This window comes from Patella vulgata, chromosome 8, assembly GCF_932274485.2.
Source record: "Patella vulgata chromosome 8, xgPatVulg1.2, whole genome shotgun sequence".
Taxonomy (NCBI): Eukaryota; Metazoa; Mollusca; class Gastropoda; family Patellidae; genus Patella; species Patella vulgata.
This window is the reverse complement of record NC_065886.2, coordinates 46425246-46668866: the sequence shown is the minus strand read 5'-3', so window position 1 is coordinate 46668866 and position 243621 is coordinate 46425246. Positions and strand designations below refer to the sequence as shown.

Below are 243621 nucleotides of genomic sequence, written 5' to 3'. Positions count from 1 at the left end.
ACACACAACAGTAGAAAATCAGTCATTAATTAATTAAAACCGTTTTCAGGTATCCTAGGCACTGTGAACAATTTTGTTTTCTTTTTGGAGGCAAGCTTTAAAGTGGATTTTTTTTTAATATCACGGTTTGGTCAAATTCTGACTAAAATGATCTACCTTATAATAAGTCACTAGTCGCAAGAAATCGCTTGGAAATATAATATAGGAGGCGAAAATAGCAGCTGAAATAAGCCAATAAACGGGAATTATGCCAAACTTGACATTGCTTGACAACAGGTCAGAACGGTATACGTAGCAACCGCTACAGTCCTAGGCATCACATATCATATAGGCCTGCAGCCAACATTTCTAGCGTACCACTGACAGGGTTAAACCGCACCGGGGTTGCCTTGTACAAGTACATATCTAATCTGTGTAAGTGTAGTAAATGTGAAAATGAAACAAAAAGACTGTTGAAGAAACCGAATTTGATACGATATCACCCATGGTGGAAGTGGACGTAAAACTCTAGGATCGAACGAACGAACCGAATTTGATGTTTATACATGTTGTGACAGCGAGGATGATAACGACTCACTTTGATGAGATTTAAAGTGAAGAGTAACTGCGTAATTTTGATTTCCAATGATTGTTTTACTTCTGTCAATAAATAATTAGTTTTTGTCTTATATCTATATCTGTTAGCAAATTACATAATTATAGATACGGTTTCAGTTTAAATGTTTGTAATTTGGCCTTAAATATGTGAACTAGAGGTTTACAGCTACCTGTAATAGTAAAACTAATGTAGGGTCTAATTAAAAGGATATGTGGGTGTGGGTTTATATTTTAATGGAAAAAATCGCGTGGTTTCAATGCGATATACAAAACTATATACGGACAAATTCTGGTCTCTATTATTTCATATCAATCATAACCATAGGCCTATTGCTCAACAAATGTCAAACGTATGTCCTTGCTCATTAGACTAGGAGCTCCGCCCATAATTTCTAGTTAAACACCCGCTCACCAACCCTTTCAGGCCCCTGGACCCCATTATGGCCATTAACGATATAAATATTGGGCTTGTGTGCTCACACATGGTATTGTGCCTCATATAGCATCAGCAGTCACCACGCACCTGAAATACTATCATTGCGGACAGTTGACAGAAGGGAGATAACTCTCTATTACCGTTAATGGGATTTCCAAAATTCTGTATGTTCCCTTGTCCATTATGTTTTCTGCATTTGGGTTTAAACCACATTCTTTGTCGAGGATGAAGGCATTGGGTGATTTCCTGAATATTTGATTTTATGTCAACTTCACAATTGTTAGTATAAATATAGCATTTACTTGCAATTATCACAATTTTCATCTGGACCTAAAACGAGTTATGGTGTTATAAGCTTTCCAAAAATGTATAGTCTGTTTAGTAGGGGGAGTAGTTTGTAGCGGAATTGTGTTTCTAAGCAAGCTAGAAATTTTGGCGCAGGCCTAATTGTTTTATAGGGTATTTTTGGGGATATAAGCGCGAACTGCTCTTGTCTGAACAAGAACTGACAACATAAATGTGTTGACAGCCTGCAAATAAAATAAAAAGGGTATAAACCCCCAGAGATTAACACTTCCTGTTTCCTGTCTTGTCCATTTAACCATGGTTGAATTATCCATTCGACAATACCCCCCCCCCCCTCTAAATTCGAAACAGGAAGTGTTTATTTCTAATCCAGATCTAAACAAATATGTCCGAATCTCAAGCAATATCACAAAATGGGCGATTGATAAAACCCAATCTGCTGTATGACCATTTATTGGTCACTTTAAGTTGGTCCTAGTAAAGGCTAGATCGAGTATCAACAGATTCGGTATTATTAATGACATTTTAGACCGTTGAAAGTGAACTTTAAGATATACTTTAAACTAAACCCCTTTCTATTACAGGTGCAAGCCATCATACAGGATTGTCATTTCAGCAAGGTATTTCCGTTTATTATTTTATCCATCATGGTCATTATCCCTCAATTTACCGTTCATCGTTGTTTTTATATAGACATACATATAGCGCTACATCAGTTTGTTTTTGATGAACTTAATTATGAAACAAACCAACCCGTGGCTGTAATCATTGTTTCTCAGACGTTGAGGACTAGGGGCCTGATAAGGAGTGTCACCTAGTGGTTCGGGTGGGGTGAAAAATAACGAGGTTCCGTGTACACCTTGGCGTACACGTAAAAAAAAATCAATGACAGATGGAATTGGAATGCCTGCATGACGTAAGCCCGCCTTCATTAGCTGGGTTGGGGCAGAAAAATAGAACGTTAAACTCCGAGACCAGTACCTCTTTGAAGGGACGTGGTATATAGTATTGTTGTGTCCTGTTATGGTTGGTGGTTGTTGAAGTTTGAATTAGAATGAAATCGACGATTAAAGGAGAGAGAGGGGGAGAGAGAGTTTAACGTCCACTCGACATAAACTATGTCATTTCGGGACTAACGTATGGTGAAACAATTATAGTTCATAGTATTGCATATATAATATTATACATACAAAACCACCTAGCTATAGTAATAAAATATTTGGGAAAAAAAAGTGATGCATTTTCCATGGCGCTCAGATATATGAGAAAGACGATGGGGCGCTCCTCCTCGTGGTCTGGTGGGTTGGATGGTTAAATGGTAAAACGCGTGACCTAACTAAACTTAGAGTCAAAGTGGCGTGGTTTCGATTCCCCAGTAGCCATCCTCGTGGGTTTTCTCCGGGTGCTCGGGTTTTCTCCCACTACTGCAAGACCCCTACCCGCATTCGAATAATCGAATTATTGTAATAAAATTGAGCCACATGTTAGTTCGAAATGACCTAGTTTGTGTCGAGTCCATGGATGTTAAACCCCATTTCTATATCTCTCTCATTTGCGAATAATAATTTGCAAATGATAAGGGCCTAGCGACGCGCGCAACTTTGAACTTCATGTCCGTTCACAATTTATTTTCCAGGCGGCTCATATCATCTTATAATACACTTTAAAAATCAAATACAAAAGTTCATCTATTGTCAACTGTTTGTAAACTGGTGCTATTTTATGGCGTGAGTTGGGTGTGGGTATATATATTTATTCAAGCGTATCAATATTTATCGGTCTCCGAGTGCTTCTAAGAAACTTGAGCCAGATTGGCCGAGTCTATACGAGACTAGACCCAGTTAGTCCAGACATGTTTGGCGACCATCACGCGCATGTTCAACTCAAACCGGTTGCAGTTTCAGTCTTAACCTAAATAAAGGTCAACATTTTCTGGAACACACTTGTGTGTCAAAGCATTAAATTAAACAGGTTTAAAATGTATGAAGGATTTAAACAAATATATTAATAGACTTGGTGGATAGATGACAACAATCTTCACAATATTATATAAAAAGCTGATCAAAATAAGCAATCAAGGTAAGATATGGGGACCGAATGGGCTTATTAAACGATCATAGGTACAAAGATCGGATCGATTCACAGAATTCAAGTAGTCACATGCCATTTACTTAATTTTATACAATACGAACAACGTAATATTAATTAAGTTAAAAGTATGCCGAATTGTTCAGTTCGGTAAACAATAGCTTGTATAAATACCGATGGCACTAGCCCAAAAGTATTACTCAATCTCGTAGTCATAATGATGACTATGTGACATTTTTGGCTGTATTAATATTATATTATGATATAGGCCTATTGGCATTCTCAATGTTTTCCACAGTACCAATACCTGATAATATCATGATTTTGACTTTGTAAACATTGTTGTTATGAAATATATGTCACATGTCTGAAGGCTTTAAAGTAAGTTAGGTCTATTTAGAAATTGTTATATTTTTTTTATGAGTACAGTTATACAGTGAATGAAGACATCAAATATCTGATTAGAATAGGCTTACATGATGATCTCCGGTTGTAGAAAGTGTGATGCCCAGTTTGGGAGGCTTGAAGTTACAGGATATGAATACATTGCAGAATATGAATAACTTTATCTACTGTCTGAACCTTGCTATTTTATAAACAGATTTCTTCGATTATGAACAAACTATTTAACTTTGGTTATTATAAACTTACCTGTGTGTTTGAAATCATCTCTGGTTAAATAAAATTCATTGCACAATTAAATATCCCAACGAATAAAAAAGTTCTCTCTTGAAAAATTTGACGTGTTTACTTATATTTTCTGCAAAGTCGAAGACAACATGGCTTTCGTCACGTGTTGGACGAAACCATTACAGTTGTTGTGGGGGTGTTTAGTTTTGACAGTGAGTTTGACAACCACGTGTTGCAATGAAAACAAACCGCGATCGTTTGAGTTTGGGCAACGAAAAATTTTAACTAAAGGCAATTACATAGAAGATTTATATTGAAACCATTGATGGCCAGTCTACCAAATTTCATTCACAATGAAAATATCAAGGATAGTCGTAAAAATAAAGTCATATTTAAACTAAACCTTCCCTATCTTCTTTATACATGTTTTATAAATAATTTAAGAAACAACATGAAGCTCACGACCGAAGTTTCCGAGTGCATCGTTAACTTAATATAATTCTTTCCAGGAAATGATAACCGTTTCAGCAACATATACAATAGTGTTGAAAATCGGATCGTGATTTGTGATCCGAATACTTTTGTTTGCTATCCGAATACTATTCAGATAATTCGGAAACGTGAAATTCTTGAACAAAATCACATCAAAAGTTCATATACTCATAATTTCTTACTTATTTCAATGTTTATATGAGTGTCTGTGTATGCCGAGTATGGAATCTTACTTTCGATTTGCAAATTGTTTGAGCCGCGAAGAAAAAAACGTGCCTACCTTTAGCTGCAATTATTAAGACTATCCATGATATCCCAAAAAATCAATGAGGTGAATAAATTTGTGTATAACTACTCCTGTAATCCGTGGCCCTCCCACTTATCATTTTTGCTCAATCAACACAAATGAAAAAAGTAAAATAAAAACATCTAACATTTATTCCGCCAAGGTCGTTTGCCTCATTCTAATAATCTACTGCTGTTGAACCAGTCAGTAAGTGAGAATATACGTGACCTAGGTCGTTATGAATAAATTTCATTGCCGGAAGTCTAAACACAGTGTTAACTTGTATCCCGTAAACCCAAAAAGTAGCTTCTATGTAGCGTAAACCAGCGCAAGGAATGAATGAATATTTTTGTTATTTAGACTACTGTTTTCGTTGCACTGCATTAATATTTTTATTAGTTACTATTGCTAAATAATACGCGTGATATTAACATTTATGCTCAAAGCTGCCTACCTGATCAATAGCATTGGGGAAAATTTACTGAATGTCAGAAGACTGTTACGGATAGTAAAATGATTCGGATAACCCTTATTTTGTATGCGTTAATGGATATCCGAATAGTAGTTTCAACACTAATATACAAGCGTGTTGCGGCAGCCACGAAGGTGCCAATTCTGTGGGTGAATAATGCCAAAAAACCTATAATCAAATAATTAAAACAAATTATATTATTTCAAAAGAAAATGTATAAACTTTGCAGGAATTTTACTAGAATGTAGAAAGATGGTAATAAAATAAAGAGATATGGGCCGAACCCCCAAACTCAATACCAAGCCGAGGCTAATACCACGAATTGTCGTAAATGTACCGTGAAACGTTTCGTTGCAGCATGCTGTCACCTCTTTATACGAAATGATATCTCCCGAAGAGTGACGTTGTTAGTTAGTTGTATTTTACGTTCGCTTCCACGGAGGTGATATCGCAGACAAGAAGAGTGACGTAACCGGCTTCCATTTTTGTATTGCCCTATGACAATAGTTTGTTTGAGTTCAATTTTTCAAGAGAGAACTTTTTTATTCGTTGGGATATTTAATTGTGCAATGGATTTTATTTAACCGGTGTTGATTTCAAACACACAGGTAAGTTTATAATAACCAAAGTTAAATAGTTTATAAAATAGCAAGGTTCAGACAGTGGGCCTATATTCATTAATATTTAAGGCCAACTATACTTTACATCAGAATTAGTAATTGATTAATAGTATACCTGAAAATAGCTACACCTCTTTATACGCCCACATTGAAATGTGATTGTATATTGTCGTCAGCCCTGTCCGTCTGTCCGGCGTTAATATCCGATTGACTTTAAATTTATATACAGTGTTTAAGGCCATGAGATGAAGAATCCTATTGATTTTCAGCGATTTCCGATAATTACTGCCAAAGTTATGGCCCTTGATCACTTTGAAAAATCTTGTGGATGCTCTAGAGGCGAAAGTTATCATCCGATTGACTTCAGATTGATACACAGAGTTTAAGATCTTGATACGAACAAGTAAATTTTTATGACTTGAAGAGCTAAATCCATGATATTAAAAGTTTTGTATACTGAGCGTTAGATAATTACTACCAGAGTTGTGGCCCTTGATCACTTCAAAAAACCTTGTGGACATTCTAGAGGCCAAAGTTAATATCCGATTGACTTTAAATTTATACACACTGTTTAAGGTCACGAGACGAAGAATCCTATTGATTTTTCAGCGATTTCAGATAATTACTGCCAGAGTCATGGCCCTTGATCACTTTGAAAAATCTTGTGGACGCTCTAGATGCCAAAGTTAATATCCGATTAACTTTAAATTTATACACAGTGCTTAAGGTCATGAGACAGAGAAGCCTATAGATTTTCAGCAATTTACGATAATTACTACCAGAGTTATGGCCCTTGATCACTTTGAAAAATCTTGTGGACTTTCTAGAGGCTAAAGTTAATATCTGATTGACTTTAAATGATACACAGTGTTTACGGTCAAGAGACGAAGAAGTCTATTCATTTTCAGTGATTTTTGATAATTACTGCAAGAGTTATGGCCCTTGATCACTTCAAAAAAGCTTGTGGATGCTCTAGAGGCTAAAGTTAATATCTGATTGACTTTTTAATTGATACACAGTGTTTGAGGTCATGAGACGAAGAATCCTGTTGATTTTCAAAGATTTCTGATAATTACTGCCAAAGTTATGGCCCTTGATCACTTTGAAAAATCTTGTGACACTCTAGAGGCTAAAGTTATCATCCGATTGACTTCAGATTGATACACAGAGTTTAAGATCTTGATACGAACAAGTAAATTTTTGTGACTTGAAGAGCTAAATCCATGATATTAAAAGTTTTGTATACTAAGCGTTAGCATGGGGCAGAACTTTATAAAAACCAAACAAATTCTAATGGTTTTCTGATAATTACTTAATGAGTTGTTACTCTTAATCAGATTTTAGTGTATTATAAATGTTTCATTACCAAAAAAAGTAAAAATATGTGACAACACTTGTTGACTGCCCGGACGATTTAGCTGCTGTGGGCGTATGTTTCGATGCCTGGCAACCTATCTATAATTTTGTGAGCTGCGGGGTCTGTTTCTAGTGTGGGGCCCAATTTTGGGAAATTGGTCAGATGTGCCAAAAACCGGCCCTGATTGTTACATACTACTGTACCAGGATAGTAGTGTTCGGCTCGTCACATATAATATTCGAATAGCAATCGCTATATTCAAATTTCTACATTATTTATTCTGCTTACTCTCAAATATTATTAAAGATGACTTTCATTGCCACATTTACATACTTATATTGCTTAACTGCAGCTTGTAAGGGTGCTATCTCTATAGGCCTACCATCTTCAGAGACAGTTACTGGGTAGTTGCTTGTTAATATTGTTACCTACTTTGGTTAGCCAGTTAGTGTGCAGGGAGTTGCCTGTCTTGACTAATATTGCACTCCTAATTAGTTGGTAACTAACTGTACGTTCATGCATGTCTATATAACAAAGCTGTTGTCTTAATGCCAACCTTTTCCATACCGATGAGCCATTGTTACTTACCAAACTGCTGTTTTGTCAAGCGAAATTTCAATCTGCTATCTCAATCATCTTGTCTTGACCGCAATTTCTCTCCAATGGCTTCAGGAGGCTCGGGAGGTAAGAAGTCGGCTATTTGGGAACATTTGTTATAGACTCTTAACACCAAGAAAGCTAAATGTATAGCAAACTCTAAACATGTCGTGTTGTGGGGGGTTGGATGGCTGAATGGTTAGCACATGCACGCTGTATAAGGCCTGTCCTTGAGTCAACTGGCATGCTTTTGTACATGACAAGGAGTAGGGTTGCCTGTCCAACCTTGTGGATTTTTTCTCTGGGTCTTCCGGTTTCCTACCACTGCTAAAGACCCTGTTGTATTGTGGAACAACGACTAATCTTTGGAACCACTTGAAACTGAAACATGGTTATAGATCAGGAGCCCAGGGGGTCCACCTAGCTGAAAAGTGTACCAATTTTCTCCTATATGGTATCAATGTATGTATATCTGGTATCATCAGAATGTAAGTCTGCCGGGTTTCTGGTGGTGGGTGTGGTATTCCACGCCCTAAATGCCATGATCCCCAACTAGGCTAGATTAGCTCAAAAGTGTACCACACGAAAATCTTACTGCAGTGTACCGTACATCTTCAGGTATTACAAAAACATTCTGACAGACATTTCTAGTGGTGGGGTACCCCTGACAGAGCTATGTAAGTGCCAGACATTTGTAGTGGTGGAGTATCCCTGACAAGAGTTATCTAATATTTAGACCAAAACTAGTCTAGATTAGCTGAAATCTGTACCACCTAAAACAGCTTTGGAGTTGTTCAGTACAACCACAGGAATCATGAATAACCACTGCCAGACAGTTTGTGCGGTGGGTTACCCCTAACAGACTAATCTAGCCTAGTTGGGGATCATGGCATTTAGGGCATGGAATACCACACCCACCACCAGAAACCGGCCCTATTTGGGAGATTATCATTCAACTGCTTTATGGAGGACCCACTGCGCCCAAGGTGGCAAAAAAAAACAACCCGACAACTGCCAAGCCCGGCTACTACATGCGATAACCCTCAATAAACCTAGCTGATGATCCACACAAGTGGTGGAAAGTACATGAGAAGAAACATTCAGAATTGGTCAAACTAGCTAAATTGGGTATACCATACAAGTGAGACCTCAGTGGATTAGTCATGACTGACAATAGAAATTGGCAAATAATCTGTAGAATGACTTGCATTTAACAAGTGCGTTGTTTGTTTCATAATTGCTTCTAGTTCAAGTTCATGTGTTATAGCCTTAGTTCTTTTTATTTACTTTGTTCATGCTGTACCAGGAATATATAGATAAGGGATTAGTTAGTTATTTTGTGGTTATCATTGTGCATTAACATAACACATGAATTATACCTATAATAAACACAGCACAACACTTTTAATTGATATACCATAGGCTATTATTGTTTCTAATATAAGCTGATATACATGTAGTAATATAAATGGAATTACAACTTTATAATAAAAATGCCCCAATGATGTGACCAATAAATAGACATAAGAGGCCGATGTCAGAATCTCTTCCTTTGCATTACAATATATACATGTACGTATTGTGTGTTGAGTGAAAAGTTAATGTATTTTACATTAGTGTGCAGTCAAAAAGTTAATATATTTACATTACAATATACCTGTATTGTGTGTGCAGTAAAAAGTACATGAAGGATTTTGTTTCCATAGCACACAGCATGGCATATGTCCGTCTTCATTAGCCTGGTCGGAGCAGAACAATGGGATGTTAAACCATATTTGATTTCATTGTAGCTTAAATCCATACATGTGTACAGAAAATACTTCAATTCAGTCCTTACACATTAAGGGGTTGTTTTTATCAAGAAACATTTTGGACCTTGGTCAAAACAGTATTAAAATCGATCAATCCTAATGCAGATTATGCCCTTCTAAAGTTCAACAATTATCTATTGATTTTATGATGTCATCATGTTCTGTCATAGAATATCAGCCAGCTAGTAAAGAATAAGTTATTTCCATCTGGTAACGAAATTGTGCAGATGGCATAGAATTTTTCATTTAATAATCTAAATTATATCTAATGATGTGCTTATTTGTAATAGCCATAGAGAAAATGATTGAATACCTTCTACCACATTGTGCATGTAGCTTTAAACCATTGACGAAATAAATCTATTCTACTGATCTACTTGGTTTTTTCCTTTCCTGATGTGTAACTGGCCATTTTGAAATTTTATAACATTACAAGTATGTACATGCAATAGGTAAGATTTGAGATTTATTGTTATTGACAATCAATAAGTGACAGAACCCAAGAGGCAAGATTGCTTTGAATTTAATAACTTTAGGGATTTGATTGCTTTGAATATAATAACTTGAGGCATTTTTGATTTGGGTAAAAAAATAAAATGGTTTATTTACTGAGATTTGTATGGTGGCCTATCGTTATCATTCAGGATTTAACAAAATTTCTTTAAAAACCTAAATAAAATGAAAATGAAAAGCAAAATCTAAATCAAAAGTAAATTAAAAGCAAAAGTTCAACCAAAAGCAAAAGTTAAATCAAAACTAAAAATTAAATCAAACGCAAAAATAAAAATAAAAGTAAAAGTAAAACCAAAATGTAAATTAAAATCAAAACACAAAAAGATGAAAAAGTTATACACGGGCATCAATTTACAGACAGACAATACAAACCATACATACAGTATACATAATATAGAAAATAAAAACAGGACAAAAAAACAACATGCCCACTTAGAATAGATACGGGTAATATAATTAATATTATGTAGACATATAAATCACAAATTCTGCAACACTGATCAGGACAATGATGCTTGATGGATTGAAGAGATTATTAAAACAAAAGGTTTGATTAGTAATGTTTACGGTTGAATATATATATATATATATATATATATATATATATATATATATATATATTGTGTTCGCAAATCTTTATACTTATCGCATTCCATAAGAAAATACTGTTCTGATTCAGTTTTATTTGTACCGCGGAAGAACAAACCGTCAAGTCGAAGCGGTCGGAAATAGAAGACGGTTACTGATGGGGGTCAAGGACGTTGAATGATAGCAATAGGCCGACAAATATTTTTATTTTACTTTTGCATGAAAAAAAGTTGAATGATAGCGATAGGCCGACAAATATTTTTATTTTGCTTTTTACTTTTACTTTTGTTTTACATTTCAAATTACTTTTAAAAATGATTTTAGTTTTCATTTGTGTTTTGATTTTAATTTACATTTTGGTTTTACTTTTACTTTTATTTTTATTTTTGCTTTTGATTTAATTTTTAGTTTTGATTTAACTTTTGCTTTTGGTTGAACTTTTACTTTTAATTTACTTTTGATTTTGATTTTGCTTTTCATTTTCATTTTATTTAGGTTTTTAAAGAAATTTTGTTAAATCCTGAATGATAACGATAGGCCACCATAGATTTGGGTAAAAAAATAAAATTGTTGATTTACTGACGTTTGTTTAGAGGGATGACAATCTGTTCTGTTGTCACTGAAAATTTTACATCATTAGATAAAACCAGTGTTGTGATATAACTGATTTTGTGTTCCAGTTCCACGTAAAACATAGCCACACTCTGATTAAAACACAGATCTATATTTTGTTTCCTTTTTTTATACTTTCGATGACCTACCTACATGAAGCTTTGACTGGTTGTAGTGGAAGTTCGCGTCAGGGTTCATACGAACGACTTTTGACCCTATGACGTCAGACACTGATTAATCAATCAGCATTGACGTTTCTAGTGGTTTACACACAGTTCCGTGCACATCATGCCAAGAACTCGCCAGAACAAACCGTTTCATTGGTTAATTCCACACATTAACCAGAATGCGAGTTACATAACAACTGTACCAGATCCTAGTGTTGTGAAGACAAGTAGGATCAGTGTTTTAATCAGATTGAGTTGGCCAAAACTTAAAGTAAATTAGTAAATAAGGTGTCTTCCACTTTCGAAACACAGTTTTAATTGTGTAGCACTTTTTATTTGTGGGGGTTTATATTATCTATTTCATAACACTTCAAGTGTAATTACTGAGTAAGGTTCTTGTAAATAATGCTGAAATATCACGCCAAGACCAAGTTAAAAGCCTAAGAAATGAGAGAAAATAGTTCAGAGTCCATGATTTGGGCTTATTGTATTTACATATTGGTTTGAAGATTGCTTACTTTTAAAATATCTACTTAATAACAGAGTACAATGGCTGTGAGTTGAGTGATCTATTACTTTTTAATGTAAATAAAGTGAAATAAATCTACATTAATTGTGATCAGTGTTCAACACTCATCTTCAAAAGCTTTAGGTACCGGTGATAAGTACCCTTTTTAGCTTAAAGAAAACTAAAGAATAGTGCAGAAATGGTAGCCATCGAACAAGAACTAATTTGGGTTAGCTTTCCATTGTAAAAACAACTATTAGAATGTTGTTTTATGTGAACTGTGTACAAAGTGTTTTTATAAACCCATATTGAAGGTCATGATACAAAGAAGGCCATTGATTTTCCATAGTTACGGCCCTTGATCAATTTGGAAAATGTTATGGATGCTCTAGCTAAAGTTATCATTGACTTGATATTTATACACAGTGTTTATGAGATGAAGAATCCTATTGATTTTCAATGATTTCTGCTAATTAATTAACGATAAAAGAATAAATATATGACAACTGCTCTGTCGACTTTGTAGTTGGTAGCTTGATGATGGCATTCAGACCACGGTGGTACTCATGTTCTCTTGTAATCATTCAATGGGGGTTACTTGTTGTTCAGGTGTCAACCTTGGCATATCAATCCGACTTCCACAGAACTTTGACAGCCACATTTTGTACCCTATGCTTGCACCATGAATTGTGATTCACATTCCCATTCTAACGAATTCAAATTTTTGTGTTTAAGAGAATTGGCTATTTACGATGAAATTGATAGTGACTTATGTTATTCAACCTGATACTTGACAGTTTGTGAAGTTCCTACTGACATTTGATACATAAAGTTGATACTGATGTGTTGCTCAACCTGATACTTACATAAAGTTGATACTGATGTGTTACTCAACCTGATGCTTACATAAAGTTGATACTGATGTGTTGCTCAACCTGATACTTACATAAAGTTGATACTGATGTGTTGCTCAACCTGATACTTACATAAAGTTGATACTGATGTGTTGCTCAACCTGATACTTACATAAAGTTGATACTGATGTGTTGCTCAACCTGATACTTACATAAAGTTGATACTGATGTGTTACTCAACCTGATGCTTACATAAAGTTGATACTGATGTGTTACTCAACCTGATACTTACATAAAGTTGATACTGATTGATACTGATGTGTTACTCAACCTAATACTTTTAGCTTTACAACATAATGAAATATATAACTACTGAATGTGAAAATAGATTATATTGTAAGGCAGGCAGCTGTCTACTTTTATTCAGACTAGTAGTTTAAATTGAAATATACATCAATAGAAATCAATGATATTATGAGATATATAGATCCAAATATACTTTTAATACATAAAGCTGTATTGATTGTGAACCTTTGTTTTAAAAATACAATACATGTATGTCATACAGAAGCTCCCTATTGACCCACAGTTCTAATTCCTGATCCAGTCACATTCTTACCATCAGATGAAAATATCTTTGGTAACATTTTGTTTAAAGGAGCAGTCTCAGGGTACCTGTTAATAAATAGCACTAAGTACACGTAGCTCGTCTTGAAGTTTCAACACAAAATATTGATCTCATCTATGCAGCTGTAGATTTGTTTAACCGGGTACCATGTAAGGAATTACATTGTTTAAGTCTATGAAGGATAATCGCTGTATGACCTACCACTGTATGTGATGAGCGTGTCTATTGAGGAGCTTGTGGATAGAATGAAATTTGAGGACTTACAAAATGAAATGTATGTGGGATTTCTATGTCAGGTACTGAAATTATATGAAATTTTATCACTGTTTTTGTTGAGTCCTGAATTGGGGTCCTACATGTAATAATCACAGACAAGAACAGTCAAAAAAAATTTTCTAAAATCATTTAAATTTAGGATATGATGTCTAGAATATGCATATCTGTAACATATATCCGTCATTTTCATTCATCTTTTGCAATGGTTTGGGCAACATTGACACAAAAATGCTCTTGTCGTTGATTAGTTATTGGATCGCTGAATTTTGTATTATTCTAAGTACCCAGTAGACAAAGAAATGAAATATAACAAATTGATCCACTAATGTCCAAACACACTCTCCAATTAATGTACATTCTATATCAGATTCTTGCTGGTAAGACTGTATGTAAATAAATCTTTTATGTATATTGTTGTACTTGTTTATGTTAAGATCCTGTTTGTATCTACATGTACTAGGTCACTTACTGTATCTATTCATGTGTGATGGGTGAAGCCGGTAGATTTTTGTTAGTATTTATACAGTTAGTAATGTAGTAAACCTGCAGAGTTACATGTAAATAGAGCATAACAATAGTTCGATTAGGGCCTCAATAACTACTGCATGCATGTATAGAGTTTAAATTTGTTATTAGATATCCATCTAAAAACTGTTATGTTTCTGTTAGTATCTATTGCCTCAGGTCAACAAACCTTGAAATTTGTGCTATAGTATACTGAATCTAAACTTATAGGTACCTATATAACCAACACTAAGATTTTAAAAAAAACCAACATATATTCAAATAGCTTCAATATATGTAGCATTGACCTGGTCTCCACTTCTATGGGTAAATTCACTGACGTTTTGTACAAGTAAAAAAAATAACCGCAAACGAATAATATTCAACACTTATCGTCATAATTAAGCCGTTATATTTTTCAAAATCATAGAATTATTTCATTGTGGATTAGTTAATTATGTTGAGCTATGGGTAGTAGGGTCCTATATTTTGGGGTCATATTAATTGGAAATTAAGGGATTTACAGACCTGTAACTTTTTGGTAATTTGTAATCTAATGATTACAAAACCAACTCGAGGAAGACCTTAGAACCATCTATAGAACTGTGGCTGGAGTCAAAGATGGAAGTTATCAGTGGAATCACCATTTCCAGTATTTGAAGAGCGCCGGAATGATCATCACATGTATTAGTAGAATGTTTGCAGTACAAATACAATGTGGGAGCCATGGTTCGCCCTTGTCGGTTGTACAGGACACAAGGGTCTGGCAAGGGACAACGTATACTGGTAGTATAGTCGGATCGGACGAAAAAATGATTTCCTGTGTACACATTGGCGTGCACATTGGCAGTTGGAATTCGATATAACTTAAGAGTGGGCTATAGTACCGCTGTCCAGGCAAAATTTACCTCATAACACACTGTATGGCATATGCCCGTCTTCATTAGCCCAGTAGGAGCAGAACAATAGGACATAAAACCACATTTCATCCATAGTCTTAATTGAGGTAATCACATTCGAACAATAAATAAAATAAACAGCTGAATAGATGCAATAGTTATTGAAATTTACATGATGAAATATTTCTTTGATTCAGAGCGAATGAGACACAGTTATTAATATTTACCCAATACATGTAATTGGGATCTGAATGTGTGAAGATGAAAAAAAAAGACATTGCTCCATTTTAAAAAGACATTAATGTACAGGGACATAGGATTGTTTTTCTTTTTGTGGGGGCTGAAACTAATCTCAATTTTGTTTAAAGAGAAAGGTTTATAGACTTTTAAAACCATAATTTTTCACAATTTCATATATACAATCCTCCCTAATGCTGTCTATACCCTAACCAGTTAGATTCTATTAGCAACAGTTAGCACCAACATGAAGTTACACCTGGCCAAAATATCCAAACTGTCTCACAGTTGACATTATTATATTATCATTACTCAAATTTGTGCCTTTCATTTCAAAAAATAATTTTGCGAAAATTATTACAGTTAGTTAGTCGGTAGTTACATGTACATGTAGGGTGATATAAAGGTATCTTAGGAAGTTCAACAGTCAGTAATCGTTAACTATTGTTTGCCCCGTGAGGTGAGACAGTGTGGTTAATTGTTTGACGTTGAAAGCACTATAGCTGTTTTGATTGAATGAGATTTAAATGTTAATGGTAGTAGTCTCATTCTATTTTTATATGATCATGTTTGACTGGATTGTTACCTCTGCTGTTGGCAACAGGTTGTATATGTCCAATTAGCAATTCAGGTTTCGAACAAATGTACTACAATCCTGAGGGCGAAACACCTGTATAATAGCTAAGCTGTCAGGTATATAGTCTATAATTGTATATACCTTTATGTAATTACTAATTAATTTGATTCATTACAAGAAATATAAACTTAGTTTGGTCAGGTTTGTTATCTTCTTTAACGTAACAGTGCAAGATTTTTATTTTGTAAAAATATCAAATTTCTCAAAGCTTAATTCTCACCATTTAATAAACAAAATTTAAAACATCAATGTTAGATAATTTCCTAACTTGATTCAATAGGATTAAAAACAAGCCCATTAATTAGATAAAGATGGCGGTGGGCCTGGTTATAGGGAGTAGAATAGATTGATGGAATTTCAGTTCAACTTTGTAAATACTGAACCATTTTTGGACTGATATTCCTATTAGAGATTCAAAAGAGATTCATGTACCAATCACGCTCAAAGACTTTAAAGTATTGTATGTTATTATTTATGGGGGACTGGGTCAGCCTTGGTACAGTACAGTAGGACGTTAAACCTGAGTTATTTCATTTCTGGGTCATCCTCCATATTATTATCCTACTGAACTTGTCCAATCTGTTTGTATTACATTATATGTTTGAAATTGTACTTCACTACAGGTGTGTGTTTGAAATTGTACTTCACTACAGGTGTGTGTGTTTGAAATTGTACTTCACTATAGGTGTGTGTTTGGAAACGTTGCCAACCACAAATGAAAACAGAATGACTCTATTTCTTAGAAATAAGGTTATAGAGCTTCAGAAATATGCTTGGTCAGACTAAAGATAAAAGCTCCCAAGAGTCATTCACACAGTTTTGTTTTTTTTAAAATAATACTGGTATATATTCTTTATTAAAGTTGTATAATAAATGATTAATACGGATACAAAAAGAAGCTTAGATGTTTTAAAGATGAATTTGAGGGTGTGTTGTGTCATTTACAAAACATAAGTAAAAGTTCCGAGATGATTTAAAGGAGCTGCCCCTGATATATTTTAATGAAATTTGTGTAGGCAATAATTCCACATTGACACACTTGCCTTAATGACAGTGTTAGTATGATAATTAACTTACTCATACACTGTACATAAGAATTCTGTAAATCATTTACATGTAAATAACAGCATTAATCAAATCTAGTGATCATTTTTGAACATCTCAAAATTTGACATATAAACTTTCTTTGTATTTTGGTTATTAATTTATGTACTTATGCCCTAATTATCAATGCATAGCCACATAAACCTAGGATGAGTCATTTGTCACATAAAACTAATGTATGAAATTTTATTGCAATACAGACAACAGTCACATGATAATATTGCAGTTTATTTTAATTTGAAAAGATCAATTTTTATAGACTGGAACTTGAAATAGAATAAAATCATTTCAATGTTTGAATTAATTTTTAAAGAAGGACTGGATTATGATTATCAATATACAAAACTAAAATTTAAGCACAGAAAATAAATTTCCACAGATATTTTTGGATGTACGTTTCGAAATTTATTTTAAAAGAGATTTTAGGTACTTTTTTTAATAAAAATATTTCCTAGCCTAACTGCACCTTGTGTATGTTCCCCAGGGTGATTATGTAATATACCTGGCTTGAGATGACAAGTGATATCTGATATCAATACTATCTTAGTATGGCTAAACAATATGTAATTATTACACAATACTTCATTTTTGAAGGTTGCTATTAGCATATCTAACAATGATTAGGCCTGCATTATTTTTGAACTACATGTATCTTTAAAGAAGTCGTCCCAGATATGTTTTAGTGCATGTCATTGGTTTGGTCAGATTGTGAGATATATTATCTTATATAGTGCTGTGAAACTAACCTGAGGCTCTGAGATTATTTATCAAAGAATTACAAATGGTCAGTTTTATTTTGATTAGTAACTAGTTTCTGAACTCAAAGCTGTAGTAATGTCTGGATAAATATGTCAATAAGCCAGATATATTGTGGTCGTTCCATTAAACAGATCACTCGTTATACATAAGCAACAGATCCAAATATATAAAGTAATGAATTATTGACATGCTTTTCTGAAAGGCCCAACATTCTAAGAATCTAAGCTTAACGTAGCTAAGTCTTTAACTCAATATCATCCAAAGTCTTTGGCATTGAAAACACAAATTATTTGTCAATTTAAATCAACATTGATGTTGTGTTCTTACTGGGAAAAGATGGGCTTCTGGTTTTATCATTGTGTTTCAGTGCCATTTGTAACAAGGGACTTGAAGAGCGAGACAAGTCATATCAAACAGTGACACAATATTCTTATCTGGAGAGCATGCGCTATAAATACTACAGTTGTAGACTGGAATAACCACATGCTAGAGATTGTCATTCGATTGAGATTTCTCACGTATTTCGTCGCACACAACTGATTTGAAATTAGAGTAAAAACGGAAATTATTGAATGTAAATCAGTTTATATACATTCATATTACGTTATTATATGCATTGCCGCCCATTTGTGTCAATTTCTAGTTCCAAAATATTAACGATTTAACTCCTTTAAACTTTAGATAACGAATTATGCTTTTCATTTTGGCACTTGATTTTAACTTACTTAAAGTAGACATTTTTATGATTGATATGGATTACCAGATAGAGAAAGTCAAGACAGTGAATTGAGATGTTTAAGATAAATATCTACGCCAGTTGTTTCCCAATTGATCTCATTTAAGGCAAATGTCACTAATGTTTGCTCAAAATATTTTAAACTAGATTTGAACAAACAGAACTCTGATAAGCTACATGTAGATGACTTTTAAGAAAATAACATATTATTGCGCAATAGGTACATGTACCTTGATCCATTGGGAACCAATTTACATCTATACATGTATTCAAAGAATGATTTTCTAAAAAACTTTATATCTATTTTAGTTTATTATACCAGGGGTCTGTTTCACGAAATTTTAACTAAGATAAAATCCAAATTTTAGTAATTTGATTGGATAATATTAGATTGATTTTAGTGCTTAGCCAATCAAAATTGAGGTATCTACTAATATCTGGATTTTATCTTTAATTAAAATTTCGTACAGGGCCCAGGCTGTTTCCCTAGCCTTTACTGTACATGTATCTATTTTGAGGGTTGACTAGCAGGGGAGAGTCAGGATGATTAAACCCTGTATTAATTGTCAATGTTCAGAGATTTTTTTCAAATTTTTACACAGATTCCTGTCCAGAAACACCTTACATTATATACTGATTGAAAGTTTAATTGTCTTTCCAAATATGTATCTGATAGGATCCTATGATTACAAGCTGTTTTTAAAACAATATTACCAAACAATATTGCATGTCAGTGAAATATTTAGAAAAGTTGATACATGATTGTTCTATTAGCTTTGGGTCGTTAAATCATAGAGAGATTGTAGTATGCATTTTGAATAGGTAAACCATTCAGTTTTGGAAGATTGTATAATGTACATGTATAATATCATTTATGTCCGAGTCAGAATCGGTAATTTCTCAAAAACTTTGAGCCTTTGGAGATTCAGAAAAAATTACAGGGCCTTATATCTTTCTGACTCTCCTCCCCTGGCTGCCAACTAACGCTAATAGTCATAAAAATGGTCAGGAAAATGAAGGAGTTGTATATTAAAGATGCATTATGTAACAGCTAAATCTGCCTATTGCAAATCTTTCATTAATGTAATTAAATCATTAATTACACATGTATTCACATACCAAGCCCATAATCAACTCTCAAGACCATTGGATGGTTGTTATTTTTAACGGATTTAAACACGATTGACAGTTAAAAATTTAATTAAAAAATGGTTAATCAAAAGTCTTTCGTTTATTTCCTTAAAAATGGTAGCAATGACAGAATAAAGTAATTTGACTGGAATTTTCAATATATTCCCTTTTATTATCTATTTTTTTAACTGTTGTATCATGAACTGTCAGCTCTTTATCAAATTCTCACATAATGCATCTTTAATCGTTTTCAATACTGTGGGATTAACCTTGTGGATCCAGGACAAGTCAAAGGTGGGGAGGAGCTGGATTAGGGAAAAAAGCATTGAGTCCAATGCAGGCAAATCCCACAATGGGGAGGACTGGGGGCCTGGCAAGGAATAATGCCTAGTCATTTGGATGGGATGAAAATCTGAGATCCCTTGGCAGTGGGAACTCGATAGGCCGTAGCACAGTTAAACTCTATTTCATTTCATTTCATTTCAAACTTCAGCCAATGTACAAATTCCAGTCAGTCCTTTTAAAAGACAAACAGTGATGACTGATAAAAGGCAATATAAGAAACCTTTAGCCAAAAGTCCACCATGTTATGAACCCCAGTCAGTAATACCAATTCTTGGACACAACCCCAAATGTTTGGGGGGGGGGGGGCTTGGGACATTTGTCCCACTTTGTCCCCACAAGATCCGGTACTGGTTTTAGAACAATATCTCATTGGTACTCTCTTTATCTGACATAGTGCTAAGAATAAACATAGGATTTTTAAAAAAGAAAGTCAGAATGGTAATATTATAATGTTTTGTAAAAGAACTCTGAATATAATCTTCTGAATAAAGTTAAGGTAGAAATATTGAAATGGACTTTGTTTTGTTTCGAGATCATTTCTCATAAATCATTCAAGATATATCTTTATGAAATTTTGTACACACATTAACCTATTAGTGAAGTGAACACATCAACCTATTATAGTTGTTGCTTTTTGCTAATTAGACATTTCATGGATTTAATAATTCTTGTGTTACCATGGATTTGACTTTTTATATATATACAGTATTTGTTCTGGAGCAGACTTCATATGCCACTCCCTTCCATGTATTTATGAGATGATTGTGACATAATGAGCTAATTAGATTGTTATTATAAAGATTAAAATCATTATTATAAACCACTGGCATGGATTTAAAATTAACATACATGTAGAAGTCATAGGAGGACATTTTGAAACAACATCTTTAAAAACTCTTTTTTATTGGTAAATACAGAAATGAAATGGGGTTAAACATCAAACTGTTCTGCTCTGACTGGGCTAATAAAAACAGGGGTTAGAAATACATTGTACAACTAACTATCTGCTACATTCGACGAAATTCATTTATTTATTCCATAGGTTTAGAAATACAACTAAGGAATAAATAAATGAATTTCATCAAATGTGCCAGATACGACCTTTAGACTCTCCACTCAAGATATTTTATTTATAACATGTAGACCTTATGGACCATTTTATTAGCAGTGGTAGCGTAGTACTGGATTAGTCAGGTTTCATGATAGAATATTAATTGATTTCTTGTTGGTTGACAGGGTCTTATTGTTATTAAATTCCTTTTCAAGTTTGCTATATGTATTGATTACATTTGAATAGCCAACATAATCAAAAATTGTAAATTGTGCAATATTCAAACACTTTCAATACCGGTATAGCATTCTTGTCGTCTTTCAATTGATTTATTTTTACTGGGCAACAATTCATGTAATTGATCGGGCAACCACAAAATTGATTGGATTTTTCCTTGATATTAGAGATATGAGATTTCAACAACAAAGAAAAACAAGGTGAAGAATGAAAAAAAAAAACCAACTCTTGCCCAAAACCATTGATATTTTTATTCAGTACGTAATGTACAATTTGATGGGTCATAGAGAAAGAGGTAGATTATGGTCAATTAGGTCTTTGTGAAGGATTTTTAACCCTCAAGATGTATTTAATTAATTATATAATGACAAATAAACATTACATTAAAATACTTGTAGTACATATTTCAGATAAACATGAATGATCTGCTTATTGCAACTTTAAGTATTTTTGTATGGAGTTTAATTAGTCCAGGTACTTATACTTACATGTATATTAATCCTTATATATGTAATTGGTTAATCCCATGTTTACCTCTCCTAATAGTCCTAATGAGTTGTTGATACCAAACATATATTTGAATCTAGGGTAATAATAAGTTAGAACTATTTACTAGATGGAAATTGTTATCTCTATAGTAGTAGGTTTATAGTGCAGATTAATTAAGTCAGCAGAAGTTCTGTGTATGGTTTTGTTATTGTTACTGGGATTTTTTTCTATATGTAGATAATGTTCTACGATCTATTCATAGAGAGTTGTATGTTAGACCAAGTTGAACAGTGATAGTAGGTATATATGACAATAACAATTATATTATGATATATCAGCATAGATGACTATATGGATATAAGGAGAATATTATTTACATGTATAAAAACTCTGTATTAAGGACAGCAAACAGAATCAATAAAATCTGCTGTGCTGAAAATTGTCAATGTAAGTATTGGAAAGTTTTCTGATCCTTAACAGAATATCACTTCAGATCTAATCAAATAACAAATTGTTTTTACACAAATAAAGGAGACGTTAAGAGCCGACTTATCAGGTTTTGGAAATCGATATGAATATGTGTTTTCCTGATCTGATGGGAAGACTGCACATCAGGGTCTTAAATGTGGGCAGCAGTTTTAGTATGGTATATAATAGTAAATACACAGATGGCAGATTTGAAAAAAACATCATTCTTGAAAGTAGAAATTGTGTCATGTTTACTTGAGTTTATTCAAGAGAAGCAGAATTTAACCAAGGCATATATTTCTTAATCCTTATGTCCACTATTGAATTGACTACATCTAGATACATTACAGTTCTAATTCTTACAACTATAGCTACAGATGTTTTGTTACTTCTTGCAGGGCTGATAAATCTAGCAGATATTTTTTTTTTGGGGGGGGGGGGGGATGATAATCTAGTAGATGATATTTTTGTGTGGGTATAAATCTAGTAGATATTTGTGTAAATTTTTGGTACATAGTTTTGGGGGGTGATAAATCTAGTACATTATTTACATAGTTTTAAGTTTAAGAGTAATAAATGAAGTTAGTACATACATATAGTATTTTGGGGTGGGTGGGAGTGGGGGATAATAGTATATATTTTTCAGTTCAGATGAGTTAAATATTTGATTTACAAATCCCTAATTTTGAAAAGCATTCCCATTTGATGTGGATAAGAAGTGTTTTATCCTGTATCGATTTGCTTCGTGAATACAATTTGTATAAATATTTAAATACTTTCACATTTTATGTAATAAAGCAATGGTAACAAGTTACAACCAAGACATTGTAGATAATAACGGTAACAATAAAAAACAGTTGAACCATGACATAACACACGTATGGCTTTATAAAATGAAATGGGGTTTAACACCTTACATCTTTGCTCTAACCAGGTTAATGACGGTGGTAAAATGAGATGGGTTCAAATATCTAAAATTTACATGCAGCTAAATATAAACACACCTAAAGATATACAGGTAACTGTGTAGTCCAAACAGGAATGATTTTAAATAAAGCCTCTATGTTATTATATAAACTACATGTACTTGGGTTGCACGCGCATGTGGACATAGAAGAAACATCAACAGTTGGGAATAAAAGATGGATATGCTGATATTCAGCACAATACTTATAATTAAAAGCATTTAATAAATGACGTTCATATAGTTCATCAAATAAACCAAGTCTATGCTAGACGTAAATTGACAGAAGTATTGTATTATCCAGACATTAAAGTCTATTTCATGTTAAACGATTTATATAGAGATTGTTTCAGGTAGATTTCCTCTTTTATCAACTAACAAAAAACAAAACCATAACCAGTTTATACAAATCACATATTTTTAAAAATTAGAATATGTGACAATTTAATAATCTTAAATATGTAGGCTTACAGTGGCATTATACATTAAAGGATTAAAAAGACTAGAAAATAAAACTAATCTTAAAATATACAGAAAATATTATATTGATAAACTAATAGAAAATATTATATTGATAACTAACAGAAGATATTATATTGATAAACTAATAGAAAATATTATATTAAGAAACTAATAGAAAATATTATATTGATATGGAGAATATAAAATATAGATTACGTTTGATAAAGTAGTAAATTAATGTAGTATAAAATGTAATATTGCTGAGTACTGATATGTCATGTAGATAAAGTACCTGCTGACATTTAAATCCAGAAAAACGCCATGTATAAAGGCATGTTTAGCTCTTGTATAATGCTTCTTTTAGGTTTTTACATGAAATACCTCCTGTTTAAGTCAGTTCTCTGAATAGAATCAAATGAAAATTCACGTCAGTATAATGGATCATTCATATTATTACACAAAAATAAATCTTGGTTCATGTACAAGGCGATTTAAGGTTTGGTCCCGGTGTTGATAAAGAAGGTTCTTCAGGATCTTCTGGCATAGTTTCTCCTTGTCAGTCATGCAGTACATACGGCCTGTCAAGAGCAGTGTCGAGTCATTCGGATGGGACAAATAACTAAGGTCCTGTGTACACATTGGTGTACATGTTAAAGAACCTAATACAGTTGGAAATCAAAATAAAGAGTAGGCTGTAGTGCCGCTGTCTGGGCAAAAATTCCCTCATAGCACACTGCATGGCAGATACCTGTCTTCATGCAGTGAGTGCTTAAAGTAGAACATAAAGAGAAGGTACATCTGATGATGTGGTTTCCCCTTGTCAGTCGTCCAGGATGTAGGTCTGTCAAGAACAGTATTTAGTCGTTCAGATGGGATGAAAAACTGTAGCAGTGTCATGGCACACTGCATGCAGTGGGTGCAGAAAAGTAGGATGTAAAGAATGAGGTTCATCTGATGTGTTATTTCCCTGATACAATTCAAGGAAGTTGGTTTATTTGGTAATTTATTTTCATTTTTGGCTTTCTGTGTCAACACAAGAACACAGAATGTATTATCTATGGATGTACAATATTTAATGGGGATAGATTGTTCTCAGCCCTCACTTCCCTCCACCCAAAATATAAAATTAACAAACAAATCCCCTGTGAAATGAACAATTTTATTTTTAACTCATATCAAAGAGGTTCACCTTTTTAAATACTAAATTATGGAAATTTGCATTTGAATGGTTTAGTATGAAATTATCTTTCTGTACATATTTCACTGGATTGTCAAGTACAGTAAGATATCCTTCCCTAAAGGAAGTAATCTACTAGAGTAGGGCTACAGATTGATAATACTGGTTGATCTGCTACCATCAATCAATATGACTTGGTTTGGGGGTTTTTTAACTTCTAGTTTTTACTAACAAAAGTTAACAATGAATCTAATAGTAAGTGCACGGGGGCTGCACCACACACAAACAATTACAAGAGAAATTTACAAACAAGACACAATACGCAGAAATCACAAACAAACGTACATATCAGATTATGTGTACAGTCCCAGGACTGTAGTGATACAGACTTAACTTAGAAATGAAAACAAACAAATTACATGTAGAGTTCATTTTACCCAATTCCCCATGATCAAGCCCTTAATATCTGTGATTCGACATGTAGTTAGAAAATGGCTTGACAATTTCTTTGAATTATTTTTTTCTTAAAACAAGCACAAGCTTACTGCTATGGACTGAAAACCTAGCATGTCATAGCTGCCATCTTTTAATTGTCATGTCATATCAAAAAATATTGAAGCCTGTCAATCAGTGTGCGGTTGTCCAATGAGTAAGCATCGTCCAAAATATGAAAATTCTGAGTACTGAGGAGTGTTATTTTTGATAATAAGACTGTATCTAGTAGTAGATTTAGATGAAGAGAGACCCTTGTCTATTCCACGTATAATACCCCATTCAAATCCCCAACTCTCACGACTAGAGGAAGATGAAAATGTGTTTTAAAAACAGTTTAGCCAATTAGAGGATGATGGCAGATGTTTAAGACTACTGTGCATGTAAGAAAGCCTTATGACGGTGTCAAATACAATACTGTATCTGAGTAGGTATGGAAGGGTATCGCTGACAATATGAAATGCTCTGCGACAATGTCGTTTCCATTGATTATATGTAAAAAGCAACAACTGTGTTGGCTTGTGCATTGCAATTTAAATGAAAAATCTGACCTCTTTATTCCACATATTGTATAACATTTGGTATTTTACCTTGGTTAAAAATATACTGTAATTGTAACAACATTATTGGCAAATTTTCAGCACTAGTGTAATAGCAACACAAAACAACAACTGCTTGAAATTTGATTGATGAATCTTTTCAGCCAGGGAACCTTTTTATGGTTGATTAATTTAAAACATGTTTAAATCATGCCAATTTAAAATTATTTATTTGCCTAATGAAGCAACAAGTGAGATGTGTTTGCAAAAAACAGCAATCAGATTGGATGAATTTGTTAGATGAGTGACATTTCTGTTAATGAATCACAATGTTTCCTTCGACAGCTTTTTAAGCATTTGGATACCAAATTTGTTATTTTATGATATGGCTACATGTTAACTATTGTGTATTATCATTTCAGGTTGTGAAAGTTAAACTACAGAAGATCGTGATTTATGTATATAACTAATGTGTGCTCTATCCTAAAAATGCCTTCCTGCAATCCACATTTTTGCAAAGATGAAAGAAGTGTGGTTACCCTCGTTGGATTCAGCATCCTTGTGTATTTCGTTGTTATGGACATTTTCCTATATGCTACCTTACAAGAAACTCCGTCATTAGCCGTACCCTCTGTGCCAGAAGATGGACATTATTCTCCCTTTCTTCCTCTATCGGCCAAGCTCATAATGACCGACCATTTCAGTCACTATTTTTTTAATCCGACGATAGAATGTTTCCAATACATAACCAGATTTAACACCGTATTCTATTTTATCACACCGAATATGATTAGTTTCGGACATCTTTTTCTTGCCTTAATAGCCGCAAAATTTATTTCCTCAGAAAATTTAAGCGAACGCCGTGTGGGTGCTGTTCTTTTTATGTTACGTTCATGGATGGATAGTTTAGACGGCTCAGTGCATCGCAAGCGTGCGGGGCTGGGGCGTGTGTATAATTCCGAAAGACTCTCCAGTGGATATTATATAGATGTTTTCTGTGATACAGTTGGAGGTGGCTTCCTCTCATTTGGTATTCTATTTTATTTCTACAAAGTTTTGGATACAAAAACAAAAGAATTGCCATACACAAAATTAACAGAGAACGTTAACGGTGGGGGAAATGGAAATGGAGCCACTGGTATAAATACAATTGTTCAATATACGAAAATGCAGCTATTTTGGAAAATGTGGTGTATAGGATTTATGATAGGAACAGGTGGATGGTGTTGGGATTATTCAATAGATCAGTATAAATCCATATTTCATACAAAAATCAACGATGCAACTTTAGAGGTAACATATTTATTTATATTGTTAGTTTATTTCAGGGTAAGATATATTACTGGTCAATAATAATATTAATTGACCATTTGTTCAGTACTGAGTGGCTAACAAGGAAGGAACAATGTCTAGTCATTGAGGTGGATCAAAACATCAAGGTCCCATGTATATGTTAGCATGCACATAAAACATCAAGGTCCCATGTATATGTTACCGTGCACATAAAATAACCCTTGACAGTTGGAATTTGAAATAAGAGAAGGCCGTAGTGCCACTGTCCGGGCAAAATTTTCCCTCATAGTACACTATATGGCGTATACCTATGTTCATTATCCCAGTTGGTGTAGTATGTTAAACCTCATTTCATTTTTATACGCCCACATTTACATGTGGACGTATATTGTCGTCGCCCCTGTCCGTGCGGACGTCCGTATGTCTGGACGTCCACAATTGTTTGTGGACTCTCTACAGGTCACAATTCTTATCCGATTTTGACGAAACTTTAAATATAGGTTTATCCCCAAAAGATCTCGGCTGCTTTCGATATTGGCATGTATCGGATCAAAACTTCATGGATTATGCCCCCTGTTTGTACGAAATGAAATGAAATGAAAAGGGGTTTAACGTCCTACTGTTCTGCTCCTATACTGGGCTAATGAAGACGGGCATACGCCATACAGTGTGCTATGAGGGAAATTTTGCCCGGGCAGCGGCACTATCGCCTACTCTTATATCGAATTCCAACTGCCAAGGGATCTTTTACGTGCATTCTAATGTATACACGGGACCTCGGTTTTTCGTCTCATCCGAAGGACTAGACAGCTGTCCTTGTCAGGCCCTCCGTTCTGCACCACTGACAAGGGGAAACCACGTCGGAAAATCCAGATGAACTTTCTCGGCCAATGCAGGGATCGAACACCCGACCTCCAGGCTAGCGAGCCAGCGTCTTACCCACCTAGCCACCGTGGCTCCCTGTTTGTACGAAAAATCACACTTTTAGCTTGTGGACGCTATAGAGGGCACAATTTTTATCCGATTTTGTTGAAACTTGAAATGTAAATTTATAACACACAGATCTCGGTTCCTTTCGATATTCGCGCATATCGGACCGTAACTTCCTGAATTATGGACCCTATAGAGGTCATAATTTTTATCCGATTTAAAAAAAAGTATTATTATATCACCGTTACACCCTAAAGACGGCTGAGTTCAAATTTCGTGAAAATCGGCCCAAAACTGACAGAAAAATGGCCGCCCTTCGTTCTCAAATAGCGAAAAAATATGGTATATCAAGGTTGTGGACCCTTTAGAGGTCACAATTTTTATCCATTTTGTTGAAACTTAAAATGTAAGTTAATAACCCAAAGATCTCGGTTCCTCTCAATATTCACGCATATTGGACCGTAACTTCCTGAATTATGGCTCCTAATTGTACAAAAATCGCGTTTTTAGCTTGTGGACCCTATAGAGGTCATAATTTATATCCGATTTAAAAAAAAAACCGTATTATTATATCACCGGCTGAGTTCGAATTTCGTGAAAATCGGCCCAGAACTGACAGACAAAATGGCCGCCGTTCGTTCTCAAATAGTGTAAAAATATGGTATATCAAGGTTGTGGACCCAGTAGAGGTCGCAATGTTTATCCGATTTTGTTGAAACTTGAAATGTAAGTTTATAACCCGAAGATCTCGGTTCCTTACGATATTCGCGCATATCGGACTGTAACTTCCTGAATTATGGCCCCTGATTGTATGAAAATCACGTTTTTAGCTTGTGGACCCTATAGAGGTCATAATTATTATCTGATTTAAATAAACGTATTATTATATCACTGTTACACACTAAGGACGGCTGAGTTCAAATTGGACCGTAACTTCCTGAATTATGGCTCCTGATTGTACGAAAAATCGCGTTTTTAGCTTGTGGACCCTATAGAGGTCATAATTTATATCCGATTTAAAAAATGTATTATTATATCACTGTTACACCCTAAGGACGGCTGAGTTCGAATTTCGTGAAAATCGGCCCAAAACTGACAGACAAAATGGCTGCCCTTCGTTCTCAAATAGCCCAAAAAATATGGTATATCAAGGTTGTGGACCCTATAGAGGTCACAATTTTTATCTGATTTTGTTGAAACTTGAAATATAAGTTTATAACGCAAAGATCTCAGTTCTTTTCGAAATTTGCGCATATCAAATTGTAATTTCCTGAATTATGGCCCTTGATTGTAGGAAAAATCACTTTCTTTTTAGCTTGTTCTCTATCCATCTCTCGAAAATGTGGGCGTATCCTGCCTGGCAGCTGCTGGTTAATGTGTTTTGATTGTATGTAGTCTGATAGTCTATATTACCTGTTTGTCTGGAACATTGTGCTTTGATTTCGTGACAGTCCTTACATCTTTTATCCTTGTCTATCATCAATGTCAATTTGATATTCTCTATGAACCAGTATATTCTTGTCACTTAGTTTATCTGTGTAATGACACAATTCCTCCAGGATATGTTTGTTATATGTCATTTTCTATCATGAAAATTCCACCTTCCCTGGGGGAAACAGTTTCTTTTTACATTTTCTTATGTCTATTACACATGTAGACCACTCCAATTTGAACACTTGTTCTTTGGGAACATATTTGAAAATTTGCTTCTTATTGAAAATAAAATGTGTTTATGGGACATTAATGGATATCAGTTTATCAACACCATGAAAAACTGAAATCATATTTGCTTGGCCTAATTAATGCATGTAATGCAGTATGCATGAAATCACATTTGCGCTAAATGAATTTCTGGCTTGATTCCAGAAACATGTTTCTAGAATGGTTGCTAAATATAGCTGGTATTACTCTAGCAAATTTGGATGTGGTTCCAATCTGATTATGACGATAGTAGTGACACTAATAGTACATGTGATTAATTTAAACTCTATATATACTATTCAAAAAAAGTAGGGGATATTTGATTTTGGGGGCATAATACTAAAATATGAAAATGACTACGAAAAAAGTCACTATAGAACCTAACAGAAGAAACATTTCCAGTTACATGTGACGCCCAAACGCACCAATAGCTACCGCATGGAATGCAGGTGATGCTTGGGATCATCATGGGGGTCCAACCCAAGATTTGCACGACTCTGACTTTGAATGTTACAGTCATTGTGGCATTGAATTCCAGGGTGGAAACATCAGTTTAATTGTTTTAGTGACCAGAAAACAAATTTTGATATGCGTCGGCTTACCCAAAATGAAAGGTTACGTGCCCTTGGCATGCTACAGATCGGCACAACACAGGCGGTTGTGGCGCGGACGATGAATGTTTCTCAGTCTGTCATAAGCAGGCTATAGTCCAGATACCGTGATACACAATCTGTACAGGACAGACCACGCTCAGGTCGACCAAGGGCGACAACTCAAGCCCAGGATCGATTTATCCGTACCTTGGCCTTGAGAAATCGTGTCATCACAGCAAATCAGATCAGCGCTCGTCTTCAAACAGACACTGGTGTGAGAGTGAGTGGCCAGACGATTCGGAATCGACTGCATAGGGGTCACCTTCGCGCCCGACGTCCTCGCGTGATCCCTTGTTTGAGAGATCATCACATTCAGGCAAGACGTGGTTGGTGTAGGGATCGTCAACACTGGGATAATCGACGCTGGAGCAATGTGATGTTTTCAGATGAGTCAAGGTTCACTGTTGATTTTTTGGACAGACGGAGGAGGGTGTGGCGTCGTCGAAACGAGCGCTTCCAAGACGTTAACGTCATCAGACATGATCGATTTGGGGGTGGTTCTGTTATGGTGTGGGGAGGCATCACTGTAGCTGGAAGAACGGCTTTACATGTTGTTGAAGGGCGTGTTACAGGCCAGTACTACCGGGACAACATCTTGGCAGTCCATGTTGTGCCGTTCGCACGACGTCATGGCCGCCGTTTCATCTTCCAGGATGACAACGCAAGATGTCACAGGGCCAGGATCGTTACAGGTTACCTCCAACAACAGAACATCACCACATTACCTTGGCCAGCACTGAGTCCCGACCTCTCCCCCATCGAGCATGTCTGGGACATGCTTGGACAGAGGTTACGTCAACGTCAACAACGTCCTGCCAATGTCCAAGAACTTGCTGCTGCGTTGCAACAGGAATGGGACAATCTGGACCAAAATGACCTTAGACGTCTCATTAGGAGTATGCCACGTCGGATCAATGCTTGTTTGGCAAACAGAGGAGGATTTACCCGTTACTGACTTGGTTGTGATGCTGTGGTAACTTTGCTGTTTGACCCCGGGTATCATTTTACCCTTATAATGGTCAGTCTGTGCCTTACTTAGTCTAACGATCATTTGGAATAAATCGATGAATGTGAACTTCATTTCATTTTGTCATTTGTTTCTTCGTCAGTTTCATTAGGTGACTTTAATAACACTTAAAAATCAAATATCCCCTACTTTTTTTGAATAGTATATATAGAAATTAAAAGTAGGCGTGTTAAGTCTAAAATTAGAAATATCAATAGAAACTAGAACTGCGATGCAGTAATGACAGGATTCACTGGTGCCACGTTACCCTTAAACTTATATCACATCCGGTGCCACGATACCCTTGAACTTATGTCACATCCGGTATCAATGAAACCGTTAAACAGATTTCCACATAAGCATTGCAAACGTGTTATAAAATGGACGCAGAATCAACCAAAAACAGCAATATCAATTCCATTTATACATGTGTTACATAACGTCTAAAAAGTGATCCTGACAAAATTTGTTAATAACTTACCACTAAGTTAGCTGACTTTCTAATGGGAAATTACAATGCGAAAAAAATCTTAAAAAGTTATCTATAATATGATCGTATTGATCCAATCTATATTTCCATTGGATTGAAATATCATAATGTTAAACGAATACTAAATATAACTCACTTCAGAAAAATATTTGTTTTGAAAGCTAAAAATAAGAGTTTTTGCTTAAATGACATTACTTCCGGTGAGAATGAAAATGTTAAATTAGTTTTATGAAATCAGAAATGGCATAAGGCATCACATGGTGAAAATTTTATGAAAATCGAATAATAATTGACACTGTTATAGACCAAACACCTTGAAAAATGACTAGTAGAAAATTGTCTATTTCTCTGCAACCTTACAAGTTAGAACCCATTTTGTGGTATCTGTATAGTCGTATGGGTTCAGTCCATTTGTTGATTGAAATTAAATATCATACTTTTAAACAAATAACATATATGACTCATTTGAAAAAAATATCGGTTTTGAAGGCTAAAACTTCAGTTTTTGCCCAGATGACGTCACTTCCGGTGACAGTAAAGGTGTTAAAATGGTTTAACCTAGTCAAGCGTGGCATTAGTCATCAAATGGTGAAAGAAAATTGAATAATGAATAATTAATCTAGGACTGAAAAACTGAATTAGCCAATGACGGCCAAGGAAAATTACGGACACAAAAAATGTTGACATTTTTAGTCAAATCAGATAACTCTTTAACCCTGGGTAAAATGCCATATAATAATATTCATAAATAAAAAAGTTTTTTGTAAAATTTTAAATTTTCGAAATTCGGCGCTTAATATCTTTGAAGATTCGTCGACAATCAAAAATCAAAAGTAGCACAGCTATGTGCCTGGTCTCCGGCTATGTCAAAATGCATCATATGTTAATATTCGATGATTATTGTTAATACTATGGCATTTTTTTAAAAAAAAAAACAACAACTTCGGTGATTTCGGACATTTCGCATTGTCACAGAATGCCCAAAATAGCTTTAATCTCTAAGTCACACCCACTTTTCCAAAAAAAACGAAGAAATCGTATCGATCAGACATGTAGTTTCTGGGATATAATCAAATTGGAAAAAAAAAATAAGAAGAATAATCTTAACAAAAATAATAGTGTTTCACACAAGCTACGCAGTGTGAAACCCTAATAAAGTCTGAATCAATTTGTAAAGGTCAGCAGTGTTTTCAATATCAGATGTGTCTGGTATTTCAAAAGGTAGATACCAGCACCATAGTGGATTAAAATAACCAAAATTGTTAAAGGCTTACATGTACCCCATGTATGTCACATATCCCAAAACATAATACTCATGTTCAATAGTCTATTTTCTAAAACTATGAGGACTTGTTTTAAAAAATACATCCACTAGTGTGACTTTGCCCTAACAGTTTTATTTCGATAAATTGCCCCTTAGAACTGATAGTAAAACAGTGTAGCCAGAGGTTCCCAACAACATTATTTAAAGGAGCTAAATCGCTAATATTTTGGGCCTAGAAATTGGCACAAATGGGTCGCAACACATGTAATATGAATTTATATAAACTATTTACATTCAATCGTTTCTGTTTTACTGTGAATAGTCATCAGTTATCTTCGGCGAAATACGCCAGAAGTCTCAACCGAAAGACAGTTTCTAGCATCTGGTTATCCCAGTCAACACCGATAGTATATATTGCGCATGCTCTCCAAATAAGAATATGGCATCATCGTTTGACATGACTTGTGGAATATGTCTAGCCTCATTCTTTGAGCACCTTGTTACAAATGGCGCTGAAACGCATTATGGTACACGATTCGTGTACCAATGGTAAAATGTTTATTTTGTCTTAAATATTGGATATCAGAAGCCCATCTTTTCCAGGTAAGACTACAACACCATTGCTGATTTAAATTGCAAAAATAAAAATCGTGTTTTCAATGTCTAAGATTTTGGATGATATTGAGTTACGGACTTAGCTACTTTAATAGATGATGAGTACATCTGTGCAGCAGAATTTAAGCCCAGAAACCTTTGCTTACTGATGGTTGGACGTACAATGCACATGTACATGTAAGCTTTGTGGATTTTACGTCCTCATAATATTACTTATTTTATTTTATATTTCTGTTATTATTTCAGGCATTACAATCATATTATCTACATACATGTTTTACATGGTTAATGATGTGGTCATGGAGGTTGTGTGAAGGACTAGTGTTAATAAATTATGTGTTATTTTCAATCTTCTTTGATAAAATATGGGTAAATATAATCTTTATTATATTTGTAAGGGAATTGTTTTGTCCGTGGAAACACGCAATAGATCATCGTGATTTACTACAACTACAATCAAATAATTTGTTGATTACTTCTATCACATTTTAACACAGAGGGAGCCACAGTGATTTATTGGGTAAGATGCTGGCTCACTTACTAGCCTTACTAAATGTCGTGTGTTCGAGAAAGTTCATCTGGATTTTCTGACATGGTGTCCTCTTGTCAATGGTGCAGGATGGGGAGGGCCTGACAAGGACAGCTGTCTTAGTCGTTCGGATGGAACAAAAAAACAGGTCCTGTGTATACATTGGTGTACATGTAAAAGATCTCTTGGCAGTTGGATTTCGATAGAAGAGCAGGTGATAGTGCCGCTGCCCGGGCAAAATTTCATTTTTAACACAGCTATCAAAATCCACACTTGGTGAGAGGTAATGCCTCTTTAATGACTTTGATTCCAAAAAGCTATAAACCAGAATTTGAACTATTTTTACAGACCAATCCTGTTATTATACATGTAGTTATATTAAGATTATAATCCAATCATTTTTAATCTCGTAAAGCTTAAGCTCTTGTAAAGAAACCTCACAAATTTCACTAATTCATCGTAAATAGAGGAAGACTTAGTTTCTTTAATTACTTCCTTGAATTTAATCTCACAAACACTTGACATAAAGAAATACATTAGAGGCCTTTGTAAAAGAATTTGAGGAAATTTGATTTAAATTCAGCACGATAATGAGAATTAAATTATTTCACATGTTTGTTATGAAAGACAGATTTTCAAAAAAACTATCATTTCTATCTGGACAATAGAATTACTTGTATAAGGCTACATGTGCGTGGGCCTTGTGTAAAACTAAAATGGCTTGAATTCTTTAAATAGCAATATATCTTTGTAATCCAGAATAATTTATTGTCGTTAATCAACCTTGTTCTCGATAGTATCCCTTTCTGTAAATATATGTTATTTTGATATCAATTTAAGTTTTAAGAATTAAAATTTTCAAATATTTTTGAGAAATGTGGAGGTTTGTTAGATTCAACACGTAATAATAATATTTGCAGATAACCATAATATAGTATGTTGTAACTTTGTGGAAATACTGGATGTTGTTGGCTAAAATAGATTTTAATATTCCTATTTTAAGATAAATTTGCCTGTCTAAACTGGCCCTTAGTCAGGTGTACTGTTCACTTTTGTGTCGACTAATGGATAAACTAAAGGCAATCTTTGAAATGCCAGAGCTTTTAACAGTTTTCCACTATAGTATATTACATGTAGCTACTTTCATTAAAATTGAATGACGTTAATTAGCTGTATTATTGATCGTGAGTATTTTACATCAGTCTGTTTATATGTATATGATATAATAAATATTATATATCACATACATATTGTATTAGTTAATACAGGAACATCACACACAAACCAAAACCTATAATAGTCTAGTCAATCTACAATTTGGACTATATGCAACCTAGAACAACGTTTTTTAGTTTAGCTTGATATGATATTCTGGTCATGTAACAAAATGCTTACCAAAATTGACCTTAAAATAAGATCAAGGGTTACAGTTAAATCCAAGATGGCGTCTGTACAATTAAAGGTGGTCATTCTCTAGTACAGGTAGCATAATTCCATAGTAAATACCGGAGGACTGTATCACACAAAAACAACGCTCATGAGACAAACCTATGGACAAGACACACAAACTACACTGACATTGCAAGCAATAAACAACATATGTATTAAACGACTGTAGGTGTACTATGTGATAAACTATTTAACATCTGTCAATAGTGTAATATATGGAACATGTACATGTAGATATTTATATAAACTAAAGCACAATAACAAAGTTATGATGACTTACAATATTGTTCAAATGTATGTAGTCTTAAACTCTGTATTTAAGTTTTATTCTGGCATGTTTGGGAGATTTATTTTCATGTATCGTATTAAAAACAAGACTGTCGATTATTCAAAATCCCAAAACTGTCCCACTGAAAAAATTTACGTATGATTAAACCTAGTAAACAAATACTTGTTAGAAATCAATTTTAATGCATGGTTATCTTGACCAATCCCATGTCACGTCACATCACTTGATTTCAAAGTTCATTATCAGGGACTATAATTGAACAGCATTGCAATCACATGACACTTTTATATAACGGTTAACTTCTTTTTGATTTAAAGAAAAATATTGTTCATTATACATGTAATGTTTTATCTGACAATTTTAGGACCCTAAAGAACTGCTTTTTTTTTTTTTTATCTTATTTGAAAGTTGATGATAGTGACAGTTTTATGACTATAAATATAAAGAAATGTTTTTGTTTTATGACTATAACAAAATGTGTTTTATTTATAAACATATCCTGTTGGCAAGAGTCCTAGTCATATAATAAAGTTGTACTTCTCTGGTGGGTTAGTAAACAATATGAAATATACATAGCTTGTATATTATAAATACGTACTGTGATGTCTCCTTATACATGTATGTATATAGATTTCTAATCATCGTATCTTTACTGTATGAATTTTCAATGATATATATCTAAAGGTCAAGATATGTATGGCCCTTAATAGGTAGCCATTGACTGAATTCTTGTACTTAATTCATAACAAATGATAAATGGCTAAACTACCTCAACAAGAGCGATATTTCTGATAATTTCATGGCTTGTCACTCTTGATCAGTTTTTAATATCTTGGAAATTCTCTCATTACTTACAACAGAAGCTCAGACGGCTTGGCTACTCTTAACCAACGTTTTTTAGAAAACTTTCAAGGCACCTCCTTTTGAATGCGATACTGCATGTAAATTAAAGATTGCATTTGTGATGTCCCAGACAGTTAATTTTGACACACAGAATAAATAAATTTGACCGATATACGAAAACCACTGCCATTTTTAAGCTGAAAAGACATCTGAAAGTATTGATGACGTCACTGACATCTGAAAGTATTAATGATGTCACTGACACCTGAAAGTATTGATGATGTCACTGACACCTGAAAGTATCGATGACGTCACTGACACCTGAAAGTATTGATGATGTCACTGATGTCTGAAAGTATTGATGATGTCACTGATGTCTTAAAGTATTGATGACGTCACTTACACCTGAAAGTATTGATGACGTCACTGACATCTGAAAAGTATTGATGACGTCACTGACACATACTTAAAGGTAGTGCTTGAACAGAAACACCTAGAAGTTGATTCGAGTAGTTGTCATTATTATGTATCATCTGCTAAGAAACAGATGGACCTTCTCCTTTAAGACACATATAAACCAATATGTGACAAGGATGTACATGTAACTCTACATGTAACTCTACATGTTTGGAGGGTACAAGAAAATGTTCCTTGGGCAGTTGGAATTTTCAAAAATGCCTCAGTGCAGGTAAATTCATTTGGTGAAAAATATGAATACAATAAAATATGTATGATTTTAAATTGCTATTGAATGGTGTAGAAACATGAAGTTTATAATGATATTTCTCTCTATTTTCAGGAGTTTGTTAATTTATTTCAGTATATGGGATATGTGATAATCCTTAGTTTTTTTTCCATTACTATACTGTATATCAAATATGTAAGTATTATCTTTATGTGACATAATTGTGAGAACTATAAAATTGGCAATTAACTAATAAAATATGAGAGATAAGGTCTAACTATCATTAAAAAATAAAACCAGAATAATTGATAAGTCAAGTACTATATATCTATGGCCACCCTAACAAAAAAAATGTTTCTCGGGCCCGATGAATGTTAGGGGACCAGACCTGAAATGCGAGTGCCGAAGGCACAGAGTTTACTGTGTAGGAGCCTCCCCAGAAGAAAATTTAATGGCCCCAAACGAGTTTTCCTTCTATTTCAGGCTGTGAATACAGCAAGTGGCCCAATATAGCTTAATTTAGGTGGCAGATCTGAATTCCAAACAACCAATAAATTGTTTTGTCCATGGAGCCTAGAAGAAAGGGGGTCTTGCACTTCCGTAGAAAATGTGCTTTTTTTGCCATTCTAGCCTGTGACTTGTTAGTTCTGTTAGAATAATGTGTATTCTGTATTTAACTCTTATATGTGCCATTTTTATTTATCAACCATTTTTCACAAGTCCAATATTTACCATCTTTAATGTCCTTGTTGCTATAGATGACCTTGATATAAAATCTTTAATAATAAAGATGTATATTTACCTACATGTACATATAGACTGAGATTTATGTTTGAGTTATGGGTCTGACAACATGTATCATTATTCTGTCACAAGTTTGTGTAATGAAAGGCTGTTTTCATTTGATTGAGTGTGGTTGAAAATATATAAATCTAAAAAAGACATTGGTAGAAACTATGTAAACATTACACTTGTTTACCTGTTTAATTGATCACAAATCTCTTTTAAATATAAATCATCCCTTATCATGCAAACAAAACATTTAATCAGTATAGCATGTGGTTGCGTTGGGGTTGATGCACAATTCTCATCTTAAAATAAATTATGTCCACTGGCACATTAATGGGTACACTTAAAAAAATTCTGCATTATTTCCTTGTCAAATATCTTGATAACTATTGTACTAAGTGGAGAGCTTTAATATAAATATTAACCGTATTTCTGTTTTTAAATTATATAATTTGTAGAGATAGGTAGATCATGATAATATATCAAACTAGAACATTGAACTTGTATATAGATAAATATATATAGGCCTTACACTTACATCCACTTGACACAAACTAGTCCATTTCGAGACTAACATTGTACTATTTTATTTCATTAATTCGCTTGTGCGTGACGGGGAGCTGGAGGACCCAGAGAAAAGCCACAAAGTTTAGCAGCTGATTCTATTCTTTGACAGGTACAAGTGTGGTGTTGAAATTACACCACCTGACTCAATGACAGACCTATGATCTAAAGTGCCACAACTTTGCTCATAACAGGGCAGTCTAGGACCCCTAGTTAGGTCAGTTTTAGTGCTAAAGAGTGAACTCCCCTGATGTTTATATGTAGATATTAATATGTAGATATTAATGTTTGACGTCTGTTTTAAAACTTTTGTTTTTTTCATTTGTTGTTGCAGCTGAAAACCGAGTTACATTTATAAACACCAAGAAAGTTGCCGTCCACCAACCTAAGTGACCGTGATATATCATTATTGATTATTTCATATACTATAGTTTATTTTTCATTCTAATAATTATATAATCAAATACTAATTAAGTACCATATTTTATATTGATTTAGCCCTGGTCTTACTAAACTCTATTTAACTGTTTTTAATTATTATATATAAATACTTCCTTAATAGAAAAATGCACATATATATGTATGGATGTAGATAATATTCTTTTAACTTGCCTATATTTAAAATGGCACTCTCTTTTTGATTTGGGTATAAATTCCGATTGTCGATGGGATTGTGTTTTATGTGTTTATTTGATTTGTGAGATGAAGTTCATAGATGAAGCCAGAGTCGAGGTATAATCGATTGTGTATACAGTAGTCGACAGAGTAAGCAAGAATTCTTAATTCAAATTACTAAATAAACTTCCAATTAATCTTTCATAATGAAAATTGAATGATACAAAGAATTTCTCCATCTTTAATAATCAAAACAACACATCAGATCAATCCAATTCAATATTTTTGGTTGTTTTACTTAAATCAAAGACATTTAGCTTCCTTAAAAATGTGCTTGTGTATTGTGGTTATCAATGTACATTTGTCTGTTAAAATTTCCATTAGCTCAGGAAACTAAAATATTTTTCCATCAGTTTTTGTGATGAAATGTTCCCTATTATGTGAACCTAAAAACTGGTTGTATATTGTAGTTACCAGCTATCAGCTATCAATATTTTCTTATTAAATCATCAGACACTGAAGTTCTTCAAGAAAAATGTTCAGACTTTATGTCATAAAGTGTTATTGCCACTCCAGGTCCTTGACCTTAAAGACTCATAAAGAAGACTATTGAAGAGGAATTGCAGTGATCAGTTTTAGTTAAGAGAGCATGACCTCTGTCGTGTTGTGAACCTTGAATTCAAAATCCTGTGAATGCCCTAGCAGTCAAAACTCTGAAATAGACTTTCTTCAAACTTGTGTTATGTATTTTAAACAGTACCACCCCTATCAATTTTAGTCATATTACAGAGTAATGGTTCTTGGCCTAAAAAGCATGCGAAGACTGTATATAAAGGTGGCAGTCCTTAAAAGTTTCTGGTGGGTATTTGCTTTCTGTTTTAATTCCTAAGATCATGCAAAAGTAAATTATAGTGGACATTTATTTAGAATCATTGTTATTTATTAACTTGTAGCATAATGATTTTAAGACTAGCTGTCAAATTTTCTCTTATTTTTGTGACTGGGAACCTGTGAATTTTAAAGATGGCTAAGTTGTGTCAGTAGTATTTCAGAAGATACATGCATGAGAATTGTGTCAGTATGAATGTAACGGCTCTGGCTATAGGAAACACAACTATGTATCAGTTTAAATTCTGTATTCCACGATTCTTTAAATTGTTATGTGACGTATGCATTTATCTTAAAAATTGTCCAAGATTTTTAGTTGATATCATATTAATTTGCAGAAAAAATTTATTGAAAATTATTAAAACAAATTAGGCAAGACTCCATAGCAACCAGTAAAAACAAATTTCATTTTTTGCTCATAGGTTTTGGTCTTTGGTCAATTAAAAATAATGGTCTTTTTAAAGGACAGAAACAATATTTATATGCATAGAACAGTAAGAAAACAGAAAACTACCTAAATTAATCTGAATATATATACATTAATATGTTCTTTTTGAGCCATATTTTTGTCCAATTTGGGTTGCAAAGATTAGAGATTTAGCTCCTTTAAATTTAGTCCTCTAGCCAGTGGAGTAGACAATGAATATCAAAATACAAATACCGGTATTAGTTTAAAACTGTTAGCAGTGCCTTCCTAATGAAAATATCATACAGTAGTGATGGAAGAATTTCATTCTTTAATATAAGGTATTGATAAACATTGAACATTCTTTGTGTTATCTAAAAATGTCATAATAGCTGTACATTAACATATGTTGTGCACATCAGGGACCTGTGTTTGTTTTTCCATGCTTAAAGTTCATTTACTGGTACCTTGTGCAATAAATCTGAACATACCAATAATTGATATTAAGTAAATGATGCTGTGTTATCTTTCCCGGTTGATTCAAGTTTGCCTCTTGACAGAAAGAAATACCCTTGTTATTGGATTTAATTGCATGTCTGATAAAAATTTTAGGCCTGTTTTATTTTTCCCATTTATAAGCCACGTCATAATTTCATTTTTGGTTTCTTAAACAATTATACCTTAAAGATGCATTATGTAAGTGCTAAATCTGCCTATTGCTGGTCTTTGTTTTGGCTTCACATATTATGTAAACTATTTTTTAAACACCTGTTCATATGACAAGCCTATAATCAACTTTCGGATGGCCGAAATTTAAATGGATTGAAACACATCGCAATTTGATAATTTAATTTAAAATGGATAATCTAGACCAAGTCTTGATTATCAAGTACCGTTGCTACAATAAAAAACAAACTATGCTACATTTTCAAACATTGATCACTTAGCTTAGAATAAAGTATTATAGCAAGAACAGCTAACTCTTTATCTAAATCTTACATAATGCATCTTTAAGAAACGATTATTGCTAACGATATTATTCATATTCAGATATTATGTATTATTTTATTATAACAGTATTTTGGTATTGTTAGCGTTGGCAATCTGTAAACTGTGCTATTTGACATAATAAAAAAAACTGAATGTGGTGTAGGCCTATACATGAATGAAGATTATGGTGTAGAGTATACAGTACTGCTACCACTTAAACGGGGGACACACTAGCGAAATTAACCTGGTGTGTCCAGAGTCCCGATGCCGAATTTGTATTCGCCGCAAATGATTCACTCAAATTAAACATGTTTGATATATTCAGTCAAATTTTCATTCGCTGCGTTTATTGCCTGATTGTAGAATACATTAGCCAATCACTGATGTAGCCAACTGTTGAACGAGATTGTTAAAGAAAAAAATGTGTGTCTCGGCAAGTGAACCAGGTTTTCGCCCAGTCACTCCTATTCTCCCTCCTCTTTCTACGAGCGATCATCACATTTTTCTGACAGGAAAAAAAAAAATTGTAATGGATATAAAAGGAAAAATATGAAAATTATTCCATCCCACAAAATGAAAGGACAATATTGGTGCCAGTCATTATCACATATGTGATAGAGGTGGTTAAACACATTCTAAATATAATTTTAACACAGAGATCATTGCTACGATAGCTGAGTAATACAGGTTTCCTGAGTCGGAAGTGACGAACGCCAAAGGAAAACACAAGTCATCTCTTTATATAACTGACTGATGTGACGAGTGGTAACGGATATACGGCCGAATTTCTGCTCACTAATAATTCCTTCGAAGACCAAAAGTTGTTTATATTCATTCTATATCTTAATAAAAACATGGTAATGCACGGACTTTTTCTGTTTTTCTTTCATGTTCACTTATCTAGTGGCAGTCAATTCTTTTTATGAATTGTCAGATATCCTCTCACAATCTCATACAACAACTTTTGGTCTTCGAATGAATTATTAGTGAGCAGAAATTCGCCCGTATATCTGTTATCACTAGTCACATCAGTCAGTAATATAGAGAGATGACTTACTCAGCTATCGTAGCAATGATCTCTGTGTTAAAATTATATTTGGAATGTGTTTAACCAGCTCTATCACATATGTGATAATGACTGGCACCAACATTGTCCTTGAAGTGGATTTTGATTCCGGGTGCATTTTCAAACTCAAACTGCGGTTCCAGAAAATTGACTCCACTAGGTGCTACTTGCCGTTAATTTTCAAGACTTTAATACGGTTATTTTGTGATCATGTGATCAGGCGCTATCTGATAGTTATGTAGGTTAATTTTTCTGGCGCTGTCGCCATATTTTTCAGGGAAAAATTATCCAGCCCTGCTCCCCCCTCCCTCCCCCAAGAAAAATTGGCTCATACGCCTATGGCTGACACATTCGGTTGAATGATTCAAGCAGAAATTTGCTTAGTGTGTCTGCCACTTTGTACATGTCTGAAGAAGTACTTCACTTCCCAGGAAGTAGATTTTAAAGATACATATCCTTGACAATTGGGATATTACTTATATTGATTGGGAAACATATCCAAACTACTAGGGAAAATATATTATCAAAAAACAGCAATTTAGAAATTTGAACACATTCACCATTAATATGGTTACACTTGCAAGATGACGAATAGACCAGTACTCACATTAGCAAGTAAACGTGTGATCAATGCTCACCCTAAATAAATATATCAATATCAGCCTGAATGTTGATAATTTGTAATAATTAGCTTGTGTAATTTATTGTGGGCTTACAAGACAAATTTAGCTTGTTTAATTGTTGTACGGCATTAATCCTAATTTAGTTTCATTTTAGTTTATAATTTAATTTTTCCTGGCTATTATGTACCGGTATATCACATTTAAGATAAAATTTAAAAGGTTCAAGAGATGACCTAAGGGAACATATCTTTAAATGGTCAATATACCAGTCCATTTTATATATTATAATTGCTTTAAAATAAGTTGTGTCTTCCGTGAATATTGTCTAGAGCTCTAGAGCAAACTCACTTTTAACTTCATCAAACTTAAAGGGGCATTAGTTAAGATTAGATAAAGAGCTTACAGTTTTTGCTATAATAGTTAAATTACTTCACTCTGAGCCTAGTTATCGGTGATACAATAACACTGTAGCCTCAATTGTCATTGCGAACGTTGTTACGATAATAAACAAAGTTGCGGTTATCCATTTTTACAGTTATTTCATCAACTGCAAAACGTATTCAAATCTACTAAATATCAGAGCCATCTGATGGCATCAAGAGTTAATTATGGTCTTGGTAAGTTAATTAAAGACACATTAAGGGAGATTAGATAAGAAGCTGGCAGTTTTCACTATAATAGTTAAAAACTAGATAATGTAAAGGGAATTTGCTGAAAATTTCAGGCAAATTGATCCACTCTGAACCAAGATTTTAGCGATTGAATTTTCGGCCTAGCCTCAATCATCATTACTAAAGTTAGTATGATAAGAAAACATAGTCTCGATTATCCATTTCATGATTAAATCAAGAAGAGAGTGGAGCAGCAAATGGTATCCTAATCCAATAAACATTGCAGGCTAGCGTTGACATCGAGAGTTGATTATGGTCTGGATACGTTAATTAATGTCTAATTGATAATTTAGATGACATTTCAGGCCTAAAGAAAGACCTGCAATAGGCAGATTTAGCTCTCGCATAATGTATGTTTAATGTCTAATTAATAATTTATAGAACATTTAAGGCCTAAAGAAAGACCTGCAATAGGCATAGTTAGCTCTTGCTTAATGCCTGTTTAAGCAAAGTGTGTTTATATGCTTTCTCGAAAAACTATTGATAAAAGAGAGAAAACCAATTTTGATCATGACAATTGTGATGTTTGAACTTGAAATATATTATGCTGGTTAATGGAAAAACACATATTTACACACAAATCATCTTTTTTAAAATTTATAATTCATGTGAGGGGCAGTATTTAGATAAACTAGGTTTGTGCACTAGTCTATAGAAAATATATAAATTACTAACAAATGACTTTCTACAAAATAGTGTATAATTTTTTTTTTAATATTGTAGATATATAGTAAATATAGTGAATACTAGATATCATAATATTGTTTTTATTGTTTATTTGTTGTTGTATGATATAAATATTATTAAATATAATTATTATAAACCTAGCATGAATAGAAATGTGTGTTCTATGTTAAGTTATAAATTGAACCTTTTGCAGATGTGTGATTATATCATCGACATATATTCATTTGATTATTTTAGAGTATAGTTTATTGAACTTACTTCAAATAAGTTATCAATTATAGAATTTATCGTTTCTAAATGCAACTGTCTTAAGCTTTTCAAATGGGAGCAACAGCTTTCAACTACTTATAAGTGGGTTTATTACAACTAACATTAACAACAGTATATCTTGCTTGTAACATTTTGTTCTTTTGAATAGCTGTTGCATTTTGTTTAGCAGTTACACTATTATATTGATTTTAATGGAAAAAATATTACAATGGTTGTTATTTATCACATTGATTTAGCATTTTGTTATTATGATTAGTAGTAACAATATTACATTGTTTATAATTTAGCAGCAACAATTTTAAATTGATTAGAACTTACATGTACCAGTATTTGCTATAATGATTTCTGGTGCAGGTAACAATATTTCATTGATTGTAACATTTTTTTCTTTTGATTACATTGATTGTAACACATTGTTATTATGAATAGTAGTAACAACATTGCATTGATGATAATATTACATTGATTGTACATTTTGTTATTATGAATAGTAGTAACAATATCACATTGATGATAATATTACATTGATTGTAACATTTGATTACATTATTTCATGGTTGTTATTTTTTGCTTTCATGATTAGCAGTAACAAGAACTTCTTACAATGATTGTTATTATAATTAACAATGTTACATTGATTGTAACATTTTGTTATTACAAGAATATTGCATTAATTGTTATTTATGTTTTTATTATGATTAATGGTGAAAATATTATGGTAGCCTACATTGATGGCAATACATTGTTAAAAATTTTATCATAGCGATAGTTATCAAGGAATTATATAGTAACATTTTTCTAAGCAAGATTTTGTTATAAACAGCATTGTGGTTTCCAATATCTTTATCTTTATTATGCTTATCTTTGTTACCATACCCCCCGCCCATAAAGCTGGGAGTATAAATTCTGGGAGTAAAATATCTGATAAACTTGTCCAGTAGGACCTTAAACCCCATTTCATTTCCTTTCTCCCAACTCCCTCCAGAGAAACCTTTTTATCCCCCTTTTTTTCGCTCCCTAAATGGCATATTATGCTTAAACTAATTCAAGAAATGGTTTATTATAACATGACTTAAATGGTATCATAAGTAAGATAACAGAACATTAATTGATGTGCAAAAATGATTGATTTTGTCTGTTTAGCATCAATACAGGATTTGGTGGGGTTGACAGCAATGTATAATTTGCTACATATAAGAATTTCAGTAGTAAATATTAAGGTAAAGTTAATCTACACTTTGTTGTTATGGTAAAAATATCAAATATGTCATTTTATGAAGTGGTTTGAGTTATGCCATTTAGAGACCCCCAAAAAAAAGGATGATCGGGATTAAAAGGAGAAAGGGATAATCTGAAAGATTTTGAAAGAGATTTTTGAATTCGATATAAGAGTAGATTGTAGTGCCGCTGTCCAGGCAAAATTTCCCTCATAGCACACTGTATAGCATATGCCCGTCTTCATTAGCCCAGTTCGGAGCAGAACAGTAGGACGTTAAACCCTATTTTATTTCTTTCATGCTACTTCCCGCCTCATCGCTACAAGGACATTGTTTAATATCAATAACATATGATGCTCTTCCCTTTATTTTAATATTTTAACAGAGGGATTAATTATGGGAGGCCTAATTATGACCAGCTGTGATAACAGACCATAATCATTAATAGTTTTTGGCTGTGTATCAGTAAAATATTGTTTATAAATTGAGTAGAATGACACATTAAATAATAAATGTCTTGAAATGATGGATGTTTGTTTTATCCTTAAAAGAAGAGTTACAGAATCTGATGTAAGAACTATATCTATTGGACGAAACTGATCTTCAGAATGAAAGTAATGTGCAGTATAGATTGGTCGTAGGCTAAATCTATTTGTTGAGATGTAAATAAGGTTAAGGCACATGCTTGTTGGCGAGCTTGTAGGTTAGGGTAAGCATTAGGGCTATGTCCAGGGTTAGGGCTGGGATTAGCACTAGCCTTTTTACATCTCGTGACCTTTGACCAAACTTCAAGTTGGTCTTATCAAATAGATCTAGTAAGGCCCACAACTATTGCAGAAACCTATATATATATATATATAATTAAGTCGCGGACTACAGTATAAGGGAGACAACTCATTCCATTCCCAAGGTTTCTGAGATGGGGTCAGTCCACTAATTACTTCTGTTGTGTGTGTAGACTTCATGCAATTTATGGACCGCGTATTAAAGATCGAGTCTGAATAAATCTCTAGCCTTTGTAAATGATGCCAATCTGATTGAAACAGAGATCATTATTACGATGGCAACGAAATTTTTAACTACAAAAATCGAAACGAAATAGGATCTGTGTTTCAATGAGATTGTAAAGGATGGGAAATTACATACTCCTTGCAGTGTTTCGTTTGATTAGAGCTAATCCCACTTAACACTGCTGAAATGGAAGCAAATTTCTGTTCCAAATTAGGACTGGTCAATAGTCCGATTAACAACCAATAGCTAACTGCGTAACAATATCATTACGCTTTAAACAGAGCTCTAAATTGGACTAATTATGTTTACATGACGTTACGTCATGACTCGCAGTTTTATTATGCCCAATTAACCAGTGCATAGCAGAATATTGCAGAAAAGCCAATCCAGCAATGGCCAGAGAGGCATTTCTCGGGCCATTGCTTCGGGAATATGGGCAAATTAAGACCCGCCAACGTCGAAGATATCCTTTACTAATTACTACAGGGGATGTTCCACCTAAGAATTTTAGTACAAATGATTGGCATTTTTAGTGTAAATGACTCCTTTTTTTCTTTTGTTTAGTTTTTATTTTCAACACGTTTTGGGTAAAAAGATCGATAGCTATAGCTAGGGATAGATCTGTTTACCAAGGTCACCTGCAGATTTCTTCAATGTCACGAGATGTAATCAGGGTTAGGGCACATGTTTGTTGCCGAGGATTGTGGCTTAGGGTAAGGCTTATGGCTAGGTCTTGGGTTATAGTTAGGGTTAGCGCTAGCTCTGTTTACATCTCGTGACCTTGAGGAAATCTGCAGATGGCTTTGGTAAATAGATCTAACCCTGTAGTTAGCCACAAAGCCTTAGTAGCGGGTCTCTGAGTTCAGAACGTGTGTAATTCTTAAAGAAATTAATATAAAGTGCTGGTGCAAATGTTAGAATTTAGTAGTATTATTAAATTATGTGGATATCTGAAAAACACGGTACAAAATATCAAAATTTGATTACTTTTTAAAGGGGGTATAGTATTGAACTGACTTTAAAGTTTGCCACGATTAAGTGTCACTTTCTCTTAATCTGTAACACAAACCCACATAGCAACAAGAAACAATATTTATCTTTCCGTCATTCTCAACTTAAATCAAATAAAACCTCCACTGATTCCGGAAATCAACAGGAAATACGATCATATGTTACATTTTTTGACGAAGCGTACACATGTACGGAAAACATCAAAGACACTTTAAAAATATATTGTATTTTTATTGTAATTTTTGGGATGTCCCCGTCCCTACTTATTTCGGACTTTCGGTCAACATTAAGAGATCGATGATGTATTCGCTGAAAGAAAGAAGGATTATCCTCGACAAAAAAATCAACAATGGAAATTCTTTTAGTTGTTATCCCAATAAATTATACTATTCAAAAAAAGTAGGGGATATTTGATTTTGGGGGCATAATACTAAAATATGCAAATGACTACGAAAAAAGTCACTATAGAACCTAACAGAAGAAACATTTCCAGTTACATGTGACGCCCAAACGCACCAATAGCTACCGCATGGAATGCAGGTGATGCTTGGGATCATCATGGGGGTCCAACCCAAGATTTGCACGACTCTGACTTTGAATGTTACAGTCATTGTGGCATTGAATTCCAGGGTGGAAACATCAGTTTAATTGTTTTAGTGACCAGAAAACAAATTTTGATATGCGTCGGCTTACCCAAAATGAAAGGTTACGTGCCCTTGGCATGCTACAGATCGGCACAACACAGGCGGTTGTGGCGCGGACGATGAATGTTTCTCAGTCTGTCATAAGCAGGCTATGGTCCAGATACCGTGATACACAATCTGTACAGGACAGACCACGCTCAGGTCGACCAAGTGCGACAACTCAAGCCCAGGATCGATTTATCCGTACCTTGGCCTTGAGAAATTGTGTCATCACAGCAAATCAGATCAGCGCTCGTCTTCAAACAGACACTGGTGTGAGAGTGAGTGGCCAGACGATTCGGAATCGGCTGCATAGGGTCACCTTCGCGCCCGACGTCCTCGCGTGATCCCTTGTTTGAGAGATCATCACATTCAGGCAAGACGTCGTTGGTGTAGGGATCGTCAACACTGGGATAATCGACGCTGGAGCAATGTGATGTTTTCAGATGAGTCAAGGTTCACTGTTGATTTTTTGGACAGACGTAGGAGGGTGTGGCGTCGTCGAAACGAGCGCTTCCAAGACGTTAGAGGAGGATTTACCCGTTACTGACTTGGTTGTGATGCTGTGGTAACTTTGCTGTTTGACCACGGGTATCATTTTACCCTTATAATGTGAACTTCATTTCATTTTGTCATTTGTTTCTTCGTCAGTTTCATTAGGTGACTTTAATAACACTTAAAAATCAAATATCCCCTACTTTTTTTTAATAGTATATTAGCTGACCTAAGCGTGGAAATATCAACGTTTCGCCGGAATTAATAACGATTATCTGTGGGCATCTTTGTAGTTGGGCAGTAATTTAAGGAACTGAACTATAGAAATATATGTCATGCCCCGTTGTACGAAATCGAACCACATTGGTACCAGAGATATTTTCTAGAATTTCTGGCCATTATGTAAGATTTAGCTGGTCGTTCTTACTATAATAGTTAAAAAATAAATATATTGAAAATTTCGTTCAAATTACCTATTCTGAGCGACGTAATCACTGTTTGAAGTTTTGACAAGATGTAGCATATATTATATTGTTTATTATCGTAACAACGGTACTTGTTATTCGAGACTTAGCCTCGCTTCGCCATTTTAATATTAGATCAATGGCGAATGTATTTTAATCCGTTTAAATCTCCGCCACCTAATGTTCTAGAGAGTTGAGAGTTGATTATAAGCTTGCCATGTGAATAGATGCCTAAATGTGAGAATATATAACATTTGAAGCCCCCCCCCCCCCAAAAAAAAAAAAATACTTGCAATACGCAGGTTTAGTTCTTACATAATGCATACTTTAAATACCGATACCGATGACCGAATCGCTAACCCTAGCCTTGAATAAGTAAGAATTGTACACCATGTCCCATTTAAGAAAGAGTCCTATGAGTAGCGGAATATCCCGTCTCGGAGTGCAACGTATGATTGTTAAATCTATGCTGTTTTCGTGTATGTGGTTCGGATAAAACATATTCTATTTTTAAGAAATATATGGGTTATTGTTCGTTTTGTAAAAGCAATGTCACCAATGTCATCATGTGGGCGTATTATGCCGTCGCCCCTGTCTGTATGGGTCTTGTTTGTGCGTCTGTGGGTTGCCTATATACAGGGTGCAATTCTTAATGGATTTTCTTGAAACTTTGTATACTTCTTATACTCTAAGGATGATCTCTACTGTTTTTGGTGCATGTCTGATATCCCAGGGACAGAGCCACGTACATTTACATTTTTTGTATATGTTTGTTTGTCATCTACAGGACGCATTTCTTAACGGATAATCTTGAAACGTTGCATACTTATTCCTTATACCGTAAGAACAGCATCTATATCTGGTGCATGTCCCGACCCCCAGGGGTGGTGTCACACATACTTTTTTGTCAATGTTTTGTGTGTTAATTTGGCAAAACAAACCCAACGCCTAGCCTTCTTTGCCTTATAGTCATTGCAGCCATTTCACATTTCATCCTCGTTATTTTAAAATGTACCATATTAATCAAATCAGGAATGTGGACGTATAATGCAGCGGTAGCGATGCTCTTGTTATCCTTTAAATGTTGGAATTAATTGAAATGTCATCTGTACATGTTAATGACTTATCTGTCTTTACTCCTGGTATAATGAAATGTTAATCAGATATCTATATACATATACCTGTGTGCAAATTACCTGTTTGTAACATATATATTATTCAACTGATAAAAACTTACATAATAGATGTATTCATGACAAACGAGGAACCACGGTTTTCATGCGGGCCTACCAATATTATAGGCCTTAGGGACTGCAGCCCTGCTCGAGGGCCTCTATAGATTAACTGAGGTGTTATGTTACTCGTGAATCACGATATGAGTAGTCTGAATAATCTATTTCTCTTATAAAAAGGGTTTAATTAATATACTATATTAAACATACTATGACACACCACGTATCAACTCCAAGAACGTCGCTCACAGGATCCGGCCTTGTATAATATGTTAATCACCCGAATCCAAGCTTATACCATATTATTGTCACAATTCTTTGACACAGAGAATTCGATAAGTTGACTGAACGAATCAACATTCTAAAGTCAAAATAGGTCCTATTGACGAAACAAATATTTGAAAGGTGCACCTTCTATGGTAAGTGCGTGCGCGTTGTATCATAATGTCAGCCATTAAGTTAACTGGCCTGGTTTCGGTTACCCGGTTGTACGTGAAAAGGAGTAGGATCGCCCGTCCAACCTCGTGGGTTTTCTCCGGGTCTTCCGATTACCCCCTACTGCTAAAGACTCCTACGCGCAAACGAATTATTGAAATAAAATTGAACCATGTTAGTCCCGAATGACCTAGTTTGTGTCGAGTGGACGTTAACTCTCTCTCTCTCTCTCTCCCTCCCTCCCCCTCTCTCTCTCTCTCTCTCTCCAGCTTGTAATGGATTTTTTTTTAGAATTTGAGATAACGAACCCCATATAGATATTCATCGTTCTGCGACCTTGAGTCCTACATTTTCCCGCATTCACCCCTTCCTCCCCGTCGAAAACCTTATCTTATTAACTCGATAGTTACTACAATTATAAAGCATTAGAGTAGTGAGAAGACGAAGTTTGTTAAAGGCTCAATACCACTCTTGTTGTAACTGAATAATATGTCCCAATCTTTATTATGGTCAACAAATTGTACCATTTTACAATATTCCAATTAATTGATGATACAAATTTCATCTTAACACACCTAATTTAAAAAACTGGAAAAATTCAACTAAATGATTTGAAAAGCCTGACGTAAAGCTTTTCAAATGTGACTTGGATTTAAAAATATTTTTGAACCCTCTGGACAAGTAAAATATGATTTAATGGATAATTTACACAACAGGTAAGACACTAACACTTCTAGTACTTAGAATAAGGCTATTTTTTATTTTCTGGAGCTGTCAAGCCAGCAAGAGTGTTATTGTCCCTTTAATATTGTCGAAACAAAGATGGCCACGGGCTATTTTGTTTTTATAGAAAAAAGGAAACAAAAACAAATGTCACTTATATATCAACAATATGAGTACTTTTACTAAACAATTACGAACAAGCGGTTAATTGTTTTCACCCCGTCACAAACATAATAGAATGAATTTTTCATAAAAATATGCTCCATTGAATTAGATGGAAACAGATAATTTCCGTGTTCCATTGCTTTTACTACTATTTTCAAATCAATTGTCCATAAAATGGTGTTTGAATGGTCGATATTTACGTGACGTTTTGGGTTGGCTTTTTGTTTGTTTGTTTAATAGGTTATTTATATTTCTTTGGTGTGTGTGTTGGTGTGTGTGTGTGGGGGGGGGGGGGCACTATGGTTTTTTTTGTTTTTGGTGTGTGGTTTTTTTTAAATTTGTGGTTGTGGGTTTGGGGTGTATGTAGTCCAAGCTGCGACTCGGTCGGATCAATGGCAGTCTCTGTAATCAATAATTAGATTAAACACGGACATTACGCAGTTTGTCCATTCAATATTATTTTACTAGCTTTACTGGGTCTATAGATGTTTGTTTATGTGTTTTTGCAATACATGGCCATTATCCAGAAACCGAATTTACAGCTGAAATACTTTTATAAGCAGCCCACAATAACTAAATATCTCCGGGATAGAAAATGAAGGCGGGAGGGTAGGTGTGTGTGTGTGTGTGTGTGTGGGGGGGGGGGGCTTCTGTTATTTTCCTATATATCTCCAAATTCGCCCGCAATGATAATGCATCTCAACATTACTATAATTAAATCTCCTGGAACGGTAACAAACTCAAAACCAAGTATATGAAACTTTTCTTTTTCGTGCCTCGGGTATTTTTTTTATTTTTAGAGAAAGGAAAATGGGGTTTAACGATAATACCAGGAGGCCGGTTATAATGAGGCAAATGTAGATACAGTTGTGTATTGGTGTTATATACAACACCAACCAAATCGACACCAACTGAACTGATTCATAATTCACAGTGTAAACATAACACAACTATTTCTTAACACTATCTAAAACTAAAACTTGAATGAGTACTCATCGAGTTGGGCAAAGTGACAAAAATAACCAATTCAAATGTGTATTGTGCCTAGGGCAAAAGGAAGGGTGTGTGTGTGTGTGTGTGGGCGGGGGGGGGGGGTTGAGAGAGAAATGGGGATTTAACATCCACTCAACACAAACTAGGTCAGGTCATTTCGGGATTAACATCGTTAATTTTATTTCATTAATTCACTTTCGCGTAGACATCTTTAGCAGTGCGAGGAAACCGGAGAGAGAGAGAGAGAGAGAGAGAGAAATGCGATTTAACGCCCAGTCGACACAAACCAGGTCATTTCGGGACTAACACATGTTTCAATTTTATTTCAATAATTCGCTTGCTCGTAGAGGTCTTTAGCAGTGGGAGGAAACCGGAGGACTCGGAGAAAACCCACCAGATTAGACAGGCGATCCTACTCCTTGTCACGTACAACCGGGGAATCGAAACCACGCCAGTTGACTCAATGACAGACCTTATGATACAGCACGTGCTAACCATTCGGTCATCCAACTCCAGCGGGTAATCGAACCCACGCCATTTATGGTCCTGCACCACTACTGACACGGGACAACCACCTCTCGGAATACCCCCGGAACTTTCTTGGCCAATTGAAACACGGTATTCATAATATACGTAAGCGGTGTAAAAAGTCTATGAAACGGGGAATGGGGTGGGGTGAAGCATTTGAATACTATATATAGATATCGAAGCTTACACTATTACCCCAGATTAAAGAATAAGCTAATTCGGGTCGTTCTGCAGTTACGTATAAGACAATGTCGAGTTCTGTCGACCTATTTAACTTTATTTTAACCATCTTTTTACACGTTACCTCGAGATTTCGGCCTTTCTTGCAATTTTCCCGGAACAAAAACTACAAATTCCGTGGCTGTGCGAAAATTTCCGTTAAGGTTACAGACATATTTCTGTTCACGGAGTGTAAAACGTGACAATGTTGTGTAGTATGAGATAAAAGTCTGTATATGAAGCATGTCAAATTCAACAGGTATTCAGAAATATGCGATAATTCGCTGAACGATTCCAAGGGGCAACTTTAAATACGAAATGATATGGGATTTAACGTCCTACTTTTCTGATGTATCTGACTAATGCACTGTGCTATGGGATAAATTGTTTCCAGACAGCGGTTATTCGTCTCACCCGAAGGACTAGACGTTGTTCTTTTCAAGGTCCTCCGTCCCTGCACCTGCCAAAGGGGAACCACACCGGGAAATCCCGGGGTCTCACTGAGCTACAGCGGCTCGCTTTAAATTCGAATAGAATTCTCCCTTTAAAAAATCATTTTCAAAATGAAACAGGGTTTAACGTCCTGTTGATACTTTACTGAGGTCATGTTGCGACTAATTTATAATTTATTTTATCTCTAGTTACGCGTGCAATGAGATGGAAAGTTTACCCGAACAGAGGCGTTTCAGGCTTATTGTCTCCGATTTCCATCTGACCACGCATATTGTATATATACGAATTGGTATTACTTATAAGTTCAATGGTTTGTCTTGTTGTTTTTCTCTAATATAATAACATGGATTAATTTGAAAGAGAATTGTTTGTACACCGATAATTGATTTGATTTTTCATGTTCTGATTATTGATTAACGTTTAGAACCTGTGGTATACTACTTATTACTTACTCCGGAATACTTCGGAATTAGAAACACAATGGAAGAATCTATTAGATATATAATATACAATATCGATTTTTTTATATACTATGAATGACCGCAAGTGCCATTGTATTTCATCCACAGTTCGCTAATTAGACGTTATTCCAATTAGCAATCTCCAATATTGATCTATTTTTAACAGTTGTTGTTCAAAATTGTGAACAATGCGTGATATTTTCAGTCAATATTAGACAAAACATACAGATAACTGAGCTATAGATTTCCTGATGTCTTTACAAATAGAACAGTCTGTTTGGATATTCAATTCAAAGATTAAATACACAAATCTCATGTCAATAAAAGGGAAATTTTATAAAATGGTCTCTGAAAACAAAGAGCATGTTTTGATTATCAGTGTAATGTTACACGGTATGTTGTTAATATTTTCATCTTTGATGTATTCGTTTAGATTGTAGAAAGATTATTATTATGCATCCCGAACAATCACATAATAAGTGAAATGAAATGGGATTTAACGCCCACATTTTGCTCCACCTGGGCTAATGAAGATATGTATACACCACGCAGACACAAAATAAGTTAGCTTAACCATTTTATGAGTACAATGGTACAAATTACGATAAAGAACACAGTATAAGAACACAGTATAAGAACACAGTATAAAGAACACAGTATAAAGAACACAGTATAAACCTAATAGTAAGAAGTAAAAGTAAAATATAAATAGACAGCACCAAACCAAAGATTATACGGTAGCCTACTAATAATGCAGATTATAAAATAGCCCGGACCATATCAAACCGGAAACCAAATGGAATTTCACTTGCAAACGAGCTAACCGGCCATTTTCACTTATCCATACTTTTGTCCATTTTTTTTAATGAAATCATTTAAGTTTTGGTATGGTGTGTAGAATATGCATATCTGTAAAATATATTTCCTTGTCGGTCACTTTTTGCAATACTTTTGGGCGATACTGACAAAAACGCTCTTGCCAGCGAATAGAAAGACTCAAACCAACAAATCGGGCGCTCCGAGTGAAACCGCGACTTGTGAGACAAGTGAAACGCTAACAAGGAAATATATAGACCCCTTTATCGGCACTTGTAAAATTTGAAGTTGTATTTCCAGGGTGGACAAAATTCTAAAATGACAAAACTTTATTCACAGACTTCTTTATCGACTCAACAATCACGCAAGTTCATGCCATACCTATCGCTTTTGTACAATCAAAACAATAATTCTCAAGGTGAAATTAGTTTTCCAGTCATTTCAGGGTTGATACGAGATAGAGACTAGCTTTAGTTCAAACTCATAATATCTTGGGTCGACTACACGTTGAACACCTATTTTTCCCCCGAAAAATACTATAAATGCGTCTTAATTACCACCCCATGTCAGCATTGAAGGCCACCGACATAAACTTCATCTCTGGGCAACAGACATTTAAAAAGGAATTAGCACTTTCGACTTCTTGACCTGTAGTTGACGTGATTTACATCCTGCTTGTTAAAATTAGATTGTATAAAAAAAATTGAGACAAATCAGTTTACGAGTTGTACACAATTTTTAGTGGCTTTCAAGGGGTTTAATAAGAGCTCGTGTCACATGTCCTTCTGTCAGTACAGGAGGACAGCGCTATAACAAACAAAAACAAAGAGACAAACCTGTGGACACGATACAAACTACAGAGACACTGTAAGCAATATAAACAACACATCATAGCAAACAACACGTCCACGGCGCTATACAGCTCTCGGCCTGTAGGCCAATTCGTTATTTATAAGAAAAAAGTTAATAATTATGATATTATTCAAAATTAATTACAATTATTTCCTTGGTGAGAGTGATACATACTAAACTAAAGCTGAATGTCTACAATTAGCTCCGCTGGAAAACATACACTAAGCTGGATGAGCGACATTTTAACTACTATAGATCGACGATTTTAGTCGAAAACACTAAGTATACTTCGAGACTATTGAGAAGTATTTATTCCGCTTATTTAAGGGACATTATGGAAGATTAGGTAAAGAGTTGACAGTTCTCACTATAATAGTTAAAAATAGATAACCTATATAGAATATGCTGAAAATGTCATACCAATTGCTCCTCTCTGAACCAAGATATTAGCTTTTGAATTTTAGGCTAGCCTCAATACAAAGTCTCGATTGTCCAATTTTACATTTAATTATCCTTCAAAAAATGTATAAACTATCCGCTAAATATCGCAGGCTAGCAATGGCATCGAGAGTTGATTATGGTCTGGATAAGTAAATGAATGTCTAATTAATAATTTGGATAACATTTCAGGCATAAAGAATGACCTGTAATAGGCAGACTTAGCTCTTACATAATGTATGTTTAATAAAATAATCGAAAGGGTTTATTTAGTCATTTTGTGTATGACAGATATGAAAGGGAGTGCACTAGTATACTAATTTGATATATGGCGGTTATTCAGGGCAGAGGTCTATACTCGAAGTAGATATATAGTTCTCTGTGTGTAGAATGAGGGTAGTCATGTCTCTTTAAAGCAATAACAAAACACCGTTACAGTATAGACTAACTATATACATGATGCGATACAATTCATTCATATAATATTACACAATTTAATGTAGATAAGTTGATAAGAACTAGGTATATAAAATGTGTAATATGTCTGTATTTGAGTGAGGTAAAATAAACAATAAGGACACGGCATGATAAATCATATGCTATATTTATTGATGACAAAATGTGTGGTTATTGTAGATAAAAGTATAAGTAGACCTACGTGACGATTTTAAGATATTGACAAAATCAACATAAAATGCCAGAGTAGGATTAAGTATATATTGTTTAAAACCATACAAAATCGAATGTATTTTTTATCTTACGCTTGCACATGATGATAATTGTATACATTATAACAGCACACATTTGAGCTTTTGAGATACACGTGAACGAGTTGGTCTATAATATATTATGTACATGTTTATTTTAATAATTTGCAATTTACAAATTAATTCTATATCGTCTTCCATTATGTCAATTAATTTCACCGAGGCAGCAAAACTATTTAATAGTATATACTATCCACCTCAAGTTGTGTTTTGCTACTAAAACATTCATATTCTCTCATTAAATTTAATATATTATTTAACGAGGTCGTAATATAGCTGGGCTTAGGCCTACATATTTGTATTTCTTTATTGTCCATCTTCAGACTGTACCTTCAATTCTTAGATATATTCACGTTTGTTTTCCTTTAATTAGAATCTGTCAGAAATTGTAACAGTGTATTTTTAAACATCTTCGCTTTATAGAAATAGTGAATCATGTAATCACACAGGAACTGACAGCTAATAGGAAAACAAAGTCGGAAGTTATTATCAATGCTGTGCGAAAGCACGTCCATATATTATGTTGGGGTTTCGACAAAAGCAGCGCTTTAAAATCATATCAAAACCCTACGTGTGAATCCTGAAATACATGGAAACGTCGTTGCCCTGGCAAAGTTTCAACCAGAAAAAAACAGAATACGAATAACCTAAAGGTACTCTACCCGTTATAATTTCTATCAAACGGATAGAGGTTTAAATTTTTATTTCGATCTTGGGGGGGGGGGGGTCTTTAAAATTTATAAAGCTCGCTTTTTTCTTCTTGTTCAAATATAGGAGCAACATATCAGATTAATATAAAACAAAAATTTGACGACCAAACTAAACCACTCAAATATTTACTAAAACAGAGACGTATTTTAATGGGATTTCTAAAAAAAACAACACATTTTTATAGTTTACACCAGTTTCTATTGATTTCACACACTTCCTTCGTGTAGACTATCTGAGATTATAAAATAATAATAATTCGGAGATCTTTTGAATAAAAGTTAGTCCATTCTTTAAACAGACTGTTTCCTCGTATAATTTCCTTACTATAGATAAGTAATCGAATCGTTCTTTTTATTTCTTTATTTTAAAATACTTATTGGTCTTTTGGTTTATTTTCTGTCATGGGTCATGTAAGTACACTCTAATGAAATAATGTCTTGTCATTACAATATGTATAATATTCCAAAGCCATAGCGATATTCTTCCTGTTCTAACAAAATGAACGTGATATGCAGGTATCTTAGACCTGGCTCAGTTAACGTTATATAGCAATCAATGACAGGTAAAAATGACGTCGAGTCACGTGACGGTAGTAAACTCGGCTACTGCTGACTTCTGCTAGTTGAGTCTGACAACTTACCGATAACATTACGGCGAAGGGTGACATGACTGCCACGCCCGAAGGTGAATGGATACGTGCATACGGGGAAATAAAAAAAACACAACCGTGTTTAAATATGTGCTGATGTGTTCACGAAAAGTCGGTGAAGCGTCACTGAGTTTCAGGCGACTTATTTGTTGAGCAAAGAATTCGCTCGTTTTGGTGTTCTCAGATACTTGTGACAAGACTGTGGTTAAAATCGTTCACAGAAGACAGAATTTTAACTGGATTAGCTCAATTGATCAGTGCGGGAAATGCACCGAGGGGTTAACAATCAAGGTGATATTAGTGATAAAAATTACACAATGCCCGGTGACATCAATGTTTTGTGTAATGAAATGCAATCGTTTAATTTGTCTCAAATAAACGGTAAAGATCCGTTTTATGAAAATGGATTTAAAGAAAAACCTACACTGGAGCCGGCGTTACGCGGGGAATTTAAAGAACATTTCCACACTAAAGTGACCAACGGACATTCTCAGAAAAGGGCAGAGTCCACCTTCGCTGGTCGTAGAGATGTGAAAAGCCCCAGCACCTTAGAAGAGCGACAAATAGTCAGCTCTAGGGGTACGGTACGTGGATTTAAAAACCGAGTTAGAGCTGGAATTGCAACTTTTATTGAGCCGTTATCTGAAAGAGTAAGTACCATATTTCATCTATAGAAAACTTTTATACATAATGTCAATTTTCTTTTATTTTAAAGAGTTATAGGCCCGACTTAGGCTACATCTTAAGAAAAAATTTAATGAAAGTCACACGTTGCTTATTTTTACTTTGTGGTTGTTGACGATCTTGTACAACAACACAAACTAGGCACTGCGAATTACCTTTTTTGACATATTGTTTTTTTTAAAAAAAAGATTGTATGATGAATATACCATCATCTCTCAAAAGATCTAGTAACAATTTTGTGTTGTCAGACTATGTTTTTTTTTTTCAAAGATAAAATGATAAATGGTTGTATATTTCCAACGACTTGACTTTCTTAAGTTTATTATCAACTAATGTTTACTGAAAATAAAATAACATTGTCTTAAACATAGATCTATCATCAATTTGTATCAATAATGCCTCAGGGTCCATGAATCAAGAAATGTTGGACATAAATAGAATCCTATTCTTTATTGATTATTATTAATTATTTGTTTACTCTGCATTTGTTTCATAAAGGGGTACAGGCTATTGTGTTTTTTTGTTTTTGATTATCTCAGAAGGGATGGGGAGAAGTGTCTTAAACATTTGCTAAATGTATTTACTCTCCATACCCACCTATCACATGTACCTACCTACCTACATGTATTATCCATCCATTCATCCATCCATCCATCCATCCATTGTCATTATTAAGCTGACCATCTTGTGTTACATTTATTGTATATTTGCCCATATTTAGATAGACACATTTTATGTTACATTTATTATTTAGCTATCTACATTAATCTCACCTTGTTGTGTTAATATTTGGCAATTTTGTGATTACATTTTCTTGTTATAATTTTGGCGGTACCCGGTATGTTTTTTTTTAGAGCTGCTTATGCAGATTTATCCAACTAAGGGTGGGGCATGAGAACCATAAAGTTCTAACTTTAGATTTCTTAAAAAATATTTTCCCTCTAAGATATTCAGTGGATTCCATCTAAATACTGTATAGTTTATTACAAGATGTGTGCATTGATTGTTTATTATCATAACCACGGTGCTGGTAATTCAACTTAGTCTCGTCCTTCCATTTTCAAATTTAATCATTAAATGGCCAAACCATTCTAATCTACTTAAAATCGGAGCCATCCGATGGCATAGAGATTTGATTATGTCTAATTAATAATTTATATAACATTTAAGCCCCCCAAAAAAGACCTGCAATAGGCAGATTTAGCTCTTAAAATAATGACTCTTTTAGGGGAAATTTTGGACGTTTCTGTACATTTTGTTGGTGATTAAGCCTACTTTAGTTCATGTTATAGACTACTTACCTACCCTATTCATGTTATAGACTACTTACCTACCCTATTCATGGTAGACTGATGTTTCAGCTTTTAACAAGAGAGGTTTAGACCATGGGTTAAATAGGTGCTAACTGGTGCTAATAGGAGAAAACTGGTCAAAATTAGGGTGAAGAAACTCGGTGGCCCACATCATCATACATTCCCTTTTCCTTATTGAATATGTTGAAATATATTCCTTAAGAATTTTAGTATTTTATTTGTCAAACTTTTCAAAACTCTTATTACACCTAGATAACATAAAGGATTATAATATCTTTTTACATCATTGTACTGCAGTTTAGTATAATTGGTAAGATCCCATTGTTGTGAGTGCATTTAAAAGTACACAATTAACACTTTGTATGGCTGAATTATTTGAGATCTGGATTACTTGATTACTTGCTGATAGATAAAAGAGATTACTTGATGATAAAGAAGTTGCTTATTTGATTTTGTCTTCAAAGTGACCAAGAAATGCATCTTTGTTTGCAGTGGATTCTTATTTTTGATAAAGAAAAAAAAAACTAATTCATTCTCTGGAAAATTGTGTGGTTGTTTTTGCCATTGAGTACAATTCATGCACATGTATAGGATGCTATTAGGAGTAGCTGGCTCCTTCTTTGTTGACTGTTTTATTGGAAAAAAAGGAGGTAAAAATTGGATGAACGTGAGGTGCTTCGTCAGGAAGTCTGTGGAAACATTTTTGTTGAAATTGAATTTCACACATGCTCACAAGCAGAAGATCAATAAGAAAAGGCAAATAAGGGGATTTTATGTTTAAATGGATGGTTGATTTTTTTCATTAAGTGGTTATGGGAGAGATACTGGATGACTCCTCTAAAAATGTACAGGCCAATATGTAGTGTGAAATATTAAGTGCAGAGTTCTAAGCAACTTTCAGAGTTTTTCCAGCCTTTCTTTGTCCTTGAAATAACTCCCTGTTTCATAATTTTTTAAGATTTTTATTGTGATCTTCTTGGGATATATTGAAGTGTTATCGGGTGGGCTATGTTATGTTGGCTGGCAACCTATTTTTTTTAAATTAGTTGGCATTTTATAAATCTGTATATATAATTGGATATTTTTGTTTATGAAAAGATTGCGTTTGGTTAAAATAATGGTTTTGTCACATATGTTGCTAAGAGTATATATTGATCTATTGTGTAAACGATTTATCACATACTGGCCGATGTGTATATATATATATATATATATAATATTCTTCTATAATGTGAATGAAATGAGTCTGTATACTAAATGATATTAAGATTTGTGACCTATTGTTATATGTCTATATAGAGTACTTATATTTAATACTGTATATTAAACAGCACACAAATTCCAGCTATTTAATGATGTCAGTTTTATAAGATATATGATACCAGGATTGATATCTAAGTATATCAGTTTTACCTACTTTGTTTACATTTGGTACTATAAAGGATATTGAAATCTAACACTAAATACCAGTATTTACACTTATAAATACATATATGATTACTTACTTTCACCTATTATCTTATATTTATAGATTTTATTTGTAATTATATGGCTGGTAGCTAGAAATTAATGGATGATATGTTTTGTTATAGAACATTGTCATCTCTGGTTACAAATGTCATTAGTAATTAAGATGAATAATACTTTTATGAAATTTACGTTTTTGTGACCCATCCATTATGGTGATATTGAGGTATATGACATGTTGGGCATGTGTCTGTAATTGGCCATCAAACATAAGAGTTTTAAAAATTAATCTGATTGAACTATATTTTGTTTGTTTGTTTGTTTATAATTATACCTGAAGTTTTGTAAAGACAAATAAAATTTTTAACATTAAAAAAAAGAAAGAAAGGTTCTGTGTTTTAATCAGATTTAGTTTTAAGTTTTATTCTGCTAAACGAGCTGTGTGCATAATGAGTTGCTGATATTTTATAGAACAATTATGACCAATTAGAATAATATACTGAACAATATTGAACAATTAAATTACACTGAACAATAATAAACTTTTAAAACAAATTCTCCCCTGAAATTAATTCCTCTGAATGGGTGTGGTCCTTAATCAAAATAGAATGGAGGATTAACATATGGTAGGCATATTACATACAAATCACAATGCCAAAGGTTTTATTATTAGGATTATTGAAGTTGTGATTAATTAATAGAAAAGCCCTACAATAAGATAAAAAAAATAAAGTTGTAAAATGAAAATCAAGAATTTTCCACTTTCACCATCAGATATTTTGAAAATGAAAGATAGAACGAAAAGCATTAAGAACTGACATGTGTGATGAGTAGGATATTTCTATAAGTCAATGTTTAGTAATCTGATGTAAGTTTATTGTAGATGTTGTATACTGTGTATATAGTGTCTACTATCTGTGGGAAGGACCAATATAACTGTTTGTACTCAACTATTCAAGTATAAAAAAATATCCTATTGGGAACATACATGTTAGTCTCAGTTGCTGCATTTGCACTAACGAATATTGGTCTATACAAAAATACTGTTGACTGTGTATATAGGGTGACCTCATTGTTTACTATACTCTTCTTACAATGTCTTGTGTTAAATGTTTTCTCAATTAATAATGCACTCTGTATTTTTTTAAATGTAAAGTGAAGGTCATTTCTATCAGCCAATCATAAGATGTACATAAATACTGGTGTGACCCATGACAGTATAGGCTGGGGGTTTACCCAACCCACGACCCACTTGAGGCCAACTATGCGACCAGCTACCCCTTCCCCAAAAAGGCAATGCATAAGGTCTGTCATTGAGTCATGTAGTGTGGTTTCGATTCCCTGCTTGTAGGTGACAAGGCATATGATTGCCTATCCAAACTCGTTGGTTTTCTCCAACTGCTAAGGCCCCTATGCTCAAGCAAATGATTGAAATAAAATTGAACCATACATTAATCGCGAAATGGCTTAGTTTGTGTTGAGTGGGTGCTAAAGCCCATTTCCTTTCCCCTCCCCCACCAATATACACAATAGACTCACTTTTGTCCAGACCAACTTTTATTGTGGTTACAGTGACGACATGATGATACTGGATACTATTTTCGTGTGCCTTTACACTTTTGGTAAATAAGCAAGTTTCAAAAATAGACAATTTCATATTGACTTCTTGACAATAATTTTTTTTTTTCAATGACTCTTGAACAAAGTGTATCTGTTGTTCGGTAACATATTCGGAATACGTTATCCCTGCTTAGATATTCTATTCATTTACTCGTGCAGGTTACGGACCTGCATTTTTACATGTTTTCACACAGAAAAAAATATCCTAACAAAATACTGTTCCCGAATCCTCTAAATCAATGATGGAGTTAAAAAATAAACTTTGTTTTAGCGATTGACAATGTGCTTTGAGTGTCGTCTGCTGTGTTTGTTTGATAGATGTGTGTTGCAGACGATCTGTTTACTCACCCTCGCCACTGCTAACTATCGTGGCTCAGTTAGCTGTAAAATTTACTTACAATTTGTTGGAATTTTCCTTAAATGATTTGTTTCCAAATAGAGATTTTGCACTTATAATTGACTTATCTAAGTGATGTTGCGTATTTAGCAACAAATAAATAGTTCTAATCTTGATTTTGAATGGAATGTGTTTAATTGGATTAGATCAGTCGGTAGAGTTAGTTTGGTGAATGAAGTTTTGGATAGAGTAGCTTAAAGCCAAGCTTATTTGTCTTTCTAATTGTTAAGTCCCGTCAAGAGTCAAGAAGAACCTTTTGGATTTTACAAACAAGGTCTTCACTTGTCAATGGTAGTGAACATCTGAGCTGCCAAGGAACGTGTGCCTAGTTGTTTGGATGTTGTGCACGTAAAAGAACCCTTGACAATTAAAAAGGCATTATTCAAGACCTAAATCTGCCTATTGCAGGTCTTTCGTTAGGCCTTACATGTTATATAAATTATTAATTAGACATTTATTAACTTACCAAAACCATAATCAAGTCTTGCAAGATGTCATCAGATACTCAAGATTTTCAACGATTGACAGTTAATGATTTAATTTAAAAATGGATAATCAAGGCTATGGTTATTATCTTAACAAGGGTAGCAATGACAATCAAGATTACACTATTCTTCTAACAGCGATAACTCTGCTCAGAATGCAGTAATTTCACTGAAATTTTCAACATATCCCCATTTCATTGTCTATTTTTAAACTGTTATAGCGAGAATTGTCAGCATAATGCATCTTTAAATCAATTTATTCACATCATCTTCAAAAAAATCTTTGCATAATAGAGGGTCATTTCTTTCTGTACCATCAGATGGACTAGACATACAGCTTTTGCCATGCACGCATTACCAATGTAAGTGTGAACTGTAAAAATCTTTAAAAATTGTGAAGAAGATGCTATCATCATTCTTCTGTGTATACTATGCATTGATTTGTTGCTGCCATTGTAGAAAACCCTCGAGAATACAATTTTTAGAAACAGAATTACTCAAGTAATAATATCTAATATAGAGTCTATCCTTACTGTGGGTACTGTACAGTAAGACTACATTCATGATACTCCATATTCTGTGTTGATACTGTGCATAGGATTGCATCCTCCCAAAAAGGTTTCTATGTTGATCTAGAACAAAACAAATCAGAACCCTGAATTACACTTTATTTGTTTTTTTCTGGCACAGTTATCTCAAGGTTGAATGCCTGAGTTCATGGGTTCATTCATCCCAAGGTTGAATGTCTGAGTCCTGTCATCCACGCAAGTCATGGGTTCAAAATTGAATTGTAAGTTGACCAGGAGTAAGATCGTCTGCCTAAGACCCTTGCATTCATGTGAATTATTGAATGTAAAATCCCCTCTCTATAGAGTTATCATTTCTTTTTAATTTATGCCACTTTAATACATATAATTACTATTCACAACAAAAGAATGTCCCGGTGTAGATTGTTGTCATATAGTAGTAGTTGACAGATAGGAAGGCTAAAGTGTTATATTCGGAAATCCATATAAATTTACTGGCTATTGACTAACTTCTATTTGTTGGGTTGCATAGAGACAGTGTCAATTTTTAATGTTTATTGAAGGTGACATAGAATACAACAATGTTTTTAATTTATAATGGATATTGTTTAAGGTATAGGAAGAGTAAATAGTTCATAGAATCTCATGAATAATGTATTATATATCTTTTGTGCAGTTGCATTAACATATTGAATTACTTCATTTAAATATTCAGTTACAAAGAGCAAAAAATTTAAATTAGATTTAGATTAGGTGCTCACCTATTCTTTTTGACTTTATTCATTATTAAACTATTCACTATAAGAATATACTCCACCTATATTTTAACAATAGATAGATAATGATTAGGGATATTTGGTTAAAACTTGGCAAATACCACTGAGAACAAGGATGTCTTCCCACCTTTTTATGGTCTAAATTCAAATTGATGAAATTGATACCTGCAAATTAACTGGATTGTTCAGATTTTATTTGTATGATATAACACAACAAAATATATAATAATGCAGATCCGTTTCAAGTTATAAAGAATGATATCTTGAATAGACGTACAGTAATAAAAAGTACAAAATCTTCTTAAAATCCTTTGTATTGAAAATCTAAACAAAATTACTCACAAGTTCAAATCTGTTCTTTTTTAAGATTAGAAATATCATTTACACAATTAGATATTTGCTCTGATTCAATATGAATACAAGCATAGGCAGAGTAGCCGGAAGGGCTGGACAGATTCGGTGAACTGTCTATTTTTCGAGTAATGTATTTTCGTTTTTCTGGCACAAACATCAGAGAATGAGACCATATATCATAGAAATATGATTGTATAATTGTAAAATGAAATTGCTCACGGTTTATACATTTTGCTTGTGCAATAATAGGAATATGGTTGCAAAGCTACAAATACATGTATTACTGTAAAGGGTGAAGTCAACCAACATTTCAGGGTTTTAAGATGAATTGTCTCAACAGTTAAAATTACAAATACATCGCCATCGATTTTAGAACATATCCTTATAACTAACAGGAAATATACTTTGGAGCTATTTTGACAATCTTCAAATTTTATTAGAGTATTTAGAGTGTGGTATTATGTAGTATATTTGCAAGTGAGTTATGCATGAGCTAAGATATCAATGGCAGATATTATGGTTGAAGTTTTGTAACAATTACTCGTAACTACCAGGTAAATAAATTATAGTGGGCTTATTAGGAACATTTCATTTTGCTAAATAGTTAGAAATATAATTTGAGATAAAAATAAGTTTTCATGTTTGAAAGATGACCTTTATAGAAACTTGCTAGTCCTCTCTGATTTATGTTAAAAAATGATTTGAATTGACATTACACATTGATGAATTATGATTTTTTAAAAATTAATTGTGTACCATAAAACTTGGAATCCGCTTCGAATGAAATTAATGTAATTTTTAAAATGTAACTTTAACTTTTTTAAACTTTGAAATAGGAGCGTAGGACTATTAGGTTTTAGACCAATCAGCAGATCCCAAGAAATATAACATTATTTAATGACTTAAAGCCAATAGTTTTTGAGAACAGGATTACACTGAGTTAACAGTTAACACCCAAACATGTTCATAGTTATTTTATTTGTCTTCTGTGTGTAAATATCATTACTTTGACGTCTTGTGATGAATTTTATAGAATGTTCTAAATTGTATTTAAAATTTACCGGTATATGTTCAGTTATATATTTACTACATTTTACCTGTAGTTTTTTTCTGGTTTTTAGCATTACTGTGTAAAGCAAGTTTTTCTTGTCCAAGAGCCAACCCTGTAAACATGACAGCTACCAGAATCGACTCAAGTACTATGCTTTATTAAAGATTGATCTTTTGACGTCAGTAATGTAACCAGTTTTAAACTTTGGGATGCCATATTGAAAGATCGGACAGTATTATTTAATTAAGGGTAGCTGTTGAATAGAGACACCTTAATTATTTTATTAAAGTTGATTTGAGTGGCTGACATTATTATCTATTTTTTAAAAAAAATATTGAAACAATGGTCTTTCATCAATCTAAAAGTGTCGGAAGCTCTTCATCTCACAGCATGGTCATGGGTGATAAAGAGCTTGTCTAACCTCCTGGGTTTCTCTTGGAGGTTTTTAACCCTATGCTTATTTCTATCCCAATAAAACCGACACATCAGTCTGCCATGTATTTTAACATATTAAATAGAGTAATATTATTATAAAATAAGACAGGGTTACTTGTCTGCTCGGTTACATGTAAGTTGAACATAGTAAAACAACTAATATCAATGTTTATATATGTTATCTAGAACTAGGCTCACATTAAACACAAAAATCAAACATAAAAGTTTTACCTTCATTACTTACATTGAAAAATTCCTCAAGAGACTGCCATTTACTTCGATTGGAATCAGGATGAAAAGGCACAACTACCATTTGTCTCCAAGGAATTTGCATTGTTAAACACACAGGTGAAATCGGTGGTCTGATTAAAGTTTTATATTTCTTTTGTTTACTCCACTCCATTTCGGAGAGTGACCATCTGAATACATTGACCGAAAAAGTAAAGTATGATTTGTAAAATCTGGCAATGTCCTTTAAAGGGTTAAAGATACAAGTTGAGACAAGGATTATTATAGCTGAATAAACATTTCACAATCTGCCCATTAACCTTCCTTTCAACTTGTGTTTTAAATTAAATCTGACATATTTTAATACTAAATATTCCGTTAAATGACATGACATACAAATTTTGTCAATAAATCAAGTAAAAGTAGACCTACATGTATCTTTAATAACAATTTTGTTTGGTAAGTTAGATTTATGGTGAATGTCAAGTTAGGGATGAATCCGGAAAGTCTATTGTGTGGGGCTGAAAAGTGGAATCGATTGTAGGGTCGAGATCTGGAGTGTACTAGGATGATGCAAGATTCTCTTATTTGAAAACAAAAACAGTGAATTATACATATTTTTATGTATTGTACTCGCCCCCGTCCGTCCGTCCACTATTTGTTTGTGGACACTCTACATGTATCGGCATGTATCGGACAATAGCTTCAACATACATTATGCAAGAGCTAAATCTGCCAATTGCAGGTCTTTCTTTAGGCCTGAAATGTTATCTAAATTATTAATTAGACATAAATTAACTTATCCAAACCATAATCAACTCTCGTTGGCATCGCTAGCCTGTGATATTTACTGGATTATGATCCTATTTGCTGCTCGACTTCCATTCATAATTTAATCATGAAATGGATGATCAAAGCTATGTTTTTTATCGTACAGACTTTAGTAATGATGATCGAAGCTAGGCCGAAATTTCAATCACTTAATTCTCGGTTCATATATAGTGGCTCAATTTGACAGAAATTTTCAGCAAATTGCCATTACATTATCTCATTTTTAACTATTATAGTGAGAACGAACAGCCAGCTATTTATCTTATCTCCCATAATGCATTTTTCATGGATTATATGGCCCCTGATTGTACAAAAAACACAATTTTGATCCGATTTTGATGAAACTTGAAATGCATGTTTACAACCCAAAGATCTTGGTTCCTCTCAATAACTTGTTCTCTATCCATCTCTTGCAAAATGTGGGCGTTTCCTGCCCGGCAGCCGCTGGTTTTTGAATTTCAGTTCAGGTAAATTATTGTTAGTCCAGGTTAAATGTATACAAGCTGGTTGAAACAAAGATCCTGCTTTGCTAATACCACATTTCATGTATATTGTGATCACCCCCTGTTGGTTTTATATTCTTATAAACATTCGATCTATAGGTTAAAATTTCTGAGATTGTTACAATATATTAGTATCGGATTATCTTGACAATTTCTAAAATCTAAATCTTTTGACTGCAACTTTGATCCCCTCCTTATTTTATAAAATTGAGATTTGGTCTATTTCGAGTGTTTGATTGCAGCATACAAATAATGAGAAATAGATGTTTAAATTATGTATTCAACTTGTTTTTCTAGGACAGTGTGGTAATAAATCTCTTATAACTTGACAAATATCTGACAAGTTGTCATTTAATAACTTCCCTCTTTGTCTTAACATGTTCCTACATATGTTATCTTTCTTTAAACATAAATATGGAATCATATTAAAATAATTTGAATAATAATTGTTGATGGTTTTGTAATTTATGTTTTAATTAGAATCATTAATTATTTTGTTTTCGTAAATTTGATATTTGTATTATGGTTATTATCTTACAAGGATATGACTAAAAACTTTTGGATAATTTTTTCCTTATAAATAGTGTCAAATTCAAGTGTCACGATAAATGATGTTAAACATTTTATGATTAAAATCATATAATCGGCTGAGGTAGGAACTTAAGTTCTGCGTCTTGGAATTGACTCCATTTTAAGACGCGGACTCGACTCGAAATATTTATCGTGACTTGAAAGAGCTAAGGTCACGGTGAGGGGACATAACTCTTAACTTGCCATATTTCACCATGAATTTCTAACTCATTTGATGATCTGTGGACTTTGTGAAGATTTTGCGACTCGGCTCAGTACTAAAGTCAGCGACTCGAGCTCCTGAGACTAGTTCCCACCTCTGATAATCAGGACTTCCTGTTGGTTTATGTTTCGACACAATGATAACGCTATCGAGGTGGGGCTCTATGTACCTCCATCCCCCACTCTAAAAATCATTTTGCAACTGAAATGAAATGTGGTTTGACGTCCTACTGCTCTGCTCCCACTGGGCTAATGAAGATGGGTCTTTAAAATGAAGATGGGTCTTTAAAATGTTGATACCTCTTTAAAATGTATTCCCGATTAAGTAAATTAGGATATTGATCAACATGAAATAAGATAGTCAAGAATAAATATCATAGGTAAAGATAAGTTTATTTATAGTTTGATTAACATTGATTTTTTTATAATATTCTTTAAACATGGCTGTAATTTGATGGCTTGTATCAGAATATGTATTTCAAAATATAAAATGATGTTCAGAATATAAGGGCACGCGACAGACATGCTTTAAAATAATATGATTGAATTCTTAGCAGAAGTGCTACAGGAGCGTGCTATAAAACTGTTAGTGCAATGATTAGTCTCAGATCATCCAGTAATATGACAGTCATGTATTATCAAGACTAGCTAGAAGAAACAGGCCGAGGAAGATAGGCCAAGGGGAATATGACTCAAATAGAATGTCCCAGGTGTGAACACAAGCGTATGTTTGACAATTGGAATTCTAAAAAGGATAGTCAGACATGCTGCTGTCAGGACAAAATTCTTCTAACTAGCATTACACCGATTACACACGTAGATATAATAAATGATATTAAATGTAAGGCATCCTGAAATATTGAGTTGACGAAGATGTTGAACTGTATTACTGTCCACAAGTTAACAATGTAGTAACAAATTGTTTAAATACACTTTCTATTTTTTTTTTTTTCATTTGCTGCTGGGAAAAAAATGAGAATTGAATAATTAAACTCTCTACCACCATTTAAACATTCTCTGATATGGGATTAAAAAAAAAAAAATACCTGCATGTTATTCCTGTCTTAAAAATTGAGTTTTAGTTGATTCATAGTTTGATAATAATTTGTAAGTAAAATAAATAATAAAATTTAAGGTTGCTCTATTCTCCCTAAACCCATTAGTTTTATTTAGATTCTTAATACTATCGCCTGCCACACTTTCTTCCCCAAATGACTATGTGCACTATTCTATCAACTTTAGAATGACCAAATTATTGTGTTAACAATAAAAAGACATTAACCTCCATTCCTAATCAGACTTTGTACGAACATTTACTCATCCAAAAACGTTAACTTGAAGAAGAATGGGGAGTCACGATGGTTTGTTGGGTATTACACTTACTCAAGTACTGGAGGTCCTCGGTTTGATCTCTATTTAGCGTAAGAAAGTTCCTCAGGATTTTCAATCCAGCTTCTTTTGTCTGTGGTGCTAGATGGGGAGCTTGGCAAGGAAAAATGTCTATTCATTTGCATGGGACAAAAAATAAAACCCGGGTACCATTGGCAGCTCATTAATTATTCACAGACAGTTGGAAATAACACACTGTATTGTATACGCCCATCTTCACTCACTGATCGACTGGGTTCTCAAAAGTAAGAAGTTAAACCCCATTTCATTTCCTAAGGTTGGCACCATGTTAAGGATCCACAGAAATTTCCCTTATAGCACTCTGCATTGCTCATGTCCATCTTCACAGGTCTCATTGCTGACACCATATCATTTCAATAAGAAGGTGAAGTGGCTCATTCCCAATGTATTGTGTGAGAGCTGTCGAGAAACAAATGTTAAAATCTTCACCTAATGGCGATGTGCACTATTATGATTGGTCACCCAATTGAAAGATGGCTTATCCAAGTTATCATGGACATGTGATGTCAAGTGTATTGAAACAATTTTCAAAAAGTATAAAAGAATGTTGATCTCATTGTTGATAATTATCAGTGATGTGATATTTGGAAACAAATGACAACTTTAAGCCATAACATCAAGGGTTGTTTTTTAATTTGTGCAGTTTGGCAGACATAGAGCCTGAAAGGTGGCGCAATGTATCTGGTTTCAGACACATGGAACATCAATGTGTACTGTATAAGAAAACAGTAAATATTGAGACAAAGTATGTCTGCATTTGATGTGTAAATTTTTTTTTTTTTTTTAAAAATGAACAATTGTCATTCAAATTATACAATGACAAATTGTACACATGTGATTTAAAACAAATTCCTGGTCTTCAATTTAAGTCATTCTTCTTTTTTTTATAATTTTTTTTTATAAATAATATATAAATAATTATGTAAATGACTTAAAAAATATAAATAAAGACATGTTTCTTCTTATTGAGTTTTATACACAGAGCTATGCCAACAAACAAAAATCTCTTTGAAGTGACCACAGACATTTTAAACCCTATTGATAATCTGTAGATAAAGACATTATACATGAATTTTCAATAACAACAAAATAACTAAAAATTATCAACTAATCTGCCTAAATTTCTCCAAACAGAGACCAATCTGAGATATATTGCCCAAAAAGTTTATCTCTTATTTTGCTTTGAGCTTGGATATTTATGGGACTATTTGCAGTGTCACCACAAATAGAATAAATATATCAATAGCAATCATTACCTGTTCAATCCAATTTATATATCACATTAATAATTAATGGCTCCTCTTTCAAATTGTTAAGTATAGCATTACAATAATCTCTATATCAAAGTTCATCAGGACTGAATTTGAAATTAGTTCATCAGTAATGTGTTATTTCCTTATATGAGAATGTTATGTAAATTTAAGTTAGATTTATGCCCAGATAAATGAATATTATATAAAGGAGGTCAATAGTCTGGAATATAATAGATTAATTATTTCACAATCCATTATCTATCTGCTCCTGATAATAACATGCTTTTAGTCTTATAGGTTTTTACACAGGAGAATAGAACTTGATCAGATTGTAATGACCTTTTGTATAATAGATAGGTAAATAAGATATGATGAGTTAAAGGCTGTGTAGGTGGGCATGGGGGGGGGGGGGGGTCCGGTTCCTGGTCAATATATAGTACTATTGGGCTTGTTAAAATCAGCTTAGTATAAGATTTATTGGTTTATATTTTTAATAAACTTGTTTTCCCCGAGTAGTTTGAATATATATTTTCCAATTATGCTCAAGGAAATATTTTTTGAAATGAATTACAAAAACCATTTGTGAGAATGTAAGTTGATTTATTTGATAGTTTATGATTTTGAGCTATCTGTTACACTTTATTTCTTGTTTCAGACTTTTGGTGTTGTAACATGTTTTTAAAATCTTAATTAAGAAGTCGCCATGTTATTAGTCATTTGTGTATTTATGCGTAGCGCTTTCTTCATATGAATAAAAAAACATATAAAAACGGAACCTGATGATTCTATTATATTAATTCATGTTAAACTAATGCCAAGACCAATTTTTATGTTCTGACTAGAAACTTTCATGTGAAAATAGGCAGATGAGAAAACTGAAATTGTTCCTACTTCACAAGATTTTCCCAGCAAAGTCCATGAGATGATAGCAAAAGAGGTTAAACTAGTTTACATGGAAGAAAAAGAGTAACATCTCCTGGGTCAAATGTCATTGGTGTAAACCTGACCCTTCTCTCCATTGCACAAAATGTGTGTTCAAACATTAGAAAAACAGTATACATATTATCTGCTACAAAAGAAAATCTGTTGTCTGCTAGGTTAGAATTCATTGAACAAAAAACAACAGTTTTTTATCAGAAAGACTGAAAAACCACAAGATATATATGTAAAATCCAGTTGAAGAATTCTTTGCTTTTTCGTAAAAATGCATGTATTAATAAAGATTGTGGGTGGCTATCTTTGACAACACCTTACTGTCTTTTAAGTTGCAACCTTAAAAAAACTTAAATGGTTTGGCAGACGCTGTCTAAACCTCTGCATGTTGGCCATGTACAGGGACATTGTTTGCCTTTAACAGTTTGCTTGGGTATTACTGAATGTTGGTGCTCTTGAAACAAGTAATCGTATTGTTAAATTCCCCAACGAGGGCAGCAAAGTCATAAATTGACCAAATTTCAATCAAGTGCTGAAAAAATATTTGGTGTTGGCAAAAAAAGTACAAGAGGTATGCATAGAAATGTTGGAAATACGGATGTATTAGGTGTATCTAATAGTTCAAATTGCTAGGTTATGGTTTCTATGGGGGGGGTCAGTAATGTTGATCACAGTGTTTTTTACCGTATAATGTTAGTTGAGGGTGTTATTTTATCAAAGCTTGTTGTGTTGACCGAATGACATGAAATGGATGTCGTTTCGTTGATTGTTGGCACAGCGCAGAATCTCGGAAATTTTATAACTTGGATCCAGATTACATGAATTTATTGACAATGGTTGCAGGGAGCATTCATTTAGTTTACATAAACTTTGGCAGACGCACATGTGACCAGTTGAAAATATAACCGCTTTGATGGCTGGAAAGTAATATTATCAAATTTATTCAACTATCTAAACTTTGCAGATGGCCCCAGTAGTTTTTAAAGTTAAATATTGTCAAAACATGATTTATACTCTTTTATCAAACCATCATCTTATTTTAAAATCCAACCAGACAGACATTTTTCACATATTTTGTTTGCCACAGATTTTTTTATTTTTTATTTATCCACAGAAAATATAACTATTTTTTTTTATTCCTTTGTAACTTGTAACTATTACAAGTCCATTCTTAAAATGCCTATATATACAAAGAAACTTGACAATGTATTTAATATGTACTATTGTAATGTATAATCTGTGACAGCTCTGTTATTTGATACTGTAAAATAGAAAAAAATGAATCTAAAAGCACATATTACATTATTGTAATATAATTTTATATAAAGTGTTTTACATTCATATTTTAAAACTTTTAATGTAATGTTTAATTGATTATGCCCAGTGAAATATATGAACAGTTCATATGCCTAGTCCATTCTACACATGTTTGTAAATGTTATTTTGTCATTTGTGAATCAGCCATACATTTATAATTAATTACTTTTGCATTGTCTTGTGGATATGTTTTTCTTTGTTAATTACAAATGGTGCTCAAAACCATAGAGTACACGACTACATTGTGTCTCAAATACTGTATATAAATTGAGGTCCCATATTTTCACGGCAAGATAACAATATCAATATTGATTTAAAGTGACCAATATTGAATTGTAATTTGTGTTTTTAATATTGAGTTATTAAGGTTTTAGCTCCTTTAAGCACATCTAAATATTAATAGAAACCTTCATAGGGAATGGGTGGACTTATAGAAAACAAAGTTATTGCTGTATTTATCTAAGACACATACAAATGACAATTTGAAATATCTTACAGATTAAAATAGTTTATTTTAACATAGATCAGATGGTTTTTGTTCATGAAAGTACTTGTTATTGTTTTAAACTCCATATTTAATTTCATTCTGGCATGTTAGTGGGCCTAGAAGTAATGCTGAAGTTGTACCTGACAAAATGTCAGACACTGCTGAAGTTGTGCCTGACATTGTCTTTGACAGGTGGCTTATTTCCAGTCTTCCATGTTGAATCTATACTACATTACTGGTTTTTATGTGGATGTATATTGTTATCGTCCTTTTTTTTTTCTATTAACGTTTAGAGAAAAAATATAACTAACTTATTTCTATGAGATCCACACTGCCCGAAAAGTATTTTCTCGTCTTTTTCTTGTCCACTGCATGCCCGAAAATATACCCGAAGCTCTCTTATGATATGTATGCCCGAAAAAACGGTATTGATTTCGGGCAATTTTCTCTTATGCCCCCCTGAATTACTTTGATCTCCTACGCCTATGTTCACATTTTGTTTGTATATAGGCAGACTCCTTTCGATATTGGCATATATTATATTTTTAGCTTGATCTCTCTCCATCTCTTGTTAGATGTGGGTGTATCTTGCATGGCTACGCTTGTTATTGAAGTAGTTCTCCAAAAGGATTTTTCCAGTTGTTATGAAAATTTCTCACTAGTCAGGACTAGATAATGTAATTACATGTTAAGCTATGGATAATATGTAATGAAATATGTACATGTATTATACTTAAACCTGGACTCTCTATAAAACTTCATTCAAATTTAAAACAATATAATGGCTCTTTGCATGCAATTAATAACAAACTTGATATAAAACATGAATAATCAAAGCTTTTTACCCACTATGGTTGAAGATACAAACAATAAATAAGCTTCATTGACACTCTCTTATAAAGCTATTTTGGAGTTACATTGACACCCACTTTAAACTGAAACCAGCTTTTATATTGAACCATGGTATGGCAATATGTGTGTGGTCCATGTGCTCCATATGGCTTAAGTAACCACTAGTGGAATTGACCGACTGGACAATTTTCCTGTCGGTCATTTATGTGTCACAAAACAACCTAGATATTGTCAAGAATTAAACCCTAACCCCGCCCCCAGTAATTAGGGATACATATTAAGTGTTGTTTGCATAAAAATACTTAAGCATACATTATGCAAGAGCTAAATCTGTCTATTGCAGGTCTTTCTTTAGCCCTGAAATGTTATTTAAATTATTAATTAGACATTAATTAACCTATCCAGACCATAATCAACTCTTGATGGCATCGCTAGCCTGCGATCTCGAGCAGGGGCGGATTGGGGCGGGGAACCGGCCCGTGCTCCCATGTCAGAGCGGCCCCTTTTACTGCCCACGGAGCCCGGAGGGGGGGGGATCCGGGGGCTTTGCCCCGGGAATATTTTGAAAAATGAACCCCAAATATGCGATTTGGTGGCATATCTGATTATAATGGGAGGTCATTTCCCGGTCCCGTCTTCATTAGCCCTGTTTAGGAGCAGAACAGTAGGACGTTAAACCTCATTTCATTTCATTTCATTTCCCGGAATTTGAGACCATTCCCGACATCCCAATTCTATAATTTCATCTCTGAAAATATTGAGTTAATAAAAATGTCAAGGAATGTTTAACACCAGCCTCAGGAAATCGTCTCGCACTCATATTCAGCCAGCAGACCAGCTATAATCAAATTTTGCCGAGGCCTTAAAATTGAATTTTTTTGGAGTTACGAACCAGCGGCAGATGTTTCTGGCGTATCCCCACAAACAGGGTGCAGATGACTTAATAATTAGTAAATTTGCTGGCGACAGTGTCGGGTGAATCCCACCCGGTCCATAAAGTCTATTATACCAGCCAATTCCAGACTCCAGTGATTCCGTGGCGGCCCGTTAAAGCCATCGGCCACATACAACATGATCATCATCACTCCATGGCCGGTCCAATACCCCCCTCCCCTCCCATATAATGTTCAGCAGAAAAAGGTTTTTTAGACGAATTGGACAAAATTATTTTTTTCATTTTTTGTCCGACCAGCCCTTCGGGCGATGGCCCGATCGCCCGATGGCCCGATGGCCCAATCCGCCCCTGATCTCTAGTGGATTATGAGCCGATTTACTGCATAACTTTCCTTCACGATTTAACAATTAAATGGATAATCAAGACGATGCTGTTTATTGTACTGACTTTAGTAATGATGATCGAAGCTAGGCAGAAATTTCAATTGCTTAATTCTCTGTTCATGTATGTGGATCAATTTGAATGAAATTTTCAGCAAATTGCCTTTACATTGTCTAGATTTTAACATAGTGAGAACTACCAACTCGTTATCTAATCTCCCATAATGTATCTTTAAAATTGATTTATAGATTGATAATCCTAATATGTCATCATCTTTGAAACGAAATTGATTCTAATCGGGGATTAAAAAGATATGAGAAACTGTGGCCTCAGTGCAGTTTAGACTTTAGAAAATTTTATTTGCACCAAGTTTTCTCTTCCGTGAACTTTAATTTCATTTTATTTGAAACCCTAATTATATGAATTATTTTCTAGACAGGTAGTATTGGTGAGGATGTGTTGGTAAGTTTTATATAGATGGATGTACACTGTTTATAGTTAATATAGATGTAACAATAGATGTATCCTAATGTGCACATTTATCTACTGTATTTCACTTAAAGGAGCTAAATCGCTAATATTTGGGACCTAGAAACTGACACAAATGGGTCGCAGCGCATATAATAATGTAATATGAATGTATATATACTGATTTACATTCAATCGTTTCTGTTTTTACTCTAATTTCAAATCAGTTATGTTTAGCGAAATACGCCAGAAGTCTCAAACGTCTGGTTATTCCAGTCTACACCGATGGTGTCACTGTTTGACATGACTTGTGGAATATGTCTAGCCCCGTTCTTCGAGTCCCTTGTTACGAATGGTGCTGAAACTCATTATGGTACACGATTCGTGTACCAATGGTAAAACGTTTATTTTATCTTAAATATTGGATATCTGAAGCCCATCTTTTCCCGGTAAGATCACAACATCAACGTTGATTTAAATTGATAAATTATTCGTGTTTTCAATGTCGAAGATTCGGGATGATACTTAGTTAGAGACTTAGCTACTTTAATATACATGTAGATGTATGTACTTTTTCACTTAATATAGATGTATATACATATTTCACTTAATATACATGTACGTATTTCACTTAATATAGATTTACATGTATATACGTATTTCACTTAATATAGATGTACATATTTCACTTAATATAGATGTACGTATTTCACATGATCTAGATGTACATATTTCACTTAATATAGATGTACGTATTACACTTAATATAGATGTACATATTTCACTTAATATAGATGTATGTATTTCACATGATATAGATGTACATATTTCACTTAATATAGATGTATGTATTACACTTAATATAGATGTACATATTTCACTTAATATAGATGTACGTATTTCACATGATATAGATGTACATATTTCACTTAATATAGATGTACATATTTCACTTAATATAGATGTAAATGTATCTACAGGTATACATATTTCACTTAAAAGATGGATTAGTTAAGAGTTTAATAAAGAGTTGGCCATTCTTGCTATAATAATTCAAAAATAGATGATAACAAAAGAAAATATTGAAAATTTCAGTCCAATTACTTTATTCTGAACGGAGGTGTTACTGTTGGAAGTTTGGACTAGAAATAGGCAATATGAGAATTGTCGATCATTTGATTGATAGACGATAACTCCACCCACATATTCTTGATTATCAAGTAACATTCTCAATGGCTATGGTACCCTCGCTTTGTAGGCCTTTCTTAATTTTAAATGGACGACTGTTTAAATCCAAGCTGTATCCAAGCCATCCGAGGGTCTACAGAGTTGATTTTGAGCTTGTCATGTAAATAAGGGTTTAATTGATAATTTCTATAACATCTGAAACCTAAAGAATGACTTGTAATAGGCAGATTTAGCTCTTGCATAATGTATGTTTAATATAGATGTACATATACATATTTCACTTTATATAGATGTACAATAATATATAGATATTTTATTTACCGGTACTGATAATAAACATATATACACATGCAACAAGTTTTAAATTACTGATTGAAATCATATCTCACTGTAACCCATTTAGATATTATACCAATCTACTAGAACTATAATACAATAATTTCTGATAAATATGTATTAATATTCGTAACATATTAATTTACTGTAGTAGTCCTAAAAAAATGCTGGGACTGGGACTATCAGTAATTGGGCTAGCCACAAAAAAAAAACCAAGGTCCATCTAGCTGTATACAATTGTGTATCCACAAAAACCACTTGACAGAATTTGATGAAGGGTCTAGGTGGAAACCCTGCTGTTGGAGAAAACTGTCCTTCCCTAGCAATATACATACCACCATAGAAAAACAATAAACCATATGTTAGTCTGAAGTATTGTGTTTTCACTTTTTTCCTTTCCCGAAATATGCGATGATACTATGACTTATAAATGTATTTAGGTTTATCAGTAAAACTGCTTATTGGAAAAATTGTTATAGGGTCCTTTTTATTGTATATTTCAGTCCAAAATGACTGAAAATAAAGTTGATGACAGACTGTGTAATATATCTGTCACAGAATTAAAAAATTGATATCTAAATTGAAACTAGAATTTCTGGTTTGATCCAATCTTGCATAAACAAAAAAAATCCCCAAACCCATAAGTTGACTGGCTATCAAAATTTTGGATTGTGAGCCCCTCTTATAGATATAATTTAAAGAATTGAATATTTGTTTTGTATGAAACTGGGCTAATGAAGACTTGTGTACAACATACGTGTTCTATTCTGTAAATTTTGCCCGGACAGTGGCGCTACGGTCTGTTCTTATTTCAAATTCCACTTGTCAATGGTTCTATTACAAGTACACAGGACCTCAATTTTTCGTCCCAATAGAACGACTAGACACTGTCGTTGTCAGGTACTCCCGCCTGCACCAACAGACAAGGGGAAAACGTGCTGGAAAATACCAGGGAACTTTCTCAACCAACCCTAGGATCAAACCCCGGATCTCCTACAACTCCCATTTTTCTTCTTGTAACATTGAAGAAGTTTTAATTCAATTTAATGTATTTTGGATTATGTACTATCATGTTGATATAATGGAAAAGGATAACAATTAGAAAGAAGATTAAAATACTCAACTCTCTATTATATGGATCTATGAAATAGGGTTTTAACATACTACCTTTCTGTACAAACCAAGATGATCTATACACATATATATATATATATACATGTATATGTCAAATTTTAAGGTGTGGTTAGATACATTATAAGGCCATATTGAAATAATATTCTGGTGTCACTTCAAAAGAGATGCATGACCTGTTTTTATTTCAAATAATAAAATATAAAACCAATCTAATTGATTACTGCACATAAATCTATGAAAAAATCTGAATGAAAGTATAACTATAGTCATACCCTGCCTCATGACAACCAACTATTTAGTATAATCCATGTATCCTAATATGCAACAATAAAATACTCTAAGAGCAAAGTATAAAAGCTTGGTAACGATTCTATGGATGAAATTTGTACTAGACTTGATTAAAGCACATGTCACCTCCAGATGACATTAATTTGAAAAAGTGAGATTTGCATGTGGACTGCGACCACTCTGTGGTAAATCCTGGCTACACCACTAAACAAGTGATAATCATTTATTTTTTATTCTAAACACAGAAATACTTTCACATAGTAAAGAAAACAGCATGTCATATGAATATTATAATAAAAAACTCTTGTCTGTTACATCTTTATTTTGGTATATAACGTGTTCTCGCATATTTTAATTCCTGATTGACTTGTTTTATGTATTACTCAGTTTATGTTTTTATAAATTTTTATACGAGATCTACAACATGAGCATGTTAATGTTGTCAAACATCCTATTTATATTTGTGTATTATTTATATTTGATGACAAGTGGTAATTACAGTTAATATTATCATTGTATAAATCACATTTGCTAGAACATACTTTATTAAGAGCATCATGTTTGTTAATTTTAAATTTGTGATTAGCTAACTGTAACATAAATTATTTTGTACATAAATATAACCATTAAATATCTCATGATCAAATTTCATAATTCATAAAGATGTTACCATGGTAATCCTGTTGTATAATGATCATAGCTACCATAGTAGTCCTGTGGTACAATGATCCCATGTTTGGTACAATGATTACAATTACCATGGTAATCGCTGTGGTACAATGATTACAGATATAACGTTAGGTATGATTTACAGTGAGAAACCTAATACCAGGTAAAAAAAGCTGTATGTACAAGTTAGAAAGACTGCTTTTTGTGGTACCTGTCAGACACCTAATCGAATAGTCCCTGATATTTTAAACCAGTATTAAAGATATCATTGAATCACCATAAATAGACAAATCTGTGCAGGACAAAATGACAGGTACTAGAGGTGGGACGATTTACTCAATACTACCTAGAGAGTAACTGTACCTGATACAACCTGAATTTAACTTTGACGTTGTCTGGGACAAGTATCTTATTTCCAGGCTGGTGTATGGATACAGTTGAACATATGTACTTTACATATAATAGAGATAAGTCAACATATAAATCTGAATTCCACACAAGATAATCACCCCACTCTATTGATATGATATTCTAGTTTAATTGATGTTTTTATTGTATTGATCTTTACAGAGAAATTACTGTTTGTTAGAGAAAGATAGAATAGTCATATATACAACTAGTATGTCAGTGGTTAGAGAAACTCACGAGAAATGTAAAATTGTGCGAAATATTCTACAAACAAACATGGTCCGTTACGAGGAAAAGGATCTGTACATGAGTAAAGATAATCAACGAGAACTTCAGGAAAGATTGAACACAAACGGTATTCGTGTTCCACAAGTTTTCGCTGATGGAATACTACTAGGGGTAAATAATTTATATCATTCTATTTATACATTTCCAGCTGATGCCTTGAATAATTGAAATATATCGTTAGTCAGGCAATTGGTTTCTTTGATATAAAATCTCCAACTGAATCTGTTGCCAGTATCTTAAGTGTGTGTCATTATTACAAAGAAATCTGGATTGTTTCATTTTGTTTGCATACGGGGGAAAAAAATAACATTCCTCTTATATCAATGTGGAAAAGGATTGTAATTTTGGAAATGTTTGAAATTTAGCTCGTAAAGCCAAATTTTATAAAAATATTTTCTTTCGAAAACTTGAATAAAATGCTTTTTCTCCATGTAATTTAGATGTAAATAGAGAGAGACTTACATATGGTTCACTTTTATTTCAATAATTCGCTTGTGCGTAGGGGTCTTTAACAGTGGGAGGAAACCAGAGGTCCCAGAGAAAATCCACGAAAATCTACTGTTTGTCACGTACAACCGGAGAATCAAAACCACGCGACAGACCTTATGATACAACGCGCACTAACCATTCGGCCATCCAACTCCCCTTAGATGTACTGTAAATAACATTTAGAAATCAAATAGTGTATTTGATATGAGAAACGCCCAGCTAAGCACTCACTAGTACATATTTATAAGAATTATAATACCTTTCCCTCATATAATTCAATAATTCTACATGCTTAAAGGAGCTAAACTTTTAACTCATTATTTACCATAATATTTGAAATTAAAAACACAAATTAGAATTCAAATTCAATATTGATCCATTTCAATTAATATTGATGTCATCTTACCGTGGAAATATGGGATCCTAATATCCAATATTTAAAACACAATGAACATTAAAATCAGTATACAACATATCCCACAAGACAAAACAACAAAATAATAAAAATAAATATGTGTCAAATGGACTGTTCAAGTATTTCATCCAATATAATTGATTAGAAATTACTAAAAGCTGGATATAAATGACTTAATATATTACATTAATGTGTGCTTTTAGACCCAGGGTTTTAGGTGGGTGGGGGGGATGGCAAATGGTTAGCATATGTGTGTGCAGTATAATAAGGTCTGTCATTGAGTCAATTGACATGGTTTTGATTCCCCGGTTGTACGTGACAAGGAGTAGGCTGTGTTTTCTCCGGTTTCCTCCCACTGCTATAACGACCCCTAGGCGAAGGGAATTGAGATAAAGTTGAACCGTACATGTATGTTAGTCCCGATGTGACCTAGTTTGTGTCGAGGGGACATTAAACCCCATTCCTCTCTCTCTCTCTTGCTTTTAGAACCATTTTCATCTATTTTAAGGTTGTAAAGATTAGTGCTATATCCCCTTTAAGCATAAAACAAGAATGCAATAGAAGTAAAGAAATACAATTTTGGGGGTTTCATTTTTTTTGTAATAATGGCTGACTTTTTATGAACAAATTTACTGCGCCTGAGGTGGTTATTATGTGAAATACTGTCTAACTGGTTAATATATCATAATAAACTTTATAATAATACAGTTATGACATTAATAGCTTGTCAACATATTAATGTGGATTTTATCATTTCATATATTCCAAGAACTGAAATGGAATGTCGTTTAAACTTGGCTAATGAAGGTAGGAGGAGGCCATACAGAGTGCTATGAGGGAAATTTTGCCCAGTTACTTTTCTTCATATATCTGGGTTGGTGTACATGCAAGCCAATGTGTACATGTGACCTCCTTTTTCTGTCCCATCTGAATGACAACACAATTTCCCTGTTTCACAGACATGTGGAAGCAAGGATGCCAACATTGGCACTGTGCCCCTCCCCCCCCCCCCCCCCCCCCCCCCGCACACACACAAAAAGTCAACAGATGCTTTAATTATTTAAGAATTAATATATGATTATTTTGGAGGCCTTAATAGAATAATGTTTTATACAGGACATTAATACAAATTAAAACAGAGTGTTGATTCTATTTTGATTCCTTCTATCCTCAAGATGAACTTTCCTCGTCGGCCTTGTAAGCAGTACTCCTGCATGGTTTAGCAGGTCGAATCTAGTTGTTTGGATCGGGCTAAAGATTTGAGTAGGTTTTTTTACTGAAATAAAAATACCACCACCCACCCTAAGACAAAGTTTATCTTGAATAACAACTATATATATGTAATATTTACAGTGATGTTTATATTGAATGTTCGTTTTGTTTATCATGTAATATTATAAAGATGATTGTTGTTTTTCACTCAGGGAGCTGAAGAATTAGAACGATTAAATGAATCTGGAGAACTACGAAATATTTTCTCAGAATATCCAGTAAGTAGAACTTCTTAAAAAAAACCCATCTTGTTTTAATATCACTATATGTCATGATGGTGTTGGTCAGGAAAGTTCCAATGTGGTTTCCCCTTGTCAGTGGTGCAGGATGGAGGGCCTCACAAGAACAGCGCCTCGTCGTTTGGATGGGACAAAAACCCACAGTCCTATGTACATGTTGGCGTCCACATAAAAGATCCCTTAACAGTTGCAATTGAAAATAATTGTAGGTAGGCCGTAGCACCATTGTAACCACTGTACGGACAAAATTTACCACATAGCCATGTCTTCATTATCCCAGTTGATGTTAAAAAGTAGAACATTAAAACCCATTTCATTTAGTTTCATTGTATTGTGGCATAAAGGAAGAACCCTATAGAATATCCAGATTTTATGATCATAAATTTCAAAAACATTTTTCCTCAATATTTTCTGTTCACAATTTTACTTTTAAAGCTTAGTAGACCTTTTGTGATATATATTTTAAAACTTGTTCTGTCATTTGTTGACAGTTTTAAGATTAAGTATGGACAACTTTGCTGTTGGTGGGCGTATAACATGCTGGACAAGTCAAGTTTTTTTTAATTGGGTACATCTTGAATCATGTAATCTAATGATTGTATAGAGTTTGTTGGCACCAGAACTATTGTTTATAGTGGCCATGTTATCTAAGACAAGTACATGTACACTACTTAACTTGAACTGGACAAAGTTTTACCCTGGACAAATACAAAATGTCCCCTTAGTAAATGTTATCTTAAGACAAGTCCACTAGGCGGTACGCTATCCTGGACAAATTTATCCACATCAAAGATAACTAGTAACGGCAATACGTGGTCCTTCCCATCATTTGTTTTTCTAAATTAAATAGTATCAAGACCAACTCTGATAGAGAGTGTGATGGTTTGTGCTTATACACTGTCCTTATTGATAGGTTACCTATATTGTTAGGTCCTTCCACAAGTGTTAATCGAAAACTGTCATCAACAGTCATTAACAACGGGAAACCAATATTGAACTTAGATATTTGATACCATTTCCTCCATTTTTGTTTACAAGAATTTCAACTTTGTAACCTCTGTGAAAGAAAGTTTGATTTTGATAATAGTCTGTGTTGACCATATGTTATATAATAATGGCTGATTACCTTGACAACACCAGATATCTTGCTGAAACTTGCTGAATGTTTTTCGTGATTTTTATTTCTGTAAATCGAAACCAACTAGATTCATTGAAACATGTTTATTTTCCACTTAAATTGTAAATTTAGCTTCATACATCACAAACTTTTGACTATGCCAAGGGGTGCTTAAACCACTCACATACTCCATCTTTGCCAACAAACTCTGCCACACCCTCGCCTTGGTGGGTATCAACCCTTCAGACTATGCAGGACACAGTTTTCGTTGGGGTGGGGCCTCTTTCACCTTTCAATCCCCGCGGATCTGATCCACATTCAAGGTGACTGGGCCAGTAATTGTTACCAGAGATACTTATACCCCTCTCCGCAACTCGGCACTGTATATGTCTATTTAAAGTTTGGACACTTTGGGACTTTGTTGTATCTCCCTTGCATCAATAAAGTTTCTTTGTGCCCAAACCCTTCGTTGTTATTATTATTACAGTTTTTATGAAGTAAGAAAAATTAATTATACTTTAATTTATAGTGCTCAGACAAATATTTGATTAATTGATTCAGTTGGTTTACAGGAAGCACTATTCAAGCTGAATTTTGGTATTCATTATCCAATGTCAATTAAAACTAACTGAATTTGTCTCCTAATTGAAATTAATAATGATAATTGAGTGACATGAACTAATATTCAAAAATGAACAGATAAAGGAAAATATCTTGATGCAATATATTCACTATTTACAGAAATCTGAATACAAACTAGGTCAGTCTGGGACTAACATTGGGTTCAATTTTTATTTTATTTCAATGAGTTGCTTGTGAGTAGGGGTCTTCAGCAGTGGGAGGAAACCGAAGAACCCAGAGAAAACCCATAAGGTTGAACAGGTGACCCTGCTCCTTGTCACGTACAACCGGGGGATATCAAAACCACGCCACTTGACTCAATGACAGACCTTATGATACAGCGCACAGGCGTTAACTATTCGGCCATCTATCCTCCCCCTCCTTAATTTAATATCATCATGTATATTTATACTTGATATTGTATTTTTCAGAAAGTGGTTGTAACATCTAATTGTGTTAAATGTGGTGGCTACAGATATGTTCCCTGCCTTATATGTCATGGTAGTAAAAAATCAGTTCATAGAAATCATTTTACCGAAGAATTTTGTGCCTTACGTTGTATGCAGTGTGATGAAAATGGACTCCAGAGATGTGATTTGTGTGCTGAACAACAAGAATAATATCATATTAAAATAACTTGAAATAAAAAACTGAAGGCCTATAGTGTGTTCAATATATTATATGACTTTTGTGAGTATTTATGGCTGAAATGACAATTTCAACTGGTGTAATAATTTTTGTTCATGAGTTGTAGAAATGTTTGATATTTTTACCTGTTTGAATGTAATCCTTAATGACAAAAAGACAGAGATATTAATTAAAGCTACTTATGGTCATTAACAACTTTCGGACAATATCTAATCTTCCATGCCTTTTAAAATGTACTCAAATTGATTATTTGACATCTAATTAAAAAATCAAAATGTTAAAGATATATAAACTATGTACTTGGATTCAATCAGATTAAAATGGGTTCATGAAAAGATATACCCAACACTTATACACTTGTTTCTAAATACTGAAATGAAATTCAACCATTTTTGAACTGGTATTCCTTTCAGTGATTTCTAAACTTTTCAAAATTCCTCCAATGGTGATCTGGGGCCTGTTTCACGTAATTTTAACTAAGATAACATCCAAATTTTAGTACTTTGATTGGATAATATTAGATTGCTTTTAGTGCTTAGCCAGTCAAAAAAGATTATATTGTCAAAATAACTAAGTTGTTATATATATATGACTTGACTAGGGACAGAGAAGCCAGAATCACATGAGTAACTTTCACTCTGAGGGTTAGTGCAGAGGGCAGGTGGGATCTTTACATAAAACCATGTATATGTTTACATATAATTTTACCATATGCAGCTAGCAACAATATATTTTGTTCAGAGTCTGATAACTTCAACATGTTTACAGTTTGCCCAGTGATATAGTAATGTTTTTGGTTATGTTTAACAAGTTTGGTTGATGACCAAAACCTGATCTCCCCCACTTAATTATATAATATGAATAGAAGACTTAATGTATTTATATAATATGAATAGAAAACTTCATGTATTTATATAATGTGAATAGAAGACTTAATGTATTTGATATAATATGAATAGAAGACTTAATGTAATTATATAATTTGAATAGAAGACTTAATGTATTTGATATAATATGAATAGAAGACTTGATTTATTTATATAACATGAGTAGAAGACTTCATGTATTTATATAATTTGAATGGAAGACTTGATTTATATAATGTGAATAGAAGACTTCGTGTATTTATATAATATGAAAACAATATTTGATGTATTTATATAATATGAAAACAATATTTAATTTACCTATATAATGTAAAAACATGATTTATTCAGTTATATACATGTAATATGTATAGAAGAATTATTTATTTGCTTCAATGGTTAAATGGTATTTTGGAATACGGATCTGAATATTTTAAAAAGTCAAATTATGTGATAAATTTATGCATTAAAGATGAAACAGTTGCTATTTTTATATCTTGGGTACTCCTTCTATAATGGATATTAGGGTACTTGTTTATAGTAAATATATATATATATAATTCTTTGTTAAGATATATGTACGATGTATGTTTATATACCTATAAGTATTTTTGTATCTTTTGCCTTTATTGAATTCTTTATGTGATCGACTTCCAATTATATTGATAGGTTTATACAAGTAATGTAACCTATCTTATTTTGGGTAAAAAAAACCCCTTGATATTCTTGTAATGGTAAGTTTGGTATGACAAGAAATTATTATGCTTCATAAAATTAATGGGACCTTGAGGGATGGATACAAATTGTATGTTTATATAAGACTGTGTTCACAATCACACACATGTACCCAAACTTTTTTTTCGCGTTACAAACAAAATAACAGTAAATACTTAAACCAATGTCTTGATGATTTTTTCAACAGTTTAAAGAAGCTAATGTGAGAATGAAATTTCATAGTGGTATATTAATTCCCTGATTGTGTTCACATTGGTAACATATTAATATAGTGTGGGAAATAAGTCTACAATTTATCAAAGTGTTTAAATGTCAATCTAAGTTTTCACATTAAGAATATGGATTATTTGCCACACAATATCTCAATGTGAACACAGCCATAATAGATGATTATTTTATTTTATGGTTTTCAAGGGTGCTATATTTGATTTGGTGGATTAAGTTTGTTAGTTACAGAAATGTATTTAAATTAATGTGACTGGTGATAGATCACATGATTTAGCATATTAATTTCTTGTATAACAGTAATATGTACATCATGGTTAGAAGATCTTAAGCATAGAGTTCTAGTCAATTATCTGTGACATAAATTTAATATTGTTGTGTTTGTGATATACCCATTATATGTTCCCAACTTGTAGCCTATAAATTTAAAGAATGATTATTTTTGTATTTGAGATTATATATACTCAACACACTTCCAATCTGATGCATTGCTATTTATTCTACCAACCTGCATTAAAATTATATTATCAAATTATATAAAATCACTTTTCTCTTCATATTAAAGAGTTATCTCCCTGTTACAACTTCAATAAAAGGCTACAGCAAACTTTTCAGATCTTTATTATTTTTGTTGATAATTTCATCATTTCATAATGCTTGCTTATGCTAGATTTCTTACCATTGTCTAGTTTGGGCAGAATTTTTCCTAGAAAACATTGAATTCCTACTGCTAAGGATTTCTAGTGACTGTCCATCAGCATCTGAATACAGGCTTATTTCTGGTCCCAATAGAACTACTGAACTTTCAGTGCCAAGAATTATATTTCTGCCATGTTACATAGAGATTTGGACCAAGGGGCAAGGTCTTTCAGTTGCATTTTGATACCTAGATCAGAGTGATAACAACATTGACACAAATTTACAGTCATAATATAAAATGTATATATATTATGTTATGGGGAAATAATCTGTTTCAATTGACTTCAATGTTAAATCCATGACATTTCTTGGCCTATAACATTTTCTTGAATGCTCCAATGATCTTTCTTTATCTTTAGAACCCCAAACAGTCCAGCATGTCATAATCATCTGATAAAAATATTGAAGGGGCTTGATTATTTTGACATTTTGCTTGGGGGGTCAAATGAATCTATTGGCAGTTATGTCATTTTAGTAGGCAATTTCCATAATTCTTGTCTGTTTATCATTAATTCCTGATCCTTCTGCATCAAATCATGCATATTTACCAAAACCTGAACGAAAATATAATTTAAAAGACTCTTCTTTAATTATAGACCAAACGGTGATAGACCAAGAGAATTGCTATAAATAGAAGAAATGAAGTTTTAACTTTCTACTGTTCTGCACCAACTGGGGTAATGACTGTAATGGTGTAAGGGTGATATATTCAACGTTTTATTAAATCAGATAATAAATGTGACCTCTAGCCGGACCACAAGCTAAAAACGTGATTTTTTGTACAATCAGGGGTCATAATTCAGGAAGTTACGATCTGATATGCCCAAATATCGACATTAACCAAGATCTTTGGGTTATAAACATGCATTTCAAGTTTCATCAAAATCGGATGAAAACTGTGATCTCTAGAGTGACCAAATGCTAAAAACATGAGTTTTTGTACAATCAGGGGCCATAATCCATGAAGTTTCGATCAGATACATGCCAATATCGAAAGGAACCAAGATCTTTTGGAGATAAACCTATATTTCAAGTTTTGTCAAAATCGGATAAGAATTGTGACCTGTGGAGTGTCCACAAGCAAATTGAAGACGGATGGACAGGAGCAACGACAATATACGCCCACATAAAATGTGGGCGTATAAAAAAAAATGCAATCCGATGCTACCAGTTTTCCAAAATATTTTTTCTACATTCCTTGCCTGTCCACTTGTAATTGAAGACGGATGGACTTGTAATGATCGATTCCTTGCCTGTCCACTTGTAAAATGATCGATTTGTTTTTGAAGAAAAAACAATATAAATCAAGACATTTTTTCATGAATGACAATTTTAATGATGAATATTAATATTATTGGATTTACATGTGTATAGAAGGCAACAATACATTAACAAGAAAACATGTATGGAATGTTACAAATAAAAGCACATACAAATTAAAATAAGGGTTTAACAATAATTAAGGTTACATAAAGTTATCAAAAACATTTTATGTTGCCCACAATGTATGTATGCGGACAGGGAAACATTTATTTTGGTCCAGATTAAAAACAAATGTCAAATATGGCCACCATATCTCTCTTCTAATTATTTCAAGAAACTTAAAACAAATCCAGAAAATCTGATCCCCAATACAAAAATAAATCTTTCATTCTGTTCATCAGCATGCATCTATGTTCTTAAAATAGAAATTCATTCCACGAAGGCACGCTCAAGACATAAATTTACATTAGACATCATTCCTTAAAAATATAAAAATAATCACATTTTCAATTTAACTACCAGAATGCCTATACAAAAGTAGTAGCCAAAAAACTAAACTTTAATCTGTATTTTGAGTTGCAATTATTTCAGATTTAGAATCTTGCACACAGCGTTCACAGTTAACGGATCAAGTTAAATAAGCAACTATTCCATACCAATGATTACAAACATATACATAATGAAATATTTACAACAGAAAACAGATAATAATTAACATGGATATATATACAGAAGTTTATATACAGAGTTTCTATAATATACACACATAGAAATAAGACATATATATATATATATAGTAAATAAAATAACAACAGGAACTAACAAAATACTAACTATAACAATACTGAAAGCACAGAATTAACTAAAAACAATCAAATATTCAGACAGTTACAGAAGGGAAAATAAATCTGATAAAAATATCCTTTACAATGAACTGATTACACCCATAATTAATCTTCATGAAATGGACAGGTTAATGTTTCAAGATAAACAATATTTTTCAATTTCTAAAACGCTAAAATAAATTTTAAGTACCAGTTTGTCAATACAGACAGTGCTAAGACAACCCTGTAGTTCCAACAAAAACTTGCGACCATGAATAGCTGATTCTGATCACAAACTAACTGTCCACAAGAAGAAATAAGAGATCGCAAGCAGTGATTAAACCCTGTATGATGCTAGCACCACGAAGTAAAAACCTAATTTAATAAATAATTTTAGACATCCTTCCCAAACATAAGAAATAGCTGCGGTATATTTTCTAGCATAAAAATCTCCAGTTAATAATACAGTTAACATCATTAGTATTGAATATTTTAACTTCCTAAATAACTAAAATAAATAATCATATAATGCTGAATTATACATATAAACTAAACTTGGTTAAAGTGTTAAGAAGCAACCCAAAACACAAATTACATGTAAACTTGTTAATTTCTTTATTTATACAGTTGAACACATTCTGATAGTTACTAAATTACTACTTGTATAAGCTTATTAAATTACAAATGGAAGCACGTATTAACTATTTCTGCTATGTTAAATTTAAAAGAAAAGCAAGAATTAACTAATATTTAACAAAAAGAAATTAGATGTATTTTATTTATATTGCACTACTTTAAATATTTATTCATTAATTAAAACACTCTGAATTCTACTTTATACAGTTATCACAAATGAATTTTTCTGATGATAATCTGTTGTTGATTAACTTAGTTTAGTAATTGCACATAACAATATTTAACATCATAGAAATAAATTCAATGAAATATATTAATAAATCAAGATTGACTACATTCTCCCCACAAAGTATGAAATTATAAGTTAGAGAACACAAAACCTGGCTATGCTTATTTAATATAAGAATGATAAAATACTGTTAAGAAATGTTTTTTAAAGAAACGTAGCTAGCCTATCATTGTTTTATCTATCTTGAGAAATATGTCCAATCATATTAAGCATTCAAATTCTCAAATAATTTGAAAGTTATCATCTATATATATTTCCTCAGCCACTGCCTTCACAATCGCTGCATGTTGACATTTTACAGACAAAATACAATTTATCTTAAACATAAAATAAGTATGTTTAATGTTTCTGGAATGTCAATGGAGTAGTTGTTAGGCTGAATGGACTTATGCCATGTGAATCAATTCTTATGCACTTCTTGCTATTCGTTATTTTCAATGGAATGTTAAATGTATTTGAGAATTAAATAAAAAAAGACTACAAATGATTGATAACAGATAATAACAGTGTAGACATATACTCTTTAAAATATAATATATATATATATATATATAGATATAGATAAGAATACAGCTAGATAGTTACATGCTAGTCTAAGTTACTGTGAACAACATTGAGCAATTGTTTTAACTTAACAATAACTAAATCTACCTAGATATAATGATATACACACAGAAATAAACAGAAATGTATAATAACAACAAAGGAATGTGATTATAATAAGTATGTAATATATCTATTGTTATATAGTAAATAAATATTCTAATTACACATCATGAGTCTGTATTAACCTTATAATCCACAAACACTTTAACCCCAGAAAAAAATGTTTAAAGTTTGAATAATTGAAAATAATATCAAATGTTAACAGCTTTATTCAAGATTGTCAATTGAAGGTAAATAAGAAAGGTTGCCAGGCCACAAACATGCCCACTGTAGCTCAGTTGGCTTCTACTTCTTTATCATACAAAATATTTACCAGTACCGGTAATTAGGTGATAACTTTAGCAGTTTCAGTTTGTTTATAAACTCCCAAGTCAATCGGATGACAATTTTAGCCTTCAGATAGTCGATCAAGGGCTATAACTCAGGACATGACGACAATATACAACCACATTTCAATGTGGGAATATAAAAATGAGAATTTTTAAATATGATATGATACAACATATTAAACATATAACTCATATTTACCATGATGTGGATTAACAGATTATTAAACAGACCCACTGAATGATTCTATATAAAGCAACAATAAATTACTGTATCCATGTTCAATAATTAAAATGAACGTAATTCTTTTTAACCAAGGATTTTAGTCAGTCAACTACAATTGCACTATATATGACATCTACCATTGAACTATGATTAAACACTAAATTGATATATAAGGTATTAAATATAGGTAGAATATATATAAGGAAGACAATATGACTGTCTATATCTTAATCTAGTTTATAAATTTACTGATTTAAATTATAACAATGCCTGGCCTAATATTCTATGTAAATATCCACTTTGAATGCAGTAAATATGAAAACAAAATACAAGCAGCTAAATTTCAAATAGTTCTAGCATCTGGTGGATATGAACAGAGAAGAGTCAACGATATACATATTTTAGAAGAGTTGTAATAGTACGGTATTGTCTTTAACATTGTTTGAAGGTTAAACAAGTGTTTTTAAACCAAATTAATTTGTGTACATTCATATAAACGAATAATTTCAGATAAGTACATTAGTGCATATAAATTGAATCGTTTTTTTTGTTGTTTTTTTTAAATACTGTATTGTTAAAACAGATGGATGATTACTTCATATTTAGATTAAATCATCAATTAAAATATAATTTAATTCTAAAATATTTGATAAAATAACAAACTAAGAGAATCCCACATTCAAGTAATCCACATAGTTTAAACTAACACTGTCCACATTTTGGCTACAAGAATTACATTCATGTGACTTCTAGTTTTTGAAAGTTTTTCACCATATCCAAGACCTTGGATTTTCTATTGTTGGCATTATCTGACCATTTTTCAGCTGCCAGTTCACTCTCTGTTGAACCTGAATTCTGTAGATAAAAAAAATCCCAACAATTTAATTTATATGTATTAAATTTATGATGATAAAATATAAAATACAACGGTCTAATTATTTCAATCTAAAAACAGAAATTAAATGCTAGGTTATCTCCCCTGAATGTGACTTTGGAATTTCTTGATCTGATATATATTGCTTGCGATGTCTGTGTATATTGTATGTCAGCGCCTTTGTTTTAAGGATTTTAATTATGTATGGAGTGGTCCTCCTGCAGTTATTATTAGTTGTTTGTCAGGTCTGCATAATTTCTCTGTAACATGGCATTAAATAATGGGTCCGGCTTTATAAACAAATAATAATTACCTAGCTTTTAGAATTGGATGCCGACTGATTTAGACCGGCTGGCTATGGAATCAACACTAAGTACTTGTAAGATATGCTATTATGCTATGCTTTGAAGTAGCTCAATAACTTATATATGGTTGATCATATCGGTCAACAAGATCAACATAAAAAATAATCCTGGAGGGTGGCGGAATATTACATAAGTTTCTGCTTCGGGGGTTCTTAACATCAAATATAGATTTAATAAATGACAATCAGCAAACAAGTTTAAATACCCTCCAAACACTAACCTTAATTTCTACTTTCTTCTCTGGTTTAGTTGATGGAGCAGAATTTTCTATCAACTCTATTTTCACTGGTGCGAAATTTGATACTGGAGCAACAGTGCTACTTGATTCTGACTTTTTCTGACCCAAATTTCTTCTCCAGTTTGGAACATCAGAAGTTGGTGTTGCCGATGTACTTGTTTCTTTTGCTGTTGTTGATCCATTTTTAGTAGTAGCAGATGTCATTTTAGATGTAGCTGTGGATACTGGTTTAATTTGACTGACCGTTTGAGGTTTTGCGCCAGTCTGACTGATGACTGGTTTGGTATTACTGGTTATATCTGCAGCTTTACTTGAAGTGGGAATACTAATTGTTCGACTGACTGCTGATTTTGTGGAAGGTACTGAAGGAGTAAATTTGGAAGCTGTGGATATAGAAGACACAGTAGGAGTAAAACGGGAAGCTATTGTAGACATGGGTTTAGTTGACACTGGTGTTGTTCCATTCTTTTCTGATGTTGGCTTTAGTGCTACACTTTTTTCTGGTTCTGGCTTTGGTGTAACACTTTTTTCTGGTTCTGGTTTTGGTGTGACACTTTTTTCTGCTACTGGTTTAGTTGTCACATTTTTTTCTGGTGCAGATTTTGGTGTTTCACTTGCAGGCGTACCTTTTAAGCTACTTATTCGATCTGCTATAGATGACTTTGCAGCACTGGGTGTTGTACTTGAAATAGAGGAAGTTACTACTTTAGTTTCCACTTTAGTGTTGCTGGTATTTATTTTAGCATGTTGCGTATTGATACTAGAAACTTTACTACCACCAAAAGATGTAGTTTTGGGATCTGTAGTAGCAGACAGTGTCGTCTTTTTACTGTCTGTTTCAGTTTTATCGCTAGACGTCTCCAAGGGTTTTGTCTCTGTTGGTTTAGTTGTAGATTTGCCGTTAACCACAGAAGATGTTTTCACATATGTAAGAGGCTTAACTGGACTCTCGGCTTTCTTCACTTCTACTTTTTCAGGTACAACTGTCTTGACTTCTTCCGTCGGAGATGTTTCATCTTTGACCGACTTCTTTTTCTTCAAGTTGGCTAACCAATCTGGTTCGCCAGATGATTTATGAGACTCTTCTACCCACGAGAGTCGTTTAGTTTCAATCTGTTTCGTAGTTGAGGTGAGAGGTAATATCACTGATTGCCTCTTTGTGACCTCACCCCTAGGAGAACTCTCAGCATCCACACGTTGAGAATTGGCCCTCTGTACTTTAACTGTGGTTTGTTCATCTTTAACTGCTTCTTTAACAGCATCGGATGCCACTGGCAGCGTTTTACTACGATTCTGTCGCTTAAGTCGATATTCCTCTTTGGGAGAAGAACTAACCGAGTCTTTAGAATCAGTGGGTCGTAAACTAATGACACTTTTCTTTGTCGGATCTTCATTTTGCTTATTCTCTTCCGACTTATCAACACTCTGTACATTGATTTCAATTTTTTCTTCAGGTTTGGTTTTATTTTCCGTATTTTCTAATTTCAGTTCTTTTGGCTGAAGTTCAACTGTCTTTTGTTCACTTTTAGCACTGGCTTCATTGTCCGTGCTTGATGGCTTTTTAAGTTTACCAAAAGCTTGCGATAGCTCATTATGTTTTTCACTAGGAGCATCTGTATCTGATTTAGTAGATGCAGATCTCAAAATAACCTCACTTTTATTTGCACTTTCACTGTCTTTATTAAGTCCTAGCTCAACTGTCTTATTTTGTGAAGTTTGAGCTGCAATAACTTTGGTAGAAGTTGCTTGTGATATTTTTGCTTTGGGTTTATCATCTGATAGATTTGTTGGAAGAGATGATGATAACTGGCTGATGCTTGGTGTTTCTGAAAAGATAGATGAACTGATAAATATTTATACTTTCTCTTTTTATAACAGTATGTCCATTTTCTAGATATCCCATTTTATATGGACAGACAGAGAAGCCATCATCCAGAAATGCAAAGGGAATTTTAAATTGGAAACAGAACCATAGAGGCTAAGCCAAATAAAATTAGTCTTAGACGTATGTATAAAAACTTTGTTTGGAAGCAAACCTCTGCCAACAGTCTGACTTCCTACTTGAATTAGACACAGGGTTGATAGTTGGCCACAAAATACTTGTTCTTATCAGCTGGAACACTAAGATTTTTTATTGAATCAAGTTATTCCTGATCTATGTTATGAGCTGGATGCCTGGTCACATAGAGACAAAGTCATTTGAGTTTATTGATTTTGAAAGCCAGTCCAAAGGATCAAGGAGGGTTGGGGTACATTTCCCCAAAGTAAGCCCTGATTCAACAATAAGAATATTTTTAAAAGACACATAAATAATATTGTCAACTGTTACTGGACTTACCTTCTGAGAATATACTTTGTGTTTGTGTCTTTGTTGGAGATTCTTCTTTTACTCCTGGAAGAGTTTTAGCTGATTTATCCTGTAAAAAAAATAATCAGAAAATTAGTTCATATTTCATATTCAAACAATTAGTAGCCAAAACAATCTATGGTCTTAGCCACTAAATCAGGAAAACTCTTTTGTTTCATAATTAATAAAACCACATGATAGAAGCTCAATACAGTTCATATGTTAGGGCATCTACCTACATCTTGTAGCATGTACAGAACTGTCAGCAAAGACATGCAGTATTTTTCTGATTGTCAGTTTCATTAAAAACTGGATTTGAAATCTCCTGAATATCAAGGGACATTCTTATAGAGGATCTAATACTATGGCACCACAGCCCAATCTATATAGGATAAGAGTAGGAAAAGATAACAATCGATATTCTGTGTATTCACTGATTATATCAGATCATATCTCCAATGTATAAGAGATACATTTTCTAGGAATGCATAATTTGAAAGGGAATTGATAAGCAGAATTGAACATGAATCTAGATTTTGATGAATAAGTATCACCAGTTTAACATTTGATGAACAAGACACTTCCATTAGTAAATAATGAGGAACCATGTTTTAACAAACACAAATAGTTGTAATGCAGTTTAAATCAGGAATGCAACATCTGACAAACTGGAGACTACCATATGGTGGATTTGACAATCCATACCATTTAATCAGAGCAATGACAATGGAGTCTACGTTATTTTCATCTAAACTTTAAACATTCATAACTTTGCTCAGAATTAATTAATTTGAAATTCTCAATGTTCAATTTTCATTACCTATTTTTAAATAATTATAGCAATAACGGACAGTTCATTATCTAAATCTTATATAGTGCACCATTAAATAACTATTTACCAATAAAATATAAATAAACCACACCCAATTTGTTATTACAATATGTTATACAAAACTGAAATGACTGTTCTATTTATAGATATACAAGTTTACATCTACATGTATACAATAAAATCATGTGAATAAGTGTAGTGAGAGAAGCTAATGTGAAAATAATAAAATTCTGTCCCTTTAACTTTGATTATCACAAGAACGTTCAACAAAATCAGGAATATATTGATGACTGTCATTTGAAAAATTTTGAATATTTTGAAAGTTGCATTTCCAAAAAATGTTCCAATTCTCTTCCGTATTTAATGGTTTTAGTATTCATTAGAATGTTAGTAATAATATCTCAATGCTATTGTTAAACATACATTATGCAAGAGCTAAATCTGCCTATTATAGGTCTTTCTTTAGGTCTGAAATGTTATCTAAATGATTAATTAGACATTAATTAACGTATCCAGTCCATAATCAACTTTCGATGCCATCAGATGTCTCCAAATTTAAATAGATTAGAACAGTTCAGCCATATTTCGATGGAGGAGCGACATTTAGCTTCAAACAACCAGTACGGTGGCTGCAATTAATGCACATGTCTTGTCAAACCTTCAAAGTCTAATATCTTCGCTCTCAATAATGTAATTTGAATGAAATTTTCAAATTATTAATTTTACATTATCTATTTTCAAACTATTATAGCAAGAATGTCTAGCTCTTTATGTAAATCTTACATAATGTATCTTTAATTATATGAAGACAAAAATAAAGATTCTAAAACTAAATGAAATAAATTTAACAAGTAAGTTAAGATTTATGACAAAATATACTAAGACATGGTGATTGTTTTTAAAGATACATTTCCCCATCAATCGCATCCTAAATACATAACCATTGATTTGAAATCATATTCAAAATGCCAAAAATATTATATCTTTTGAGAAACTTCTAGCGAAGCTTTTTGAAAATTTACAAATATTATTGAAGCCACTATCATGTGTTATACTGTCAATGAACTGAAGCGTACCAACGTAACCTAATATATATGTAGGCCTATTATAGATAACAACATCAGAATCAAGTGGTTGATGTCCAGTAAGAATTTACATACTCAGATAAATACAGAGGGCCAAACTCTGGGGAATCCTTTAATGAAGTTAGAATGTAAATAAAACAAAAATCTACCAACCCACAAACATCTATCTCATGCAGAACGTGGAATTTATTTAATAAAGATATACATACATTTACCTCCTTCTTCTTACGTGAAGGTGCTCTTGATCGTCGGTTTTTACTGATGTTTAACTTATCTCGAGATACCTTATTACTTAATACCTCCGTAGTTTGTACAGAACTAAAATCTAAACTGTTTCTCTCTGTAAAGAAAGAAATCATAAAATGATATATAATAACAGTTGAGAGAGAGAGAGAGAGAAATGGGGTTTAACGTCCACTCGACACAAACTAGATCATTTCGGGACTAACATATGGTTTAATTTTATTTACATAATTCGCTTGCGCGTAGGGGTCTTTAGCAGTGGGAGGAAACCGGAGGACCCGGAGAAAACCCACAAGGTTGGACAGGCGACCCTACTCCTTGCCACGTACAACCGGGGATTCGAAACCACGCCAGTCGACTCAATGACAGACTGTATGATACAGCGCGCGCACGCTAACCATTCAGCCATCCAACCCCCCTAATAACAGTTGAAAGATTAATACAGTTATTGTTGCATCTTGTTGGAGGCCCAGTAGTTGATGGCTAAAATGTCACCAGTTTAAATCAAGGGCAAGCAGTATCTTCATCTTCTCAACTTTTCAAGCTCAGTTGACGATTAAACAATGAAAGCTTGTCTAGTTGTTTGGATGGGACAAAAAAAAAAACAAGGTCCACTGGAGTCCAACTGATATGAAACCAAAATCTTGACAGTAGGTGGAAATAATGAAAGATTAATATGAAGTAATACCGGTAGTAAAATAAATACAGTTGTGTTTAAGGATGTGTCCGATGCATGTAGCTATGAGCATTATTTCCATTATATTTAATCATAATCTTCGAATACACTTCAAAATGACCTGTGAGTTGCTAATATAATATATAACTTGAAATGGGGTTTTCCAGACCAACCTTGTTTAAATGACCTCTAAAGTAGAATTAAATATTCTTGACAACAAACATAAGGTATATATGGATATAATAAATACTTCTCTGTTATTTAATAATAATATAGGTAAGTTGGTTAATTGTAAATATTATAGTTTGTTGCAGCATATAGCTAATAATCTTTGACTATGTAAGTTTTGCTAGTATTATTTTTCTATTATGACTTTTATAATAGTTACAGTTAACCAGCTTGGTGTAAGCTAATAAAAAGACATTTATAATTAACTCAAAAATATTACCGGGATCGTGTTACGAAACTTCGTTATTAAATAACAGAGAAGTAATTACATCCATATATTTCTTTTGTCTATTGCTGAATAGGGGAAAGCGAGCTGGTTATTAAGTTGGTGCTATATTCAGGAAGCTATTGTGGCTCTGACTTGTGATGTGATTAGAGCTACAGGAATGATACATTTACTGTAACTATGACATATTCCAGAATAACCCAAGTAAAATGTCGATTTAAACGTTAATCTCATTATATTATTGCATCTGATTCGGTAGAATAAGGAAATCTAGAATCATCCTAGCAGCAGATTATTGCTGTTAACATCAAATTCTGTTTGTACAGGTTTATGTACTGTTAGAAAATATTCTAAGGAGAAAAGGCATCACTATATAAACAATAATTTGAATCGAGTTGTGTTTAGCATACACACAGTTCATTATGCCACCATTACAATATACACCATGGTCTGCATATAACATTGGCATACCATCCACAGACTGTCAAATACAGATGTCAGAATCTTTATATGCCACAAACCCACACATTCAAACAGTTACTTCTACATACAGTTATATTTTCCTACACAATTATAGTGACTGACCAATCATGCGAAGAGATTGACTGATCCAACAGGTCGCATGTAGAATTTATAAATTTGAACATTATCTCACAATGTATAATTGTGTTATGTATGTAATTAACAAGTGGTTGTCATGCAACATACCCTCACATTTTGCAAGAGACGGACAGCGAGCAAGCTAAACAGAAAAGCGATTTTTGGTACAATAAGGGGCCATAATCCAGGAAGTTAGGGCCCGATTAGCGCAAATATTCAATGGATCCCAGATCTTTGGGATATAAACATATATTTTAAGTTTTATCAAAATTGGATAAAAATTCTAATGGACAGGGGCGACAACAATATACATCCACATGAAAATGGGTTTGTATAAAAATTCCTAAAGTCCATGATCGTCATTTGAATTTTATAGATAATATCTAATTTTGTAATTGAATTCAGAATCCTTTAAACGACAAGTTGATTTAATGTTTACTTAAATATACACTGTATTTATGTATAAAGTTCAATAAGATCTTTTTAACTGAACATGATTTTTATACTACAATGAAGAAAGTGGGTTATTTGGGATAATGCCAATTGTATGTGAAATAGAGATTAAACGAAGAACTAAATCAAATAGTTTCTAACTAGACCTTTCATTGTATCAATTACATCTTTGATGACAGGGTTTATCTATAACTGGCAAGATTTCATATCAATAAGTTTAAACTAACATTTAATACTGTATATACAACAGATTAAGATCAACCAACCAGATATCAAACACAAGTCTATAAGGCTGTTCAACCCTTATGAATCGTCTACGCTATCACCCTTGGTAAAACTCCAGGAATGAGAGAGAGAGAGAGAGAGAGAGAGAGAGAGAGAGAGAAATGGGGTTTAACGTCCACTCGACACAGACTAGGTCATTTCGGGACTAACATATGGTTTAATTTTATTTCAATAATTTGTTTGCGCGTAGGGGTCTTTACCAACGGGAGGAACCGGAGGACCAGGAGCAACCCCACGAGGCAACCCTACTCCTTGCCACGTACAACCGGGGATTCGAAACCACGCCAGTTAACTCAATGACAGGCCTCATGATACAGCGTGCACGTGCTAACCATTCGGCTCCAGGAATGAACGAACCCTTATGAAAATCCCTCAATATATAGTTCATTTTTGTGGGTTGGATTAAAGAAGCCATTTTACTAAGGAGGTTCGTGTCCGGGGTATTTAAAGAATGTGTTTATATTTTCATGTAAATGTTAATATCAGTTAGTGAGGGAAATTTGAGGTTCATTTGTCAAACTGTTTTCAATCTAAAAAGGTAGATGATATAGAATCTGCAGTAATATGCAGTAACCTTGTAATGTTTGTTTGTGAGGAACTATAGTCTATCTGGGTTACAGACCAATTCTAACAAAAGCTATAAATGCCTTTTTTGAAATATTCAAGACTTCCAGAAATCCAGGTATGACAAATCATATTCAAGTATTTTTTCTAACACTTGAAACAACATTTACTGAAGATATTCAATCAAACCCCAGAAATATTTTTTAATAAAGCTTGTATATATCATAATGTTGTTTTTTTTTTATTTAATCAGTGTCAATTACGACCATCTATCACATTATCAAATAACTAATTGATCTACACATATTTATATTTTACGATATATATTCATTCTTTTCTATGAAGATAATTTTAAAATGGTTATATCCATTTAGACACATTGTGTAACAGCTGTATATTGTTCCTTGTATCGATTTACAAGTCCACATTTTAAATTAAGTTTAACTTAACGTATTTTATTTTAATAACCATCTTTATATATATAAAGAGAAATGGGTTTAACGGGACTAACATATGGTACAATATTTAGTAATTCACTTGAAGGACAATATTGGTCTCAGTCATTATCGCATATGTGATAGAACTGGTTAAACACATTCCAAATATAGCTTTAATACACAGATCATTGCTACAGTAGATGCATAACAAAGATTTTAAGAAACGGGAAATGACGCAAAAAATGGAAAACACAAATTATCCTTACATATCACTGACTGAAGGAACAAGCAATAACAGATACACGGTAGAATTTCAGCTCACTGGTAGTTCAATTGAAGATGAAATTTTTTTATATATGACTGTGAAGAGGATATCTGACAATTCACAAGAGAAAACGAGGAAAATAGAAAAGGCCCGTACATTCCCTTGTTTTTATTCATTCTATACTTAATAAAAACATGGTAATGCACAGACTTTTTCTTTTTCTCTTATCTAGTGACAGTGAATATATAATGTAAGGTTTTTCAGAGAAGAAAAAAGTGAAGGAATGTAAACTGACATAAGTCTAATCACCGTAACTTTCACATCTATACATTGTACTTTGTGTCAGTCAACATGCCAGTTGTCAGTTGCCAAAATAGTAATTATCAGAAATTATTGAAAATCAATAGATTTCTTAATCTCATGAACATAAACAATGCTGGATGATAAAGTCATCTCTAGAATGTTCACAAGCCACTGCAGACGCCGGACAGGGTGACAACATTATACTACCACATTTCAATGTGGGCCGTGGGCATATAGAAAAGGTTTAGTCAAAAAATTGGAAATTTTGGACTACCACAATCTCGTTTATACATACCTTTAGCAGGAGATTTTATTACTTTAGAACTTGTAACAGCGGCAACAGAACTTTTCCATTCTCGGTCAAAGGCATCCTCCTTAAAAATAGTTGGTTGTTAAATTCACATTTATACTCAAGTTAATAAAAGTTAACAAAGTTTTATCATTTAATAGAATTGTCAGAGCAGCATGAATAAATGCTGCTGCTTTGGCTAAGTCAACTCCAAAACCAAACAAAGGTTCTGGGTCTGCCAAATTTTATATAACCAATTGGTGGCATTAGTTCTCAAAAAGTTTTTTTTTGTCAGCTTTTGTAAATCCTCCCGAAATTTTAGGTTATAAAAACAGTGACGGGTAGTATATGTCTGTAGACTAATAAAACAGCCTATTATTGTTGTCACATCAAATGCTCATTTCACAATTATTATTCGATACAATTATTAATTATAATTTTTTTGGAAATGCATTTTCAGTTTTCCAGAAATTTGAATTCTTTGAAAATAATATTTTTCTTATCTGTTTGTTTTTGAAAATTACTTTATCTCAATGGCTAAATTGTTAAATATTTCCTATGATAAAAATCCATGAGCTGTACCCAACAAATACTAAACAATAATTAATAGGGAAACGTATGACTAGTCCTACTGTTCTGCTCCTAACCTGGGCTAATGAAGACGGGCATACGCCATACAGTGTACTATGAGGGAAATTTTGCCCGGGCAGCGGCGCTACGGCCTACTCTTATATCGAATTCCAACTGCCAAGGGATCTTTTACGTGCACGCCAATGTGTAAATGGGACTTCAGTTTTTCGTACCATTCGAACGACTAGACAGCTGTCCTTGTCAGGCCCTCCATCCTGCATCACTGACAAGGGGAAACCATGCTGGAAAATCTGGGTGAACTTTCACGGCCAATGCAGGGATCGAACACCCGACCTCCAGGCTAGCGAGCCAGCTTCTTACCCACATGATCCTCCGAGACAGAGAGAAATGATGTATACAAACTAGGATGTATCAGGACTGAAATTTTATTTCAATAAGTTGCTAGTGCATAGGGGTCTTTAGCAGTGGGAAAATCTGTGAGATTTGGCAGATGACCCTAATTCTTTTGTCAAGTACAAGTTTGGGATCAAAACCATGTCAATGACAGACCTTATGACGTAAAGTGCACACACTACTATACTACTCGATCACCCAATTCCAGTTTAAGGTTCCTCCTTAGCACTAGCAAGTTTATGAATAAAATCTCATACATAACAAAGCAGCAATAACATGGGCAGTAAACCCAGCGAAAAAACGTCACATGACACATTATTTCTGTAGAACTACAGGTAGTTAAACAATCCCAGTGAGTTTCATAAATAAATCTTGAAAAGTTTGACCTGTATAAAGTAAGTGTTATGGGTGGACTGATGAACATAAAGTGGTGACAACAATATACTACCACACAAAATGTTGACAAATAAAAAATGAGGGAATTTAATTACAATTACATCCCACTCGTTGCCACTGGCAACATTTGACAAAACTGTCCTGTTTATTTGCAATACATGCATAAAAGTATCTGTGTATCAGAAATGTACAGAAAGAGTACTGTTCATTTCTGGTACACGGATACTTTTATACCGTTTTAGATACCTATCAAGCAATAAGTAGCGTACGTTTAGTCCGACCCAGATCGCAATTGATAACGATGGCTTTATACAATGTACATGAAACAACTAGTCAAAATCATAGTAACAAAACAAAATGGGGGGAACTACATGGCAGTTCAAAAACATATACAATGACATTAAATTAACATATTACAAAAATCAATTATTATACATATCAATTGGCATCTATTTCATAATTTGGTTTGATTTATATTAATATGCAAAATATATAAATTAGAATTTTGAATAATTATTTTAATTAATTGTGATGATAGAAGGCGCAGTTCTTTTGCTGGACACTTCACAGGCATTGAAAATAAGCAGGATGAAAAAAAAACCGCCTAGAAAGTCATAAACTTTATTACAAATAAATTTCAACGGAAGAACCATCCGCCGATGCATACTTTCACCAGGAATGACCCACGTTTCGCATTTCCTTTACACTACATTTAATAATATCGCAGTCCTCTACGCCATAGACAAGTTGTTTTGACGATGTGGTCTAAACAAACACGTGATTGTTTTACGCTCAGAGTATCATAGCAAGACGCACGTGTAAATACTACTCAGGTCGTCTCTTCACTGCAAAATCATTCTACCATGAAATGTAACGTGAGGCTCAGAAAGGGATAAATAATGAAAGAGCAGAAAGTATTTGTCACTTTTCGGTTGAAACGACTCAAAAATAAATACTATTTTTCACATTTTGCTTCACAATACTCGACAGAAATGTGATGTCAGTAACTTATTAGCACCTTTCCTCGGTGTATCGGTGAATATCAGGACATTTTGGGTTGGGAGCCGCCTCGGCTGGGCCCCTCGACCAAAACTGTCCTGATATTCACCGATACACCTCGGTAAGTGTGCTAACAACTACAACTTTTATCACTCCTTCAGAGAACAGACAGATAAATGTCAATCTCTTGTATTTCTGAGATGATGCTGTCACTAATATCTTATATACCATTTTAATCTATTCCCTGATGGAATCTAACAAAGAATTAGACTAGTAGTTATAATCCTTTTATTTTACTGAAGCGTTAGGTATTGTATTAAAGGTTATAGTAGTATCTAGGTTATTCTACATCAAAAAGCTATATATTCTTCACTTCTCTTGATTGACAGCTTTTTCTCATTTTTTTGATGCCAATAAAATCAAAGATGGTTTCCATGGAGATGTGGCCTTTTAAAGATCTAAGCAAAATTGTATCATCTGAATCGCTGAACTGATAAAATCTTCCAGTGAAATAATAATACATTGGGCTTGTCATTAAAATCAATCTTTTATCTAGTAACATGGTAATGCCACTTTCTAAAAGGGACATATTGTGTAACATTAACACCATGTTTCCATGACAACAACAGCAATCATAGGTAATCTACTTTACTGATTAAGATACATAACCCAACATTATCAGTAAATGACAGGGTGTGGCTTATATACTTATATGTTTATCAATCCAGTGCATATATATTATATACTATGCATTATAACATCTGATAAAAAAGAAACATATATTTACCCAAATAAAGAGTAAACAATGTTTTTTTTAAATGTAGTTTTGAAATAAGGAAGATCAATTTATGCCCTAATTAATAAGTTAGATCATAGACCTTTACGAAAAAGCACCAAATCAAGGGATAATGTCTTTAATTAAACTTTAGATCATGTTATAAACTGTTGAATATTGGGACAATCTAATAAAGGCTCAGACATGTCTCCATAATGTCTACAAGTATAGGGCATCACTAGATTAAAACAAGACAAGACAAGAAGGAAAAATTCCAATCGCTAACCTCGTCATTGTCGGAGCCATCTTCACTTATTAAACTGGTTTCACTCTCTCGACTCATTGATTTACCGGACACTGGCAGAGGCTGCAATCAAATAACATCAAACATTTAAATAAACAGTATAATGATGTCTGCCAAATTCCATCCAGTTGATGTTGTCTGCTTAATGCAATGAGAGAACTAAACTAGCGAACCAGGAACAAGAGATAAGTTTAGATAACTGGAATAAATTACATACTTGTTCTTTCCATACACCAGTGTTAGACATCCATTTAACATGTAACACAATAGCCTTCAAATTTAACTTGTCTATCACTGTGTGCCAAAACCAGCCTAAGTATTTGTCCACATTATGTACAAACTTTATATTGTCACATTTCTTTTATATAGTTGGATAATAAAAATCAATGCTCCAGCTTGTTGTTGATTTATTCAGCCTTTCTAAACATGACTTCTTCTATAACCTCAAGTACGACACTAACAAACTAACCTTAAGGCCACCACCCATTATTATATCAGCAGTGGTGACGGGTGGGGTGGGGCTGTGAGGTAGACCGGCATCATCATCATCAGAACACACAGATTGACGACTTTTTAATTTAGCAAACAGCTCAGCCTGTAATAGCAACGTGATTAAATGGTAATGCATTAGATATTAATGAAAGATTGATATTTGCCTTTGATCAAGGGGGTACTGCCAGATATAATAGCCACGTGCCCACATACTTGTTAATGCCTAAACATGGTATTTGTATATTTTTCATGGTTATTCCTTTCATAGCCAATTCTAGCAAGAGACTTTTTGGTGCATGAATATAGGCCTGATGATCAAGGAATATCAATTTTCAAATATGGTTCACGGAAATGGTGTCAAGTTTACACATTAATGACATCTTTTGTGAAAAAGGTTTGAAAGAGGTATATTTTGAACACAATTTTACACAATAAAGAGTTATTTTATTTCATAGTCTGAATTCGATACTGAATTATCTCAAGGTTACATCCCTTTAAAACTCATTTAATGGATGTGTAAAATAATGAAACAACTTGATAGAAGACTGAATGTGTCCTATATCCATTAGTCTAATAATTTGTTGTATCATTGTTATGAAAAGTCAATATTTACCCTAGCCTAGTAAAGAGATATTTCTGCCAGATATAGTGTTATAGTAAATAATTGAACACACTTCAATAAAACTTCACTACAAAAACGCAATAACTATAGAATCTAATGATATACATACAAGACGATGGGAAACTATATCATGTAGCAGAGCCGTAATTTATTGACGAAAATTAAACAAAATTACAATGTACATGATGTACATTGATAAAGTTTCTCATCACAGAAACTTTTTTCCACAAATCTCCCTCCATTATAAATTCTGTAACGTGTGTCAGTAAACAAATTCATACTACTAGTGACTACCTGTACCTTTATTATGTAAGCTTATTCAATAACATCTACCTGTTTGTGAAGAAAATCCTCCAATCCTCTACTAACATATTTCTATTTACTTTCTTAGACAGATACATATTACATTTCATGAAGAGTTATTCTCAATCTCAAGACTTGAATTTACCCAAAATTCTTTGCCTTATTTTAACTAAAATATAGCCCCTTTATAAAACTTTTGTTGCTTTAATGTATCAAATACATCAATGTTTTGTGTTTCTGGATCAAGATATTTCTCATACACAGTGATTGAAAGTTGAGTAAATTCATAACTTCAGCCTGAGAAAGCTTTGTGAACTCGGGGCCTGACCTTTTTATGAGAAAACTTTATCATTAAGCATCTTCTCTTATTTAACTGATCAAGCAGGGAAGGTATCTATAGTGTCAAGCCCCAGTGGACAGTTTAGTGAAATTAACTAAAAATCTGAGAATTTAAAAGAGAACTAAACAAGTAAATATTGTGACTTACATTACATTGATTAGAATATGATAACTTTTTACCAAACTCCATGTTTATAATACTGGTACATTTACTCAAATAATCTCAAAAACACAGCTGAATTCAGCAACAATTTACATGATAAAACTAGCTGTCACTAGTATAATTAACCTGGTACAGAATTCTATTATACAAACTTCTAGGTCTGTAATCAATATCTAAGTACTACATATAATATATATTTCTGTGGTTCAATTATATGAAATACCGTTAAAGCTATATAAGCCTACCTGGAATGTAGATTTATGGATATTTTCTTCTGATACAGCTGTTTTCTTCAAAGATTCTGGGTTAGCTTCTTTAAGTTCGGGATTAAAAACACTGTCTTCTGATATACTCCTGGTCCCTTGTAAGGTCCTATTACTTTTAAACCTGAAACATGAGAATAATATACGGGTAATTGACAAATAGAGATGAGGTTACTATTTATATTGACTTTCATTCAATAGTTGTAAAGTAGTGACATAATACTATTGTCATGTACAAGTATATTTATATATTGTACCTGAAGCATATTATGATAATAGATTACCAAATATCTTGTCCTACTCTCAGTCCTACACCAGCTGAACATTACATAATGTCACACTTTCAATGTTTCAATCATATCCTTAATTTAGACTGATCTAACTACGCAATCCAATTCATCTCTATTACAACTCTAAAGAAACAGCTGACAAACAGATGAACATCTGATATCACTTCCCATTCTACTTGTATTTAAAAAATTAGTGAAGGCTTATGGTTGTTTGTTACAAGGTAACATGGTGAATCTAAATGATGTCCAAACTACCACTCCATATTTTAAAAATACTTTCCCATGAACAAACTGTGTGATTTGATGATATTTTTGGACTAAAAACATATTCAAACTAATTAATCTATCACTTGAAATCCCTCTCAAAACTTTGCATTAATTACTGTGCATTCTTCACATATTGAGGCCTAAGCAAATTCTTAATCATTTTCTGTCAACTTCTTTTTCCGACGTTTAATTGCAGAGTATTTTGTACGTTGATACCCCACAATGTTCTCAAAACCACCTAACCATTTGATCAAGAATTAACAACTGCTCCCTCAGTCAAGCTAGCACACAATAAGCTGGCAGACAACAGTCTGGTTGCCAGTTAGTGATACCCTGACATTTTTGCCTTGTGCTTGCCCCGTGGGTATTTTTTCGTGTATTCCACTATTTTTTCTAGTAAGATTGGGCTTCTATACTTTCCATATAGATACCAAATTTGACATAAATTTTATTGGAAATAACCACCCAATAAATAGTTTCGGGCCAATGTTTCTTCAACTATGGAAGTTATGGTTGTAATGCCTCTAAAACCACCTTTAGATACAAAGATTTATGCACACATGAAAATATTAGTGCGGAGTATCAGTATAACAGCCACAAACTGAGTATTCACTGTATTACAATATCTTTAATACATGTTAAGTATTCACTGTATTACAATATCTTTAATACATGTTAATTACAATATCTTTAATACATGTTAAGTATTCACTGTATTACAATATCTTTAATACATGTTAAGTATTCACTGTATTACAATATCTTTAATACATGTTAAGTAGATATATATAATATTTCCTATTTTATTTTAGCAAAGTAATGACCATTTTTTTTTTAGATATGACAATTAAAGAATGAAATATTTGTAAAAATGAAGAAAAAAAAAGAAGCCAACTCAGTAGTGCATTAAATTGTGGTGATACAATATACTTACATTTGTTATGTATACCATGTGAGGGGAACCAGGTGAAAGGTAGGTATAAACTAATTATATAAACACATCAACACTAATTAAATATACCTATCTACAGGTAGAATATAATTAATTACTAGTCCAAAATTGATATATCAATCTATCACATTATTTCTTGTATATAAACAACATGGAGAGTTAAATATATGATGGGGGAGCCATGGTGGTTCAGTGAGTAAGACATTGGCTTGTTAACCCAGGATGAAGCCATATCAGTATTGGCACCCCATAAAGCGGAATAACATTGGTTGGACGCCCCCTTGCCCCCTCCCTCACCTCCCCCCAGCTATGTATGTAACCTGGAAGTTTCGTGTTCGAATTCAATGTTAATTTTATGTCACATGAAACTACACATGTAGCTGAAAGGTTTTTTTTAATAGGGAATTTCCCAACTGTACATCTATTCACCCTTAAAATCATTATTATTCACCCAGACCTGACAAAAAATCAAAATTCAAACCAAAATTCTAGACCGAAAAATGAACCAAACTGTGTGTATGAGCTTACTATAATGAAACAGCAAACGACAATGTCACTGTAGCCTTTGACGTCATTCAAAAATTGAAGTCCTGCCCTAGACGAGCAATTGTCCAAAGAACAAACATGTCAATCGTACTCAAAGAGTGCCAGTCTGGTTCAGTCATTGGGGGATAATTTTGTCATGGAAGTGGTTCTCCCCCCCACATACACTTTTTCACGGGAGTATTTTACGTGCATGTCAGAGTTCATGCATGCCAACATGTACACAAGTGAACCTCGCTTTTCTGTCCTATCCAAGTGACTGGGTACACTCTCCATGTCAACCTTGGAGGTCCACATAAGTGCGAAAAGGGCCTTGCAGGCACTAACCTCCTCACAAACCAGGTAAACAGAATAAGGATACATATTGAACTTTGAAGAATTTAACATTCATGCAATCCAGAATACTATCTCGAGATTAATCAGTCTTTAACTCTAATTGTTAACTATACAAATACATCTAGAAACTTACTGCAACAATTTCTGTTTCATTGCATTCTACCCTCTCACATACTTTCTTCATACTACTATGCATACTGTCAACAAACACCATTTTGGTTGCCAACTAACTTTAGAAATTATAACTTTAACTTCTGTAAACTATTTGAGAAAAGCTGAAGATTTCTTGTATACATGTAACCATATGACTCAACAATTCAAAGACTGAACCTAACTTCATGAATTAATATTGCTATTTTGAAAAAAAAAAATAAAGAGAAGAAAAATTGATCTACATGTACATACCATGACAAAAGAAATACATGTAAGCTATCACTATAATCCAGTCAAACTAATAAACATTTCCTCAAAGATTATGATGTGTTGTGGCATTAGGTCATGTCACATTGAGAAATGTTTTTTGAAACAGAAGAAGTCCAGCAAGAATCCAGATTTACTGTATTGATTGAAATTGCAAATATTTAGATGGTAGTTCCCCTGTACACTCTACATACGGTTACACCAATATTTAATGACAGGCTTTTTTTTTCTTCTTTAGTTTATCATAGATATGTCATGAAAAGCAAAGAGAATTTTCCCCTTCAATTCCAAATCAATAATGTTAGCTCAGTTTGTTTCCAGTCAACGAGATTTCATCCATCCACTGATGATGTCCTCAAACAGATTGTTCTGATCTGCATAATGTAATTGGTGTCTGCTGAATTAATCCCTTCAGTCTTATAAGAGTTATCTCCCCTGGGTAAGATTGACATCATTATGTAATGTACCAGTACATGAAATGTCTCATAATGGTGGTGATATTTTTCTGTGATATTTGTTGCCAAATGCCAGAATTATCCAAGTTTCAGAAAAACAAATTCATCTTATTTTTTTGGTTCAAATACATTTGCTTCACTAAGAAGCCAGATCAGAAATGAAATGGTCAGGTTTGAACTTCCTGTGCTTCTGATCAATAATCAAGAACAGATGCTACACCTTATGTACATATATAATTAATGAATAGATTTTAATTGAGTAAAAGGAGACAATCTACAGACTAAAAGATTAACTTTCATAAATATAATCTATATCTAGATGTTTTCTTCTTCAAAGAGATCATCCTTAAGTTAGACCCAACCCAACACAGGATAAAATCTTTTTTTTCCCCTCAATTTTCTTTTATTTTGAATAGTACATCTTATGTTCTCTACAATAAAGTTTTGGAGAATTTATGATCCAAATTTGCTTAAATATTCCTAAAATAATGGTAACAATAATTATGAGCTTATTAATCATTCTTGTCAATTAATGAAATAGTCCAACTGTTGGTACATCCTCTTGTGTTTTTACTTTACAATTCTTCTATCAATCCTGTAACTGTTAAACAGTTATCAATCAAGCTTTTTGGGATTAATATTAATGCAAGCTGCATTAGCCCAAAAATTGAGATATAAAAAGGACTGTATTAAGTCATAAAATGTACAGTGGAGGATGATTAAGAAGAAAGTGTTTTTTTTTGGTGCTTACCTCTGTGCAAATCAGGAATAAAATATAATAATCAGAAACACCACTTTATCGAAGCCAATGTAGCAACAATAAGCTGATAAAGTTTGTAATTTAGCTTCAAGAATATGATTGAACCCCTAGACTACTTATTTTATTTCCTGGATTAAAACAAGCAGTCAGATTAAAATGCAGACTTTACTTTGACTTCAGGTTTACCTTTTTGTTTTCTTTATTTGCCCACACCTGGCTGTGACAAGTAACCCAATTATAAAAGAATCTGTGCAAAAATAATTAATCTAACGTACACAAGCTTATTTCCTCAATAAAATTACGTTTTTCTCCACCAATAATAAAACTGATTTCGACATCTTTGATTTGGGCCAAAAACTGTTGATTTCATTGAATTTGATATGTTGATTTGTTTAATGGAATGACAATGTCTTTTGTCTAGATAAAGATAGTGATAAGATATAATCAACTGTATGTTTTCAAAATTGAAAACTAAATTAGTAAACAAGCCTTCTGCTTAATTTTTCAAAACAAATTTAAACATATAGAGCTTTGCCTATGACTAATGGAAACAAAAATCTAATTGAAGATGACAGGGGAAGAGAGGCACATGTCACACTTGAAACTGTCTAATTTTTTAATAATTTCTTTGATCATTCGAATTTTGTGATAGCAGAGAGAGAGAGAGAGAGAGAGAGAGAGATGGGGTTTAACGTCCACTCGACACAAACTAGGTAATTTCGGGACTAACATATGGTTTAATTTTATTTACATAATTCGCTTGCGCATAGGGGTCTTTAGCAGTGGGAGGAAACCGGAGGACCCGGAGAAAACCCACGAGGTTGGACAGGCGACCCTACTCCTTGCCACGTACAACCGGGGATTCGAAACCACGCCAGTCGACTCAATGACAGACTTTATGATACAGCGCGCGCAGGCTAACCATTCAGCCATCCAACCCCCCTTGTGATAGCAGATAAAGGAATCATTTCCAATGTGTGAGTAATATCTATGCTTTCTAGATTTATCTTCTATGGAATTATGGGGAAATTTCAATGAAAGGTTCCCGACATGTGCCCTTTTTATACTGTTACTTTGTGTGCCTCACTTTGCATTAATATAAACCTGTGCCTAAATTTGTTCAAAGTCCCATCACATAATTGCCACATTTAGACAACTACCACTATCAATAATGCTGACAACTCAGGTAGTTCTTTAGCTCTGAGTTTATAGCCTAGTACTAAAGTTCTGAATAGTGGAAGAGAAGACGTTAAATAGCCTTTCCAAATGAAGACTTCAATAATAAAGGAGCTGCGGTGGCTCAGTGAGTTTGATCCCTGCATTACAGCGACAAAGTTCCTAGTGGATTTTCCAGCATGGTTTCCCCTTGTCAGTGATACAGAATAGAGGGCCTTACAGGGAAAAGCATCCAGTTATTCGGATGTGACGAAAAACCAAGGTTCTGTGTGCAGTGCAGTGCACATAAAGGAACCCGCCAGGACAGTTGGAAATCGCAGTAAGAGTAGGCAGAATGCCACTGTCTGGGCAAAATTTCCCTCATAGCATTTCCCATCTGCAATGCTTATCTTTTCCTTGTCGTAGGGAAAGACATGTGCTGTTATTGGGTAAAATTGTCTATTGACCTTAAACTTTGAAAAATTCACTATAGACTAGGGGGAGTAACTCCATAAATTGAGTTTTGTGACATGTGCCCTTCCCCCCCTGTGGTCGTCAATTCAGTAATCAAATTTGACAAGATCTGTGCACTGATTGTAACCACCGTACAGGATGTTCAAGGCTAAGCCTTGCTTCACCATTTTTACGGTAAATCATTAAATTGTTTAACTGTTCTAATCTGCTTAAAATCGGGCCCATACAATGGCATCAAGAGTTGATTATGGTCTTGTCATGTTAATATATGTCTAAATTAATAGTTTATATAACATTTAAGGCCTAAAGAAAACTTGACTGCAATAGGCAGATTTAGCTCTTGCATAATGCCTGTTTAAGTTTTGAAATTTTAACAACCCATCGCACACAAGAGTTGAGTAAGTTATAAATTGATCAAGACCAACCCTGAATAACTAAAAATAAAATTGGTTTGTCTTATAGCTCCTTTAAAGAAATTCAACCATCCTTTGTACTCTTGATGAAACTAATTTAGTTTTCTGGAAATTGTACTAAAAAATTAAGGAAATTTTACTATCCTTTGTGCTTTTAGGAAGAATGTTATGTAATTGTTTGTATCAAGTACTGTAAATACCGAGAATAGTGGGATAACTCCTGGATTCACATTCTCTAATCTAATTGTATTTATAGGCATCTGAAAATTGTAAACAGATCTACATCCAGAACTATTTCGTCTCATCTTATACATTTCTAAAACTACACTATGGCAGAAAAAACGGCTGTCAACGAAAAACAGTCAGTGAAAAGCAGTCAGATGTAAATCGTCATGTTTATTCAAACTAGTTAAAGAAGTGTGTGGAACTGTTGACAACCATTAAACATATCAGAGATAAATCTCGGACAGACTCACCATTGTTTTCACAACAAGGAAAATATCAAACGTTAAATGCACAGGTACATAAAATAAACTATAACAGAGTATCATCGTAAAGAAACTCAAACTGTCTAAGCATGGATATAAAAATGTTCAAACTTCAGAAAAACAAGATCTACTAGATTTTACGATAAAATTATTTTATTTTTTTATGTATACTTTTTTGCCATGTTATTAATATATAATTAAATATAGTCGTCAAAAGATTTCCTGCACAGCTGCCACTATAAACATGAATATCATGATTTTACAGTTATCAGTATTTTTAAAATTTATTGACAGGACAGGTACATGTAAAATGTACATCTAACCAGTATTTGTGGATACATATAGTTTGGAAATAAATATAAATGTGTCACTTACTGTCAAGCCTGTTCAAGATAATATCTAAATCATTTAACCCATAAATTCATAGTATATATCTATATATTTATATAGGTTACTCCTTGGAAAAGGTAAACAAATAAAAGATGCTATGTAAAGAATGTTATTGTCATGAACATCCAATCTTTAACAATGGTATATGTATATGTCTTGTAGTTTTATTGTCAACTCTACTGATCTAGTTAAAAGAACTATTCAGAAGACAAGAAGATGGATTTTGACCTTGAATTTTAAGAACTTCATCCCTGTCAAATACACATGCATTGTGTCTAGCAGTAGTTGAAAATCTCTTCCTTATCTTTTACAACCAAGACATTTGAAGTGCACATTTTTAACATCTTTAAAGGAGATGATGAACACAACTAAGGCAGTAACTACATTATTAGCAACAGATTAAATCTCGATGGATGTAAATGGATCGAAAAGCACATATAAGTGTAATATGAACTGTGTATAAACTGATTTACATTAAATTTTTAAAATATTTATTGTAATATTTAATCAGTTATGTTCTTCAAAATATGTGAGCAGTCAAAATTGAATGGCAGTCTTATGTTCATGGTAGTTCAGTCGATATGACAATTCACTTTTGCACTAACCGTATGTCTCGTTTATCAAGGCACCCATTACAAATGGTGCTCAAGAGTGTAGAGAAAATGATATTGCAGTATGCTTTTAAAATGTTCATTGTATCTTAAATATTGGGTATCAGGAACCCATATTTTCACAGTTAGATCAATATTAATTGAAATATACCAATATTAAATTATAATTTGTGTTTTTAATGTCAAAGATTATGGATAATATTGGGTTAAGAGATTTATCTACTTTTAAGTTATTAGTATAGAAATTGGTAGAAATTTGAGTATGACAATATTTTTGGAAAACACATCATCTATTATATTGCCCCAAACTGATCCGCAGTGAATATTCGCTAGGCCGCGACAATCACTGATAAGGATGACATCGATGCGACTTAATGAACCACAAATATTAATTTTCCTCCGACAAATTTAATTCTAAAACATATTTTTTATGTATTAGAAAAATAAATAAAGACGTTTGAAGTATTTGTAGGTAAAAATTATTTCCTGTTGTAGTGTAAATGGGTATTAAAATGAGTAAAAGGCACCATTCTGCTTGAATCAGTAGCGTCTTAATTTTCCTCCGACAAATTTAATTCTAAAACATATTTTTTATGTATTAGAAAAATAAATAAAGACGTTTGAAGTATTTGTAGGTAAAAATTATTTCCTGTTGTAGTGTAAATGGGTATTAAAATGAGTAAAAGGCACCATTCTGCTTGAATCAGTAGCGTCTTATGTAAACAATGCACACGCCATTGAGCCAATGATTGACGCCGCGTGATATGACGTCATGTGTTGAAGGCAGTCATCCTTTACAGAGATATTAGAAGACTTTCGTAATACTCTGTAAAACATATTGATATTGCCCCTGTCAATGTTGGTAAAATACAGTAAATCTCCTTAAAAATAATGTGATGTTTTTGCTTCCCTTCTCAAAGCTGGCAGAGGGATCCTATACAAACTTTTACGGATGAATCAAATGCTTCACATAAAATTCCTGAAGAATTGTCTTTGAAATAACTCATTGAAAAAATGTTATATACAACTAGAAGAAAACAAGTCATAACAAGCCAACAGTGAGGCTGATGTCCCCCGCCGAAATTGCAAAATAAATAGATGACACATATTAATTAATCGCACATTTATTTTTTTCACCAAGTTTCATCACTCTCTATCAGATAGAATCAAGATTATCTTGTCCCAAACCATCGACAAATGAAATCGATTAGCTCTGCTTAGCTTCAGCTCGAAATGTTAATTATTGAACTCAGTCAAGACATTCAACTAATGAACATCTACATATACATCAAGTTTAAACATTCACCTAATAGACACCTATGCCAAGTTTGAACATTCTACCTCAATTAGAAGGAGAGTTATTGTGTTCCAAAGTTTCTACCAATCAAATTGCTTATCACTCTGCTTACCCTCAGCAAAAAATGTTCATTATCGAACTTAGTTAAGGTATTCATATAATAAATCTATACACCAAGTTTCATCAATCTCACTTAATTAGAACTAAAGTTATCGTGTCCCAAAGCATCAACCAATCAAATTGCTTATCTCTGCTTACCCTAAGCGGAAAATGCTCATCTTCGAACTCCATCAAGGCATTGACCTAATCAACACATACACCAAGTTTGAACATTCTAGCTCAATTAGGAAGAGAGTTATCGTGCCCCAAAGTATCAACACATCAAATTGCTTATCTCTGCTTACCCTAAGCGGAAAATGCTCATCTTCGAACTCCATCAAGGCATTGACCTAATCAACACATACACCAAGTTTGAACATTCTAGCTCAATTAAAAGTTATCGTGTCCCAAAGCATCAACCAATCAAATTGCTTATCTCTGCTTACCCTAAGCGGAAAATGCTCATCTTCGAACTCCATCAAGGCATTGACCTAATCAACACATACACCAAGTTTGAAAATTATAGCCCAATTAGGAAGAGAGTTATCGTGTCCCAAAGCATCAACCAATCAAATTGCTTATCTCTGCTTACCCTAAGCGGAAAATGCTCATCTTCGAACTCCATCAAGGCATTGACCTAATAAACACATACACCAAGTTTGAACATTCTAGCTCAATTAGGAAGAGAGTTATTGTGTCCCAAAAAGTGTGACGGACAGACAGACGGACAGACAGACGGACGGACAGACAGACAGACAGACGGACGAACCCATTTTAATAGTCCCCTGTCGATAGGCGGGGGACAATTATTTGATAAAAACAATGTTTAGTTGAAAAGTGAAAAACATAAAAAATACCTCTGACTTTAATTAACCATTCTATCGGTAAAACCAAAACACATTGAATGACAAATAATATTATGATTATATAAATCTTTATACTGAGTTCACATGTACATGTTAAAACAAATTTGATGAAATATATTACAATGCCTACCTGCTGGTTTAAATATATATCATCTATGTGTTAAATATCAAGTGTAATATAGGCAGTAATCCAATATATCTCTAGCTATCTAGAAACAGGTAATCATACTATAGTTTATACCCACAGGAAACGCCATAAAAGGAGTAAATCATATGGAATTTTGCCAAAGTTTTCCATTTAATTGATTTCAGTATTTCATTTTTACATCTAATCCCTTGGTACATTGTAAATGAAATGCTTTCTCCAAGATATTTTTTCTCTATCTGGTTAACTGAGATAAAATGTAGTCTTTGTATTGATAACAGATAATAAAATTTATGATTTAATATTTGATTTGTTATGAAGCACTTCAGAATAAAGTATAAAGTATTATCATTTAGTAAAGTTATATGTATGTTAATGTAGTATGTACAATAAAGTATTATCATTTAGTAAAGTTATATGTATGTTAATGTAGTATGTACAATAAAGTTGATAGCTATCACATTTTTAAACAAATAAATAAGAAGTGGTATCTGATGTTCTAGATATGAGAATGGATACTCTGTTGTGAATATTTGATTGACAATTCTCATCAATAAATATAGTTGTAGTAATAAATGTGACATTGATGTGTGAAGTCATCATTTTACACAAAAGTCACAAAGTTAGTCTAGTTTAATTTCTGCAATAATTTTCAGTGAAGGCAATCAAAATTTCAACACCCATCGCAAAGACTATAAACCATCATATACTCCATTCTAATTTTGTACAGGTACATCCATAGAGAGAGAGGGGTCAACACAAACTAGGTCATTTGGGGGCTGATGCATGGTTCAATTTTATTTCAATAATTCATTTGAACATAGAGGTCTAAGAGAAAACTCATGAGGTTAGACAGGTGACCATATTCCATGTCACGTATAAATGCCATATTGAAACCATGCCATGCGATAGACCATTTGGCCACACAAACCCGAAAAGTTACATGGAGAAAAAGTGTATATTTCTTGCAATACATGTATATGAAAATTCTCTATATTTTTGTTACCAGAACTCATCATGCTATAAGTTTTTCTGGGAAATAAGTTATTAAATCTATCACATCAATTAGTAACCTATTTATAGCTAGTTAATGTATTCTTCCTATGGCATCTGTAATGATATGTTATTATTTTGAGTTTCCGGTTCATCATTGTGAACACATTACAATCATGTTTACATAGCTATCACCTCTGATTATTAATCAATATCAGCTTCACACTTTATCATTGTTCAAGACAGCGTTGGAATGATTCCATATTGTGTGTGAAGGACTTTTAGAGAAAGAAGCTTAACTGAAAGACATTCAACTACTTGTCAAAATAAATACTAATTGTACTATATGAATACTTTAAGTCATTATTCAAAAGTCATTTCAATATTCAATTCAATTCAAATTTTAAGAATTCTAGAAATTTGGACTCTTTCAAATCAATATATTTTCCATATCAGTCTATTGCTTAATATACATTGTAAACTCTAATTAGTTTTAACTGACAGTTATTGGTCCAAAATTCTATTCAGTTTTAAAAAAATTATACAACTTCAACATTATCACTATTTGAACACTGGATTAAAATCAAAGGTCCAGTGTTTGGTGCATTTTCAGATTTATAGAAATTTTAACTCTTTTCAATCAATACATTTTTATCTGTTTATCTTGTTTTTGAATAATAGTTAAAAAAAATAGATAATGTAAAGAGAATATGTTGAAATTTCAGTCAAATTGCTTCACTCTGAGCTGAGAAAACCTCTTTTAAAAACATTGTAGCCTTAACTGTCATTGTTACGATAATAAACAAAATCTTGATTATCCATTTTTATGGTTAATCATGAACAGCCGTTGAATCACAGATTGGATTCAAATCTGTTTAAAGCGGAAATTGCAAATTTTCAAGTTATATTTTTAAAATGTATTAAAATAAAGCCTTAAAATAGATGGTATCCATAAACAGTCCTACCTTGTTAAAGAACAATCCTATAATTCGCTATTGCCAGCTGAGAAATTGGCAAAAATATCATTTTTAACTTCAAATTCCAACGTTGGAAAATGGCTGCCCCATGTTGTCAATAGCAAAACAGGGAAGGTAATTGTGTTATTTCCTGTGTCCTAGATTTTTAAGGGTGGGAAATAATGTCCATGATCTTATAATAGTGATTTGATAACCTATTGAGCAAAAGACATAGAAATAATTATGTTTTGACTTTCTTAGAAAATTTGAAATTCTCGCTTTAAATCATACCCATCCAGATGGCATTGACAGTTGATTATGGTCTTGTCATGTTAATAAATGTCTAATTAATAGTTTATGTAACTAGCTCTTGCATACTGCCTGTTTAATAGACATCACATACTCTTAAAATTTGAATATATGTGGGTGTACTACACTTGTACAATAAAACTGTCCGACGACCTGTTCTAATTTACTCATCAAAGTAATAAGCAACTGCTGAATTAAACACTTTGTGCACTTTAAAAGTTTATGAAGAGTAAAGCAATCTAATTTGACAAAGAGAAAAGCGTGGTATGAAATTAAGAGTAGAATGTGGGTGAGATGTTGTACAATGTAATCAGACAGATTTACAATATAACAGGAGATTGCTTTTAGTCGTTTTATTTGCTAAATGAAATAAATGAAAATTCTGAGAGTCTTACCCGCCCTCATCATCATCGTCTTCATTACTTCCTGAATGTAATGCAGTGGTAGACTTGGCTTTCACTGATACTATGCTAACTTGGGGATCATCTTTAGACTTGCTGCTACGTTTCCTTGTGCTTTTAAACAATCTCCGAAAAGCTTCAAATGGCTTTAATTTTTTCTTCTTATCCTTTCCGTCTGCAAAAAAAAAATTACAATAATTAAACATTTTGAAGAATATACACAGACTGAGATGTCTGATAAAAAATCAGACATCCAATAAAAAGGTAAATTTGATCACCTATTTTAAAAAGTTTCTAAATTAAAACAAGTTTGAACAGTCCAGTCACTGCTTGCTTTTGATTAAGAAAAAACACAAATTTGTTACATGCAAGTATGTCAACACTTCACCATAGAAATGGTATCTAGTGTTTTATAAATAAAAGCATACTCTGCATCATGCACAAATCTATCCAAAACTTCATGGAACTGGATGTTATTATGTACAATATCAAAGACTTCCACTAAAACGACAGAATCTAGTTATTCTAAAATAAACCACACACGGGAATTTGAATAAATGTGAAGGCGTTTTATTATCTCGTTTGGTTTTGCGTGGAGTTATTTGTATTGAATTCAGTCATGTTTATACCCAATAAAAAGTATCCTAGCTCTACATGTATATTGACTAAGAAATCTGATGTTAAATATAGAAACTATGACATCATAACAAATCCAAGCCAGACTTCGAACACAGGACCCCAGGTGTGGCACTCGGCAAATCTCGACAGATTCCGGTACCCTACATCTAATCTCGGCTGTATGACAGTAAGTGATATGTGCCTACGCCTATACATTTGCGATGCGGCAACTGGTTTACTTTAAACAGGAAAACATGTCGCTTTTACCAAAAAATCCCAAATTGCGTCTTTTGTAGAGTGTATATACCTAAATGAGCAGAGATATTGTCTCAAGGCTGCTGGTTTGATCAAATTCCCTGGTAATTCCCAAAACCCAATGCCAAACGTGACGTTTGTTGATATAATACACTCTCCACAGAAATCTCCATGGGGGCAGCCATTTTTCATTCGGAACCTTTAAAATAGTTCAAATATGGCGGAAATGGTCACACAGCCGAGATTAGATGCGTAGAATCTGTCGAGGTTTGCCGAATGCAGGTGTGGGTGCTGTATTGTCTGACAACAGCAACCCCTATACATGTACATGTTTAATTACAGTTAAGTTTTTTTTAATTTAAAACTATACATTAAAATGAATATTGTTTACAGTATTACTAATGGCATACATGTCGGAAGTTTCCGGTTAGATTAATGACATTTAAATCACTTAATCTTGCCAAATATGGATACACATTTATATTCAAAATCAGGACCTGAGGCTTAGTTAGGATGGTTGAACTGATTGGCATAGAAAAATGGCTAAATCTATTTGTAAAGGCCAGCTCAATTTTCATCTAGGTCGCTGAGATGTAAATAAGGTTAGGGCACGTAATTGTTAGCGATGTAGGTTAGGGTAAGCATTAGGGCTAGGTCCAAGGTTAGGGTTGGGATTAGTGCTAGCCTAGTTTACATCTCGTGACCTTTGACCAAACTTGAAGTTGGCCTTATCAAATAGATCTAACCATTGGAAAATAGACTTTAAACACGTACACCCATTGGTTGATGTACTATTTCAACAATAAAGTGTTATCCTAATATAAAAACATTTACACTGGACTGTAATAACGTGTCCTCTACAGATCTGGTTCCTAGCCAGAACCATTCTAAGCTTGAGTATGGGTGACCTCTTCGCAGAAAAATTAATTTAAGCTGGTTATGGTCAAGGTCATATGGAAAATACAGTATAGTATAAAATATATGTATACCATAGTACTGAAATGGTCAGACCAGACTTAGTTATTATTTCCCAGATAAAAATCACCTTACTTTGGAGGGCCAGTTGAAATTCTGATTATTTGTCCAATTTGATAATATAGATGACTAGGAGTTGATGGGACCTACTTTTTCAATTTTAGTTTCCTTTGGCTTAGAACCTCGAAAAAAGCCCTTTCAAATATAACAATACATTAATGGCATTGACAAGATGATGGTATAAAAACACTGACATTGTACAATAAAGAATAGTAGCTATTGATTTGGTACTAAAGCAGCCACATTATTAGAGCTATGATCATAATACTGTGGTCTGTATAAACTAATATTAGTAATTTCTACCACAGGATATATCACATCACATTCTATTCTAAATCAAGTATAATACTAAGAAAGATTCAAGGAAATAGGGTATTGGGTACAAGCATACACAGACACACACATGTATAAAGTAATCTAATAAATGGATTCATACTTAGTGCACAAAGTTTAATATCAAAATGGCTATACCTTTGGGAATAAGAAAAACTTCTTTCAATTTTATAAATGGCAAGAAATGTCTATTAACTTAATTTGTGCCAGAAACTGCTATGATCTTTCCACACTTAATTTTTTCTGGGTAGTTATTTATCAATGGAACAATATATTAGTTTGTGAATAACTCAATAGACAATTAGCAATTTTAATTAAAATATAATTATAACTTTATAAATTGAACTAAATCATTGTTTGGATGTATTTATTAATCCCAAATCTCTGGTCCCTGCTTCTCCAGGAAATTGAGTGGTGTGTATCCAACCTGTATGATTTGAAGGCAGGTAAATCTGCTTGCAGACAACTTGGGTTTGTGTGAGTCAAATGTTATACTCAGTAGAGCAGTCTGCTGTGGCAATCTGAACGACAGACTCACCCTATCTGCAGAGAAGTGACTCTGACACAGTGAATAGCCATGATATCCATATGACGTTATCTAAACGTCACAGGTCATGAGGTCACATCAACAAACAAATGTAAACACCATCATTATGATCATTATCAACATTACAAGACACAATGTTACATTGTAAACAATAGCCTTCTTGCAGCCTTTAGGACTGTATAATCCGTACAGAACGTCTTATCGCTTCTTCCAATGATTTTTCACAAAAATAACATCATCTACAGACTACAACTCTAGATTTGACGTCGGCATATTGGCACTATTTTGTGCTTCGGTCGTGTCTATTCCAGATATACACAATCAATTCTGTTAATGTTTTTAGTGTGGGGATTGACTAAAAGTTAATTTATTTCAGTTCTAAACAAAAATTTAAAACTTTAAAGCAATTTTAAAAAAATAGCAAAATTCTGGCTGGGATTACTGAGCAAAATGGCCATTCACTGTATACGTGCGAAAAAAAAGCCAGCTACCATTTAATTTTCGTATGTTAGGTACGTACGCTGCTGTGGCTGTGATGTTTTGAGACTTGTCCCTTAACTGGGAGATTTCTCCACTTCAAACAAACTTTTGTAATACTGTTGAGCCCTAAACCTAACCCTCCTTCTCTGATGGTCAAAACAGACATGAAAAGTCCAAACTCCAATCCTGAAATTTCATTGGTCCTTAGTCATCAATCTTGTTATCAAACTATTTTGATCAATATCAAAACTCCTTACATCTTGATCAGCTTAATTTTTCTAAGAACCAAATAAAAGAACATTTAAGTGAGTTGTAAATAGTAAGTAAATGTTCCAGGTAAAATGTTTCAGGTTAGGTCAATATTGAGAGAATAATTGTACAGAAAAGGCCCTTCATCACATTATTTACTCACAACTCGCTTTCCTCCTCATTATCAAACTTTTCACTTGCAAAATTTTGTGAAAAGAAATTAAATGCAGCATAAACATTTACTTGGAAAATATTTGTCAGAAAATAATGGGGAGTTGGATTAACCCAAATATATTGGGGGAAAAAATAAAAAGCTTTTAAAAAAGTGGTTGCCATGCATGATACACCTACATTTTGTAAGAGATGGACAGAGAATAAGATAAAAAAAAAAAAAAAAGTGATTTTTTTGTACAATCAGATGCCATAATCCAGGAAGTTAAGAGTCTGATTATATTATCGAAAGCAACTCCGATCTTTGGGATATTAACATATATTTTTCATCAAAATTGGATAAAATTTTTCACCTCTAGAGATTCCACAACCTTGGTATTAAATACTTTTACACTATTTGCCTATAGGGAGCGGCCATTTTGTTGGGCAGTTTCGATCAAACTCATTTGTCATTATGATGTAACGGAGAAATATTTTAACATTTTTTAAAATTGGATAAAAATTCTGACCTCTAGGATCCACAAGCTAAAATCGTGATTTTTTTGTACAATCAGGGGCCATAATCCATGAAGTTATGGTCCGATACATGCCACTATCAAAAGGAACCAAGATTTTTGGATTTGGTAAACTTTTTTTTTTTCACACAACTAAAATAAAGTGTACACTTTAATTTTACAACTGTTGAGAATTTAAAACCTGTACACATTAATAATATTGCCTGTTGAAACCTGCTCACGAGATAATAATTTGTCAAGCAGAAAATTTCTCAATTTTGGTCACCTTGAAACTGGCTGTATTTCTTTCCTACGCAGGTCTTCAACAAATAACACATTATCCAGCTCACAAACACGAATGGGTTGTTTTTCAACTTGCAAAGTTTGACTTTAAAAAGGTGTCTGCATGTAAACTAAGTTGTGATCAGTCAGAAGATTGAAAAGATTATGTTATCTTTCCAAAGATGACACAACCACAGTGGCTTGTCTTAAAATTTGATGTCAACCAATGAAAAGTTGCATGTATAAGACATAGTGTAGGGTGAAAACTCTTCCATAAATATTATGAAAACGTGTACTGATGACTGAAACCTGTTACTAATGTATTTTAAGAGTTAATCAATTACTATCTCAAACTGTCAAGTTATTGCAAAATTGTCACCTTTTTTTTTCAAAATTAAATAAGCTACGTTGTATTTTTAAGAGTCTTAATTAAATATTTCTATTAGTTAAATAAAATGGACAAAGAAAGATCTGGGTTAACCATCTAGTAGCTGTTATTGATACTGGCCTTCTTTATTTCAAATTTTTGCTAACATGTAGACAGAATCTGCAGGGGTCCTCATTAGCAGTGGGAGACAAATGGTCACCTATAAGGTGAAATGGATTATTGATCTAAAATATATATTTTTTTTAAGGTCTCCATACTTTGTTCAAAATATAGTTCCTGAGGGTTTCAATAACACTGTTTACGTTACTCGGTGTTATGTGTGTTTGTCTTATAATCTTAGCGTTCTGTAGAATGTGGTGTCACTACAAGAACTATCAAGAATAATATTCATTCTATCGTCATTTATAATACTCCTTTTTGTGGCAAATAGGAAAGAGGTTCTAAAGCCCTGTTATCCACACTGTATGCCAGCATGTTTTTGGGGTTTTTTATCCAATGCTTGTACCTTACAATCATTATCTGTCGATCTTTTTTCATTCGCACTCTTGTAGGGGAGTTGGGTTTCCGAAGAATCTAAGGTCTGGTAAGGTTTTTGATCCCACACTTAAACGTGACGAGTAATGTTGCCTAACTAACCTCATGGGTTTTCTCGGGGTCTTCCAGTTTCGTCCCGCTGTTGAAGACCATTACGCATAAGCGAATTATTCAAATAAAATTGTATGTTTTAGTCATAAAATGACATAGTTTGTGTTGAGTGGATGGTAAACCCTGTTTCTAACTCCCTCACAGTCACGTGTACTACATTTCCTCGTTTTTCTAAAGACGTCTATGTGTTAAATAAATGTTGAAATAAAAAAAAATATACATTTTTGTCCAGATATAAGCAAGTTAGTTTGGTGTGGATGTTAAACCCCAGTTTTCTTTTATTGGTAGTAAAAAGGTGTTTCATCTTAAAACTCTCCCCCATGTTTACACAACAAAATCTGTGATTTAAAAAATGTCTTCGGTTCATTTCTGAGCTAGCATTTGCCACATTTTTCTCATTCAAAATGAAAATGTGCAAAATGCAACACCAAACTATTGGTTATCACTATGTTTGTGTTTGAACAAGTGTTCTGTTTGTCGAGCAATTTGATTTGATTTGAGATACTTCTGAATCTCCAATGAGTTTTTGGAACTAAAAATGAATGATTTTCAGCTTAATTATCAATCTTTTCTGACAAATTAATCAATTTTTCATTTTTTGCTGGTGTCTAAATCCCGTTTAAAAGCACAGACTAATCAAAGTGGTTATGACACCTCGACAAGACAAGTACGTAACTTATCAATTCACGGATATTGATTACTCATGCAAGCGAGGAATTTTGTGACCAGTATTAAAATATCCTTCGAATGAAGAACATTCAAGATCCATTGATTTTCAAGACCGCATGCCTGTGTTGTGATAGAAAATAGAAGACATGGGTCTTAAAAATTCAGTAAGTGTGCCAACGAGTTAGATGACTCATCTCATATCATCTCAATTCAATAAACTTCTTTTTCCAGCAACTTTAAAAGCTTAATGATATATATTCATGTCAAACAGAAAAAGAGAGAAAGAATAAAAAAACAAGAGAGAAAGGAGAAAGTTAAAACATTGAAAAGGTGAATTGTCTGGGATGTTTGGGTTTTTTTTTTTCAAAATTAGACTCAGAATTAAAGGCTTAAAGCTATCCATTTCAGAAAGAACAACTGGTATATAGACAAAAATGGGATTTAACATAAAGTCAACAAAAACTAGATCATTTTGGTACTAACAATACAGTTCATCTTTATACACATGCATCAATAACATGCTTAGGCGCAGGAGTCGTTAGCAGTACGAGGAAGTCACGAGAAAAATCACAATGTTACAATTTGAAATACATAAAACCCAGCACAATAATAACAATAAAACACAGCAAATACTATAAAATTAATTTATACAAACAACCACACCCAGTCTTTGTACACAGTTAAAACAAGCTATATAATGAATTTACCAAGCAAAACGACCATCTCTTTTGTTGTTCAGCATTATACACTTTCCGACATTGATAGACATGTGCCTAAATTCAGACTATGCAAACTTTGCTCATAAAGTGTTCATACATGTATTTATGAAACTTGCCTGAAAAAGGTTAAACTTCTGTTCCATGACCACATGACTACCATGTTTTTGGATTATTTCAACTTACAAGTAGTGAATAAAACCTATACTAAACTTCGACTGCCTGTCTACAGTTCGCTCCACTTGAGAACAGACACTAAGCTAGTTCACCAACATTTTAAGTCCTAAATCGAGGATTTGGGTTGAAAAGACTAGTTCTAGACTTTTGTTAAGTATTTATTCTACGTCTATTTAATAAAATTGAAAAAAAATTATTTAGTCTTTGTGTGTATGATAGATATGAAACGGAGTAGAACCGCATTACAAAACAGTTAAATACACACCTACCATTGTTCTGTTTGTTACAGGAAAAAATGATGCGTAGCTGTGTAATTTGCATCTCACAAACATGTTCTATATTAGTCAAGTGGAACTACAACAAGTCTACTAAATCAGTCCTCAATGAAAATAAAACAGCTATTTTTCCATTACATTTGAATAATTTTGAGTTGCTTGCAAAGTACAATATTGGGAAAATTGAAACTCTAAAAGGAATATCATTCAGAAAATGATTAAACTCTATTCAGTATTTACAATAATTGAATATTTTACAACCTAAAGTGTCCTCTGTAGATCAGGGTATAAGGAAAAAAAATGATTAGCAATTATTGGATGTTTAAAATAAAAGTGCTAATCAATCTGAAAATTGATTAGCTGTTACTCAATTGAATAGCAAACAAGTAAATTTTCACGGTATTGTATTGAATGATCTACCTTTATACAACTAATGTTTGTGTGTATAAGGACTTTTATTCCCTTTAATAGACTTCAACAACGAATAGTTTTATCCTATGTAACATATCGAGTACTGAATACAAAAAAAAAAGGTGCAACTTGCTATTTTTCATATTCAATTCCCACACAGTATTCAAATATTGTGTGATGGCAAATGGGATGCCAGATGGGAACACATGGTCAACTCTTATGAAGGGAAATGGTTACAGACAAAAATTATTGTTTTGTGAATAATTATCGAGCTTGTATATTTACTGGATTATCAAATTTAACATGTGTACCAATCACTTAGTTAGATCGTAAACTGAATGACTGTTAAATGATAGCTTACAATTAGTTTATTGACTATAATCTTTGACTACTTTTAATCTCGTCGACCGACTTCAAGGGGATAAAAATGTCCGTACACTGTGGAAGGTTAAATCATGTTAACATTTTTTTATGCTTAATTTGGGACAAGAAACTTGATTCACAGATCACCTTAAATTTTATAACTTTCTGCTAATCAAATTAATTGTTTAGTAAACTGCGATGCGATACTGCTTATCACATTCCCTGCTGTAGATGATTTAAACACTTAAGTGTTGGGGAACAACCATTGATGATCATCTTTTTAATTTGACTGAATCCTTGCTACAAGATTTATCTGATTTCTGTTCCAGTAACAAGTACCGGTATAAGGAAGTCAACCTTCCATATGTTCCAGTGACAAGTACCGGTATAAGGAATGTTATTAAGGAAGTCAACCTTCTATATATCACATCAGGTGTTACATATCAATGATTATAGGACAGTTTTACAAAATATATTCTACCTTTCAAATCATCTTCTCTGAAATTTAAATTAAATGTCAATAAACAATATGTAGTACTCACTCATTTTGTTTCTGATCAATTTATGTAAGTTTCAACATCCTTTAAATTAAGGATCCAACTCAATATTCAATTAACATCCCATGTACTTATTACATTTCCTAGAACAAGACGATTGTTGACCTTAAAGTCATTTAGTATTGGAGTATGGTAAGATATAATGTTAAAAGTCAATCTAATGGTGACTCTAATATTTGAATAATTTACAAGTTGAACAATGGAATGAATTGATTGGGTAGCTATATGGAGGGCTATAGGTAAATCTATATATTGACTTATCTTATAACTTATACACTGTACTATGTCTACATGTATGCCACTTATAAAACTCATGTTTATTTTGTTAAGAGGTCTACATTAAACTTTTCAATAAAATAAATTGACTAGGTCATATGTCTTAAATGAAATTCTAGGATACAATTTTGATATTAATAAACTTACTGATGAAACACAAGGAGGAAATTAAATACAATTTTCCTGGAGATTGAACAGATCAATCTCATCTGATTGCTAAAAAATACTGTAGTCAAGTCTAAATTCTATGGGCGATTTGTGAATAGCTACACCATAATACATAGATGTATAGTCTATAGCTATATAGGGCCCATAGAAATTTACCATCCAAGCATAAAAACATTAACTATGATAAAGGGCCACCACAAAATGAGTGTTCACTAGAAATTATGGATAATAGAAAATGGCAATGTTAAAATAAAGTTTTCATAAATTTTGGTTTATGGACTCCACCCTCACCATACTCCACCTATCTCGAAACTATCCTCACAATACGATACAACAACACATATTGGATCATGTATCTTATATAACATATGTTCTGTCTGTAAAAACGGACATGTATGCAAGCCGTGCAAATAATGTAATAATCCAATATAGACTCATTTTATTTGATGTTTATGAAATATATTACTTGTCAATGTATCTTATTCTCACCAAATAAACAAGCCATAAACCAATACTTGAAGTTATTGGTCTGTCTATGCCAACACAAGATTGAAACATAACTGGTTTAACCATATAGATGGGGGTGTACCAGGCAACCCCCATTATACAGCAAACTGTATGTTAAATTCAATTTCCCACAATAAATAATGGTTTTCTTTACATATTCTTTTAATGTTTGTCATTCTGAACTCTGTTCTGCTCTGCATTCACAAGTTTTAAAATATAAAAGCTTATATAATGAGGTGTCAATCATTGCTGTGGGATTAACTGTAAAAGTATAACAAATTTTAGAAAGCTTCCACCAGGAGCTAACTCTACCATGCATCATTTGCAAAAAGCAAGAACTTGGCAACAACAAAATCTTGAAAACTCCATATCCAACTGATTTGGAACAAGAAAACCATTTGGATTCAATAATCTGTCATCAGATGGGTTACATGCATCTGAATTTGTTTAATATCAACTGGCTTATTCATCCCTATGAACATAATTATAAATATTGTGTATAAATAAGTCAATTGAATGATAACATTTAGCTAGATATATTCAAGTGCCAAAAGTCTGAAAATAATTAGCAGAAAACGTAAAAAATCAATAGTTTTTTTTTTGGGGGGGGGGGGGGGGGTCTCATGAACAGACATGCAAATACCAAGTATAAATTACAAATCAATTGTATGAAAATTTGAGTCTCTGGGGTGTACATATGATTTTTGTAACAAAGATAGTAATTATTAAAATTAATTGGCTTCTTCACTCTCTGTACATGTATACACTATGTATAAATTCAAAAGACAATCCTAATCCATAATTTAGTAATGTATTGCAATCTATCTCACAAACCAAATTATGCTCATTGTTCATATTAAAGTAGCTAAGTCTCTAACTCAATATCACCCCAAATCTTCGACTTTGAAAACACGATTTATTGGTCGGTTTAAATCAACATTGATGTGTTGATCTTACCGGGAAAAGGTGGCCTTCTGATATCCAATATTTAAGAAAAACTAAACATTTTACAATTGGTACACGAATCGTGTACCATAATGCGTTACGGCACTATGTGTAATAAGGGACTCGAAAAACGAAGCCTGGCATATTCCACAAGTCATGTCAAACGGTGACGCTATATTCTTATCTGGAGAGCATGCCCAATAAATACTATCGGCGCAGACTGGAAAAACCAGACGCTAGAGATTGAAATTCGATTGAGAATACTGGCGTATGTCGCCGAACCTAACTGATTAGAAATTACAATAAAAACAGAAACGATTGAATGTAAATCAATTTATATACATTCATATTACATTATTGTATGCGTTGCGACCCATTTGCGTCAATTTCTAGGTCCCAAATATTAGCGACTTAGCTTCTTTAAACGAGCTAATTCTTTAATCTTTGGGCACAAATGAGTTGCACCACATAATGCAATATGAATGTATATAAACTGATTTACATTCAATTGTTTCTGTTTTTACTGTGATTATTTAATCAGTTATGTTTGTCAAAATGCGAAGAGTCCCAGTTGAGTAGCATTCTTTGGCATCTTGTTATTCCAGTCTACACCAGTAGTATACTCCAATGGGATATGTTTAGCCTCGTTCATTGAGTCACATCATTACAAATGGTGCTCAAAAGCATTCTGGCACGCGATTCGTGTGCCAATTTTAAAATGTTCATTGTGTCTTAAATATTGGATATCAGATGCCCATCTATTCACGGTAAGATAGCAACATCAATGTTGATTTAAATTGACCAATAAGTTGTATTTGTAATGGTGAAGACTGTGGATACTACTGAGTTAAAGACTTAAAGAAAAGAGCAGAATAGGTTTAGTACATGTATGTCATGTCAACCCAATACGTCGTCAATATGAAACTACCATATGGCCATTTTTTTCATGCGATTCTGTATGCAATTTGGGAGGAGAAATTTGCCAGGACAGTGGTGTTACTGTTTTGTATAGTCATTGAATTCCAGCTGTCAAGGATTCATTTACAAGCACACCACCAAGTACACCATGATTATTTATCTCATTTGAGTGATTAGCCAACACTTTACCTGTCTGTCTCTCAGGAGCTACTCTAGTTAATAGCTGATGTATATTAGACTAATTGCCAATTGGCAGATCCAATATGCATGTGATCCAGTTCAATAAACATCAGTCGATATCTTTTCCAACAGATTATATATCAAAGTTTGGGGATAATGTGGGAGGAGATGAGAATTTACAATCAAGTCAACAGGACAATCAATTGTGGCTAGCGATAGTTGGGAGATCTTCAAGTCCGAACATTGTGTGAAATGTGAGAACTTCCTGAGTCCTAAGAATGATTTCATTGATTATCAGTCAGTGTTGAAGATAAGAGACAATAGTCTAGTAAACAAGATCTAGTAGTCCTTGGTCACCATAATAAAATAAACAGGCAATGGAATGTGATAACAAGGCAAGAATGGACACTGCAAGACCCATAAGACAAAGATAGAACTTCCAAGAATTACTGGACCATTTTCCAAAGCATTTATCAAATTTTAAAATAACTACTGCAGTGAACCTCTTTGATTTGGTTACAAAATAATGTGTTGATTTGTATTGTGATGCGGGTATGTGTCTACAGATACAGCTGATTTTGTGTTCTGCTGTTTAAGCCAAAAACAAATCTAAAATTAGTTAACAAACCGGTTTCTGCTTAAAGATGCATAATGTAAGGGCTAAATCTTCCTATTGCAGATTGTTTTTCTGGCTTTAAATCTTATTAAATTATTATTTAGACATTTATTCACATGACAATCAACTTTCTATACCATCGGATGGTCCAGATTTAAATGGATTTTGACACGAACAAGATTTAATGATAAAACGGATAATTGCAGACTCAGTCAGTTGCTACAATAATAAACGATATATATGCTACATATTCAAACAGTTGTAAATTAAATTGAATGAAATTTTCAATATATTCATTTTTCATTACATGTATCCAATTTTGAACTATTATATTATAGCAAGACGGTCCAGCTCTTTATCTAAATCTTACATAATGCATCTTTAATATTTCAAAACCAAAACATTTAAGAACATAGAGCTTGCTATTGATATAATAATTTATTAGATCAACCTAATTCAGCACTGGATTTTGACTTACACTGTTACAGCGATTTAGCACTTATGAGCAGCTAAGGTGCTTATGGTTGACTTAAATGTTCATTATCTTCTTTTATCAGACTATTTTATTTGGAATCATTAAGATAAGTGTCAATATTTCATACACAACAAATACTTATCATCAATTAACCCCGCCCATTCATAAATGTAAGTTATTGTATGTAGTGTATCCAGATTCATGAGATAAAACAGTTTTATTTCTTTGACATCGGCAGGACTACTAAATCACAATTAAATTCATTTATCCACTTATTTGAGTCGTGATACGAATCGCATCGTAGCACCTAAATCGTATCGTGATTGCAGTGGCAATATCAAGCACTAATTGTATGCACACTCAACAGATTTTGACAAAAAATATATAATATGTAAATTTATTTGGCTTGATGACTTATAAGAAATTGCATGAAAAATGCTTATCAGGTTATTCTCCTTCAGTAAAACCAGGTGTTAATTCTTATGGCTAAAATTAGTTTTTTGTAATATGTTATTTTTTCAAATGTTTGCATTCGACAAGCAAGACTTTTATATATTTGTTAAAGGACAATATTGGTGCCAGTCATTATCACATATGTGTTAGAGCTGGTTAAACACATTCCAAATATACTTTTAACACAGAGATCATTGCTACGATAGCTGAGTAATACAGGTTTCCCGTATCGGAAGTGACGAACGCCAAAGGAAAACACGAGTCACCGCTCAATATAACTGACTGAAGCGATGAGTGATAACAGATATACGGCCGAATTTCTACTCACTAATAATTCCTTCGAAGACCAAAAGTTGTTGTGTGAGACTGTGAGAGGATATCTGACAATTCATAAAAAGAATTGACTGCCACTAGATAAGAGAACACGAAAGAAAAACAGAAAAAGTCTGTGCACTACCGTGTTTTTATAAGGTATAGAATGAATATAAACAAGGGAATGTACGGACTATTTCTATTTTTCTCGTGGTCTCTTATCTAATGACATTCAATTACTTTATTGAATTGTCAGATATCCTCTTACAGTCCCATATAACAACTTTTGGTCTTCGAAGGAATTATTAGTGAGTAGAAATTCGGCCGTATATCTGTTATCACTCGTCGCTTCAGTCAGTTATACGGAGCGGTGACTCGTGTTTTCCTTTGGCGTTCGTCACTTCCGATACGGGAAACCTGTATTACTCAGCTATCGTAGCAATGATCCCTGTGTTAAAATTATATTTGGGATGTATTTAACCAGCTCCAACACATATGTGATAATGACTGGCACCAATATTGTCCTTTAAGATGATGGACTGCAGTTAATGGACATACCATATACATGTATTCTACTGCCTGGCTTAACAAGTTCAAAATATCCTTTGGGATATCAATAAGTAAAATATATTGTACTGTCTGTAAAGAGAGAACCTATCTGAACTGTTTTTTGGTAGATTGCATAGAAATATTTTTTGCGATCCTTAAGGCAATATGCGAGACATTATTTGGCAGGTAGCTTAAACAAAATTCAAATCAAACTTTTCGTTTTTCCCATGTGATTAATTGTTGCTATAACACATTGTTGTGATTAAAAACATCCTTGCATAAATGGCAGTCAACATTTCTGCACATATTTTTTGTAGACTGGAATTGAGAAAATTTCCAAAAATATTTCTTAAACTCACAAACAGCTTAACATGAATGTCTTTTATGCATTTTCAAGACGTTTTTATTCTAGCATAACAAAGTTGGGTTCTACCGAGTTCAACTGCTTTATCTTTCCATTATCAAAATAACATTTGACAATAACCAAATATGATATTTAGACACTTATAATAACAGAGCTTATAAAAAGGTTTTTTTAGAAGTATTCTTAATGCACATTCACTAAAAATATTTGTCATGTAACAATATCAACAGAGCTGATAAACCACAGGTACCGTGCATCACTGCAAACAACTGGATCTAATACTCACAGATTGTGTTTTGGAGTTGCCGTTATAATGCGTTAAACAAATGCACAGCCAAACATGTTTAATAACGGTACTCATTTATTAGGCCTACTTATTCTTGATTCAATCCATTTTAATATCCTCATCTAACATACATTTGTCTATTTATACAAATCAGTTACTTAGAAAGTGTTGACATAAACATATAATTATTGAAGGATTAAGAATTAAGGCATTTAAAACAATAGTTAGATGAGACTTAACAGATCAACCACTTTAGTTGCCAGCCTGTCATAATTTGACTGACAGGTTAATTGCTGCCTGCCTCTAATGACTAACCAAACATTAATGAAAATTAAAATATAGATTTGAAATTTAAAACAGAATTGAAAAATAATAAAATAACATATGACCTAGGCATCGGTCAAACAAGTCTGCCAGTTACTCTTAATGAAAACCCACTACAGCCCAGTTTAAAATGAAATGAAATGGGGTTTAAAGTCCAACTGTTCTGAGCCGACAGAGCTAATGAAGGAGGGCATATGCCAAACAGTGTGCTATGAGCAACTTTTAGACACAAAAGGTGGGGTTCACCTTATGAGTGGTAAACGGAGGGCCTGACAGTCAATCAAACTGGTAAAACAAATCTGAGGTTCTGTGTAAGTATTCTTTGGCATGCATGATAAAGAACCCTTGACAGTTGTAATTCCAAATAAAGAGTTGGCTGTAGTATCACTGTCCGGGAAAGTTTTCCCTCATAGCACACTGCATGGTATATGCTTATATTCATTAGCTCTTATGGGGAAGAGACGTAGGACGTTAAAACCGTGTTAAAATCCATTTAATTTAGGTTCAAAAATTGTATGGGGTACTTATGACATTTCAAAGAAATAACAGCAGAAAAATGTCTAACAGAGCAGATGAGCTGTTATTATGTTAAACATAATATCATATATTATTTTAAATAGGATATAAAAGAAATATGTCACTGTTATGTTGCACAAACAGTTTCTAAATCAAAATACAATTAAATGCACAGATACCATATTTCTACAAATAAATTAAATAACTAATACCAACAGTGAGGGACATGTAAAAAAACATCTAAGACATTCTTTTTTTTTTCACTGAATGTAAATACAGAACAATAAACAAAGTAAAATCACCAACTGGCCGTCTGCCCAGATATCAATGCATGGTGTCTGTATGTCCATACAAATTTTGACCGCATGTGATAATTTGCCAAAATCTATATGATCACAGCATTAATCTGCCTAGTATCATTTTATTCTTGAATACATGTAATTAAAAGGCCCATGAATATAAAAATATATGACTAACACATATCTCTGTTTGATCGGGGTTATTAGTTAAGCTGTGTCGAAGTCAGGTTTTTTTCCTTGGAATATTTGGTTTCTTTATTGGAAAAGTACATAACTCAGCACTGCCCACACATTCTATGTTCTTCTGATGCTAGACAGGTCATGGTAACATGCCTCATCTCTTTATATTTAAAGTTCATATCTATAAATAGGGTTCCAGACGTGTTTGTACTGTACAACAGTTTGTTAAATAATAATAACATCATAGATGATTTTTTTCCTCTAATCAAATGTATTTAAAAGCCAATTTACACCAATTTTCTTACTATTATTTCACTGAGTATTAAACATAAAGTCTGCATTCTATCAAGATTCCTAATTGGCAAATAGGCTCTGTTTTGTAACAGAATTCCAGGAATTGAACCTAAAAACAAACAGATCATCATTAGATGGTTTGATGTAACATCTGACAACTTCCAACCACCAGAGTAGACAGAAATCTTCAAATGGGTTATGTATGGCTATGGATTAATTTCTCTTCACAAAACTGTTACTTGAGAACTCTAGTATATCAAAATAATTTAATTTTCTTACATGCACAAATAAAGTTGTAGAAGGTTGTGTCTACCATATTCATAAAAGGAATTAAAGATGCATTATGTAAGAGCTAAATCTGCAGGTCTTTATTTTGGATTCAAATTTTATATAAATTATTATTTATACATTTATTCACATGACAAGCCTGTAATCAACTCCTAGAGCATTGGATGGCAGAGATTTAAACGGATTGAAACACTATCACCATTTAATGAATTAGTTACAAAATGGTGAATCAAGGCCGAGTCTCAATTAGCAAGTACTGTTGCTACAATAATAAACAATCTATGCCACATCTTGCCAAACTTTAAACAGTGGTAACTTCGCTCAGGATATAGTAATTTGAATGATATTTTCAATATATTCATTTTGCATTATCTATTTTAGAACTATTACACCAAGAACACCACACTAAATCTAACGTACACACACACACACTAGTAAATGATCATATTTCTTTCAAATAATATTAGAAACTATTTTCAAATAGTTTTTAAACACATAAGCTACAGATTGGACAGACAAATGTATATTTGCACAAACTAAATGTTCCAGGCATGCTTAATAATAGTGGTAAAGTAATACGGATTAAGAAAGCAACTAATAAAAATATAAAATATTGTGTTTTATTATTTTCAATTCTAGATAATATCATTGTGAATCTCTTTCATACACATATATTGAAACAGCTATAACTGAATGACATTATCCTGTAGCATTAATAATGTTATATATTCCTTATTTTATCTGGAGGCAAGCTGTATACAGCATTGCCCAAAAGGCACAGACTTTGAAATGTTTCGATGTAAACTTGATGGCATATAAACGAAACTTCAGGATGGGTCCCAACTATTTACACATAAAGGTAAAATATTTATCTTCAAATATCAACCCATCAAAATAACATCTGACATATTGCCATGCAATCAGAAGAACCAAACAACCTTTTTTTGTCTTCATTTTACAACTTCAGTATGCTTAATCGTGGACAAAAGTCAATATGAATTATGCAAAAGTTTAAATATAACATATCGAAAGAGCATTATTCATTCTTATAAAACTTGGATAGCAGAAGGCAATTTCTAAAGTTAAAACGTATAATATAATAGTTGGCTGAATTTGTTCAAATTCTCTTTCCCTATTATCCCTAGACAATAACTAACTTTTCTCAAATTGAAAGTCAAACATTACCTGACTCGGATGATTCACCAGATGCTTCATTGTCATAGGGTCGTCTCTGTTGTATTTGTAATTCTAATCTCCAAGGACGATGCATATCCAATATTTGACGAAACGTAAGATTGGTAAACAGTGAAAACAATTATTCATATTTAATATGAACGTAAGTAATACAAGGAGTATAGTAATATATATTGTCTGTATGAATAACCAAATGTACACATGACAAAACGTTAATTTTGCCACTTCATTGATAAACACAGCATCCACACATCACTCTCAATGTAAAAGTGTCCATTAGCAGTACAAACACATGTACACAAAACTTGTTGCCAAAATCAACGAGGATATATTTCAAAGCTACGACTTGCTTCAAGTTTGTCGTGTGTTTAGTCAGAGTCAAGATATAGCGTGGAGTAAGATACTGGCCTTCAATGAACCACTGTTTATTTTCCACGTTTACTCAGGGTCTGTTATGGGATCGTAAACCAATTTTACTTGTTTTAAAAAAATATCTTGAATCCATGCCTGGGAGTGCCACCCTATGACAAGTTTCTGGCATTTGAAAGAGATTTGGGTAATCCAGTCTCAAGTCGTTACATTTTTCAATGGCTGCATGTACTCAGTAGATTGACAAGTGGTTATGAATGATCTTAACCTTTGCTGAATTTAGACAACTTAATAACATTTCCAACAAGTATGACTCATCCTTTATAATACATTTTGACAGATTAGATGGAAGCAAACTATTCTTTTAAAAAATCTTTATCCAGACATAATCCTTCAAATGCTATTGATCTAATGAAATGTATTCCACTCTGCTTTCGAAATGCATCTAAAGTTTCAATCTCTAGACGATCTTTTATTTTCTTGCATTTTCTAATCACCTTTTTAAATCTAAAATTTCTCTCTTCAGGCAAAATTTCGGAAATTGAACTTCAATGAATAGCATGCTTTAAATTTCACACTGTCATTATGAAGAGTGTAAATTAATTATGGCTGGTGTATAATTAGAAACAAGCTATGTACATGTCTGTGCTATTTGATGACTGTGTATAAAATTCAGTTCTTTATGGGTTTTGACAATTAAATCTTAAATCATTGACTCAAGACAACTCTCAAATGACCAATCTATTTAAAGAAGCATTATGTAAGATTTAGATAAAGAGCTGGTCGTTCTTGCTATCATAGTTCAAAAATAGATAATGCAAAATGAATATATTGAAAATTTCATTCAAATTACTTTATTCTGAGCGAAGATATTAGCCTTTGAAGTTTTGACATGATGTGTGCACTGATTGTAACCACCTTGCTGTTTGTTTGAGGTTTAGCCTCGCTTCACCATTTTAAAATTAAATCATTAAATGGCTGAACAGTTTTAAGATAGATTGCCAGGCAACGAAACATACGCCCACAACAGCTAAATCGTCCGGGCAGTCAACAAGAGTTGTTGCATATTTTTACTTTTTTCGGTAATGAAACATTTATAATACACTAAAATCTGATTAAGAGCAACAACTCATGAAGTAATTATCAGAAAACCATTAGAATTTGTTTGTTTTTTAGAAAGTTCTGCCCCATGCTAATATCATGGATTTAGCTGTTCAAGACATAAAAATTCATTGAAAATCAATATACTTGTTCGTCTCAAGATCTTAAGCGCTGTGTATCAATCTGAAGTCAATTGGATGATAACTTTAGCCTTTAGAGCGTCACAAAGTGATCAAGGGCCATAACTTTGGCAGTAATTATCGGAAATCATTGAAAATCGATAGGATTCTTTGTCTCATGACCTTAATAAACACTGTGTATAAATTTAAAGTCAATCGGATATAAATTTTGGCCTATAGAGTGTCCACAAGATTTTTCAAAGTGATCAAGGGCCATAACTCTGGCAGTAATTATCGGAAATCGCTGAAAATCAATAGGCTTCTTCGTCTCATGACCTTAAACACTGTGTATAAATTTGAAATCAATCAGATATTAACTTTGGCCTCTAGAGCGTCCACGAGATTTTTCAAAGTGATCAAGGGCCATAACTCTGGCAGTAATTATCAGAAATCGCTGAAAATCAATAGGCTTCTTCGTCTCATGACCTTAAACACTGTGTATAAATTTGAAGTCAATCAGATATTAACTTTGGCCTCTAGAGCGTCCACAAGATTTTTCAAAGTGATCAAGGGCCATAACTCTGGCAGTAATAATCGGAAATCGCTGAAAATCAATAGGCTTCTTCGTCTCAGGACCTTAAACACTGTGTATAAAGTTAAACTCAATCGGATATTAACTTTGGCCTTTAGAGCGTCCACAAGATTTTTTGAAGTGATCAAGGGCCATAACTCTGGCAGTAATTATCGGAAATCGCTGAAAATCAATAGGCTTCTTCGTCTCATGACCTTAAACACTGTGTATAAATTTTAGGTCAATCGGATATTAACTTTGGCCTCTAGAGCGTCCACAAGATTTTTCAAAGTGATCAAGGGCCATAACTCTGGCAATAATTATCGGAAATTGCTGAAAATCAATAGGCTTCTTCGTCTCAAGACCTTAAACACTGTGTATAAATTTGAAGTCAATCAGATATTAACTTTGGCCTCTAGAGCATCCACAAGATTTTTCAAAGTGATCAAGGGCTTGTGGACGCCGGACCGCTGGCCGGCCGGACGGAGGCGACAGCAATATACGACCACATTTCAATGTGGGCGTATAAAAATTGGATGACATCGAGAGGTGATTATGGTCTTGTCATGTTAATAAATGTCTAATTAGTAGTTTATATAACATTTAAGGCACAAAGAAAGACCTACAATAGGCAAATTTAGCTCTTGCATAATGCCTGTTTAAGGGACCACAAAATGTAGTTCTTGTAAATTAGAATCTAATTTTTCCACACTGTCTATTCCCTTATTCTAACCATTATTCATCATAGAGCAACATTTTTGCCCATTATAATATAGCAAAGGACAAGGATTTAAACTGACATCTAAATAATACAAAATAAAAAGTTATCTATTAAGTTTCCATGTTTAGATATGAAAAACTGTCATTAGTGGATAATAATCGTTTATTACATGAAAAGAAAAAAAACCTGTACATTAGACCCAATCTATCTTCTATACTATCTATTTATCAATTACATTTTAAATGATATGTTATGTTATACACAACAGATCAAGTCTCAATACAACAATCTCTAATATATTTCCTGTATTATAATGTATACATGTCGTGCAATACTGACCTATTCATTATGTATTAATATATTCATTAAATCCATGTATAATGTATTGAATAATTGATATAGTGTAGTTTTATATTGGTCTGACTCATACCAATGTGAAATCTATTGATTAATTTCTCATGATGTAACACACATTAAAGACAACCTGCAAGGGTATCTTTATAAGCTGTGCACTAAAAGATACAATACATGTCCACTAGCTTACAGATTAAAGAGAAAGTCACAGTTTTTACAGGCTCTCAATCAGTTAATTTGAGAATACATGTTTAACACCAGAACATAAAGACATAGGTGATACTAAGATGTATTATGTAAGACTGGAGGTCTTTAACTGGTAACTCTTTAGACCATCAGATGGATTAGAACACATGTAAGATTTACAAATTCAACAGTTAAATGGATAATCAAGACTTTGATTGTGTCAAGAACTTTTGCTACAATAAACAATCTATGTGACATATTCAAACACTTATAACTTCACTCAAAATAAAGTAATTTAAATGAAATTTTGAATACATTTATTTTTATTATTCTATTTTTGAACTATTGTTGCAGGCTCTTTATCTAAATCTGACAAAATGCATCTTTAATAGACCATTTTATTTGTTTTGGCAATTTCAGATAAAAATATATGCCATTTGGAAATGTAACTGCTTCAGAGCCATGGCCTTTATTTCTCCATTAAGCGACCTGATAAACTCAAGTCTTTTATATCTTTCCTTACTGGTAATTAAAACAGAGTAATGAGCTACAAAATTGTATTAATCAGTGACAAAGACAAAAGAATTTCATTACAAACACATCTGAGATTAGGCACATACATGTAAGTGATTGTTATTCAAGAAACTTGTCTCAACATACAAATAGACATCAGTTTGTCTTTATAAATATTAAACAAAGCTGTGAATAATCACTTAGAATTAGAATAAAAACACAATACTTCGGTCATTTCATGACTGACATATATATATTCTATGTCCAAGTGTGCAATAATATGGGGACAATTTTCCCAGACAGTTTGATTTCCATCTACTCTTCATCAAATTCCCAGGGTTCTTTCACGTGCACACCAATGACTATACAAGTGCATCTCATTTTTTTCCTCCCATCCCAATGAGTAGACATCACTTTATTTGTCATCCCTGCAAGTGCTAACGGTGACATGTGGCATAAAAAATTATAAAATTCTTTTCAGCCCATGCCAGGATTGAAACCCAGTACATACTAGTTATATGACCACAACCCCTCTGGATCTAGAAAGGAGTCTTTCATACAGACAAAAGCAGTTTTATTTACTGAAATATATCTGAGATGTTTTGTATGAGTCCTTTAGGCTTTAATGTATCATTACAACACAAGCTATCGAATTCACATTAAAAACAAATCTATTTTGCTTTAGATAATTTATCATGATTAATCATACATGTATATATCTAATTGATGATTCTAAAATATTTGATATTATTTAACTTTTATTCAACAAACTGAAGCACAATACGAAACGTAAAGAACCAAACTATTAGCAAGTTTTCTTTCTTGAATCTTGAACAAATTGTCTTTATGAAATTATCTCCCTTTTTACAAAGGTTGAACATATTGGGGTACACAATAGCTCATTCCAAGCTTAATTATCATAATGTTTTAAAAGTGTCAATCAAGTCAACATGCAACACGGCATGGGTCAACTGAGTATTATACTACCTCCACCAATTTGGTCAACTTAGAATAATCCAGTCGGACAATCGAGCACCACCTTAGATAAGTACACCATACCTGTTTATCTAAATTCACATTTGGAAGATAATTTAAAGTACCATAACAATGTAATCAGCCAGTCTAGGTGTTCAAGTGTACTACATGCATATATGGGAGCAGGACAATTGCCATCGGAACATCTGCCGATGATTGATATCATCTGTTTTTCTGTATTTATGTCCTTTTTGTTAAAAATAATCAATACTTAATAATTCACTTTTCTTTATTATTATCAGACAGGTTCAGTTTACATCAAAAATCTAAGCGCATCAATTGATTCATGATTGTCTAATGAAATCAATAAAATGGGTTTAAAGTCCTACTGTTCTGCTCCGACTGGGCTAATGAACACTGGCATATGCCATACAGTGTGCTATGAGGGAAATTTTGCCTGGCCTACTATTATATCGAATTCCAACTGCCAAGGGATGTTTTACATGCATGTCAATGTGTACACAGGGCCTTAGTTTTTCTTCCCATCCAAATGAATATGCATGGTCACTTGCCAGGCCCTATGTCCTGCACCACCGACAAGGGGGAACCACGTTTTAAAATTCTGATGAACTTTATCAGCCACCACAGGGATCAAACACGGGACCACCATGTTAGTGAGTTTTCTTACTCACTGAGTCACTATGGCTCCTGATTGTCTAATGAACAAGCATGCCAAGATTCATGTTGATCGTAGCTCCTGTTTCATAAATAACAGTGCTTATTATCATGAAATGCAACAATTTCTGTACATATGTACTTTCATTATACAATGTACGTTTATTTTACCCGGTAATTTTAGTAAAGTAAATATTGCTTAATGTATAATTAGCGGGTTGACAGGCAATAAAATATACATGTATGACGATACATGCTAATACTGGTAACCTGATGATAACATTAACTCTAGGCTCTTGAACATAAACAATGTGTTTTTCAATTTCAGATCAATAAGTTAATAACTTTTGACAATTAGATTTTTTGTCTCACATAACAGTAATTATTTGAAATTGTTGAAAATCAATAAGAATCTTTGTCTTATGAGCATACATATAAACACTTTATAAATATCATGTCAATCTTTTTGATAACTTTAGCCCCAAAAGTTCACAGGATTTTTTAAGCTTTGATAGCAATTATCAGAAATTGGATAATAACTTTAGCCTCTAGAGTGCCAACATGCAATTGTGAATGAAAAAGGACCGGCTTGACGAAAATATACGTCCACATTTAAAGTAGGACGTCAAAAAAATAAGTAACAGCATACTTTTGATAAGATCTGGATGATAAATTATAACAGTTAAGAAAAGAAACTATCCTTACCGAGGTATGGTATTTTAAAAACTTTAAAATAAAATGAAAATAAAAGAGTCAACTGTAACTCAACTGCTTGCTGAGAAATTATATAAAAGGTAATAGCATCACCGAGCAAAACATCAATCTTTGGTGATCAGGCCTTCTACAAATTCATTATTACCACCGGTATGTGACTCCATTTATATCCAACTGAAGTCTGAGAATTTATCTAAGATATTCATATACAATATACATGCCATTTGTCATGCTTCCAATTTGTATGTGGGGAAGGGTACACTATATGTATGTATACATGTAAACAACCACAAGTGAATTGTTGAATTAGCTCATTGATTTTTGCCGTTTAAATAATATAGAAATCAATACATGTATGTTTAAACATTTCATTATTAATACATCAGATATTAAACCCTCTATAGTCTTAAAGATACCTTCCCAGGTACAAACAATGTGATTTGACTATATTTGGACTAAAAACTAATTTATCCAACAAAATTATGCTTCAAATCCCTCTCAAAACAATTTAATGGCAAGGAACTACCCCAAGCCTTACAAATTTTTTTTAAGTAGCCTTGTTTGTCACATGAGTTGATTGACGTAGGGTCCTCTTTTAGTTTGTATTTGTCATTACTTGCTGTCCACTTACTATAAATATCGAAGCCATTTAATTGCCGAGTCTGTTGTACGTTGAAGTCTCTCATGGTTCTCACAACTGTTAGCCATTCCACAGTCGTTGTTGTTTGTATTTTAGAGTAGAGCCGAAAAAAGCTCCCCTTAATCAAGAAATTGAAAAAATCGCTCCCAATAAAAAAGTTCTCCTAGTTTCAATAAGAAGAATGATTTAGAAATTAAGGAAAGTGATCTGATATTAAGGAGAATGATTAGTTGTGTGTATGGGAAATGGTTCTGAAGATCAATAACTGCATGTTCTTGTTTTCATAAATGATAATAAGTCCCCCATGACTTTGTAAAGGAGAGCGATTTTCAGTTTTAAGGAGAGGGAAAAAAAATCCCCTTGGTCGACATTTAGGTGAGCGGCAGGCGCTCGAGAGCGATCGCTTGCCTTAAAAAACAATGACTGATTCCATTGGGTGCTCACCACGTCACTGAAGCAGGTAACAAGCCAACGGGTTGTCTGTCAGTGATACCCTTACATTTTTGGTCTGTGCGCATCCCAAATGTGTGTTTTACAAGAAATTCAGCATTTTTCTCGTAAGATTAGGTATCTTTACTTTCCATACACCAAGTGTGCCATACTATTATGGAAATAACTATCCTTTAAATACTTTTGTGGGAATGCATCTTTAAGTGTTTTAGAATCAGTATTCAAGGAAAGAAGAATTAGTTTGAATGTGGGCAAACTAAATGTAATTTATTTAAATAACACAAGCATATCTTAAATGCACATTTGGTGTAAGCTCATAGATTAGATTATTTATACCGACGAGGAAGAAATTAATTGGAGATTTTAATAAATCAAAATGTGTGACTGTATAATCAATGAGTAAAACTTGCAAAACAAACAGGTTTAAAGTCTTGTTAACACAATACATGTACTGTGGTCATTTTGAGACCGACAATTTCCATGGTTATTTAAACACTGCAAGGTTGGAGAGTTTTGCCTAGATAGCTGTGTTTAATTCTACTTTCTTCAATTTGTCAACGGGTACTGTTACATGACTGGACCAGTCACATGTAGATCAAAATGTCTTCCAGGATGTTAATGTTAGTAAATTTGACCTAAGCCTAATACAAAAAGAATTATGTTATCACCAAAGACGATCGAAAAATGTTCCTGTTTTTTTTTACTTTTTTTGTCCTGGATATAGACAGACGTTCTTTTAATCATATCCTTTTCCGATGACAGCACAGAACACAATAAAAATGTTGACTAAAATTTACCTTGATCCACCCGACTGTCATCTTCTGTCACACCAGTCTCTATTTCTGTGGATGATGTAGCCATCTCTGTTCTGGACCACTGACTGACGGCTGTATTAATCTCTTTACATTTAATCTCCACAACAACAAGTTCCTACTTACATCCTTACTAATCACTCTTATTTCCACCTTCAAGTAAAAAATCAGTTATTCAATTATATAAACAATTATCCATAAATATTCACATTTATATTGAGTAGTAGGCCTACAGGTTACGCCAAAGCAAGTAGGAGATTTGACTTCAATGGGATATTCCTTTGTCAAATCTTAATTCTCTCCATACACTTGATAGACTGATAATCCATTATAGAAATGTGAACAACACAGTTTAAAATATAGTTTATGTATATCAAAATCAACATAGAAAAAAATCAGTTTTTTATGAAAGCATTTCCTTCTCAGCTTGATTCACATCAACAATAAGATTTCATGATGCGTGTATCCCATCTTGCATTTTTTTTAATAATATATCATTTAGCAAAACAGATTTAGTTAAAATTGAAATGATAAGCTTCATAAAGATATCGGACTAACGAACGATGATTGATTGATCAGTTCAATTCGCCTTAAGGGTAGAGATAACAAGACCTTATAATGCAATTCACATGATCTCTTCTAAAAATAAAACCATTTTAATTTTTATACTACATGTAAGTCTAATCAATCAATTTTATAAATTATTAATAAGCAGTAACTTATTCATTTGTCTGACTCATATTAACTTTATAGATTTGGTGTGTTCATTATACTTAAAGCCACTCATCATTGTTTGTATATTTTCGAACAATAGCTAATTTTGACTTTTCTCGACTTAATCTGCTAATCCAATTGTTCATTTAACATTTAACAAAACTAAAATATCAACAATCTACCTGCTTGAATTTAATTGGATTAACAAGGGACAACACAAACATGTGACACTATGGTTTATACATCGTCTACTGATAACACCACACGATGCAAAATTTTCAATTAATATAATTCATATTGAAGAGAATTAAATTATTTTTTAACTGATATTCCTTTTAGAAATTAAACTATCACAGTCACAAGGAATTCAAAATTCCTCAAATTACCATCAGCACCTTTAACATTTACAAAAATAATTCTTTTATTCTAAAGATTAAATAAAAAAAACTGTTAGTGTATGGTACATGTAGTGTACCAATAAATATATTCTCAGAACTATAGTGATAACAAGCAATTAAAGGAGATACATGTAGGAGGGTTGGAGAACAAGAAAGGCACCCTGGAACCCAACCTCCAGTTATCTGCCCAGTTACAGTTCATGATTTGTATGACTGTAGAAGTTGAGTACAAGTATATACATGTATAGCTATCTAAAATATTTAAACTCTAATAGAATTGATCTTTTAACACAAGCTAAAATGTAGAGTAAGTCATTGTACATGATACAGAAATGAAAAGAAATCTAATGTTCTACTTTACTGCACCGACTGGGCAAATGAAGATATGCATGTATATACCAAACAGTGTGCTACATGTAAATGTACAAAGGAGACTTTGCCTGGACAATAGCACTACGGCCTACTCTTATATCAAATTCTTCGAGGGTTCTTCTATGGTCTCTATCTATATTCCGGTCCATCCGGAATATAGGGTAAATGTGTAAAGCCGAGAACCCAGTTTAAAATCCTTAATGTGGTGACATTAAATCGAAAACTAAAAACTGCTGCCCTGACATTATTCCATCAAATTGTAAATATATACTATTCAAAAAAAGTAGGGGATATTTGATTTTTAAGTGTTATTAAAGTCACCTAATGAAACTGACGAAGAAACAAATGACAAAATGAAATGAAGTTCACATTCATCGATTTATTCCAAATGATTGTTAGACTAAGTAAGGCACAGACTGACCATTATAAGGGTAAAATGATACCCGGGGTCAAACAGCAAAGTTACCACAGCATCACAACCAAGTCAGTAACGGGTAAATCCTCCTCTGTTTGCCAAACAAGCATTGATCCGACGTGGCATGCTCCTAATGAGACTTCTAAGGTCAATTTGGTCCAGATTGTCCCATTCCTGTTGCAACGCAGCAGCAAGTTCTTGGACATTGGCAGGACGTTGTTGACGTTGACGTAACCTCTGTCCAAGCATGTCCCAGACATGCTCGATGGGGGAGAGGTCGGGACTCAGTGCTGGCCAAGGTAATGTGGTGATGTTCTGTTGTTGGAGGTAACCTGTAACGATCCTGGCCCTGTGACATCTTGCGTTGTCATCCTGGAAGATGAAACGGCGGCCATGACGTCGTGCGAACGGCACAACATGGACTGCCAAGATGTTGTCCCGGTAGTACTGGCCTGTAACACGCCCTGCAACAACATGTAAAGCCGTTCTTCCAGCAACAGTGATGCCTCCCCACACCATAACAGAACCACCCCCAAATCGATCATGTCTGATGACGTTAACGTCTTGGAAGCGCTCGTTTCAACGACGCCACACCCTCCTACGTCTGTCCAAAAAATCAACAGTGAACCTTGACTCATCTGAAAACATCACATTGCTCCAGCGTCGATTATCCCAGTGTTGACGATCCCTACACCAACGACGTCTTGCCTGAATGTGATGATCTCTCAAACAAGGGATCACGCGAGGACATCGGGCGCGAAGGTGACCCCTATGCAGTCGATTCCGAATCGTCTGGCCACTCACTCTCACACCAGTGTCTGTTTGAAGACGAGCGCTGATCTGATTTGCTGTGATGACACGATTTCTCAAGGCCAAGGTACGGATAAATCGATCCTGGGCTTGAGTTGTCGCCCTTGGTCGACCTGAGCGTGGTCTGTCCTGTACAGATTGTGTATCACGGTATCTGGACCATAGCCTGCTTATGACAGACTGAGAAACATTCATCGTCCGCGCCACAACCGCCTGTGTTGTGCCGATCTGTAGCATGCCAAGGGCACGTAACCTTTCATTTTGGGTAAGCCGACGCATATCAAAATTTGTTTTCTGGTCACTAAAACAATTAAACTGATGTTTCCACCCTGGAATTCAATGCCACAATGACTGTAACATTCAAAGTCAGAGTCGTGCAAATCTTGGGTTGGACCCCCATGATAATCCCAAGCATCACCTGCATTCCATGCGGTAGCTATTGGTGCGTTTGGGCGTCACATGTAACTGGAAATGTTTCTTCTGTTAGGTTCTATAGTGACTTTTTTCGTAGTCATTTGCATATTTTAGTATTATGCCCCCAAAATCAAATATCCCCTACTTTTTTTGAATAGTATATATTGAATTTCACCAGTTGCTATATTTACCATTAGCGACAATATTATTATTACATGTTTCAGACCATTGTTTTCATAATGGTTTTACATGTTTCGGACCATTGTTTTCATAATGGTTTTTATTATTTCGTTGGGTTTTTTTTGTTGCCAATTTTAGTGAGAAGTTGCAGCAAAAACTGTGCATGGTGCGAACATTCTGCTAACGTAGATACTGTTGGCCTTTGTGGAACTAAACATTAAATATAAATTGGGTAATTTCTGACCAACAGGAAGTGATTTACGGATGGGACAAAAAATATTCTCAGATTCCCGATATCTTGCTTATTTGTCAACGGATCTCCGTCCTATTTTTATTTTTGGATTCTTTGGAAGAATCCCATAGGGGCTATGACGTTTTTTCGAAATTCGGAAGTTTGCTCTATTAGTTCTAACATCAAAGATTTGTGGAAGTTTTCTTCAGAATTTTTTTGACATTCAAAAGGATTTATCTCCTTTAGTATTTGAGGTATCCAGTTAAAACTTGGTAGGAATAATTAACACATTGATGTCTTCAAAACGGCATATTAAAAAATTTTGTGACAGCTTCCACTTTAATAGGTATTGGACATCACTATACTTAATTCATGGTGTAACTTGATTGTTGACGTTACAAGGTGTGACCTGCCGTACCGAAACACATCAGTACTACATCGGAGTTCTAGTTTATATTCATCTCCAATACATGTATAATATAGCCAAATGATCCTGAACAAAACATAATAAATGAAGCAGGTCAGTCACCTTTTTCCATAAAACCAATGAATGAATTTTGCTGAGCAGCACCATTCTTCCATAAACTCATTAAATGAAATCAACGAGGCAATTTTTCTACATAACCCAAACAAGGAATTAAGCAGGGAAGCCTCATTCTTCCATAAAACAAATGTTGGAATTTAGCAGGGCAGTGCCTATTTTAGACAAAACCAATGGGGGAATTTAGATGGGCAGTGGCATGCTTTCATCAACTCAATAAATGAATTTAGCAGGACAATTTCCATAACGCAAATGAAGGAATTAAGCTGCATAACTGTATTTTCCTCATAATTCAAAGAATGGATTTGTGCCATGGGAGAGCATAAATACTAAAAGAATCAACCAGGGCTGTTGTATTCTTCCATAAATCTAATATGAAGGAATTAACCTGGGTAACAGCCTTTCTACAAATGTTATCCAACATTCAATGAATTTACCTGGAGATCATTGATGTTAAAGGAAATCACCAAAGCAGCGACATTCTTTCCGTTTACACACCAGGTACGGTATATATACCTGGTCAACAGTACTCTTGTCTTTAACTCATCCTAGATCCTACTCCTAGTCAAGAATTTATATATATGTGTATTAGTGTCAAATTACCTGCCCAATCTATCATAATACCATTAACAACATTTTCTTACCCGAAATTAATGTAAAAATCATAAACCAGTATACCTACTAATAACAGGAAAGTAAATCTGCAAGGTATAGGCTTATACAGGAAATATTTATATTATTATGCCATGTTTGAAAATGGGTAGACTTTTCATACCACCTATATAATTGTGAGGTAGAACAAGAAAAAAATAGAATGTTTTGTATACGACTGTTGATAAACAACAGTACACTGGCCAAGAAAAAATGGAATGTTTTGTATAAGACTGTTGATAAATAACAGTACAGTGTGAAGTAATACACAATACACATAGGATAAAACTTACCTGGGATGAAAAGGTTTTAGGGAGGAAACTAACCCTACCAGTAATTGATTGTTTGAATATCTTTAAACAACCTGGGCAGTTCTTTTAATTCCTACACTAATACTGTATCCACACATAAGATGACAGTTACTTACTTACATGTATCATAATGTCTACATCTATTGTCACTGACTGTGCTATAGTTTCAGTTACATGTATTACAATAGGCTATTTAATTTGTGTGCATATTAAGACTAAACTTCTTTAATCATTGTAGATCCAATTTCCATATTCATCATGCAGGGCCTATTGTCAATTGATGACAATTAATTAACAAGGCTGTACAAGCTTGACTGAATAAATTTTCTTTATTCGTCACATAACGTGCAAATGTGAATATTTTTCTTTTATAAGTATGTCCTCTCAATCTACACTGTCAATTTTATGTCTTTGCTTTTCTTCGATTCATTTATAAAAACTTTGACTTGGACTTGACTTGTTTATTTCTTACAAAAATGTCAAAAGATATTAATATGACGATAATAATTATTTAATCAATATCTTACCGACACGACCATCTGTCGGTGCGGACTTGGGTATTACCAGACACTACTCAATTTAAAAGATGGATTTACTTCTATCAAATTATTAGGATATTCGTAGAGATTGATCACCTCAATTTTCATACCACAACAAACATGGCGTTGAGCGCGACAACGAGGTCAATTGATCATGTGACTGCCCCCTTTTCACGCACCTGTTGGAAGCGGCCGTCAGAGAAAGCAATCTGAAGATGTAATTTGTAGACATCACAATGTAGGTCAATTTATTATGCAAAACAGAGTTACATGATATTTTTTTTATTTTGTGACCTCTAAATGAAACAGTGACATCGTCCCTGTCAAACACTAGGCGGTGATGGACATGGCAAGTAGGGAAACCGACCTAACAAGTTTTACCAATTGACACAAAAAGGGGCGGGGCAAAAAAATGTCAACACGTGGGCATTCTGTTTTTAGACAACATAAGCTGTAAATTTCTAGAAGAGTGTCATTCCTGTCATGTCATTTGATATGGGAGCGTGAGCTTTAAAATTCTCTCGATATTGCTATTAAAACCAATGTTCATATTATTTTTAACTCCGTAAAATTACTATAAATAGATGCCGCGGGCGTGCATGATGCTTCGTTCCGGAATAGAGTAGTGTAGTAATACTAGTATGATCCATGGACCTTATAACATTATATTAAATTATAAGGACCATGGTATGATCAGATAAAACTGAGTTCTGGTTGGTCATCGACAAGCTTTTCTAGATTCACGTTCTGTTAAATATGTAGAAGGCCATGGCCATGCAGTGACGTATAGTTGACTGGTACATTGCCTAAAATTGGCGGGAAATGTGATGATGTAATGTTACATGTATATAGAATAAAAATTTATTGCATCGAAACATCCTTTGACGACAGCATACAATATACAAAGTATTAAATACAAGTACAAAAAATATGGACAGGTGCACATAAATTCACGGACATAAATTCAGAGCACCAACATGAGTAGACAGCAGGCTATAAAAGTTGCATTCAAGGTATATATGAAAATACAAAACAAAACGTGCGCGCATAGAAAAGGTAATAAAACATCAAGCATATTTAACATAACAGTTGTCTCTCCGCAAAAACAAGAGAACTAAACATGGGCTGCGACACTTATGGCTATAATACTCGGTGGTCAAAGAGAAAAGGTTAGAGGGTGCGGTACATGCTAAATATTGGTGGGAAATATGATTAAAGTTGAAGGAATGGATGAGTATCTTATAGATTAGTAAACTAAAACGTTAATTTCCAGCACTCGACATCTGGAATGCCTAAAATTGCCGGGAAATTTGATCATGTTGCAATATCAATGATAATCCATGTATTATGTTTGTATTGTATTCTGTCCTCAATAGATCCTTTGACAATAAAATCCTATCTTGATCCTTATCTTATAGATTAGTAAAACGTAAAGTTTTAGCATTGTGCAATTGTGAATATTTTGTGCAATTGTGAATATTTGCTTTGCTCTGTGGTGTGTGGGGTGCTTTAATAGGCTCCTGACATTGGGCCAAAAAGTTTTAACTGAAAGGATTTAGCGATGGAAAATTACATGATGTTTTGAGGTGAGAAATGGATCTCTGCGGGCATACGTTGTCACAACTTTTCGTCAACCACCACACAACGTTGTGACAATGTTGCTTTGACGTCCGTACAACGTTGTCACAACTTTTCGTCAACCACCACACAACTTTTCGTCAACCACCACACAACGTTGTGACAATGTTGCTTTGACGTCCGTACAACGTTGTCACAACGTAAGAGTTTGTTGCAAAACAACCTACAGCTGACTTATTTCAGACGTTGTGATACAACCTCTGAAAAACGTTGTCACAACGTTCTGTGCCCGCTGGGTAGGGGAACGAGGCGGAGGTTGGGGGGAATCTAATAAAACAATAATTTTACTTTTCCTTTAACTGAGTACCACGAACTTGTACTGAATTGACTATCGTTTAAAACATTTTGTCTGGAGTGGGGTTTCGGTTCTGCCTGTCTAACATTCATCGAGCCTGTACGCCTATGTCTGCGGATGGGGGTTGGATGGCCGAATGGTTAGCACGTGTGCGCTGTATCATAAGGTTTGACAAGGAGTAAGGTCGCCCGTCCAACCTCGTGGGTTTTCTGCGGGTCCTCCGGTTTCCTCCCACAGCTAAAGACTCCTAGCGTAAGCGTATTATTGAAATAAAAATGAACCATGTGTTAGTCCCGAAATGACCTAGTTTGTATAGAGTTGACGTTAAACCTCATTTCTCTCACTCTCTATGTCTGCAAAACACAACTGAACGACAAGAATAAAAGAGTTATTTCCCTTTGAACTAGGATGAATTTTCAGATTTTACTTGTGACTATAAAAAAACAATCAGAATACACACATTCTACATCAAGGATAAAACTATTGGCCTGGTCAAATTTCCTGATATTACGGTACGGTCAAGCCCCCCCCCCCCCTACTTAAAACTTTGAGTCCAGTTCCTGGCATTTGAGGTCATTGCTGGGAGCAAATTCTTATAAAGAATAAGAAATGGGACATAATCTAGAGACCTGCTTGTCAATTGTGAGAGTTGACAGAACACTAAGTTCAGTCTGTAACCCAACGGCGTGGTCACGCACTAGTGGTACTACTGACTGGGCGATTCACTATAAGTTCTATAACCGTGAAAATGATAGTAATGAAATAATTAGTATAAGACCACAGCGGAGTGGAAGAATAATAACATAAAGAACTCGAGAAATTGTCAGATAGTGATGCATAATATGTAGTATACTGCTCTTTTAATTTTTTGGTACTGGGTCTGAAGGGTGGGGGGGGGGACTGTCATCATGGAGCCCTACTTGTCCGCTACGCCACTGCTGTCAGTATATTTCAAATGTTAAAATGTACAAAAGGTCGTTTTACTTTTGTTTGTTTATATTTATTCAGTGACAGTTAAATCTATTGAAGACCTTCAGCGATTATTTGGGATCTGGTAGTTCGCACTATAAGAGTGTTTAGCGATTGAATTTTGGGCATAGCCTCGATTATCATTACTAAAGTCGGTACGATAAAAAACATAGTCTCGATAATCCATTTTTTAAAATTTAATCAGCAGCAGGCCGGGTTTTATTCCAGTAAATATCACAGGGTAGCGATGCCATCGAGAGTTTATTATGGTCTGGATAAGTTAATTAATGTCTAATTAATAATTTAGATAACATTTCAGGTCTAAAGAAAGACCTGTAATTGGCAGATTTAGCTCGTGCGTATGTTTAACATTTTTCTGGAACATGTTACGTAGACTATTTATTCTTTCTTCAAAGGGAATTCTGCATCACACAAAGCTGGAATGGCGGAAGTATAAACCATGCACCGGTTAAAGTAAAAATAGCACCAAATTCTACAAGTGATCTGAAGCTTTCAGTTTACGCACCGTATTTCGGAGATCCACCAGCACCTGATGGACCCAGTGGTTTACCCTTTCCTCAACTGTGGGATTATGAAGGTATAACCTATTTCATATAAGTTTGACAGACACAAATCAAAATCTATATTTATATCTTTCCAGATTCAAAAAAATAATTAGGGTTTTGGTTAGTAAAAGTCTTACTGTGACCAGTGACGTCACACGTATTGGCCAAGGATGGCAAACATTTTTACAAAGAAACCTAATATATTAATTCGATAGTCGGTAAAATCCTAAAGTATATACCCGCAATCAACCAAGTGAACTATAAACTGAAGTTATATTTAAATATGCACTACCTATATTAATTCGATAGTCGGTAAAATCCTAAAGTATATACCCGCAATCAACCAAGTGAACTATAAACTGAAGTTATATTTAAATATGCACTACCTATTTAGAACTTGATTTCTTCTCGGTTAATGTCTTCACTGCCCGAATTGACAACAGTTTGTGCATTGTTTATTGTCTTGCCCGTAACCGTTGCTACGACACTGTCGACAGAGAGAGAGAGAGAGAAATGGGGTTTAACGTCCACTCGACACAAACTAGGTCATTTCGGGACTAACACATGGTTTAATTTTATTTCAATAATTCGCTTGCGCGTAGGGGTCTTTAGCAGTGGGAGGAAACCGGAGGACCCGGAGAAAACCCACGAGATGGACAGGAGACCCTACTCCTTGCCACGTGCAACCGGGGATTCGAAACCACGCCAGTTGACTCAATGACAGACTTTATGGTACAGCGCGCACGTGCTAACCATTCAGCCACCCCCCCCCCCACCCCACACACACACTGTCGACAGAGCGTTCCTTTTCGAAACTTAAATGTATCAAGACATATCATGGACATACTTGCAGCCGACCATGTCACAAGAGTGACTGGATGAATTAGCCTTTTTATCAATTCGAAATGCTGCCGCCAAAGCGATGGATATAAATAATATTATTTATATATTTGGCAAAGCTAAAGCTCTTAGTGTGCAATTCTAATGCTAATATAGTAAAGAAGAAAAAAGACATTTTAAAAGATTACAAAGTCGTGATTACATTTACAGTACAACGCGGTGCTACTGAATAGTTTTGTGAAAGAAAGAAAATTCATGAAAAAGAAAAGCTAAAAAAAAAACCCAAATTGCAAGGGGCCCCTAATATTTCTTTTACCCAAGAGCCTCCCCCCCCCCCCCCGGTTACGCCATTGACTGTGACATAGCCAGACTAATGCCGGGATGGATGGAATAATGCTGGGAAGGCTTTATAGCTAAACCAAGTTGCTTCGGCCTTAGGTACCTTAGTTTAGCTACTGATCCAAGAACGGCAACTTTTGATGTTGACTATGCGTATAAACAGCACATTAAATTCAAAGCGCTATTAATTTCCATAATGATTTTAGTAAATATATAATATCACCCGGCAATTTAGTATAATCTACCTTAAAAGTTCTGGTGCAATAGTACAGTGCCTAGTGAAATATTCTGAAAGGGGTATTGTTGTATATTGTAGTACTTACTGTTATTTGTTATGGAGAGGATGGATAGCACCCCCAATGTTACAACAATATTGACACGTATCATATCATTTCCCGCTTTATCATATCATTTCCCGCTTTATCCCGGTCGCGGTTTATATTATGAGCGATTAACCATAGTTAGTTATATCGTCTAGATAATCGAGATAACCGTTTTTTCGAATTGCGCTTGACCATTTTTAAAAGCATTTCATATAGCCTCCGTAATCCAAACATTGTCGAATTTAAAAGTATTGAACTGTTGGGGAGTTACTAATTATTTAAATTATAGGGTTGGTGCATCGAAACCAAATTTACAAGGTAAAGCGATACACATAGTTTACTCCCAAGGTTACTAATGTCTCTTTAAACTTGGTCAACAAGGCCAAACTCTTTGGTAACGAATCACACAAAATGTCACAGTGGCCTAGACTAAACAGATTTTAAAGGCGGCAATAGCAATGCTGATTCTCTAATTTAAATGGTACGATCAATTAGGCACTGCTTTTGGTGCCAATTTCTGTATATGCTGACTGTCCTAAGCTACTATTATGTTTAATATTTCGAAAAAGCAGAAAATTAAATTAAAGAAGACATTTCATCTGTTTAATCTCATTAGCGTATTTTGAACACAAGCGAAAACACATTAAATAAAACAAAGACACAACTCGGATGTGAAACCTCCGATTTGAGCTTCGAAGGCGTATATATATTTTAAAGCCCCAATGCGCCATTTTAGCGCTATTGGAATCCCTGGCAAACTACAATATTGTGAAAGATGAATCTCGAATAGGATTTATCAGTCCAAAACTTGTTCAATTCGGTTAGTATTTACAAAGATATGTGGAATTGAAATTTCATCGATCTATGGTGCTTCACGTAATAAACGCGCCGCCATTTGGTTGTCCGCGAAAATTTATTTGTAGGCTTGTTTTAAATCCGATTGAATCCAAGCAGGGACATTATCTGGCATTGGTAGTTTGATTTTGTTTTCTTAATTGAATACTAAATAAAAAAAATGATATTTTAGCAAAAATGCATATGGCGCATCGTTACTTTAATAATAATATATATTGACTCATGTGTTAAAGAAGAACTTCGTAAGATCTACTTTCGTTTCACGTGTATTTTATTCAAGACTTATTATTTGAGTTTGTAAGTTTGCGCCTTTGTTTTAATAAAGGTCAACGTGCCTTGAAATATGCTGATATTATTTTAAAAAACTGTATCAACATTGTGGACCTCTCTTCAGACATTACACTGATTGTAAAAAAAAAACTTCATTATTTTTATACACTTTTAAGGATTGATTAAGTAGTCCAGAGATGAGCATTCATATTGTTCAATTTGTTGATCTGAGTTTATAAGGAAATTGTCTCATAAAGTGACAGGACATTGTCCTACAAAGTGAATGTAAGATGGCGAACATTATTTCTAGACAACCAGCTATCCAACTTTTAATTCTGCTTAGATAATGGTTAGAGTAAGCGAAACGCGAAAGTTGTTATTAATAATTTATTAGCTTTAAACTGTTTGAACTAGAAATACACAGTACACATCACTGTGGAATATATGTACTCTTTTATAATTGCTAGTTTATAACGTGTACATGCACAATAACAACACTGAATTGTCTCACATTATTAATTATTTTAGTATGGAACAGAAAACTTAGTATTTGAAAATGAAGCGCCGAAAGTGTCTTGTAATCTATATAAAAATATTATCCACCGGACTCGCACCACCGAGTTTCTTTTTGCAGTCAACCTCCGGAGTTAATTAAACATAATATTCATAAATTCTTTTAAGTTATTTCCTTAACGATAAAAATTTAAGAAGGACCTAAATAGGGACTCTCTGCAAGGGTATCATTAAGGCTATACCACCCATCTCATTAAGATATGGCCATTTCACGATAACTCTTAGTAGTTTTTTACGTGTTGGAAAGTGTGAAACGGAATGAAATAGGGTTTATCGTCCTACTTTTCAACTCCACCAAGTATAATGAAGACGTGATCTACTTGTCTATCTGGAACAAATCAGCTATGAAAGCAGACAATGTAGCCTTTTATAATATCCTCGTGACTTGATGTGAAAATAAAATAAATGATTGTCGAATGTTGAGTAGAAAATACGCAGACGTAGACCAGGAAGAAGGCTAACTAATCCGATTTCTAAGCGAATTATGGGCCGATCGATTTCATATGCTGGAATCACAAACAAAAAATACTTCCTGCATTTGATTTTCAGACACTATAATGTTGTATATTATCGTCGCACACGGTCGCCGCCCTCCCACCCATAAGTACTTGTACTTATTCTTCATAGGTAAATTCAAAACCGATGTAGATCTTCGGGATTTGATGATTAAAGTATATTATAGTACTCGTATTGGATTCTACAGATTAGCCCCCGGTCATTTGCGTCCAAATCTTGTGTATGTTAAGAAAGTGTAAACAAGGAAGCTGGTGGTGAAGATATGTTACCCTGGCTGCCAAACTATGTTTAATAAAACAATGTTTCGTAATTTATAGAAAGTGGAAAAAGTACCAATGAAATGTAAATTATGTGCAATAATATGAAATTCAAAACTCAAACACTTACCTCATAATACACCACCTGCCTACTCACAATGTGTGTTATAAGTTAAAACGTGTATATCTCGGCAATGGCTGGGGATAGTTTTGCGGACAATCTTATTGGATTATGCTTCATGTAACTAGGTAATCAAGTAACACCAAATCGAAATTTATTTTTACTGCTACCGTTAAAGACTTACAAAGCCCTAAAACTTCTTTAATAATAAGACGTGTTTTAATCCACCACCAGTCTTCTTTTGATTATAGGGCGGCGCATTGCCTAGCTAACGAGTGTTAGCCGAGTAGGTTCCTCGGGATTTTTCGGTGTGGTTTCTTCTGGTCAGCGGTACAGTGTCTAGTTATTCCGATGGTACGAAAAACGGAGGGGGGGGGATTGTACAGATTGTCGTGCACGTAAAACAAACTTTGATAGTTGAAATTCGAAATAAGAGAAGGCTGTAGCGCCGCTGTCCGGTCAAAACTTCCCTCAAATGCCATCTCCATGTTGTATACCCCTCTATATTAGCCGAGTGCAGAAAAGTTGGAGGTTAAACCCCCTTTCATTTCATTTTCTATTGATTGCAAATATTAAATTAATAGTAAGACATGCATCGATTAATCAGAAATGGGTTTATAAATAAATTGAAGATTATTGTCGGTTCCTAACAACTCTTCCTTTGACAACATAATAATTCTTCTTTTTTTCAGTTGTCGAATTATTTCTCCTCAATGATGACGACAGATACATCGAAGTGGAATTATGCCCGTAAGTTTCTTGTCTCGTATGTAAAAGCAAATCTAATTGGTGTAAAGCTATAGATACGTCATAGCCTCTAATGCATTTTTATTCTTCATTCGTCTGTAAGCCAATTGACTCGAGTTGTAATCAAAATTGGTTTTATTCTGTCCCACCGCATTTCAGCCCTGGAGATAATCATGATGCCAATTTTCTCGTTCTTCAAATTACAGTGCTTTGTTAGATGATAGTCTACAGAAGTGTATTCTTCGGGTGGGGTGTGGTGGGGTGTGGTATAGGGAAATGGAATATTAAAATATCAAAGTTCTATCCATACGCTTCCCTTCGCGAAGCTTCGTGAAAATGCTACCCCTCATGCGCATTTTAACCAAACATGTACACTGTATTCAAACTAGATTTGCTAGAAGCAGTTATGCATGTTGTATGCTTTATCTTTCTGCAACATATATGATACTATCTATATTGTTTCAATGAAATTTAGTATGATTGCACTGGAAATACACAGGACACGATGTCTAGTCGTTCGAGTGGTACGAAAAATAGATTCATACCCATGTACACATTGACGTGCCGTAAATAATTTCGTGACAGTTAGAATTCGATGGTACATTTAGTCAACAGAAGACCGCCTTACACACACAGGTCAATGTGACCGTATCTAGCCGTGTTGATGAACTGTATGGAGATTCGCTATATTCTGTATATTTTGTATTAATATAATCGACAGGGTTGTATCTCGTGATCGGACGTCATGTCGACAATGACAACATTTGAATTTCAAATATTATTTCCTATTCGAAGTGGGGAATATTTGTGAATATTTAATATAAGACACGATATTGACAATTCAGTGAATATAACTATAGCGGTACTGTATTGCATCTGTACATTTTGGGATATAAGGCTCACTTTCTTAAGAAGAGCGTCGTCATCAATAGGGATACACTAATATACCCGCATATATTTATCTTTGGCGTGTTCAATGGCAAGTGAAATGGGGTTTAACGTCTTGCATTTCTGCACCATCCGGGTTAACGAAGACAGACATGTGCCCGGACAGCGGCACTACGGTCGACTCTTATTTCGAATTCCAACTGTCAACGGTCCTTTTACGTACACGGGACCTCGGGTTTTGGTCACATCGGATCGACTAGACGCTGTTCGTTGCCAGGCCATCCATCCTGCGCCACTGACAAGGAGAAAATCCCAGTGAATTTTCTTGTCCAACATCTGGATCGATCCGTGGGAACATTCTCGGCCGACATAGGAATCGACTCCGGGATGTCCTGCTTAATAAACCAATACCTTATACACTGAGCCACCGCGGCTCCCGAACTCTTAATAAGGCCCGTGTCCAGAAATTCTGCACTAAATCATTCCGGTGTAATCAGGTGAATTGTAATATTAACCAAATGATGTTTTAATATTATAATTGTAATCGTAAAGAGATCCGAAAGTAATGCATGGAACGGAAACATATTATTAAGATAACTTTACAAATAATCCGTTCTCAGACATTTCTTTAAATTCCCTATCATCTTGTAAATATCTTCCTTGATGTGACTCTTAAATATGTTTTTACTGACAACTATCGTCCATTAGTAATTTACATGATTTCCTGTTAAGAATGAAAGTAAAAAAAAAAAATGAAGTGATCGAAAACTTCTTGTTTAACAGTTTACCGGTTTCTTTGTGATTCTTTGACTTGTAAAAATATTAGGAGATTCATCATAACTGTAATTTCACAATATAGCAATTTACAATAACATGGTATTTTTGCACTATAAATTGTTAGATTTGACATTTCCGTAGAAGTTGTTTTCACTATAATATTTATCAAATGTCATCTGCTGTCATGCAAACGTAGGGAACTAGAAGACTTGCGGCTAGTGGATTGCATCTAGGTTCGTAGTATGCCTATGTACATTGTGGGACCATATTTATTGTAAGATTCTAAGGTTATTGATACTAGTGTCTAGAGATCTATCACCCGCTTTTCGGAAATATGGAGTAAGTTGTCCTTAATAAATTCTGCGGGTTTTCTCCAGACGGTCTTGCGTTGAACTTAACCTCGTCCCACCTTTCACACCCCATCTAGATCTGATGTCTCTATGGACACGTGGCAGTGATTGAATGGCCAACCCTCTCTGCCGATCTTTCAACAAACCATCAACAGTGGGACAATATTGGACGCTGTCTCTCACAGGATTCCTAAATTCAAAATATACGTATGCTGGAAGCTATAATGAAATGGAAGGTGCCCGCGGGTGGGTGGGTGGTGGTGGGGGCCTGGGGCCTGAATAAGGATCCAACACACAGCAATACGGTGACGTCCCATGTCGTAGGTGGCCCACGCGTTACTGTGTGTTTTTTTTACCCCGTTGTGGCTACATGTGACTGTAAAGTAAAGATGTTATGGCTTTAGTGGATTGCTGTTGATTTTTACGTATCTGTAAATGTCCAGCTACATTATTTCTTGTTAGCACTTCCAGTCAAATCAGTGGTTAGTTTTTATTTCATCTCAGTATTATTATAGATTAATACTGAAAATATTATAGAAGTAGAGCAGTCAAATGTATCTGTTGCTTTGATTTACTACGTGTAGACATCTTATAAAAATAGAGTATTAAATCTATATCACATCCGGTAATAACTTTGTTTAGGCTAACACCATATTAAGACTAGGTTAAAAACAACATCACAGAATAGATGCAATTCATAACACACGTCTGGTATTACGACATATTTTGAAAAATAATATTCGTTAGATTTATTCTATAGAAAGACGATATTTCGCCTGTTTTGAAACTTCCACGAAATGTTCAGCAATGTCCATAAAATCAATGTTAAAATTACCACTGACATAGGCGTGCGAGCCGGTAGGGGCCGGGGCTGTTGCTCCCTAAATGTCGGGCAATCTGGCTTTTCGTGCAGACGGGTACGGTGACAAATTAATATATCATCTGGTTGGTCAAATGACGAGTCCGAAATTAAATAAAACACTAATTTTACTTTAGTTTTATTGAGTGCCGTGAATTTGTAGTGAATCGGCTATGGATTAAAACATTTTGTCTGGAGCCACCCTTCTTTGAGCGACACTTTTTCTGGTATCAGTTATTATTATTTGTGAATGCAGCTGCAACAATCTGATCGGGTGATCGGTGTTCAGGTTGGCATAGACTGGGATTTCGGTTGCAAAACCATAGGACAACTTTGAAGATGCTTAACTCACGGGCTGAAATAGCAGAAAAACGCATTTGTAGTGGTTAAATTTTGTCGGGGAGGGCGAGACCCCCATACAGCGCGGCTCCATGGACTAAACGATAGATTGGTTGTTTGGAATCCAAGAAAGCCACCTAAGATATGGGCAATTATTGGACTACGTTGAAGTTGCTGTATTAACGGCTAGAATTACAGGAAACGCGTTTGCGGACGTTAAATTTTCTAAATTTTCTCCCTAAGGTCGCGTCTCCGTGGACTGTAAACGACTGAATGGTTGAATGAAATTCACATCAGCCACCAGGTCGGTTAGGCTTCATTAGACCACTTCACGGACAGTTCAATAGCAGGAAAACGCGTTTATGGGGCCGTCAAATTTTCCAAATGTTCCGGGGAAGGACTCTACACGATAAATTCCACGTCTTCGTCTCTGGCTGATGAACGGTGAGAGAGGGAGAGAGAGAGAGAGCGAAATGGGGTTTAACGTTCACTCGACACAAACTAGGTCATTTCGGCACTAACGTATGGTTTAATTTTATTTCAATAATTCGCTTGCGCGTAGGGGGCTTTAGCAGTGGGAGAAAACCGGCGATGAACGGTGCGGCCGTCTGTAAACAGAAATGTTTTCGGGCATTTCAGATCAGCCCCGCAAACATTCGTCGGGCCCGTACGCCTATGACTGTAGATGACAAACAAAATCAATTCATAATAGACTTTTTTAGGACTATTGTTCTATTGTTATATCTTCAAGTGCGCATGATTCTATTTTTTTTGAAGCCCGAAATAGATAAAAATGGTTCTAAAAGCACATATTATGTAATATAAATGTATGTAAAGTGATTTATATTCAATTTTGGAAATAAAATATTGTAATTTCTAATCATTTATGTTCTGTGAAACACGTGAACAGTTCAAATTGAACGGCAGTCGTTTACACTTAGTGCATTCTACACGTTTTTAAATTATTATTTTGTCGTTTGTGAATTAGACTTTACTAATTACTTCCACATTGTGTTGTAGGATATGTTTTTATTTGTTCATTACAAAATGGCAACCGAAACCATAGGGTACACGAATCGTGTACTGATTATAAAATGTTTATTGTGTCTTAAATATTGCATATTATGAACCTATAGTTTCACGACAAGATTACAACACCAATATTGATTGAAATTGATCAATATTGATTGAATTATAATTTGTGTTTTAAATTTTGAATATTATTATTTAATATTAGCTCCTTTAAAATTACCTGTAGCTTGCAAAAGGATGAAATCAACAACCCTCGAATGAGTTATAAAGGTGGCGGAATTCTGCGTTTACGAAAAATCAGAAGAAATTTTTAACTTTTAGAAAAACATATTTTGATTTTTGGTGGCAATCTTTAATTGAAATTTCCCAATTTTTGCATCAACGTCGATTATTACAGTCCATATTGTCATTGCTTCGATTAGAACATGATCGAGATTACAATTCTGTCCGCAGGTTCATCTTGTAGGTTTTATTTTGCGTGTAATGCGGTCCTCCTGCACTTACTATTGACATGTCAAATATAACGGTCGTATTAACCTCGGCTTATGAAATCGTTTTGAATTTTCCTGTTGGTGTAAACAGAGATTAATGTTGTTGATATTGACAATTGGGCTTACAGTCAATTTCATGTAATCAAAAGACGAGGCTAATACCCAATCTGCGGACTTCTAAGCTCTACAATCATGTTATAAAAAATTTGCGAGGTCAAGATTTGTACTAGACTGTAGGCTTATATCGAAGCCCGAACACAATTTATGTCATGAAAAAACAGTGATAGCATAGTTTGAGTCAAATGCTAGAATAGAAACAGATAACATTGTGTTTGAAGTAGAACGTTACTAACCAAATCGAAGACTCTTAGTGCTCTTTTCGGATCGTCCTTGTTACTTCCTGTACCATTCGGTCATTTCATTTTCCACTTCCTGGTGCGCCACGGTATCTGTAGTGACTCTGCCACCTAGTAGAGACTGACAATAGACTGTACCACCACGACTGTCCAGAAAGCAAATACAACCCAAAATATTTAACAGTGATCGCCAAGTCCCTTACAACGATACAAAGATGGTCTTGCACTAATTGTTAACTTAAATTTCAAAACGAATATCCGTATCAAATATTTAGCTATGCGAGCCTTCCACATATTATCCATCCCCTCTATCGAAGAGTAAGCAATTAAAACCAAATCAAAATTGTTCTAAATATTTCTATTGTGGTATATTTTTTCAAATGTTTATATTTTAGTATTTGTATATTTATTCCAAATCTTTGTATTGTAGTACATTTATTTTTCATAAGATATTTCATAAGATGTTTATATTGTTGTATATCTGTCGATATGTTTATATTGTAGTATATTGAACCTAAATTTGAAGTACCACGCCCATTACAATCCTATTTCTATCCAACTGATAAGTACCTTGGGTTCAATGAATCAGTGGACGCTGATTGACACACGTTAGACTAAACAGTAAATAATGTCACTTGTAATGAACCCAACATCACTGTCAAAATAAAACAAGTCCTAAAACAGAACACGCGTATTTACAGTAGATATACAGTTTAAAAAAAGAGTTCGCTGTCGAAGTAATTGAATGATTGGTTTCCGGAACATTCATCATTATACAATGAAGACTGAAACATCCAACTCCGATACAGGAAATCTATATAGGGCGGGAGGGGCTATGGATAAGATCTTGTCTGCGATATCACCCACGAACGAACGATGGATAAGATAACTGGTAGACATTTATCATCAATGAAGTCTGGAACTCCAACACACGTTATCTCTGATGGGCGATATGGCGGACATACACTCTTTCCCCACCCCTTGATCGGAAATAAATGGCAGTAAAATGTTATAACTGCTCAAAGCCATCAACGTTTTCGACGAAAAACCAAATTATGTGGTTTTATTTATTTAAACAAAATGAAATGAAATGGTGATTAACATGGAATTGTTCTGCTCCGACTGGGTTGATGAACTTTCTAGGTCAACACAAGGATCGAACATTGAACCTCCATCACCATAACACTTATGATCTTTTCTTTTCAGGCATGGACAACATCTCGTGTTGCTGTTAAATGGAATACGAAATATTGTGAAGGTGGGTAGGATTAAGGGCGTTCGCAGTACTCTTGAACCTTGCGGTTAACTACCAAAGCATATCATAGATCTTGAATTGATTACTAGTATACAGAGATGAAATGGTGTTCAACATCCTATTGTTCTGCTTTTACTGGGTTAATGAAGACGGTATTATACAGAAATACACTATTACAACGTGATTCTGTCAAAAAAATATGTCTGATACCTTGACAACATTGGTCGTACACCGGGATGAAGAATGTTTTTTCCAAGATTTAAAATGTTATTACGTAAGAATCATGTTAAGATAAAGAAACCACTTGGGTAAAAGGCTTAATGTTGGGTTTATATTCCTCGTTTTTTTTGTCTGTAAGTTAGAAATTGATCCGAATTAGAGCCCAGTATGTCCATTATGTTGGGGAAATGAATTTTTATACAATGCAAATGTCACTGGTGTAGCTCCTACCGGAATTCGAATCCGATCGCACACTGATTCAGATGAACAATAAAAGGAAAACAAAATTATTAGCAGCTATTTTTCATACCAATGTATGTCTTTAAAACAAATGCGTGTAGCTAACGTTTCTTGTTTATCATGTAGAAAGAAAAGCCTGTATAATATCAATTAAAAATACATGAAACAACTAAATAACAATACGACTTTTATAAAATCAAAATAAAATCACATGATATCAAATGATTTCAAAATGGCGGCGTACAATAAATTTAAGTAACTTTTATACAACTAATGCCTTTTGGATTTAAGTGACTTCGATACGAATTGCCATTTTGAATGTCACATGATACTGACCCCCTTCCAACATAGTCTTTTTAAGGTTAACAACAAACAGCGTGGGGGGGGGCGAACGAATGGTTAGCGCGTGCGCGTTGCATCATACGGCCTGTCATTAAGTCAGCTGGCGTTGTTTCGATTCCCAGATTGTACGTGACAAGGAGTAGGACCCCCAGTCCAACCACGTGGGTTTCTTCCGGGTCCCCCGGTTTCCTCCCACTGCTAAAGACCCCTACGCACATGCTAATTATGGAAATAAAATAGAACAATATGTTAGTCCCGACTCTCTCTCTCTCTCTCTCTCTCTCTCTCTCTCTCTCAAGGTCGCTGGCAAAGAATTGGAATCTTGGAAAAAAGCAGCGTTCTCACAGCTTTTCAGGTCAGATCGCAGAACCTTTGCGTTTGTAATGAACATGCTCAAAACAGCGGTCATTGGCGTTTCCACCACGCTTTTACCGCGCTTATAGAGCTCTTTACGTGCTCTGAGACCATTTTCCGTCGCCGTAGCAGTGCAGTAAGAACGCCACCCCGATCTGACGGGGGTATAAGGCAGTGTTTAAACTGTTGATTTTTAGTCGACAAATTAGAATTACGATTTACTAAAACCAAAAAAAAAAACGGACAGTGTAAGACCATCTTTAGTTTCTCGGATTATAATTTATTTTGTAAGAGCACCGTGATTAGCTCAGTGATTAAGTATTTAGACCACTTCCGCAATAAGGAATGTTGCTTAATGCAATCAAAGGTTCAGACTGATTTCTTAATACTTTGATAAAGGCGTCATAAATAACGATTCAGATCGTAAAACTTGAAATCGGTCAACTGTCGTTCGGGGTAGAATCTAACACTACTGTCTTGAACCGTCGTAAATTTTAAATGGATTTTTTCGATTATGGGCAAACTACTAAATTATGGTTATTATATACATGCTTATGTGTTTGTGAAATTACTTCCGGTTAAATAAAATCCACTGTGCAATTACATATCCCAACGCATAAATATTCTCTTTTGAAAAGTCAATGTAGTCCCGAAATGACCCAGTTTGTGTCGAGTGGACGTTAAACCCCATTTCTCTCTCTTTCTCTGTCTGAAAAGTCGATGTTTTTGATTGTATTTTCGAGTTCATCAAAACATAGCACATGTCACGTAATGACATTTTTATCAAGTTCACTGAGATGGAAATAAGGTTAGGGTACGTGATTGTTGGCGAGATTGTAGATTAGGGTTCGTGTAAGCATTAGGACTCGGTCCAGCGTTAGGGTTGGGATTAGCACTAGCCCTGTTTACATCGCGTGGCCTTTGACAAGTTGGTCTTATCAAATAGATCTAACCTTGAAGTGGAAATAAAGGTTGAAAAATATTAACAACCACGTGTTTTGCAATCAAAATAAAGCGCGATCTTTTGAGTTTGGACAACGACAATTAACAACTGAAGGCATTAAAACACAGATCCTATTTCGTTTCGTTTTTTACTTGTCTTCACAGCACTAGGATCAGCAAGAGTTGTTATAAAACAGGCGTTCTAGTTGATGTGGGGAATTGGCCAATGAAACGGTATGTTACGACGAGGTCTTGGCGTGCTCTGCACGGAACTGTGGGTAAACCGCTAGAAACGTCAATGCTCGTATGACCCCTGACATGACCTCCCACTAGAACTTGTCAGATCTTCATGTAGTAGAGGCCATCGAAAGTATAAAAAATCGAAACGAAATATAGATGTGTATTTTAATCAGATAGATTTTATTCACATTGTTTTATATAACCACGGATACTAATAAATATAATAAAGCTTATCACATGGTCATCATCTCCCCAGTATATTTGGCATATATATAAATTTTTATAAATTAGTTTTACAACCCCAACAATAGGCAACTTTGTTGCTAAAATTTACAAATAAACAGACTTATTTCATAATTAAAGTTTATATTTGATAACAAAAGTCTAGCATGCTCTATGGATTTCTCCGAAATGGAAAGTATTTTTTGGTTGCTATGCAATATGGTTATTAATACATTTTGAAAATATATGATTCCCACAAAAAATATGAAAAAATAGGTCAACGCTTCTCGATAATTTTCATATTTAATTGACGTACCGGTTGTAACTTAACGGATAATTAAATAGTTAATGACTGAGAGTGCAATCATATGGATATATTGCCCCGTGAAGTTTAAAATGAAGCCGGGATTTTCGTAATTCTAATTGTGTTACGAAGACGCACGATTGTAAAATTCTAAGCAGTTCTTACACAATGACAATATAAGAAAAGAACTGAAATGAAAACTATCTGTCGATAATTAAACCTATGGGCGGTGGAGGTATTTGATTTGTTGATAATTTTGGTATTTATCAATAAATGTATTTATAAAAATAAAATAACGTATCCTTGGCTATTTTTTTGCCTAGGAATATATGAAATAACAGAATGACGAGGTTTCAGAAAGAAATATTAAAGATAATTAAAGGTGAAATGTTCTGCAGTTGTCTTCAACAGAAAATCATCCCCCAAATATCTAATCAAATAACTGAATCAAGATGGAAAAACAAGCTAACGGACTACAGGTCGTCTATGTATGAGTATAAACGCCCAAACTCATTACTGGGGCCGAGAGTAATAGCTTATTCATACACAAAATTCCGTTTCGATAGATATGCCTTGCTGCCACCCCTTGTACGAAATTATCTACTCCGATGAGTGACGTAATAGCTTCCATATTGGTATTTCTCGATGTATAAGATTATGAGTTCAATTTTTCAAGAGAGAACCTTTTTATTTGTTGGAATATTTAATTGTACAATGGATTTTTTTAACCGGAGGAGATTTCAAACACATAGGCAAGTTTATAACAACCATAATTAGATAGGTTTTATTTTTATAATCGAAGAAATCCGTTTCAAATTTAGTAAGGTTCAGAGAGTGACCGGGTTTTGTAAGATCTGTGTTTTTATTCATTGCCCAGAAGCGTTGTTTGTTTAATTTAAGATTTTCGCGTAGTCAGAAATTGTTATTTCCATACCCAATTCAAATATCGAAAGAAGCAGATTTCTATTCTTTTAAAGCATTTTTCCAATTTATGACAATAAATAACGTGAAGAACACGATGAGACCTCAAGGCAAATTGGAATGTCTTAATGAACAAATAGAGACCATAAAATGTTAACTTATGAAATACATAGTCTGGCAAGCATTCAAACGGCTTCTTCTTGAAATAAATTGCTTGTGTATGTAAACTTTAGTAATGATAGTTTTATGTAAACAGACACTTATGACCGTCTGGTAGAAGTTTCTTTACAACATTACGACATATTAGCTTATGGATGACAAAAACATCGCCGCGTTCTATTATTTTTTGACAAAAAAGAGCAAAACACATAAATTCTGAACCTTCCGGAAATTAATGACACCACTTCCTCCATGTTGGGTAACGTATTATTAGACCTTCTAGTAGAAGACATTAATACGTCTACGACTACGTCACGATAATGTCAAGAATATTTATCATTAGCTTGTTTCAAGGGGATTATATCCAACAGTGATCAAATGGAATCATCAGTACTTGTGTGTGTATTTTTTTATAGGATGAATTGTCAATTCAATATAAGGCCTCCATTGAAGGGAGCAGGTGGTCCGGAGAGTCTCTACTTCCCCTAGAATATTTACCACCGAATGTGAACCGAATGAATGCATTTGCTATTCATGGCTCTGAAAATAATCGAGTTTATGAAGCTCTTCATCCGGCGAATACATCATTCCCTGATCCCGACTTGTAAGTATTGTTCTATACATGAACATGTAAATGAATTAATGTTATCAGCACTATTGATCTCTTATCTGATTATCGAAGCCTTTCTTGACAAATGCTAAAATCCCCATTTACACTTCACATAAATCCAGATTCGTGTTTTTAAATGAATTTAAAACTTCTTTTTTTGGGGCTCAAGGTTGCATTAAAGGGGTAATTGATATTTGTTATGTGCCGGTACTTAAAGTCACTATTCCCTTAAAAGTTATTTTGCATTATTCGGCTGTGTGAGGACACGATTGTACCCATTGAAGACACATTTACCGTTTATACATGTATATTTATTTTATTTTATTAATTAAATGTTAAATTACCAATTTGAGTACATTTTCATAATTTAATATAAAATAGCCAATTTGAGTAGATGTTCCGAAAAATGCTAATAATGACCTACAGAGGCTCCATACATGGCACACAGCACAACAGAAAACAAATTAACATCTGTGACTTTTAATGAATTTGAATTTTACTTTGAATTTTGGACCATAGTTAGACATTTAAAAATGTGTACTTTTACTTTAAATATGGCAGTGACACAGTAAAATTCGATCGACAGTACGAACAAGAACGGTCAGCTTATGAAATATTAAACTGACAATAATTTGTGTTCGCCAATTCTTAAATATACAAATGGACAACATGGTAATTGACGTTTTAACAGGATGTGTGATATCCTGCAGGTGCTCTAAAAAATAAGCATATCCTGCCTTGTGAATGGCACCAGAACAACACTTATTGTTTGCTAAGAATCGCAAGATGTCGATAAGATATAAGACAGTAATAAGAAGATATGACCCATATTGCTCCCCGTAATATTGGTATCGTCTTCAAAGATTTTAAATAAACACGAGACAGTGTAATCCATGCTAGATTCTAATGAACTAGATACGTTATAAATTAACGAGAGTTTGTCTACCAAGATCAATGTTTGATGTCAAAAACTTAATGCGACCTACTCTGTATTTACTGAAAGATGACCAGATAAATAGATATACAGTTTCCCTAGTAAAGATATTATTTTCTCGACACTCTCGATACTAAATACAAAAACATAGATTGGAAAAAACCGCCGAAAAATATGTTTCCAGACACTTAAAGAGATTTTTTTTAAAAAAAAAAAGGAAATCGCAAATTAAGAAATATACATAATGCAAGAGCTAAATTCGCCTATTGCGGGTCGTTATATAAATTATTAATTAGACATTTATTAATATGACTAGAACATAATCAACTCCCGATGCCATCGGATATCTCTGATATTTAGACTCTCACCAGATTATTCCAAGAAGCCATTATATATTTGAGAACGAGGAACCGGCAAAGTGAAACTATTATTGCTGTAGTATTATTTACGATCACAAGGAAACACAACAAATAAAGAAGTCCGTAGTACTACAAGTTGTGGAATATTTGGAGGCGATGGTTGGTCCACGAACCCCTGTCCCATACCTACCTTCAGACTATTAGGATCAAATAGAATCCATTTGTCATCAATATCGGAGTCAAAATTATTGATGAATTAACTGAGTCCAAACAGGTATTATTAACGTGCAGTTGTAAACACACGTGTTTACATTAAATCTTTGTATTTGTTATCAATTAAAGGCGTAAATTATTATTACTGTGCAATTGTAAACACATTTGTTTACATAAAATTCTCTGTTTTACATTTGTTTTTATGGAATCTAAGATTGCTTCGTTTCTATTTTTCAGTCACCGACTAGAGTTCTTTCAACCTATAAACATGTCATTTATACCGGGATATAATCCATCAACAGTAACACAAACGTGGAAGAATATTCTAGAAAAATAGTTATTAAAAGATAAATCACAAAACTCCCTTTTAACATATTTTTATACACCCACATTATTTTTCATGAGGACGTATTATGTCGTCGCCCATGTCCGTCCGTCGGGACGTCCATTCACAGGGGACTATTAAAATGGTTTCATCCGTCTGTCTGCCTGTCTGTCTGTCCGTCTGTCTGCCTGTCTTTTTGGGACACAATAACTCTCTTTCTAATTGAGCTAGAATGTTCAAACTTGGTGTAGGCGTTTAATAGGTGAATGCCTTGATGTAGTTCGATGATAAACATTGTCTGCTTACGGTAAGCAGAGATAAGCAATCTGATAGGTTGATGCTTTAGGGCTAATGACTTTGGTTTTAATTAAGTGAGAGTGTGAGAGTGATGAAACTCTGAGTATAGATTCATTATATCATTACCTTGACTAAGTTTGATGATGAGAATTGATAAGCAATTTGATTGGCCAAGACTTTGGAACATAACTCTGCTTTTAATTGAGGTAGAATGTTTAAACTTGATGTTGATGTTCATTAGGTAAATGTCTTGACTGAGTTCAATGATTAACATTTCGAGCTAAAGCTAAACAGAGCTAAGCAATTTTATTGGTCGATGCTTTGGGGCCAGTTAACTTTGATTCTATCTGAATCAAACTTGATGAAACTTGGTGTATAGTTGATAATCGGTTTGATTGCTTGATACTTTTGAAAAAAATTAATGTGCGATTAATTAATATGTGTCATCCATTTATTTTGGAATTTCGGCGGGGGACATCAGCCTCACTGTTGGCTTGTTTATTATCCAATTTTAATTAAACTTAAAATATATGGTCTGGGCAATTAATTCTGTCCCCAGTGTTACCATCTTCAATAGAAAGCTTGATCTCGCTTTAACTCCGTCCATCTTATCAAGGCCTTCAAGTAATATACCAAATTGTTGGGCACTAATTCCAATTGGTTCCTTACCCAGTTGGGAACCTCTCAGATTACTGGATAGAAAATAGCATAGAAAATACCAATTCCGTGAGTTTTTCAACTCAAAAAGAAAAAGCTTTAGGTGTTTGTCTCACGCGTCTGTGGTAAAGAGGGATACCTACCTAAAAATTTGGGAAGTTAAAATAATCTGACCGTCCACCCGTCTGTCTACCTGTCCGTCTGTCCGTTTGTCCGTTCGTCACACGTTTTGGGACACAATAACTCTCCTTCTAAATGAGCTAGAATGTTCAAACTTGGTGCAGGTGTTTGTTAGGCAAATGCCTTGGATGGAGTTCGAAGATGAGCATTGTCTGCTTAGGCTAAGCAGAGATAAGCAGTTTGATTGGTTGATACTTTGGGATACGACAACTTTGGTTCTAATTAAGTGGGAATCATGAAACGTGGTGTATTGTTTCATTATATCAATACCTTGACTAAGTTCGATAATGAACATTTTCGACTGAGGGTAACATCATGCGCATTTCCACTAATTTGATTGGTTGAGACTTTGGTTCTAATTGGGCGAGAGTGATGAAACTTAGAGTATAAATTCATTACACCAGCACCTTCACTAAGTTCGATGATGAAAATTTTCTGCTTAGGGTAAGTAACAATAAGCAATTTGATTGATCAAGACTTTGGAACATAAAAACCCCGCTTTTGATTGCGGTAACTTTGTGTAGATGTTCGTTAGTTAATGTCTTGACTGAGGTCAATGATTAACATTATCGGGGGTCACGGTGGCTAAGTGGGTAAGGCGCTGGCTCGCTAGCCAGGAGGTCGGGTGTTCGATCCCTGCATTGGCCGAGAAAGTTCATCCAGATTTTACGGCGTGGTTCCCCCTTGTCAGTGATGCAAGACGGAGGGCCCGACAAGGACAGCCGTCTAGTCCTTCGGATGAGACGAAAAACCGAGGTCCCGTGAATATATTGGAATGTACGTAAAAGATCCCCTTGCAGTTGGAATTCGATATAAGAGTAGTGCCGCTGCCCGGGCAAAATTTCCCTCATAGCACACTGTATGGCGTATGCCCGTCTTCATTAGCCCAGTATAGGAGCAGAACAGTAGGACGTTAAACCCCATTTCATTTCATTTCATTTCGATTAACATTATCCGCTAAAGTTATAGAGTTATGCAATTTCATTGGTCGATGCTTTGGGACAACATAATTTTAATTCTAACTGATGGAGAGTGCGGAGCCTTGAGTTCGATCGTGAACATTTTCTAATGGGATTAGATAATCAGTTTGTTTGCTCGATACTTTTTAAAAAGGTAAATGTGCAATTAGTGCAATTAATGAGTATGTTTCATCTATTTATTTCGGAATATTGACGGGGGACATCAGACTCACTATTGGCTTGTTTTATATGGCAGCACCAATTGTTCAGATGATACCAATTCCAACATATTCGAAATAGTGTAAAATTACATAAAAGTTGGCAAAAGATAGTGAATATTAGATATAAAGTCGCAACATGAGCTAACTCTGCCTATTGCAGGTCGATTTTTGGCTTTAAATATTATATAAATTACTATTTAGACATTGCGTTACATGACCATCGTATGGTCGAGCTTTAAATGGATTTTAATACAAAAAAATAACGATAAAATGGATAGAGACTTTGTCTGGGTTGTCAAGTATCGTATCGACAGCAATAATTGATCTACGCTTTACCATCAAACAGTTATAATATCTTCGCCCCGAATAAAATAATTTGAATAAAATTTTTAGTATGCATTTTTTTTGCATTATCTATTTTCGAACAATTATAGCAAGAACGACCAGCTCTTTATCTAAATCTTACATAATACATCTTGAACTATTTTATAATTTTGGAGATAAGTTATATAGGCTTTTGCCTGTTTTTCAATCCTATTCAGTTTATTGAATAAAATATTGTTAAAACTTAACAAGCGGAAAATTGCCTACAGTGGCCTACATTTATCTCATGATTTAAGGTGACAGTATCTGTTAATCAATATCATCATGGTTGACATCTCGCCGATTTTTTCTCAGAAATTCAGCAATCGCCGCAGGTAGCCGAAAGTAATTTTCAAATTCAATCAATTGTTCATTGATTTGAAAACTTCTTTTCAACTGAAAACGATTGGTGAGTTTCGTGTTTTATTCCCTTAATTAAAGCTGAGAGCGGCTTATACGTCGTAGAAATCGTTTTGTTACCTGCAACTACTTTAAGCCAACGAGAACAGTCTTTTTCCTAGATGCATTCAGTTTGGAATTATGGTAATTATCCCAAGATTTCAGAATAGTTAGATGCGTTTCTATGTACACATGTTAGACAGGACAGAAAATAATGTTTTCTTGTACAAAACACCTACTTAATTTGTAATGCAATTGGATTGCCCGAGGTTCCGATTTTCGTACCGGAAAATATCATCGGGTTTTGCGAATGACTGAATAGCAGTCGTCATGCGTTTCTAGATAAAAGACGTCAACGGCATAATTATCATTACAAATAACAGTGCTGATCTGTGGATATTATTAGGCTTCAGTTATCTTTCACGCTCAGTTTGGGTCGTAGTTGTGGAAGGTTCAAGGACACTGGAATCTTGACTATTATATAATCGCCTCCAAGCTTGGACAGTAGGGAAGAGCTTCTCGCTAAACCACTCCATAGCCTAAGGCCGTAAATGGAAATATTGCAAAATCATATTCTAAAATACAGGGTAAAGCTTCGGCTCTGCGATATCACTTATGTGGAAGCAGACGTTAAAAAACCAAGGTACTACTACTAGCGTGCACGGTGTACAGGAGTGTTTCACTTATATTATAAGTACACTGACAAGTCCTTCGAATTGACAAACAATCTGGGTGCAAGATATTATGCAAATGAACTCCTTACTGTTGTAAAATGAAGTTGATCTAGGCGAAACGTTTGTGCCCTTATTAAGGTCTAGGTCGGACGATACACTCCATTCCATTCATGCTCAACCCAAACAGCGCTTGAATGACAATTTGTAATTTTTTTTACACACCGCGTCTGTCATCTCTGCAGTTACAAGGAATATCTTTCTGGGCTATTTGAATACTGATACATTCTTACTTATTCCACGTAAATTTATCATTACATGGTAACCAGTTATTCTGTGTACAAGCACTATTGTTATGGAATAAATTACCAAATTCAAATACTTATTGTCACTGTTATTGCAACTTTAAAACTTAACTAAAAAAATATTTATTTAAAAAGGCTTTTACCGAGAGATCCTTTTATATAGGCTATTCAGAGCTATTTTAATTTCTAATTTTATCGAAATAACTGTTTTTGTTTATATATTTTGTCAAGTACAATACAATATTGTCTTGATCTATAATGTAGCAATACAAGTCGTCGGTCGGATATGGGAAGCCGTGCCACCAAATCGTTTATCACATCCGACGCGTTACATTCATTCTCTGATACACATCGTGGTAGCCTGTGATCCTCTAGATTTGTCGCTAGGACTTCTCTTGTGTACCTATTTTTGACAGCAGCTACAACGTTTGTTTACCAGGAACAACAGTACAACAGTTCGTTTCTACATTTTATGTCAAAGACATGATACATAATTACAAAGGTTTAAATAATGGTATACATAAAAGTCATTCTCTTAACGCCATTAACTCACAGAGTCACCGTATTGTTACAATAATATGACTTTATACAGCGGAGCCACGGTGGCTTAGTGGGTAAGGCGATGGCTCGCTAGTCTGGAGGTTGCGGTTTTGCTCCATGTGTTGACGACCGAGAAAATTGATAGGACTTTCCGGCGTGGTTTCATCCTGTCAGCGGTACCGGGCGGAGGGCTTGACAAGGACTGTCATCTAGTCGTTCGGGTGGGACGAAATACCGAGGTTCCGTGTACACATTGGTGTGCACGTAAAAGATCCCTTGACAGTTAGAATTCGATATAAGAGTAAGCCGTAGCGCCACTGTCCGGGCTAAATTCCCTCATAGTACACTGTATGGTGTATGCCAGACTTCAAGAGCCCAGTCGGATCAGAGTACGTTAAACTCATTCAATTCATTTTGTCTCTGTAAAGCGTACCTGGCAGTTGTGCGCTATAAAAACGTGTAATAATAATATAACCTCGATTGTTTTCAATCTGTCCTTCCGTGTGCAATTCAGCGAATAATTGCATAAGAAATTACGAAATGTTAGTACGGAATAACATAGTTTGTATTTAGTTGACATATTTCAAGAACCCCCCCCCCCCCCGCCCCCCCCCCTCTCTCTCTCTCTCTCTCTACATTCTTAGATTTTGAAGACTTCTTTGTATTATTTTCCCGAGTCTTTATCAGCCCATAACTTGGTAACTTCAATCTAAGTCTTTACTTTATTTACATATTTGATTTAAACTATGTGGCGTTTATTTGATACGACACGTGTAATTTTTTAAACAGTCGGTTTACTACTAAAGTAAATGGAGGGACTGCGCGACTTCAGAAAGAATTTTTCTTTTAGCATTGTAAATACCCTTTGATTGCACACAAAGCAGACAAATGTGTATACACCAGGCGTACCATTGAACAAAATATTCATACACCACAGAACGTCATCGTTAAATATCACGGCCAAAAATAAAAATATCCAAGTCGTACCAGTCAGTACAGTCAATTTGACGAAGACCTTTACAAATTGTTGTTTGCGTTCCATGTAGCCGGTCTTTCCGAGCACTTTTATCTTTGGTCTCAATGCAGCGAGGATCGAAACAAAGCATACTATATTTACAACAATGCACACCGCCATCGGACATATTAAGGAATATAATAACATTTTATCACTACTAATCCAACAGATTTTACCCTGTCCATATCCTATGCTAAGATATCCCATCTTTTCCAGCAGAGCAAATGCAGCTACGCTTAAAATGGGAAGGCCCCAGACCAACGCAGCATATATGGCATAGCTTTTAGTTCCTGATTTCGGTATCGTCATATTTTGGTTTAAAGTGCGTGCTACATCTATTGCCATTGTTGACATCCAAAGAAAAACTGATAACCATTGGGAATGTCCTACCATGGCGATGAGAACGCAGGCTACCCCAGCTGGTGGGAGTGCTAAGATCATAGAGATCAACTGAGCAAGACCAATAGAAAATGTTAAGGACATGACAATCTTGCCTGGTGTATTGCGTAGCTGCGGCAACAGACAATAGACCAATAAAGTTAAAATGCAACATAACACTGATGTTCCAATGACTACTATTTTTAAAACTGGATACTTGCTCATGAGGCCGTCCAGTCGATTTACCCAGAATGATCCACTGTAGCTTCTGCAGACAAAAGCCTTGTTTTTGTAGATTTTGAACTTCGTAGGGGGTATCATATCGTCCGTCCCTATGATCCGTAAAGACATGTTATGCACCGTGTATTGATGCGGAAAGTACGCAACAGATGGGCAGGTGAGAAACTTTTGATGATACAGACAATCGTTGCACATCATTATTTCTAGATGTCCGTTTTCATTTGGAGTAAAAGTTACCTCAAAATCTTTAATTACTAGATCATCGGACTCTTTGTCCAGGAACTCGCTGAAAATCATCGAATTGTAGGTAGAATTCCGACATGTGATCATGCCAGATGATTTAATGGTAACGTTGATGGCATCTTCCACCCACAAAGTTTGTAGCTGATGATGTAAAGTTTTCATTAAATCTGAAATCGAACAATTAGTGTTCAAGGTTGGATAAAAGATGTTAAATGTGTTATCTGTCATTAGTTCCGGTAATGGTATTTTACTATGATTATCACTTACGAAGAAACACGATTCGGAGGAAGACGGGAATAACCTGTCCACAAATGACTTTGTTAAACTGTCTGTCGATTTATTTTGGAGATAGTTTAAGTTTACCTCAAATTTAAGTCTTTCTGCTTGGGTACACGGTTCGGATACATTTAGCATCGATTTATTTTGTGGAACGCATGCACCATTTTGACCCTTAGAACCGTACGGACAGTAAAGTTTGGTACACCCGTTCAGGATGGGGTCATAAACCTCATCCGGTTGAGGACACGAGCTTAATTTCGCTGTTACTTCCACCTCTCCGAGATTGGTTCGCATACCAGGTATATCAAATTTAAACATCAGATTATAGGGAATATAATAAACACCTTGACTATAAGAAGGATTATACGAAAACGACCGTAGCCGATAACAGGTAGCATACGCTACTGGGTCATCAATGGTTGGCTTGTATTCCAAAGATGAACATAAAGCACAGTGCGGGTTTTTATACAGATTGAACAGCTCGTCGGCAACAACTTGTTGGTAACTAGAACATTGTTCGACAATTGCTCCATAGTTGGTGTCGTTCATTGTAGAGTAGTTTGATAAACAATGCTGGGTAAATATCGATGATAAGCACGACCGGAGTGTGACAGATGTTGGATTCAGAACATTCAAATAGCATTTACCCTTCGCCAGGTAATATTCAACATCTGAAAGCGTCAACACCTCAATCTCCGAATCGCAAACGATCGAAGAATTCCAGACGATTGTACTGTGGTTTAAATGTGAAATGTTATGACGATAGTAACAAAATATGTTAGCAAATGTTAAGTTCAGCGATTCTAAGGTCACAGGTAATTTCATTATTGGATTAGAAGATGGAGAATCGCATTTCTTCAAAATGTCCTCCTCTGAAAACTCCGCTGGACATTTAGCCACCATCCAAATCGGGATGTCATTTCCGACTGTACGACAGACCATATAATCTTGGAATGCGTTCATGGCTGATGCAATAGACAAGTCCTCGTCTGTATGGGATCGCTCTAATATATTCTCCAAACATCGATCCTTGAAATCGTGACAACAATCTCTAAATACAACACAGCTATCATCACATTGACAACGGTAAGGATCTTGGGGTTCCTGAATTTGAATTCCGCATCGCCCACTGCAAGTATCATTATAGCATTGCGTAATCTTTAGGCCTGAAATATCAAAGCAATACACCCATCCATTAGTATCCCGTTTAAAAAAAAAAATAAAAAATTACGAAATATCATTATGGCTTCACAAAAACAATTGTATTTCGGCAATGGGTGACTCAATGATGCCAAATTCTATACAAACGGATACTCATAGAGGTATTTGATTTAATTGGAGTAAACACGCATCGGTTTAATCAAATTTGATATCTTGATTTGCTTTGCGAAGTGCGCATCTGTCTGCATAAAATGTTTTGTGTTCAACAGTTTTAACCGACTATAAGCGAAATTGATAGACTTTTTCTTAACAAAACTTTAATCACAGAGTAATTTTCATATCGATAGTCTAATTAACAAACCACCCTTATCCAATCCAACATCTTATATTGACCCACGTTAAAGAGGAATAACTCATTTAATCATCAAATTCCGTAAGTCGAAATTTCCTGTTAATATACCTACCACAAGCAAAGATCGGTGCAACACATAGTATTAGGAACCACGCTTTATCTTTAATACTATCTCTATCCGCCATGGTGATTATTGTTTCTGACTAAAATGATCGGAACCGTACTGACTTTTTATAGGCGTTTGTTGATCAATAGCTTAATCACGATACTGATCAAATTTAATATAAATTGTTTGCATTCATGTTAAATTTAGAGAGCTACTAAAACTCTTGCAAGATAATACTCTGTAGACCTTCGTGTCTCATACGTAGAATTAATGGAATAAAATACCATTTAGGAATAAAAAACCCAGTGTCGTTGGCACGTTTTATTTCTTTACATTATTTTTAATGTGTTTATCTTTGATCTAGTATATTATTTTATGTCCTTCCTTTAATTAACAAAACGATCGTGCCACCAAATATGATCTAGACGAAATGCGGATACCCTTGTTGCCGTTTTATCATCTGGTGGTTGAGCTGTGTTTACTTTGTATCACCCATAATTGACAAAGCCTTTCAGGAAAAAGATTAATTACCAAATGAATGCACTGCTGCACGGATATGTTATTCTTACCTAAGTGTCATGGTTTGAACATGTTTTGAAAGAGATAGTATTAAGGGTGATTGACGAGTATTGAATCCCCGACCTAACATCAAACTATCTTGCTGATCCAACTGGCTGGTGATTGTTGTCTCTGGGTTACTCTTATTAAAATAATCAACATCGGCAAATCCTTGAATATATTATCCCATAGCTAAAATGACAATAGTTTTAGTAAAAGGGTAAATAAAATGATTCAATTGGTAGTACTGCATCAGCCAGTGGACTTATGAACAAAATCTTTAAGTTAGAATGGAGTTTGAACGGCGGTACCCAGAAAGTTTTATAATCTTGATTTGGATAGTTGTCGTTGATATATACTATTCAAAAAAAGTAGGGGATATTTGATTTTGGGGGCATAATACTAAAATATGCAAATGACTACGAAAAAAGTCACTATAGAACCTAACAGAAGAAACATTTCCAGTTACATGTGACGCCCAAACGCACCAATAGCTACCGCATGGAATGCAGGTGATGCTTGGGATCATCATGGGGGTCCAACCCAAGATTTGCACGACTCTGACTTTGAATGTTACAGTCATTGTGGCATTGAATTCCAGGGTGGAAACATCAGTTTAATTGTTTTAGTGACCAGAAAACAAATTTTGATATGCGTCGGCTTACCCAAAATGAAAGGTTAATCGGCACAACACAGGCGGTTGTGGCGCGGACGATGAATGTTTCTCAGTCTGTCATAAGCAGGCTATGGTCCAGATACCGTGATACACAATCTGTACAGGACAGACCACGCTCAGGTCGACCAAGGGCGACAACTCAAGCCCAGGATCGATTTATCCGTACCTTGGCCTTGAGAAATCGTGTCATCACAGCAAATCAGATCAGCGCTCGTCTTCAAACAGACACTGGTGTGAGAGTGAGTGGCCAGACGATTCGGAATCGACTGCATAGGGGTCACCTTCGCGCCCGACGTCCTCGCGTGATCCCTTGTTTGAGAGATCATCACATTCAGGCAAGACGTCGTTGGTGTAGGGATCGTCAACACTGGGATAATCGACGCTGGAGCAATGTGATGTTTTCAGATGAGTCAAGGTTCACTGTTGATTTTTTGGACAGACGTAGGAGGGTGTGGCGTCGTCGAAACGAGCGCTTCCAAGACGTTAACGTCATCAGACATGATCGATTTGGGGGTGGTTCTGTTATGGTGTGGGGAGGCATCACTGTTGCTGGAAGAACGGCTTTACATGTTGTTGCAGGGCGTGTTACAGGCCAGTACTACCGGGACAACATCTTGGCAGTCCATGTTGTGCCGTTCGCACGACGTCATGGCCGCCGTTTCATCTTCCAGGATGACAACGCAAGATGTCACAGGGCCAGGATCGTTACAGGTTACCTCCAACAACAGAACATCACCACATTACCTTGGCCAGCACTGAGTCCCGACCTCTCCCCCATCGAGCATGTCTGGGACATGCTTGGACAGAGGTTACGTCAACGTCAACAACGTCCTGCCAATGTCCAAGAACTTGCTGCTGCGTTGCAACAGGAATGGGACAATCTGGACCAAAATGACCTTAGACGTCTCATTAGGAGTATGCCACGTCGGATCAATGCTTGTTTGGCAAACAGAGGAGGATTTACCCGTTACTGACTTGGTTGTGATGCTGTGGTAACTTTGCTGTTTGACCCCGGGTATCATTTTACCCTTATAATGGTCAGTCTGTGCCTTACTTAGTCTAACGATCATTTGGAATAAATCGATGAATTTGAACTTCATTTCATTTTGTCATTTGTTTCTTCGTCAGTTTCATTAGGTGACTTTAATAACACTTAAAAATCAAATATCCCCTACTTTTTTTGAATAGAATATAAGTTAAAAAGGTATGACCAATACGAGAGCGACACAAAACAACCTCATCCCTCCTGTTGGTTCTTTAGGAGTTTGGCCAGTCTCCTAAGAGAGGCTTAATGTGATGAAAGTTGTTTGTGTCTGCAAGATCCCAAGACCGCTGCCAGCGGTCATATATAAAAAAAGTTAATGGACGATTTAAAATCTGTGAAAGGTAAAAGAAATTGTGATGTGTGAAGATCTAAACCAGACTTGGCAGCTAAGTCTGCTTGATCATTCCCTTTAATATCAACATGACTGAGGAGCCAGCAAATGACGGTGTCCTTGCCGTTAAACTCGTGTGATAGTAGCAGACGACAAATATCTGCTACTAAAGGGTGTACAAGCTGCTTATTGTTTATTGCCTGTAAAGAGGACAAAGAATCAGTAACAGTATTTCTAACTTAATTTAATACTATCCATGTATATATACATTGGTAACTCCTATATAATTATAAATATTTCATGCCCTTTTCATATGTACTAGTTCCAGCTTTAAGGGGTAGTGTTTTATACTTTTATGACAGATCTGTCTTTATCTACGCTTGGTGTTTATTCTATTGTTTCTGCAAACACATCCGTAAATTATCCATGTTTGGTATGCGTGTAATATAATTAGTGTTCCATTAAGCTTCCCGGATTTGTACATGAATAAGGCCACGTCAATTTTATTTTAGCCTATTAAAAGTTGGCTTTCCACGTGATTTAAGGACATGTATGTTTGTATGTACACCATGACTACTCCAATTATGTGGTGGTATTGCTAATCCTATAGATTAATAGATTATTCGACTTAACTAAAAATCTTTCTTTCAACATTGTATAGACTCTTTGATTACACACGAAACTAACAAATATATAAGTGTCAGAAGAACCATTAAAGAGAACGTTCATCCACAGCAGAATATCGTGTTTAAATACGGCATTTAAAACCATAAACACCCAGGTCATTCCAGTCAGAAACATCAGCTTTGCAAATATTTTCACAAATTGTTTCTTACGTTTTATGAAATTTGTCTTTCCGAGACGTTTATCCCTTGGACTTACTTACAGCAATACTAATTGTAATGAGGCAACATAAATTCATAAATTGTGTCTGCAAGATCCCAAGACCGCTGCCAGCGGTCATATATAAAAAAAGTTAATGGACGATTTAAAATCTGTGAAAGGTAAAAGAAATTGTGATGTGTGAAGATCTAAACCAGACTTGGCAGCTAAGTCTGCTTGATCATTCCCTTTAATATCAACATGACTGAGGAGCCAGCAAATGACGGTGTCCTTGCCGTTAAACTCGTGTGATAGTAGCAGACGACAAATATCTGCTACTAAAGGGTGTACAAGCTGCTTATTGTTTATTGCCTGTAAAGAGGACAAAGAATCAGTAACAGTATTTCTAACTTAATTTAATACTATCCATGTATATATACATTGGTAACTCCTATATAATTATAAATATTTCATGCCCTTTTCATATGTACTAGTTCCAGCTTTAAGGGGTAGTGTTTTATACTTTTATGACAGATCTGTCTTTATCTACGCTTGGTGTTTATTCTATTGTTTCTGCAAACACATCCGTAAATTATCCATGTTTGGTATGCGTGTAATATAATTAGTGTTCCATTAAGCTTCCCGGATTTGTACATGAATAAGGCCACGTCAATTTTATTTTAGCCTATTAAAAGTTGGCTTTCCACGTGATTTAAGGACATGTATGTTTGTATGTACACCATGACTACTCCAATTATGTGGTGGTATTGCTAATCCTATAGATTAATAGATTATTCGACTTAACTAAAAATCTTTCTTTCAACATTGTATAGACTCTTTGATTACACACGAAACTAACAAATATATAAGTGCCAGAAGAACCATTAAAGAGAACGTTCATCCACAGCAGAATATCGTGTTTAAATACGGCATTTAAAACCATAAACACCCAGGTCATTCCAGTCAGAAACATCAGCTTTGCAAATATTTTCACAAATTGTTTCTTACGTTTTATGAAATTTGTCTTTCCGAGACGTTTATCCCTTGGACTTACAGCAATACTAATTGTAATGAGGCAACATAAATTCACAAGAATACAAAATACCACAGGACACCCGAACGTATAAATCATCAACACGTCATTACCGATCCAACAAACGAAGTCGACACCGTAATCCATATTTAAATACCCTAACTTGTCAAACAAGACCAATGTACAAACAGTCATGAAAGGTATACCCCAGGCCAAACAAGCATACAGTACATATCTTTGACGTTCGGATTTAGACAGACTGCAATTCTGATTGACCGTGCGTGCCAAATCTAGTGCCATAACTGACGTCCATAAAAACACGGAGAGCCATAAACAGTGTCCTGCCATCGCGACAAGAACGCACACTATTCCAGAAAACTCAGTTATATTTATACCTAAACACTGAGCAGCAGCCGTAGAAACGGCCAAGGACATGACAATCCTCCCAGGTATGTTCCGTAACTGTGGCAGCACGAAGTAAACAACTGTGGTTAGCAAGCAACAAGCAATTGAAGTGCCAATGACGATGAACATAAATATTTTGAACTTCGTCTTTGGTCTAAGATTTTGACCTATCCAGTAATTTCTGCTGTAATTTCTGCAGACAAAAGCTTTTTTTATCATGGAGGACAAACTGACTTGAAGGAACAATTTCGTTTGATGCAGTTATCCACAAAGAACTGCCACGAACCTCATACTGACTCGGAAGATATGAAGCCATCGAACAATTCAACATCCATTGAGCATAGGTTCCGCACATAACAATATCGATGAGTCTTTCGACATTTGAGAAGAATGTAACAATGAAGGAGTAAGCCTTTTGATGACCAATTACATCTGATTTAAATTGATCAAAAGTCACATAAACATGTTTCTGGTCCCGACATTGTAACACTTCACTTGTAGCTAGAGTAATGTTGATTAAGTTAACGTTAGTCAAAAATTCGGATTCCAGGAACTCATAACATCGGTGTAATAAAGCTGAGAGCGAACAATTGCTTAGAACAATTGCTGCTAGATTTTCGTATGTGGTATTGGTTTCAATTTGATCAAATACATTATTAGTAACATTATGAACTTCCACGAAACAGGAATCGAAATTCGGGTAGAACAATGAGTCCACGTATAAATCTATGGAATTATTTGGGTATTCAGCAAATATGAAATTCAACCAGTAAGTCTCTGTGTTACCTGTTTGTGGTAAACATGTTCCATTGAGTGGTGTGTAGTTCAAGGGGCAGTAAAGTCGCGTGCAAACATCTAAGGCGATGTCATATACTTTATACACGTGTCCACATATTCTTTTCTCTGGTAAAATATTTCTTTTCCCGATATTCAGACCTACTTTTTTCAAATTGAAGTCAAACATGATATTAAAAGGGATCAGATCCATGTGGCCGTTGTGCGACAGTTGAATTTCATTATCTGTCAAGTCACACGTAAAGATTTTGTCGGCGTTTGCTAATCGAACACCCTCATCCAATGAACATAACGCACAATCGAGATTTTTATAAATGTTCCCATTTATCATCCCAACTTGTGAATAACGTGAACATTGTTTGGCGATGGTGGAATTTCTCGAAATGGCATCATACTGTTGACACTGTTGAATCACGCGATTTGGCAGGCATTGTCGCGGGCTAAACGATTCATTGATCTTAACTCGACATGCCGCATTTCGTAAAGTTCTGAAATTTTCGAAAATGTCATGTTATCATTAAGTAGATCAGACTGACGGCAAAGCATGGACGACTTCCAAATTATAATGTTTTTATTAAAATGTGTTATACCATGACAATAAGCACAAAATATGTTGGCGAAAGTTAAGTTACGTCGTACAGCTATGGTCACAGGTATTTTTGTCATAGGATGGAAAACTGAAGTTTCACATCTCTTTAGAATTTCCTTTTCTGGATAACCATCGGGGCATTTACCGATCATCCAAAATCCTTCTGAATTTGAGTTATAATCGCCCTCCATGCACACACCATAATCTTTAAGTAACCGTAGCTCATCTGACAACGTTGTGTTCGAGTGGGCCATTGTGTTATTTACATTGCAGACTTCCTCGAAGTCGTGACAGCAATCGCCAAAATTAATACAGTCGGCATCACAGTGGCACCGATATGGCCACTTCGGATTTTGGATCGAAGAACCACATCGTCCATTGCAAGTTTCGTCCGTACAATTTTGAAATATGGTACCTGCAAAATCAATTCAAAAGAGACTATCATCATTGTACATCACGAATCCTGACAATTATGACAATCATTCTTGAAAGCAATACAGAATATAGCCCTTGAGTGGCATTTAGCGATTGAGCACATTTAAAAAACACAACACAATTTTGGAAAACAATCACCTATTATTAACTGCCTCAACTCCATATTGTTTTCCATATAAATTCTGTTGTGCTTCCCAATACAGAATACATGTATATGGAAATTTAAATGGGTTGTGGAATCTAATGCTCTTGCAATTTGAGAGAAACAAACGGAATTCGTTTGGAATGTTTACTGATAGATCACTGGCCCTCTGCCTCCCCCCCCCCCCACCTCATTTAGAGTATAAAATGATTACTTATTATTCTGTATATTTGAGAATTGTGTTGGTTGGGGGATGGGTGTGGCGGTAAAATTGAATTATGGTAATTGGTTGCAATTATGCACTACAAATCACAATTGATATCTCGATTTTTCAAGCTTTTAAAGGGATGACCGCAGCCCCGCCGACCCTATCCTTTTCACATACTATTCTGCGCCCGGCACTTTTAAACTTGATGAAGACAAAACATAAAAAAGGGTATTACATTTTAATCAAAGTGTATCCGTAAATTGATTTTATGTCAAAAATGGACATAATTCAGTAACAAATCAACGGAATCTCGGGATACACAAACTTGAACTATAACCTTAGCCAGTGTCTTACCCACATTCGTTCCCCACTCAAATTCAATGAAACATTTTCAAATAAATTCAACATGACTTTCTGTAAAACTATACTGACGGACACAGGGCGGTACCCTATAGTCTCTTCGGTTTCACCCGTAGAAAATTACTTTGGGCGAGTTTCGTGGTTTTATCAAGTGTGGGTACTTTTAATTTCAATCTGATTTAAACAATGATTCTATTTAGTTTCGTTTTATGTAGTTCAAAATTCCATTTTACTTGTTTTCACTACAATGGGATCTTTATGACTTGTTAACTAAACTGTGTTCTGGGTGATGGGACGGATTGGTCAATCAAATGATCGGTTGTGTCGAGCGTTTATCGTGCGGTGCGCGGAACTGGGTATAGACATTCGCAACGATAGAAAACAAGAGAAAGCAAACGTTTTATTTCCTAATAGCTTCTTGGAAGACCGACGCTGATTTATTAATCGAATGACTGACGTAATAGGGTCAAAAGTCGCTCACGGGACCCTTGACTCGACCTCCCACAACCACCGACCGTGTAGTTGAGGCCATCGAATATTATAAAACGAAACAAAAATCTCTATTTTAATCAGATTGTTTTAATGTAATCACTCAAAACTTTGATCGGATAAAATCAGGTAATTGAAAAAAAACTTACGTGTAACTGTAAATGGCAAAAAGAGAACCGTAGTGACACACAATGTTAAGTTAAAAGCAACCATAGTGACTCCAAATACTTGATAGGAATGGCGATCAAAGATTTTTGACAGGTATTTATAATGTTTTAACAGCTCAAAACCGTTGTTAACTAATAAACTAACCCCTTAACCACATAAACAATGCCATTCGGGATTCTAATCAGTCATTCACTGTTAATGGAAGATTGTATTACAAAAACTGTTTAATCGACAGTAAAATGTTATAATTACTTTACACAGCACTTCAAAATGAAATAGGCATAACATTAACTCATCTAATACTTCATCTAGTTATTTCCATTTGGATTGTGAAGCGTAAATGTGGGGGGTGGGGTGGTACTCCCCCCCTAGGAAAAAAAATAGTCGGTCGCAAAATCAGTGCAGTCGGTCGCAAAATAAGAGCAGTCGCAAAATCAGTGCAGTTGGTCGCAAAATAAGAGTAGTCGGTATCAAAATAAGTGCTGACTGCAAACATCACGCTACTCCCGCAAAACTTTAGTATAAAAAAACCTTGTCAACTTAATGTGTTTCACTCTTATTCTGTTGAGAGTATGTAGGTCTAAGAACAAAATTTCCCCCAGGGAGAAAAATAGTCGGTCTCAAAATAAGTGCAGTCACTGCAGTCCGTCTCAAAATTATGCATCGCCGTCTTAATGAATTAATGAGGTAAACAAATAATGCCAGAATAGATCCCAAAGTCGGTCGCAAAATCAGTGCAGTCGGTCGTAAGATATGAGCAGTCGGTATCAAAATAAATGCTCACTGCACACGTCACTCTACTCACGCAAAACTTTAGTATAAAATAACCTTGTCGACTTATCATGTTTGAAAAAAATGTTTTTCACCCCATGGCAAAAAAATAGTCGGTCTCAAAAAAAAGTGCTCACCGCAGTCGGTCTCAGACTAAATGAATTAATGGGGTGTTTTCTGACCATCAGAATTCTGCAAAATCTCTCCCCAAAGTCCAGGGCATTTCAGAGACCATTGAGGTAAAGTGCCCTCAGGCCCAGTCCTCAAAAATTAAAAGCTCAGTTACATATCGGCGCTCAATTTCATTATGCCATCATTCTCCAACTCCTTCTCTGACTTTTTCTATCTCATCACTATCATATTCAGTTACAGTGAATCGCCCAGTTAGTAGTACCACTAGTGAGTGAGTCGTGGGTCAAAAGACTGTAGAATTGTTAGTTCTACTCTCACAAAACCGGCGACATTGACAGATAGGTCTCAAGATTCTGTCCCATTCCTTATCCTCTCGTTAACGAGAATTTGGATCCATTTGCCATGACATTGACTAAAATTGCAAGGCCCCGTCCCAAAAATTAAAAGCTCGGTTACACATCTCAAATTTTTTCGCGGCTGCTCAGTGTTATAGGCACAATCATATATGTCATAAACTTTATGTCAACTTAAATAAAACTGCTTTCCAGCGAGACAACGATCGGCAAACAACTATATAATTATACAATACCATGTACATAATGTACAACGATCGGCAAACAACTATATAATTATACAATACCATCTATGTTCTACCGGGACGCTTAATGTTATAGCCAGTATTTTGTTGACTTTCATTTTGGGGTGGGATTGTGGCTGAGGTGGCGCCCTAGATTTTATACCCCCCCCCACCCTATCTAGATCCGCTACTTCACATGGCCCCTACAAAACTCGCACCTGTGGTGCTCGGTTCCTGACTGCGTCACTCGTACTAGGGTATGGGCATCAGTCGGTCGCATTTTCGCTAAACACCCCCCCCCCCCCAAACAAAATCGTTATGTACGCCCCTATGTGAATTGTTGATATAAATACAGTAAAACAATAATGGCTTGGTTGTTCTAAAAATATAATTATTGTGATACGTGTTCAACGACCACGTAATGATGCATTATGTAAGATAGCCGTTCTGGCAACAATGGTTCAAAAATATATAATGGACAATGAATATATTAAACATTTCAGCCAAATTAGTGTTTTCTGGGGGAAGTTATGAGTATTTAGATTTTCTTATCGTAGAAACGGTATTTGACTATTGAGACTAGCGATTAAGTCTCGATTATCTCGATGTGTTCTAATCTACTTAAAATCGGAGCTAACCGATAGCGTAGAGAGTTGATTATGGGCTGCTAAGTGAACAAATGTTTTACGTGTCACACGCTCACAAAACAAAACTGTTTTCAAATTTTTGATTCCAGTGATATCAGACGAAATGGCCAATGTAGAGTAAAGAATAATATAGCATGAATCAAATATAGGAATTCAACTACTGAACCCAATCCAAGTATGAGACATAATGTTGTTGCTTGAAAGCTAGTGACGCAAGGAAGTACGAGTTTACTCAAATTTTAATATAACTCTGGCTGAAAGGTGAGAGGGGATAGAGCTGTGATATTGAATGGCGAAGATGACGTGACATTTTTAAGAAGAAATATTCTACACCTATATTGATGAATTTCCTACAGCAGAGATGTCTGTAAAACCAGCAAGACTTCTGCCAGTACAGCGAAAACAATGCTGACTATCATAAGATATACAATTTGAATGGTTAGCGTGCGCGCGCTGTATCATAAAGTCTGTCATTGAGTCGACTGGCGTGGTTTCGAATCCCCGGTTGTACGTGACAAGGAGTAGGGTCGCCTGTCCAACCTCGTGGGTTTTCTCCGGTTTCCTCCCACTGCTAAAGACCCCTATGCGCAAGCGAATTATTGAAATAAAATAAAACCATATGTTAGTCCCGAAATGACCTAGTTTCTGTCGAGTGGACGTTAAACCCCATTTCTCTCTCTCTCTCTCTGATTAAAACACAGACACTAATTCGTTTCGTTTCTTATAGTTCAAAATTTTCGTTTTACTTGTTCTTGTCAAAGTTGGGGATTAGCCAATGAAGCGGTCTGTTACGGCAATTTTTTGTCGTGCGATGCACGGAACTGTGGGTAAACCACTAGAAACGTCAACGCTGAATTTTGATTAATCAATGTCTGGCGTCATAGGGTCAAAATCCGGTGGTACGACCCCTGACGTGACCTTCCATTACAACCGGTCAGATATTCATGTAGTGTAGGCCATCGAAAGTATAAAAAAACGAAACGAAATATAGATCTATATTTTAATCAGATTGATTAGATACATTACTAGTGCACCTTACTTTAACAGTAGGCATGCACCGGATATTGAATTCTGTCGGATAATCGATATTTTGACTTTCCAGTATCCGAGCGGATAACCGAATAATTCAGCTATCCAGCTCAACTTTGGAGAGTTTAATGCGTAATGTCAAAATCCCATTTTGGGGTCTTTAAACAAACAAATTAGTATAATGTAACCACCCATTAATGTAGAGAATAACAATTAAACCAACTTGGTCTTAATTATAGGAAACACAAATTTTAAAGGCACTGCAAGTCAAATATCTCAACAGTCAAAAATTAATCTCCTATATTTATGTATTGTTTAATGGTCGAGAGCGAGACCATTAAACAGCTTAAAATACAGACACTTGCGCGTGCTTTGCAATGAAATACGTCACTCGGGTTCAATATTTTAACTAGTTACACTTGGCACATTGCCCGTACGATTATTTGAAATAATGGTACGCCAACATCAAAGGATGACGTCACATCTGTATTTTAAATAATATTACATCCGAGTAGAATAACTGGACCATACGGTAGTACATCTTTAATTAACACGGAGCCGATACCTCGATGACGTGATGCGTGTGTGATTTCTCGTGATTTAACAGATCGTATGCACATTTATAGCTGGCACATTTTAATGTACGGACATGTTACGCTGAAAAAATAGACTTTAGAGAGGATGATGTATTTGACATTAGAAACAAAAAAAAACAAAAAAAGGAATTAAAAAAAGGCAATGGTGACAAATAACGTTTAGGTTTCCACAATAAGATCTATAAAAGAATTTGGTGGCTGTATATTGAGAATGTAGGGTTATTCTTCTTTCGTTGGTATTAATATTTACTAAATACGTGTACTTCTCCAAGTCTCTGAAAAAGTATCGATTTGGTTTTTACTTGGCATACCAGTTATGGGTGCAGAGTTATTTAGATGGCAGAATAACATATTTAGATGTCAGAATAAAAGTAAAATGACTTACTGAGTCTAGGTAGGGAAATGAAAAGAGAATAATTTAACAAAAGGTATTATTTTGAGACTCACATGTTTGACTACATGTAAATACAAGGGAAAGTATTTTAGTTAGGTAGCATTGCTTACTATTCTTTCAAACTCAAATTGCTGTGGAATCTTTTACATGTATCACCAATTGGCACATTGAACCAAATGACCACTTTGATGGCATTATATGAGTCCAGAACCACACCAAGCAATTATCCAAATAGCTATGCGCATTTGAAGTTTACATCTGTTTCTGATGATTATACACCCGCTTCTCTGTGAGCAAAATAACCTAATAGCAAGTGTATAATGTGTTTTGTACAGTCTGTACACAGTAACATATCTGAGAACTATATTAAACTTTTACAGGTATTAAAAAAAAGTCTTACCTCCATTCTTCTATAATATATTTTATTATTATTTCTGCTCAAGACTCTCTGTATCTTATAGTTGGCAGTGATATACGGCTACCAATTTGCCATGTTCTTGGTCTGAAGAAATAAAATAATAAAAGTCAAGTTTTTATTATTATGCAATTGGCTAAATAAAAGTCTGGGTGGTATGATTTGAATAAATACAACATATCATGAATATAACTAATTTGAAGTTTGAATAATTATTTCTCTAAGACAACTGGGCATGCATTTACAAATTGAAATAGCTACTCTTCATAAAGAAAATACATGAATAATTTTCTCAATACATCTGGATTTTATTGTAGGTCTTTGTGGGAATTCGGATTTCCTTTTAAAGCAATTAGACTGCTCTATCGCTGGATTCTATTGCTAAAATCTACAGCAATCTGAAAAATGGAAAACAATCGGTTGATATCAACTATCTACATGCATGAAGGTCATGTCTGTTTTTCAAAATGGCGGCCAGAAAACAACAAAGTCGAGGGTGCATCCTAAGAATGGTTATTTGAATAATTTAATCACATAGAAACACAATTATGCACATGAAGATATGACATAGTATTGAATTAGCCTACCTCAAATTCCTCGAAATATACTCTTTGGTCAGTTTGCCCGCCCGCCATATAGCTATTGGCCCTATATCCTACGGCACATTAGAGAATTGGCGTATATTTTGTTTTAACCGAAACGAAACATTTGCGTTATAAATACGTTGTATTAAAAGATACAAAAATCACAAACTTGATATTCTTGTTTTCTGAACATACTTTTTTTCACAACAATATCACTTTTTGGGTTGGCTCTAACAATGCCAACGTACTATGTAATTAATCGATACTAATCCAGGAAGGAATTACCACACTGCATAAGAATACAGTTGACTTTTGTAGTGCAATAGGGGTTAATATCGCAAAATATTGCAATAAATATTTCTTCCTTTTTTCTGGAGTAATTCATTTTTTTACAGGTAAGCAACAAATGTCCAATTTGATTCATGAACCTATTAAATTATATGAAAAGATTAGCTCAACTATTTCCACGCTCATTCAGACATTTTTAATATCTAAATATAACACTATTGTTCTAATTTTCACATCCTACGAGAATTTTCTTTGATGTGTCAAGTTTATGGGGGCGATATCAATCAGACACTTCCAAATGCAGACATTGTAATAACCTCTGCCTGAGACAAGATGTGAAAATAAACAAAGGATATAATCAGAATAATCTTTTATTTTGTCTAATTAAATAAATAGTTTATAATTAGATACTTATGGACTAAAACTTCGATCTCTTTATATCAGTATACTTTTATAAAATACGTTGTTTTAAAGCAGATATTACAGGTATCGCACTATACATAGATTGATAAGTAACATGGCGATCTCTACTTAACGTTTATAATAATTAATATAAGGTTTTAGAGAAATACAAATATTATAGAAATCATGTTAACATCGGAATGAATTCCTCAACATTCAAATTCAGGAAGAGGGACTTTACAAACAGGCTAAGCCAGATCCCTAAGCCAGTTCCGCAATCCCATTCAGATTTTCTCAATAAAAAAACCCCATATCTTTACAGATAATAAAGTAACATAGTAGATGGTATCTTAAAAATCGACGTAATTAATTATGTGAACCCCCCCCCCCCCACACACACACACACACACACACGAGAGTTTATAAATCTACACAAGTTAAGACATTGAAAAGAACACAAACTTGTAAAACAACAGAAGATTGTGTAGAGATCTAACACAAGAGTTGTTTCAGTGGATGTTTCACTTTTCGAGTTACAAATAAAATTGTGTTCAGTGGTATTCGACGAATGCTCTTGTGAAATACAATAAGTAATTTAGTGCTGTAATTTTCGATGTTAGTTCGACTCTGGAGTTGTTTCAAATATATTATTCAAAATATATTACGCACGTCCTTAGATGGTTTTGAATATTCGAAAAAGGGAATTTGGAATAGAATATTGTATAATTTATTTATTTGCCTAGATTCATAATACCTCTTTAACAAACTGATTACATTTATTTTCTTAAATCTTGATTAGAGTAGTAAGTACTCTTTAAATGTTACATTTATTTCGTTGATGAGAGTTGTAATTTGTCATCAATATAAAGTCTATCGGATATCTGGAAATCGTAGATGGAATATCTGTGTTTTCTTACTAAAGTAATTAAATAAAGATGCGTTGTGCTGGGATCCCCGGGGTAATTTTGTTAAGATATATATCTAATAACAGTGTCTCGAATCATGTCGGTTCTACTGTTTATAAGAAACCTCATAAGCTTACACCAACTTTACTCTTCCATTTAACCATCAGTTATTAAGCAATGCTAAAATATGGACCGTTCGTATTTGGATGCAGACCACCAAACAAATATCCCCCTCAATTTGTTAATTCTGATTTGGAGTCTTCTTTAGTAGTGATACTACTATACTACTTCCAGTTTGAGTATTTCGGTATCTCACTGCGTCCTTTTTACTTAACTTGGATTTTTCAATAAAGACCTGAATATCTGTTACGAGGTACATTGTAATGATATCAGAGTTAGGCCCGAAATCTTTCAACAAGTGGATTGGTGAAACACATCATTTCAAACCATTAAGAGTTGCCCGAATCCTCCCTACTAACTAACTAACACCACTCTGAGAGAGCGTGTGTGTGTGTGTGTGTGGGTGGGTGTGTGTGTGGGGGGTATTTTAATGGTTCGTACTTCATAGTTTGTGATAAAAGCAGCTAATGGTGAGAAATAGGGTTTAACGTCCACTCGACACAAACTAGGTCATTTCGGGACTAACATATATGGTTCTATTTTATTTCAATAATCCGCTTGCGCGTAGGGGTCTTTAGCAGTGGGAGGAAACCGGAGGGCACGGAGAAAACCCATGAGGTTGAACAGTCGACCACGCCAGTTGACTTAATGACAGACTTTATGATATAGCGCTGACGTGCTAAGATAATCTGTACCAAGCAACTCCATTAGAGAACCAAGCTGTTCCCAAAAGCCCATGCATCTTCCTTTTGTCACTTAATGATAGATGTAAAAGATCGAATACTTCCCCCAATATTATCGTAATTACATGTATATCTGTTAACAAGGTTAATACATATTTTATACCCAGAATATTAGGGTAGGCTACTCCAGTGACAGAGACTGGCAAATGACAAATTAATATTTTTCAAGCGCAAAACAATTATATCTAAAGTCCTGAAGTAGATTGCCTAAGTAAAAAGAAAATCTGTGGTTCCCGAAGTGCCATAGCATTGCTGCACAAAATGGGAATGATTACTGCACAAATTGGGAATGATTACTGCACAAAATGGGAATGATTACTGCACAAATTGGGAATGATTACTGCACAAAATGGGGATGATTACTGCACAAAATGGGAATGATTACTGCACAAAATGGGGATGATTACTGCACAAAATTAGGTTGATTATTCTATATTATTTCAACGCTTCAAGCATTTGTTATAACGTCCCGTGACATTTGCAGGGGCTTGTTCGGTAATTTGAGCAAAGGAGCGGGGAGAGTGCAAGGTGGAGACAATGACAAGTTTGGGGTATTGTCCTAGGATTTTAAAAAAAATCAGAAACTCTGAGACAATAATTCAGCTCAGTTAGATGCATACATGTCCATAATTTATACTATAGGATTAGAGGGTATTGAGACCACTTCGCACGTTTCTTTGTTAGACGTTATTTCGATGAATGCAGAAAGCAAATAAATGCTCTGCTCGATCTGGGAAGATCCGGAGGCGTTTGAATGGAGGCATCTAAAGGTTTTTAAAAGCTGATTCTAGTAGTAGACTAGTGACTAGGCCATACCCGACAAAAATTGCAAGTGATATATTGTAAGTAGAATGTGTCCTGAATAAATTGTTAAAAAATGTAGAAGTGTACTACGTTTGGAAATGTATTTTTTTTCAAGGTTATTAAAGGTCACATATTAGAAAAGTGTATATTCGATTCGCACATTGTGGCTTTCGAAATGTTCATAAATATTTTAGCATATTGTTAATTATATGAAATCAAGAAACACAATACAAATCATGGAAAGAATATATTTAGATGTTGCATCTCATTGAAAGCCATTTCATGGTCACAAATTGTCAAAATCAACTTAATGTCTATTAGATGTACCTTAAAGTCGGAAATAAACATCATATAACCTAATAGAGATTACTATTCCAGTTCATCTTCGTCGTCCTCATTGTCGATTGGCGAGGAATTCAAACAGCTGACTCCGTTGCATTCTGTACAGGCCATAGTGCAATTCATACCATGGTTTAGGACAACTGCATCGTTCGGTGTCACAGGAACCCTTGCATGAACATCGGACAACCTTAAGTAGATACTCAGGTGCTACCGGTTGAGATGTCTTAACCGGAATCAATTGATCTTCAATCTTTTCCCACCCCCATTTTGTTAAATCCAAATAACAGTTCATCCACATTTTTACTTGCTGGTATGTACGAAGAATGTGATATTTTGCAGCATTTGATGTAGGCGGGAAACTGGTTAGCACCACAGCGGATGTTTTGCTGCTGGCTGTTTTGGAGGTAAACATTCTAAATCTCAATAAATTTAACTCCTCATGTGGCATTCCTTTGTATAATGCTGATATCGCCCTTCCCCGGCTTTGATGATGTCATCTTGAGAGAACTGTGCACAGAATACTTCCAAATACTTTCGCGCTGTATGTTTTCTTATGCTGTGTAGCCTTAAAGTCGTATCACGTGAATTACTGGTAAGAGTTTGCAGAGTGACTGTCCAAGTGCTGCCTTTGTTTTATGAATATCCCATATCCTTACGGGCTTTCTGGCTGTTTGTTTTTGTTCATGTTTGAAGTAGATATTATTTAAGTCTATTGGAGTCAAATGGCACAACACTAAGAGATCGGTAATTCTCACCAACCAAAATTGTGCAAATGCCTTTCGCTTTTTCAATCGCAGTTCTTACAATAAGAGTGTCAGCGTCATCATCTGCAAGTACCAGAGTACCAGTTTTCTCCTAAAATATTTTGCAGCATTTTAATAAAGTTAACTTTGTTTTCTGTGTTTGGTAGAAATTGTTTGATTGTAATAGGATATCTGGTGTGAACAGCACAGATCTCCCAATGCTACCATGTGTTCTTCAACTGTACGTACTATCCTTCGTTGAACATGCCGGATTGCCATCAAATACGATGGTTGTAGTTGTATATCGCTTCCACAAATATAAAACATAGGAATTGCAAATGTATTGAAAAGAACAACCACTGACATAGTTATATATTGTTAAAATTTAGAAATCTGTGGACCATCTCCCATAACGTTGCTGTCAAAATAAAGGCATATTTACTCCTCCCAAGGTGTCGACATGAGAGAAAATCCCTTATTTTCACCAGTTTCAGTTTACATTGACGTAGTTACACGCATGGAAGGGAAAATTCAGCCAAAGATCTGATTTCCGCGCCCTTCACTCTATTCTTTTTCTTTTATCATGAAATAACTAGTTTCATATCTACACACCGGGGTGCAGTCTAGTTCTCCCTTCGATATTAAATCAAAAAGGTATCCAAAGGATAGGGCCCCAAGACCATTGATTATTAGAGTAGTTATTGTCCTTCTAAATGTGTGGGGCCACGGTGGCTAAGTGGGTAAGACGCTGGCTCGCTAGCCTGGAGATCGCGTGTTCATCGGGATTTTCCAAAGTGTTTTCCCCTTGTCAGTGGTGCAGGACGGAGAGACTGACAAGGGCAGCTATCTAGTCGTTCGTATGAGACGAAAAACCGAGGTTCCGTATATACATTGGCGTACACGTAAAAGATCCCTTGGCAGTTGGAATTCGAGTAGACCATAGTGTCGCTGCAAAATTTCTCACTGTATGGCGTATGCCTGTCTTCATTAGCCCAGTAGAGGAGCAGAAAAGTAGGTCGTTAAACTCATAATTAAACATATTTAAGCTGTGCTTTAGTTAAATTAATTAAAATACTAACTCAGAAATTTTTTACCAATGATATATAACTTTCTTTGAAAAATGAAGATGGGGATTATGCGGCCATGTTGATTTTATCGACGACCGATTATTTCAACTGAACTGGCTTCTGTCATCTCACGTCGAGCTAAAAGTCTTACGACGCTGTAGTTCGTGCGTCTTATCATTGACAATAATCAGTAGCGAAGATAACTCGCTAAGAATCAACCGTTTTTATACACATGAAAAAAAAAACTCACTTGCTTCATGATACTATCGATCATATCGACTTGCCAGTCAACTCAAATCTTAGATATTATTAATATGACAACAACAGCAGCAACAAACGTTATAGTCAAAATGTTGGTATTTATCGTTACCGTGGACTTGTTAGACTTATCGACTGGTCCGTAATTGATACTAGTGAGTTGGAAGTACACAATTGTGAAGAAAGGCGTTTTGCACACTGAAAAAACTCTTGTGTTGGATCTCAACACAAGGACTTGTGTTAAATGTAGTCAATACAATTTTGTGTTCTTTTTAGTGTCTTAACACAAACCTTGTGTGCATTTATAAAATCTTGTGTGTTTTCATTCTATATTATTTATTACGCCGAATTTTAAGATAACATTTATTATGTTACTTTTCATATTACTATTTTTATTTATTGAGAAAATCCGAATGCGATTGGGAAACTGGCTTGGGGATCTGGCTTAGCCTACATGTAAAACCACTCTTCCTGAAATTTTTTGAATGTCGAGGTATTCACTTGATTTCTTTTATGTTTTAATATCTCTAATAATCTAAAACCTTATATTAATTATTACAAACATTAAGTAGAAATCGATATGTATGTATAGTAAGATACATTTAATATCTCTTTTAAAACAACGTATTTTATAACAGTATACGGATATAAAGAGATCGAAGTTTTAGTCAATCACTGTCTAATTATTAACTATTTATTTGATTAAACATAATAAAAGATCATTCTGATTCTACTCTTTGTTTATTTTCACATGTTGTCTCAGACAATAGACAGACAGGTTATTACAATGCATTTGGAAGAGTTTGATTGATATTGCCCCAATAAACTTGACACATCAAAGAAAATGGTCGTGGTATGTGAAATTACATACGTTGTATAAAATGTTTAAATGGGCGTGGAAATAGCCGAGTTAATCTTTTTATTTAATTTAATTGGTTCTTTAACCGAAATTTGACATTTATTACTTACCTGTAAATGACCAATTAAAATGAATTACTCTAAAAAGGGAAAAAATATTTATTCAGTATTCTTAAGCAGTGTTATTCCTTCCTGGATTATTATCGATTAATAACATAAACCGATGTTAGGACCACCTTAAAAAGTGATATTTGTTGTGAAAAAGTATGTTCAGAGAAAAAGAATATCAGGTTTATTATTTTTTATTTTCTAATACAATGTATTTATAACGCAAATTTTTCGTTTCGGTTAAACCAAACTATACGCATATTTTAATTGGTCGAAGGACGTGTGGTTAATAGTAACATGGCGGGCGGACAAACTGAACAAACAGTATATATATTTCGAGGTATTTGAGGTGAGCTAATTCAATATTAAATCATAACCGCATGTGCATAATTGTGTTTCTGTGTGATTAGATATTCAAAAAATCATTCATAGGATACATCTTCGACACTATAGTCAATCCTGAATTGCAATGGTTGTTTTGTGTTCTGGGCGCCATTTTGAAAACAGATTTGACCTACATATACTACAACTGATTGCGTACCATTTTTCAAATTGCAGTAGATTTAGCAACACAATCCAACGATAGTGCAGTCTAATTGCTTTAAAAGGGAATCTGAATTTGTACAAAGACCTACAATAAAATCCAGGGGAATTAGGGAAATCATTCATGTATTTTCTTTATGAAAAGTAGCTACTTCAATTTATAAATGCCTAGTTGTCTTAGAGAAATAATAATTCAGACTTGAAATCAGTTATATTCATGATATGCTGCATTTATTCAAATCATATTTATCTAATTGCATAATAATAAAAAACTTGACTTTTATTATTTTATTTCTTCAGGCCAAGAACATGGAAAATTGGTAATTGCCTTGTATCACTGCAAACTATAAGGCATCGGGAGCCTTGAGCAGAAATAATAACAAAAGGTAAGACTTTTTAAATACCTATATTAAACTTAATATGTTTAATATGGTTCTCAGATATGTTTCTGTGTACAGACTGTACAAAACACATTTATACACTTGCTGTTAGGTTATTTTGCCCACAGAGAGGCGGGTGTGTAATCATCAGAAACAGAGGTAAACTTCAAATGACCCTAGATATTTGGGTAATTGCTTGGTGTGGTTCTAGATATAATGCCACCAAACTGGCCATTTGGTTCATTGTGCAACTTGGTGATGCATGCAATTTGAGTTTGAAAGAGGAGTAAGCAATAATACTGCCTGACTAAAATACTTCCCCTTGCATTGACATGTAGCCATACATATGAGTCTCAAAATTCACCCCCCCCCCCCGCCAACAACGACTCAATAAGTTATTTTAATTTCATTATTCTGCCATCTAAATAACTCTGTACCAATGACTGGTATGCCCAGTAAAAACCAATTCGAAACCCAAATTTTTTATAAGTGTATTTATAATCATCACTTTTATATTTTTCAGAGACTTGAACATTCTTGGAGAAGTACATGTATTTAGTAAATCAATACCAAAGAAAGAAAACAAATTCTGAATATAAAGCCATCAAATTCTTTTATAGATCTTATTGTGGAAACCCAAACGTTATTTGTCATCATTACTTTTTATAGCTTTTTTTCTGGTTTTTAATGTCAAATACCAAACTATCTCTAAATATTGTTTCATTATATAGACTGCAGTGCAATCCTTAACACTAAAAAATTGGTATTAAAAATTGGAATATTAAAGAGGATTTATCAATAATTAATAGTAACAGCCGATAATTATAAAAATGTATTATTGTATGATGAAATCAACCTTTATTTTCAAACAATTAGTGAACATTTCGATTGTTAATGCCTCATTTATATGCGATGGTTTTATTCATCAATATTTTCTTTACAAATTTTTAAAATTCTCCATTTTAATTGATTTATATGCTATATTTATTTTATCTATCTATGATTATTTCAATTTAGTGCATAATTAATGTATTTAGTGTTTGGTTTGGTTGTTATTAAATTTTGCTATAGTTAAAATGTATGTTTTGGGGGCATGGGATATAGGGATATTGTGTACATATCTATTATATTCTCAGTTCTTTTTAAGGTTAATTGTAAAAAAAATTAAATTGTATAACACAATTTTATCAGTATTGGAATTAACTTTGTTTATTAACCCTCGAGATGTTTGTTTAGTATTGCTTTGGCATTAATTTAATTTTTCATTTCATTCATTGAATAAATATATGTTAAAATGTATGTTTTGGGGGCATGGGATATAGGGATATTGTGTACATATCTATTATATTCTCAGTTCTTTTTAAGGTTAATTGTAAAAAAAATTAAATTGTATAACACAATTTTATCAGTATCGGAATTAACTTTGTTTATTAACCCTCGAGATGTTTGTTTAGTATTGCTTTGGCATTAATTTAATTTTTCATTTCATTTATTGAATAAATATTAATTTAACAAACAATTATTTTTATGTTATTTATCCAATAACGGAGGGGGTTGCATGGAAAAAGGTTGCTATACTGGATATGAATGGTAAAATACAAAACAAGTGTTTGTTGGTGGTTATACACAAGTTTGTATGAACTAACACAAGTTTCAGAAATTTCAACACAAGTTTCAGAAATCTCAACACAAGTTTCAGAAATTTCAACACAATTTTCAAAAATTTCAACACAAGTTTCAGAAATTTTAACACAAGTATTGTGTAGATCTTCACACAAGTTTCAACACAACTTTGTGTTGTTTGATATACTGGATATGAATGGTAAAATACAAAACAAGTGTTTGTTGGTGGTTATACACAAGTTTGTATGAACTAACACAAGTTTCAGAAATTTCAACACAAGTTTCAGAAATCTCAACACAAGTTTCAGAAATTTCAACACAAGTTTCAAAAATTTCAACACAAGTTTCAGAAATTTTAACACAAGTATTGTGTAGATCTTCACACAAGTTTCAACACAACTTTGTGTTGTTTGATAAATTTGAACACACGTTTTGTGTTGTTTCAACATTTAACACAAGTTTTGTGTTGTTTTAACACAAGTTTGTGTTGTTAAATAGAGACACCTAACTTGTGCTGAATTTAACATAAGTTTGTGTTGTTTCAACACAAGTTTTTTTTCAGTGCACCACATGGCTCCGTATTTCACATAAGGAATTGTCCCCATTGTTTATATGGTTGTGTTAATGACTTGATATACACAGCTTTCATATAACTGACATGGAATAGGCCTATCTTTCCAAGCAGCACAAAATAGACCTGTCTTTCCAAGCAGCGCAAACAAGACCAATCTGTCCAAGCAGCACAACATGGATCTATTTGTCGAAGCTCAAAATTAAATTAGATGGAATTTGTGAAAATTTGTCGCCCCACAAACTGACAGTTGGAATTAGTTCTTCAAAACAGTATCACGGACGTTTTTAAGAGTTTCACCCCAGAAACATGTAAACTGGCAGTTAGTAGTTCTGCGAAAACATTTTAACATGTATCACGAACTTCAGGTTTGTGCATTGAGAGGATGATAAAAGTTGGTAATACAAGCATTTCACATACAGATTTAGCTGTATATTTGGAACAACCAGGGAAGGATTAAGACCTATAAAGGTCCTATGCAGTTATAGAACGCGACTGAAGTATAGCACCACCGTAGACGGTAATGGCTCCCAAAATTATTCTGTAGGTACGGTGGGTGGGTGGGTGAGGCACCAGTCCTTTAACCAAGGGGTCACGGATTTGATCCAGGTGTTGACCGAGAAAGTACCTTGGGATTTTTCAGTGTAATTTTCTCTTGTCAGTGATGTCAGGCCCCTGATGCCAGGCTTGGGGCCTGGCAAGGACCTGTGACTAGTCTTTCAGATGGCAAGACGATGAGTCTTAAGTTGGTCTTTAATGCTAGGTCCCCACTGTCATGCGATGCGTTACGATAGGATTGTCCCCATTAGAGACTTTTGGCAAGCGGAATTTTCCCATCCGTATCACGTATCCGTATCGTATACGGGATACGTTGCGTCAATGTAGTTTTAGAGTTTTGGCAGATTTTCGCGTCGCGTACGTGTGCGTCGATCAGCTGAGCTTAGTTCTATTACAGCATGATGATGGCAGATATCTACCAAGATCACCATCAGTAATAGTCAAGTGCCTATTAGAGCCGACAATTTCCCGGGGGGGGGGGGGGAATAAAGTCGCTGAGCTATTAAAAAAAATAATGTCGAATCTTATTAAAAATCTTCGACTTCGACTCGACTGCAATTTTTGGTTCACTAATGTATCATTTCAGAAAGTTTATACCCCTTTACACAGAATAAAATCATTTACAGAATTGCAAGGTTCCGCTCCCTAAATTTAGCACGTAGATCAATCATCATGGTTAACATTACATCAAATATACACCTTCATGTTCTGGAATACACAAAGATTCAAAAATACGCCACGATACAACATTTCAGCGTCTAAAAGTAGTAAAAACGACGGTAAAAGGACACGACAATGTTATACGGACCTTTTCCGTATGAAAGCTGTTCGATACGTGCTGCCGTATCCGTGTGACGTATCACGTATGAGAAATACACACACATTGATGACGTCACACGCAAAATCCATACGGATACGCGATACGAGCCAGAAATTTACGCTTGCCAAAAGTCTCTATTGAGTCCACGATCACCTAGGTGCAGATACGTTCGGATACGTTTCGATACGATCAACACAATTGCTACGACTGACCTCAATATATGATAAGACCTGATAGGATCACCACGATTATTCCACGATTAAATCCACGATTTCAATCGCAGCACGAATCGTGATTGTGGGAACCTAGCATCAACAAGAAGAAAGTAACCATGCTTTCAATAATTTAAAAAAACTAGATCATAATTTATCGCAGACCAATGATTATTTATTGGCGATGGATAATCCAATAATCCGTGATTAACATCTTAACAAGAAGAAAGGAACCATGCTTTCAATAAAAACTAGATTATAATTTAAAAATCTATCCGTGTCCATTTGGTTTAATGTCTATAAAGCCCCCGTCAGACTAAAGCACGACCTAACGCAACTCATATTATTTTGCGTCGCGTTGTAAAGCCGGTGAAGGTCTTCCTCGATCGCGAAGGTCACCGTCAGGTCTTGTGAATCGGGAGCACTTTACCTGTAAATGGAAAGAAAATCCCAACATGGAACCCGGGTATAGCCACGTGCTGCTTTGACACGCACATAACGGTGCGTTTAAAACCATTTATACCACATTCTAGTGGCTAATTGGGTGCCAATTAAACTCATTTCTAACGGTATTAAATCATGTTTTCTTCCGCAAACCGATTAGTGGAAATCGACAAGAAGTTTCAGCTAATCAAAGAATTGCCAATCGATGTAACATGTTTAGGAAACGGAAGTAATTGACAGAACAAGACTCGACCTATTCTCTTGGTGATCTCCAAAGGATCTATAACAAGAAGTGGATACTTTTTGTGATAATGGTACTCCCCTTTTACCGATATCGAATTGTCTTAAATGTTTTGCTCCTAAACTGGGCTAATTAAGACGGGCATACGCCATACAGTGTGCTATGAGGGAAATTTTGCCCGGGCAGCGGCGCTCCGGCCTACTCTTATACCGAATACCAACTGCCAAGGGATCTTTTATGTACACGCCAATTTGCACACAGGAGGGCCTCGGTTTTTCGTCCCATCCGAACAACTAGACAGCTGTCCTTGTAAGGCCCTCCGTCCTGCACCACTGACAAGGGGAAACCACGCCGGAAAATCTGGATGAACATTCTCGGCCAATGCAGGGATTGAACACCCGACCTCGAGGCTAGCGAGCCAGCGTCTTACCCACTTAGCCACGTAACGTAATCCCCCTTGTCTTAAAAAGATTTGAATGATTTACATTATCGTGTTAAAGTTTAACGACTTTGTTCACAAGATTATATCTTAGAAATGTGATGTGTCATTAATTCATCTTAAGACACATTTGAATTGAGATATTTTAGACGTTGAATGCCGACGGTGACATTATGTAGGTAATTGAACAAATAATACAGATCATGTTTAAAAGGCTCTTATATCATATGTAAGAAACGCATTTCTTTAGCTATTCTCGAATTTGACTTGGCTGGATATAATTGTCCTTTATTCGAGGAAAAGCTTCAGGCTAATTATTCATGGATCAACTTATGGAATTTATTATTCTCTAAAGGAAGTTCAAAACAAAAATGTAGAATCCCCTATAGATATATCTTATATTATTTACACTCTTGATATTTAAATTTGAAAGAGACGCAGACTAATTTCCTGGATACTTGCATCTGATTGGTTCTGGTACAATGATATCATTTAGTCAGTCTAGATAAAATATCAGTTAGGTTACTAGGGAAATCTAAAATATTGTCTTATTGAGTTTTATATTTCTGGTTAAAGATTATAGTTCTTCGATATTAATTAGGTCGCATGTGACTGTCACACTCCCAATCCAGGGCAATATTTAGAATCTATTGCTTTCTTATCGTTTCTTTGACGGACGGGTTTTCTGATGACAGCAGGCAGCATGGCGTCATTAGCTGTCAGCTAAATGCTGTCATTTTACTTTAGATCCGTGTGATAATTTGTTTTAAGCCCCCGTTCAACTAAACAATTAAAAGAGAATAATAATAATCGATGATCTGTCTTTATGTAATACCAAAGCTTCAATATGTAAAAAAATCTTCCCTGTCATAAACCGCCAAGACTCCTTGAACAATTTCAGCAGAACTTGTTTTGAAAGTGCTTAGGTTTTTTTTCTCAGAAAAATGCGCTAAACAGAATAGGTTTGAGCGGATTTGAAATAGGAGCTGAAAAGTAGAACTTTAAATCCTTTTTAATTTCATTTCTTCTTTTCCTTTTGAGACTAGAGTTCTTTTTTAAAGAAAGAAAGCAACATCCATGGACTACAGGAATGTAACTTTATCTTAATAGATATCCTCCGATTCATTGACCATTTACAAAGTTTATACAGACAATTTAATTACTTACTAATAAAAACTAATCTAGTAAATTAGTTTCCTATTGAAATGTTTATTTGGATCTTTGATCGCCCATTTAATTAAATTCTTTCATCCAATTTTGTTTAGCATGTGACGTAAAATTCTTCAATAAAAACCTGTATTCAATGTAAAATTAATTTCATTTCCTAATTGAGATTTTGTTTACTGGTGTTCAAACATCGTTTTAAGATGCATTATGTGAGATTTAGACAAAGAGTTGGTCGTTCTTGTTATAATAGTTACAAAAAAAAGATAATTAAAAATGAACAATATTGTAAATTTCAGTCAAAAGCATTTATTGTTAGAGACAAATTATAAAACGGTTTAGAAAATAATAATCTTGTATTTTTTGTACGTTCGTGACAGTAATCGGTATTTTATTGACAGTTGTATTCTTAAACCAGGGAGAATTATATTCTAGAAAATAAGTTCAATTTTAAAGAGCTACATGTTTGACCTTTCTTCCTTGAATGATTGAAGTCTGATCGAAGACTCTGGTAATAATGTCTGGATACTGTCATTATAAAACTCCATGACGTTATCTGCTCGCATACTTCAGCTAAATTTCAAAAGGACAACCATTTCTATTACGTTAAAAAATATCAACACCATTTAGCATTAATCAATCTTGTAATACGTTAAAAATACAAATATCATGTAGCATTAATATATCTTTTAATTCCTAACTGACAAGATTTTACTTTTTATATAAAATCCCTCACTTATTTAATAGCGTTGTGTAACATTAAAACCATCAAATTCGTTATCTTACCGTGTACAGAAATACAATGTCAATGACATGTCACGAGATCTTAACTTGCTACCAGTGGTATACACCGTACCTCTGTTTTTGGTCAGGTATTTCTTTATCCAAAATTTTCATTTAGTCTGGTTAACGCCACCTGTAAACTTATGCAAAATTGATTTGGGGTTAGTAATTTAGAAGATTATAACTATGCGGATAAGATAATCTCTTGACCACGATGTTAGCGGATATAGTAGGCCCTATAGTCAAAATACGCCTACTCACCACAAATTCCTTTAGAAGGTTTTTTGGTACCAACTGGTTAGCGCATGTCCCTGTATATCGATACTAAAAACCCCACCGAAATCCACCTAGGATTTTGGGAGTTATCGATGTGACAATTTACCCTTCAAAATGTGATGACTTCCCCCGAAAACCTTCAAAATGTAATGACTTCCCCCGAAAACCTTCAAAATGTGATGAATTCCCCCGAAAACCTTTGCCCGGAAGAGAATATCCATGGAGACTATGACCTAACAGGTTTAAGGCGTCACACTTTTCTCACTCTAAGGAAACCACGTGCGATTCTACGTTAATTCATCAAAAAGAAAACAGAATGGAATTTCACAAACCAAGGGTGCAAAAGCTGCCATTTTTCTCAACGGGAATTACAATATTTCAGCATGTGGGTCTGTTTAATAATGAGATTTATTAAAATCATTCAGTGCTCGAGTCTTGATTGTAAGCAATTTGATTGGTTGATGCTTTGGGACACGTTAACCTTGGTTCTAATTAAGTTAGCGTAATGAAACTTGGTGTATAGTTTCATTACATCGATACCTTGACTTAGTTCGATAATATTCACACAAGTTTGGTTTGTATTTGCATGTCATATAATATTTACCACGAATGTTTTAGGATAAATTCTGGCCATATAATATTCATATATGAAATCAGTATGATCTTGCATTTAAAAAAATAACCAAAAAAAAAACCAAAAAAAAACGAAAACAATTTCTTCTGTAGCTGTAAAAATACCTTTCTTTCGAACAAAATATATAAAATATTACTTTGTGCGACTGAACCGTTTGAAAATATCATTCATGTACATTAATTGTTTAGTGAAACGTATTGAAATTTTATCGCTAAAGCTTAATCATGCTAAATGTTGTAAAACCTAATGAGACTTTATATAACTGAGTACAAAGGTGCATTATTTAAGAGCTAAATTTGTCTATTGCAGATCTTTCCTTTATGCGACATTTATTTACATGCCAGATTCATAATCAACTCTCTAGAACTTCGGATGGTTTTATAGCAGTTTAAAATCAACTCAGTAGTTAATAGATTAATATGTGTTCTGATAGTATTGGATTAAAACGAACTCAATTTAGTTTATAGATCAATCTGTATTCAATAATCATTACTAATATAACGGTTAAAATAAACTCAGTCTAGTTTACAAAATTCCCTGTTACATGCCTTGGTATGTATAGTTTAAAAGGCCACGTTACGCCCATGTGGGATATCTGTGTAGTTTTACGAATAAAGGATCATAGCTGTTGTTAGCGAGCAAAAGTTCATTTACGACAGGGGTTCTAGAGGACGACGTTGTTTTATGGTGGGTTGGGGTGGGGGGTGGAGGTGTCGATGTTTTATGGAAGTCGAACGTTACTTTATGAAGTACTGGACACTTGGATAGGGAATACCGAATTTGTCGTAGTCTTATTAAAATTCATGAATAGTAAATTGTTAAACTGAAATGCAGTACTTGCTTTGTGCGGTAACAGTCCATTTACATAGAGGTCGATCCCCTAAACTCACTAGACTAATGTATTCTTACGTGATTAGATGTATAAAGGGTGTAGTGTGAAATCAATAGAAGAAAGTAAACATGCTTTCAATAAAAACTAGATAATAATTTAAAACGTCACAGTATCCGTGTCTATTTGGTTTTAATTTAGAACAAAAAATTCCCTATTAAGAACAATTTAGAAGTCACTTTACCTTTGAATGGAAAGAAAATCCCAATTTCTGACCTGGTTATCTGCGGCTTTGCCATGCGCATAGCGGCGCGTTTAAATCATTTATACCATCGCCTATTCTAGTGGCTAATTAGGTGCCAATTAAACTCATTTCTAACGGTATTAAAATCATTTTTTCTTCCAAAATCCGTTTAATGGAAATCGACAAGAAGTTTCAGCTAATCAAAGAATTGCCAATCGATGTAACATGTTTAGGAAACGGAAGTAATTGACAGAACAAGACATGAAGTTATCAAACATCGACTCGACCTATTCTCTTAGTACTCTCCAAAGAATCTTTAACAAGAAGTGGATACTTTTTGTGATAATGGTACTCCCCTTCTACCGATATCAAATTGTCTATGTAAAAAGATGTTGGAGTGTTGATGGTTTAGCGATTGTTTCTCGAAGAAACCCTTTAAAGGTTCGATGCTAGAAATGTGATGTGTCATCCATTTAACTTATGAAAAATTTCAATTGAGATATTTTGACATTGTATGCCGGCAGTGACATGATGTAGGTACTTGAGCAAGTAATACCTCTCATGTTTAAAGGGCACTTAAATCATATCTTTAGCCATTCTCGCATTTGGTTTGGCTTCATTTAATTGTCTTTTATTCGGGGGGAAAGCTTCAGGCTAGATATTTATGGAGTAACGTAGGGAAGTTATTCTCTGAAAGATTTTCCAAAATAAAATCCCTGGTGGATATATCCAATATTATTTACACTCTTGATATTTAAATCTGAAAGAGACGCAGACTAATTTCCTGGTTACTTGCATCTGATTGGTTCTGGTACAATGATATCATTTAGTCAGTCTAGATAAAATATCAGTTAGGTTACCAGGGAAATCTAAAATATTGTCTTATTGAGTTTTATATTTCTGGTTAAAGATTATACTTCTTCGATATTAATTAGGTCGCATGTGACTGTCACACTCTCAACCCAGTGCAATATTTAGAATTCTTATCTCTTTTTTGACATCGTTTAGCTCATTGTGGTCGGTTTTTGTGATGCGTCTTAGGTCTGTTAATGTTCATCGTCATCACTTTACTTTAGATGCTGGAAGCCCCTGGTCTTTATCTACAGGTCTGGAAAAAAGGCACCTATCAGGCAGAAATTCAGACTATGTTAGGCGTGCATACCGTCTGGTACCCGTCATTTCATTCGGCATTGATTTCTATTTTGTTTTTGTAACTGATAGCATTAATACATGTCCAATACTAGTAAAGTAATTTTGTTTAGAAAGTGTTTCTATATCCGAAAAATGTGCTGAACAAAATGGGTTTGGTGGACCTTCTCAAATATTTCGGAGTGTCTAAAATGACCAGTTCACGATTTGCTCAAAAGTAATTTTATGTTAAAGAACCTTGAATTGTATATAAAGCAGGCAGAAAGGCTGCTGTCCGGATACAATTCCCCTCATAGCACACAACTCGCTAGTCCGGTTGGTGAAGAAAAAAGTACGACATTAAAACTCATTTCATTCCTCTTCGTTTTGAGACAGAAAAAGAAATCCATCGACTGGAGGAAGGTAACTTAAGATTATTCCTCAATCTACTGACCATTTACAAAGATTCTACAGTCAAGTTAATTACTAACTAATACCAAACTAACGTAATACATTATTCTACTATTTAAATGTTTATTTGGATCTTTGATCGCCGTTTCAATTAATTTCTTTTATCCCATTTGTTTACCAATTCATCTCTCTCGTGGTGATAAGCAAAGTCTGTGATGTAAAATCTAAATGTAAAATTAAATTTCATTTCCTAATTGACCTTTTCTTTATAGTTTTTTTTTACTGATGATTAAAAATCGCTTAAAGATCTATTATGTAAGATTTAGATAAAGAGCTGGTCGCACTTGCTATCAGGGGCACACAAACATATTTCCCAGGGGTGCGCAATCAAAAAATCGGCCGACTCAGCATTAGTAAATCAAATCGGCCCACCATATCAATAAAACGCCGTCACCTCTTGAAGCAAAATCGACACAACAACAAAAGAAAATTCTCCCAGTTAATCTCAAAATTCGTATTTTCAAAAGACAGACAGTGATCATCATTTACATGTAAATGTAAGATGTTCACTTTTTACTTATATGTACTGGACAGTGTAGCTATGGTGCGCAGGAGTTTCGTCGTGAACACAAGAGTAATTTCACTCAATACTTGACAATATGAACTTTTGGTTTGATTCACTGTGTAAGAGACTCCGGCACATCAGCCCATTTTCCCGAAAAAAACGACCCACTAGGCAAAAAATCGGCCCATTTGCATATCTGGACTGTTCTCAGTGTATGTTGTGCACACTGCTTGCCTTAAAAGTTCAAAAATAAATGATGAAGATGGATATATTGAACATTTCAGTCAATCTATGGTGGTTGAAATAGTCCATTTACACCGTCATGTTTCCAGATGCCTTCACGATATGGGCGTCCTTTTCGGCTTAACGACGATTCTCGTGTTTCAAATGAGTCCCCGATCGTCGCCTCTCGCGTGACATCTTGAAATACAACGATCTAAATGGACGCTTTCCGTCCACAATACAAATTACTATGTTGTGAGAGAAGCTATGAGTGTTTGAAGATTTGTCAAGATACAACGTACAAAGTCTCGATTGACAAGTACCATTGCTACGATATAAAGTCTCGATTATCCATTTTAACGTTAAATTATGAAATGGACTGATTCTCCCAATCCATTCAATATCTAGTCTCTATCATCCAGAAAAATATTCTGCGAATATTAGTCTGGATGCGTTGTCAACATTTGAGAATAATAGGTCATTGGCTAGATTATCCGGTCTTTTACATTATCATAAACAAAGTCTAAGGGAGGTAACTAGGCCGAAAACAAGATGTTGACGCCCATGATATTAATTTAAGAATGTCTTTTTATAAAATCGATTTGATTGCATTGCCAGTTCAATATCCAACACTCTTAATTTTTTTTATTGTAAAATTTCTCTCTCCACGGTCCATATCTATGTTTTTTTTAAAAAATTAACCCTAATTCGAAGTCAAGAGTCATGTTGGTTTATATTAATGAAAGAATTATGGGATTTATTGCGGGAAGGGGTGCAACTCTTATTTGACTTTGCCAAAAATACTGGATAATCAACCACATAAAAAAACAAACTCCCGGTTACGCACTGGCAATGAAACTTTTCGTCAAATATTGACAACAGTCCCAGACCCTCCGTACGTTGAATCGGTCTTGGGAATTAAGAACTAGTAACTATATACCCCACAGAAGCATTTATTCTTAGAGCCAAATTATAAAACAGTTTAGAAAATAATTTTGTTGTATTTGTGACCACGTTGTTTCTGGTCTTATTAAATTAAGTCCAAGTAACTTCTATGTGATATATTAAACATAGATAATTCAACAAATATTTAGAAGAGAGAGAGATCCGATCCGTTAAAAATCATAGCTCACACTACATTTGAAATACAGTTCTACAAAATATATAATAAACAATCATGGCACATTGACAATTAAACTATAAAATATTGCTTCTACAAATATATGCGTTTAGACCAAGGGCGTGGATTTGTCATAACTTTTGGGGGGACGGACGAACCCTGGAACTTGGAACATTTCATTACCAAACGAAACAAATAATTACGAACAGTTTACTGTACCAGTGTTATTTCGATGAAGGCTGTAACTAGGGGTAATATGATGACAATATGGAAAAATTGACTACCTACATCAAAGCTGCATAAATATAGGAAATTAAGTGAATCGTTCTACGTTCTGGACTGTTCTCTTTAAATCTCTTGGCGACATGAAGGGGGTCATTATGCACCGCACACGCCCTCAAGTGGTTCAGCCACGTTTTGATACGGCGCAGAGTGCTGAGAATAACTCGGCTGAGCAGGAACTAGCAGGGTTCAGCAGTGTGAGATGAGAAGAGCTTCGACAGAAGGGAACATCTGCCTTACTTCAGGTGACATAATGAGGAACGCTTCGTGCACAAGTGAAATAGATTTGGCCAAAAACTGGCGCTTGAAGAATGTCAAATCTTGTTCCAAGTCCCGATTCAGTTCCGGATACGTAGAAACAAGCTCACCATCATATGGATATAAACCTGAAAATCTGTCCTGGCGATCAAAATCATGGGGGGGGGGGCAGCGACCTATTGTTCCCCCCCCCCTTCAGATTCTAAGGGGGGACGTCCCCCCCCCCTAAATCCACGCCCATGGTTTAGACCTAAAACAATAGTTCCTTTTGTAGAGGGTTTGGACAATGACCAATTCTTAATCCCTCTATTGTAAGACTTCAATGGATAGTCTAAATTATATCTGACGTAATAGCTATTGGCTGGATTAATAAATCGCGCCTAAATTTAGACAAGAATGTTTTGTAGCTCAGGGACCAGTTGACCAGTTACTCTATATGTTTTATAAGGACAATATGTCACTCATGCCAGTGTCTGTTCAACACGTATCCTACAGGAGAAATAATTAGGGAAATAAAGTAGATTTAAAATACGTTAATATTTACCAAAATGGGAAATGTAACATTGGTTTCTAATACATGGAACTCATATGACATGTTGGTCATATATTTTTTGTACGTTAGTAACCGTTTGACCTTTCTTCCTTGAATGATTGAAGTCTGATCGAAGACTCTGGTAATGATGTCTGGATACTGTCATTATAAAACTCCACGACGTTATCTGCTCACATACTTCAGCTAAGTTTCAAAAGGACAACCATTTCAATTACGTTAAAAATGCCAACACCATTTAGCATTAATAAATATTGTAAATTCTAACTGAAAAGATTTTACTTTTTCTATTTAGAAAAACACCTTCACATATTTGATAAAGTAGAAAAATTCAACGGTAATGAAATGTGGGTTAACAACTCAATTTACTGCACTAACGGAGTTAATGAAAATGGACATATCATGCCATACAGCGTTAGAGTGCAAAAAGTGTAATTTTAAAGGTATAGCGGTGCAACGGCCGACTCTGGGAACCGCGATGGCTCAATGAATACGACGTTGGCTTGCTAGCCTGGAAGTCCCGTGTTCGATCCCGGTGTTGGCCGAGAAAGTTCATCAGGATTTTCAGGCGGGGTTTCCAGTTGTTAAGTGGTGTAGGACGGAGAGTCTGGCAAGGGACAATGTATATTCGTTCGGGAGACAATAACACCAAGGTAACATGTACACATTTACGTGCACGTAAAATAACCGTTGACTGTAGCAATTCGAAATAAGAGTAGGCCGTAGCGCCGCTGTCCGGAAAACATTTCCTCCATAACACACTGCATGGCGTATATCCGTCTTAATTGTCCCGCTCGGTGCAGAACAGTAAGATTTTCATTTCACTTTACGGTCGACTCTTATTTTGATTTTGAACTGTGAGGGGATCCTGAACGTACTGCCAGTGGTATACACGTGTTTCGTTCCATCCGATCGACACTCTTCCTTACCGGACACTAAGGCATGCACTACTGACAATACCATAGTCCGACAGAATCGTGCAAAACGTCATAAGAATTTGTGGATTTTGTGTTAAAACTTGGACAGCATGATAGATTATGGTATAGTTAACAGTATTGGCTGTGGACCCATCGAAACTATCCAATAATTCCGATTCGAGTAGATTCCTGTCTTCAAGTATGGAAACAAGACTGGGGCAGAATATTTTAAATATCAGCTACACACTTTAATAAAGCAGCCATCCTATTTGATGGGTCAAGAAGAGTCACGTGATCTATCAGCATGGAAACGAAGCTGTTATTTTATTTAGAAATATACTGACACCTATTTATTGGTATGACGTAAGCCATTAAAATATGGAATAAGTCAATTAAAGACACAAAATAATAATTTAAAAGACATACAATAAGATATTGAAAGACATGAAATCAGCTATTGGAAGATCTAAAATAAGATATTAAAAGGCCTTAAATAATGTATTAAAACATGAAGTAAGCTATCAAATACATTAAAGGAGCTAAATCTCTAATATTTGGGATCTACAAATTGACACAAATGGGTCGCAACGTATATAATAATGTAATATGAATGTAAATAAACTGATTTACATTCAACCGTTTCCGTTTTTGCCGTAACTTCAAAGCAGTTATGTTCGACGAAATACGCCAGAAGTCTCAATCGAATGGCTATCTCTAACGTCTGGTTATTCCAGTCTACATCGATAGTATTTGTTGCGCATGCTCTCCAGATAAGAATATGACGTCAACGTTTGACATGAATTGTGGAATATGTCTTACCTCGTTCTTCGAGTCGTTTGTTACAAATTGCGCTGAAACGCATTATGGTACACGATTCCTGTACCAATCGTTAAATGTTTATTTTATCTTAAATATTGGATATCAGAAGCCCATCTTTTCCCGGTAAGATCACAACACCAATGTTGATTAAAATTGACAACTAATTCGTGTTTTCAATGTCGAAGGTTTTGGATGATATTGAGTTAGAGACTTAGCTACTTTAAGTTCATTTGCAAAGTCAAAGGCATAACAAAGTAAGAATGAATTAAAGCTGTATATATTCCAATTATATTTCCTGGGAATCCTGGGTACAGTTTAGCAAGTTTACCGCTCCCATATTTCATGCAGCTATCACAGTTGGGGAAATGTCACTGTTATATATAATACATTCAACAAACTATCACTTAAAGATGCATTATATACGATTTAGATAAACAGTTTCCAGTTCTTGCTATAATACTCTCGTAGTTCAAAGAAGAAAAAAAACAGATAATAAAAAATTATTGAATATGTCTGTCAACTTACATTTTTCTGAGGAGTCTCGAGTATCCAGCTTAACGTTGAATGTATTATCACCGTTGTGGTAATACGTTCAATATCTAAGCCATCCTATATTCTATTTATATAACATTTGAAGCTAGATGCAGCTCTTATATAATACATCTTTAATTCAAGTTGAATTGGAGGTAAAGTAACATGGATTACTGCTGTTTTTTATATTAGAAATATGTGCAGTTTGACACAAATAAAATTACCTACAGATAAAGCTAACTCTTTCGTCATAGTCTGATGCAATGCTCATTAATACGGAAGTAGTCCGCCTGAATCATGGAAAATTTCATAACAATTCTAATTTTTAATGTCTATTGGTTTTTATAATACAAAAACCTGTTTCAATGGGGCTTTGTGAGTTTATCTTTTTTGCTTTGGGACTACATGGCTACTGTTGTGGTCTTTTGGTACAAATTGCGTTTAAGCTGTCAGTGGTAGACGGATTTACTTGTTAATCAGACATTCAAAATGTTAGGACAAAGTCAAAAGGAAAAGATTTACATGTACGAAATTAAAGGACAATGTTGGTGTCCACCAATATATTATTTAAGTGATAGAAATATATTTTTACACAGATCTTTGCTACAGATCATCCACAACTAAAAAAAAGAAAACATGGGTTATCCTTACTGGCTAAAGTAGAGAGCGATAACAGATACACAGTCGATTTTCAGCTTACGCATAATTCCGTTATATGAGACTGTGAGACGATATCGGTTCGACATGAGCTATTCTTAAAAAGGATTGGGTGTCACAAGATAAGAGAACGCAAAAAAATAGAAAGAGCCGCTTTACCTTGCTTTATAGTTTATTCAAAAAGTCCTTGTTTTGTCTCATTTCTATAAATACTTGAGGCATCTTATAAGTACACAGCCAATGATCGTTCGTTCGTTTCTGGTGTTTTACGTCCACTTCCACCTAAGGTGATATCGTAGACAAGTCAGCCAATGATGACATACATTAGAATAAATACAATGTTTGGTAAATGCTCCCCTTTTCGTGGATTGTCTCCCGTGTTGTGGTTTTGGTTTCATTTTGATTGTGAAGCCTGTATGAGTTCAGATTCGAAAGGTCACATTCGCCTCCGATTCGATGGTGCCCTTATTGTTAATTGCTTACAATGTCCGCGTTATGTCTTGTCCATGGGGCTGGCTTCTGAATTTGTGTGCATTTACTATTACAATTTACTAACCAGTGACCACACAATGACTCTTCTAATAGCACAACATGTCGAACATTTAGGGTTTTTTTTATGTCATTTATTTTTGTCCTGGTTAATGGCGCATAATAAATATCGCGAATCATGACATATTGACAATAATCAGTGGAAGCTGTATTTTTGTTGGCCAGTCGTAAGGTACTTTATCCAAAAGAATGCCTGCGTTGATGATTCTCGAAAGAAGACACGCTTTATTATGCATTCGTGCTATAATTACCATAAATAAGAGAAACTAACGAAATGTAACATTTATCGTCCATTCGATAATTTTTTTCAGTCTTTTATTTTTCGATAGTACATGTTTATGTTTCTAGCATTATACAAACAGTAACATATTTTGTATTAAAAGAACTGTTGTTCAAAATATTTGATTGGAAGACACATTGATCGCATAGCTATTTTTTTTTAAAGTTTAAATTGGTTTGTGACTCTGCTGGTGGTCGCCATCTGCCAAGTGGCTTTGAATTCCTGGTGACAACACTAAAAAATTGGCTACTTCTTCTCCCTGCATTTCCTTTTATGTTAATGGACAAAGTTGCCGCCCACCGATAATACATATGTGATACAATTCGTTAAAAAGGATTCCAGAGAACTTTACTTCGGTTGATAACAATTTGAAGATTTCGGAAGTGGCGCCAAGAAGGAAATCAATTATTGTTACCGATCGAAGTTGAGATAGTTATAGCTTCACACGACTTTCAGCTTCCTGATCATTCATCTGAAGAAAAGGCTGAGCGGCGATATCTTTCCCATACCACACTATTGTATACACACCCTTGAAAAACAAAATCTGGTAAAAACTGTGGGTAACTCCGGAAAGAACGAAAGGTCGTGGAACGCAGAACATCTATAGGATTCGTCCTCTCATATATGGAAGCGTATAGGGACCAACAGCGCGATGGATACCACGATATTAATTAGGTAATAAATATGTCAATATATTGTGATCGTTGCGACGATTTACCCCTGAATGGACTGGTTTTGACGAGTTACTTGAATCAACGTATTTCGTCATCTCGTTCTAAATGCGCACGTTTGCGTTCAGATATTGTTATTATGAAACTTTGTCGATATATTCCAATTATGTCAAAATAGCGCTTGGCGATATTTTACGGACATGTCGAAATTTACTACGGCGAAATGGAATATGACGACAGGGCTTCAGAATAACAATATCTTAAGGTAAACGTGGCCATTTAACGCGAAAAATTGACATACAACATAGAGCGTTGTTTCAATTAACTCGGTATAAATCATCTTTTCAGGATTAAAATCATCTTAACGATCACAATATGTTGACATAACATCCTATTAATATCTTGGTATCTGTCTCACTATTGACACCCTTATACGCAGTCTGTTTCACAGAGATCTTTTAATATCTCTATTACAGATGACTGTTTCGAGACGTGACGTCATATCACGCGGCGTCAATCATTGGCTCAATAGCGCGTGCATTGTTTACGTAAGACGTTACTGATTCGGGCTAAATGGTGAATTTTACTTATTTTAATACCCATTTACACTAAATAGGAAATTAATTTTACCTACAAACAATTCAAACGCCTTTATTTATTTTTCTAATAAATGAAAAAAATGTTTTAGTATTTAATTTGACGGAAGAAAAAAGTTAATATTTGGGACTCATTAAGTCGTATCGATGTCATCCTTAGTGATTGTAGCGGCCTAGCGAAAATTCACTGCTGATCAGTGTGCCTTATACGTTTCCACACTCATGACCCCCACGCTTTACTTCAAACACCGTAGACCCTAAATGTATATCTACTAGGGCTAGCTGTGACCGTAAGTTGGCTTGCTGTGACCCCCGTAAGTTGGCTTGTGAAAGTTTTCTAATACGTTTTATAACGACGTCGATGCTCATTAACTTATCTAATCAAATATATACCGGAGATACAAAATACCACACATCTGTAATATGTGTTAATAAATGAGTTCTAACCTTTCAGGTTGCGTCGAGATTTGGTCATAAAATGGATATTAGAGCCAGGATTTGACATCTGTACTTAAGACTAGTTCGATCATTAGAAGCCAGTAACGCTCCCATATCAATACTCTGTTTTATTTCTCCAGGTTTGTTATTTTTTGCCCTCGTCTTGAAGAAGTCGTATAATAAGGTAAGCCTTAATCATAAGATGGGGATAAGCAGAGATTGACTTTCTTATCACCGAGTTCCTAATTGCCTTATAGAAGCCCTCGTGGCGGAGATAGCACATTACGATCAGTCATTCATTATATTGGGTTCCATCGATGAAAGAGAATGCGATCGATGTGTGTACTTTCTGACAACTTTAATATCTAACTGATGATATCTTGTATATTTGTCGTGAGAGGTAGCGGTTGACATTCTAGCCGTGGACTGTCGTGCAATTAGAATTCTAAGGTAAGTTACATAGTTTAACGTTATTATACGCTAACTTAGTATTTGAAGTTCTAAGTTATTCACTCTAATTGAATATTTGGAATTCTGAGTTTATGTTAAGCTTAAAAGTTTTAACTTATTCAACGCTAATGAATATTTTGAATTTTACATGCAAGTTTATGGTTAGCTCAATAGTTTTAACTCATTCAACGCAAATATATTTTCACGAGTGGAGGGAAAAGTTTGGTCATATACACAGTACCAGTAAACATTTATTTTTAATACATTTATTCTTATATGGCCGAGTTCTTAAATTTGTGCGTTACCCTTTCAATGATGTCCGCCAAGTCGGTTAGAAGACGGAGACGTATTTTTAACAGCGTGTTGTGTCGCTCATACGGATTCTAGCCAGGTAAGCAAGGCCTTATTTTCTCACTAAGATGTTCATTAATATTGTTCAGGCGTTCACAGGGACTGACACGCGACTGGGAAGCGATTAGATTTTCGACAAGGATCCAATAGGACAGTCCCTGAACGTACAGGTCGAGTGTAATGAGACAACGTTCAGAGCTGAACTACGTGGGACCTTGCAAGGGACAACGTATAGTCGTTCGGATAGGACCAAACACCTAGATCCATTGTACTTTCTTTGCTGGTTATTAAATTCGACAATGAGCAGATGGGGGCAACGCAGTCCGGGTTAAATATCCCATAAAGTGAATGTCGTATACCCGTCTTCATAATCCGATAAATGCCAAAAAAGGAGAAAGATGAACCCCATTTCATTTCATTTCTCGCGCTCTCTCAGGACGTACAAGTTCAGAAACAGGTCGGGTGTGGTGGGATTCTAGTTCAGCAATGTTAAAAAAAAGTGTATCTAAAAGAAAAACAACATTAAACCAACATGTCCCCGAGGTATCGAATTCACGACAATGATATTATTTTCTTGGTAATTTTTGGAGTACATAGTAACATAATTACAGTTGGAATCGTCAGAGGAATACATCCTTTAAATCTGATTTAACAATTTAATATAGTCAAGAATTTCTGATCTGATTAATTGACTATTGTATTCGTGAAAAGCGGAATTGTTTAATCTTCTTCTTTCATACTTCATTTATTTGATCCATTGTTTATTTAAACTGTTGAATGAATATATACACACATTATTATCTCTTTAGTTTCACGTCCTACTTTTAGGCATCGACTGTGATAATAAAGACGTGTCTTTAGTTTCTAATCAATGCCTATAAAAACAGCCCAAGGTTACTCAGTGACATAGTAAGTGTACCCATCGCCCGGGTGCAAAGACACTTTTAGCGCCCCCATACGGGTATTCATAATTTCGGCCCATTGTACTATAAATTATGGACCATTGTTTTGGCGAATGACACATCTGCACGTGTAAATTTAAAGCTGTGACAATAGTAAGATAAGTTCGGAATGTTTCCAGTGTTGGATGGTGGGTGGTGTGGGGGCGAATGGTCTAACACGTGCGTTTTAGATCATATGGTCTGTCATTGAACCAAGTGGCGTGGTTTCGATTCTCAGCTTGTACGTGACAAGGAGTAGGGTCACCTGTCCAACATCACGGGGTTTATTCTATGGGTCCTCCGGTTTACTCAAAAAGGTATGGCTTAGATATTGATGACCATCAATCTGCGTTAAACGATATTATGGCGGCGCTTAAGGAGATTGCTAATGGAAGCACTGCAAATGAGACAGTCTATTATCGTAGCAATGGTAATGGACAATCTAGAATAGGAACTGTGAATCGGCAATCGTCGGACACAATTTGACTGAGATTTTCAATATCTTAATGTTAGATTACTTTTGATCTATCATAGCAAGAACGGCCAACCCTTTCTCTAAATATTGGATAATGTATATTTACGGTAAAGCACACTTATGTCGATTTTTTATAAGACGGTGTTTTCTTATACACAGGTGAGAGGTGAGAATTAAATTGAATGTAATTACTGTTTATTACTGAACGGCGTTTCAACAAGGCTTATTCGGTTCAATCACTAAATTTCATTAAAACAATTTAGTGCCGACCTTGTTTTATCGTATAAAAATAAGTTTTGTATAGATAAAAGCTAGTTGTAGTTGTCCCAACATTGAGGCTAAATCTTCGCCAACAACTAATCCTTAGAATGCATTGGCCTTTACATACCGGAACAGATCCGACTTTAATCTACTTGTATAAAACCCAGAGGAAAAACCTGCATCATTAGATTTTATCCTGTTGGAATTCGTTCAGTGCTAGAACCCCTTTGTTGAAAACTAGGTAAAATTGAGTCTGGTAGCTTATATTCATTGGGAATATTGTGTACATTAATTCAGCTTTGGATTCTTGTATCAGATTGTGACAACATAACTTTTTATCTATAACTTTTATTGAGATTTTGGATTAATGCATCACCTTGACAACTTAACACATATCTATATATATATACATATAAATTGAATACTTTAAATCCGCTTTGGGTTCACTTATCACTTTGTGACAACATAACATTTTTTATCCTGACTTTTATCGAGATTTTCGATTCACGTATCACTTTGACAGCATAACTTTATATCCTATAACTTATCAAGATTTTGACGTGCCATTATTGGCGAACATTTTGATCTGACAATACTTATGATATGGCGATATAATTCAGTTTTTGCTCACAAGGTAACTTTGTGTCGCGCGCTTACAGCAAACCTGAAATATAAAACAAGGTCCCCCATATTAAAATAAATACGTCTCCTGATAGACTTTGGTGTGAACATTGCCTTTTAAAGCCAGCTACAAGCTGATTCAACATGTCCGTGTTACATTAGGTGGATACAGACTCCCGTGGGTCGTAGGTACCTCGACCATCAGGACCATTTGCAAAGCTTGACCGATGTAAACGCAATTTCCTATATGTGTGGAAATATTGGGCCCTGTTTCACAAAAACTTAAGGTGAAATCACTAAAATAGATAAAATCAAAATGAAATTTTAAATTTTTATGCGTTTCACGAAGATCGATTGTACTCTGCCCAAAGAACAATTTTCCAAAATAATTTACACCACCTCAAACAAAATGTTACAATTAACCTAATCTTATATGACAACCCCGACCTTTCAGATGATACCAATTTTAACATACTTAACATAGTGCAAAAATACATTAAAGATAGCAAGAGATTTTAACACTTTAACATTCAATATTTTATTTACAATATGCAATACTTTTTATCTGATATAAATTTCATAACCTAAAATGAAAATGTAAAACTCTACGATTAGACTCCAAGAAATGCATATATGTTTGTAACTCACTGTCTATACATATGTCCACTATTGTCTATTGTAAACATAAGATATAACTGTTTTATATGTTTGGAGAGAACTTATATAGATAGGCCTTTGCCTGTTGTTCAATCCAGTTCAGTTTATTGAATAAAATATTGTTTAAACTAACTTAAAATGCAATTTTAATAGATTTTAGATAGAATTGCTTGCGCCCGCGCAGTGCACATTTCCGATGCGGGCACTTACGGTGTTAGCAAATAGGCCTACGCTTCGAAACTGAAAACTGTTGACAGGTTGAACTGACGGGTACAATATCAATGGGGAGAGCTTCATACCTTGTAGCAATGTTTGCACATGGTCAGACAGTCGTAGCGAGGTAAAATAAATTAGTTAATTGCCTATTATTCGTTTCGAAATGTGTCGGTGGGTTGGCCTTGAACTTGGCATTTTGATTCGTGACCTTTGTATTTGATTTACTCGCAGGCTTCAATGTAAATAATGTGTATCGATAAACTATATTAAATCGCTTGAACATCGTAGTTGTATGGTATTTTGGATAACAGAAATTATTGAGAATTGTCACAAACATGATATTTTGACTCAAACGACTAATTTAGGCTGTAAATTGTTGTCGAATTTTAAAAGTATTTAACAACTTTGAAACTAATCCACCAAATAGTCAATGTTCCGATGCCTAGATTTGAAATTTCATCCCATACTGTTTTAAAAATACTTTGAAATTACAAAAGTGCCGCACTCCTTATTGGATAATGCCTATCTATCTTACTAAATTACAATGATTTTTTTCCCAAAATAAAATATCTTTGGCTCCTAAAACTTCTTTAATTTATGTTGTGTTATTAACGAAAGCCTTCTTTCAATGACATTAGATATGAAGTGGGTTCAGATATTGTTTTAGGTTTTTTTTTTTAAGTCTATTAAGTATGTGAAAATAGTATAATTTATACTTGAATCATATGGTAATATATAAAATAGTAACAGAGAGGGTTTTTTTTTTGTTCTTGTGGTTTCAATGTGGGGTGGGGCGTCATCTAATTGCTTAAATTGCAGCTATATTTCACATGTTATAATGAAATGGAATTGAATGAGAATTGTTTTTGTGAATGATGGTATGTTAAAATTATGTGACCGACGCCATTGGCAAATTGGCAATATTATCATTATTCCAAATATATCTATAGGTCGCAATAGATCTAACAACGTAGCTCTAATCAATGTTTGTTAATGTCGTGATTTTAAGTTAGGAGAGGGTGACGGCTGTCCTAAGTCAAAATTGATTTTAGTTAAAGTTGTCCCTAAAATAGTTTTGTGACACGCGACTATTTTAAGTTAAGATAAAATTTTAACTTAAATGTATTTTATTGGATTTTATCTAAAATTCTTAAAATCGTTTTGGGAAACGCATCTATCTTAAGTTAGGATGAAATTTTAGTTTAAGATGATTCTAAGGAGTTTTTTTTATGAAGCAGGGCCCAGATGTACAGAAATACTTTACCATATCAGTCGGGCTGCGATAATCAATTAATGCTTAGAGATAGGTAAGAAATAAAAAACAAAATGTAATACATAGAACTTTTAAGTTCATATTTCGTAAAAGAAGAGAACTAATATAGTATGAAACTAAGACTTGTTTCTCCAGCCATGAACCATGTCATCTTTACCTATCTGAATTGAGAATTTAAGGCAATTTCTGCAGTTGTCGCTCAAGGAAATGTCTATCAGTTCATCTCTGTCTATTTTGCGAATGCCATAAACGTTCACTGCCATTAAAAACAGGCAATTCAGCCGCATTTGCCCTACTGAACATGCGATGAGGCATTCATTAATTTTAGACGTGGAAAGGACCGAAGTATTAGAAACCATTTTACAGAGACAAATTTTGAAAGCTATTTCTACAACAGGTATTTTTGTCGGGATGTTTATATCAACACCGCCAACCCGTTTTTCTGAATCAGTGCGAGCACTTCATACAACCTTGAACAAATACAAGAAGCGGTCTTTACATTATAAAAGAAAGATAATTTTCAGGGATAATTCGCTAAAACCCTTTTCAAAATGGACCGATTGTTTGCTTGGTCCGTATACGGGAAACAGCCCACACCGCGTATAGTTTAATCCGCCTCTGGTGATATAACGTCACCAAGCTGGGCCCTGTTTCTCGAAATCTTAACTAAAGATAAAATTCAAATTTTAGTAGATACTTCAATTTTGATTGGCTAAGCACTAAAATCAATCTAATATTATCCAATCAAATTACTAAAATTTGGATTTTATCTCAGTTAAAATGTCGTGAAACAGGCCCCTGGTCAGCCTTATTCTATAAACATGGCGTCATAAACTACAATCACCGTCAGATATAAAGAAATTCTTGATTTATATAATGAATATATACTTGAGTCAGCTATACACACGAGTTTACAATTAGTATTTGCTTGGGATCGCTAAAAGCATCTTCAGTTGGTCTAATCTCATGGGGGGTTGTAATGGCATCTCAAATCTAAACTGTGTTTACCTTTGCTTTATGCCGCCTTAAAGGACAATATTGGTGCCAGTCATTATCACATATCTGATAGAACACGTTCCAAATATTATTTTATCACAGTGATCATTGCTACGATACATGCGTAATCAATGTTTCAACAATCGGAAGTGACGAACGCAGAAGGAAAACACGAGTTATCCCTCTATATAACTGACTGAAGTGACTGGTGATAACAGATACATGGGCGAATTTCTGCTCACTAATAATTCCATCGAAGACCAAAAGTTGTGGGAGACTGAAAGGATATCTGACAATTCATAAAAAAATTGACTGTCACTAGATAAGAGAACATGAAAGAAAAATAGAAAAAGTCCGTGCATTACCATGTATAGAATGAATAAACACACGTGGATGTACGGACTGTTTCTATTCGTCACTTCCGATTTTTCAAGCATTGATTACGCATCTATCGTAGCAATGATCTCTGCGATAAAATAATATTTGGAACGTGTTTAACCAGTTCTATCACATATGTGATAAGGACTGGCACTGACTGCTTTTAACGCATGGAATTCGTGGACTTTCATAATGCAGTCGGCACCAAAGCGTGCGGATGTTTTCATTTGACAGATGGTTTTGTTCTTTATACATTGCATTATCGTTGAACTTTTATCATTTAGAGATAGCCTTATCGTGGTCCGGGCCTTTCAATTAAAGGGGATTTTGCCTTTTGATTTTTTTTAATAGTTGATTTACATGTATTATCATCTTTTATCTATTTCTATAAGTTCGCACAAGCGCGAAAGAACAGTGCATTTTTTTCTAATTAATCGATGAAACCATCCAACTTGACGGCTAAAAAGAATTGTAGATACGCTTATAAGTCGAGAAAATATGGACATAAAATAAAGGTGAGGAAAGGGGTCGAGCACTGTAATACGCGCCCTTTAGATCACAAGGTCTATGTCATTGAGTGGAGTGGCGTGGTTTCCATTCCAACCTCGTGGGTTTTCTCCGGGTCCTCCAGTTTCCTCCCATATCCAAAGATCCCTACACGCAAGCTTTTATTGAAATAAAGTTAAACCATTAGAAAGTCCAGAAACGACTTAGTGTGACACTAAAGGACCTGCTTGGACTTCACGTTGTTGGAACAATTATCTCAATCATCAATTAATTGACTCTGGAACACCGTTTATGTTGTTACTAAGTTTATCTAACGAATACAGCAAACTACAAAGGTTACATACACGAAACTACAATATCTATGATAGTTACTTTTCGAGTTATTAAAATCTCCACGGTCTGAGTTTAATATTCTTTCTAACTCAGACCTAACGGCTTAAACGTGGCAAGAGCCACATACTTCTTGTTAGTTCTACATAAGGTTCGCGCTAGGATGATGTGTTCGCCCTAGCCCCTTATCCGAGGAGGCTGTAGGTATGTTCCCCTTGAGCTCCGAATGATTGTCTGAAGTAAATCAAACCCGCTCTATAATATATAGAAGTATAATGCAGCAGCTATTAGGGCGGGACAATTTCCATTTTTGGGTGTTTCGTATAGGCACCGTTTAACGTCAAAATTATTCTATTTAATTAGACTAATCCGTGCACGAGATGACTGGGCGATAGTACCTTACTTTCCCGAAATGGGTACTGACATAACTGGGGGTGAGTTAGTCTTAGTCTAGACTCTAAGTTAGTAGTAGGATAATGCAAGATACTTCATTACCCTAGTTTTCGTCACACATCATGTAGGTAAACATTTCTATATTAAACAGAACACTTTTCTTAGACCTAAAATAACCCTATAGTGTTGTACTAGTTTATGTCGATTAGACGTCAAACCCACCCCACCCCCTCTCTCAGAATTAAAATATGTATCTTATTGCAAACTCGTACATATTTAGTAAACCATCCAGTGCGTGTCGACTTGCCATCAACCCAGAAACCCACTCTTATTCCTGAGAAAACAAGCTGATACCAGTGTTTCTGTGCCTGTAAAAATGAATGGGATAATCAATTGTGAATTGACACCATACGACCATATAAAAACACAAGTTGAAAGGCGAATAGTGATTCAATCTCAGTATTCATCGATTTCATCTCTGCGACTAATCATCATTATCATTATCTATATAGTTAGAACAATAGTTATAGCCATGTCTTATTACAATTAAACAGCTTGTGTCTACAAGGTCTTGACCTCTACGTCAATTTTTCTTCCAACAGACAGCAACCCAATGGTATCGTTTTCCAACAATGGTTTCATGGACTCGCGTGCGTTTTTGTTGTACACAATCAAGTTTTCTTGCTAGAATGACCGCGATTGTTGTATTATGAACAACAATATGTTAGCTGCCAAGTCTTTTCAGTGATGTAGCCTGGTTCCGGTATCCGGGGGTGTCGAACCAGGCACCCCAAATTGTAACAATATGGACATATAGCTCCATGAATGTTTTGGGTGCTATTCGATCGACAAGAAAATTGGCATGCTTATTCCTTGGACACAATCAAGTTTTCTTGCTAGAATGACCGCGATTGTTGTATTATGAACAACAATATGTTAGCTGCTAAGTCTTTTCAGTGATGTAGCCTGGTTCCGGTATCCGGGGGTGTCGAACCAGGCACCCCAAATTGTAACAATATGGACATATAGCTTCATGAATGTTTTGGGTGCTATTCGATCGACACGAAAATTGGCATGCTTATTCCTTGGACAATTGCGTATCGATTGGTGGACTTCGGGTTTTTGTTTTTTACGTCACATTTCCAATATGACGGCGATGACGCCATGTTTGGTCCATATAGTACTAATTATTTGATGAGACATGTCCACAGGTCAACTAAGTGTTCTTATAAATTATAGTTTATATGAATAACGCAGTAATTCAAATGCGGAACAGTATCTAACAAGAAACTGTATCGACATCAGATGACCTTTTATGAAAAGGCACAGCTTAAGACGACATTGTCGGACATTTTTGATGTAGGCAATTGAAGAGTATCAAGTTGTATTCCTTTGATTGGGTCTGTCGGTCACACTAACTGGTGGCGATATCAAATAAATGCTTGTAAAATGTAACTATTTGGAGAACATTCTCACTCGTCGTTAGTATGTTGGATTAACAGGCACCTGATTTAGGAGATTTCTCAAAATAAATCCCGGTTTGGTAATAACCAGATACACTAATTTATGAACAAAATCTTTCAAAAAACCCACCCCACCCATCAAAATTTAAACTAAATATCCAAAATAGGAGCAAGCATGACCTTATGTACCTCGTGCAAAAAACATGGTATCACCCCTACCACATTACCTTTCGTTTTATTTTTTCATGCTGTACAAAATGAGTATCTGACATACTTTCTTTGTAAACGGTTTTCCGGTCGCTGAACATATTGCCCTAAATGGAAGCGGAGGTAAACCCTATTATTGTAATAGTTACAATGTGACAGGTTGATAAACAGAGAACTCGGAATGGAGAATACGATAGTCATAGAAAGTAGGGTGAATTAAAAATTGTATAAAGGTATGAAAAATAAACGAAACGAAATAGTAATCTAATCAGAATGAGTTCCGGAGGGTCTGGAGCTGTTGCTCCATCTGTACTCGCCGAAATGTTTGCCGTCTATAGTTAACAAATATCACTGATATAAATTATTTTATAAAAAAATCTATGATAAAACCTGACAGATATAAAGAAAACATAGAAAAGGATAAAAAAAAACAAACTATATTGATAAATGAGACAAAGAAATTTAGCTTTTTTTCATGTGACACATGAGACTGTTGTGACATTTTAACACATTAAAACCGAGTCTATTATGTTGGAGAACACGATTCAATCGAGTTTATCGTTTCGTGGCATATATTATTTTGTTTTATTGTTATTACAAAATGTTTATATAACACATTTTAGTGCGCTTTACATACAATGAAAATCATTTTTCTTTTAAAAAAGAAACATAAATGTTTAACCTTTCAATCGAGTTAATCATTTTGGAGAATAAAATATTTTGTTTTATTACCATTACAAAACATTTATATAACGCTGTCTTAAACAACCGGTATGGTGTGTTTTACATACACTGAATCATTCTTGGGTTTACTTTTAAATTCACTGGGAAAATTTTATCCGTATTTGTTTTTCCTGTAATTTACAGAAATTCCTTCAATTAACATAAATTCCATTTTCAAATACAAAGGAAAACACAAAAAAAAAAAAAAAAATCCTGGTAATTTTTGTTTCCTGATCATGAAAGTGATAAAAATTTCATTGAATTAACCATTAACTTTATACGCGTGTGTGAAATAGCTTTATTTAACGTCCACTTTCACCGAAGTGATATCGCAGACAATCTTTATACGGAATATCCTAATCGAGAGACGAGAGCAAGGTATCACAAAACGCTACTCGTCAGTGATTGGACCGGTTAAAGGTTTCCCGATGTAAGCTTACGGTACTATCAATTTTCACGTGTGTAAACTCTTCTATAGAGACAACCCGGCTTAAACTGGCCAATTGGTTATATATACTATCCGGATAATTACCGGATAATACAACCTACACACACGGAGCGTTAAAACATATTTTTATACATTTATGAAAATACTTACAATCTGATTAACGTATGATGGATAACAATACACTTTATATATATTATAAATAATGAAATGTAGATATACATGTAATATACCAATATTTACAAAATATGATTCTTCATATTATGGTTAATAAATTGAAATGAATACTATAACATGATAAATATTGGAAATGATTATAATTATATGTATACGATTACTTATCGTTGCATTTGCAAACATAAATAATCCGTACATTCCTGGGCATTCCACCGTTTAACCCTTAAAATAACAGAATTAAGTCGATTATAGAATCGAATAAAACATATTATTTCAATTTTCACGGACATGACTGGTCATTCCACTTTTTTATTCCGTAAAAGTCCAATATAGAGGGGAATAAAACATTTTATCCCTAAATTTCACGAACATTTCCTGTTTAATACCGAATATTCCATAGACATACAAAGATATTTTATCCATCGCCAAAAATCTCCAAAATGATCTCTATTTGGTTGCTAAATGGTGTGAAAACAATGGGATGGTAATCAATCCTTCGAAAACAAAATCAATGCTGATTTCAACAAAACACAAAAGAAATCAGAAAAACCTAACTTTATCACTCCATGGTGAGAAAATTGAGACGGTTACTACCGCAAAATTACTTGGAATTCAAATTGACCAAGACCTTAATTGGGAAGCACAGATAGCAGATATGTCTAAAAAACTTGCATCAAAAATATTTCTCCTAAATAAGATAAAAGATCATTTACCTTACGAGACAAGAATTTTGTTTTATAACAGTTACATACTACCAATATTTGATTATTGCTCTATTATTTGGGGAAATGCTACCAAAAGTAGATTAGACATTCTTTTAAAATTACAAAAGAGGGCAGCAAGAGCTATTCTTGATGCACCGATTGAAACTCCGTCCACCTCTTTATTTACTAAACTCGGTTGGCTTACCCTTACACAGAGGATTCTTTACAATAAAATTGTCTTATCATTCAAAATTATTACATTTAATACTCCACTTTATCTAAATTTCCATTTTATTGAAAAATCTCTTGTTTCCAAAACGGATATCTTGCTCCGTTCACAGACCAGTAAATCTCTTTTTCTTCAAAAATGCAAAACGGAATCCATGAAACGTACTTTTCATTATTCTGCATGTCTTTTATGGAACAATCTGCCTTTTGATATAAAGATGTGTAAAAATGTTGAAAATTTTAAGATTAAACTGAAAACTCATTTATTTTGCACACTGAAGGAACCATAATATTCAACTGATGACATACTTATTATTTTTAACTTGCAACTGCATTCTATTTTATTTTGTGTGTAATTATAGTGTTCTTCCTATATTCTACTTGTATAATGTATATGTTTTGTAGTTTGGGAGTGACTTATCAAACTTCCCACTTTAAAATGCTATTGCATTTCTAATGATTTTAAATTTATCCTGATATTACATGTATATATGTCTTTGTAGTTTAGGAGGGACCTATGGAAGATTAGTTTTTTTTTTTTTGCAAACTAAATACGTTGCCTCATTAAATAAAGTTTTTATTATTATTATTATATAAACACGTAATTTGAAGAAATAATTCACACTTCTAACACAATTTCGCCCCCCCCCCCCAAAAAAAAAGAAAAGAAAAAAAAAGCCATCGATTAACAGAAAAAAAGTGTTGAACTACGGAATTCGACCTCGTAAAGGATATTTTTTACAGTGTACTTTTTCACCGTATCTATTACTCCCTTTACAGTCATTAAAAAGTGCATCTGAACTTTCATATTTTTTCGCATTAGTAGGGAGATGGTACAGTATAAATTCAAATGTGTTATGTGGAACATGCAGAATGGATGAGGGTGGAAAGAAAGTAAAACGTAAAAAAGTAACTATCTGAATAAGATGGATACTAAGCCGGATTAAGGCCAATAGAGGCCATAAGCGCTTAACAGGTTTTGGTGCCTCAATAATGACCGATATGTAATTCCAAATAAAAACAAAAATAAACCATAAAATATATTGCACTTTAAACAAGTCTTTATATCGCTTGTGTCAGCACTATTACTTTAGTCATAACTCGCACTAAGGAAAATTGATTTATAGCATGCCAAACTATGTAAAACAAAACTGATACAATGTTACTAAACCAATATTCTTACTCACTTTGACATTTGATCAAAATTTGTTTGGATTCCTTTCCAAGCACATTTAGGAAATTGGATAAAGTGTTCGAAATAACGAAATGCTTCCGTTAACATAATATGATGGACATTGATCTTAAAGTCAAGCTGACAGTACTTTAATTGTGAACCCGGAAACATTTGTAGCATCCATGGCACTTTTAAACATGCAAAGGTTAAATACTAAACGAGTATTCTTACATGAACTTTCCTCGTCTTCGGCAATCGTAAGTTTAAAAAAGAAATGCCAACTAAGCAATCTTCCTGGACAATTGACATACACTCTTCAAAAAAAGTAGGAGAAACAATACAAAACTGCGGAAATGCACTGCTGTTTTTATTAGAGGTAACCAGTGTATGTTAATAACAGGTCAATTGCCTACACATGAACATAAACAGTTCATATGGGCGGCCTATCTGACGGCCCCGTTTCACTCGCAAAGAGATACACTGTCAAAAGTGAAAACGGACATTTTTGATTTTTGTCTTAATAATGAGTAATTGCTCCACCATTCCTCAGACATTCAGCAATTCGTCGTGGCCTGCTCCTAATCAACCGTCCAATCACGATTTGGGGCAATCTGACCCACTCCTCTTGAAGTGCCACGGCCAATTCTTGCAGTGTTGTCGGTTGACGTTGACGAACACGTCTCCCGATCATGTCCCAGATATGCTCTATAGGGGAAAGGTCAGGACTCATGGCTGGCCAAGGCATATGAACAATATGGTGACGCTGGGGATAGTCATTCACGAGCGCGGTGGGCACGGGCATTATCATCTTGAAAGATGAAACGTCGACTTGCACGTTGAGCAAAGGGCAGAACTATCGGTGCCAGGATGTGGTCACGGTAGTACCCACTAGTGACCCTTCCTTGAACAATATGCAAGTCCGTTCTGCCAGTCATGGTGATTCCTCCCCACACCATAAGAGACCCACGCCCGAATCTGTCATGCTGCCTGACGTTAACGTAAGCATGGCGCTCATTTACACGCCTCCAAACGCGAGCACGCCTATCGGTGAAATCCAAAGTAAATCTGGACTCATCCGAGAACATTACACTCGCCCATCGACGATTACCCCAATTTCTACGCTGCCTACACCATTGACGCCTGTTTGCCATGTGCTGGCGAACTAATGAGAGACACAACACGCGGTCGTCACGCATGCAAATGGGCTGCATGTAGCTGATTTCTAATCGTTTGGGGTGTAACTCGAATTCCTGTAACTTGGTACAAGTTTACAGAAAGCTTATTGGCCGTTTGTCCTCGATTTCGCAGGACCTGTGTACGAATGTATCGATCCTGGGCTTAAGTAGTGGCTCTAGGGCGACCTGAATGAGATCTATCATCAACATTGTGTGTTTGTTGGTACCGGTTCCACAGTCTGCTGATCATAGACTGTGACACATTAAGCATGTTGGCTACTGCTTACTGTGTAGAACCCATTTGAAGCATGCCAATAGCACGTAGACGTTCATCATGTTGAAGACGTCCCATTGCAAATGAAACGTAACACACTAAAGCAGAAATACGCTAAACAGTAAATCTTATGCAAGAACCGATAGGAAAGCAAACATGGATAGGATATGTAATATTCTTGTTGTGGACAGGGTAAAATAGTGAGTTTAGTGAAGAGACAAGAAGTTGACAACAGCGTTGAACTGCACGAGATTTATTACTTCCAGTTATCCCATAATATTTATAGCTCGGCCATTATTTGAGTGACGTAGTAGTGACGTAGTAATATATACTGTGGCTACCGGTACTTTATTAATAACTCGTTACGCTTTCAAAGACAATCCACACAGTAAATAATATAAAGTCAGTAAATGAGCATCTATTTTACAGCTATATAACATGTAATAATCGGTAGTGTCAATAACTAAACAATGTCAAATAAGCAGCTGACGTAATCACAGACTCCGTTTAGACCGTCTGCACACCGATACTCGCTAGCACTATTTACGTTGTTAACCTGTCATGTAGAGTAGTTCGGACAGTAAGTTCTTCATTATAAGTTAAACTGTTGTTTAATCCCACTCCAGCCACCATGTAATATTCTTGTTGTGGACAGACAGGGTAAAATAGTGAGTTTAGTGAAGAGACAAGAAGTTGACAACAGCGTTGAACTGCACGAGATTTATTACTTCCAGTTATCCCATAATATTTTATACATGACGTCATACGTCTATATTTAGATAATTGGTTGACAGGATAAACCAGCTCACGGCAGTTTTCATCAACCCTTCCTTTGACAATGAGCCCTTCCACGTGTATGGCGCTATTGCGTGTCGCACGCGCAGCTCAGTGGTTCTGTTGGGACGATAAGTTCTTCATCTGTGAACATACTCTCAAAGCATGTCAAGTGTCCATGACTATTTATCATATCACAGCCTACATAGGTATTTGCATTTCAATATCCCCTACTTTTTTTTTGAAGAGTACTCGCGGACAGAAACGTTCAATTAATTTAGATTGCTAACCCGGTTCAAATCCAATTTCCGAATTTTATATGACAAATATATTTCTGGTCAACTCAGAACAAAATGTTCTCCGCTTCGACTATAAGAAAATATAGCGGGGCGTATTTCCTAAGGATTGAGTACTTTTAACGGATTCGTGCGGTCCGTAATGATTCGCACAGGACCCAGCAAACATCTGACGTATGGCAGCCATTTTGTTGTAATTTTAAGTTAAGACGGGGTATGCTGAAGTAAAATCGGTTGTATCTTGAAATCTTGGGAAATCTTGGGAAATGAGACAGAACTTAAAATCTTTGGGAAATATGGCTCATCTTAAATTAGGGTCAAATTATAAGTTACAGTAGATTTTAAGACATTTAAGTTTTCCCGAATGAGTGCCCATTGTACCCTAGACAAAATAACATAAGTTATGCACATGGTAAGCTAAATGAATGTCTTGCCGTTTATGTACATCATTTACACAATGAATTATGGGAAATCCTGACTTACAAGCTCACAAAACATTCCGCATTCTTCCAAAGTATGACGGGGAATATTTCTCAGTCAAATTGTAGGGAAATATTTATATGACTATTCACCCCCATTTTGTTCAGACCATTGTATTCACGTGATAGTATGATTTTTTCTTGTGTCGTTTATTATAATGGTAGAGATAATCCAGTTGTTTGTTTATCTTCTAAAAGCCCTGACCTAAGGTCGTTAAGTCTGGAACATGTTGGCCTTCAGTTTAACCTTAATTAGCAGAGAGCAGGTGGATGTATGGGCAGTTTAGGCCAACCCAGGAGAACAACACCGGGACAGTTTACAAGTTGGAGTATATTTTATCTTTGAAACTACTCTTATCTGAATTGAAACTGTCAAGGGTTCTTTTACACGCATGCCAACGTTACAGGGAACCTCGGGTTTTGACCATCCGAACAACTAGAAGCTGTCCTTTGCAAGGTTACCCCCCTCCTCCTCCCCCCCCCCCCAAAAAAAAAAACAACAAAAAAACAAACATCTGGACAATAGAAATTTATTGGCCAACACCGGGTTAGAATGGACACCCCCCCCGCCCCGCCCCCGCCCCGCCCCCTCTATTAGTAAGGACCCACACTGACTCGTATTAAAGAATGTTAGTTTTGTGATCATAGCCATTATGAGTCGACTAATGATGTCGACCATTACATACATGAGACGTTCCAACATCGTGGTGAAGGGGTGTGTGGCCGAGTGGTGTAACACATACGCTGTAGATCACACCTATGCGAGTCCTTGGTTCGATTCAGGGTTTGTACATGGAAAGAAATAAATGTTGTCCCCTGCCTATTCACTCGGTGCATCGATTTTCTCTCAATTATAAAGACAATTATTGAAATATAAATATTCTCAAACGATACTCCAACTCATCGCGCGCACGCACGCACGGCTTGTCAGTTTAGCAATAGGTCGGCAAGGTAGGATTTAAAGAGCATGATTTTAAAACCAGTTGATAACGTCCATTAGACCACCGTGTCCCTGTGCTATAATGGAATTGCTGACAATAGTAACATGATTACAGTATGAGTTGGCAGGGATACTTTAACAATCTGATTTAGTCATAAAACCATTTATTCCATTAGACGAATATTGACTACAATACATAATCTTCATATACAATGCTTTTAAATCTTTGTTGTATAATAAGTAGATTTAAATGAATGGAATGAACTGGGGTTTAACGTCCCATTGTTCTGCACCGACCGGGGTAATCGAGACAGGTATACGCAATACGGTGTGCTATGGGGGAAAATCCCAATTGCCAAGGTGTACAAGGTACCTCAGATTTTCGTACGAGACACAGTTCCTAGCCCGGCTCAACGTCCTGCACCACTGATAAGGGGAAACCGAGCTGGAACTTTCTCGGCCAATACCGGGATCGAACAGTTAGTATGTTTTATATACCAAATACAAATACGCGTCAAACTCTGTCTTCAGTCCCCGGCTAAAAATTTTAAGAACCATCAAACTATAATAACGGCCCTAGTTAAATTCCTGTGATGGCTGAGAAAGTCCTTCGGGATTCGTTTTAGCGTGGTTTCCCTTGTCAATGTACAGGATGGACTGATTTGCAAGGGAACAGCATCTAGTCGCTCGAATGGGACGATGAAGGGACAAAACCTTCCTCGCATATACACTGTAAAAAATATGTTGTTTTTTTTAAATCCCGAGTTTTTATTATGTGAAGGAAATTATCCGTATCATCACAGAAATATCTGTGATTTGAGATAAATAACTCGTATTTTTACCATAAAATCTGTTGTTTTAGTTGCATCTCTGTGGACAGAAACGTCGGTATTTTTACATACTTTTCAGTATGTTAAATGATGGGATCTGTGTATTTACAATATAAATTGTATTAGTAATCAAAAGACCTGTAATATCCCTGAATAACTTTTATATTAACGGCACTGTTCTGTTAATTCACAACGTTATACTGTTGGATTCAGTTATGGCGGTGAATGTTCGAATGTGCGCTGACGATGCAGAAAAAAGAACAGAGGGAAATCAACAATAAGACGCGAAGGTAAGTCTTCCTAATAATATGTAGGCGTGAAGGCAAATCTACAGCTTAGGTAGATACTGAGTATGTTATTGGATTTAAAGACACAGCCTCTGTACTGTCTGTTTAGTTTGCTGCTTTGTTTTGTTTGGAATCTGTGATTAATACAATAGCGTGTTGTATTGTAGAAATATTTGAAATTGACCATGTAAATTATTAATGTGTAAGAGACGCGTTGGCTCGGTGAATATGATGCTGGCTTATTAGCCATTGGCCAAGAAAGCTACCCATGCTTGTTTTCCAGCTTCCTTGTCAATGGTGCAAGTTTCAGTTTGGACTGACAACTGGGGTCCTGTGTGCTATTGACAGTACATGTTAAAGAACCGTAAGCCCTATCTCCGCTGCCTTGGCAAGATTTCACTGATAGGATACTCCATGACATATGCAGGAAAGTTAACACCTTTTAATTTCATATTTGTGTATGTGTTTCATTATTTTGTTTCAGGTTTGTATTGAAGATAAAACAAATAGCAAGAAGAAGTAGAAAGTAGTAAACCCATCTTTCAGTAATCACAAACTTTAAAGCCATGTAATATCTGTTCATTTTTAATACTTTTTTAAATTCATGACTGAAAAATTACATTTACAGAAAATAGATTATTTTTTACAGATGATTTTGTTTTATATTTAATCAAAACAATTATGTTAAAGAACAGAAAATCTTCCGACAGCAGATTTACCAGATTTTTTCCTGTAATTTTACCTGTTTTACAACAACAAGCTACTGTGACTTAACAGAAATTTTCAACAAACAAACAAAAAAAAATTTTACAGAATAAATAATCTGGTAAATCTGTTGTCAGATTTTTTCTGTTTTTTTTACATAATTATTTTTTACAGTGTATACCCGTCTTCATTCGCAAAATTTAGTGCATAAGGCCGGACGTTAAAAACTTCACTTGATTTTGTACATATTTATTTTTTACTTATCAATATAGGCCTGATTAAGTTTGTTGGGTATTATAATTATTGTGTATTATATGCCCGATTATACTTGAACAAACAAACAAAAAAAAAAAAAACAAAAAAAAAAATGTCAAAGCTAAAAAAATTATAGTACTCAGCCAAACCGGGGACTTCGTAAAACCGCGCAACAACGGTATTGCCTTAAAATCAAAACGACACAAATCGAAAGTTATTCTTTTTACGAACCTACGAAGACCTCAGAAATACTAATGCCTCTTTTTCTTACTAAGTTAGATTCAACAAATCACTTTGAATCAGGGAACATGTTTACCAACGAATACAGGAGAAACTAACAAACAAATAACATATATCGTTGACATGTTTAACTCGAAGATGAAACAATTTGTTAATAAACAGACTATTTTTGTCGAAAATTAATAACACCATTCTTTTCGAAATAT

The 243621-nt window shown here is 34.4% G+C and overlaps 4 protein-coding genes across 9 annotated transcripts; 3 read left to right on the top strand and 1 right to left on the bottom strand.

Moving 5' to 3' along the window:
* The first annotated feature begins 3260 nt into the window (after positions 1 to 3260).
* Positions 3261 to 47128, top strand: LOC126829548 (ceramide phosphoethanolamine synthase). Of its 2 annotated transcripts, none has more exons than XM_050559496.1 (5): positions 3261 to 3418; positions 26492 to 27362; positions 34268 to 34390; positions 37931 to 38011; positions 39504 to 47128. In XM_050559496.1, the coding sequence occupies exons 2-5, from the start codon at positions 26526 to 26528 to the stop codon at positions 39525 to 39527; spliced, it is 1065 nt and encodes a 354-aa protein (XP_050415453.1). In that variant the 5' UTR covers positions 3261 to 3418; positions 26492 to 26525; the 3' UTR covers positions 39528 to 47128. The 2 variants fall into 2 exon arrangements, with proteins under 2 accessions (XP_050415453.1, XP_050415454.1); XM_050559497.1 differs by lacking the exon at positions 3261 to 3418 and adding an exon at positions 22337 to 22414.
* A 12524-nt stretch (positions 47129 to 59652) lies between these two features.
* On the top strand, positions 59653 to 90703 carry LOC126829553 (glutaredoxin domain-containing cysteine-rich protein CG31559). Its single transcript, XM_050559503.2, has 4 exons — positions 59653 to 60358; positions 83353 to 83589; positions 85807 to 85872; positions 88063 to 90703. Exons 1-4 carry the CDS (start codon positions 59975 to 59977, stop codon positions 88249 to 88251), a joined length of 876 nt encoding a protein of 291 aa, XP_050415460.1. The 5' UTR covers positions 59653 to 59974; the 3' UTR covers positions 88252 to 90703.
* Positions 90704 to 92113: 1410 nt separating this feature from the next.
* Positions 92114 to 155341, bottom strand: LOC126829533 (mucin-2). Of its 5 annotated transcripts, XM_050559473.2 has the most exons (11): positions 155179 to 155341; positions 149599 to 149766; positions 123599 to 123779; positions 110967 to 111108; positions 109272 to 109397; positions 108785 to 108865; positions 105351 to 105429; positions 100985 to 101115; positions 98850 to 98928; positions 96494 to 98337; positions 92114 to 95889 (listed from the first exon to the last, which is right to left on the bottom strand). In XM_050559473.2, the coding sequence occupies exons 2-11, from the start codon at positions 149660 to 149662 to the stop codon at positions 95773 to 95775; spliced, it is 2844 nt and encodes a 947-aa protein (XP_050415430.1). In that variant the 5' UTR covers positions 149663 to 149766; positions 155179 to 155341; the 3' UTR covers positions 92114 to 95772. The 5 variants fall into 5 exon arrangements, with proteins under 5 accessions (XP_050415430.1, XP_050415428.1, XP_050415429.1 ...); XM_050559471.2 differs by lacking the exons at positions 149599 to 149766; positions 155179 to 155341 and adding an exon at positions 141405 to 141797; XM_050559472.2 differs by lacking the exons at positions 149599 to 149766; positions 155179 to 155341 and adding an exon at positions 141405 to 141797 and having other exon boundaries at positions 100991 to 101115.
* A 4-nt stretch (positions 155342 to 155345) lies between these two features.
* LOC126829554 (UPF0462 protein C4orf33 homolog) lies at positions 155346 to 176265 on the top strand. Its single transcript, XM_050559504.1, has 6 exons — positions 155346 to 155428; positions 158509 to 158690; positions 163445 to 163502; positions 169798 to 169849; positions 174206 to 174393; positions 176143 to 176265. Coding segments are annotated over exons 1-6 (582 nt in total). The 5' UTR covers positions 155346 to 155426; the 3' UTR covers positions 176243 to 176265.
* Positions 176266 to 243621: the final 67356 nt, after the last annotated feature.

Excerpts from the sequence above, each read along its gene's own strand:
- LOC126829553 (XM_050559503.2), top strand. The coding sequence starts at position 59,975 with ATGCACCGAGGGGTTAACAATCAAGGTGATATTAGTGATAAAAATTAC. Across the intron at positions 60,359-83,352 it reads TTGAGCCGTTATCTGAAAGA|AGAAATTACTGTTTGTTAGA; the intron begins GTAAGTACCATA and ends TGATCTTTACAG. Across the intron at positions 85,873-88,062 it reads ATATTTTCTCAGAATATCCA|AAAGTGGTTGTAACATCTAA; the intron begins GTAAGTAGAACT and ends TGTATTTTTCAG.
- LOC126829554 (XM_050559504.1), top strand. Across the intron at positions 158,691-163,444 it reads TCAACTGTGGGATTATGAAG|TTGTCGAATTATTTCTCCTC; the intron begins GTATAACCTATT and ends TCTTTTTTTCAG. Across the intron at positions 174,394-176,142 it reads TCATTCCCTGATCCCGACTT|TCACCGACTAGAGTTCTTTC; the intron begins GTAAGTATTGTT and ends TCTATTTTTCAG.
- LOC126829548 (XM_050559496.1), top strand. The coding sequence starts at position 26,526 with ATGTATATAACTAATGTGTGCTCTATCCTAAAAATGCCTTCCTGCAAT. Across the intron at positions 34,391-37,930 it reads TCTTCTTTGATAAAATATGG|GAGTTTGTTAATTTATTTCA; the intron begins GTAAATATAATC and ends CTCTATTTTCAG. Across the intron at positions 38,012-39,503 it reads CTATACTGTATATCAAATAT|CTGAAAACCGAGTTACATTT; the intron begins GTAAGTATTATC and ends TTGTTGTTGCAG.
- LOC126829533 (XM_050559471.2), bottom strand. The coding sequence starts at position 141,489 with ATGCATCGTCCTTGGAGATTAGAATTACAAATACAACAGAGACGACCC. Across the intron at positions 108,866-109,271 it reads TAATGGGTGGTGGCCTTAAG|CCTCTGCCAGTGTCCGGTAA; the intron begins GTTAGTTTGTTA and ends ATTTGATTGCAG. Across the intron at positions 98,929-100,984 it reads GTAAGAAGAAGGAGGTAAAT|GATAAATCAGCTAAAACTCT; the intron begins GTATGTATATCT and ends TTTTTTTTACAG.